The sequence below is a fragment of the Hemiscyllium ocellatum genome, chromosome 15, assembly GCF_020745735.1.
Source record: "Hemiscyllium ocellatum isolate sHemOce1 chromosome 15, sHemOce1.pat.X.cur, whole genome shotgun sequence".
Classification (NCBI taxonomy): Eukaryota; Metazoa; Chordata; class Chondrichthyes; order Orectolobiformes; family Hemiscylliidae; genus Hemiscyllium; species Hemiscyllium ocellatum.
In genome coordinates this window covers 62,116,248-62,404,605 of record NC_083415.1, presented here as the reverse complement: position 1 = coordinate 62,404,605, position 288,358 = coordinate 62,116,248, and the positions used below count along the sequence as shown (strand labels likewise).

The 288,358-nt window shown below is 45.2% G+C and overlaps 2 protein-coding genes across 2 annotated transcripts; one reads left to right on the top strand and one right to left on the bottom strand.

The window, feature by feature from the left end:
* The first annotated feature begins 32,130 nt into the window (after window positions 1-32,130).
* On the top strand, window positions 32,131-74,904 carry eif2s2 (eukaryotic translation initiation factor 2, subunit 2 beta). The gene is made up of 9 exons (XM_060836543.1): window positions 32,131-32,316; window positions 46,970-47,153; window positions 49,203-49,297; window positions 51,313-51,439; window positions 54,308-54,408; window positions 59,262-59,410; window positions 66,570-66,626; window positions 72,790-72,875; window positions 73,956-74,904. The coding sequence occupies exons 1-9, from the start codon at window positions 32,302-32,304 to the stop codon at window positions 74,129-74,131; spliced, it is 990 nt and encodes a 329-aa protein (XP_060692526.1). The 5' UTR covers window positions 32,131-32,301; the 3' UTR covers window positions 74,132-74,904.
* A 5,817-nt stretch (window positions 74,905-80,721) lies between these two features.
* raly (RALY heterogeneous nuclear ribonucleoprotein) lies at window positions 80,722-209,906 on the bottom strand. The gene is made up of 9 exons (XM_060836171.1): window positions 209,854-209,906; window positions 133,345-133,609; window positions 121,705-121,777; window positions 120,399-120,449; window positions 113,624-113,784; window positions 111,959-112,072; window positions 109,110-109,273; window positions 83,477-83,521; window positions 80,722-82,061 (listed from the first exon to the last, which is right to left on the bottom strand). The coding sequence occupies exons 1-8, from the start codon at window positions 209,881-209,883 to the stop codon at window positions 83,480-83,482; spliced, it is 900 nt and encodes a 299-aa protein (XP_060692154.1). The 5' UTR covers window positions 209,884-209,906; the 3' UTR covers window positions 80,722-82,061; window positions 83,477-83,479.
* Window positions 209,907-288,358: the final 78,452 nt, after the last annotated feature.

Below are 288,358 nucleotides of genomic sequence, written 5' to 3'. Positions count from 1 at the left end.
CGGGTCTCTGGCGCTGTGAGGCAACAGTGCTAACCACTGTGCCACCGTGCCACCCATCTTTTTGTCACCTTCTTGCAATAGTACAGTACCGACATCCACATCGCTCGCATTGATAGCCACCTTGAATGGCTTTGTATAATTAAGTGTGGCTAACACTGGGGCAGTGGTTAGCACAGCTTTCAGGCTGTCAAATACCTTCTGACATTCTTATGTGCACTGACATTTTCTGCACTACTTCAACAAGTCAATCAGTGGAGCAACCGCACTGCTAAAATTTGGTATGTATTTCCAATAAAAACCATTCAATCCCAGGAGGTGTAGTATTTCCTTCTTCATTATTAATATGGGAAACTCATCAATAGTCTTTTATTTCATATTCCATCAGGCCATCTGTCCATGTTCAGTGACATGGCCCAGGAATGTGTCTTGGGCTTTTGCGAAGCCACTCTTAGCCAGGTTTATCATCAAGCCTGCCCCTCAAAGTCAATCAAACAATTCTAAGATAGATGTTCCAAATACTCCCAGAAACGGTGGCACAGTGGTTAGCACTGCTGCCTCACAGTGCCTGTAGACCCGGGTTCAATTCCCGACTCAGGCGACTGACTGTGTGGAGTTTGCACGTTCTCCCTGTGTCTGCGTGGGTTTCCTCCGGGTGCTCCGGTTTCCTCCCACAGTCCAAAGATGTGCGGGTCAGGTGAATTGGCCAAGCTAAATTGCCCGTAGTGTTAGGTAGGGGGTAAATGTAGGGGTATGGGTGGGTTGCGCTTCGGCGGGTCGGTGTGGACTTGTTGGGCCGAAGGGCCTGTTTCCACACTGTAAGTCTAATCTCTTTAAATTTTAATTTCTTTACATGCTTCTCCTGGCATACATGAATAAACCTTAATCATGCAAGTAAATTCTTTAAAGAGATCTGGCACTTGCTTTTCAACCAACCCCTGATTATTTTTACCACTTTACCACTTTCCCTTTACCACTTCAACAAAACACACTGGCTTATCCCATTTTCCTATATCTGTCTTCTCAATTTTTTTTTCTAAACCACCAATATCGTGATTTCGTGTGGTCTACTTTATTATAGTGAGCTTTTTTAAATTCTCTTTCCCCCTCACGGGTTTCCTTTTGACCCTGTGGTAAATTATCTTTACTGAGATCTTCTTTTCCTTCATTACCTCAGGATTTCTCTTTTCCCCAATTTCTACCCCTCCCAGATTGAAATTAATGTCAGAAACCAGACTTTAATTTGTGAATCATCTGTCATTTCTGCTGCTAATTTTGCAGTCTAACTCTCTGCTCTTCAACATGAGCTCTCACTACTTCAGGAAGTGACTTTTTGAACTCTTCCAAAATCGTCTCTCTAAGAATGTTCTATGTTTGATTGATTTTCAATGCCCTTATCAACCTATCAAAATAATTTTGTTTGATTCTTTCAAAATCTATGTACATTTGACCAGATTTCCTCCTAAAATGTCTCTTGGCTTCCAGTACTAGCATATATACATTTAAGATGTTTTTTTCCTCCTCATCTAACTACCCAGATAGGTCCTCTGATAGTAATGCAAATACATTACTAGCCAACTTTGTGTGGATCAATAATATCTACAAGGTCACTAGCCATTCCATTTGTTTAGCCACTTTCTCAAATGAAACGTTGAATTTAGGCAACACGTGGATATATTTAAACAAATCCCTACCAGGCCTTTGGCTATGGTGGGATTACTCTCCATCATTGCTCTCATTACAATTCCTACTTTTCACCTGTACCTCTGCCATTTTCATCAACTTTGAGTTTTCAGTTCCAACTTCTGAAATTCAAAAACTCTCCCTTTCTTCCTTTCTTTTTCTGCTAGGGTCTTCCTTTCTTGTTCTTTTTGTTCTGCTTTTAATCCTAAATCAAACTATTTCATTTCTATTTCCTTTTCATTTTCTTTGGCCTTAATCTCAAGCTGCTTTATTTTCAATTGAATTTTAGCCATTTGTAAAGATTCCAATGGCATTCCTGGCTATTGTAAATGTTGTATGTTGCCACAATTATTTCCCCTTTCCTCACAGATATATTCAACCCCAACTCCAGCTTGTTTGCCAGTTCCAAAACCCAGTCAGTTGCTTGTAGCAGGCACAGTACAGACGATACTCAATCAGCCTAACCTTGCAAACCCAATAAAAACATTTACTGTTAGATGTGAGTCTACTATTGACAGCACTCGCTGAACAATGCTGAGTACGGTAATAGCTAATTAACAATCCATTTAAAACAATCAGTTGCTGATTAAGGTATGCCAGGAGAAATAATGTGGTTCTTTATGTTTGTTTGAAGTGATAACCTTCAAAGGCAGAAAACCATTCTCTGTAAACAATAGAAACAGATGTTCTAACCTTACAAAACTTTCTAATTACATGGGAGCCTGGGTGGTCTATTGTTGGCAAAATCAGCAATACAGCAATATTCACGTTCTGTCGGACTGTTCATTAGAGGCTGCTGTAACTTTGAACTTGTAGTGTTCAGCTTAAATGTTATATCTCCAAACCAGATGATTAATGGTTAGTTGTTAAGGGTTAATTGGACCTAGCAATAAGCATTTGAAGGAAAATACATGAAAAATAGGCTTAGTGTAAAAACAGCCTGTTCTGGCTGGAAGGTAACTGCAAAGGCCTTGGCTGGATTAGGAACAGACTGTTGTGCAAACTCACAATAGACGTCTGCAACTGTTTTTTTCACAAAGGAATTCTTGGGGACGTACTCAAGATGGCAAATACAACATATAATAGCAGTTTGGGAATAGTGTTAATACTGGAGACATTTCCCAACTCGGTGGGGAGCATTTCCCATAGAACTGGGGTCTGTGAGACTAGGGCCTTTTCCCATTGGACTAGGTTCTGTGAGACTAGGGCCTTTTCCCATTGGACAGGGTTCTGTGAGACTAGGGCCTTTTCCTATTGGTCTAGGTTCTGTGAGACTAGGGCCATTTCCCATTGGACTGGGTTGTGTGAGACTAGGGTCTTTTCCCATTGGACTGGGTTCTGTGAGACTAGGGCCTTTTCCCATTGGTATAGGTTCTGTGAGACAAGGGTCTTTTCCCATTGGACTAGGTTCTGTGAGACTAGGGTCTTTTCCCATTGGACTGGGTTCTGTGAGACTAGGGTCTTTTCCCATTGGACTGGGTTGTGTGACACTAGGGTCTTTTACCATTGGACTTGATTGTGTGAGACGAGAGCCTTTTCCCATTGGACTTGATTGTGTGAGACTAGAGCCTTTTCCCATTGGATTTGATTGTGTGAGACTGGAGCCTTTTCCCATTGGATTTGATTGTGTGAGACTAGAGCCTTTTCCCATTGGACTTGATTGTGTGAGACTAGGGTCTTTTCCCATTGGACTGGGTTGTGTGAGACTAGGGCCTTTTCCCATTGGACTTGATTGTGTGAGACTAGAGCCTTTTCCCATTGGACTGGGTTCTGTGAGACTAGGGCCTTTTCCCATTGGACTGGGTTCTGTGAGACTAGGGCCTTTTCCCATTGGACTTGATTGTGTGAGACTAGAGCCTTTTCCCATTGGACTTGATTGTGTGAGACTAGAGCCTTTTCCCATTGGACTGGGTTCTGTGAGACTAGGGCCTTTTCCCATTGGACTGGTTTGTGTGAGACTAGGGCCTTTTCCCATTGGACTGGGTTCTGTGAGACTAGGGCCTTTTCCCATTGGACTGGGTTCTGTGAGACTAGGGCCTTTTCCCATTGGACTAGGTTCTGTGAGACTAGGGCCTTTTCCCATTGGACTGGGTTCTGTGAGACTAGGGCCTTTTCCTATTGGACCGGTTTGTGTGAGACTAGGGTCTTTTCCCATTGGACAGGGTTCTGTGAGACTAGGGTCTTTTCCCATTGGACTAGGTTCTGTGAGACTAGGGCCTTTTCCCATTGGTCTAGGTTCTGTGAGACTAGGGCCTTTTCCCATTGGACTGGGTTCTGTGAGACTAGGGTCTTTTCCCATTGGACTGGGTTCTGTGAGACTAGGGTCTTTTCCCATTGGACTAGGTTCTGTGAGACTAGGGCCTTTTCCCATTGGACTGGGTTGTGTGAGACTAGAGCCTTTTCCCATTGGACTGGCTTCTGTGAGACTAGGGTCTTTTCCCATTGGACTAGGTTCTGTGAGACTAGGGTCTTTTCCCATTGGACTAGGTTCTGTGAGACTAGGACCTTTTCCCATTGGACTGGGTTGTGTGAGACTAGAGCCTTTTCCCATTGGACTGGGTTGTGTGAGACTAGGGTCTTTTCCCATTGGACTGGGTTGTGTGAGACTAGGGCCTTTTCCCATTGGACTGGGTTCTGTGAGACTAGGGCCTTTTCCCATTGGACTGGGTTGTGTGAGACTAGGGTCTTTTCCCATTGGACTAGGTTCTGTGAGACTAGGGCCTTTTCCCATTGGACTGGGTTCTGTGAGACTAGGGTCTTTTCCCATTGGACTAGGTTCTGTGAGACTAGGGCCTTTTCCCATTGGACTGGTTTGTGTGAGACTAGGGTCTCTTCCCATTGGACTGGGTTCTGTGAGACTAGGGCCTTTTCCTATTGGTCTAGGTTCTGTGAGACTAGGGTCTTTTCCCATTGGACTGGGTTGTGTGAGACTAGGGCCTTTTCCCATTGGACTGGGTTGTGTGAGACTAGAGCCTTTTCCCATTGGACTGGGTTCTGTGAGACTAGGCTCTTTTCCCATTGGACTGGGTTCTGTGAGACTAGGGTCTTTTCCCATTGGACTAGGTTCTGTGAGACTAGGGCCTTTTCCCATTGGACTGGGTTGTGTGAGACTAGGGCCTTTTCCCATTGGACTGGGTTCTGTGAGACTAGGGTCTTTTCCCATTGGACTAGGTTCTGTGAGACTAGGTCCTTTTCCCATTGGACTGGGTTGTGTGAGACTAGGGTCTTTTCCCATTGGACTAGGTTCTGTGAGACTAGGGCCTTTTCCCATTGGACTAGGTTCTGTGAGACTAGGGTCTTTTCCCATTGGACTAGGTTCTGTGAGACTAGGGTGTTTTCCCATTGGACTAGGTTCTGTGAGACTAGGGCCTTTTCCCATTGGACTGGGTTGTGTGAGACTAGAGCCTTTTCCCATTGGACTGGGTTCTGTGAGACTAGGGTCTTTTCCCATTGGACTGGGTTCTGTGAGACTAGGGTCTTTTCCCATTGGACTGGTTTGTGTGAGACTAGGGTCTTTTCCCATTGGACTGGGTTCTGTGAGACTAGGGTCTTTTCCCATTGGACTGGTTTGTGTGAGACTAGAGCCTTTTCCCATTGGACTGGGTTCTGTGAGATTAGGGTCATTTCCCATTGGACTGGGTTCTGTGAGGTTAGGGTCATTTCCCATTGAACTGGGTTGTGTGAGACTAGGGTCTTTTCCCATTGGACTGGGTTCTGTGAGATTAGGGTCATTTCCCATTGGACTGGGTTGTGTGAGACTAGGGCCTTTTCGCATCAGACTGAAGCCTGTAAGACCGGATTTTCCCCATCAAACTGGGGTCTGTGAGACTGAAGCATTGGAAACTGGAATCAAGCTCCAATCTCCAACTACCCGGCAGAAGGCAATGAGACGTGATTGCTGAAAATGTCTAAAGTCGTGTCAGCTCACAGATTCACCCATTAGTTTGCATATCTCCAAATTAGATTATGCAAATAAATTTGTTTTTTTTCAAAACACATATATACACTTGCATTCAGAGGGGCAATGTTTTGACACACAGGATGGCTCGCATGTGGAATGAACATAGAGCATTGAACATTACAGCATAGTACTGGCCCTTCAGCCCTCAATGTTGTGCTAACCTTTTACCCTGCTCTAAGATCAGACTAAACTACATACCCTTCAGTGTAATATCTTCCATGTGCCTATCCATGTTCCTCCACACTGCCAAAAATTCTGCCTTTAACCCCATATTCTGCATTCAAATTCGATGTTCCAAAATGGACTGTCCTGCCTGCCGAGTTGAGTGGAGGGGCCTTGACCTTTTCCAGCCCCAGGGGAATCATGAGGGGCATGGATGGGGTGCAAGTCATTTAACACTTTTCTCCACACCATCCCAGCCTGTCAACTAGCTCCTTCCACCTTGAGCTTACTTACCCACCTGCTGCTCCTTGTTTCACTGTGCAGCCAAGAGCAATGACACAGCAGTTTTAGGCAGGGAGAGATCGCACTGTCCCAGGCTGTGCTCAACTGAAAAAACCCTGGAGCATGAGTGGTCAGAGCTATCTCATTCATAAAGAGCCACAACCTGCCCCGCACGTTCATGGAAAAACAGATAATCCTGACCAATTTCTTTGTGTGACATTATCAAATGCTTCTGCAACATCCACTGGGCCCCCATTTACCCACCCACCAGTTATAAACTCAAACCATGGTAGATTTGTCTACCATGATATTCCTTTCAGAGTTTCCTAATCATATTTTGATTTTCCAAGTGTTTAGTGTCTTAGGAACATGGAGAATGGGCACAGGAGTAGGCCATCTGGCCCTTCAAACCTGCTCTGAGATTCAATATAATCATGGCTGATCATCCAACTCAGTCCCCTGATCCTGCTTTCTCTCCTTTGATCCCGTTAGCCTGAAGAACTATATCCTAACCCCTTCTTGAAAACATGCATGTTTTGGCTTCAATTGCTTTCTTTGGCAGAGAAATCCACAGGTTTCACACTCTGTGGGTGAAGAGATTTCTCCTCATCTCAGTACTAAGTGGCCTATCCCGTGTCCTTAGACTGTAATCCCCTGGTTCTGGAATCCCTGCTCATCGGGAACATCCTGCCTGCACTTACCCTGTCTAGTCCTGTTAGAAATTTCTAGGTGACTGTGAGATGTTCCCTCATTCTTCTAAACTCCAGTGAGTATCATCCTAACTCTTTTCATGCAGTAATCCTGCCATCATAGTCTTTGAACCACAATAGTCAGATGTCATCCTGTGATCCAGAATGGAAATTTCTCTTGGACTGATAGGGATCAGCAGGAACATCAGCAACATTCTCCTCAACCATCTGCCACATCACATGTTAGAAAGGAGGAGGAGCACAGGGAAGCAGCTCACACAAGCATTGGGTCCAGTTGAAGCTTCCTTGCCAGTTATTCCCAAAATCATCAGAGCCCTTCATCTCTTTACCTCCTGCCAAAGACCTCAACTAATATTGCATTCTTTATCGCACATGAGAGTACCCCTCACAGGTAACCAATATCATGCTGTTTTCAGAGCCAATGGGATTGCCTGAATGAGGAAGAGTGAAATACTGCTTCTATGGGGAATCTGAACAAAATACTCAGCAGCTCAGGCAGGAATTGTGGAGAGAGAGAGATAGTTCACGTGCAGAATTTTAATGTAAGCTATGAACCTGGATTTTGAGAAGATTTGTAGCTCAGGTTGAGGTTCTGGATGTAGGTTTGCTCACTGAGCTGGAAGGTTCATTTTCAGACGTTTCGTCACCATACTCTGTGAGCCTCCGGACGAAGCACTGCTGGAGTTTCCTGCTTTCTATTTGTATGTTTGGGTTTCCTTGGGTTGATGATGTCATTTCATGTGGTGATGTCATTTCCTATGGTGATGTCATTTCCTGTTCTTTTTCTCAGGGGTGGTAGATAGGATCCAATTCAATGTGTTTGTTGATAGAGTTCTGGTTGGAATGCCATGCTTCTAGGATTTCTCATGCATATGAACCCATATGTTAGGACTAAATGATGTCCTGAGCCTGAATCTAGTGGCGGCAGCATTGGCTCAGATAAATTCCCATGGTGCAGTTCTGATTATTTACCTTGGCTCTCGCTGTCCTGTAAAGGATGGCAGGGGGTTCCCATTGATGCTGGATGGAGCAGAGGAGCTGACAGTTGGAAAGGTCAATACTGCTGATGGGAGTCAGAGACCTCAAGGGCACTGAAACATCAAGGAATGCAATTAACTTCTTAAACCAGAGAGGAAAATGTGGCAGAGGTCCCCACAGGTCAGAGGAGAAACCACTGTAGATGTTCTGAAGAAGAATCAAACCAAACGCAAAATGTTAACTGTTTATCTCTCCACAGATGCTGCCAGATCTGCTGGGTTTCTGTTTTTATTCTTGCAGATGTACAGTTGAGACAGCACGGTCTACTTTTCACAACTATGGCCCTCACTTTGACATTGAGGGGAGGCACAGGTCTCTCTGCCGTCAGCAAAACACACCAGTCTTCTAAATTGTTCCTAATTGAAGTTTTAAATGTTTAAATTGGCTTCCTGCTTCTTTTTGGCAGGGCAGCTTTTCCAGGTCACTGGTCTCCTTCCAATTGCAAGCTCCCCCACCACCACCCTCCAAGAGGGCCTGGGAATTTCAACAAAGTGTTTCAGGTCAATGACCTTTCATCAGAACGAGTAAAAGACAGCAATGTAACTGCAACAAAGAGTCCGTGCAGGGGAGGAAAAAACAAAATAGAAGGCATGAGAGATTAAAAGACTCGAAAAGAAATATACAATCAGTGCATTGGAAGTTAAACATTTCCCTCCAAAGAGTCCACAGACCTGAGTTTGAAACTATTGGTCAATAAAATAATTAAAGCAGAAAATTCTGAAAAGCTCCACAGCCTGACTGTGTTTGTGGAGAAAGAGACAGAGTTTCTAAGTTCCATCAGGATTGAAGGTGGGAATCCCTGTCCACACTGACACTTGAAATGATCATGCCTATGTTTAATCAACCTGTTTAGAGATGTTATTACAGTCCCCGAAACAGAGGGACTCAAACCTCCGAGCTCAGAGCTAGGGTGATTAATGTTGTATCATACAATCCACAGCCACCTGATAAAGGAGCTGCACTCCAAAAGCTAGTGCTTCCAAATAAACTTGTCGACTATAACCTGGTGTTGTGTGATTTATAACCCCATCAGGATCTGATTCTTTCTATTCCCAAATCACCCAAGGAAACAGTTTTTCTTTAATACAGTCAAACAGAGGAATGAAGATGCTGTTATGAATAGAGTTTATTGTTTATTTCCTCCACCACCAGGAAAAGAGCTATGTGGCCAGTTCAATATTTACAAGCAAGACCTCTTAAAGGCAATGCTAACATCAGAAAGTGAGGGTGGGTAGGGCCAGAGAGAGGGGACTAAACCAAAATTGTATTGGTAAGGAATTGAGAACATTAGTGGACACTACATACCCCCCTCCAAGGACACCTGGGCTCGAACATAACCACGGAAGATGGGCAGGTAGTTAGCAAAGATGACCCCCTCCATACCCACTGACTTGGCCTGTTTATAGCCAGCTTGGCCAGGCCCAGGATCAGACCCACGATGAATTGCTCCAATCTGCCCACACCCCTCCACACTGGGTGTCCAAAGATCAGGAGCAGTGGGCTAAAGTGCAACCAAAAACACAACAGAAGATTTTGCAAATAATTAAAGAGAGAGTAAGAATGGTTCCAAGGATGATGAACTGCAGTAACATGGATAGATTACTTTGGAGAAATGAACAGTCCACACCACTGCAGATGTCAGAACATGCTTTTTGAGATGGATGAGTCCCCGGCCATGTACTCAGATCCTGCACAGAGCAGCTGATAAGAGTATTCGCTGGCATCTTTAACACCTCCCCATACTATGATCTGAAGCCCCCACCTGTTTCAAGAAGACTACCATCACCCCGGTACCAAATCAAAATCATGTAGTGCACCTGAATGACTACCACCTCATTGCTCTGACTTCCATAATTATGAAGTGCTTTGAGATGTCAGTCATGGCTCTTATTAACTCCAGCCTCCCAGCCTGCCTTGATCCCTTGCAATTCGCCTAAAGTCCATGATAGATGCCATCTCCCTGGCTCTACAGTCATCCCTGGAACATCTGGATAACAAGAATACCTATGTCAGGCTTCTACTCATTGACTACAGCTCCACCTTTAACACTATAATTCCAACCAAACCCATTTCCAAACCCTGAGACCCGGTCTCTGCTTTAGCCCCTGCAACTGGATCCTCAACTTCCTGAACCACAGGCCGCAATCAGTGAGAATCGACAACAATACTTCCTCCACAATGATCCTCAACACTCGTGCCTCGCAGGGCTGGGTACTCAGTCCCTTCCTGTACTCCCTGTACACTCGGACTGTTGGCCAAGTTTCACCCTAACTGCATTTACAAGCTCGCTGATAATGCCATTGTTGTAGGCCGGAGCTCATACGATGACGGAATACAATACAGGAAAGAGATAGCGTGCTTGGTGTCATGGTGTAAAGGTAACAATCGCTCCCTCGACATCAATAAAATGAAAGAACTGGTCATTGAATTCAGGAAGCATGTTAGAGGGCACACTGTATCTACATTAGTGGAGCTGAGGTAGAGATGGTCAAAAACATCAAGTTCTAAATGAGTGACGATCACCAACAGTCTGTCATGATCCACCCACTTTGATTTGACAGTCAAGAAAACATAACAACACCTCTACTTCCTCAGGAGGCTAAGGAAATTCAGGATGTTCATAAAGACTTACAAATTTTTATAGATACACCATAGAAAGCATTCTACCTGGATGCATCACAGCTTGGTATGGTGACTGCTCTGTCCAGGATCATAAGAAACTACAGAATGTTGTGAACATAGCCCAGTCCATCACAAAAGGCAAATTTGCACCCATTGACATTGAAGCAGCTAACATAATCAAAGCCCCCTCCCACCTCGATTATAACCTCTTCTGATCTCTTCCGTTGGGCAAAAGACACAAAAGTTAAACACACACACCAACAGATTCCCCACTGTTATTAGACTTCTGAATGGACCATGCAATTTTCACATTCAATGTTGATCTCACTATTCATGCACCTTCTCTGGATTGTATTCCTCCCTCTGTTCTATTACCCGAATGCACTTTGGTATGATCTGCTTGTACTGCACACAAAACAAACTTTTTCATGTACCTAGATAGATGTGACAATAATAAATAAAATGAAATCAAGCCAAAGGCTGTAGAAGCTGCAGCTATTCTCCTTGTAGAAGAGGAGAAAGAAACTGTTTCCACACGTAGAAAGATCAAGAATCTAAAATCCCAAATTTAGATCAGATTACTTACAATGTGGAAACAGGCCCTTCAGCCCAACAAGTTCACACTGACCCACAACCCACCCATACCCCTACATTTGCCCCTTACCTAACACTACAGGCAATTTAGCATGGCCAATTCATCTAACCCTCACATCTTTGGACTGTGGGAGGAAGCCCACGCAGACACAGGGAGAATGTGCCTGAGGCAGGAATTGAACCTGGATCTCAGGCACTGTGAGGCAGCAGTGCTAACCACTGTGCCACCATGCCACCCAGGCATGGTGGCCGATTTACTGATTGGCGTGAGAAACATTTATTCAACAAAGCAAGTGGTCAGGATCTGCAAAGCTCTGTATGAGTATGTGGTGAAGGAAGGTTCAACTGATGCTTTTGAAAGAGAATAGAATGAGTTATTCCTGCAGATAGCTAACATAGACATGACAGACCAAATGGCCTCCTGTAGCCATTCTGTGGTTCTATATTACGTAGGGGCAGTGTGAGGGGGAGCATGAGAAATATAGAGACAGCTTTAGAATGCATGTGTCTAAACACACAAAGTGCACTGAGTTAGGTACAGTGAGGGACAAACACATAGAAATGTAATGTATTACCAATAAGATAATATAATAGCTATAACAAAATGGACTTTAATCTTCCAGGAACATTTGAAGAAAGGAGCAGCCAAAGTCAAAATCAGAAATAGCATAGTAATCAAGTTCTTCCAGCCTCCTGATCGCTATTTTGGATTCCAGCAGCTGCAGTTTTTATGCCTCAGTCATACCGTGTGCCTGTCTGGTGCAGGTTGTCACATACAAACACATGTATCATTTGGCCTCTCAACTGAAAGTACCACTACTCACCATAACTGGAAGCCTCCATTCAGCACTCCTCTGGTGTCCAGTCCTCCCAAACCTCACTCCTCTACAGATCTGACACTGAGAGGAAACCTGACTAAGATCTCCCAGCATGCATCCTCTGAAAACACAGAAAATTACTCCGAAGTTTCATGTGACAGTCCCTGTCAGTTGAATAGAAGCTTTGGAAGACCAAGGTGAAAGGGGCCCTTACTAAAGTCGCTTCATAACCTCCACAATTGACCTTCACTGCTTGGGCCTCAGTACAAATCCTCTCATGGTACAGTGGTAATGTTCCTACATCTGACCCAGAAGATCTGAGTCAACTCCCACCTGCTCCAGGGTTGTAAAAGAAAATTTCTACAAACCTATTATGCATTAATCAAGAGATGGAGGCAATGCTGCACTCTGACCAAGAGGGGCTCCCTCGACTAGCTAATCAGCTTTAATTCAACAAATGAAGAGACAATCATTGGCTGTAGGGACTTGTAATTTCTAAATAATTAGAAATTTAAAACAGAAACATGGTTTAGAACAGGAGTGACTGAACGAAGATGGCAATGGGAAACGGCTCTGTGTGGTGAACCATCTGCTTTAGTTCTTTGTCTTACATTTGCTCTTGCTCATTTCTTTCGCTTTATTTTCCATTCCTCTTGGATTTTTCCTTCCCTCATTCCTGTGTCCTGTTGGTCAGCAGCACCAACTCGGCAGCGAGACTGGGCTGCATGTGAAGTGGTGGGTGTGTCTTGTCCCAGTGATAGGGGGCAACGGGGTCAGTCTCTCGATGTTAGGAGGCAGTGGGGTCAGTCTCCCGGTGATAGGAGGCAATGGGGTCATTCTCCCAGTGATAGGGGATGGTGGGGTCATTCTCCCGGTGATAGGAGGAAGTGGGGTCACTATCCCAGTGATATATCAGATGGGGCAGTCTCCCGTGATAGGAGGGAGGTGGGTCATTCTCCCGGTGTTAGGAGGCAGTGGAGTCATTCTCTAAATGATAGGAGGGAGTGGGATCATTCTCCCGATGATAGGAGGCAATGGGGCCATTCCCCCGATGATAGGAGGCAGTGGGGTTATACCCCCGGTGATAGGAGGCAATGGGGTCATTCTCTCGGTGATAGGAGGCAGGTGGGTCATTCTTCCGGTGATAGGAGGCAGTGGGGTCAGTCTCCCGGTGATAGGGGGCAGTGGGGTCATTCTCCCGGTGATAGGAGGCAGTGGGGTCAGTCTACCAGTGATAGAGGGCAGTGGGGTCAGTCTCCAGGTAATAGGAGGCAGTGGGGTCATTCTCCCGGTGATAGGGGGCAGTGGGGTCAGTCTACCGGTGATAGGAGGCAGTGGGGTCAGTCTCCCAGTGATAGGGGGCAGTGGGGTCAGTCTCTCTGTGATAGGAGGCAGTGGGGTCAGTCTCCTGGTGATAGGAGGCAGTGGGGTCAGTCTCCTGGTGATAGGAGGCAGTGGGGTCAGTCTCTCGGTGATAGGAGGCAGTGGGATCAGTCTCCCAGTGATGGGGGCAGTGGGGTCAGTCTCTCTGTGATAGGGGGCAGTGGGGTCAGTCTCTCGGTGATAGGAGGCAGTGGGGTCAGTCTCTCTGTGATAGGGGGCAGTGGGGTCAGTCTCTCGGTGATAGGAGGCAGTGGGGTCAGTCTCTCGGTGATAGGAGGCAGTGGGGTCAGTCTCCTGGTGATAGGAGGCAGTGGGGTCAGTCTCTCGGTGATAGGAGGCAGTGGGGTCAGTCTCTCGGTGATAGGAGGCAGTGGGGTCAGTCTCCTGGTGATAGGAGGCAGTGGGGTCAGTCTCTCTGTGATAGGGGGCAGTGGGGTCAGTCTCTCGGTGATAGGAGGCAGTGGGGTCAGTCTCTCGGTGATAGGAGGCAGTGGGGTCAGTCTCCTGGTGATAGGAGGCAGTGGGGTCAGTCTCTCGGTGATAGGAGGCAGTGGGGTCAGTCTCTCGGTGATAGGAGGCAGTGGGGTCAGTCTCTCGGTGATAGGAGGCAGTGGGATCAGTCTCCCATTGTCCTCTGTGACCTTACCTGTGACTGAAGAGGATATGAAGATGTCTGTAAATGATTAGCAGTTTGTTGTCTTGCCTCCCTCAATATTCTCGGATAGATCCCATCAGCGCCCAGGGACTTACCTATCTTAATTCCTTTTAAGATGTACAAAACCTCTTTCTTTTTAATAGCAACGTTTTAAAAACTCAACACTCCATCACCAATTCCTTCCCTTTGGTGAATACTGACACACTGTGTTAGATTAGATTAGACTTTCAGTGTGGAAACAGGCCCTTCGGCCCAACAAGTCCACACCGACCCGCCGAAGCGCAACCCACCCATACCCCTACATTTACCCCTACCTAACACTACGGGCAATTTAGCATGGCCAATTCACCTGACCCGCACATCTTTGGACTGTGAGAGGAAACCGGAGGAAACCCACACAGACACGGGGAGAATGTGCAAACTCCACACAGTCAGTGTGACTGAGGCAGGAATTGAACCAGGGTCTCAGGCGCTGTGAGGCAGCAGTGCTAACCAATGTGCCACCATGCCGCCCACAGTTGTTTAGGACTTCACCTCCTTCTTCTGGCTCCTCACATAGATTCCCTCCTTTGCCCTGATTTTGGCTAACCCTTTCCCTGGTTACCCTCCTGCTTTTTAGATATGTATAAAAAGACTTGGGATTCTCCAACACTGTCCTCATGTGAGTGCATGTGACACCAAGCTACTAAATTCAATGGTAATTTTTATTGTCACTTGTACTCAACAATGAGCAACAGGGTAAGGTACAGCGAAAGCTTCAACTGTTGCCACAATCCGGTGCCATTGAAATACTTCAGGAGTAAAAAGACAAAGCTAAAAGAAAGTCCATCTTCACTCTGCCGCTTCCACCATTAGTCATGAACCCAGAGCCAGCTGACCAACCACACCGACATCTGCCATCTGCACCAGATCTACCAAGATCAGAATCACCACTCTTCAGGCGCCATCTTTTCTTCGCTGGGCCCACCCCACTGACAGACTGCCAATGCTGGGCCCTGTACTGGACCCACACTCACCCCACAGCCTGGTCTGCTGCTGCCACCGCCATCTCACCGATAACCAGGGGACCCCGGCTCTGGGCCCACCACACACAGGAGTCCTCAGCTCCATGAAACCACTGCCTCAACCATGTCTGAAGTCTCCGCCCTGGGCCTACTGCAAGCAGGGGTCCCTGGTTCCACCACAGATCGACCATGGTATGGCAGAACCAAGTGTTAGCGTAGATCTGACTCATTGTAAGGCAGGTAGGCCAGAATCACCAGAGGTAGAATCAAGCAATAGAGGTCAATAAATCACTGGGGACCAAGGCAAAGTATGGCCATAAAGAGCAAGAAATTTGAGGTAGTGTTGAGCAGAAATGTACAAACCTCCCAGAAGACCGTGAAAGACTGTTGCTGACTCGACAACAGTGTGTTGAAACAATTCATTTCCTCAGCTGAGGAGTATAAGGAGTTAGAAATCCATTATGGGAGTATTTTTGTGTGTTCACATTTTTAATTTTATAATTTAAATTGAAGAGGGTCAATGAATGGCTAGTCCCCACTTGGAAAACCAATCTTTGCACTTACTGACTGTGGTAAGCAGTGAGAGTTGCACATTTGGATATGGAAGGACAATATAGTACATTGTAGTTGCTAGGTATGAAATCCAACATTTCCTTATCAATTGTCTCTAGCCTCACCTTATTCCATTGTGTTTTTTATGGGAGAGAGTGCCCCTATATGAGTTGAATCGGTAACTTTGAAGTTTTTGCAATTGCTATCCTCATGTGTTTCCATTATCCTTATGAGGGAAAATGCCTCATATCAGTATTTTTGATATAAATTACACTTTTCTGGTACACACCCACAATTTATATCGAGAAGCCCTACACTGCGGGACCTTCATTGCCAAACTATCGAATAAGACAATGTTGTAGTAAAGGGGGACATAGTCATGTTAATTTCTCTGGTCTGATTGTCCAGGGGCCCAAGCTATTGCTGGGGGGAATCATGGTTTCAAATCTCAAAAAGCTGGTGGAATTTAGATTCAATTAATAAATCTGGAAATGGAAGCTAACACCAGTTATGGCGCATTGTTGATTGTCGTGTAGACTGGTTTACTAATACTCATTAAAGGATGACATCTGTCACCCAAACCTGATATCTCTTGCATGTGACTGCAGGCTTATAGCAGTGGGAACAGCCCTCTGAAATGGTTAAGTAAGCGACTTATTCCAAAGGCAAGCAAGGGTTGCAAAAATTGCTGACCTTGTCAGTGATACCACTTTCAATGAAAGGAGCTTTTTTTTTAAAAAAAAGATTAGTGACGTGAGGAATTTTGAAAAGAATTGATGAAGTGAGATCTGAACTCAAGTGCCCCAGGATCAGCCTGGCCCCTGGATTATCAGACCAGGAAAATGAGCACTACTGTCTTCCCATGACTATAATATTACTCAGTTGTAATCAAATTGTTTTAACAAGTAGCAAAAAGTAGACAGGTTGCATTCCTATTGTACAACTGTAAAACTTGAACTCTATCCCTTTAGAAAAAAAAACCATTTACAAATACTCAAAAACAGGAAAACATGATATTATAGGAAGACACTGAAAAAAAAACAAGGAAACGTAGTTCAATAGAAACAAGAGCAGGAGGAGGCCATTCAGCCCTTTGGCTGATCCTCTAACTCAGTGCCATATTTTCACTTTCTCCCCATACCCCTTGATATCTTTGAAATTGAGAAATGTGGCTGTCTCTTTCTTGAATATATATAGTCACTTCTGAAGCCTTCTGAGATTTTGAATATGACAGTTTACCACGTTCTGAGTGAACTTTATTTACTTTTCAATTAAATTCGTTCTCATACTTCTAAACTCAAGTGGATATAGGCCCAGTCAAACTAATCTCTCCTAGTACGACAGTCTGACCATCCCTAATAGTACCATCTCAGACCATAGACATTGATGAGTTATTTTCCTTCACTTCCTTCCACAATGTGTCACAAAGCTAGTCCTTTTTTACCTTGACTCAAGGAGACTCTGTCCTTGCATTTTTCGGAGCAGTAATAAACCAGGCCGGGCTCTGAGCAGACTGGTTTGGGGCAGAGATGAAAACGATTTTGAGAGGTCTTTTGTTTAGATGTAAACACATGAGACTTCAGACCAAGTGGTCATGTTTTAGAAGTGACCTGTGGAATGAAATGGGAGTGGTCAGCTCTCTGGCTGAGCAGTTTAGTTCAGTCCAGAACTGGTTGGGAGTTCAACAGGGAGCTGTGTGGAAACTCTCTCTTCTGCCCTTCTAACTTCAACCTGTAAGCATCTGACTCTTTTTTGTACTGTGTTTTAAAGGGGGTTTGCTTAATGGGACTGTTGTATATATTTGGAACAGCATACTTAAGTCTAGTTTGGATAGTCTGAATTCTGTAGGGCTTCTTTATTCTGTTCTTTGTGTTTCATTGTGTAATTTTGTGAATAAATTTTTTGCCTGTTTTAAACCTGGTAGTCAACCTCGCTAACTTAATCAGTTAATTTTCACTATACACTTAACGAAACAAATTGCAAAGTTATGGTCTGGGCTGCCTGCTCAAGAATGTTTTGGGTGGTCTGGCCTAGTCCATAGCAGACTGGAGGCTCTTTGCAGGATTTTAAACAGGGAGTGGTAGGTGCTCGTGTTTTTATCCTGGGTGTGGGTTTGGTTGGATAGACAAAGCTTGGAATAGTAATGGCTCTTTCAGTCGATAAAAGTTTTCTGGATGTGGATGCAGTGACTTTGGAGATTTTGCAAAAAGTGAAAAAGATCAAGTTGCAAGAATTAACAGAGAAGCTGCAACTGGAGCTGCCTACTTCTGTGAGGAAAGGAGAGATAATTACAGCAGCAGCTCAGCATTTACACTTGCTGGGGAAACCATCAGGATCGATAGAGATGGCAAGAATTCAATTGCAAATAAAGCAGCTAGAGTTAGAGGCGAGAGCTAAGGAAAGGGCAGCAGAAATGAAACAGTTTGAGGTACAATTAAAAGAAGAGAGGGGAAAAGAGAGAGCAGCAGAAGAAGAAAGGGGAAGAGAGAGCTGAGAAAGAAAAAGAGAGAGCTTTTGAACTTCAAAACTGACACTTAAAAAGAAAAGTCAGCTTAAAAGGCTGGAGATAAAGGCTGAGGGTAGGCTTAGTGAGGAAGAGAGTGAGGAGGAGTAAGCCCCTGGTAGTCAGAAGCCTCGTGAGAAACTGTTTAAGTATGTTCAAGCGTTGCCTAAGTTTGCTGAGAAAGATGTGGAAGCCTTTTTCATCTCATTTGAAAAGGTGGCCAAACAAATGCAGTGGCCAGTGGCAATGTGGGTCTGGTTGATCCAAACTAAATTTGTAGGTAGGGTGACTGAGGTATTCTCATCACTATCAGAGGACATATCTGAGAAATATGAGGAGGTGGAAAAAGCCATTTAAGTGCATATGAGCTTGTACCAGAAGCCTATAGACAATGTTTCAGGAATCTAAGGAGGGACACTGGTCAAACCTGTATTGAGTTTGAAAGGAGCAATTAGAGTAATTTCGATAGATGGATGAGAGCTGGATGTAGGTTTTTTTGCTGAGCTGGAAGGTTCGTTTTCAGACGTTTCATCACCATAATAGGTAACATCTTCAGTGGGCCTCCAGATGAAGCACTGGTGGTGTAGCCCACTTTCTATTTATATGTTTGAGTTTCCTAGGGTGGGTGATGTAATTACCTGTAGTGACATCATTTCATATGGTGATGTCATTTCCTGTTCTTTTTCTCAGGGGGTGGTAAATGGGATCCAAGTCAATGTGTTTGTTGATAGAGTTCCGGTTGGAATGCCAAGCTTCTAGGAATTCTCATGCGTGTCTCTGTTTGGCTTGTCCTCGGATAGATGTGTTGTCCCAGTCAAAGTGGAGTCCTTCCTCATCCGTATGTGAGGATACTAGTGAGAGAGGGTCATGTCGTTTTGTGGCTAGTTGGTGTTCATGTATCCTGGTGGCTAGTTTTCTGCCTGTTTGTTCAATGTAGTGTTTTATAGATTACATCGGTTTTGCTTGTTGTCTGTATATGGTCTCTATGATGCCCTTAGAGAGGTAATTATTTTGGAGGTAATCATTAGCTGCTGTTCTAGCGTGTTGGTGGGTTTGTGGGCTACCATGATGCCAAGGGGCCTGAGTAGTCTGGCAGTCATTTCCGAGATGTCGTTGATGTAGGGGAGAGTGGCTAAGGTTTCTGGATGGGTTTTGTCTGCTTGTATGGGTTTGTTGCTGGGTGGTAGTTCCTCTGTGCTGCAGAATCTCCAAATAGCGCGCGTGCGTGCACATACACACACACACACACACACACACACACACACACACACACACACACACACACACACACACACACACCCCATACTTAAGTCTAGTTTGGATGGACTGAGTTCTGTAGGGCTTCCTTATTCTGTTCTTCATTTTCCATTGTGTAATTTTATGAATAAATATTTTGTCTGTTTTAAGCCTGGTAGTCAACCTCACTAACTTAATTGGTTAATTTTCACTGTACACTTAATGAAACAAATTGCAAAATTATGATCTGAACTGCCTGCTTAAGAATGTTTTGAATGGTCTGTACTAATCCATCACGAGTCTGGCTTTTTACTGATGATGCAAGGCTATGGGGACATTGGTTCTCAGCTTTTCACTTCCTGATCGAAACTTCACTCTTTCAGTCTCTCTGAATATGTTTTCTCATCTTTTCACTTTCAACAGGGGAAATGCAGCTTACAAAGGAAAGATGAGGGAGAGTAGTAAACACAGTATTAGGGATTTTATTTACCACTCCACACAGAAGGGGGAGAGAGAGAGAGAGAGAGAGAGAGAGACTCGAATATTTTCTCTTCATAGGCTGGAGGTTTCTGCTGTATTCTCCAGGAACCAATCAAACGTTTGTTACTATGACCTCTCTTGGGTTCACAACACCTGGTGCCAAATGAAAAACAATCAAAAGACTGTCTCTGGACATAACTTTCCTGAAGTGTAAAAAATGAGGTCTGCAGATGCTGGAGATCACAGCTGAAAATGTGTTGCTGGTCAAAGCACAGCAGGCCAGGCAGCATCTCAGGAATAGAGAATTCGACGTTTCGAGCATAAGCCCTTCATCAGGAATGGAACACAGGAGGTGCTGATCTGTCTGGATTTCCCTACCAAAGGCAACATAGCATAATGCACAATATACTCCTGCGACTTGTTTTTAAAACTACAAACTTCTTCTTTTATGGTTTCCTTGGTTTATACTGGTATTTTTTCCAATTTTTAGTCCACAGTCCAAAAGCAATAAAACTGGACTTGATTTTTGCTTCTGTTGTCAAGTACCTAAATTTTGTCCTCTTCAGAGAAAGGTTGAGAGGAAGTTTGGTAGAAAGTGTGTCAGATGATGAGATGCACTGAGAAGGTGAAAAGGAATGGGGTGGCATGGTGGCTCAGTGGTTAGCACTGCTGCCTCACCACACCAGGGACCCAGGTTCAATTCCTGCCTCAGGCGACTGACTGTGTGGAGTTTGCACATTCTCCCCGTGTCTACGTGGGTTTCCTCTGGGTGCTCTGGTTTCCTCCCACAGTCCAAAGATGTGCAGGTCAGGTGAATTGGCCATGCTAAATTGCCCGTAGTGTTAGATATATTAGTCGGAGGGAAATGGGTCTGGGTGGGTTACTCTCCGGAAGGTCGGTGTGGACGTGTTGGCCGACAGGCCTGTTTCCACACTGTAGATAATCTAATCTAACTATTGGAGGGGTCAGTTCAAAGAGAGCATAGATTTAAGGTAAGAGGAGAGTTGAGGAGAAATGTATTCACCCCAAAAGATAGGAGGAGGAACTGGTTAAGTCTGAACTCCCATAGCATTTAAGCAGTTTTTAGATACTCCCTTACATTACCATAGCCTCCAATAGTTGGGCCAAGAGCTGGAAAATGAGGGTCATGCAAGTCAAAGTTTTGTTAACTGACATGGGCATCATGGGCTGAATGGCCTCTAAAAGGTGCAGTAGATGTCTATGAATGTAAATATGAAAAATCATGAAGAGACTGGACAAAGTGGATTAGTGGAAGGAATGAGAAGATGTCACAGCTTCAAGGTAATTGGTAAGAGAAGGTCTGGAATACACTGCTTCATGTTGTTCAATTGTCCCTCACTTTACCAGAATGTCCTTTATTTTAACTCTTTGTTCCATTACATGTATCATGTCTCCCTCGAATGTCTTTTGTCATACAAACATAAATATAAATGAGGCGTAGTTGGCCATTTGGTCCCTTGATGGTATTTCTATCTTGTGTGGGATGTGTGTGTTGTTGGCAAAGTTGACACTTGATATCCATCAGGTCCGAGTTTTCCTGGACCTGAGCAGCTTATTAAGACCAATTTAAGGGTCAATGAGGAGTTGTAAGGGATCACAGAGTTTCGTCTTTTGGACGATAAATTAAACTGAAAGCTGGACTATCACACAGCAGAAATACCAATAAAGATTTGTAACTTTGAACAATCAAATACACACATTTTTGTAGTAACTGAAATGAGGGCCAGTTGGATCTCATTGACCATGAGATTCTTGATGAGTGTTATTAAGCTGGTCCAATCAGGGAGCCCTGGCTAACAGATATGAACAGGAGATTCGGTAGGAGTGTAGGGGCGGGCTGCCTTAGAGTGGCCAGAAGGTGAGAGGGACCGGGGGGAGGGGTGGGGCAGGGCAGGGCAGGGCAGGCTTGCTGGGGGTTTGTATTTTATGCACCTTTTTTATGTAATTAGACTGCCTTAATGTACATGTCATTGTCACTATTTTGTGATGATTGAAACTGGGATTTGAGGTTTGTCCTCATTTCCCTGAAAACTGGTTGAATGGTGGGGTTTGGGGCCTGGCTTTGCTGCTCCTCTCCCTTGTGAAATTGCTGTTTCTCTGTGTGCAGCTGTTAATGTTCACTGTATTGTGAACTGTATTGTTCAATAAAAGAAACATAAATTAACAGGAGATTCAGAGAGTCATTCTAGGGACTGGCTTGCTGCCTATATATTGTGCACGTGTAACTAGAGGGTGACTTGGTGATGAGGTACCTGCCTTGTTGGAGTTTTTTTTAAAAGACAATATTGTCTTTCAAATAAATAAGGGAAATACGCTAAGACAGAATGGTGTCAAGAGTCTTTGCATTAAGGAAAATCTGCCTGAGAACAGCCTTTTGGGTTGTACTGCAGTGTGCTACAATGCTGGGCAGCTAAAGACATCCAAAACGCACAAACTAAAAATATCTCCTTTTCCATTTCCCCTCTGTCTGAAATGATAAGAAAATTCAGAAAGTTTAAAAATAATTGTAACAATAAAATTCTAGGATCATCCCATCAACCATCGAAGTGAAAAATGAACATTTCTTTACAAAGTGTGTCATCATTCCTGAAATCAAAAGGAACTGAGAGAGGCAATTTGGTCTCTCTTCAGAGCTGGACTTAAGATCTTCAGAATTCTGTTTCCTCTTGACAGTATTATTTCTCCACCAATGAGATCGATATCAAGCTGCCTGTCTTAATCATAAATGAGTATGTATGTATTTGGGGTATTTAAAGGGGTGCAGATTAGGTCACATAGGAGATAATGAGAAATTCTTTCTTTTCTCTGTAAAGTTATTTTCTATTAATGGCGAAACCTGGTGTGAATTGCTTTTGTCCTCAATTGTAGTCACAGGCAAATTGGGATTTTATATATTTTGTCATTGCTCATGAAACTGTGGGGCACAATTATCAGTGTGTCTTCTGAGATAAATTCTGACAACAATTTGGGGTTCTATGCTGGATATTTGAATATGGATAATGTCCAATTACAGATGGAGTTAGGATAATTGGGAAAAGATAAAGGGACTGTGACCATGTTTCGTGTACTAAAATAAGATGGTAGTAGAAGCAGCTAAAACGATGCTGCAGTTGGAACAGGTATCCCTGATGGATTTACAAGAATGAACAAAAACCATGCTGATAGGATTGAAAAATTAATTAGGGGTTGAACTCTCTGTCAGAAATAAGAAGTAAGAGGTAATTGAAGTACTGTCAAGGTATCTGGGACTGGTAGAAATACAAGAGTGAACTGATATGCAGCGTGAAAGCAAAATATTGTGGATGCTGCAAATCTGAAGCAAACACAAGAAGTATTGGATAAACTCAGCAGCACCTGTAAGGAGAGAAGTAGACTTGATATTTTGAGTTCTAGATGACTCATCTTCAGATACACAGATTGGTGTGTCTCTTAAATTAGGAAGGATTCAATTTGAGTCAAATATCTTGGCCATGAGGAAGAATTAAAGCAACTCAGGAAAAAGGTTTGAGGCAGCACGGTGGCACAGTGGTTAGCACTGCTGCCTCACAGCGCCTGAGACCTGGGTTCAATTCCTGACTCAGGCAACTGACTGTGTGGAGTTTGCATGTTCTCCCCATGTCTGCGTGGGTTTCCTCCGGGTGCTCCGGTTTCCTCCCACAGTCCAAAGACTGTGCAGTTCAGGTGAATTGGCCATTCTAAATTGCCCGTAGTGTTAGGTAAGGGGAAATGGTGGGTTGCGCTTCGGCAGGTTGGTGTGGACTTGTTGGGCCGAAGGGCCTGTTTCCACACTGTAAGTAATCAATCAAATCAATTAGCAGTAATCAGCTTGAGATAGAATATGAGGGGATTTGATCACCCATGTGGTATCACCGTTGGACTATTAGCCCAGAGATCCAGGTAATATTCTGGGACAGGGTTCAAATCCCACTGTGGAAGATGGTGGATTTTGAATTCAAGAAAACTCTGGACTTGAGTCTAAAGATGACCATGAAACTGTTGTTGATTGTTGATAATGATTTGTGACCTGAGGTTTCCTGAATAAATCGACTTGATCTAAGGGTAAGTAAAAGAGATTTATTGAAATTAATCAAGAAAAGCTTTGAAGTCAAAAAGACAAATTGTCAATGTTGCATTATGTGTGCGCGTCTAACTCGAGAAAGAGAGAGCCTCTCAGGAGCATTGGAGAGGCAGAGATGTCACTGGATTACCAGTGACACAGTTTAATAAAAACTGAAAGAACACAGATGCTGTAAATCATAGACAAAACAGAAGTTATTGGAAAAAGTTCAGCAGATCTGGCAGCTTCTGTAAGAGAAATCAAAGTTAGCATTTCTGGTCAGATGACCCTTTCTCAGAACTCAAACTGAAACTGACACGGATTAATGCTCTGGACCATGAGTTTGAATCTTACCCTGGCAGATAGTGAAAACTGAATTCAATAAAAGTCTGGAATTCAAAACTAGTCTGTTGGTGACTTTGAAACTTATGTTGCCTTACTCCAGCCACTGTAGAGATCTCTGAGATTAATGCATAGCAATGGCTCGAAGTTAGAAACTGGAAGCAAATTTGTTGGCACTGAGTCAGTTGCTTATAACCGCTGTCAATTGTTGTAAAATCCTACCTGGTTCATGAATGTCCTTTAGCAAAGGAAATGTACAGACTTACGTGGTCTGGGGTACACATAACTCCAGACCCATGATAATAGATTTAACTCTTAGGTGCCTTCGGAAACTGCCCAGAGATTGGGTGGCACGGTGATTCAGTGGTTAGCACTGCTGCCTCACGGCACCAGGGACCCAGGTTCGACTCCAGCTTCAGGCAACTGTCTGTGTGGAATTTGCACATTATCCCCGTGTCTACGTGGATTTCCTCTGGGTGCTCCGGTTTCCTCCCACAGTACAAAGATGTGCAGATTAGGTGGACTAGCCTTGCTAAATTGCTCGTAGTGTTAGGTGCATTAGTCAGGGGAAATGTAGAGAAATAAGGGAATGGGTCTGGGTGGGTTACTCTTCGGAGAATCACTGTGGACTTGCTGGGCTGAAGAACCTGTTTCCACACTGTAGGAATTCTAAGTTCTAACCACTCAGTTCAAAGACAACGAGACAAAGGCAAAAACTAGTGCCTGTACCAGTGATGCCCATATCCCATACAATAACCCAAAAAAATGCAGGACGATTCAAAAACACCACAAGCAAAATGAAAAAAATAGGCAAAGAAACGTACATTTCAAGCAGGAGACAAATGTTGAATATGAAGTGAACATTTGAAAGTGAGATTCAGTAATCCCTACAAGGTAAATAGGAAGATTAGAAAAGTGATTTTCCATGTTAAATACTCTGGATTTCACATGTCAAAATTATATCATCAACAGGGTGAGGATAAGGAACACCCTGTATGTCATTAATGACCTTTCCTCCAACATCAGGTCAGAAGTGGGAATGTTCGCCAATGAAGCCACAATGTTCAGCACCATTCATGACTCCTCAGTTACTGAAGCAGTCCATATCCAAATGCAACAATATCTAGGCTTGGCCTTACAAATGGCAGATAACATTCTCACAATACAACTGTCAGGCAGTCGAGATTAGCGTGGTGTTGGAAAAGCACACCAGGTCAGGCAAGGCCTAGGAGCAGGAGAATCGACGTTTTGGGCAAAAGCCCTTCATTCCTGCAAGAGCTTTTGTCCGAAATGTCAATTTTCCTGCTCCTTGGATGCTGCCTGACCTGCTGTGCTTTTCCAGCATCACTCTAATCTAGACTCTGATCTCCAGCATCTGCAGTCCTCACTTTCACCTAACCGTCAGGCAGTGACCAATAAGAGATAATCTAACCACCACTCCTCGACATTCAATGGTGTTTCCATTACTGAATCCCCACTGTCAACATCCTGGGGGTTACCATTGATCAGAAACTGAACTGTACTTACCACATAAATGCGGGGTTGCAAGAACAGGTCAGAAGTTAGGAATTCTGTAGCAAATAATTTACCTCTTGATTCCTGAAAGCCTGTTTACCATCTAAAAGGCACAAGTATGATGGTATACTCCCCATTTGCCTGCATGGGAGCAGCTCCAATTCTCAAGAAATTTGCTATCATCAAGCACAAAGCAGCTTGTTTGATTGACACCACATCCATAAGCATCCACTCCATCTGTCCCTGTTATTCAGTAGCAGCAATGTAAACCATCTACAAGATGCACGGCAGAAATTTGTCAAAGATCCTCAGCCAGCACCTTCCAAACTCACAAACACTTCCACCTGGAGGAACAAGGCCAGCAGATGCATAGCAGAACCATCACCTGCAAGTACACTCCAGGACACTCACTATCTTGGCATGGAAATATACCGCTGTCCCTTCACTGTCACTGGGTCAAAATCCTGGAATTCCCTCCCTAATGGCATTGTGGACTGTAGCAGGTTAGGTGCATTAGTTAAGGGTAAATTAGAGAAACAAGGGAATGGGTTACTCTTTGGAGGCTCAGTATGGAGTTGTTGGGCCAAATGGTATATTTCCACACTGTAGGGTTTCTCTGGTTCTATGATAACAGTTCAAGAAAACAGCTCAGCATCACCTTCTGAAAAGCATTTCTCCATATCCCTCTAAACCCTTCCTATTCATATACCCATCCAGGTACCTTTTAAATGTTGTTATTGTACCAGCCTCTACCACTTCCTCTGGCAGCTCATTCCAAACACACACCACCCTCGGCTTGAAAACGTTTCCCCTTAGGTCCCTTTTAAATATTTTCCCACTCACCTTAAACCTATGCCCTCTATTTTGGACTCCCTTTCCTTGCAAAAAAGATCTTGCCTATTCACCTTATCCACGACACACACACACACACACACACACACACACACACACACACACACACACACACACACACACTTCCAATGCTCCTGGGCAGAGAGCCCCAGCATATGCAGCTTCCTCCTATAGTTCCAACCCTATCCAATCTTTTAAGAACCCTTTCAAATCTCACATCTTTCCTGTAGCAGGGAGACCAGAACTGAAGGTAACTGACCTAGGATGCATTGTAGGGTAAAGGATGTTATCAAGAACAGCAAAAGTGAAGCCTCTGATTGAATTTCCCATTTCTAAAACTAAATGGAAAATCATAAGGTTTTTGGGAATATGTGGGAAATTTCTTGTAAATTCATGCCTAACTTGAGCATAATTGTTGCACCTGTAAAAGTACGTTATGAAAACAGGCAAAGCTAGTGTGGTCAGCAGAATATCAAGTGGTTTTTGAGAAGCTGAATACCAGTTTCATAAATGAACCAGTATTGGCTACCCCTGCCTTTACAAAACTTGTAAAATGGTGATTATTTTCAAGTGATTAGGGATAGGCGTGATCTTACTGCAAAATGATGAATCTTAAATAAAGATGCCATAGGGATACTTTTCAAGAAAATTTAACCAATGTCAAAAGAAGCACTCTACAGCGAAAAATTAGATTTTTGGTTTGTTATCTTGACATTTTGGATTCTATATCCATAACAGTTGTAAAGAAACACTAATATTGCTATTTTTAATCAACTTATTCAGAGATGTTTTGATTAGGTAGACACTACCACTTCACTCCAGGATGCCTGACATTCATGTATACTGACCACAATCTGCTATCTTTTGTAGAGAACATTCTCTTTTGCAGAGAAATATAAGACTTGTATAGTAAGATTACTCCAATTGAGCGTATTGAGTGAACAAGTTAATGTGACAATTGTTCACATTGCTAGAAAAGATAATGTATTAGCAATGCTTTATCAAGAATGTGATTGTGCTGGAATACTTTAAGAATTAAGGGGGAGAAATGATGGGAAATTATTTAAAAACAGAATGAGGAATAAATGAATGAATGTAATTTTCTTGTGCTGTATTGTATATATTTTATGATGCTTTGTGGTGAAATGCATTTAAACCAGTCTTTAGTCTCTTTAAACTTGGAAATATGTAAGGAACCACATAGTTTCCTTTTTGGACTATAAACTATTATGGAAGCTCGACTGCTATGTAGCTGAAATAGCCAGAGTGAGTAAATCAAACCTGCAAGTATCTTGCTCTGCAAGACAACATTGCTTTCAATGATTGTTGGACATGCACAGCAAATTTCCTCTGGTCCTCTGCACTTCCAAGGATCCCACCACTCAATGTGTCCTCTCTTGACTTGTTGGTCTTCCCAAAATGCACCACCTCACACTTTTCAGGATTAAATCCCATTTGTCATTGTTCTGCCAGGTGATCAGCCTGTCTATATTGTCCCTAATTTCTATAAGGTTTTCCTTCTCACTATTTACCACAGCAATATTTGTGTTATCTGTGAAATTACTGACCATACCTCTTACCTTCATGTCTAGATCATAAATATACACAACAAACAGCAAAGTGACCGAGTACCAAACCCTGTGCTATGCAACTGGACACAGACTTCCAGTAAATACACCCTTCAACCCGTCATCCTCTGCTTATGGCCACAATGTCAATTTTCGGATCACATTTGACAAATTGTACTGGATTCCATGGACACTTTGCTTCTTAAGTAGTCTGCAGTGTGAGACTTTATTGCAGTCCATGTCAACAACATCCCTCACCCACACACACAATCAACACATTGAAAAATTCAAATTTATCCAATTGCAACATTTAAGAGGTATATGAATAGGGAGGGTTTGGAGGGATATGGGCCGGGTGCTGGCAGGTGAGACTAGATTGGGTTGGGATATCTGGTCAGCATGGACAGGTTGGACTGAAGGGTCTGTTTCCATGCTATACATCTCTATGACTCTATGACATGGTCCCCTCTAACAAAGACGTACTGTCTATCATTGATTAATCCTTGCCTCTCAATTTAAAGATTTATTTTGTCCTTAGAATTTTTTCCAATAGGTTCCCTAGCACAGATGTTAGCTTCACTGGCTTGTAATTTTCTAGTTAATTCCTACCATCTTTCTAAAATAAGAGTATCACATTTGGCAATCCTCCAATCCTCTGGCAAATCCTAAGATTTAATCATTGATGTAAGAGACCCTGCACACACATGTTTCCTCATCTCCTGCAGCAGCCTGGGATACAGCTCATCTTGGCCTAGGGGTTTATCCACTTTCAAGCCTGCTAAGACTACTAATACTTCCTGTTTCTCAATGCCAGTTTGTTCAAGTACAGCACAGCCCCACTCCCTAATTTCCAGACCTGATTTTGTTCAGTATTGTTAATTCTGAGGAAATGTACTCATTTAAAACCTCAGCTATTTATTATGGTCCAGCACAGACTGCCATTTTAGGCCCTAATCTTTACCTGGTTATTCGCTTGCTCCTAATATACTGATAAAATGTGTTTGAATTTTTCATATTGTGACCCACTCATGTTTTCTCATGTCCCCTTTTCGCTATCCCAATTTATTTTTAAAGCACCCCATCTCCGCACTTCCTATACTTTTCTTAGACACGCACTTTTTAATGTCTACCACAAGCTTCCTTTTTGTGCTTATTCAATTCTGTACATCCCTTGTCAATAGAGGGTTCTCTGGATTGTTGGTCCCACCCTTCACCTTTACATGGACACGTTGGTCCTGCACTCGCACTATTAACCTTTTGAATACATCTCACTGCTCTGACGTGGATTTTCCTGCAAGTAGCTACTCCCAGTTCACTTTGGCTAGATCCTATTTAAAACTGATCTTCCCCCAATTCAGAACCTTTACTTTCATCCACATTTGTCCATATCTATAATTACCATAAATAATACTAAATCATGGTTACTATCACTGAAAGACTCCCCCACTGCCATTTCGATCACTTTTTTGACTTTGTTCTCTAAAAAAGGTCCTGATCTTTTTAGGACTTCCTTTGTGCTGGCTTAAAATAGCTTATTTGGAAACCTTTATTAAATGGCGAAAGTGAGGACTGCAGATACTGGAGATCAGAGTCAAGGTTAAAGTGGTACCAGAAAAGCACAGCAGGTCAGGCAGCATCTGAGGAGCAGGAAAATTGACGTTCCTGATGAAGGGCTTTTCCAGCACCACTCTAATCCCAATTTTTCTAAGATGTCTGTCCCTCTAAGCCTTACCTGCTTTGTCTATTCCAGTTATTATTGGGGAAGTTTAAATTCCTAACTGTTATTACCATATTATTTCTGACATGTCTGTCTAAAAATGTCGATCCATTTAACTTTTAGATTTGCGGATGCACTACTGTCCTCCAGTTGACAATCAAGCTTCAAAACCCAGCACTAAAACTGATCAACCCCTGGTAATTCCAGGAACTGTGGTCATTCAGACTGCCAGGTCTGTATATAATTTCCCTCATTGAGTACTGAAGACTGAGAGCCCTCAGGGAGAAAATCTTTTCCTCATCTCTGTGTCCTATTTCCTGGGAGTATTTTGGTGTCAAATACAATTCAAACATTGGAAAGGGAATTAGATCATTATCTGCAAAGCAAAAAAGAAGCAAACAAACCCAAAAATTGCTTAAAAAAATCACAGCAGATCTGGCAGCATCTGTGAAGAAGAAACAGAGTCAATGTGAGTCCAGTGTCCCTTCTTCAGACCTTTCTGCAGCATGAACCTTTAAAATGCCACAAACAGGCACAAGAAAATAATCAAGAAGGCTAATGAAATTCCATTCTTGAGGCCATTCACAAGTTGGAAAACAATGAAGGACAATGGGAAGTATCTGTTCATAAGAATAGGAAATGTCCATTAAATCACAACCATGTATGGGATAAGTACAAGTGTTTATAAGTTAGATGTTTGTAAATCCCCTTACACACAAAGGACAGTAGAGATTTGAATCTTCTTCCATAAATGGTAGGGCATGCATGACCAGTTGTTAATTTTAATTATCAGACAGTTACATTTTTGTTAAGTCAAGGTATTAAGGGACAAAATCAGAAATTGCTGGAAAAACTCAGCAGATTTGAAGGCATTTGTGGAGAGAAAGCAGAATTAATGATTTGGGTCCACTTCTACAGAACTGATTGTAGCTGGGAAAATCTTTGCATAAATGCTAGAGAAGGGATGGAGGAAGGGTAAAAGATAAGCTATAACTGGAGATGGACCTAGAAAGAGAGAATAGTTGGGTAGACAAAGGAATGCATGAAGGAGAAAGTGAGATCTGCAGAAGGAATTGATGAAGGTCAGCCTGGGATAATGATTAGCTAGCAAGTTTTGACAAGATTTGTAGCTCAAGTTGAGGTTCTGGATGTAAGTTAGCTCACTAAGGTTCCATCTCAACAGGCAAACTTACATCCATAATGATTAGCTGCTAACAGTGTTTGGTCATGATGTGGAGGTGTCGGTGTTAGACTGGGGTGGACAAAGTTAAAAATCACACAACACCAGGTTATAATCGAACATGTTTATTTGAAATCACAAGCTTTTAGAGTGCTGCTCCTTCAATGGGTAAACCTGTTGGACTATAACCTGCTGTTTTGTGACTTTTAACATTGTTTGTGGTAGCAGCCCATTTGGGGATTAGGGTAATGAAATGGGAGAAGGTGCTTGGGCTCTAAAATTATCGAACTCCATATTTTGTCCAGAAGGTGTCAGGATTCCCTAGTGGACAATGAGGTGTTGTCCTAGCTTTGATTTGGAGATGCCGCTATTGGACTGGGGTGTACAAAGTTAAAAATCACACAACACCAGGTTATAGGAGAAAGTGAGGACTGCAGATGCTGGAGATCAGAGCTGAAAATGTGTTGCTGGAAACGCGCAACAGGTCAGGCAGCATCCAAGGAGCAGGAGAATCGACGTTTTAGGGAGATTTAAACAATCCTTGGATAAGCACATGGATGATGATGGGATAGTGTAGGGGTATAAGCTGAGAATAGTTCATGGGTCGGCGCAACATTGAGGGCTGAAGGGCCTGTTCTGCACTGTGTTGTTCTATGTTCTATGTTTGGGCATGAGCCCTTCTTCAGGAATGTTTCAGGCATGAGCCCTTCCTGAAGAAGGGCTCATGCCCGAAACGTTGATTCTCCTGCTCCTTGGATGCTGCCTGACCTGCTGCAGTTTTCCAGCAACACATTTTCAACATCAGGTTATAGTCCAACAGGTTTAATTGGAAACACTAACTTTCCAAGCGCCGCACCTTCATCAGGTGGTCGTGCAGCAGCTTGTGCTGGTATTAAGGGATATGGGCCACAGGCATGTATGTGGAGTTGTGCCAGAGATCAACCATCATATTGAATGGTGAAACAGGGTCAATGGGCTGAATGGCCTACTCCTGACCCTTTGATCCTCCTCTCTTGCCAAACCAGAACCGGCGTGTGCACGAGGGCCGCGCATGCGCAGTGGCGGTTAGCTGATGCAATTCTGACCCGGGGGTGGGCGGGGTTAATGACCCCTGTATTGACAGACAGTGAGCGTGACTAATCAGAGTGAAGGGGTCTGTGCAGGACTGGCCAATAGTAAGGGTTAGGGGGCGGGGTGTGGCCTGTTGGCGGTGACAGGGAGTCGGCGAGTGAGCGGCGCGGCGCGGTGCGGCAGCTTCTTTATTTATACCGAGAGAGGGGGGAGGAAAATAACAAAAATTAATAATAACTGACACAAATCCTCGGCTCGATATCGTACATTTGGAGTTTACACAGCTCAGAAAGTCGCCATGTCTGGAGATGAGGTAAGTTTGAAGTTTCACGCTGATGGAGGGAATGCGCCTCGGGCTCGAGTTCGAGCGGCGCCCGCCCTGTGTGAGGCAGCAGCCGGCGTCTGCCGGGCGGAGGGTCGGGGAGGAGCCTGAGGCCTACTGGGCCCCGCCATGCACTCGCACTGAATTTGACTGTTTTACCACGTTTAATGGGTGAAGTGAGAGGTAATAACGTCTGGGTGGAAGTTTACTACCTTTTACGTTGTTCTCTTTTGTTTCTGAGGTTTTGGATTCACAGATTCCCTCCCCCACGTTTTGTCTAAGTGTCACAGGCTGTCCCGCTGCAGTGGGCATCATATTAGACCTGGTCCTGTCCTTGTCCTAATGTTCTATAATGGCCAGAGTTCAAATCCCGATGTATACGTTTTTGATTTAAATTCAGCAACTGTTGCAGTAAACTCTAACTGTTAAATTCTTTTAAATGTTTTGAAGTGAAAGGAACTTTGAGTAGCTTTCAGTTTTCTCAGGTTCCAGTACTGTAATCTTATTTTGCAAGAATTTGATTGATTAGATTTGCTTCCCTACAGTATGGAAACAGGCCCTTTGGACTAACAAGTCCAAACTGATCCCCTGAGGAGTAACCCACCCAGATCAATTCCCCTTACCCTATATTTACCCCAAACTAATGTACCTAACACTACGGGCAATTTAGCATGGCCAGTTCACCTGACCCGCACATCTTTGGACTGTGGGAGGAAACCGGAGCACCCGGAGGAAACCCACGCAGACACAGGGAGAATGTGCAAACTCCACACAGACAGTTGTCTGAGTCAGGAATCAAACCCAGGTCCCTGGCGCTGTGAGGCAGCGGTGCTAATCCCTGTGCCGTCCGTAGAAATTCTGGCTCAGCTGGGATCTAAACCCAGAATCTCTCTCAAGTCTGCAAAGTTGACGACCCAAAGCAAGAATCATACCTCTAGACCAATGAATCACACTGCATCACTTGAATGATGCGTGGAGTCATACAGCGTGGAAACAGACCCTTTGGCCCAACCTGTTCTTGCCAACCAGGTTTCCTAAACTGAGCTAGTCTCATTTGGCTGATATCCCTCCAAATATTTCATATCCATGCTCAACTGTCTTTTAAGTGTTGTAGTTGTATTCACCTCTACCATTTCCTTTAGAAGCTTGTTCCATACATGTACTACTGTGTGATAAAGCTCCCCCTCAAGTTCCTTTCAAATCTTTTTGTCTTCCCAGCAGATTTTTAACATTTTGGGAGTAGTAGAAAATTGAGGGGAGGAACCTAGAACAAAAGGTATTGCTAGAGAATTAATACCAGGAAACTAGTGAGATTGTAAGGGTTAAAAAGTTTCATGAAATGTGGATGGCCTGCATCTTCAGGTCTTTGTATCTGTGAAAGAAATATTGGTTATAATCTTCCAAATTTTCCTAGAATTTGAAAAGGTGCTAGTAGAATGGTACTGCTACCCAAGAAAGTAACTCTGTTCCATTTTTGTAGTCTTTCCCCAATGTCCTGCAACTTTTTTATTTTTCCACACTTCAAATCCAGTTCCCCTTTGAAAGCCAGGATTGTTGCTGCCTGTCAGTTTCTCTGGTAATGCATTCAGATGCAATCGCTTTGTGTGAAAGTAATTTTCCTCAAGTTGGCATTCACTTGAAATCAGTGATCTTTGATTGTTGACTGTTTTGCCAATGGCAACATTTGACATCTAGTACTTCATACTCAGATATTTCCTCCCAACTAAACATTAATAAGAGTGGTTCTGGATTAGTGGTGCTGGAAGAGCACAGCAGTTCAGGCAGCATCTGAGGAGCAGAAAAATCGACGTTTCGGGCAAAAGCCCTTCATCAGGAATAAAGGCAGAGAGCCTGAAGCATGGAGAGATAAGCTAGAGGAGGGTGGGGGTGGGGAGAGAGTAGCATAGAGTACAATAGGTGAGTGGGGGAGGGGATAGGTCGGAGGCGGGCGGAGGGTGGAGTGGATAGGTGGAAAAGAAGATAGGCAGGTAAGGCAAGTCATGGGGACAGTGCTGACCTGGAAGTTTGGAACTAGGGTGAGGTGGGGGAAGGGGAAATGAGGAAACTGTTCAAGTCCACATTGATGCTCTGGGGTTGAAGTGTTCCGAGGCAGAAGATCAGGCGTTCTTCCTCCAGGTGTCTGGTGGTGAGGGAGCGATGGTGAAGGAGGCCCAGGACCTCCATGTCCTCGGGCAGAGTGGGAGGGGGAGTTGAAATGTTGGGCTACAGTGCTGTGTGGTTGATTAGTGCGGATGTCCTGGAGATGTTCCCTAAAGCGCTCTATTAGGAGGCGCCCAGTCTCCCCAATGTAGAGGAGACCGCATCGGGAGCAACGGATACAATAAATGATACTATTCGATGTGCAGGTAAAACTTTGATGGATGTGGAAGGCTCCTTTAGGGCGCTGGATGGAGGTGAGGGAGGAGGTGTGGGCACAGGTTTTGCAGTTCCTCTGGTGGTAGGGGAAAGTGCCAGGATGGGAGGGTGGGTTGCAGGGGTGGCGTGGACCTGACCAGGTGGTCACGTAGGGAACGGTCTTTGCGGAAGGTGGAAAGGGATGGGGAGGGAAATATATCCGTAGTGATGGGGTCTTTTTGGAGGTGGCGGAAATGTCGGCGGATGATTTGGTTTATGCGAAGGTTGGTAGGGTGGAAGGTGAGCACCAGGGGCATTCTGTCCTTGTTATGGTTGGATGGGTGGGGTCTGAGGATGGAAGTGTGGGATGTGGACGAGATGCGTTGGAGGGCATCCTTAACCATGTGGGAAGGGAAATTGAGGTCTCAAAAGAAGGAGGCCATCTGGTGTGTTCTTTGGTGGAACTGGTCCTCCTGGGAGCAGATACGGTGGAGACGGAGGAGTTGGGAATACGGGATGGCATTTTTGCAAGAGTTAGGATGGGAAGAGGTGTAATCCAGGTAGCTGTGGGAGTCTGTGGGTTTGTAAAAAATGTCACTGTCAAGTCGGTCATCATTAATGGAGATGGAGAGGTCCAGGAAGGGGAGGGAGGTGTCCGAGATGGTCCAGGTAAATTTAAGGTCAGGGTGGAATGTGTTGGTGAAGTTGATGAATTGCTCAACCTCCTCGCGGGAGCACGAAGTGGTGCCGGTGTAATTATGGAAGATCGACTGCTCTACGTCACCAACAAAGAGAGAGGCATAGCTGGGGCCCATACGGGTGCCCATGGCTACCCCTTTGGTCTGGAGGAAGTGGGAGGATTTGAAGGAGAAATTGTTAAGGGTGAGGACCAGTTTGGCCAAACGAATGAGAGTGTCGGTGGAAGGGTACTGTTGGGGATATCGGGAGAGGAAGAAACGGAGGGCTTGGAGGCCCTGGTCATGGCGGATGGAGGTGAAGAGAGATTGTATATCCATGGTGAAGATGAGGCATTGGGGCCCTGGGAAACGGAAGTCTTGGAGGAGGTGGAGGGAGTGAATGGTGTCTCGAAAGTATGTGGGGAGTTCCTGGACTAGGGGGGATAGGACAGTGTCGAGGTAGGTATAGATCAGTTCAGTGGGGCAGGAGCATGCTGAGACAATGGGTCGGCCAGAGTGGTCAGGCTTGTGGATCTTGGGAAGGAGGTAGAACCGGGCAGTGCAGGATTCCCGGACTATGAGGTTGGAAGCTGTGGTAAGAGATCTCCTGAGGTGATGAGGTTCTGTATGGTCTGGGAGATGATGGTTTGGTAATGGGGAATGGGGTCATGATCGAGGGGCGATAGGAAGAAGTGTCCTCAAGTTGGCGTTTGGCTTCAGCGGTGTAGAGGTCAGTGCGCCAGACTATCACCGCGCCCCCTTTATCTGCTGCCTTGATGGTGTGGTTGGGATTGGAGGGCTGTGCGTTGTGAGGGTGAGAGGTTGGAGTGCGGGACAGGAATAGACAGGTTGAGGCGGTTAATGTCCTGACGGCAGTTGGAAATGAAGAGGTCGAGGGCGGGTATAAGGCCAGTGCGAGGTGTCCAGGTGGTTGCAGTGTGCTGGAGGTGGGCGGGAGTCCAATTGCATCTTAGAGACTAGAAAAGACAGTGTTAGCCATTACTTGGAGACATTGGTCAAAATTATTGTGGGGCACGATATGGCACCAAAGTTGAAAACAATCTAGTCGAGACTGAGATGTCAAGAAGAAGGTGGAATCAGTGACAAAGACAGCTGGCTCACTCTTGGTTATGGGTCATTCGTAGACAGGTGGGACTACTTTAGATTGGCATTATGGCTGGCATGGATTGGTTAAACTGAAGAGTCTGTTTCCATGCTTTATGACTAAGACAGGTTCATTACAATTAGAAAGCAATTCAGCAGTAACTGGTCATTTCTCGTGATTACTCAAAATCAACTCCAAAATCTCATCCAGGGCACAGCTGCAGAGGTTAACACACTTTGTCATTTTTGTGTACATCAGAGTTTACAAGAAATGACCAGTTACTGTTGAATTGCTTTCTAATTGTCATGAACCTGTCGTAGTCATAAAGCATGGAAACAGACTCTTCAGTTTAACCAATCCATGTCAGCCATAATGCCAATCTAAAGTAGTCCCATCTGTCTACGATTGACCCATAACCCTCAGGTTCCTTATTCACGTACTTACTAAATGTCTTTTAAATGTAACAACCACTTCTTCTGGAAGTTCATTCCATGCACGAACCACTATGTTTTTTTAAAAATTGACCCTCGTGTCTCTTTAAAATCTTTCTCCTCCCACCTTAAAAATGTACCTCCTAGCCTTGAAATACCCCACCCTAGGAAAAAGACACCTGGTGTTCACCATATATATAACGTTTATATACCTCATGATTTTGTAAACCTCGATTAGGTCAATCCTCAACATCTTAAGCTCCAGTCTCTCCTTATAACTCAAACTCTCCATTCCTAGCACCATCTGATAAATCTTTTTTCAACCCTCTACTTAATAACATACATCCTATATCTTGCGTGGCTTTTTGTTCCCCCTGCTGTCTGCTGCCCTCTTCCTCCTCCGCTATGCCTGACAGTCTCTCTGTTATCTCTCTTTTGCTTGGCTCTAAGTCAATAGTTAATGTGCACTTGCTCCCCCAGATTTATCCAGTGCATCATCCAGTTTAACCATTGTGATGCATTACTAAAGGAATAATGCACTGTGCTACCACCCTTGATAGCTGCCTTCTAAACTTGTTCCATTGACTCAACTGGTTAATCATGGAAGAGAGAGTTCTGAGTACTCTGGAGAATACCCCTCATCACTTTTTAAAATAGGTTCACAGTTGTACATTGCTGCATATTTGGAGATTTTCTCTTGTCTGAACTGCATTTCCCTATAGACCACTTGGTGTAGTTATTTTTACTTTTTTAGAAGATTTGTAACTCCGGTTGAGATTCATGTTATAAGTTTACTTGCTGAGCTGGTAGATTTGGTTTTCGGGCGTCTTTGTCACCATGCTAGGTAACATCATGAGTGAGCCTTCGGTGAAAAGCAGCAGCGCTTCCCCAGAGGTTCACTGATACCTAACATGATGGTGAAATGCCTGAGAACAGATCTACCAGCTCTGAGCAAACTTACAACCTGAACATAAAGAAATTATTTATAATTGGAAGTGCATTGGACAGCAAAGAAGGTTACCTCAGATTACAATGGGATCATGATCAGATGGGCCAATGGGCTGAGAAGTGGCGGATGGAGTTTAATTTAGATAAATACAAGGTGCTGCAGTTTAGGAAAGCAAACCTTAGCAGGACTTTATATACCTTTTTAATGGTAAGGTCTTAGGGAGTGTTGTTGAACAGAGACCTTGCAGTGCAGGTTCATAGCTCCTTGAAAGTGGAGTTGCAGCTAGATAGAATAGTGAGGAAGGCGTTTGGTATGCTTTCCTTTATTGGTCAGAGTATTGAGTACAGGAGTTGAGAGGTCATGTTACGGCTGTACAGGGCATTGGTTCGACCACTGTTGGAATATTACATGCATTTCTGATCTCCTTCCTATCGGAAAGTGTTGTGAAACTTGAAAGGGTTCAGAAAAGATGTACAAGGATGTTGCCAGGGTTGGAGGATTTGATCTATAGGGAGAGGTTGAATAGACTAGGGCTGTTTCCTGTGGAGCATCAGAGGCTGAGGAATGACCATATACAGTAGAGGTTTATAAAATCATGAGGGGCATGGATAGGATAAATAGACAGTCGTTTTCCCTAGGGTGGGGGAGTCTAAAACTAGACGGCACAGGTTTAGGGTGAGAGGGGAAGGATACGGAAGAGACCTCAGGGGCACCTTTTTAACACAGAGGGTGGTATGTGTGTGGAATGAGCTGCCAGAGAAAGTGGTGGAGGCTGGTACAATTGCAACATTTAAAGGCATTTGGATTTGTATATGAATAGGAAGGGTTTGGAGGTATATGGACCAGGTACAGGCTGGTGGAACTAGATTGGGTTGGGATATCCACTCGGCATGGTCAAGTTGGACCAAAGGGTCTGTTTCCATGCTGTGAATCTCTATGAATCTATGCTAAATAAATACAAGTTGATCTGCCTTCTCTTCAAAGTGCAGACATGATCAAACATTGGAGAAGAAATTGAGAAGCTGTTTTTTCATCTAGGTTTTCCTAAACGTCTGTAGGTAGATGGTCAGTCCTTCCCATCGATTGGCTGATCACAATAAACATCTTTCTTCAGCTGTTTGAGAGTACAGGTGACATTTCAGTCAACCCATGCTTGCAAGCCCCATACCAGAATGTCTACTGTTACGTACGATCAATCCTGAATGCTCTAATAGCTACATCAACGACAGTTCTTCAAGGGATCAGTTGAGTTTGTCACACATTGCTTCAAACAGAAAGTGTAAATGAACCATAGATATATGTAGGGATCGGGATGCTGCAAATAAATGGAATATGTTTAAGCCTTGAGCATCTCTAGAATTGCCCAATGCTTGATGAACCTAATGTGTGAGCCTGAGATTGGCAGAGGCACTACTACAATCAATTTGCCAACTGATAAATGCCCTTTCCTATTATATGAATTATGACTGTTTGAAATTTAGCATTCTTGCATTTGTCATGATGGGAGTAAGGTGAACAGCTACAGCAACTTATCTCTTCACCAATAAATCAAGTTCTGTGATATCAGCTGGTGCAGAACATAGAATGTCAGAAACAGTGAAAGCTTTTCATTTTCACCGAATGTCTCTAAATCTGGCTGTATATCTGAAATTATAAACACTTCTGCGGGGGGCGTGTAAAAATGGGAGGAAAAGTTTGGACTTCTGGATTTGTAGTTACCTGTCAGTTTCAGAGAATCATATAATCCCTACAGTGTGGAAATAGGCCATTTGGCCCAACAAATCCTCACCTACTCTCTGAAGCATATTCCACCTTATGCTACGTTTGATCCTGACTAATGCATCTAACCGAGATATTCCTGAACAATACGGGCAACTTAGCATAGCCCATTCACCTGACCTGCACATCTTTGTATCGTGGGAAGAAATTGGAGCACCCAGAGGCAACGCACGGAGACACGTGGAGAATATGCAAACTTCACACACGGTCACCTGAGGCTGGAATCGAACCCAGGTCCCTGGCTCTGTGAGGCAGCAGTGCTAACCACTGAGCCAACATGTTGCCCCACAACTGTGAATTCACCTCCCTCGGGATCAGAAGTGGAGGGCTGTACACCAGACCATTCCAGTCTGATTCAAGGTTACCACATGGGTGAAGTAGTCTCAGCCATCTAGAGGAATGCACAGCACTGTAGGAAGAATATCATGTCTTTTATCTACATTTCCACCAGGGTAAGGTTGACAATCTTCTCTCTGATACCTCACCCACTTTCCACTAAGGCTCATAATCTTCTACACTCACTATTGCCTGTAACGTCTTCCCCATTCGCCCTCACCCATTCTAACTTTGTATGCTCTCTGCACTGTCTGCTCACTTGCTTGGAAAACCTTGTCACCTGCATCTACAGTAACAGATGTGTCACCCAGCTTTTACTCCTGTAATTACTGTTCTCATTCCAGGAGGGAAAACCCATAATATGGCAAAGAAAAGTCAAGATGGATGATATGCTTCCTATCACTCAGCTCCTCACCTGTTTTGAGAGGATATTGAACTGATTGAGTTTTTTGAAGAAGTAGCATAGAGGATTGATGAGGGCAGAGTGATAGATGTGATCTATATGGACTTCAGTAAGGCATTTGACAAGGTTCCCCATTAGACACTAGTTAACAAGGTTATATCTCATGGGATAAAGGGAGAACTAGCCATTTGGATACAGAAATGGCTCAAAGGTAGAAGACAGAGAGTGGTGGAGGAGGGCTGTTTCTCAGACTGGAAGCCTGTGACCAGTGGAGTGCCACAAGGATCGGTGCTGGGCCTCTACTTTTTGTCACTTGCATAAATGATTTGGATGTGAGCATAAGAGGTACAGTTAGTAAGTTTGCAGATGACACCAAAATTGGAGGTGTAGTGGACAGCGAAAAGGGTTACTTCAGATTACAACAGGATCTTGACCAGATGGGCCAATGGGCTGAGAAGTGGCAGATGGAGTTTAATTCAGATAAATGTGAGAGGCTACATTTTGGGAAAGCAAATCTTAGTAGGACTTAATGGTGAGGTCCTAGGGAGTGTTGCTGAACAAAGAGACCTTGGAGTGCAGGCTCATTGCTCCTTGAAAGTGGAGCCACAGGTAGATAGGATAGTGAAGAAGGCATTTGGTATGCTTTCCTTTATTGGTCAGAGTATTAAGTACAAGTGTTGGGAGATCATATTGCAGTTGTACAGGACAGTGGTTCGACCACTGTTGGAATATTGTGTGCAATTCTGGTTTTCTTCCTTTCAGAAAGATGTTGTGAAACTTGAAAGGGTTCAGAAAAGATCTACAAGGATGTTGCCAGGGTTGGAGGATTTTGAACTATAGGAAGAGGTTGAATAGGCTGGGGCTGTTTTCCCTGGAGCGTCGGGGGCTGAGGGGTGACCTTCTAAAGGCTTACAAAATCATGATGGGCATGGATAGGATAAATAGACAAAGTCTTTTCCCTGGGATGAGGGAGTGCAGAACTAGTGAGATGGGAAAGATATAAAAGAGCCCTAAGGTGGTATAGGCTAGCACAGTTGCAACATTTGACAAGGCATTTGGATGGGTATATGACTAGGAAGGGTTTGGAGGGATTTGGGCCAGGTGATGGCGGTGGAACTAGATTGGGTTGGGATATCTGGCTGGCGTGGATGGGTTGGACTGAAGGGTCTGTTTCTGTGCTGTATATTTCTTTGACTCTATAACAGACATAGTCATGCAACATGGAAGCTGACTCTTTGCTTGCATGGACTCGTTGGACCAATGTTCCCAAACCACACTCGTTCCACCTGCCTGTGCTTGGCCATATCCGTCCAAACGCTTTCTATTCATGAATTTATCCAAATGTCTTTTAAATGTTGGACCTATATCCACCATTTCCTCTGGCTGCTCATTCCACACATAAACCTCTGTGTTTTGAAAAAAAAGTTGCCTCCCATGTCCCCTTTTAAATCTTTTTCCTCTCACCTTAAAAATATGCCCCGTAATTTTGAGCCCCCCTCCAAAACCCTTAAGGGAAAAGATCTTTACTCTTCACCTTTTTTATGCCCCTCATGGTTTTATAAACCTCTATATGACAATACCTCAACCTCCTTGGCTCCAGTGAAAAAAATCTACCATGCAGAATCTTGTCAAAGGCTTTACTAAAGTCCAAGTAAGCAACATCTGCCATTGTTAGTCTTTTTGGTAACTTACTCAACCAGCTCAAATCCAGTTTGTGAGACTCAATTTCCCCAGCACAAAAGCATATATCAATATAACTGTTTCCCTAATCATTCCTTCCCTCTTCAAATGCACATAAATCCTGTTTTTCAGAATCCCCTCCAACAACCTACCCACTGATGTCAGACTCTCTGGTCTATAGTTTATAGGGTTTTCCTTAAATATTTCAGAAGCATGTTTTTATTTAACTAAATTATTAATATATCCATCGGCATCTAAATTCCAAATGGAAAATTCTGAACTCGTGCAACGAAAGTTAAGCTGAAGAAATGATTTTTTTTTTATTTGCACTTGATTTATGTTTAGCATTCAGTGCACCTTTCCCTCCTATGTCTCCTTGATCTAAAACCTCATACCTTGTTCTTCAGGCTCAGGACTGTTTAAGCCAAAGCACTGATTCTCCTGACCTTTTTCTCAGTCCATCCCGATTTTTCTCCCCTCCCAGTTCTCATCCTAAGGTGCATTGTGAGATTATATGCAATTTGAACCAATTCCAAGTTGGTTTGGACATTGCGGTTGTAGGAGGGGATTACCGCTTCTGACAAAGTGGAAATGTCACTCAATAATCAAAACAAAGTGCCAGCCTAGTGGTGTGGGAGTGAGGGCTCAAACGCCACCACATGAATAGGTGAAATTTAAATTCATTAAATAAATAGAGTTTGTATCTATTGCTGATTTTTTTTTGTCATAAATACTAGACAATGTCTTTAGAGAAGGAAATCTACTTAGTTTGGCCAGCCTGTTTGCTTCAGGTGTAGATAACTGTTAAACAGTATTAGTCCGCACTCTGGCAAAGCTACACGATGGAATGCTGAATATTGGTAGCTTTGAGGTGGGAGGGTGTGCATCTACTGATTCTGAGCATCGAGAACTGAGGGATGACCTTGGAGAGCTTTATAGAATCATGAGGGGCATAAATAGGGTAAATAGGCAACGTCTTTCCCAGGGTGAGGGAATCCAAAACTAGAGGGCATAGTTTCAGGGTGAGAGGGGAAAATTTTAAAAGGCACCTAAAAGATAACTTTTTCACTCCAAGGGTGGTGCTTTTGTATGGACTGAACTGCCAGAGGAAGTGGCAGAGGTTGGAACAATTACATTTAAAAGGTATCTGGATGGGTATATGACTAGGAAGGGTTGAGAGGGATATGGGCCAAGTGCTGGCAAATGGGACTAGATTAAGTTAAGATATTTGGTCAGCATGAATGAGTTGGACCGCAGGATATGGTTCTGTCCTGTACATCTGACTTTATGAAATGACAGTATGGACATAGTCTTCTGAGTTAAAGCTCTGCATTTGCTTTAAATTCATGTGCTGATTTGAATTGATGGTCTTAAGGAGGCTTTTGTAGAAATGGTAGTAGTGTCCATTTCTCTGGGCCAAGAGGGCTAGGTTCAAGTCCCACCTACTTCAGAGGTGTCAACACAACCTGACAGGTCAGTTTTTGTTTAAAACATGTTGCTTTGATGGCCTTTGGCATAGCTTTTTTTATTCACTCTTGGATGGCACTGACTGGGCTGACATTGGATGGAGATTCTTGGTTTTATTTCTCTTCAGTTTAATGTTACTTCAAATATATTTCATTTAAATTGCAACACTGGAGTATCTTTCTCATATCTCATTCCTTTTTCTGTTTTATTTTGCTAAAAATGACAAATAGTCTGAGCTGAACACACCCTTTGGTCCAATTCATCCGTGTTGACAAGATAACCTAACCCAATCTAATCCCATTTGCAAGCACTTGGCCCATATCCCTCCAAACCCTTCCTGTTCAAACACCCATCCAGATGCCTTTTAAATGTTGTAATTGTACCAGCCTCCACCACATCCTCTAGCAGCTCATTCCAGTCACACACCACCCTCTACATGAAAAAGTTGCCCCTTAGGCACTTCAACTCAAACAGCAAAGGCAGTAACTGTGCAGATTCACTGCTGTGTCAGACAGCAGTGTAGGTTTCTTTCTCTCTCTGACCATGCGGTGTCTATCTTTTGTCTTCCTTTTTTTAAAAAAGTGCTGTTGTTTTGATCTTTTTCCCCATATGTTCTGAAACATGCACCAGCCTATAATATAGTAATTGCTATTCAAGGAATTTGAGAAAATCACCTCTCAACACCTAAACTACCTCAAAACCGCTTTTACAGCCACAAGTCTCCCCCCCCCCCCCCCCCCCCCCCCCAAAAATCTTGGGTAACCTAGAATTCAGTCTCTAAACCTTTTTCAAATTTTGATCTAGTTCTAATCCTTTCATGATATAATTATTTACTTGTCTTCCTTCCAGATCATTCATTGGTATTAACTTAATTGATTCCTTAAATGCATTCCTTGTATCAACTGACCTGCAGTTCTCCCAATTTGCCAAGAGTCACTTATCAGCAGTCAGGATGACTTGGTAAAAATGTGATCATGACTTCAAACCATAACAATCCAGGAAGTCGATTTTTTTTTGTTTCATTTCTGAGCTGTGTATACTACTGCCAAGACTGACGCATCTTGCCCATGCCTGCTTGGCCCTGTGAAGGTGATCATGGGCCTTCTGCGTGGTCTGTTGCAGCTTGTGTTCTGATGGTATTTCCACATAGTAGAAGGTAGAGAGTCTGATGGATTTTGACCATAATGAAATAGTACCAATGCATCTCTGAGTTGGGTTGGTGTGTGCCCTGAAAGGGATTTGCATGTGGTTCTGTTCTTGAGCACTTCTGAACTTCAGCTCTGCTGAATAAAATCTTGGTGAGTTGGTGTCCTGCATCTTATTAGGTAGGTCACTCCACCATTGGCAGTCATTGGAGTTGTATCATAGAGTCTCTCCAGTGGGGAAACGGGCCACTCCGCCCAACAAGGCCACACCAACCCTCCAAAAAAATTCCCTCCCAGGCCCATTCCCCAACATTTTCTCCTAACTAATGCGCCTTTGATCTCCACATGAACACAATGGGCAGTTTAGCATAGCCAGTTCACCAACCTTGCACATCTTTGGGCTGTGGGAAGAAGCCCATGCAAATATTGGGAGAATGTGCAAACTCCACAAAGACAGTCGCCCAAGGCTGGAATCGAATCCGGATCCCTGGCACCATGAGGCAGCAGTGCTAACCACTGAGCCTCTGTGCTGCCACTCGTGTGGGTGTGTGACTGTTTAAGCAATAGATTAACAATGTAGTAAGCGGCTTTGCCCTCCTAGATCTTTCACTCTCCAAGCAGCCAAATGATTCCCCCTCATTCATTTCCTATGTGTGACTGTCATATTTTGGCTTACAGCATGGTTGTTGACATTCTGAGAGCTCAAACCTAGCATGCTGCTGCCTCGTTCATGTGTTGCATTTTCAGAAGTCAAAGGGATTTGCAAAGCAGGATATTTTCTTGTAGTCAGTGCAGGCTGTTTTGTTATTAATAGTTAAATTAATTAGACAAATTACAAAATGAATGCTGTGCTACTTCAAAATCAAGCTTTTCAAATATTATGGTGCACTTAACCCAGGAGTTCTGATGCTGGACAGTGTATTTGAATGTCAGTCACGATCTTTGTGGAAATGCCTTTGCTCCAATGGAGGTAATAAATTGGATCGAAATGGTATCCATGATGTGGAGGTGCTAGTGTTGGACTATGGTAGACAAAGTCAGAAGTCACACGGCACCAGATTGTAGTCCAACAGATTTATTTGAAATCTCACAAGTCTTTGCAGCACAACCTCTTCGTCAACTGCAGAAAGATAGCCGGGCACATAGACAGTTTATGGGTGAAAAGGTCAAAAGATCATACAACTGGTATGAGTGGAGTGTCAGATAATAAATCTCTACATGTGACCAAAAGTGTTTGACTTTATAAACACTTTACACACCGTCTATGTAAGTGCTGTGCTATGTGACATTCGGGCAGAACGATAGGGATATACAAAAGATGACATCTCTGGTCAAACAGTGAATTGTAGGTGTGAAGGTTTGTTCAGAATCTGGCTCCATTTTAACCTAGAATTGAGTTGGTTTTATTCTGAAAGCTGGAATTTATAAGATGCCACATTGACTGTGACTACATTTTGTGTTTTGAACAAAATAGAATGTATCTGCAAATAAATGTCTTGGATGAAGTGATTCACTCCCATAGATTTATATGTACGTGTATGAGTGTGTAATAAATAATTCAAACTGTACAAACTAAGGTAGAGAGATGTGTGTGAGGGAGAAAAAGTATGATTTGTGCTTGAGAGAGGGCCTGTATTTTTGAGGGTGTGTGGCATTGCAAAACATATAATTTATGCTTTCTTTTCAATTTAGCTCAAAATATTAAGAGAGCAGGGTTTCTAAAAATATTTTTAGTAATGTCCCTAATACTCCCTTATTTTGTGGTCTAAGCATTAAAAACGTAGTCCTCCAATATGACTTTAAGTTTTTTGTGTTAACTGATCACAGCTAACAGAAAACAAAAGCATTTTGTGCCAGTCTCCCAGGCATTGCTCACTTCTGTATTTTTGCAGTCGCTACATTTGTCCTCAAAATTTGAGAGCTGTTGACTAAAGGTCGCTCTGTGTTGGGAATGGTGCTCATTTTGGGTCAAAAACCATGGTTGGAATACTTTTTTTGAGACTTGGCATCATGAAAATCACTTTAATCTTTGCACTGGAGTCTATAACCGTGCTTGAGTTTGAAGCTGCCATTTGCTATTCTGATGATCTAGTTGTGAATGAACAGATTGTACTTGAATGGATTGCAAGTTTCAATTGCTATTTTAGAAAATAATTCTGGGCTTGTGTGCAAAACTGGCAAGTATTTAGTTTTGTTTCTCAGGAGCATATTTTGAGCTAAATTCGATTTCTTGAAGTGAGTGATGGAGAATTGAGAATATAACTTTAAATTGTGCTAACTACTATCTGATCCAATCTTTGCTGTTTCCCATGAAAAGATGATTTTTGATCCCACCATGACAAAGAAGAAGAAAAAGAAGAAGAAGCCCTTCATGCTGGAAGAAGATGGGATTGAACAACCAACTGAGGAGACACCAGCGACTGAATCCAAGGAAACTGTCATATCTGAGAACGTGGAGGAGAAGGTTACAGAGGCAGATGAAGAGGACAATAAGAAGAAAGGTATCTTGGTCCTTTTAACTATATTCATTTCTTTTGACTGGAATTCCGAGTCCTTTTGGGAATTCAGTTTGGGAATTGAGTTGCATTGATTTAGGAGATGCACAAAGATGACTTGAATCTTGTCTCTTTTAAGGATGTTTCATTATTGTTCCAAAGTTGTAGTGAGATGTTTAAGATTTTAAGGGAACAACCTCTTTGAACCATTATACATTCTAAAGAGTCCTTAGAGTCCTTTTGGCTTCTTGGCCAACTCTAAACACAGTCACCGACCATTTAAACATTGTGGAGGTATTGACCTGCTAAATTTCCTTCCAAATATTTTATCTTTAATGGTTTGGGATAGAACTCCATGTGCTGAATTCCCTTGTGGCCGGAATGATTTGACATGCAGCCAATCAATGTAAAGAAAACACTACTCGGTTGGAGTCTGTACTACAGCTACTGGGCTGAAAAAGCTAAAAGGAGCACATGTGGAAAGCATCACAAGTTAGATTCATATAAAATGCTTTAAAGGGATTTTGAGTCTGCACACTTTGAAGGCTGGAAGTGATGAGATCAAGCAATCTCTGGCAATACACTGTATGATTTCTGTTCTCCCACCCAGGGAGAGAAACTCAACACTCTACTGTTTTCCCCCTGTTTTGCAGATGATCATGTTGTGAACAGATACTGAAGGGCACATTGATACACAGATCTCATTTGTTTTGAGTGACGGGTGGTTTCAGTAGAAGACACTTATCCAAACAAAGATCAAGTTTTCTTGAGTCATAATGTCAGGCGGATATTATGATCAGTTGTTTTCTATTCATATCAGTCCGGCTTTAAGTGCTTATCAGCGTTACAATATGTCTTTAATTCTTTCAGCCTCTAATGGCTTGCAATTTTAATGAAAAATAGCTGTTCAGTGCAATTTCCTTGCGGAATAGTCTGCTACTCATTAGTTATCAGGTTAAAATCTTCCTTTCATCTCAATAGAGCTTTTGTTCTGAGATGGTGAATCATGAGCAAAGCTAATTTTGGGGTTTGCTGTATTTCACGAATATTCCAAAGTCCTTTGTAGCTGAGCTGACTAGCCAGGCAGTTTAAAGAGTCATTTAAACATTCAGGAGATTTGTGATGAAAATCAAATTGTCATAACCAATATTATTTTCTGCATTCACATTTTGTGCTGTTATGTTTACATACAATATGAAATTATGCAGTGGAGTTATAAATATTTGCAACCTTTATTTAACTCCATTACCTGGCACACATTCAGCAGGCCAACTCATTGTAAATCTACAGGGGTGGAACAAAACTTGTGTAATAATTGCCTCAGTTTCAACCAAGGAGACCAGCGACATTGCTGCATTTAATATCAGAAAAAAATAAGACTGAGCTTGGTGATTTTTGTGTGGTATGTGATGGCTTTGTAATAACAACCAAACTTGAGCAAATTGACATAGAATCTGTTTATTTTCAATGTTGTCCTGGAATGTAAGAAAAAGTGAATATTGTCTGGAATTTGTCCAGTAAGATGAAGTTGGTGCTATGAATTTACTCTTTGATGCAGCAGGTTACAATCACAGATCACAGTATTAGCACCGATTGCAAAGAGCTCTCGCTCGCGCTCGTTCTCCCTCCCTCCCTCCCTAGTTTTGATGTAATGAGCACATGATACTTGTATCATTTCTGGAAATGGCACAAGTAAATGCACAAATGTTTTTCCCATGTGGCTTAGCTCCTGTGATTGGGCTAAATCTTAATTTAACATGATGATAAAAATAACATTTTAAGAAACAGTATTCATAATTTCACATTGAAGAGGCTACTCTGTAAAATCACATAGCACCAGACATTTAAGAAACCACAATGCAACCAGCATAATAATTCCAAGAAAAAAATTGCTTATCAAAGTTGTTCTGTTATAACCCATCCAGTTTTTTATGTGCTAAGGATGGTCACCTAGTGACCTATGGGAACCTTGGAAGATTTCCTTTATAGATAGTGATCAATCTTTGTAGGGGACTATTTATTTTACCCATATGCTTGAATTTGTCTCCTACTTAGATACAACAGATGATTTAGATGACTTGGACTTCTTCAATCAAAAGAAAAAAAAGAAAAAACCCAAGAAACCTATTGGGATTGACAATGGTGTAAAGGTTAGTGTTGAAAGTAAGCAGGGACTCTGAGAACCTTTGGAATTTGCAAGAACTTTGCCAAACTTATTCTCTCTAAGTCAAAAATTGCAGACTATTGATAACAGTTGAAAAATTATATCTCAAAGGTGCAAATTGTCATAGCAGGAGGAGGCCGAGGAGGCCAACCAGTCCATTGAGCTACTCTGCCATTTAATATGATCATGGCAAACGTGCTGATGCCAAACATTGAATGTCAAAAGACTCTCCTGTTGGAAATCTTTCTTGTCTATCTCTTCTAAGCAACCAAAAACTGCACATTATCCAATTGAAAAATGTTTTTGCTTTAATTTTTGTTATTTCAAAGAGTTGTATGAGTGTGTGAGATAAAACATTTGTCAATCAAATATTGGGTTTCACTTCAATGTGGCAGCTCCAATGAAAATAATATCATAATACAATGGTAAATTCTGCAGATGCTGTCAATCTGAAATAACAAAATGCTGAAAGCACTCAGGATCAGGCAGCACTTGGTCAATCTTCTGTTGATAGGTCATTTACATGTAATGTTAACACTGTTTTTCTCAACACCGTTACTGTCAGACCTGCTGAATATTTACAGCATTTTCTGTTCCTTAGGATTGTAATGTGCCCTCCTTTCTCCAATGAATTCAACTTAAAATTGATTTGGTATAAACTCACATTAAAATGTTTTTCAAGAACTGAATTGTTCTGTTTTGCTATCACTTGTACGTGTACCTAATCCCCTGAAGAGGGTGCTCAAAGGAAGAAAGGGCTGAAAACTTGTGGGAACTTTACTTACACAATCCATTCATTTAAACAGTGAAACTTAGCAGGCTCCTCTCAGAGAGGGAAAAAAAGTATCTAATAGCAGTGGATTTGCTATCAAAATGATTAAAGCTGGGCCTTTAGGATCGGGGAAATAAGTTGCTTGGAGGGGACTTATGTGAGGGATTAATGATAAATCCAGAACATTTCTTCAAACTTAATTTATAACAGTGCACATTAAGATTGACATATTTAAGAGTTGATGTATGCAGTTCCTCAAAATATGATCAACAGCTGGATTGGATGCCTGGCTGGTGTGGTTAAGTCAAAACACAAATCATTTCAAAAACAGTTGAATGCAGTGTTTCCTCTTAAGACCTGGAGCCAAGCAGTAATCTGGAATATACTCTATTAAAACATATAAGTCACTCTCAAACTTCTGAAAATGGTGTCTTTTAAAATGTGTAGGGATTTTGTTTTGTTAAGTGGCAGTACTTGTGTGTTAGTAGACATTCAATACAAAGGTTTAGAAGATACATTGCTTTGAAGATTTTTTAATTCTGTTGGATGTGAAATTGACTGAAAACAAATGTGCCTTCTTCAATTACATCAAAATGGCCTTTTCACATGTGAGATGGGTACAAGGGGAATATGTACCTCTACAATGCAACTTTCCTATCTTGCAAAAGTATGCTAGTGAGAAAAGGAAGTTTCCCAAATTAGCATTCTTATTGAAATTTAGGTTTGAGATAAAGTAGTGAACATCATTCTGTGTCCATCTTATTATGCTGTACCTTACTTGGTTTGTACTTTTCTCTCTTGTCCATAGTACAATTTTCCTTCTCTTTTGTCCATAGTACAATTCCTTTTCCACATCTAGAGAATAGCCAACAAGAATGTTAATGGCTGTTCAAGTGTGCCAACTAATAGGGTCTCTAGAGAGTCTACAGTGATCTGTTCAGTGTCTGCCCTCTCCTCTTATGTAACAGCTGGCTACTTGTAGAACCCAGCAGTTTGTGAGCATAGCATCCTGTTCTGCTCACAATCAAGATGCTGTGTCTTTTGAGTGTAATGTTCTGGTTGCGTGCAGAGCCACTATATAGCAGGCACATATTGCTTACAGGTGTTTCCTGACTTTATCCTGGTATGTTTTCTTAAAACAAAGTCTGGTTTAAAGAAAAGTATTTTAGCCTATTTGGTTTTCCATGCTACTGTGAAACATTTCACTAACAAGAACTCTGGTGTTACAGATTGAGACTGATGTCACTGAGCAGGGAGAGGTTGATGATGATGCCTTTGACATCAGCGTGATGAAGAAAAAAAAGCCAAAACCTGTGACCTTTGTAGTTGAGGAGTTAAATGAAAGGACAGATGACAGTAAGTATTTCATATTTGGAAGCCATCTTTGGTTTACCCCACACTGACAGAGGTTATTGGATGAAGTGTATGCGCTGCATCAGTGGCAAGGGAGTTTAATGGATGAATATGGCTGAGATTTATTGGAATGTGACAGTTCTTTTTGGGGAGGAGAGGGGGTTGGGGGGCACATACTTTGAATGGGAATGAAGTAATCTTAACAGTGAACAGCAACTGAGATTGCTGATTACCTAATTGCAGATTATGTGGAATATGGTCTGATCATCTCTATGTACCTTTTTAAAAAATAATGCTGCAAAAATGTGTCTAGTTTGCTTTCATTTTTAACAGCATCATGTAATTATTGCTAAAGCATAACCTTGCTGGCACGTGTGCTAGTGGTGTCTGTGTTCCTGAACTTGTGGAAACAGATTTTGAAGATAAAAGTCAGCCAGTGCAACTGTCATCTGTCTCCCTTTTTCAAAGGATAACAGTCCTAAATGATATCTAATAAGACCTCTATAAAGTACACTGGCTTGATCATACTTTTGGAGTGGTGAAAGAAGAGAAATAAAACACCCAAAATTATTTTGGGAGATAGATTAATAGATTTAAAATAGTTGATGGCATTTTTGTTTTGGATTTCCATACAAACTTTTCATGTAACTTTAAGTTTTGTTTGTACCTGCAGCTGCCCATAGTTTGAATTATGTAACTGCCCCGATATGCCAAGCCAAAAGCCTATTTACTATTTTAAATATTGAGTATCTAGCAAACTAAACATGAATGTAGGAGATTTGGCAGTAAATTTAAAGATGATTGTCAAAATTGGTGCGTGGTGAAGACTGTGGCCTTAGACTATGCGACCATATAAATGGTAAAGCAAATGGCATTTAATCCTCAAAGGTGTGAGGAGATGTGTTTTGGGAGGGCTGGCAAGGTAAGTGAGTACACAATGAATCCTAGAACCCTTGGCAATACAGAGGATCAGGCGGACCGTGGGGTGCATGTTCCATAGATTTTTTTCAATGCAGCAGGGCAGGTAGGTAAGGTGTTTCAGGCAGCAAATGGGATACTTTTAGTCAAGACATTGAATCCAAGAACGAGGAGGTTACATTGGAGCTAGATATAATGTTCGGCCAAATTGAAGTACTATGCAGTTCTGGTTGAAACACTATGGGTAGGATATTCTTCCTGACCTCTCTGCTCCCACCCCCACTCTGGCTTATCATCCTCACCTTAACCTCCTTCCACCTATCGCATTTCCAATGCCCCTCCCCCAACTCCCTCCTCCCTACCTTTTATCTTAGCCTGATTGGCACACTTCCTCATTCGTGAAGAAGGGCTCATGCCCGAAACGTCGATTCTCCTGCTCCTTGGATGCTGCCTGATCTGAACTTTTCCAGCAACACATTTTCAGCTCTGATCTCCAGCATCTGCAGTCCTCACTTTCTATTAGGATATTATGATGTCAGGAGTGTTGCAAAGGAGATTCACCAGGATGTTATCTGGGCTGGAGTAATTCAGCTATGAAGAGAGCCTAGATAGGCTGGGTTGTTTTCCTCTGAGCAGCGAAGGCTGAGTGGTAACCTGATCTGATTGAGGTGTATGTAGTTGTAAAAGGCATAGACGGGGAGAGTCGGGGAGTCGATATCCAGGTGGCAAAGTTTTATGGTATTGAGTAGAGGTTTAGAGAGGATTTAAGGAAAATGTTTTCCCCCTGAGGATGGTGGGTATCTGGACCCACTTCCTGAAAGCAAGTAAGGACAGGAGCCCTCAAGGCATTTAAAAACTATTTAGTTGAGCACTTGAAATGTCGTAGTATTCCAAGCTATGGGTCAAGTGTTGGAAAAGGGAATCCGAATAGATGGATGTTTGATGACTGGTGCAGGCATGCTGGACTGAGAGCCCTCTTTCCATGCTACAAAATCTCGTGATTCTCAAATTGTTCCCTTGGATTTGGTTTTGTCCCAACTCAGGAGAAATGGGAGAACTTTGGTTATGCGCACACTGTCTGATCTTCTCTGACTGTTCTTTGTTCAACACTGGCCATTAGCTGATGACAGGAACTGGTTAGGAAATTGCAGACAGATTTAACTGCATTGCTGCTCAATATTCACCTCCTTCTATAAATTAACTAGATTGTGAGAATAAATAAACAAGTCAGTTAGCCCATTCAGACGATGTCAGTATTTGTGTTCGATGAAATTCCACCTTCCCTGCTTCATTTAAATTATCTCATCATTTAGCAGTCAAAACAGGGTATGGCTCTTTTTCCTGACCTCTCAAGCTCAGGAGTGCTGAAGCTAAAAATCATTGCACTGCTATTCTCAGTGCTGAACTTAGCGGGTAATTGAAACTGGTTAAAATTTAACTTTGGTAACTTTTAGCATGGCAACTATTGGAGTTAAAGCAATATCCTGGGTTTCATGACAAATTGTAAATGGAGAAACAATTTTGACCAAAATTCACTGATTTAATAGGTTTATAAATATGATGCATTCATTCAAAATCAGCAGCCTTGGAACTGAGGCCCTGCTGCGGTTGGATTTTCCTGGATTTCAGTTCAGGTCAGTCTGGTCAGAGTTGCTTGTCAAGAGTGGGAATGAACTGCTGCTTGAGCAGTGTACCAGATAACAAGCCCAGCACCATGCAGTGCTGAGCGAAATGTAGAAATGCAAATGTTAGCCAATTTTTAAAAAATCTCTGCACAGCATTTTATAAAAATGTCTGTGTTTCAGACTTATCATTCTATTTCCTAATGTTTTTACCCACATGATGGGGAATGTGCAGACACTTGCACTGTGTATGAACTTTTTGAGGAGGATGTGTATTTTGTATATCGATATAGTTGGATCTCTTCCTCTCTGATGCTGTTTACTTCTGCAGAACTTGATGATGATGAAAGTAAAAAGGATGATGGCATCACTTTTTCCACTCAGAGTGGTCCAGCCTGGGCGGGATCAGAACGAGACTACACTTACGATGAGGTAAAAATACAAATGGCATTGGCGTGTGCCCATTCGCTCTTTGTTGTTTTTTCCCTTTTTGTGTTTTCAACTTAATTCATGTAATTGATGGAATGAAGAGAAGAAATAAATATTTCCTCAGCAAATGTTTGTTGCAGACATTGAGTAGATATGGTTTTTAAACCCTTTGGTTTGATTTCTTGCTACAGAAGGCCAGGGCCGTACATATTTTGCGGGCCGTCTGCCATTCGAGTCCTAAACTATGCTGTGCAATTGTTTGTTAAAATATTCAGTAATCTAAGTGTCAAGTGAAGATATGTATAGGGGAACCTCGATTATCGGAACGAGATGGGCGGGCACTATCTCAGTTTGGGTGATCAGTTATTCGGTTAATTGGTTAAATGCCTTTCCTCTGGGGCTCGAAGTTTTTAAAGTCTGCTCCCCGTTCAAGAGACTGCAGCAGCAGCACAGCGCGCGAGATCTTGGCCCCAGGCCATTCCGTCCAACGCCGCCCTCTGACCCTCCCTCCCTCTCCAAACCGTCCAAAGCTGCTCTCTGCCCCCTCCCCCAACACAGCCCTCCGGGGCAGCTGGACTGGACACCAACAACAAGACTGCTGCTCCTGCTGCCTTTGTGGGATAAGTCTCCAAATTGTTCTCCCGCACGCACACATCTCTCCTGTAGAACTCCAGGGAAAGTGGACAGAGAGCGGGGGCAGGAGGTCAGTCATTTGGAGACGGTGCCTGTTGAATCACTATAAACAAAAGACGCAATCATTATTGGAAACACATCGTTGATGTAATGTTTCTATTGGGACCTTGAGATCTCCTTTGGATAATTGGTGTTCAGGTAATCAAGGTTCCTCTGTATTTCATCAAAGTAATGGCAAAAAACTGTCCCCTTACCCCCTCTTTATTGTCTGCATGGCAGAAACCCCACCATTCAAAGTCACTAGTGATGGCTTTTGTGGCTGACCCCTTTGTCCAACCCAGTACTGACTGTCTGTCTACCAAGATGCTGTTTCTCTCCCTCTCTTTTTTTTTAATTATTGTACTGAAACATCTCAGTGCATCCTGCCCATTTATTTTTCCTCCTTGATATGGTGTCCCCTCAAGACCATTGAGTATAGGAGTTGAGATGTCATCTTGAGGTATTACAGGACATTGGTGAGGCCACCTTTGGAGTACTGTGTGCAGTTTTGGTTGCCCTGTTACAGGATGGATATTTTTAAATTGTAAAGTGTTCAAGAAAGACTTACCAGGATGTTCCCAGCAATGGAGAGTTTGAGTTATAAAAATAGGCTGGACAGGCTGCGACTTTTTCACTGGAGCATAGGAGATTAAGAGGTGAACTTGTCGAGGTTTATAAAATCATGAGCATAAATAAGATGAAGAACAAAGTTCTTTTCCCTGCAGTGGTTGAGTTCAAAACTAGGGTGTATATTTTAATGATGAAAGGAGAAGGATTTAAAAAGGACCTGAAGGGAAACTTTTTTTCACAAAGGGTGGTTTGTATGTGGAATGAATTGCCAGAGGAAGTAGTAGCTGCAGGTACAGTTAAAACATTTAAAAGACATTTGGGTAAGTACATCATTAGGAAAGGTTTAGAGGGATATGGGCCAAATGCAGGCAAGTGGGCAGAGTTTAGTTTGGGAAACTTGGTCAGGTGTGGATAAGTTAGACCAAAGGGTCTGCTTCTGTGCTGTCTGGCTCTAAATCTATAGCAGAATGAGGTTGTTGACAGTCACTGCCAGTTTGGCAGGTGCAGATGCAGTTGTCTTGATCAATCTTTTTTGTGTCTCTTTCAAATAAGACTTCCTTAAATGAGGTTTTTTTCCCTGGTCTGTATTGTTACAGATGTGTATTTCTAATGAACATATCAGCTAGAGCGTTAGCAACATGGTGACATTCCTCATTCTCATTATTATCAGTTTGGGCAATTACTCTATGCTGTGCTCATGACTGTGTTGCAAAATCCAGAGCGCTTCTACATTCCTGACTGCTTTTTTATAGAAGACAATTATTCATAAAATAATGGTACAGCAGTTTTCTCCCTCAATCCAAAGATGTACAGGTCAGGTGAATTAGCCATGCTAAATTGCCCATAGTGTTAGGTGTATTGGTCAAGGGTAGATGTAGGGTAGGGGTGGGTTATTCTTCAAAGGGTTGGTTTGAACTTGTTGGGCCAAATGGCCTGTTTCCACACTAGGGGGATCTAATCTGAAAAAAAGCACTTGATTTAAATGTTGATTCAATTCTGTAGTAAATTAGCAGTAATTATTACTATATCATGCTCATTTGTTTCTGTTTTCATGATGTATGAATATTAATGAATTTGTACTGAGAAACTTAACACTACTGCTACTGTATCCCTCTATGTAAGCAATGAACCAGTCCACCTGGTTATCATTTCTTGTTGCAGCAGATAGGAGGATCTTGATGTTACTTCTTTACTCCTCAGACATTTTTAAAAATGTTTCTGTTCTGTCCAACATTTTGTTTCTGTATTTGTCTGCATGTTAATTCCGTGTTAACAGCACAATGTCCTGTGACATTTGATTCAAAGTTTTACACTTGGGTTACGTGGTTTTCTGTCTGACTGGCACAGAAATGTATTTTCCAAGGTAGCAATAAATCTCTTGTCCTCACCATTGGCGCTCTTGTTGAGTGTGGCACTGGAAGAGCACAGCAGGTCAGGCAGCATCCGAGGAATAGGAGAATCGACGTTTCGGGCAAGAGCCCTTCATCAGGCTTGTGCCCGAAACATTGATTCTCCTGCTTCTCAGATGCTGCCTGACTTGCTATGCTCTTCCAACACCGCACACTTGACTCTGGTCTCTGGCACCTACAGTCCTCGCTTTCTCCCCATTGGTTCTCCATTGAGTAGATGTATCTATATGTACAGAAATGTGTATTTTGAAAAGTGATTTCTGATGTCAATACCAAGTTCTTTTTTCCATGTCCAGTTGACTGCTGTATAAACTGTATTAGTGATACATCTCACCACTCAGCCTAAAAATGCTGAGTGAAAAGTGCGATGCGCTAAATTCCAAAGTAACAATGTTAGGTGTGTCTAACCAACAATTCTGTCATTCTACCCTATGTACATAATATAACAAAAAACAGCTTGACTGTTTTATTGAATTTTTTTGCACGTACACAGCAGGAGTGCAGAGTTTATGGTGCGTGACTGAATTGATTAAAATATTTCTTATGTACGGTGTTTCACAACACTTCAGTTGGCAGCACCTCAATTCACCTTTAATCTGAAACAATTTTTTATATAGGCATACAATTCGTTATCCAAAATGCTTGGGACCAGCTGGTTTGCGGAATTCAGAATTTTTCGAATTTCAGAATGATTGATTGAGTTTGACGGTGAAATTGTTTTAAAATCTTATCAATAGCAGATGTACTGTGAGTAAAATGGACCCTGAAGCAGAATTGAGGCCTGCCATTGCTGGGCCATGCCCCCACACGTCGCATCTGTGTGATACTCATTGAGTGGGTGTGGAGTTGGGTGAAGTCTTTGCACGCCATCAACCTTGTGAATTTTTTAAAAAGCCTCACGAGAGCGCCTTCGGATTTCGGAGCTTTTTGGAATTTCGAATAAAGGGTTGTGTACCTGTATTATGTGAAAAATAATCTGTTTAAACACTTCTGCCACCTTATTTCCCTCCTGGTACTCATTTCCACATTTGTAATATAAACTCCTTTTATACAATATATCCAGTGTTTCTGTTGAGTACTGCCTTGATACTAAAATGTGCGTCCTTGTTTTCAAATCATGCCGTGGCTTTGCCCCTCCAATCTCTAATGTGACAATAAATTGCTAAACATTTTTAAAAAATCATAATTTCTTCTGTCCTACACCTTTCATGTATTTGCATTGTTTCAGCTCTGGCCTGTTGAACATCCCAGTTTTAATCTTTAGTTTTGCAAACACTTCATTGTTACTTAATACGTAGTGATACATATCTGCAAGGTGCTTATGACTCAGGCTATAGAGTCGTAGGGATATATAGCATGGAACACACACTTCACTACAACTTATCCATGCCGACCAGGTATCATAAATTAATCTGGTTGCATTTGGCCCATATCCCTGTAAACTCTTCCTAATCATATACCCATCCAAATATCTTTTAAATGTCATAAATGTACTAGCCACTTCCACCTCCTCTGGCAACTCATTCCATACATGCATCACCCTCTGCACGTAAAGGTAACCCCCCTTGGGTCCCTTTTTTGAATTTTTTTCCTCTCACCTTAAACTGATGTCCTCTAACTTTGGATTCCCCTACCCCGGGGAAAACGATCCTGAATTGTTTGTATACTTTGGTTCAGTTTGTCCAACCATGTGTTGCCAGCTGTCCAGGATTAGTCTTGGAGTCTCCAAGGTTTAAAGACGAATCTCCAGTTTCTTTCAATCCCTTTTTTTGGGGGGGGGGGGGGGGCACATTGATTTGTTGTAATAGTGGAGGAATATGAGTGGTAGCTGTCTGATGATTGGAGGTGGAAACCTTTAAGTTTGTATTCAGAGTTGAGAATTGCATTTTTGTTGAAGATAACAATACCTCTTGACTACCTGTACTACATTTTCACGAATGTCACTACATAAATTTTTTTTAAAAAGGATTCTCAAAGAAATGAAAATTTACAGCTATATTTATCGCTTGAATGAAAGATACTTCCAGTTATGCGATTGGACCTCAGTGGATCCCAGAAATATTTTATTCCTATAAGAGTTTAGTGAGCACTTCGTTATCTCCTGTACACTTTGATTTCAAGCTAATTATTTACCTGTTCTTCATGTGTCTGCAAGTCAGGCTGTACTAATTATGTTAATGTGCATTCTCATCTCCTGTACTTCAGTTGCTGACTCGTGTATTCAACATCATGCGAGAAAAGAATCCTGATATGGTGGCTGGAGAAAAGCGAAAGTTTGTAATGAAACCACCTCAGGTGGTCAGAGTAGGAACCAAGAAGACATCGTTTGTGAATTTCACAGATATCTGTAAACTGTAAGTTTTCAGTTCTAATCACTTCCTCTGTGCTGTGTTCATGGAGGTTTCCAGAGATTAGTAACAATATTAATCCAAAGAAGTAAACTCCAGATCATTAAACAAGATTTTATTTAGAGTAACAGAGATGTATAGCACAGAAACAAACCCATATTTGGATTCACAGAACATCAAGATCTACATTCTTACCCCTTATTTCTTGCTCCAAGATGGTCTTTGCCTTCATTTAGTTTTTAGATGCCTTGTGCTACTAGTGTTTCGTCTTCTGTGGAAATAGACAGTCTTCATTTAACACATTTGGCATTTCCTTGCCCTTTAAAAATCGTATTCTGTCTGGCATTCACCTTTATTACTTTATTTTAAAAGTTTTGCCACACCCTTACAGTTCTATTCCCTTTGTTCCTTGTTGCTTTTTATAACTGTCCCCCTACTAGTTTCCCTTTATACCACAAATATTTTAGTTCAGTTTTGCCTATGGTTTGTTGATCAAGCTTGTTTAATATGATAATGAAGTCTTTGCTTTTTTAGGCTTATGTGTTTTTTTTTGCACCAAATGCTGTTTTTAATGCTTCCCGCAATTTGAAAAACTGGTATTTTTAGAGCATACAATATAGGAACACTTCAAATATACTGAAGTATTTAAAAATACGTTCTGAAAGTTTTTGGGATGCAATGTAATGATTAAAGTGATATCATTACTACCCAGTAAATTATGGTTAATTCCATAAAAGAATATTCTGTCAACAAAGTTTTAATGTAATGCAAGCCCAATTTTTGTGTAAAACCTTTTTTTTTCTACACTTAGTTTTATCTCAGAATGGGACAATGCAGTGATTTTTTTTTAAGGCTACTGTATGATCTAGTGCACCTTAGCAGGAACATTACAAAACTAAGACTCAGGCAGCTTTCTTCAAAATGAAAAGATGCAAAGTATTTCCCTGCAATACTGGAAGCAACAAAGGTACTTGTTATTTAGTGGGAGGTGGCACGTGGGTGGTTTGTGAATGTTAATTCTTCTATAGAGTCAGAGAGATGTACAGCATGGAAACATGCTAAGATAGAATGATTTAGCTCTGACGAATGAGATTTTCTTTGAACAGAAATTGCAGGTTTGAATCAAACATATACAAGTAAAGTTTTAATGCTGGTGAGTTGATAATTAGATAGAAATTTATGGTTACTTTAATTTGTGGAAATACAGTAAAATGTGTACAAGTTGCACCAAAAGCAGTACCATTTAATTATACACTTTCTAAAAAGGCAAAGTTAAGATTTTTTTTGTTCATTCCACAGCCTCTGTTATTGGGTCACCATACTACAACTTATTAATAGCATGTGTTTTGCATGAGGGCCAAGAAGATATCACATCACTGTCAAAACCATCTTGAAATGATAGTTGGCCTTTTTAAAGTTTGGGATATGGAGGCTGTGCAAGGTGGTTTTTTTTTGAAACTGCAGAATTTAAGTAAAGTGTATTTGGCTTTCTACTGGGTTTTTCAAGACTGGAATCAGGCCTGAGAATGGACTAGTCAGACCATGTCTGCTAAAACAAACCAAAAACCTAAAGGAGTCCGAGTAATTAGCTCTGTGCCAGAACTCCCTGGCAGACTTGTTGCCCCAGAGCTTTTGACTTCAGAACTTCAGCTTTGTGACCCCATTTTGATGTAGTAGCTGGCTGATCTCATCTTTCTGCGTTCCACTCTGTGATTTGCTGTTTGGTTTGTGCCGTTTTGTTGTGTTCGGAACCTTCCCTCCCCTTTCTTGCATGATAGTCCTTTCTCTTCCTGTTCCTTTTGGTGCTTTGATCCTGTAATAGCTCTTGTGTCTGCAGATGAAGACACCTTTCTTTTGATTTGTAACTAATAAAAGATGATGGAACGGCAGAGTTACACAAATACGTAGTGGCTTTAAAATGTTCTGTATGCTGGCTATACAATAAGTGAACCCTTGTGGCAATTTGTATGGTTGTAATTAAACAGTGACTCTCTTAAATGTCTGTAATACAGCTGGAACTTTTTCTTAACCTGAGCAGAGCCTCAGCATTGAAATGCTGAATCATGCTTACTGCATGTGGACATTTTATTTCCTTAAACTGTGCGCCTACGTTTTGTTTGTTCTACACTCATTCTTAACATTCCAGTTTAAGTTAAATTTCAGGGGATGTTATCAGATTTTCGATGTAGGTTTGCTCGCTGAGCTGGAAGGTTCATTTTCAGACGTTTCATCACCATACTAGGTAACATCTTCAGTGAGCCTCCGGACAAAGCACTGCTTTCTATTTATATGCTTGGGTTACTTTGGGTTGGCAATGTCATTTCCTGTTGCTTTTTCTCGGGGTGGTAAATCGGGTCCAAGTCAATGTGTTGATAGAGTTCTGGTTGGAGTGCCATGCTTCTAAGAATTCTCGTGCATGTCTCTGTTTGGCTTGTCCTAGGATGGATGTGTTGTCCCAGTCAAAGTGGTGTCCTTCCTCATCCGTATGTGAGGGTACTAGTGAGAGAGGGTCATGTCGTTTTGTGGCTAGTTGGTGTTCATGTATCCTGGTGACTAGTTTTCTGCCTGTTTGTCTGATGTAGTGTTTGTTACAGTCCTTGCTTAGTATTTTGTAAATGACATTAGTTTTGCTTGTCTGTATAGGGTCTTTCAAGTTCATTTAGTTATTTTAGTGTCTTCAAGGTCATCAATAATACCCTGACTGGCATAAAATTCACTAAAGAGGAGGAAAACGACAAATTGCCATTTCTAGATGTCACAGTAGAGTGAGCAACCAGTGGGGAACTTCAAACCAGCGTCTCCAGGAAAACAACACATAACTGATCAAATATTGAACTACAGAAGCAATTGCCTCAACATCCACAAACAAAGTTGCATCAGAACATTATTTCAACAAGCCAACACACTGCTGCACAGAGGAACTACACAGAACAGTGTATTCAAAAAGAACGGGTATCCAATGAACGCAGTCCACGGATTTCTCAGCAACATTCCCAAACAAGCTGACAAAACCCATCCAGAAACCCTAGCCACTCTCCCCTACATCAAAGACATCTCAGAAATGACTGCCAGACTACTCAGACCCCTTGGCATCATGGTAGCCCACAAACCCACCAATACACTAAAACAGCAGCTGATGAACTTGAAAGATCCTATACAGACAACAAGCAAAACTAATGTCATTTACAAAATACCATGCAAAGACAGTAACATACATTACATTGGAAAACCAGGCAGAAAACTAGCCACCAGGATACATGAACACTAACTAGCCCTCTCTCACTAGTATCCTTACATACAGATGGGATGGGACAACACATCCATCCTAGGACAAGCCAAACAAAGACACGCATGAGAATTCCTAGAAGCATGGCAAGAAACTCTATCAACAAATGCGTTTGACTTGGACCCCATTTACCATCCTTTGAGAAAAATAACCGAAAATGACGTCACCACAGGAAATGACATCGCCAACCCAAACAAAAATAGAGAGCAAGAATCATCAGTGCTTCAATTGGAGGCTCACTGAAGATTTTGCCTAGTATGGTGACGAAACATCTGAAAATGACCCTTCCAGCTCAGTGAGCAAACTTACATTGAGAACCTCCACCTGAGCTACAAATCTAAAAATCACTAAAACCAGATTTTATTGGTACAGGGACAGCAAACTTATGTTTCTTTTAAATTTTGCAACAAAGCAGTTGTATTTACATTTAAGCAGGACCTCTCAGGCTCAGACTCTCCAGAGAAAGTTCAGCAGCCAGTAAAGCACTTTAATGTTTAGTCAGTGTTGCCTTCAGCGCACATGTCAGTCACTTCACAAGCTGAAGGTATTTTCTAATCAACTTAATCAGAGATATAATCACACTTTTTTTTGGAGCAGATAGAACTTGAATCTGGGTTTCCTGGCTTGGGTACAGCCACTGCCACAGCTTCACAAGACCCCTTCTAATTAACCTACAGTATAAATCCAAAGTCTGGTTAAAACTCCTGGGATTGACAATGAATAATTTGGGTCGCTCGAAGTATTTGTGGCTGTTGTGGGCCATACTGTCGACTTGTTTGGATAAGTGCAGCTACAACACTCGGTTTGTGTTTTATCTGTATGTGGGATGTGGGTGTCGCTGGTCAAGCATTGCCCTTTCCTAATCACCTTGAACTGAGAGAATTGCTGGCTAGAGGATTTTGCTGTGGGCCTGGAGTCACATGTAGGCCGGACCAAGTAAGGATGGCAGATTTCCTTCCCTAAAGGGCATTTATTACCCATCTGGAATTTTAGGACAATTGACGTGGTCGCCATTAGATTAGCTTTTTACTTCAACTTTTTAGTGAATTCACATTTCACTATGTCCCCAAAATACTACCCTGGGAGCCCAGACTGCTAGTCATGCCGCATTGCCACTGCACCAGCTTCCCCTGTGGCACCACTTTCACAAGCCTTCAGTCGTTCCACCACCAACACTGAGCAGCAGTGCATGGCATCTTCTAAATGCAGTATAGAAATTCTCCAAAGCTCTTTAGACCGATCCTTCCAGACCTATGCCCACTATTGTTTCGAAGGACATGAGCAGCAGGTTCATGGGAACACCAGCACTTATAAGTGGACCTCTAAGCCATTCAGCATAGGATCATAAGAAATAGGAACAGGAGTAAGCTGGTCGGCCCCTCAAGGCTGCTTCAATAGGATAGTGGCTGATCTGATTCTCCTTAATACTATACTGCCTTTCCCTATAACCTTTATTCTGTTGCTGATCAAGAATCTAAATCTTGCCAAAATATGCGCCAGGGCTATGCCTCCAAAGTGGTCTGTGGCAAGAGGTTCCAAAGGTACTCAATCACTTTATCTTAGTCTTAAATTGGTGCCCCTTTATTCTGAAACTCTGCCCTCTGGTACTAGACGTTCCCATGAGTGGAAAAATCCCCTCAGCACTTAGCCTGACAGGCCCCTTCAGAATATGTTTTGATGAGATCCCCTCTCGTTCTTCTCATCTCCAGTGAGTAGAGTTCCAACCTGTTTAGACTTTGCTCAAAGACAATTCTTCCATAGCTGGGTTCACTCTGGTGAACTTTTCTGAACTGCCTCCAATAAATGATATGCCCTCAAATAAGGGAACCAAACTGCTCACTACAGATGTCTCACCAGCACCTTGTACAGTTCCCCTAACAATTTAGTTGCAGTAAGACTTTCTGACTCTTGTACTTCATTTAAATAAGAGCAAGCATTCTGTTAACCTGCCTTATTACCTGCTGCACCTATGGACTAGCTTTGTGTTTCATGCACAAAAACTCCAAGTCTCTTTTTATGTTGCAGTTTTCTCCAGTTTTTCTCCATTAACAATTTTTTTTTTCCCTTCAAAAATGAACATATGCGCCATTTGCCGACTTAACCTATCGGTATTTCTGTTTGTATCCCCTTCACAATCTGCATTTCCACCGATATATTGCCATTCCTTCAGTGTCACTGGTTTAAAATCCTGGAATTTCCTCCCTAATGGCATTGTGGTCCATTTACAGCCAACACATTTGCAGCTGTGATCTCCAGCATCTGCAGACCTCATTTTTTACTATGGACTCGGCCAGACCACTTGATCTGTTTCTGTGAGTGCACAGTGAAAATTTTCCGGATTAAGCTAGCTAGGTTGATGACTAGGTTTTAAAGCAGACACATTTATTCACACAATTACACAATGAAACACACAGAACAGAATAAAGAATTCCCGTAGAACTCAATTTATCCAAACTAGACTTAATTATGCTGTTTCCAGTATACGCAACAGTCCCAATGAGCAAACCCCCTTTAAAAAAGTTTTTAAAAATGGAACAGATTCTTACAGGTTGAAGTTAGAAGGGCAGAAGGAGAGAGAGAGAATGTTTCCACACAGCTGAACGCCTAACTAGTTCTGAACTGAACCGCTCAGCACAGAGCTTAACCACCTTCCTTTCTTTATATAGTTTCCTTCTAAAACATGACCACTCTGGCCTGAAGTTTCATTGGTTTACGTACAAACAAAAAGGTCTCTCAATGTGCCCCTTTTTAAGCTCTGTACCAAACCAGTCTAATCGGAGCCAGGAGCTGTTCATGACCCCTCTGAAAAGCCCAAGGACACCGTATCCCTGAGAAAAGGAACAGCTTTTAGAAAAAAGGGACCAGCTTTGTGACCAACTACAGCAATTAAAGAAGGCAGCTCACCACCACCTTCGTAAGGACAATGATGCCCTTATCCGTTTGGAAAATGGATTAGAACAGAGAGCATAAGATGTTCTGTCAGTTTATTTTAAAATTATTTTGCTAAAACAAATTTACCCTCTGGTGTTATTGGAGGCCATTTGGAGATTTTGAAGATGGTTTGTTCTTAAAGATAGTTATACATCCCTGGATTATTAATTCCGATTCTGTTTGCTTGTACCTCCAAGATATCATCTGCTCCTCTTATTTAAACCAGTGTTTCCAAACAATTCCTATGAAAGGAGAGTATATTAAAAGTTAAACAATCTTTTTATATAGAACCCAACTATATGGGAAATATTCAGATTTGATGATGTCAGTGGTGGAACAAAGTCAGTATTTCGGATTCCAATGCCCTTTCATCAAAACAAATGAATCTAACAAGCTTCTGATAAATGGTTATTGAACTGATGTTTTGCGTCCCTATTTTATTGATGTTGGAATGAAGAATTTCTGAAAAATACCAGTATCTATAAAGCTGACCTCCCAGCTTCAGTTTTTTTTTTGAAAAAGCCTTTAATCTGCTGTTCATTTTTGACGCTTGTCTGGATAATCACTTGTCTCTCTGGGTGTTTCAGAAATTCTGTGTCTAATGAAAACAATGGTTCTATGCTGGTGTTGTGTATGATTTTCTGTAATATCCTTTTGTAATATCCATTTTAAACCTGTTTGGTATACGGTAGCTCAATTTTAAAAAGTATATTTTTGGCATTGACTACTGATGTAAGGAACCTTTTTTTTAATAAACCTTCGTCTCATTCTGATTGAGATGTATAGTAATTATCTTGGCAACTCATTTGGGAAGGTATAGAAAAATTCCTTGACTCCTTTTTAACAATGCATTATTACCTCAATTCAAAAGCAAACCTAACTGTACCTTGCAAGTTTGTATTTGACACCGATGCAATTCTGAATTTTAAAAAAAATTTCTGCCCTCAGGCTACATCGTCAACCAAAGCATCTTTTGGCGTTTCTATTGGCTGAGTTGGGTACAAGGTAAGAGGGGTTTTTTTTTTCAAGAATTATATAACTATAACTAAAATGTTGGACTATAACCTGGTGTTGTGATTTTTAAAATGTATATAGTATTGAAACACCCCAGTTCTTTATGAAGGTTGGAAGGGTGTGTGGGGGAGTTTAGGTGAAAAAAGAGGAAGGGTAGGAATCTAAAAGGTCCCTCTGCTTTGATGTGACTGAAAATGTCTACTGGGCTGTTAAGTTCTGAAGTGCTTCAGTGCAGTAGGTTATTGAAAGAAGAAAGGGCAGCATGCTGGCTCACAGTGCCAGGTTTGATTCTAGCCTCGGGCAACTATCTGTGGATTTTGCGCATTCTCCCCATACCTGCATGGGTTTCCTCCCACAGTCCAAAGATGTGCAGGTTGGGTGAATTGGTTATGGGGAATTGCCCATAGTGTTCAGGGATGTGCAGGTTAGGTGTATTAGTAAAGGGAAATGTAGAGTAATAGGGTAGAGGAATGGGTCTGGGTGGGTTACTTTGGGATGATTAGTGTGGACTAGTTGGGCCAAATAGCTTGTTTCCACACTGTAGGGATTATTTGATTTTATGAAGAGAAGCAACAGTGAAACACATTTACATTATTTCTGGTCAATGGCATATAGTGTATGGAGAGCTCCCCTTGTGATGTCCTAATCCTTCAGTATACATCTTCCAATGTAAGAGAGAAATCTGTTGAAACTAAGTTGAAATGTTAACAGCTGACCGAAGGCATGTACAAAGTTACTGCCAATTTATTTGCAAGGATCAAAATTTCTTTCTACTTTTTAAACCTTTTTTCTTTCTCCAGTTTAATTTTCATTCATCAAGCTTGCATACTTGTGGCAACAGGAATATCCTCTCTTGAAAGAAAGTGAGTTTGAGGGTTGAATGCCGGTATTTTTCCACGTGTGTTGCCTGACATGCTGTTTATGTACAAGGATGATTTCCTGTTGCCACCTAACTGGCACAGAGGTGGGGAGTTGGACTGCTGAAGCAAGCAGATTCTGTCTCCATTTATTTCATTATGACTTTTACCGCGTGGCAGCTGATGAATCAGCCTATCTGCTTGTAGCTGTGGTATCATTCTTACTGCTGCCCGGAAAATCACAGTTTAGTTCAGATCCTGTGGAAACCGACAACTTTTTCACACAGTGGGTGGTCCGTGCATGGAATGAGCTGCCAGAGGAAGTGGTGGAGGCTGGTACAATTGCAACATTTAAGAGGCATTTGGATGGGCCTATGAATAGGAAAGGTTTGGAGGGATAGGGCCGTCTGCTGGCAGTTGGGACTAGATTGGTTGGGATATCTGGTTCGGGATGGACGGGTTGGAGTAAGGGGTCTGTTTCCATGCTGTATATTTCTATGACTCTATTCCCCAATATTCTACAGTGATAATGCACATTAGTAATTTCATTTCATTTTTGGACTGTTCCAGAGTTTTTGATCAAATTATATTTCCTTATCCTGTCTTCCCATTTGCACTTTACTGGGATTAGTCCACCAGTTATCTTTAAATTTAAAACCAGTGTTCTGTTCCCCTTGTCTGAAAGTGCATTGTAGTTTTCTCCTATTTTATCTTGCAGCCACCACTTCCAGTCATGTGTCTTTTTGAGAAATTATTCCACTGCCTCATTTGCAGCCTCAACGCTTGGTAGTAGACTGATTTAACTCTGTGGTGTGGAATACAGAGGCACCTCAGTTATCTGAAGGACACTGGTGGGGTCTGTTTCCTTCGGTTAATTGAACACCAGATAACATTGTTTAGCCGAGCATTTGGACTGACAGTCTTGCAGGATAATTTGATATTTGGATAACCAAATGCCGGATAATCGAGGTTCCTCCGTAGTCTGCTGGAACTACTCTCTGCTCTCCTTCTCCTCCTCCTCTTCCTCCTCCGTTCTCTCACACACACACACACACACACACACACACACACACACACACACACACACACACACACACACACAAGCAATTGAGTTGAAGCTACCAATCCATCCCTTTTCTTGTCCTTATTCAATCTCCTGCCTGATTTGGCAATCCCTCTAGCCAGGTGAAAAATGTTGAAACCGCACCCTCTCCTGCCTCATGATCAAGCATTCTTAAGCAAGAAGAGCTAATATAAAGGGATACCATGCTTTGAAAAAAATGTAGACCCTTCCAAAGCAGCTAAGATATGATGACAATTGAAGCATGTGGAGTTATCGAATGATTTTTATCACAGATCGACAGTATTCGCTGTAGAAAACGGCAATGTTGTCGAGGAGAATAATGAGATACAAGCTACTAGACTAGGTGGGATTGAGGTTCACAAGGAAGGGGTATTAGAAATCCTGCAGAGTGTGAAAATAGATAAATCCTCTGGGCTTGGTGGGATTTATCCCCGGATCCTCTGTGAAGCCAGGGAGGAGAATGCCGAGCCTTTGGCATTGATCATTAAGTCGTCATTGTCTACAGGAATAGTGCCAGAAGACTGGAGGATAGCAAATGTGGTTCCCCTGTTCAAGAAGGAGAGTAGAGACAACCCAGGTAATTATAGACCAGTGGGCCTTACTTCAGTTGTTGGTAAAGTGTTGGAAAAGGTTATAAGAGAGGATTTATAATCATCTAGAAAAGAATAATTTGATTAGGGAAAGTCAGCACAGTTTTGTGAAGGGTAGGTCGTGCCTCACAAACCTTATTGAGTTCTTTGAGAACCAAACAGGTAGATGAGAGTAAACTGGTTGTGGTGTATATGGATTTCAGCAAGGCGTCGATAAGGTTCCCACAGTTGGCTATTGTACAAAATGCAGAGGAATGGGATTGTGGGAGATATTGCAGTTTGGATCCTAATTGACTTGCTGAAAGAAGACAGAGGGTGGTGGTTGATGGGAAATGTTCATCCTGGAGTCCAGTTACCAGTGGTGTACCGCAAGGGTCGGTGTTGGGTCCACTGCTGTTCGTCATTTTTATAAACGATCTGGATGAGGGCGTAGAAGGGTGGAGTAGTAAGTTTGCAGACGACACTAAGTTTGGTGGAGTTGTGGATAGTGACGAAAGATGTTGTAGATTATAGAGAGACGTAGATAAGCTGCAGAGTTGGGCTGAGAGGTGACAAATGGAGTTTAATGTGGACAAGTGTGAGGTGATTCACTTTGGTCGGAGTAACCGGAATGCAAAGTACTGGGCTAATGGTAAGATTCTTGGTGGTGTAGATGTGCAGAGAGATCTCGGTGTCCAGGTACACAGATCCTTGAAAGTTGCCACCCAGATTGACAGGGTCATTAAGAAGGCATATAGCGTTTTAGCTTTTATTAATACAGGGATAGAGTTCCAGAACCATGAGGTTATGCTGCAGCTGTACAAAGCTCTGGTGCAGCCGCACTTGGGAGTATTGCCTACAGTTCTGGTCACCGCATATAAGAAGGAAGTGCAAGCTATGGAAAGGGTGCAGAAGAGATTTACTAGGATGTTGTCTGGTATGGAAGGAATGTCTTACGAGGAAAGGCTGAGGGCCTTGAGGCTGTTTTTGTTGGAGAGAAGAAGGTTGAGAGGAGACTTAATAGAGACATATAAGATAATCAGAGGGTTAGATAGGGTGGACAGAGAGAGCCTTTTTCCAAGTATGGTGACGGCGAGCACGAGGGGGGCATAGCTTTCAATTGAGGGGTGATAGACATAGGACAGATGTCAGAGGTAGTTTCTTTACTCAGAGTAGTAAGGGTATGGAATGCTTTGCCTGCAACGGTAGTAGATTCGCCAACTTTTAAATACATTTTAAGTCGTTATTGGGCAAACATATGGATGTACATGGAATAGTGGAGGTTAGGTGGGGTTCAGATTGTTGCGCCGACCTGTCATACCATTGAGGGCCGTAGGGCCTGGACTGCGCTGTATTGTTCTATGGAGGCCATTCAGCAATGCACCAGGTCTTTGGTATCTGTTTTAACCCTTTCTTTTTGCAGTTTGTCCTTCATGGTGTGAGCAAATTTCTACTTCAAAAATTTCAGTTTCCCTTTGGAAACCTATCATGAAATTCACTTCTACCACCCTTATAGAAATTGTCCATGACCAATAATTGCCTGCAGAAGAGGAGAGCAAAATCACCTTGTTTTGCCTCCAGACCTTTTGTAATCACTTTAAATCTGTGTCCTCTGGTTACCCATTCTTCTGGCACTGCAGACTGTAATCGAGCAATTTGAAACAAACTAGGAGGACGTAGGCATTTGGATCATGAATGCTGTCATGGGTCATTGGGATAATTGGCCTGTTTATGCTGTAACTTGGCAATTCTTTAGCCAGTTGTATGCTCCGTTAGGTCTACTCCAATGACAGTTTATAGTGGTTGCAAAGTTGGCATGGTGATATTGAAACCTAAAATAGTGTGCTGTTTTCATTAAAATTGTTTTGGAATACCTATTTTCCATTGACACTCAATTCACTTGGGCATGGGCTCCCAACATTTTGTTGTGCCTGGGCTCTTGCCAATCTGTCTGGTTGCATTGTAGGAATTGATGCCTGAACTGGACTCAGCAGCAGATGCTACCAGAACTTGTGTGCACTCCTGCTTATTTTTTGTGACAGTATCATTTAAGAAAAACAAAAAAGACTTCCTGATGATGCTAGAAAGTGTTTTTTAAATTTAATCAGGGTGATCAAAGAATTGGGATTGAATTCCTCTAAACGAACCTTTAGAGCATTTGAAAAGAATTAATTTGAGGTAATCAACTGTTTAGATATTTATACACCCTGCAAAGGCTGTGATTTTTAATATATTTCTGTAAAATGTGAGCAGTTGACTGCATTGATTGTGAAAAAGGGAAAATATTTGAGCAATGCTGTGATTGCAAGCTTTAGAGTAAAAGTGGGAGAATAGGGCTAATTTCAAATCATTCCACATGTGCAGGAAGGACAGTGTGGTCTTGTCCCATCTTTTATGCTCAGCTATCAGGACAGGAATATGTCTCTGTTTAATATCTTAAGAGATGATCTTCCAGCAGTATTCACATTCTCTTAGTGTCTATTTACCCTTTTTTTGAGGTAGGTCCAAATATGACTTAACCCAATCCTTTGAGGAAGTAACATGGGATTTTTGGCATGCAGTTGATGTAGTCTGGTAAGGATTTTGCCAAACTCCACGTGGCAGATTCTTTTTTTTCAAAGAAATGGGAAATCTAGCAACCAGGTGCTGAAATTGGCTCATTATTAGAAAGGTCGACTGGTGCTTTTGCAGTTGGAGAGCTCTTTCCTTCGGAGGTTTGCCTTTGTTGATGTTTAGATGGTTTAGATGTAGATCTTAAGGGCATGGCCAGCATATAGATCAGACAAATAGGTTGCCTGGTTGATACTGAAGATGGAAAGGTTATATTGCAGCAAGATTCAGTGGGTTGATCAGATGGTTAGAGTGACAAATGAACCTCCACTCAGAAGTAAGATCTAAGGCATTTAGGGAGATCAAACAAGGCAAAGTAATGGCATGGGGGTGCTGGTGTTGAACTGGGGTGGATAATAAAAAAAAATTAAAAATAAGGTGGTGTTAGGGACAAACCACGTTGGTGGAATAACATGATGGGTATAAGAGTTGTATGCTGAGAGTCTAGCCAAATTAACAAGTAATCCAAAATTGCACAAATAAATTAAGGTGGATTCTCTCTGCCTCAGTTAATCAGATTCCAGGTCATACATTTACTTGCTATTCCGTTGTTGACACTTTACTCACACTGTATGATACTCTTGGTCACCTGCTGAGGCTGTTTGTTCAGCGTGTCGACTCTCCATTCCATCGCCTTATGTTCTTTTGATCGCTGTGCTCATACATTCTGTGTCTGTGGACTTCTCTTCATCCCACCTAATGAGGGAGCAGTGCTCCAACCGCTTGTGATTTCAAATAAACCTGTTGGATTATAATCTGGTATCATGAGACTTCTGATCATGGTAAAGTAATTCATCATTAATGGGTGAACAGAGGTGTTAAGGAAATGAGGACATTGAAGATAGCAGGACAGGTTGGTAAGGTTACCCAAAAGGCATGTCGAATCCTTTTAACTGAGGTATGGATTACCAGAGCTCTCTTTTTGCAAAACTGCTGTATTTGAGACTGTGTGTAGTCAGTGCGCATCTGAAGCATTTGTGAAAAATCTAAATGCTAACATTTTACTTGACACAGCTTTTTTATTTTTATAATAGTGGATCCATTGATGGTAACAACCAGCTTGTAATTAAAGGGAGGTTCCAGCAAAAACAAATCGAAAATGTGTTAAGGAGATACATCAGTGAGTATAATGGATTGTTTATCATGTGGAGGCACAGAAACTACTAGGAAAATAAGTGATGTAAGGATAAGTTATTGACCAGGATAAATAAGGCTCTGAGGGAACTTCATTGAACTCTGTAAAATAAAAACCAATTGAAAAAAATGATTTAATGTTTCCCTCCTAATTCCTTCATGTTCATTCTCTTAACCTGCTAGTTTACTGGTCTGGGACCATGTCTCCCTCTGTATGAAGTAGTGTTGCAATATCAAAAGTGGGATGTAACATTTGACTTTTTTTGAACAGCTATGAAGTTTATTTTGAAGTTGATCATAAAATATCCTGGTTTCTTTGTGTCCCACAATAGATTGGACAACTAAATAGCTTTTGTTTCTTTGGCCTTGCTTTCCTACTGTGCAAGCACAGTAAAATATTAGAGCTAACATCTGCAAATGTTGGAAATCTGAAACAAACGCAGAAATCGCTGGAGCAGCTCAGCAGGTCTGGCAACATCTGTAGACAGAAGCAGAGTTAATGTTTGTAGTCCAATCATGGGCTTTGACACGTTAGCTCTGCTTCTCTCTCTGCAAATGTTGGCAGACCTGCTGAGTTCTTCCAGCACTTTGATTTGTACTACAGTCAGATATTTGTTAGTCATCTTTATTTTGCTCCATGCCTATTTGGCATCTTTGACACTTACAACAAAAGCAGAGATTGTGTTTATAAATGAAGCAGGTCTGGCAGCATCTCTGGAGTGAAAGCAGAGTTAACTTTTTGGGTTCAGTCACCCTTCTGCCGAACCATTTTGAGAGAGGTCACTGGACCTGCAACTTTTAATTCTGCTTTCTCTCCACAGACGCTGACAGACTTGCTGTGTATTTCCAGAAATTTTGTTTTTGTTTCTGATTTCCAGTGCTCACCATTATTTTGATTTTGTTTTAAAAAGTCTTTAACATTTAGGTTTATTTTTCATCTAAAAGCACATAATCAAATTTTCTGGATTTTCTGTGAAATATTTTCTAACGTGCATTTGTATTTTTAATCCTGTTCTCTCTCTTTCTCCCCCCCACCCCCTTCCCTGCTGTTGCCACCCCATTTCAGAGGAGTATGTAACCTGCCATACTTGTCGGTCGCCAGACACCATCTTGCAAAAGGACACAAGGCTGTATTTCTTGCAGTGTGAGACCTGTCACTCTCGCTGTTCTGTGGCCAGCATCAAAACCGGCTTCCAGGCTGTTACCAGCAAGCGTGCACAGCTCCGTGCCAAAGCACATTAACCTAAACCTTAACCACTGGAGAGAACAGGAACTGGGAGTTTAATGTAATTAGGACTGTTTTACCAAACAAGGGGTGGGTTTTAAGCAGATTAAAATACAACAATAAAATGCTGCTGCCTCGGGAGGGTGGGGAGGAGGAAAATAAACTAATGGTGAGCATTGTTCTACAAAGTCCTCCTGAACCTCAGTGTATCGTAACAGTACTGTTGCACTGCTCTCTGTTCATATCCTGTCCAGTTAGCAGTATAAATGCAGGAAGAAAATTGCCTTTTATACCTTGTAGGCTGCTGGAGGTACAGCTCAATTTCCTGGAGCTTGGAAATGATCCACTGAACATTGTTAAAGTGTGCATAATTTCATTTTTGATTATACCTCACCCTGGCTGGTTATTTGCTGTCTGGCTGCTGTATTATTTTTTTTAACAGGGAGGGTGGGGAGGAGGGGAGTTGACCAAATTACGCTAAATAAGCTTAGAAATTTATTAAACAAATTCCCTGAAAATATTTAAAATTGTGGACTTTTTAAATTGATTCCATCTTTAAGTCGAAATCTTTCCAATGCCAGGGTGAGGTTGGAGTTGCAAAGCATAATCTATGCTGATTTTTTGCAGTGGTGTTGAAGGTGTATCCTTATTCAGCCGTGGATTGGTTTGGAGAGGGTTTTTAAAAAACGTGATGCCTTGTTGAACTGATTACAGGCTCTGGATTGTACACCATCCGGTGATGAGAATGCAAGAAAAAAAAGTAATAAAATAGTAAAACTAGTGGTTACCAGCCATTCTCCTCTGCTTCTGCTAATGTTTGACCCAAACCTGACTCTTGTCAAGCTGGTTGTGACCATCAGCCACTTCTAGCATGTTCAAAGTGTAGGTACCAACTTGAAGACTAGCAGCAAAAGGTAAGGTCTCTCTCTTGCAGCCACCTAGTCTCCAAACTGCTAAAGCAAAAGGAGCCACTTGCCTTTACACAACGTAGGCAGTGTGTTTCATGTTAGTGAGGAGCGGTGGGAGTGTCTTTGTGATGATGCTGTCCAGAAATCTGTGTAAAACAGTCCTTTGCTGGCTGTAACCGTGAATTAGCTGGAATGTTGGCTGAATTTTATCTGGGACACTGCCCTCTATTGAGGCTAAACAGCTCCCCATTTCAAGGATGTTGCAAAACCCTTTGACAAGTTCAAAGCAGATGTTTAATTGTGGATTTGGATTCATGAAATGATTTGGAAACTTGAAAGAAATTACTCCATAAGACTTGGGCCTCAACCAGAATTATTTGATCTTTGGTGCCTGGATTGTTTAATGAGTTGCCTGTTACGTCTGTCCTCATTACACTCCTCTTGTAAAAAAATACCCCATTCACACATCACTCCTATTGAACATGGTTTCTTTAGTAGGGTTTGCATTCAGGAAGGATAATTAGAAAACAACTGTTATCAAGGTCTCCTCACCTAGGGTACATGACTGATACGTGCAGAATATTTGACGTGATTTCAAAGACAAATCCCATCCTGCAACGTTTGATTAAAATGGCACCTGACTGGAATATGACTTGTTTTTCAATTGGATACATGGTCAAGTCCCACCAGTTTTCAGATCTGAAGAGGATGCTGAAGGAAACATACGTGAACCTGCTTTAAATTTGTCGTTGGATCCTAATATCAAATTCCTCCACCCAGCCAGCAGAGACTTGGATGTGAGGGCTTGAAATATGTTCCTGTAATGTGTATTCCTGCAACAATATATTGGATTGGATGTAAGCTAAGTCAGGTTCACCTTTCTTGATTACACCAGCAATAATTTTTTCTGTAAAAACTGGTGAAGAAAACATTCATGTCTTTTAACACTTTGAGTTAGTAAAACCTAGCAAAGATTGGGCTATTTTTCTGGTTGGAAAAGAGTGAAGAATGTAAGTCAAAGTCTGGGATGGCAGTGGTAGCCTTTGCTACATTAGCAAAGTTGACCATTTTACAGTGAGTTTGCATGTGCAGACGAAACATGTTTACAGTAGAATCAGTTTAATTTGCTCTAAAATAGAGATTGTATGGATTGTTTTTGAATTGACTTACTGATTGTTAGTGACATGAATCCTCTGAAGATCTAAAAGCACTAATTTACTTGTGGCTGTTAAGGTGAACCATATGCACATACATTCCCTGCTCAGTATTTTGAGATCTTTTTGATATTGAGGCTGTTGAGACCTGAGAATGGTTTTGTCTCCATCCATTTTAACGTGAGTACATGAGGATGCTTTACTAACTTTGTCTTTGCTTTTTCTTCCTAAAATTGACACTAAAATGTTATAGGTGCGGAATAAAGTGGTTTTTGTAACTTTGGTGCAGCACACCTGAGTTCAGTTATTTTGCAGCAAGTTGCTACATTATTCCCAGATCATGTTGTACATAGTCAAAATAATCCACTTGACATGGTGTTTAAAAAATAAATGAAAAGACCTTTTGTCAACTGGTCTGTTACAATTCAAAATAATTTTGGCTACATTAGAGTCTTCAGCTTGAAGTTGAATTATATTGTATTGGATGTGAGTGGAGTTGGATGGAATGTAAAGAGCACTCTTGTGTGATTTTTGTTTTTCTTTTGGCTGTGAATTAGTGAATCGACATCATTTTATGTTGTGTACATCATTGAGAATAATACATCTGGAACACAGTGCAGATCAACAGGAGTAGCAGGGTTGAATCACTTGACTTCAAATACTGAATTGCAATGACTACAGCACAGAAGGTAACTGTTCTGGGCCTCTGAAGGAGCCATTTGACTAATGCTGCTCTGAGTTTCTCCATCTCACCGTGAATGTTTGTGCTTTGCAGATATTTCCAAAGTCATAAGTGAGCCAGTTTAGTAATGGCCATGTAGAAGTATTTGGGTAAAAGTGTTGGTCTAGGAACCAGGAGATTTGAGTGTTCAAATCTCAACAGTGTCTCAATCTATGTCTCTCAATTAAAGGCTTTTAAAACTTTGGTGCAAGGTGCGCATTTGTGATGTTGGTGAAATTTGGTCACAATTCTGTAGTAAAGAGGTGATCACATTCACCTTGTATGTGAGAAAGATTCCTGAGCAAAAGCATTATCAAATTGTATGAACATTTGCAGAAAATTAGCACGCCTCTTGTGGTTATGTTAGTGCAGGCTTGTTGGGCTGAAGGGCCTTTTCTGTGCTATGAGTGTAACTCCTGTACCAGCTTTACCACCACTTTTCAGGGAGTCCCTCAGCAGCATTCGGGCATCTCTGAAGCAATGATGAGCACCAACTTTGTCATTGTTACTCCTTCATACAGCTTGGACGAACATTATTTTGCAGTTCGAGCTGCATTAATCCTGGGTCCTATCGACAGCCAGTGCCATCGTTAATGTCTCACCAGGGTCCTGCATAAAAATGCAAGTGGTATTGTCAAGTAAAGGATTGGGAAGATTTACTGGCTGTGGGCTTGTTAAGTCTATTTGGACACAGTAATTTGAAGCCCTCTTGCTGAGGCAAGAGAACTTCCAGGTCAACCTATTGCAATTCAATCCTGTGTAAGGGTGTAAGTAGTTATGGATTCTGAAAAATCTCATTAAGCAGATATCTCCTAATTTAGAAACTATAAATCCTTAGACTGATTGATTATTTTAAGTGTATGCTACTGACTACAGACCAGAAGGTGTCTCCTCTCAATGCACTTAATTTTCTAGTCATGTGACTCAAGAATATAAACTGGTTATAGAGGGCTCTTGTGGTGCAATGGTAATATCCTTACATCTGAGTCAGGCTGCCCAAGGTCAAATTCCACTTGTTTCAGGTGTATCTCATTATGTCTGAACAAGTTGATTAGAAAGTATCTGTAAACTGGCCACAGGTACTTAAGGAAGTTAAGGGTCAGTGGAGTGCCACAAGGATCAGTGCTGGGTCCGCTACTTCTTGTCATTTTACATAAATGATTTGGATGCGAGCATAAGAGGTACAGTTAGTAAGTTTGCAGATGACACCAAAATTGGAGGTGCAGTGTACAGCGAAGAGAGTTGCTTCCGATTACAACAGGATCTGGGCCAATGGGCTGAGAAGTGGCAGATGGAGTTTAATTCAGATAAATGTGAGGTGCTGCATTTTGGGAAAGCAAATCTTAGCAGGACTTAACAATGGTAAAGACCTAGGGAGTGTTGCTGAACAAAGAGACCTTGGAGTGCAGATTCATAGCTCCTTGAAAGTGGAGTCGCAGGTAGATAGGATAGTGAAGAAGGCGTTTGTTATGCTTTCCTCTTATTGGTCAGAGTATTGAGTACAGGAGTTGGGAGGTAATGTTGCGGCTGGACACAACATTGATTAGGCCACTGTTGGAATATTGCGCGCAATTGTGGTCTTCCTATTGGAAAGATGTTGTGAAACTTGAAAGGATTCTGAAAAGATTTACAAGGATGTTGCCAGGTTTGGAGGATTTGAGCTGCAGGGAGAGGCTGAACAGGCTGGGGCTGTTTTCCCCTGGAACATTGGGGGGGGGGGGGGGGGTTGACCTTAGAGATTTCCAGAATTATGAGGGGCATGGATTGGATCAATAGACAAATTCTTTCCCTGGGATTGGGGAGTCCAGAACTAAAAGGCATAGGTTTAGGGTGAGAGGGGAAAGATATGCAAGAGACCTAAGGGACAACTTTTTCACGCAGAGGGTGGTACGTGTATGGAATGAGCTGCCAGAGGAAGTGGTGGAAGCGGGTACGATTGCAACATTAAAGAGGCATTTGGATGGGTGTATGAATAGGAACGGTTTGGTGGGATATGGGCTGGGTGCTGGCAGGTGGGACTACAGTGGGTTGGGATATCTGGTTGGCATGGACAGGTTGGACCGAAGGGTCTGTTTCCATGCTGTACATCTGTATGATAGCGTCAAATTGAACGAAGAAAAAATACATTCTGGCAAGGATTTGTGGTGAACAGGAACTTTTTGTATTTGATTGTCTTTTGGCTTTTAAGAGGGTGGAAAATTGTAGGCAAAGTAGCAAGTAACATGAAAAGAGTTATGGGGTTAAGACAAGAAAATGGAGTTAACGATCATCGGATAGCCCGAATGGCCTTGGTCAATGCTCACTGTACTAAGCTGAAGTCATTAATTCAGGGGCAGTTAGGAATGGGTAATAAATGCTGACCCATGATATCCAGCAATATCAACATTCCATTTTTTCTTGAAAACACGTTCAGAATACTGTGCAGAACAATGCTTTACTATCATGATGGAAAATGTTCACAGTTATGGATGTTTCTGGAACCAAATTCTGTTTATGTTTAGATAGGGAAATTTGTGTTCAAAACCAAACAGTAACTTCCATTAATATAGCACTTTTTAAAATAATAAAACAGCTCAAGATGTTTTCCGGGTATGTTAGCAAAGCAAACTTTGGACTCTAACATGAGAAGTTTGGTAGGTTGGACGACCTCTGGTTTGTGAAGGTGGGAGGCACTCTGCGGAAGTATTTTCTGGTGTTGCCCTCCCCTTTTGCTGCACGATTCTATGGATATACAAATGGTTTGGATGCTTGCCAGTTTAAGACTTCAATAAACTCCTGATCATTCTCATTGGGGATAAGTGTGCAGGAATCTCTGATTTCGAATAGTCCCTGTTAGTTGAAGTGAGCAGATGAGGCAGTTTGTCAGAAAAGCTGGATATCAGTTGTAAAAAAGAAAGATAAGGATGTTAAATCAGCCCCTCCTCACCTAGACTGATAAACCAGTGGTTACTTTGAGTCTCTGATGTTTAATTACGATATGGAGGTGCCAGTGTTGCACTGGGGTGTACAAAGTTTAGAAAAAAAATCACACAACACCAGGTTATAGTCACAGGTATTTGGAAGCACTAACTTTCGGAGTACTGTTTCATCAGGTGGTTGTGACAGCCAAAAGCTAGTGCTTCCAAATAAACCTGTTGGACTATAACCTGGTGTTGTGATTTTTAATTATGTACAGTTACAGTTGCCAAGTTTCTACCTCACATTGACCCTAACAACGCTTGCCACTGGGGAATAGTTTTTTTTTAAAGTATAATCACAGAACCCCACACACTGATCCACAGCTATTGTCTCCTTTTGATACTCCCAGCTCAAAACAATTTTTCTGGAGATATGGTTTTGGAAAATTTGGATTTAATAATGACTATAACTAGATACTGAATTATTGCTACCAATTAAATTTACAGTGCAGACACTTCAGGTTTTGCTAAATCTGTCATCTGTAGGACACAAGCAGTGCCAGCAAGCCCAGCATTTATTATTGTTCCTTAATTACCCTGGAGAAGGCAGTAGTGAGTCACTTTCTTGAATGCTGTAATCTGTGTGGTACACTCCGGAAGGAAGTCCCAAGATGTTGACTCAGCAGTAGTAAAGGAAATGATGACATACTTCCAAGTGAAAACTGATCTTGTTCCTCAGTAACTTCGGGAAGCTGCTGATTTGTCTGAAGTGTATCCTGTCCTGTCAATCAATGCAATTCTCTGGTTGTTGCCATAGCAATTGCAGTTTAATTTTCTGTCCATTTTTTTAAACACTGAAGAATATTTTAAAGAAAATTAATACTGCCAACTTTAAAAAAAAGATACAATTCACAAATCACAGTAGATTAATGCTAAACTTATTCAGAACAATGGCAAGAATTAAAAGGTTTGAAGAGTTGATCGAGGCAGGGACAAAAGCACTTCGGTAAAACAGGTCTGCAGAGTATAATGCAGTTTGCAATGTGCCAATTGTTTGTTTTAATGTCATGGGATGAAATTTCACTTTTAATTCTCTGAAAGGCCTACCCCTGTTCCTACTTCATGTATGCTCATACGACTTACCATGGAGGGGCTTTGCAGATAGGTAATATCAGACAGGTAGGGCCTCCAGTTTTACTCTGGCTCACAGGGGGAAAGTTGGTTATCAACTCTCCACCCTTACCCTGGAGTCTCCAGGAGCTACATCTCAGACAGAAAATAATACAAACATATTTGTCATTTTCTTTTGGTCACTTCTGTTTATTGGTTGCAGAAGGATTTGGGGTAGGAAGATACAGGCAGAGTCTTGTTACCAGATTGGATTCCTTCCATGTTTTTTTTGCTTTCCATTTGGCCGATGGGAAGTTGGGTACTGCAAGAGTGGAGGTATTGAACAGCCAATGACCCAAGTGAGGGGCTGGGCATGTTTGAAGGTAGTTATGTGATGAAACCTCCAGGAATATATCTGACAGAGTTAGCAACCCAGTGAGATTGTGGATGGGCAGTTGTCTGGCGTTAGATTTATACACTTATCCCACTGCAATTCCTGGGAGTCAGGGTTGTGGGGTGGGGGTGTGTGAGAAGTGGAATGATTCTGGCTTAATTTTAAACTAGTAATAATGGTCTTGATGTCATTGAGCATTTAGGTGGGGAGTTCAGTTCTTGAACAGTCCTGGCAGTGAACATTTGAATCAAGATAAGGTAAAGCTCTTAGATGGCTCAGATACTAATTCATGAGTAAAATGGTTGATGAGTGTCTTGGAAATGTTTGGGGAGAAGGGCAAAAGAAAATTTGGAGAGGGGAATTCTTTTCACAAAATATGTGACGGGGATTCTCATGTGCAATGAAAGTCAACAGCAACATTTGTACTTATCAAGAAAGTGGGAGCAATGAATTTTCAATCTGAAACTTGTCACAAATCCTAGAGAGTTTGCTGTGATAGTGAGCCCCACAGTCTTGCCTGTGGTGTGTGGTGTTTCTTGCAGCAACTTCTATGGCACACCAGCAGGTTTTTAAACCTTTCTTCAGTGACGCAGGATCAGATGCTTAAATGTTTTACAGATGTCCCCTCGTCCTCTTGGTGTAATTGAGCTGAAGGTAGCAGTAGTCTGTATTTTTTTTCTCTCTAAATTGTGTTGAGCTCCTCAGTTGGTTGCATGTGGTTTCCCTATTACTCAGAGCCTGCTGGGAACCACTAGTTTGCAATCTGTAAAATAGAAGACAAATGACAGACACTAACACATGAGGCAATATGTCTAATCTGTCAAAGGTTCACAGTTGAGATTCACTGGGAATAGCATCAAACACATTCTCTCTCCCTCTCTCTCTCTCTCTCTCTCTCTCTCACAGAAACTCCTGACAATTCAGGATTGACTCAACTTTTAGTTCTGGTTTTAATTTTGCAATCTAATAAAATTAATATTCCAGATTTTTCTTTTCAATCCCCTAACTCTGCACCTCAATAAGATCACCTCTCATTCCTCCTTTCAGTGTAGAATAACCCAAATCTCTCTATTCTCCTTAAAACAGTCTGATTACAGAGATTAATCACACGATGCTTTCCTAAACTGCCCTAACACCTGAATATCTCAGTCGTCTTTTGATAGGATACTACAGATGGAGTTTAAACTCTACTGCTCTCGCTTCTAACTCTGTGGTTTTGACTGTGGGTATTAAACTGGATGAGTTTGCTGATTGGCACCGTCTTTTCTCCAAAACATCGCCAGTAAGCGGACATTCATTACAAAATAATGAACCATAAATTCAGTCTCAAGCACTTACAGTAGTAATTAACACTATTATCGTATTGTTTCCAAACCATCTGGGTACAGTGATGTCAAGATATGCTGCCGCAACGTTGTGCAGATGAGTCATGAAGTACAATGTAGCCAAATGTGGACCACAACTCAAAGCAAAGATATTGGGACCACATAGTTCAAGAAAGGCCTTCCAAAGAAGGTAGATAAAAAGGGTAATGGGTCTTCCAGGCTATATGTCTGCTCTCATTACAGAGGGATGACTGGTGGTGGTTTAACCTGAGGTTCAGCATGCCTCCGCTAAGGGGAGAGGTTGAGAAGGTGAGTCCTTCATGTTAATAATGAAGGTCAATAAATCTGACTGAGGTCTAGGCAATTAGCAGACTTGACATTCAGTAATTTAATCTTGCAGTAAATATATTTAGTGCAAAATAGATTCTACTTATTGATTGTTGTAAAAGAGACCATTGGTTTTTAATCATTCCCCCACTGTGATATCTCTAACTCATTACTGACATCGTGAAATCACCATGTACTTTGTAATTTAGTTTATGAAAATCTACAGGGGACAGAAGTGTCAGGCAGTTAGAGTAGGTTCAGCTGTGTGTGGTTGATGTGTGGGTGTGAAGGTGAAAGTTTAGGTTAAGCGTGTGTATGGTGGGGTGTGGGTGGGGGTATGAGGGTGTGGTGGTGAGAGTGTGGACCTGAGGGTATCTGTCATTAAGGATGAGCAATGTTGGCAGTGCATTATCTCAAATTGCTAGTTCCTGACAAGTTGTTTGATGAGGACAACTGTGAAGTACAAGATGTATTCAAGGTCACAACAAGCCAAAATAAGTTACAGAAAAGAAAGCAAAATCAATACCTTCTATTCTAATGTTGTCTCTGTTTCTGCTCTGTGATGGGTTTCCTGCAAGCAGAAAAAGGAAATGTATTGATCCTCATTGTTTCAGTGCTTCTATGATATAGAAATATAGAAGGAAGGGGCATAAATAGGCCATTCAGCCCCTTGAAAGTGTTTTGCTATTTATTGCTGATCCTGTATCTGAATGCCATACTATGCTCTTGCCCCATGCCCCTCAACACGTTTAACCTCTGGAAATCTAATTCTTAAATATATTGACTGACTTAGTCTAATAGCTTTCTGTGGTAGAGAATTCCATAGATTCATCACCTTCTGAGGCAATAAATTTCTCATAAACCCTAAGTGGCTTTACCCATCCTTTTTCCCCCATGTTGGGGACTCCCAGCAGGGAGCCATCGGCCATGCACCTGGCTCACAGCCCTGACAGATTGTTATATCTCAATCCATCCAAATACAGATTCAGTCAGTCCAGCCTCATACAAGAAACCTGCAATCCGCAGGTCTCTGTCCCATGAGCATTTGGTGCACACCCTTGACGTCATGTTTATCTTTCTTTCGCTAAGGAGTAGTTTCAATTCTTTATGTTCTCTAGTGTTTCAACTTACAATTATAAAGCACTTTTAATTGCAATAAAGCAATTCAAGATGCTTCATATCACAGTGTTATAAGGCAGATCACTGAAAATGTGATCGATGAGCAACAGAGAGTTGGAGAAGCAGTGAGAATGCTAGAGATTAGGGCCTAGGTAGCTGAATGTACCACAGTCAATGCATGAAGTTAGGACATATAAGAATCAAGGAAACAGAGTTTTCTGAAACAGAGAAAATGCTGGAAAAACTCAGTAGGTGTGGCAACAACCGTGGAGAGAGAAAAACCGTTAACGTTTCCAGTCTGGTATGACTCATTTTGGATGGTCAGTGCATATTTTAAAGATGGAGGTAGCTGGATTCTTGTTGGTAAAGGAATTAAGGGTTATCATAGGTTATTGGAAAGTATAATTGAACAGCAAAGCAGGCTTGATGAGCTGAATGGCCGATCGTGTTCCAAGTTCTTATGTTGTTCTGCTGACAAATGTGCCTATCATACCAAACATAGATAAAATGATAGCATTACACAAAAATACAGCACAGGAGGAGGCCACTCAACCCTTCAAAACTGTGTCTAATGTTTGGTATAGTATCCTTTCTTACTACCTCCCCAAGGAACTTTAGACTCACATTACAGGATATACTCTAGGCCATGTTCTTGAAGATTCCAGAAGATCCCTCCCGCCCCCGGCCTTTGGAACTACTTCGACGCCATTAGCCATGCGGCTGGTGCAGCTGCCATCCCCATGCTGATTGATGATGTCACTTCCGCCTCCATCATGCTCAGTGACTTCCGCCACCCCTACTGCCATGTCTGCCACCACTTCTGCCCCCACCAATGCCACTTACCTGCATTCTGCTGACACGCCCCCCCACAGACCCCACTGTCACCATTCCCAGCCCCCAGAACCCTGAGGGGAACACCACCCCTGCTCATGATTCCAACCCCATTACCCCCACCACTACACCAACTCCAGTTACAGGCTCCGCCCCCACTCCCAATTCCGCACCCACACTAGATCCCAGCTCCCAGCCCTGCCGAGTTTTCATCATTCCCCCTGACCACCACCTCACTGATGACGAACGAGCAGTCCTCAGCAAAGGACTCACCTATATCCCCCTCCGCCCACGCATCAATGAATTTAACACATGCCGTGATGTCGAACAATTCTTCTGCCGCCTCCGCCTCCGAACTTACTTTCACAATCAGGATTCCCGCCCATCTTCCGAGGACCCCTTCGCCCGCCTCCAACACACTCCATCCACCTGGACACCCTGCGCTGGCCTATTACCTGCCCTCGACCTCTTCATTTCCAACTGCCGCTGGGACATTAACCGCCTCAACCTGTCTACTCCCCTCCCCCACTCCAACCTCTCACCCTCACAACGCACAGCCCTCCAATCCCTCTGCTCCAATCCCAACCTCACCATCAAGCCAACGGATAAAGGGGATGCAGTGGTAGTCTGGCGCACTGACCTCTACACCGCTGAAGCCAAATGCCAACTCGAGGACACCACCTCCTACCGCCCCCTCAACCATGACCCCATCACCAAACCATCATCTCCCAGACCATACAGAACCTCCTCACCTCAGGAGATCTCCCACCCACAGCTTCCAACCTCATAGTCCGGGAACCCCGCACTGCCCGGTTCTACCTCCTTCCCAAGATCCACAAGCCTGACCACCCTGGCCGACCCATTGTCTCAGCATGCTCCTGCCTCATTGAACTCATTTCTACCTATCTCTTCCGAGGACCCCTTCACCCACCTCCAACACACTCCATCCACCTGGACACCCCGCGCTGGCCTATTACCTGCCCTTGACCTCTTCATTTCCAACTGCCGCCGGGACATTAACCGCCTCAATCTGTCTACCCCTCTCCCCCACTCCAACCTTTCACCCTCACAACGCGCAGCCCTCCAATCCCAACCTCACCATCAAGCCAGCAGATAAAGGGGGCGCAGTGGTAGTCTGGCACATGGACCTCTACACCACTGAAGCCAAACTCCAACTCGAGGACATCTCCTCCTACCGCCCCCTCAACCATGACCCCACCCTCCATCACCAAACCATCATCTCCCAGACCATACAGAACCTCATCACCTCAGGAGATCTCCCACCCACAGCTTCCAACCTCATAGTCCGGGAACCCTGCACTGCCCGGTTCTACCTCTTTCCCAAGATCCACAAGCCTGACCACACTGGCCGACCCATTGTCTCAGCATGCTCCTGCCCCACTGAACTCATCTCTATCTACCTCGACACTGTCCTATCCCCCTAGTCCAGGAACTCCCCACATACGTTCGAGACACCACCTACGCCCTCCACCTCCTCCAAGACTTCTGTTTCCCCGGCCCCCAACGCCTCATCTTCACCATGGATATCCAATCCCTCTACACCTCCATCCGCCATGACCAGGGCCTCCAAGCCCTCCGTTTTTTTCCTCTCCAGACGTCCCCAACAGTACCCTTCCACCGACACACTCATTCGTTTGGCCGAACTGGTTCTCACCCTTAACAATTTCTCCTTCGAATCTTCCCACTTCCTCCAGACCAAAGGGGTAGCCATGGACATATGTATGGGCCCCAGCTATGCCTGTCTCTTTATTGGCTAGGGAGAACAGTCGATCTTCCGTAATTACACCAGCACCACTCCCCACCTCTTCCTCCGCTACCTTGATGACTGCATTGGCGCCACCTCATGCTCCCGCGAGGAGGTTGAGCAATTCATCAACTTCGCCAACACATTCCACCCTGACCTTAAATTTACCTGGACCATCTCTGACACCTCCCTCCCCTTCCTGGACCTCTCCATCTCCATTAAAGACGACCAACTTGACAGTGACATCTTTTTACAAACCCACTGACTCTCACAGCTACCTGGATTACACCTCTTCCCACCCTATCTCTTGCAAAAATGCCATCCTGCATTCCCAATTCCTCTGCCTCCGCCGTGTCTGCTCCAAGGAGGACCAGTTTCACCACAGAACACACCACATGGCCTCCTTCTTTAGAGACTGCAATTTCCCTTCCCACGTGGTTAAAGATGCCCTCCAACGCATCTCGTCCACATCCCGCACCTCTGCCCTCAGACCCCACCCCTCCAACTGTAACACCCCTGGTGCTCACCTTCCACCCTACCAACCTTCGCACAAACCAAATCATCCGCCAACATTTTCACCATCTCCAAACACCCCATCACCAGGGATATATTTCCCTCCCCACCCCTTTCCGCCTTCGCAAAGACCGTTCCCTCCGTGACTACCTGGTCAGGTCCACGCCCCCCTATAATCCACCCTCACATCCTGGCACCTTCCCCTGTCACCGCAGGAACTGTAAAACCTGCGCCCATACCTCCTCCCTCACCTCCACATCCATCAAAGTTCTACCTGCACATCCACTAATATCATTTATTGTATCCGTTGCTCCCTCTGCGGTCTCCTCTACATTGGGGAGACTGGACGTCTCCCTAGCAGAGCGCTTTAGGGAACATCTCCGGGACACCCGCACCAATCAACCACACCGCCCTGTGGCCCAACATTTCACCTCCCCCTCTCACTCGGCCGAGGACATGGAGGTCCTGGGCCTCCTTCACCGCTGCTCCCTCACCACCAGATGCCTGGAGGAAGAACACCTTATCCTCCACCTCGGAACACTTCAACCCCAGGGCATCAATGTGGACTTCAACAGTTTCCTCATTTCCCCTTCCCCCACCTCACCCCAGTTCCAAACTTCCAGCTTAGCACTGTCCCCATGACTTGCCCTACCTGCCTATCTTCTTTTCCACCTATCCACTCCACCCTCCCCCAGACCCTGACCTATCACCTTCATCCCCTTCCCCACTCACCTACTGTACTCTATTCTGGATCAGTGATGCTGGAAGAGCACAGCAGTTCAGGCAGCATCCAACGAGCAGCGAAATCGACGTTTCGGGCAAAAGCCCTTCATCAGGAATAAAGGCAGAGAGCCTGAAGCGTGGAGAGATAAGATTGGGGGTGGGGAGAAAGTAGCAGAGAGTAGAATGGGTGAGTGGGGGAGGGGATGAAGGTGATAGGTCAGGGCGGAGAGGGTGGAGTGGATAGGTGGAAAAGGAGCTAGGCAGGTAGGACAAGTCCGGACAAGTCATGGGGACAGTGCTGAGCTGGAACGAGCAGCCCTCAGCAAAGGACTCACCTTCATCCCCCTCCGTCCACACATCAATGAATTTAATACATGTCGTGCCACCGAACAATTCTTCCTTCGCCTCCGAGCTTACTTTCACAATCAGGATTCCCGCCCACCTTCCGAGGACCCCTTCGCCCACCTCCAACACACTCCATCCACCTGGACACCCCGCGCTGGCCTATTACCTGCCCTCGACCTCTTCATTTCCAACTGCCGCTGGGACATTAACCGCCTCAATCTGTCTACCCCTCTCCCCCACTCCAACCTTTCACCCTCACAAAGCGCAGCCCTCCAATCCCAACCTCACCATCAAGCCAGCAGATAAAGGGGGCGCAGTGGTAGTCTGGCACACGGACCTCTACACCACTGAAGCCAAACTCCAACTCGAGGACACCTCCTCCTACCGCCCCCTCAACCATGACCCCACCCTTCATCACCAAACCATCATCTCCCAGACCATACAGAACCTCATCACCTCAGGAGATCTCCCACCCACAGCTTCCAACCTCATAGTCTGGGAACCCTGCACTGCCCGGTTCTACCTCCTTCCCAAGATCCACAAGCCTGACCACACTGGCCGACCCATTGTCTCAGCATGCTCCTGCCCCACTGAACTCATCTCTATCTACCTCGACACTGTCCTATCCCCCTAGTCCAGGAACTCCTCACATACATTCGAGACACCACCCATGCCCTCCACCTCCTCCAAGACTTCCGTTTCCCTGGCCCCCAATGCCCCATCTTCACCATGGATATACAATCCCTCTACACCTCCATCTGCCATGACCAGGGCCTCCAAGCCCTCCGTTTTTTCCTCTCCAGACGTCCCCAACAGTACCCTTCCACCGACCCACTCATTCGTTTGGCCGAACTGGTTCTCACCCTTAACAATTTCTCCTTCGAATCCTCCCACTTCCTCCAGACCAAAGGGGTAGCCATGGTGCCCCAGCTATGCCTGTCTCTTTGTTGGCTACGTAGAACAGTTGATCTTCCGTAATTACACCAGCACCACTCCCCACCTCTTCCTCCGCTACATTGATGACTGCATTGGCACCACCTCATGCTCCTGCGAGGAGGTTGAGCAATTCATCAACTTCGCCAACACATTTCACCCTGAACTTAAATTTACCTGGACCATCTCTGACACCTCCCTCCCCTTCCTGGACCTCTCCATCTCCATTAATGACGACCGACTTGACAGTGACATTTTTTACAAACCCACCGACTCCCACAGCTACCTGGTTTACACCTCTTCCCACCCAACCTCTTGCAAAAATGCCATCCCATATTCCCAATTCCTTCACCTCCGCTGTATCTGCTCCCAGGAGGACCAGTTCCACCATAGAACACACGGAATGGCCTCCTTTAGAGACAGCAATTTCCCTTCCCACATGGTTAAAGATGCCCTCCAACGCATCTCGTCCACACCCCGCACCTCCGCCCTCAGACCCCACCCCTCCAACTGTAACAAGGACAGAATGCTCCTGGTGCTCACCTTCCACCCTGCCAACCTTCGCATAAACCAAATCATCCGCTGACATTTCCACCACCTCCAAAAAGACCCCACCACCAGGGCTATATTTCCATCCCCACCCCTTTCCACCTTCCGCAAAGACCGTTCCCTCCGTGACTACCTGGTCAGGTCTACGCCCCCCCCTACAATCCACCCTCCCATCCTGGCACCTTCCCCTGCCATTGCAGGAACTGTAAAACCTGTGCCCACACCTCCTCCCTCACCTCTATCCAAGGCCCTAAAAGAGCCTTCCAGATCCATCAAAGTTTTACCTGCACATCCACCAATATCATTTATTGTATTTGTTGCTCCCGATGCGGTCTCCTCTACGTTGGAGAGACTGGGCGCCTCCTAGCAGAGTGCTTTAGGGAACATCTCTGGGACACCCGCACCAATCAACTACACCGCCCTGTGGCCCAACATTTCAACTCCCCATCCCACTCTGCCAAGGACATGGAGGTCCGGGGCCTCCTTCACCGCCACTCCCTCACCACCAGGCGCCTGGAGGAAGAACGCCTCATCTTCCGCCTCGGAACACTTCAACCCCAGGGCATCAAAGTGGACTTCAACAGTTTCCTCATTTCCCCTTCCCCACCTCACCCCAGTTCCAAACCTCCATTTGCACTGTCCCCATGACTTGTCCGGACTTGTCCTACCTGCCTAGCTCCTTTTCCACCTATCCACTCCACCCTCTCCTCCCTGACCTATCACCTTCATCCCCTCCCCCACTTATCCACTGTACTTTATGCTACTCTCTCCCCACGCTTCAGGCTCTCTGCCTTTATTTCTGATGAAGGGCTTTTGCCCGAAACGTCGATTTTGCTGCTCATTGGATGCTGCCTGAACTGCTGTGTTCTTCCAGCACCACTGATCCAGAATCTGGTTTCCAGCATCTGCAGTCATTGTTTTACCTATGTTCTTGAAAAGCTCTGAGTTTTTTTTATTCAAGCTTCAAGACTTGTATTGACACTGGGGACTTCAAGGGTAACATGACAAATCTTGTTATTGGAACACGCCAAAGCTCCTTACAGTGAGTAGGGAGGGAGGATGTATCTAGACATCGGTGTCGATTTCACTGCTCGTTGGATGCTGCCTGAACTGCTGTGCTCTTCCAGCACCACTGATCCAGAATCGGTGTCTTGATAGCAGTTTTCACCTCATGTTAGAGTGAAGTCATCTTTCAGCAGGCCACTCAACTCAACACAAATGAAAAAATTATAAATTTAGGCAATTAGAAATAAAATCAGAAAAATGCTGAGCAGACACGGAGAGAGTGGAACACAGTTTCAGATGGATGTCAATTCATCAGAAGGGCACAGTTCTGCAGTGAGATTCCAATGTTTTATGGCGGTTTTTATTCAATTGAATACATTCTTCAAGGTGTTCTGCGGAGGTCAGGGATTAGTTAGGTCTTTTTGGTTTTCATTGGATATTGTGCAAAAATACCTGGAATCATTGCTGCCTTACAGCACCAGGGACTCTTGGGCAACTGTGTGGAGTTTGCACATTCTCCCTTGTGTCTGCATGGGTTTCCTCTGGATGCTCCAGTTACCTCCACAGTCTAAAGGTGCTAAATTACCCACAGTGTTCAGGCATGTGCATCCGAGATGGGTTAGCCATGGAAATGCAGAATTATAGGGTAAGGAGTTGGGTCTGGATGGAGTGCTCTTTGAAAGGTCAGTGTGGACGTGAGGAGCTGAATGGACTTGCTTCCACACTGACGGCATTCTATATTATCACGAGGTCAGCTCGTCTGCTTTGGTTTGGGGGTTTTTGCTGTGTGTATGTTGATGGTAAGATTTCCTAAATGATGACATCTCACTTTTGGAGCCTAAGAACATAAACGAGGGGCAGGAATAATCGACCTGAAAAAAACCCCAGAAATTGCTTGAGAAGCTGTGGTGGCGTCTGAGAGAAAACAGAATAAATGTTTCGAATCCTTTACCCACCGTCAGGCCCTGTTGCCAGAGGAGCTGTTTTCAGCTCACCCACTTACGATCCCCTTTATCAGCTTTTCATTGCGCATGGGGTATTACCATTCACCCCTTTATCTCCCTGCCTTTCTCTCTCTCTCGGCTCAATCTTCACTTACTCCTTCCCCACTCAGCCCCGGGCCCACCTTTTCCTAGCTGCTATTAGTTCTGAAGAAGGGTCACTGCAGACGAAACATTTAATTCTGCTTTCTCTCCACAGATGCTGCCAGACCTGCTGAGTTTCTCCAGCAATTTCTACTTACTTCCAGTTTTCCAGCATCCCCTGAGCGTACTCCAGCATTGCACACCTTACCTAGTTCCTCATGGCCACTTTCCTACTCGCTTGATGTATCCCTTGATTTCCTAAGAGCAAAGATTGAGCATCTACACCCCTCTGAGACCGAGAAGAAAAATTCTACTCCTCTCAGTTCGGAATAGTCAGCTGCTTAACCTCGAGACTGTAGCCCTACGTCCGGAGCAAACAATCTCTGTCTGCCCTGACACAATCCCTTCAGAACCTTTGACGTTTCAAGGAGATGACCACTCATTATTCTAACCTCCGGAGAATATAGACCCTGTTTACTCAGTACACGAAAGTGAGGACTGCAGATGCTGGACATTAGAGTCTCGATTAGAGTGGTACTGGAAAAGCACAGCATCCGAGGAGCAGGAAAATCAATGTTTCAGTCATAGGCCCTTCATCAGGAATTGTTTACTCAGTGTCTCATCCCAACACAGACTTCTCTTCCCAGGGGCTGCTCTAATGACCCTTCATTGACCTGCTTCCAAGACAGGGATATTCCTCCCTAAATGTGGACCAAACACCACAATATTGCAATGTGATCCCAGTAAAGCCCTATATCTCCCTGTTTTTATCCAAACAATAAATGTTCATTGCCTTTGTACATCTTTGCTGCTGCTATACGCTAGCTTCCTGGGCCCCTTTAAACCGACCTGAAACACTAGATATTAACACTGAAATGAAAACAGTTTTACACCTTTAAAACAATCTTCCTTATTTTCCATTGTTATTACCAAAGTGAATAACCTCACGGTTCCAACCTGCCAACTTGTCGCCCACTCACTTCACTGCCATATCTTTTGCATGAAAGCCAAACACTGCAGACGCTGGATATCTGAAAGAACCAGAGAAAGTGCTGGAGAAACTCAGCAGGTCTGGAAGCACCTGTGCGGAGAAAAGCAGAGTTAATGTTTTGAATAAGATGGGACTGTTCTTCAGATTGTAAAACAATCCCAAACAAGTGGTCGTAACTTCAGACTTAAAACAGAGATGATGTGGAATTAATTTTCTCAATGAGTCCTGAATCTGTGGGATTCACTATCCCAGAGTGCGGAGTAAATTTGAGGAGGAGATAGATTTTAATTAGTAATGGACTGAAGGATTATGGGAAGCAGGCAGGAAAGTGGAGTTGAGGCCGGGATGAGATCAGCCATGAATTTATCAAAGGTGCTGCAGGTTGGTGGGGCGGAATGGCCTCCTCTCAGTTGTTTACGGAAGGCACAGGGTGACTGCTTCGCGTTTAGAAAAGTCTCTGATTTATTAATTAAAAATCACAGCCTGTAGCAACTGGTAAGGGGAAATAAATTGGTTTTCTTTAGGCTTGAGAAACATTTTATTGCAGAGGAAGAATAGCTCCTTCCTTCTCTGAGGTCTGATAGCTTCCCCCACTCAGCTTCACACCCCCAGGCTGTTCAGCTATGTGGTAGCCAATCACACTGCTGTTGTCAGGCAGGACACCTTTGTCATTGATAACAGATCACAAACCCACAGACCAATCAACTGCTCATTGTTGCCTGTATCTCCATTTGTACACAGCCCTTGACTCCAGCTCGTCTGCAAATATTCACGACTGTTTGAAGCACTAACTGCACAAACAGCACTGACAGAGTATGTCAGGTTACCTGCTGTGAAACACTGCACCCATCCTCAGTTTTTACAACAGTTACTTTCCCATTTCAGTCCACAATCAAAAATACAGAAAAGTAAAAGACTTCTAGCCCAAAAATTCTAATTAATTTATCAAAAACTATTCCCCATCTGTAAAAATGAATTTACTTTGTGTGGACGTCCTTCGATTTTCTAAGTGCAGCATGAATATTTTCTTAATAAGATTCCAACATCTTTCCAATGACTGACATCAGGTTGTTTCTCTCTGCTTTCTTCCTGAACACCACCAAAGGATGTGAAAGGCAGCTTACAAGTTCTGTATTATCCCTTTTCAATTATTAATGTAGGGAAGAAAGTGAGGTCTGCAGATGCTGGAGATCAGAGCTGAAAATATGTTGCTGGAAAAGGAAACATTCATTCCTGATGAAGGGCTTATGCGCGAAACGTTGAATTTCCTGCTCCTTGGATGCTGCCTGACCTGCTGCGCTTTTCCAGCAACACATTTTCAGCTCCAATTTTTAATGTAACCTCACATGTCTCCTGACACGAGCACATTTTTTCAGAGCTGAAACAACTGGGGCTGAACAAAACAACTATGAACTGCAGATGCTGGAGAACATCAACAAAAACAGAAATTGCTGGGGAAACTCAGCAGGTCTGGTAGCATCTGTGGAGAGAAAGCAGAATTAACGTTTCAAAATGGTTGCAGAGTTTGGGGCAGTTTAGATTGGGTGTTTGGGGGGTGGAGACTGTGGGTAGTGGGGAGATGGATTACTGAATTCAGGACCGGGGCCAAGATCACTGCATCTGTAAACTGAATCAGATAGAAAGCAGTCATGCTGAGTTCAGATAATAATGACATGGTTACAATAAATGAAAAACAGATCCTGTGTTCACCTCATTACAACCCAGCATAGACAAGTGGTTTCATGTCTTAGTGAGATTTGTATGTGCCAACAAACTGCTTTCAATTAAATACAAAACGCCAGGCTTGTGGGTCAAGCAATTTGACCAAGATAATGGTCTTCTAATGAACACGTGTGTAATGAACAATTAGGACCTGGGAGCTGGCTTCAACAAGAAAATGAGTGAAGTATTCGATACATCTTTTACTTCCAGTGATAATGTAGAGTATCAATCCTGAACACAGCATCTTGTGTCTGACTCAGCTAGCCACCTCTTGATTCCCGGTGGTCACAGTGATGTACTACTGAGAGAATGTCACAGTGTTGCTAGTTTAGAGAAGAAAAACTTGCAGATGCTGGAATCCAAAGCAGACAGGCAGGAGGCTGGGAGAACACAGCCAGCCCGGGAGCATGAGGGGGTGGAGAAGTCAATGTTTCGGGTGTAACCCTTCTTCAGGACTGGGTGTGGGTGTGGGGGGAGCTGCAGATAAAGGGGGTGGCAAGATGGAGTTAGAGCACCCCCCCCAACAAACGTAATAAAGACAGATTCCCCTTGTCCTCACCTAACAATCTCTGCATCCAATTCATCATCCTTAAACACTTCCACCAACTCCAATTAGACCCCACCGCCAATTACATCTTACCCTCCCCACCACTCCTGGACTTCCACAAGGACCAATCCCTTCAACAGTCCTTGGTTTGTGCCACTCTCCCCAGCCTCCACTCCCCCCCCCCCCCATCCCCCCTGAACCCCTGGTACCTTCCCTTTCAACCAGAAAAGATGTAAAACCTGCTGGTACACCACCTCCCCCTCGCTCACCTCCATCCAGGGCCCCACACACTCCTTCCAGGTGAGACAGAGGTTTACCTGCCTCTCCTCCAACCTGGTTTACTGCATCAGGTGCTCCCGATGTGGTCCTCTCTACATCGGGGAGACTGAACATAAAGCTAGGGAACGGTTCACCGAGCACCGGGCCCACAGGGGCTGACCGGACTTCCCAGTTACCATCCATTTTAATTCCCCTTCCCCACTCCTTTTCTGACATGATCATCCTTGGCCTCCTCCAATGCCACCATGAATCAGACCGCAAATTGGAGGACCAACACCTCATTTTCCACCTGGACATCCTACAGCCCGGAGGACTCAACATTGAGTTCTCCAACTTCAAAGACCCTCCTTTCCAGCCCCTCTCCCTCCCTTCTACTGCTCCCGATCACCAACCAGATTCATTCCTCCCATTGACCAACCAGGTCGTACCCTCTTCACCTATCCCCATCTCACCACACTGCCCTGCCTCCCCCTTTATCTGTAGCTGCCCCTACACCCACCCCAGTCCTGAAGAAGGGTTATACCCAAAACATTGACTTCTCCACCGCCCTGATGCTGCCTGGCTTGCTGTGTTCTCCCAGCCTCCTGCCTGTCTACATTGTTGCTTGTGCCAATGTTGGCTGTGTTCTTGCTGAGTTAGAAACTTGTGGTTACAACTCCCACGACAGAAAGCTTGAGTTGACTATTGACTGAGTGAGTGCCGTTGTGTCAGAGGTGCTGTTTTTTGGTGAGAGTTTAAACTGAGCTACCGTTTGCTCTGTCAGGTGGATGTGGAAAGATCCTGTGGCATTATTGTGGAGGAGGGCAGCAGAGTGACCTGGTCAATGTCCATGCCTAATCCAAGCATCATCACACGACAGGCTGTGGGAGCTTGGTGTGCACTAGCTCATTTCCAACAGTGGGAAGAAATGCTTGCACTGAATGGCTCAGTGGTTAGCACTGCTGCCTCATAGCGCCGGGGACCCGCATTCGATTCCAGCCTCGGCAACTGTCTCCAAAAGAGAAAATGCTGGAAAATCTCAGCAGGTCTGGCAGCATCTGTAAGGAGAGAAAAGAGCTGACGTTTCGAGTCTAACTGACCCTTTCTCAAAGCTTTGACAAAGGGTCAGTTAGACTCGAAACGTCAGCTCTTTTCTCTCCTTACAGATGCTACCAGACCTGCTGAGATTTTCCAGCATTTTCTCTTTTGGTTTCAGATTCCAGCATCCGCAGTAATTTGCTTTTATCAGGCAACTGTCTGTGTGGAGTTTGCACATTCTCCCCGTGTCTGCGTGGGTTTCCTCTGGATGCTCCGGTTTCCTCCCACAGTCCAAAGATACAATTGCAACATTTAAAAGGCATCTGGATGGGTATATGAATAGGAGTGTTTTGGAGAAACTATTGGGGCTGAAAGGCGATAAGTACCTGATGGTCTACATCTAAAGGGGATAAGGAGGTGATGGTAAGAGGCAGTCAATGGATTAATAAACACCTTCCAAGCAACCAGGGCAAGTTGCCAGGCTTTGTGTCTGCACTAAGCAACAGGGCAAGTCGAAAGTACTATGAGTCTTAACCTGTGGCTGAGGAACATAGCACTAACACGCAAGTCAGGGAGACAGTGGATGTCCAGCCAAGTAAGTCAGGAAGCACTGTCATAGCAAACAAACTACCCCAGAGCTGCTGCATGGCCTGTGCACAAAGGGTCCTTGTAGCAGCATTCATTTTTAAAAAAAATTTCCTAAAGTATGAAAACAGGCCCTTTGGCCCAACAAGTCCACACTGACTCTCCGAAGAGCAACCCACCATACCCACTCCCCACATTTACCCCTGACTAATGCACCCAATTCTATGGGTAATTTAGCATGGCCAATTCACCTAACCTGCACATTTTTGGACTGTGGGCGGCAACTGGAGCACCCGGAGGAAACTCACACAGACACGGGGAGAATGTGCAAACTCCACCCAGACAGTCACCCGAGGTGAGGCAGCAGTGCTAATCACTGAGCCAAAATGTTACCCCCAATTCCATCCCCGAGTGCCCCAAGACAATGAGGAGGTGGGTCAGAGATATGCCATGATGGTGCAGAGGGTCTGGAATGGGCCCTGAGACATTGGAGCACTTAAATTCTCCCAGAGAGGGTAACAGTGGGGGGTAATGATGAGCACTGAACCCCGTGAGTACACCTCTCGCTGCTCAATAGCGAGAATCCTGTCTCAACATCTGGAGCTTGGTTGAAAACTGTAACTTGTTGCTCCCTACTTTGAGAAAGGTCTCACCCGGCTTCTCATGAGATTCTCGGCGTAGCTTGCATTGTTCAGGAAGCTGGAAAGATTCTAACTGTGGAGGCCAGCACATTGTATTCCCTGTCACCCTCCAGCAAGACTGTAGACAAGGTGGCCACGGGGTTTGCTGCTGTGTTGATAATGACTCTATTCTTCACAAGCAGAAAGACGTCAAAAAGACAACATTAGAGGCACACTACCTGAATACATGCAGGGGACTGATTCAACAGCCCAGTGACAGTTCACCCAAAGGAACCAACCTGCCTCTGACAGCCTCAATGCAGGGTATGGCCAAGCCTATTCAGCGGGGAGTGGCAACATGACAGAGCTCCATCCCTTTTCATGAACAGTTGCCTGTGGCTCAGTGGATGTAGTGTCTTGCCTCTGAGACACACATTTGTGGGAACAGGTTCCATTCCAGAAGCTTCAGCAGAAAGCCCAGGCTGACCCTTGCAGACATTTTGAGGTGCTGTACTGACGGAGGTGTCCTTTTGGATCGGTGTTTGGATGAGAGGTTCAGCCAAGGTCCCCATACCAGCTCAAGGATTTAAAGGTCCACTGGATACATCCGGAGCCAAAGTTTATTCCTGAGCCACCGTCACTATAAAGAGGGTCAGTAAATCTGACATGTGTTGTTGGTGGGATCATGCTATGTACAAGTCATTGTAACTGTGACTCCATCTGAAAAGTATTGGATTGTGTGCACAGGCAGTTCTTAAAGTTGTGAAAGGTATCAGTCGTAAAATCCCTACAGTGTGGAAGCAGGCCATTCAGCCCATCAGGTCCACACCAATCCTGTAAGGAGCATCCCACCCAGGCACGGTCCCCATCTCTATCCCTGTAACCCTGCATTTCCACCTGACCTGCACATACAGTCGTAGAGTCATAGAGATGTACAGCACAGAAACAGACCCTTCGGTTCAACCCATCCATGCCGACCAGATATCCCAACTCAATCTAGTCCCAACTGCCAGCACCTGGCTCATATCCCTCCAAACCCTTCCTATTCATATACCCATCCAAATGCCTCTTAAATGTTGCAATTGTATCAGCCTCCACCACTTCCTCTGGCAGCTCATTCCATACACGTACCACCCTCTGTGTGAAAAGGTTGCCCCTTAGGTCTCTTTTATAATCTTCCCCTCTCACCCTAAACCTATGACCTCTAGCTCTGGACTCCCCCACCCCAGGGAAGACTTTGTCTATTTATCCTATCCATGCCAAGGGCAGTACAGTGACTCAGTGGTTAGCACTGCTGCCTCACAGCACCAGGGTCCCAGGTTCAATTCCAGCCTTGGTTGTGTGGAGTTTGCACATTCTCCCCGTGTCTGTGCGGGTTTCTTCCGGGTGCTCCAGCTACCTTGTGCAGGCCAAGTGAACTACAACATAGTGTTGGGTGCATTAGTCAGAGGGAAATGGGTCTGGGTGGGTTACTCTTTGGAGGGTCGGTTTGGGCTGAAGGGCCTGTTTCCACACTAATTAAAAAATAATCTAATGCCCCTCATGATTTTATAAACCTCTATAAGGTCACCCCTCAGCCTCCAACACTCCAGGGGAAACAGCCCCAGCCTGTTCAATCTCTCCCTGTAGCTCAGATCCTCCAACCCTGGCAACATCCTTGTAGATCTTTACTGAACCCTTTCAAATTTCACAACATCTATCCGATGGGAAGGGGACCAGAATTGCACGCAATATTCCAATGTCCTGTACAGCCGCAACGTGATCTCCCAACTCCTGTACTCAATATTTTGACCAATAAAACAAGCATACCAAACGCCTTCTTCACTATCCTATCTACCTGCGACTCCACTTTCAAGGAGCTATGAACCTGCACTCCAAGGTCTCTTTGTTCAGCAACACTCCCGAGGACCTTACCATTAAGTGTATAAGTCCTGCTAAGATTTGCTTTCTCAAAATGCAGCACCTCACATTTATCTGAATTAAATTCCATCTACCACTTCTCAGCCCATTGGCCCATCTGGTCCAGACCCTGTTGTATCTGAGGTAATTCACTTCGCTGTCCACTACACCTCCAATTAGTCTCATGCTTCCTTGAAAACAATGTTTGAACACATTACTCAAGATTGTATTTCTGGCCCACTTTCTATTTATGTGTTTAGGTTTCCTTGGGTTGGTGATGTCATTTCCGGTGGTGACGTGATTTCCTGTTCATTTTCTCAGGGGGTGATAAATGGGATCCAAGTCAATGTGTTTGTTAATCGAGTTCCAGTTGGAATGCCATGTTTCAAGGAATTTTCATGCGTGTCTCTGTTTGGCTTGTCCTCGGATGGATGTGTTGTCCCTGTCAAAGTGGTGTCCTTCCTCATCTGTATGTGAGGATACTAGTGAGAGAGGGTCATGTCTTTCTGTGGCTAGTTGGTGTTCATGTATCCTGGTGGCTAGTTTTCTTCCTGTTTGTCCACTGTAATGTTTGTTACAGTTCTTGCACGATATTTTGTAAGTGAATTATCCAAAATTCACAAACCAGGAGCCCCCCTCAGGCCCATAGTCTCGCTACCTGGAACACCAACTTACAGGTTGGCCAAGGAGCTAAACCAAAGACTAAAACACTTTGTAGAAGATTCACGCCACTCCATCCACTCTACCCAAGAATTCTTGAAGACCATCAAAGACACCAAGATAGAAACGAATGAAATAATGGTCTCCTTTGACGTAACAGCCCTGTTCACATCCATCAACATTAACCTGGCCAAAGAAACACTGACTACATTATTAGAAGACCCAAAGACACATATACCAAACACAACCAACTTCATCAGCAAGGATAATGTCATCAAGCTAATGGACTTATGCCTTACCACCAACTTCACCTGCAACAACATAATTTACAAAATACCGTGTAAGGACTGTAACAAACACTACATCGGAAAAACAGGCAGAAAACTAGCCACCAGGATACATGAACATCAACTAGCCACAAAAAGACATGACCCTCTGTCACTAGTATCCTCACATACGGATGAGGAAGGACACCACTTCGACTGGGACAACACACCCAACCTAGGACTAGCCAAACAGAGCCATGCATGAGAATTCCTAGAAGCATGACATTCCAACCGGAACTCTATCAACAAACATATTGACTTGGATCCCATTTACCATTCCCTGAGAAAAACGAAGAAATGACATCATCACAGGAAATAACACCACCACCGGGAATGACATCACCAACCCAAGGAAGCCTAAACACAGAAATAGAAAGTGGGCCATGCCACCAGTGCTTCGTCCAGAGGCTCACTGATGATGTTACCGAGTATGGTGAAGAAAATGTCTGAAAACAAACCTTCCAGCTCAGTGAGCAAACCCTCAGCCAGAACCTCAACTTGAGCTACCTTCTCAAAGCTCAGGAGCAGAAATGCCTACATGGGTCAACGAGGCTGATAATTCCATATCAGCTGTGCGGAGGTGAATGGTTGAACTGTTCCTTTCCTCTGCCTCTGAGTTCTTGTCCAGAAAACATGGTTGATACATTCTGTAGAATATACACACCCCCATCTGAGCTTAGTTTGTATGTTTCATATTAACACAAAGTACACTGGGCTCTGTCCTCATTTAATCACATTCCTGCTCAGTGCAGTTTGAACATAAGATGCTGGTTAAAATATTTTCACATCCAACAAAACCTTTTCTGATGTTAAGGTATGATAAATTACTGCAACTTATCAGCAAACACAAGATCAAACAAATATTAGAGAAAGCAAAACTCTCTGATTTCATTCAGGCTGTTTGAGGCAATATTAAGATTGGTCCTGAGGACCATGGCATCACTCTCCTGTTAGAGACAGATTTGTTGGGGTTGAACCTGGGGTCACCACTCCTCAGGTCGGGGGGAGAGATTGAGAAGGAGAGTCCTTTATGGTGACCTCAGCCACTGCAGGAGTTGAACCCACTCTGTTGGCTTCACTCTGCATCGCAATGGAGCTAACTAACAGCCAAACACACCAACCTGTTCCAGGGCAAATCCACCCACTGTCTGGCTGTAGATCTAAACAATTTGGACAAATCTCAGGAAATACAGGCTGATGGTGTCCCATCGCTCTGTTGGATTTGTTAACTGCATTCCCAATATAGACCTGCTGCTGGAAACTGAGTAGGTTCCCTTCAGCTGTTGCTTTCCAGCTTCCTCACCCCCACCCTCCGACTGATTTTTCAGCCCCGCTCCCCCCCACCCCACCCCCCCCAACTACTGTCCTGATGAAGGGTTTGTGCCTGAAATATCGATTCTCCTGATCCTCAGGTGCTGCCTGACCTGCTGTGCTTTTCCAGCAACACACTCTCGACTCTGACTGTCCAGCATTTACCGTCCTCACCTTCACCTTCAAGGCCGAGCACATGGGCGATTACTGAGAACTGGGCAATTTCCAGCAATCTCTGTTTGTGTTTCCGATTTACAATATCCGTGGATCTTTAGGATTTTACAGAGAATTGTGCCTTGTTTCTGAGATCACTTTGGGAGCTCAGTTTACACTTGGCCATTCCCTGCCACACCAGCGCAAAAGATTGAAGAATTTCGAATGTCATCAAGCAACCTGAATCACTTTTGTTTGGGTTTTCTCTGCTTCTTTACCCCAGCTGAAGAATGAACTCCCCAGAACCTGATCCCACTCCCAAAACTGGCCACCTCCCCATGGACTCATTGCCCATTCACACAGCCACACAGGTAGGAGCAGGACTCTCTCCATCACAGTGAAATATTTGATTTGTGAAGACAAGTGAACAGCAATGAAACAAACAGCTCAGTATAGGTTTTTTTTTAGATTAGATTACTTACAGTGTGGAAACAGGCCCTTCGGCCCAACAAGTCCACACCGACCCACCGAAGCGCAACCCACCCATACCCCTACATATACCCCTTACCTAACACTAGGGGCAATTTAGCATGGCCAATTCACCTGACCCGCACATCTTTGGACTGTGGGAGGAAACTGGAGCACCCGGAGGAAACCCACGCAGACACGGGGAGAACGTGCAAACTCCACACAGTCAGTCGCCTGAGGCGGGAATTGAACCCAGGTCCCTGGCGCTGTGAGGCAGCAGTGCTAACCACTGTGCCACCGTGCCACCCACAGGTTCTGGAAGTGATTTTCAACAATTTGTTTTCCTCAGGTGGAGGATCATGAAATGTCCATTTTAGTGGAATTTTGTTCCACTGTTAGGTTAAAGTTTGCTCCTGGACCCCGGATTTAGACACAGCTCAGACTCATTTTGAAAGGAAATAAAACAAATGGTTATGGTTTATTAAATTTCCCAGCTGCACTGGTCATCCGTGTTGTCACAGGATATGTTTATGAATTTTAGTGGAAATTTAAGCTGGAATTTAACCCAGTGCAATTTAAAACACACTTTGATCATCATCTCCCAAATGCGCCCAAAGAGGTAACTCTAACTTCTTCATTGTTGCTAGGGAACGCTGGTACCTTCTGTTTTACAAATTTTTCAAAATCCTGCTTATCCTGTGAACATGGTGTGTCTGCTGTGATTTAATTAAGAAAGTGCAGCAGCAACTCAGTATCTGTGGAGAGAGAAACGATTGGGTTATCTCTGTTTTTGCTTGCTGTACCATTAAAAGATGCAGGATTATGGTATGAGGCTTCTCCTGAAGGTCAGAAACCACATGGCCCCAGGTTAGAATCCAACCCGTTTATTTGAAATCATAAGCTTTTGGGGAGTAGACCCCTCATACAGTGTACAACATTGCTGCAAACATTTGTGATTTCAAATAAATCTGTTGGACTCTAACCTGGGCTCATGTGACTTCTGACCTTGCTCACCCCTGTCCATCACCGTCACCTCCACATCGTGGTTTCATGAAGGTGGCATTCCTTTATTTTTAGAATTAGAAAGGTACAGCACAGAACAGGCCCTTTGGCCCACGATGTTGTGCCGAGGTTTAATCCTAATGTAAAATATAATAACTTAACCTACGCACCCCTCAACTCACTGCTATCCATGTGTATGTCCAGCAGTCGCTTAAATGTCCCCAATGACTTTGCTTCCACCACCAACACTGGCAACACATTCCATGCACTCACAACTCTCTGCGTAAAATACCTAACTCTGACGTCCCCTCTATACCTTCCTCCTAATATCGTCAAACAATGACCCCTCGAACTGGTCAATCTGCCCTGGGGAAAAGTCTCTGGCTATTGATTCTATCTATTCCTCTCATTATCTTGTACACCTCGATCAGGTCTCCTCTTTCCCTTCTCTCCAGAGAGAAAAGTCCGAGCTTATTCTACCTTTCTTCGTAAGGCAAGAGTTCCATCCCAGGCAGCATCCCTTCTTTGCACCCTCTCCAAAGCCTCTCTATCTTTCCTATAGTAGGGTGACCAGAACTGTACACAATATTCCAAGTGTGAACTCACCAGGGATTATAGAGCTGTAACAAACCCTCGCAGCTCTTAAACTCAATCCCCCTGTTAATGAAAGCCAGAACATCATATGCTTTCTTAACAACCCTATCCACTTGGGTGGCAACTTTGAGGGATCTATGTACTTGCACACCCAGATCCCTCTGTTCCTCCACACTGCCAAGAATCCTGTCTTTAATCCTATATTCAGCATTTGAGTTCGACCTTCCAAAATGCATCACTTCACCTTTATCCAGATTGAACTCCATCTGCCATTTCTCAGCCCAGCTCTACATCCTGTCTTTGTCGTGCTGCAGCCTGCAGTAGCCCTCAATATTATCAATGACACCTCCAACATTTGTGCCCTCGGCAAATTTACTAACCCACCCCTCAACCTCCTCATCCAAGTCATTTATAAAAACTACAAAGAGCAGAGGCCCAAGAACAGAGCTCTGTGGGGCCCCCACTCAACACTGACCTCCAGGCAGAATACTTACCATCTACAACCACTCTCTGCCTTCTGTCAGCCAGCCAATTCTGAATCCAGATAGCCAAATCTCCCTGTATCCCATACTTCCTGACTTTATGAATGAGCCTACCATGGGGAACCCTATCAAATGCCTTGCTGAAGTCCATATACACCACATCCACTGCTCGACCATCATCGACTTGTCTTGACACCTCCTCAAAGAACTCAATGAGATTTGTGAGGCATGACCTGCCCCTCACAGAGCCATGCTGACTGCCTTTAATCACACTATGCTTTGCCAAATAGTCATAGATCCTATCCCTCAGAATTCTTTCCAAACTCTGCTGACCACAGACGTGAGGCTGACTGGTCTGTAATTGCCCTTAGGGATTTCCCTATTACCCTTCTTGAAAAGAGGAACATTCATCTCTGTCCAATCCTCCGGTACGACTCCTGTGGAGAGTGAGAAAGCAAAGATCTTCGCCAGCGGCTTAGCAACCTCCTTTCTTGCTTCCCGGAGCAGCCTGGGATAAATCTGGTCTGGCCCTAGGGACTTATCAATCTTAACGTCTTGCAAAATTTCCAGCACATCAATTTCATCAAATTTGATCTGGTCAAGCCTGTATCCCAGCTCCTCAAAGTTCTCATTCACAACAAGGTCCCTTTCCTCAGTGAAAACCAAAGAAAAAACTCAATTAAGGCTTCCTCTATCTGCTCAGACTCCACACACAAGTTCCCTCCGCTATCCCTGATCGGCCCTACCTTCTCCCTGATCACTCTCTTATTCCCCACGTATGAGTAAAATGCCTTTGGGTTCTCCCTAATCCTTCCTGCCAAGCCTTTTTCATGCCCCCTCCTGGCTCTCCTCAGTCCAGTTCTGAGCTCCTTTCTAGCTAGCGTGTAATCTCTAAGGCTGTGCTAGATCCTTGCCCACTCCACCTTACGTAAGCTGCCGCCTTCCTTTTGACGAGAAGTTCCTCTGTTCTTGTCATCCAAGGTTCCTTAATCTTAGCCCTTCTTGCCTGTCTCAGAGGAACAAACTTGTGCATCACTCACAACAACTGCTCCTTAAACAGTCTCCACATGTCTGCTGTGCCCTTTCTGTGGAACAATTGCTCCTTCTGTATTTCCTAACTCCTGTCTGATAGCATCATAATTTCCTTTCCCCTGATTAAATATCTTCCCTTGGTAACTGCTCCTTTCCCTCTCCAAGTCAATGCTAGATGTGAGGCAGTTGTGATTGCTGTCACCAAAGTGTTCTCCCCCTGTGAGATCTGACATCTGGGCTGGCTCTTTGCCAAGCACCAAATCCAAAATGGCCTCTCCCCTCGTCGGTCTGTCTACATACTGAGTAAGGAAACCCTCCTGAACACACCTGACAAAAACGGCTCCATCCAAACCATCTGCACTAAGGATATTCCAGTCAATATTGAGAAAGTTGAAATCACCCACAATAATACATCTATATTTTTCCAGAATCAGCCAGCCTATGAGTTCTTCAATCTCCCGACTGCTCTTAGGGGGTCTGTAGAAAACCCCCAATGAGGTGGCTGCTCCCTTGCTGTTCCTAACTTCCACCCATACTGACTCAGTAGACAAACCTTCCTCAACACCCTTGGTTTCTGTAGCTGTGATGCACTCTCAGATTAGCAACGCCACACCCCCTCCTCTTTTTCCACCCTCCCTGTTCTTTTTAAACATTCTATACCCTGGAACATCTCGCAACCATTCCTGCCCCTTTGAAACCCACGTCCCCGTTATGGCCACAACATCATAGTCCCAAATACTGGTCCGTGCTGTAAGTTTGTCACTCTTATTTCAGACACTCCTTGCGTTAAAGCAGACACACTTTAACCAATCCTTTCGTTTCATCTCGTGAGAAACCTTCACTACATCCTGTCACCATCCTGTCTGCAACTGCCCCCCTCTCAGACATATGGCTCTGATTCCCACCCCCTGCCAAACGAGTTTAAATCCTCCCGAATCACACGAGCAAATCTCCCACCCAGGACAAATCTCCCACCCAGGACAAATCTCCCACCCAGTTCAGGTGCAACCTGTCCTTCATGTATAGGTCCCATCTCCGCCAGAAGGCATCCCAATGGTCTCAGTATCTGAAGCCCTCTCTCCTGCACCAGCCTTGCCACCACGTGTTAAGCTGCATTCGCTGCCTGTTCCTCACCTCACTATCTCGTGGCACCGGTAGCAAACCTGAGATCACTGCTCTATTTATCCTGCTCTCTGTAGTCACTTTTCAGATCCTCCATCCCTTTCCTGGCTATATCACTGGTGCCAATATGTACCACAATTTCTGGCTGCTCACCCTCCCCCTTCAGAATCCTGTAAATCCGATCACCAACATCCCGGACCCTGGCACCAGGGAGGCAACACACCTTCCGGGAGTCCCGTTCCTGACCACAAAATCTCCTGTCAATCCGTCTAACTAGTGAGACAACTAGCGTTTTTCTATTCTCCCCCCTTCCCAGGGAACTTTTCACTTTCTGCTTTTGTCTGAGGGGCAGGATAGTGGAACAAACCAAAAACTGAAAATGTTTTTTAATGCCTTTTTAATGTTGAAAATTGCTTTTATTCCCAAAGCATTTCCCTCCCTTTTGTTCTAATTCCTCCCGTGAGTTTTGTTTATTTAAGCTAGGAGCTGTCCTCTTAGCACCAATTAACTGTTTCTTTTAAAATCTAGAACTGAATGAGTCGGTTGTGAATTGATTTGGGGTCTGGTGTAGTACTTTAGTTTTTGTTGTAGTTGTAACTTCAACTCTGAACTCAGGTTGGTGGTTGATGGTTAGGAAAAGATCTTTCACAATTGCTCCACTGCTATCACATTATCAGTTAATGACCAGTTAATGAGTTGGCACACCAAGGATTTTGTGCTCAATTGCTGTCACCATGATGCAGTTTGTGGTTTTCTGTATTAGCCCATGTAACGTATATCACAAAGAGTCGGCTTGTTGTAAGACAGACGTTTCAAAGTTTACTTACAATGCTAACTATTTGCATGACTACAATATGACAGCAATATGCACATAATCATGGCTCTCTCCTCCTTGATGTCACTGTACAATACAGACAGTGCATTGACTGACTGAAGAAACTCCACAGACTCCTTGACACAGAGAGCAGAGATGCGTTTATATTAAGATGTCACTTGTTATGATGTGAGACAGCTCTGTCGATGCTACAGACTGGTTTGATTGCAAATCTATGACAATACATAGGGTTAGTGCTGATCGAGTGGGCACTGTTCGAGTGTCAGTGCTGAGGGAGCGCCTCACTGTCAGAGGGCTGTGTTGAAGGAGTGTCGCACCGTAGGAGGGTCAGTGCTGAGGGAGTGGGCACAGTCGGAAGGTCAGAGCTGAGGGAGTGCTACACTGTCCAAGGGACAGTACTAGTGGGTGGGCACTGCCAAAAGGTCAGTGCTACATTGTCGGAGGGTCAGTGCTGAGATAGTGCTGCATTGTCAGAGAGTTGGAGCTGAGGAACCACTGTCCTGTTGGAGGGTCAGTGCTGAGGGAGTGGGCATAGCCAGAAGGTCAGAGCTGAGGGGTGCTACACTGTCGGAGGGTCAGTGCTGAGGGAGTGCCGCATTGTCGGAGAGTTGGGGCTGAGGGACCACTGTCCTGTTGGAGGTCAGTGCAAAGGGAGTGCTGCACTGTCACAGAATCAGTGCTGAGTGAATGGGCACTGTCAGAGGGTCCATGCTGAGGGCACTGTCAGCGGGTTAGTGCTGAGGGAGTGCCGCACTGTCGGAGGGTCAGTGCTGAGGGAGTGCTGCACTGTCGGAGGGTCAGTACTGAGGGAGTGCCGCACTGTCAGAGGGTCAGTTCTGAGGGAGTGCCGCACTGTCAGAGGGTCAGTTCTGAGGGAGTGCTGCAATGTCAGAACGTCATTGCTGAGGGAGTGCCACACTGTCGGGGGTGGGGGGGGGGGTCCGTGCTGAGGGAGTGCTGCACTGTCAACGGGTTGGTGTTGAGGGAGTGCCGCACTGTCGGAGGGTCAGTGCTGAGGGAGTGCTGCACAGTCGGAGGGTCAATGCTGAGGGAGTGCAGCACTGTCGGAGGGTCAGTGCTGAGGGAGTGCCGCACTGTCGGAGGGTCAGTGCTGAGGGAGTGCCGCACTGTCGGAGGGTCAGTGCTGAGGGAGTGCCGCACTGTCAGAGGGAGAGTTCTGAGGGAGGTTTGCACTGTCAGAGGGTCAGTGCTGGGTGTGTGCCACACTGTCAGAGGGTCACTCCTAGGGAGTGCCACACTGTCAGAGGGCCAGTGCTGTGGGAGTGCCGCACTGTCAGAGGGTCAGTGCTGGGGGTGTGCCACACTGTCAGAGGGTCAGTGCTGAGGGAGTGCCGCACTGTCAAGAGGGTCAGTGCTGGGGGTGTGCCACACTGTCAGAGGGTCAGTGCTTTGGGAGTGCCGCACTGTCAGAAGGTCAGTGCTGAGGGAGTGCTGCACTGTTAGAGTTGCTACATATGACGTCACAGCTGACATCTATGCTAGCATGTTTGGAGCATCAGATGGGCAGATCTGGAGTTTACAGTTTCTGATGACATGACAGTAATCATTACAATTCAGACTAACTCCAGCCAATTTCAAATCCCCTTGTTGTGGATGGTTAATGTTCCTAAAGTTTCCAGTCTCACCATTTCATCCTCACACTCATTGTCTTCAGTTGCTTCACCCTGTTCGAGTTCCTCACATTCCCCATCGTCACCCAGAGGTTCCTCTGTCAGCGTCTCTGCAGTTTCTGAGGCAGAGTCTGCGTGAGAGAGCTCAGGCCTCACCTCATCGGCCTTCTTCCTCGACTCTGTGGGAACAACCGGGAACAGGAACTTTTAATCTCAAAAATAGGACAGAACTAAAATGAACAAGATCCATTCATATCCCCAGGATCCTCCAGAGTGTTTCAGAGGTGATAGAATCCTTGCTGCTTTCCAGAGAAACAACAGCAACTCCGTCGTACAGAGGAAAATCTCACAAGTTGAGTGACCAGTAACAGATCACTCCCTGACTCTATAAGGTGTAGGACAGAATTAGACCATTCGGTGAGTCGGTGTGGACTTGTTGGGCTGAAGGGCCTGTTTCCACACTGTAAGTAATCTAATCTAATCTAATCAAATCTACACTTCCTCTCAGTGAAATCAGAGCTGGTCCAATAATCTTCAACTCCACTTGTATAAGACTCTGGTGAGGCCTCATCTGGAGTATTGTGTGCAGTTTTGGTCGCCATACTATAGGAAGGATGTGGAAGCTTTAGAACGAGTGCAGAGGAGGTTTACCAGGATGTTGCCTGGAATGGTAGGAAGATCTTATGAGGAAAGGCTGAGGCACTTGGGGCTGTTCTCATTGGAGAAGAGAAGGTTTAGGGGAGATCTGATAGAAGTGTATAAGATGATTAGGGGTTTAGATAGGGTAGATACTAAGAACCTTTTACCGCTAATGGAGTCAGGTGTTACTAGGGGACATAGCTTTAAATTAAGGGGTGGTAGGTATAGGACAGATGTTAGGGGTAGATTCTTCACACAGCGGGTTGTGAGTTCATGGAATGCCCTGCCCGTATCAGTGGTGAACTCTCCTCCTTTATGTTCATTTAAGCGGGCATTGGATAGGCATTTGGAAGTTATTGGGCTAGTATAGGTTAGGTAGGACTCGGTCGGCGCAACATCGAGGGCCGAAGGGCCTGTACTGCGCTGTATCCTTCTATGTTCTATGTTCTATGTTCTATCCTCCATTTGCCTACAACCCTGAAATTCCCTCAGAAATCTGACTATCTCAGCCTTGAATATCCTTAATGATGCAGCCCTCTGTGGTAGAGAATTGCACAGACTCTCAGGTTCTTGAGGAGTAAGGGGATAAAGGCTAACAGGGAGAAGACAGGAGAATGAGGTTGAGAAACATATCAGCCATGATCAGACACAAAGGGCTGAATGGCCTCATTTTGCTCCTATAGTTATGGTCTTGTGGTTGCTCTGGTTGTGATCTGTTTCCCAGTTTCCTTTCTTGCTGTCCAGCCACTGCCAACCCCATATTGCAAGGATATTGCCACAATTTTATCCTACTTTTAAGAACTGAAGAAACAGGAGGCCATTCGGCCCCCTTGAGTCCTCCCCACCCCTTGATAAGATTAGGACTGACCTGGCCCGGGTCTCAATTCATCTTTAGTACCAGCTTAACATAACCCTCAACTCCCCGATGTTTCAGACATCTATCCACCACCGCCTCCTCAAACACTTTCACTGAACTAACCTCCACAACTCTCTGGGCTAGATAATCCTAGACAACTTCAGATTGTCTCCAACAAAGTGCAGAAAGTTTTAACTTGTTTAAACAGACGTTTCACAAAGCCCATTTAAAGAATTTGAGAACGGATCTCACCGTGAGGAGAAATTGTTCAGCTTAAAGCTGATTAAGATTGAAACTCACAGCTTGTTAAAATACTTGCTTTTCCTTCCAGTTCTTAGAGATTTGCTGCTTTACTGAAAGTTATTTACAACAAAGCGAGGATTGGGGAAAGAATTTTTGCTTTACTTAACCTGTCTTCTCACATACTTCCCGTTGCCTCTCTCCTGTCCCGGGACTCCCTCCCTTTAGGGTACCAGGAGGTGGTGATGAAAAGGCTGCCAGGCTGATTAACAGTCCAGGCCCCTGCACCTTGAACTTTACCTCCATCACCATTCAGAGTTTATACCAGAAGTTAAACTGGGAATTTCCAGTTTGGAGGTGAGGGAAGTGCTGACTGCGTCAGGTGCCCTCAGTGACAGAGCAATAACAATGAACAAGAGCACTTCATGAAATGATGCAGGGGCCTCTCATTTCTGACCAGCAAGCATTTCTAAACAGCTGGGAGTGTCCCAGAATATCGGGTGATGTGACACCAGGCAGAGTGCTATAAAGAGAACAGGCTTAAGAAGTGATGTGGGTTTTATTTGCTTTAGACAGAATCCTTTTATGGCCTTTGATAGTTTCCACTGAATCTACCTTCACAACTCTATGTGAGAATTCATAAACTTCACCGTCAGACGTGGTCTTTCAGTTTTTAAGATGAATTGGGACATTTTCAGACAGGTTCCAACTTTGTGGAGCCGATTAAAGCTAACGAAGCAGAGCCCTAACACTTCCACATTGCCTTGAAATGAGAGAGCAGCTTATAGATCCAGACCCAGAGATGGGGCGTGAATTTCAGTTGTACCAAACCCTGCCTTAACCAACACCCTGTTTCCCACAGCAACAGTCGCTGTCCACATCAATCCTGGGCTGGGTTCGTTGCCAGGTCATGAAGGTGGAAGCTCAGAAACACTGGGTCAGGATTGTATTTGTTCTAAAATAAAACAAAGAACTGTGGATTTTGGAAATCTGAATCAGATTCTGAATCTGCAGGTCTGTGGAGAGAGAAACTGTCAGAATGTTTCGGGTCCGGTCTGCTTTGTCTTCAGAACAGCGCTGAGTGTGCGCGGGGATTCTTGTTGGTTGTTTCAGTATCTGCTGTACCCACCTGTGTGACCCACTTTCTCCCTGGATATCTCCTCCAACCTTCCCAGCAGCGAGTCGATGTTGGATTTAATCTGGGTGAGTTCTAGTTTAATCCGCTGGAGTTCGTTGGATTTTACTGTGAAGACAGAGAGGGGCAAAGTGACCCAGAGTTCCTGTGGAGATACCTACCAAAAGGAGTCTTTAAACTCCCAGCTGAAGAATTTGTTTTTCTGACTCTGTTTTCGAAAGTATTGCTGACTCTACAGTTGAAAAAAGTCTCTCTTTGCCCCCACCCTCTGTATGTAGTGAAGGGAAAGGCAGGATGTTTGGAGGGGATTTGGGGAAAAGCCTGGTCACCCAGGGGGCTGGTCTGGGAGGGGGAGTTGAGGCAGGAGACCTCACAACCTTTAAAAATGACTTGGATGAGCACTTGAAGTGTCATAACATGGACCCATTGTGCGAAAGGGAAACTGTGTAGGCAGTGTATTTTTGGTGGTACAGACGTGATGAGCGAAAGGGCCTATTGGTACCAGATGATCCAATTGTTTCTCCTGCAATTTTAGAGGCATCTTTTTGACTGGGCTTTATTAAATTCTTCACCCTAACCTCTGTTCCCACCCCTTCATATTCTCCCTGGCCTATACTCGCTGGCCCCATTCCACCCCGAGCCCCATTCCCCCATCAATAAATGGTGAGATATCTCAGAAGGATCTCCTCACCCTAGTTCAAGGCTCTTCAGGTGGATAAAGGTTTGACAGGATCCCTCCTCTGCTACTCCCAAGCCAATAAGAAAAGCGAATTGACCTTCATCGCCTGATTGAACAATTGCTGATGTTCAGTTAAACTGCCTTTTCACAATATCTATTTAACCAAACATGACCAGAAAGATCTAGCTGATTTTATTTATGAGGAATATCCTTGCACTTTTCCTTGAATAAGACTGTCACATTTTCCACTGTCTAAATTTCTGGCACATTTAAAGAAGATTGGAAGGTGATGGCAGAGCCTTGGATTGCCTTTAGCGACCTGAAACGTAGGCCGGTCTTTCCAATATGTTCTTCCTATTCATTGGTATCTCATCCCTTGCCTCTACTCTCCCCACTTCAGCCGATAGGTTGTCAGCAATACCTTCCTTAGTGAAAGGTAACATCGCCACAGTCCCAGAGAACCATGGGCTACTCTTTCATGAGGGAGAGACAATTGGGGGTGGTTTAACCTGAGGGTCACCACAGGGGAAGAGAGGAGAGTCCTTCATCGTAACTTCAGCTGGTGAGGGAATTGAACCCACACTGTTGGTGTCACGCCAACAAACCAGCTGTCCAGCCAACTGAGCTAAGGAACTCCAAGCATTCCAGCATCTCTGAAGTTTATATTGTCCTTTCCCCTCTAATACGCTCCAGCTCACCTCTTACTCTCCACTTACTATCCACAGGCACCTACAAGATTGTTGAGGTGCCCCACATCATTCCCTCACTTTCACCTCATTTCCCTCCTCACTCACCCCTCCCCCCCCCCCCCCCCCCCCTCCCCACTTCTGGATGAGAATATGTTTCGTGGAGTATTCGAGGCAGTCCCTTTAAGACCAGGCTGGGGAGAGATGAGATATTGAGGGTGGGGGAGACTCCAGTGGAGCACAAACACCAGCATTAGCTTGTCGGACCGAACGGCCTCATCTGGCGGAACTCACGTTTTAACTTTGTGGCGTTTTTCGTGGTGGCTGTGGAACGTGCCATTAACTTCAGGGGGATCCCAGACTTCCCTCTGCGTAGCACGGGGACAATCACCCGGGGTCGCTTAACTGGTATTGCCCGGGGGATCAGCGCTGGCCGGCTGGAGTATTCATGCATTCTAGAGGGAAGAGAGCAACTGGAGAGTTAGAGGGATCAGAAAACAGCACGCAGCGTCTGACACACTGCCCACGGTGTGTACCTAGAAATCTGCCAAGTATACAACAAATAGTGAAGGAAGGGAACAGGATGACATGGTCATGGAGGACATGAACAATTATTGGGGTGGGGAATATAGAGTTGAAGTTAAAATCAGATCAAACATGATCTTCTGGAGTAGCAGAGCAGGGCTTGAAGGGGCCATATGGGCTGATCTTGTTACTTGTTTGTGAGGACTGGTTGGAGAAACAGGGCAATTTCACACAGGGAAATGTTAAAGACTTTTCTCAATAAAAAAGATAATCGAGACGAGATGGTGCAATCTTAAAGGGTTACAGGAACACAGAAAGAGAGAAAGAGAGAGAGAGAGAGAGAGGGTGTATACACAAAGCACGACTGGACACGTTGATAAAACACAGGATCATGTCGTAAACACTACACCAAATCTTTATGCAGTGGTTGAGCCCCGGTTGCAGTGTCGTGTTCGGTGCTGGGTTGGACACGCTGAAGGTCATGGAGACTGTGCCAGGCTGATTTCCCAGGTGGCACCAGAGCTGTGGGTCTGTCATGAAATGGAAAAGCTGGAGAAATGGGGACTGTCCTCCTCCCAGCCTCAGACTGTATCGGGGTGCTCACATTTATGAAGAGGTTTGAAAAATCGGATGAGGAGAGACAGTGTCTACTGTCAGGCAGGTCAGTTAGGGACACAGACTTGTGGGGCGGTGGGGTGGGGGGGACGGGGGCGTCGTATGTCAGTACAGCCAATTGGCAGCTTCAGTGAACCTGCCCAAGCCAAATGTGCCGCTCGAATGAAAACCATCCTTTTCGTCTGTTTCATTTCACATAAACTGCGAGGCCATTGAGATCACTTTAGCCCAGACATCAGGTTCATTCTCCCACCTTTGCTCTGCAAACAAAAAGAAAGGAGTTTGTGTCTGTATCTGTATGTCTGCGTTTATGTGAGAGTGTGTAAGTGCATGTTAGAATGTGAATGTGTCTATATTTGTGTGTGTGTGCATATGTGTGCGAGTGAGTGTGTGTGTGCCAGTGAGGACATCTGTTTGTGCGTGTTTGAGTGGGAGTGTGTGTTTGAGTGGGGGGGGGTTTGAGTGGGGGGGGTGTTTGAGTGGGGGATGTGTGTTTAAGTGGGGGGTGTGTGTTTGAGTGGGGGGGTGTTTGAGTGGGGGGGTGTTTGAGTGGGGAGGGTGTGTTTGAGTGGGGAGGGTGTGTTTGAGTGGGGGGTGTGTTTGAGTGGGGGGGTGTGTTTGAGTGGGGGGGTGTGTTTGAGTGGGGGTGTGTTTGAGTGGGAGTGTGTGTTTGCGTGGGGGTGTGTTTGCGTGGGGGTGTGTTTGCGTGGGGGTGTGTTTGCGTGGGGGTGTGTGTTTGAGTGGGGGTGTGTGTTTGAGTGGGGGTGTGTGTTTGAGTGGGGGCGGGTGTTTGAGTGGGGGCGGGTGTTTGAGTGGGGGGGTGTGTTTGAGTGGGGGTGTGTGTGCTTGACCAGGAAGGTGATGAAGTGTATGCAAGTGTGCACACTGGGTGACTGTAATAGGTCAGGATTTTGACATTCCCATTCCCCAATCTGGAATGACCCAGGTTCTCTGTTCTGGCCCTTCTCCCAGATCCCTTCCAGAATAAATAGCTTCTCTCAAACTCTGAACGTATCCTTCAAACATCCGCTTGGGTCCGTTCTCCCTTTGAATCAGAAAAGCTACGGTGGGTGGAGGGAGGGAGAGGTAATCAGCTCAGCTGGTGGGTGAACAGCTAACACAGAACAGGCTACACTGTCCTCAAAAATCAGCATCTTCGCCCATCAGGCAATTTACTGTTCATGGAACTGTAAGACTGATGCAGAAAAGATGAAGTAAATGGAGCAGCATTGAAGAAAAACTGCCAACAGGGATTTTCCTCAGATGCATTTAGAAAGATCTGGAATTTATTACATGCAATCCCTCACATTCATTAAATGGAAACAGATACAAATACAAACACCCTCAGATGGCCTTTTCATATCGTGTCTGATGATTTCATATTCACTTTTGCAAAATGCTGAAAATAATTATCTTGATGTTATCCTGGAAGCTACGTCAAATGAGGTCAACGTGTTTGACATTCAGCTAGCTATTTCTCAACATGATGGATGCCAATAACCTTCCAGAACATTCCATAGAAAGGAAATGGAGGGAAACACAGGAGAATAAATTGCCTTGGAAATGAACAACATAGCCAGTTCCCAACCTGGAATTCCTGTAATCCCACATGAGTCAACGTCACATGGAATAACAAGTGCGAATGTCTGACCTTTAGCTCTAAATAGAGGATGAAAGCAGTTTCATGGACAGTATGGAGGCTGAGTCCTGACCTAGAGATCCAACAACATTCAAGAAGCACAACACCATCTAGGAGAAAGCAGCCCAGTCTATTGGCACCATATCCATGATCATCTTCTCCCTCCACCACCGATGCTCAGAAGCAACAATGTGCACAAGCACAGTGGCCCAGTGGTTAGCACTGCTGCCTCACAGCGCCAGGGACTTGGGTTCCATTCCAGTCGTGGGCAGACTATCTGTGTGGAGTTTGCACATTCTCCCCATGTCTGCGTGGGTTTCCTCTGGGTGCTCCGGTCTCCTCCCACAAAGATGGTGCTGTCCCATGCATTTGCTGCCCTTGCCCTTCTACATGGAGGTGGTTGTGAGTTTGGAAGGTGCTGTCTAATGAGCCTTGGTGAATTTCTGTAGTGCATCCTGTAGGTTAGGTTAGATTCCCTACAGTATGGAAACAGGCCTTTCAGCCCATCAAGTTCACAGCGAACCCTCCGAAAAGCAACCCACCCAGATCCATTTCCCTACCCTACATTTCCCTCTGACTAATGCACCTAACACTATGGGCAATTTAGCATGGCCAATTTACCTGGCCAGCACATCTTTGTGAGACCTCACACTTATCTATATTAAACTCCATTCGCCATTTCTCGGCCCACTTCCCCAGCTGATCAAGGTCCTGCTGCAATTTCTGAAAACCTTCCTCATTGTCCACAATGCCACCTATTTTAGTGTCATCTGCAAACTTACTAATCATGCTCTGTACATTCTCATCCAAATCATTCATACTGCTGACAAACAGCAATGGGCTCAGCACCGAATCCTGAGACACTCCACTAGTCACAGGCCTCCAGAACATCAAGCATCCTTCCACTGTTATCCTCTGCTTCCTACCATCAAGCCAATTGTGTATCCAATTTTCCAGCATGCCCTGGACTCCATGTGATCTAACCTTCCAGAGCAGCCTACCATGTGGAACCTTATCAAAGGCCTTACTGAAATCCATATAGACTACATCTACTGCCCTGCCCTCATCAACCTTCCTGGTCACTTCATCAAAGAACTCTAACAAATTTGTGAGGCATGATCTCCCATGCACAAAGCCATGCTGACTATTCCTAATTAAACCCTGTCTTTCCGAATGCATGTAAATCTTACCTCAGGATCTTCTCAAGTAACTTATCTACCACAGATGTTAAACGTACTGGTCTATTTTTGTGATTAGATTCCCTACAGCGTGGAAACAGGCCATTTGGCCCAACAAGTCCGTACTGACCCTCTGAAGAGTCACCCACCCAGACATATTTCCCTCTGACTAATGCACCTAACATTATGGGCATTATAGAACAGCTAATCCACCCTAACCTGCACATCTTTGGACTGTGGGAGAAAATTGGAGCATCTGGAGGAAATCCACACAGACACAGGGAGAACATGCAAACTCCACGCAGGTAGTTGTCTGAGGCTAGAATCAAACCTGGGTCCCTGGCACTGTGAGGTAGCAGTGCTAACCATTGAGCTACTGTGCTGCGCCTGTAGAAGACCATCAAAGACACTAAGATAGAAGAGGATGAAATAATGGTCTCCTTTGATGTAACGGCCCTGTTTACATTAATCAACATTAACCTGGCCAAGGAAACACTGACTACACTATTAGAAGACCCAAAGACACATACACCAAACACCACCAACTTCATCAACAAGGACGGTATCATCAAGCTAGTGGACCTATGCCTTACCACCCACTTCACCTTCAACAACGAAACTTACAGACAAACCAATGGAACACCCATGGGATCTCTGATATCAGGGTTCTTAGCAGAGGCAAGAGCTGAAAATGTGTTGCTGGAAAAGCGCAGCAGGTCAGGTAGCATCCAAGGAACAGGAAATTCGACGTTTCAGGCATAAGCCCTTCATCAGGAATGCCCGAAACGTCAAATTTCCTGTTCCTTGGATGCTGCCTGACCTGCTGCACTTTTCCAGCAACATTTTCAGCTCTGATCTCCAGCATCTGCAGACCTCACTCTCTCCTTCTCAGCAGAGGCAGTAATGCAGAGACTTGAGCAAACAGCTCTGCCAACTGTCCAACCCAAACTCTGGGTCTGCCACATGGATGACACCTTTGTCATCACTAAATAAATTAGAGGAAACCTTCAAGACCATCAATTATACCCTTACCGACATAAGATTAACTGAAAAGGAGGAAAACATTTACAAACTGCCATTCCTAGATGTGAGCGAACAGCCAATTGGGAACTTCAAACCAGGGTCTATAGAAAAACAACACATGCAGACCAAATATTGAACTACAGAAGTGATCATCCCAACACCCACAAACGAAGCTGCATTAGAACATTATTTCAACGAGCCACCACATACTTCAGCACAGAGGATTTACACAGAGCAGAGGAAAATCATCTATACCGTGTATTCAAAAAGAACGGGTACCCAATGAACACAGTCCACCGATTTCTCAGCAACAAACCCATACAAACAGACAAAACACATCCAGAAACCCTAGCCACTCTATCCTACATCAAAGAAATGACTGCCAGACTACTCAGACCCCTTGGCATCATGGTAGCCCACAAACGTACCAACACGCTAGAACAGCGGTTTGAAATGAACTTGAAAGACCCTCTACAGACAAGCAAAACTAATGTCATTTCCAAAATACCGTGCAAGGACTGTAACAAACACTACATTGGACAAACAGGCAGAAAACTAGCCACCAGGATACATGAACATCAACTAGCCACAAAAAGACATGACCCTCTCTCACTAGTATCCTCACATACGGATGAAGAAGGACACCACTTCAACTGGGACAATATATCCATCCTAGGACAAGCCAAACAAGACACTCATGGGAATTTCTAGAAGCATAGAGTTCTGGTTGGAATGCTATCAACAAACACATCAAGTTAGGCCCCATCTACCACCCCCTGAGAGAAAGAACAGGAAATGACATCACTGCAAGAAATGACATCACCAACCCAAAGAAACCCAAACATATAAATAGAAAGCCAGAATAATCAGCAGTGCTTCATCTGGAGACCCCCTGAAGATTTTACCTGGCAGGGTGACGAAACATCTGGAAATGAACCTTCCAGCTCAGCGAGCAGGCCTATATCCTGTATCCCCTATATACCTGTAGAAATTCCCTTGACCCCAGCTACCTGTACTTGAGCCATGCTTCCTTCTTTTTTTCTGACCAGAACTTTGATATCTCTTGTCATCCAGGCTTCCCTATTCCTGCCAACCTTGCCTTTTACCCTCACATGAACATATTGACCTTGAACTCGAGTCGTTTCACTTTTAAAGGCCTCCCACTTGCCAAAGGTCCCTTTGCCAGTAAACAAACTACTCCAACCCCTGCAAGCTCCTGTCTAATTCCACCAAAGTAGATCTTGCCCCAAAGTAGAACTTGAGCCTGTGGACCAGTTTGGTCCCTCTCCATAAATACTGACTCAGCCAGTGATACCCAGGTCCCTTGAGCTGGGGTTGCAGGTTGCAAGCAGGGATGGGCACTGTGATTCCAGTGGTTTTGGGGGGCGGCGGGGGGGGAAACTTTGTCACTGCAGACAGCAGACCAGTATGGAACAGGAGAGGTACTGACCTTTGGGAAGCGAGTGACAAAGCTGAGTAACCCTGGGCACAGTATTGTGAGCTATGTCCCCGAACTGATTCCTAACGGCTTGGTACAACTAGTTGCCCTCTGAGGTGCTGCAGTGAAGAGTCAACACCACTAGAATGGAGTCACATACGAGATAGAGACAGCAGGTTTCCTTTATCTGAATCTCACTGTCAACCAACTGGATTGGAATCATCCTGACAGTGACTATTCCATGGGGTGACTGGGTTGGAGTTGAGATTGGCAGTCTCCATTTTAAATATGGACCTGTGAACTTTTACAAGTTATCAGGGCAATTGTTTTTTTTAATCCCGTGGTGATTGAACCCGGCGGAGGATCGAGGGGAATTGAATGACTATTTGGATAGAAATCACATGCAGAGAAAATGATGCTGGTTTGAAGAGCCAGGGGCAGGCACAGAACTCCCTCAACACCAGAACCCAATCTGTGACTGAGGGATGAACGTCTTCCTCTGTTGACCAGATTCAGATTGCACTCAGTTGCCTTTCAACAGGAACTAAACTGCAACTCGCTCATGAAATACAAGGAAGGGCAGAGACATTTCCCGACCTGACAGCAGCTCCAAACCAGAGAAGAGGAGAATTAAAACAAACCAGACATTACCTCTCATAAAAGTCGTCTCTGAAGTAATCATAATCAAAATCGTAACTTGAGCTTTGGAATTAGAGGAAAGAAAAGAAATTAACAATATTTACTGGAAAATGAGGATATAAACGACTTTGCCAAATCTATGCCTTAGCAAAGGATAAAAAGGAAACTTTTCCATCATTGCTTATATCAGATAGATTTGTGATAAGAATCTATCAGCCTTGGGGACATAGCTGAGTGAATCCCAAAATCCCAAATAAAGCCCCTCCAGGCTCTTACTCACTGTGTCCTAGCCAAAAGGTCCAGGAGGTGGTTTTACCAGTAATTAAACGGAGAATTCATGATCAGTGAAAGACCCCACCTCTCCACCTCCCCCTGCCACCCACAAGGAGAAACACGTAACTACATTCCCAACTGGGATACCATGGCAACCTGTCTACTGGGAGGTGGGGGGGGGGGGGCGGGGTAGGGAGTGGTGGCTGGAGGAATGAGGTTGGTGGGAAGTTGATTGGGGACATTGAAGGGGAATGGGGAGGGGGGCTGTGGACAAGAGGGTGTCGGCTAGCAGAAGCTCTGATTACCACCATCAGACCAAAGCTCAGCTGTGGGGCGGGGGGGGGAAGAGGGGTTGAAGAGGGTGGTGTCTGCAAGCCACACCTGACACCCCCCTCCCCAAGCCCCATACCTCTCTCCACAATACCCACCCTGTGAAAAGGGGAATAATCCACTTGACCCCTCAGTATTGGATGGCCCCTGAAGTGTCAGCCTCAACTGGCAGATGTTAGGGTGAGAGTTTTTGGATAAGGGGCAACTAAAGAAGGAATTACTTCTCTCAAAGGGTCGTGAATCTGCAGAATTCACCCCCCTGAGTGGCACTGAGTAAATTTAACGAGGAGTTTAATCAACTTTTAATGAGTTACAGGTTGAAGGATTATAGAGAGGGGGCAGGAGCTGAGATCAGCCATGATCGTACTGAATGCCAGAGCAGGCTCAAGGGGCTGAATGGCTGCCTCCTGTTCCGAGCCCTTCTGCTTGGAAGTGGCCGGACTCTGATTGGGCAGCAGCCTCAGGTAACCTCAGTGTCGAGGACTGTGATAGGCTGAGAAGCTGCTCCTCACTCACCAGTCAATCCACAAGGAGCTAATTGGTGGACAGTACAAAGCATCGCGCATGTTTGAGGTGACCATTATAAACACACAAACATTGTAAAATCACAACCTGCATAACCCAAGGAGTGACTAATGACTGCAGTCTGTAATTGTTAGAAAATTAGCCAATGGCGAATATTGGTTTTGAACCCTTTGTGATTGGCGCACTGTACCTGTACACAGCAGAACTTGGTCTCTTCAATCCTTTGGGTCTATTGGGTTTGGGTTCTCCAGCCATGTTAATATCTGTGACAGGTTCAAATAAAACAAACATCATCAGTGTAAATCTTCATCAACTCCTTCAAAACTAAATTCAAGAGCTGTGGATGCTGGAGATCTGAAAAAAACCAGGAAGGAAATTGCTGCTTGTTTCATTTCTGAAGTCAAATCGGGCCGAAGCCAAAACGTTAACTCTGTTTCTCTCTCCGCAGGTGCTGTTAGACCTGCTGAGTTTCTCTCGCAGTTTCTGTGTTTTGATTCTTCCATCAACCTGTTCCCTGGGTCACCTTCAGTCAGTCAATCACTAATCAGTCTCCCCATTCCTTCAACTTCTCCCATTTTATTCTCCTCATATACCTCTTCACATTGTGGAAATGGGTGAAGGTGGTTCCTGGTTGATGGACCCTCCTAGAGGGGGATGTTCCTGACTTCAATTCTCACTGACAAGTCCCTATCAGCCTTGACCTCGTAACCAGAGAGAGATCGCAGGGTCAAAGGTGACTCATTCGCTGTTAATATTCAGTTACTGCTCAGAATGTGAATGGCACTAAAATAATGCAAGTTCTTCTCTTTAAAGATGGGAGCAAGCAGTGAATAAACTCAAGCCTTCCTTTACTTTTCCCAATTGACAGATCGCGGAGTTATTGATAACCTTCCCAAATGATCACCTTCAGTAACAATGCATGAAGCGGGCTGGATTAACCGCTCTCTGCCACAATCTGGGGGCGGACACCAGCATCAGTGCGTTTTTTAACTCACTGATAGGATTTGAGTGTTGCTGGCTGGGCCAGCATTTAGGAACATAGGAACAGGAGGAGGCCATTCAGCCCTTTGAGCTTGTTCTGCCATTCAATGAGTTCATGGCTGAAGTGTGGCCTCACTATGTGTTGAATTCTGGGTAATCCAAGATGGAGGATAGGAAAAATTTCTGGCTGTAACAGCTGCTCCTTTTTTGAGGTACTTTAGGTGCTGGAGGTGATTTCCTTGAATTCCAGGAGCAGCAATTACTGTTTTATATGCTGTTGCATTGTTTTGGAACTTTGGGAAAAAAAAAGTCAAAACAACAGCAGTTTTAAAAGGGAGAAGAACAGACAAAGGAAGCACATGGTAAGGACAGTGCAGGAGAGAGAGAGACCTGCACAGTCACTGCCTTTGCTGTTTGAATTCATGGATCGCTGGACATCGGAGTGCGTCTGGGAAAATTAACAAACAGTGAATTTCACAACTGATCATGGAGGAACCTGTTTGGGCAAAGTTACAACACAGAAACAGGTAAGTTAATCGTTGTTTTAAGTGTGTCCAACAGAAAGGCTGCAATAGTGAGTAGAGTGGGTTCTTTCTTGATTATATAATTTTGGAGAAATGTCTCTTGATTAAACTTCAAATATAAGCCATAACTATTGATTTAACCTGGAGCAGTGTTTGTAGAGGAATAAAACGGTGTCTGTACATTGTGAAGGAGCAAAAATGGCCTTTGCAGTGATATGTACGTCTTGTTAGATGTTGGAGTTTACAGAGAGTTTAAGGGTTACTGAGGATTATATCTGCCATAAATGCTGTTGGATGAGAATCTTATTAGATCGAGTGGATCGGTTGGAGAGACAGTCAGAAGCAATGAGGAATTTGCAACAGCAACAGTATGTGATAGATGGCAGTTACAGGAAGGGGGGGGGAAGTCTCAGATACAGTCAACTAGATGGGTTAATTCCAGGAAGGGTGAGAGAGGTGGGCAGCTAGTGCAGGAGTCTTTTGTGGATATACCCATTTCAAACAGGTATGCTATTTTGGAAAATGGGGGGGTGGGGGTGATGGATTCTCAGAGGAACATAGCACAGCCAAGTTTCTGATATTGAGACTGGCTCTAATGCAATGAGGGGTTCCAAGAGATCAATTGTGTTAGGGGATTCTGAAGTCCGAAGTACAGACAGACGTTTCTGTGGCCAGCAGAGAAAAAACAGAATGGTGTGTTGCTTCCCTGGTGCCAGGATCAAGGATGTCTCAGAGAGGGTGCAGAATGTTCTCACGGGGGAGAGGGGCCAGCAGGAGGTCATTGTCCACATTGGGGCCAACAACATAGGAAGGGAAAAGGTTGAGATTCTGAAGGGAGGTTACAGAGAGTTAGGCAGAAATCTAAAAAGGAGGTCCTCGAGAGTAGTAATATCTGGATTACTCCCAGTGCTACGAGCTAGTTAGCTCAGGAATAGGAGGATAGAGCAGGTGAATGCATGGCTGAGGAACTGGTGTACGGGAGAAAGATTCACACTTTTGGTTCATTGGAATCACTTTTGGGGTAGAAGTGACCTGTACAGGAAGGACGGATTGCACCTAAATTGGAAGGGGACTAATATACTGGCAGGGAGGATTTAAACTAGTAAGGTGGGGGGGTGGGACCCAGGGAGATAATGAGGAAAGAGATCGATCTGAGACGGGTACAGCTGAGAACAGAACTGAGTCAAACAGTCAGGGCAGGCAGGGACAAGGTAGGACTGATAAATTAAACTGCTTTTATTTCAATGCAAGGGGCCTAACAGGAATGGCAGATGAACTCAGGGCATGGTTTGGAACATGGGACTGGGATATCATGGCAATTACGGAAACATGGGTCAGGGATGGGCAGGACGGACAGCTTAATGTTCCAGGATACAAATGCTGCAGGAAGGATAGAAAGGGAGGCAAGAGAGGAGGGGGAGTGGCATTTTTTATGAAGGATAGCATTACAGCTGTGCTGAGGGAGGGTATTCCTGGAAATATATCCAGAGAAGTTATTTGGTTGGAACTGAGAAATAAGAAAGGGGTGATCACCTTATTGGGATTGTATTATAGACCCCCTCCAATACTCAGAAGGAAATTGAGAAACAAACTTGTAAGGAGATCTCAGCTATCTGTAGGAATAATACAGTGGTTATGGTCGGGGATTTTAACTTTCCAAATATAGACTGGGACTGCCACAGTGTTAAAGGTTTAGACGGAGAGGAATTTAAGTGTGTACAAGACAATTTTCTGATTCAATATGTGGATATACCTACTAGAGAAGGAGCTAAAATGTCCTACTCTTGGGAAATAAGGCAGGGCAGGTGACTGAGGTGTCAGTGGGGGAGCACTTTGGGGCCAGCGACCATAATTCTATTCGTTTTAAAATAGTGATGGAAAAGGATAGACCAGATCTAAAAGTTGAAGTTCTAAATTGGAGAAAGGCCAATTTTTGACAGTATTAGGCAAGAACTTTCAAAAGCTGATTGGGGGCAATGTTCGCAGGTAAAGGGACAGCTGGAAAATGGGAAGCCTTCAGAAATGAGATAGCAAGAATCCAGAGAAAGTATATTCCTGTCAGGGTGAAAGGGAAGGCTGGTAGGTATAGGGAATGTTGAATGACTAAAGAAATTGAGGGTGTGGTTAAGAAAAAGAAGGAAACATATGTCAGATATAAACAGGATAGATCGAGTAAATCCTTAGAAGTGTATAAAGTAAGTAGGAGTATACTTAAGTGGGAAATCAGGAGGGCAAAACGGGGTCATGAGATAGCTTTGGCAAATAGAATTAAGGAGAATCCAAAGGGTTTTTACAAATATATTAAGGACAAAAGGGTAACTAGGGAGAGAATAGGGCCCCTCAAATATCAGCAAGGCCGCCTCTGTGTGGAGCCACAGAAAATGGGGGAGATACTAAATGATATGTTGCATCAGTATTTACTGTGGAAAAGGATATGGAAGATATAGACTGTAGGGAAATAGATGGTGACATCTTGCAAAATGTACAGATTACAGAGGAGGAAGTGCTGGATGTCTTGAAACGGTTAAAGGTGGATAAATCCCCAGGACCTGATCAGGTGTGCCTGAGAACTCTGTGGGAAGCTAGAGAAGTGATTGCTGGGCCTCTTGCTGAGATATTTTATCATCAATAGTCACAGGTGAGGTGCCGGAAGACTGGAGGTTGGCAAACGTGGTGCCACTGCTTAAGGAGGGTGGTAAGGACAAGCCAGGGAACTATAGACCGTGAGCCTGACCTCAGTGGTGGGCAAGTTGTTGGAGGGAATCCTGAGGGACAGGATGTACATGTATTTGGGAAGGTGAGGACTGATCAGGGATAGTCAACATGGTCTTGTGTTTGGGAAATCATGTCTCACAAACTTGATTGAGTTTTTTGAAGAAGTAACAAAGAGGATTGCTGAGGGCAGAGTCGTAGATGTGATCAACATGGACTTCAGTAAGGCGTTCAATAAAGTTCCCCATTAGAGACTGGTTAGCAAGGTTAGATCTCATGGAATACCGGGAGAACTAGCTATTTGGATACAGAACTGGCTCAAAGGTAGAAGACAGAGTGTGGTGGTAGAGGGTTGTTTTTCAGACTGGAGGTCTGTGACCAGTGGAGTGGCACAAGGATCGGTGCTGGGCCCTCTACTTTTTGTCATTTACATAAATGATTTGGATGCGAGCATAAGAGGTACAGTTAATAAGTTTGCAGATGACACCAAAATTGGAGGTGTAGTGGACAGCGAAGAGGGTTACCTCAGATTACAACAGAATTTGACCAGATGGGCCAATGGGCTGAGAAATGGCAGATGGAGTTTAATTCAGATAAATGCGAGGTGCTGCATTTTGGGAAAGCAAATCTTAGTAGGACATATACACTTAATGGTAAAGTCCTAGGGAATGTTGCTGAACAAAGAGACCTTGGAGTGCAGGTTCATAGCTCCTTGAAAGTGGAGTCGCAGGTAGATAGGTAGTGAAGAAGATGTTTGGTATGCTTTCCTTTATTGGTCAGAGTATTGAGTACAGGAGTTGGGAGGTCATGTTGCGGCTGTACAGGACATTGGTTAGGCCACTGTTGGAATATTGCGTGCAATTCTGGTCTCCTTCCTATTGGAAAGACGTTGTGAAACTTGAAAGGGTTCAGAAAAGATTTACAAGGATGTTGCCAGGGTTGGAGGATTTGAGCTACAGGGAGAGGCTGAACAGGCTGGGACTGTTTTCCCTGGAGCGTCGGAGGCTGAAGGGTGACCTTATAGAGGCTTACAACATTATGAGGGGCATGGATAGGGTAAATAGACAAAGTCTTTTCCCTAGGGTCAGGGAGTGCAGAACTAGAGGGCAGAGGTTCAGGGTGAGAGGGGAAAGATATAAAAGAGACCTAAGGGGCAACATTTTCACGCAGAGGGTGGTACGTGCATGGAATGAGCTGCCAGAGGAAGTGGTGGAGGCTGGTACAATTGCAACATTTAGGAGGCATTTGGAAGGGAAGGGTTTGGAGGATATGGGCCGGGTGGTGGCAGGTGGGAGTAGATTGGGTTGGGATATCTGGTCGGCATGGATGGGTTGGACCGAAGGGGCCGTTTCCATACTGTACATCTCTATGACTCTTGCCTTTGGCCCATAGCCCTTAATACTTTATCTTTAACAAAAAATGCATCTATCTCCAATTTAAAACTAACTGACCCAGCATCCACTGCTATTTGTGGAAGCAAGTTCCACCCAAGGATTCCAGGCTTGGGTGACTGTCTGTGTGGAGTTTGCACATTCTCCCTGTGTCTGCTTGGGTTTCCTCTGGGTGATCCAGTTTCTTACCAGAGTCCAAAGATGTGCAGGTTAAGTGAATTGGTCATGCTAAACTGCCCATAGTGTTAGGTGCATTAGCCAGAGGGAAATGGGTCTGGGTGAGTTACTCTTCGGAGGATCAGCGTGGGACTTGTTGGGCCGAAGGGCCTGTTTCCACACTGTAGGGAATCTAATCTTAAATCTAATCAAACCTCTCCCACCCTGAGTATGTGTAGAAGTGATTCCTGACGTCTCTCCTCAGCGGTCTGGCCCTAAGTTTCAGACGTTTCCCCCTAGCTCCCAAACAGTGGGAATAGTTTATCTTTATCTACCCTGTCTTTTCCTGTTAAAGTTGAAAATCACACAACACCAGGTTATAGTCAAACAGATTTATTTGGGAGGACAAACTTTCAGAGCGCTGCTCCTTCATCAGGTAACTAGCTAGTGCTTCCAAATAAAGCTGTTGGACTATAACCTGATGTTGTGTGATTTTTAACTTTGTCCACCCCAGTCCAACACCGGCATCTCCAAACCATGTTTCCCTGTTAATACCTTGAAGACGTCGATCAAGTTGCCTGAGAACAGAAATAACTCTACAGAGTATCCTATCACCAGCCCCTGCCTATAGCACCGTCTCATTCAGAGTCAGGACCAGACTGTCAGTACCTCTGACACTCCCCTATTTACGCCTGTCAGTCAGGACTCCCTGACTGGGCCTTTGACCTGGTCCAATCAGGGAACTTGTATTCACTGATGCCCAGCTGACTGATCTTGTTACAATCACGACATCAGCTTCGCCAATGCTTGAGAAAACAGGCCTAACTTGTATAACCCTCCCCATGATGTACCTCCTGAAATCCAGATATCATTATTGGTAAGCCTACACTGTACTCCCTCTGAGGCCAACATATCCTTCCTAAGGCCGCAGTCTCCACACAGGGTCTAACTGCTCTCCCCTCCCCCCCCCGGGTTTTGTTAAACTGCAGCACAACCTCTGCATCCTTGTACCCCAATCCTCTCGATATAAAGACCAGCGTTCCATTAGACACCTTGGTTATTTCCTGACCCTGTCACTACAGGGTGTGCCCAAGTGTTGTGGAAGGTCAGTGCCCAGCTCACCTTCATCCCGACACAGCTCAGAGTGGGGAGTCATGCCGCAGAATATCAGGAAGTCAGTGTGCGCTTCTACTTTTAGAAAGGAAATGCAGCGAATGCTGTTTTCTGGGCGACCGTGACCCAGGCTTCCATTTCCGGAAAATTCCCTCCATCGTGTGGCTCCACTCAAAATCGGAGCCTTATGTTCTTCAAAGTTGCAGCTCTCTCTTTAACACAATCTAATAGCCACTGCACGTGTCCAGCAGTTATTATCGAGCTGGTTAATAGTCTGCAGCTGTACTGCCTTATCACAGCTAACAGGTTACAGCTGGGCCCTGGGGAGATCACAATCAACCAGTCGCCAACATTCTCGTTTTCCTAATTAGTTACCGTACAAGAGTAACACTCAGTAAAATAATTACAAAGGCATAAATCTTCCTTTCCTAATGCATCCTCCAGTCTGAACAGCAGGCTCCTCAGATATGCAGCAAGGAATTATAAGCTTGAAGTAACAACTGAAGGCTGTTGGGAAACAGCAACGTTCAAAACAATTACAGAAGGGAAGCAGTGTTAACATTCAGTCAGTGACAAAAGGCTATTCCTAGTAGATTGCTAAAAAAGAACTCTATTGGCAATTAGCAAAATGAGAGTTTCTAAGGAAGTGGGCAGAATAACAAAAGGGAATGGGAGAAGTGCTTGCAGTACAGTGATAGTGTCCCTACCTCTGAGCCAGGAAGCCTGGGTTCAAGTCCCACCTGCTCCACAGGTGTGTCATAACATCTCAAAGCAGGTGGATTAGACAATATCTGAAAGGGGAATGGGATTGAGCATCTGCCAGGGCTCTTGTTGGTGGGCAGCAGATGGCAGTAACATCAACAGCATTAGATTCACAGTGAACTGCATCACTTCCACCACACTATGATAACATTATCACAATTGCACTGTCTTTCCTCAAGCTTCTTCCCTGCAGGTTTGAAACTGTAAAACTGTGTAAAATCTTTTTGTTAAGAATTTCCATCTCACAAAAAAAAGCTTCAGGCCAATCAGCGTCAAGCAACCTGCTCAGAAAGCTCTGCTCCCATCTTGATAACTCTAAAGAATTTCACCAGAGAGGCGGACACAGTCCACAACATTCTGAGTCAAGCAACAGTCAATGTATTGTTTCTAAATTGTTGAAGGAACCATGAACTATTGCAAGTTCCATTTCTATACAAAAAAGTTAATCTATTTTACCTTGGTCCATGTTTTAATAAAATGCATCCATTAGTTTTAATACCACAAGACATAAGAACAGATATTAGGCCATTTCCCCAGTGAGTCTGCTCTGCCTCTCAATCATGGCTAATTGTTCTTTCAACCCCTTTTCCTGCTTTGTCCTTGTAACCTTTGATCCCCTTGGCAATCAAGAACTTACCTACCTCGGTTTCTCAGTGGCAATAGACAATAGGCAATAGGTGCAGGAGTAGGCCATTCTGCCCTTCGAGCCTGCACCACCACTCATTATGATCATGGCTGATCATTCTCAATCAGTATCCTGTTCCTGCCTTATCCCCGTAACCCTTGATTCCACTATCCTTAAGAGCTCTATCCAACTCTTTCTTGAAAGTATCCAGAGACTGGGCCTCCACAGCCTTCTGGGGCAGAGCATTCCCCACACCCACCACTCTCTGGGTGAAGAGGTTTCTCCTCATCTCTGTTCTAAATGGCCTACCCCTTATTTTTAAGCTGTGTCCTCTGGTTCGGGACTCACCCATCAGCAGAAACATGTTTCCTGCCTCCAGAGTGTCCAATCCTTTAATAATCTCATATGTCTCAATCAGATCCCCTCTCAGTCTTCTAAACTCAAGGGTATACAAGCCCAGTCGCTCCAATCTTTCAACATAAGATAGTCCCGCCATTCCGGGAATTGACCTCGTGAAACTACGCTGCACTCCTTCAACAGCCAGAATATCTTTCCTCAAATTTGGAGACCAAATCTGTGCACAATATTCCAGGTGTGGTCTCACCAGGGCCCTGTACAGCTGCAGAAGAACGTCCTTGCTTCTAAACTCAATCCCTCTTGTTATGAAGACCAGCATGCTATTAGCTTTCTTCACTACCTGCTGTACCTGCATGCTTACCTTCATTGACTGGTGTAAAGAACACCCACATCTCTCTGTACTGCCCCTTTACTTAACTTGACTCCATTTAGACAGTAATCTGCCTTCCTGTTCTTGCCACCAAAGTGGATAACCACACATTTATCCACATTAAACTGCATCTGCCATGCATCCATCCACTCATCTAGCCTGTCCAGATCACCCTGTATTTTCCTAACATCCTCCTCACATTTCACCCTGCCACCCAGCTTTGTGTCATCAGCAAATTTGCTAATATTACTTTTAATACCTTCATCTATACCATTAATGTACATTGTAAAAAGCTGCAGTCCCAGCACTGATCCCTGTGGCACACCACTGGTCACCGCCTGCCATTCCGAAATGGAGCCGTTTATCACTACACTTTGTTTCCTGTCAGCCAACAATTTTTAATCCAAGTCAGTACTTTGCCCCTAACACCATGCGCCCTAATTTTGCTCACTAACCTCCTATGTGGGACTTTATCAAAGGCTTTCTGAAAGTCCAGGTACACTACATCCACTGGATCTCCCTTGTCCATCTTCAGAGTTACATCCTCAAAAAATTCCAGAAGATTAGTCAAGCATGATTTCCCCTTCATAAATCCATGCTGACTCTGACCTATCCTGTTACTGCTATCCAGATGGGTCGTAATTTTATCCTTTATAATTGACTCCAACATTTTTCCCACCACTCAGGTCAGACTAACTGGTCTATAATTCTCTGTTTTCTCTCTCCCTCCTTTCTTAAAAAGTGGGACAACATTAGCCACCCACCAATCCACAGGAACTGATCCTGAATCTATAGAATATTGGAAAATGATTACCAATGCATCCACGATTTCTAGAGCCACCTTCTTCAGTACCCTGGGATGCAGACCATCAGGGGACTTATCTGCCTTCAGACCTAACAGTCTCTCCAACACCAATTCCTGCCTAATATAAATTCCCTTCAGATCATTCATTACCCTGGGTCCTTCAGCCACTATTACATCTGTGTCTTCCCCAGTGAAGATGGATCTAAAGTACCAATTCAACTCTTCTGCCATTTCTTTGTTCCCCGTAATAAATTCACCCATTTCTGTTTTCAAGGGCCCAATTTTAGTCTTAACCGTTTTTTTCTTTTCACATACCTAAAAAAGCTTTATATTTTTGGCCAGTTTGCCTTCATACCTTATTTTTCCTTTGCGTATTTCCTTTTTAGTTATCCTCTGTTGTTCTTTAAAAAGCTTCCCATCCTCTGATTTCCCACTCATCTTTGCTATGTTAGACTTTTTCCCTTTTGTCCTGGCCTGCAAAGACTTCTGTGGCGATTGCCTGGAAGCTTTCAATGCGAATTAGGGCCACTATTTCTGACGCAAATCGGAGATTGTGCACAATCCTTGCTCAGAATGTTCCGGCCATGCTCCCAGTGCCGGACCCGTCTCAACAGAAGGAGTCCAGCAAACCGCGGTGGCAGCATGGGAACATACCACCACTGCAGACGCCTCTCTCCTTCTTACAGCAGTGTTCCAGAAAGGAAGATGTTCAATCGATCTCAAAGCTGCCTTGACAGTGACAGAGAGACGGTCTGTAAGGTGAGTGGGAAAGGGCTATAGTGACGGCTGAGTGGGTGAGGGGCTGGGGTGACTAATGCACAGAATGTCAGGTAGGCGGACGGGTGGGCTGTAAGTGGGTGTAGTGCTGACCGGTAAGGGGGTGACAGGGAGGATGGGTCAGGGGTCAATGAGAGGTAAACTGTCCAAAAGCAGATGGCGAGGTGATTATAGTCAGGGTGAACGTTGGATGGGGATTAGGGGGTATCATTAGCCAGAAATACAAACTAAGCTTGAACCCTCTGACACTTTCTGACAAATGATGAGTCCGAGTGACTCTGAGTCCCTCTGGAGCTGTTCCGAGGGTTCCACACACCCGGGAATTGCTCATTAGAAGTTTCAAATTCCCTCTGCAGGGTCACGACACCGATCTATCCCAGACTGTCTGGAGATAAGAAGGTCCCAGACAATGTTTACAGACAAACAGACAAAAACATGATGAAGAAGCAAATTAGCTCAAACTGTAAAGTCCCAACCTCAGGATTGACTTCAGTCAGAAACCTCTGGGATCATTTGTTGGGATGTAAGGAGAGAGTGGAGCAGAGTGACTAATGTTAACTGTCCTTTATCATCCCATTCCATTCCATTCTCAACGGCAACATTATGGAGAGGGGTTAAAAGGGTTTCTGTAGGAGGATCTAGGAGCAGTTAGTTTAAAAACAAGGGCTTACCCGCTTAAAACCAGAAATAAGAAATACCTTGTGCACTTGGGGACTGTGAGCCTTTAGAATTCCCTTCACAAAGGGAGTGGATACAGAATCTTCCTGTATCTTTGAGGCCGAGGCAGACTCTTGCTGGCCAAGGGCATGGCCCGCTCTCGGGGGATTGCAGAGTTGAGGTTAAAATCAGATCAGCCACAATCTTATTGATGTGGAGGTGCCAGTGTCGGACTGGAGTGGACAAAGTCAGAAATCCCATGGCACCAGGTCAGAGTCCAACAGGTTTATTTGAAATCACAAGCTTTCTGAGCGCTGCCCCTTCATCAGGTGAAGTGGAGGGAAACTCAGTAGACTGTAACCTGGTGTTGTGTAATTTCTGACTGTGATCTTATGGAAGGGGGGAGGGGGAGCAGGTTTGAAGGCGGAGTGGTCCTACCCTCGCTCCTCGCCGCTATGTTCATTGGGACATGGAGGAACACAGCCAGTTCTGAGGAACTCGGAGTAACCGCCAACTCTCTGGCCTGTCCTCCCTGAGATTGACCCACTGCGTTGGTCAAACCCCTCCTTCACATTCCCCCGCAGCGCCCGATGGTCTTACCGAGTGTCTGTCCAGCGAGTACCCGGCGATTCTCTCCAGCCACGGCGACACGTGCCGTTCTCTCGTTGGTGTACTGGACAAAGGCGTAGCCCTTGTGCACAGAGCAGCCCACCACCTTGCCGTACTGCCCGAAGATTGTCTCCACGTCAGACTTCTTCACCACCGCCGTGTTGAGGTTTCCGATAAAGACGCGGGAATTAATCGACCGAGGGTCATTCTTGTTGGTGATGTTACTGGTCTGGAGTTTGGTCGACATACTCAGGTCCTGGAATGAGGAGAAAGATTAAAACATCATTGACCCTGGACAAGTATGGACCTCTCGCTGCTATACAGCTGTGACAGACACGCTGGCAAAACAGCTTTATTTCATACACGGGATGTGGGTGTTCCTGGCCAGGCTAGCATGTATTACCCATCCCTAATTACCTCATTGCAGTGGGTCTGGAGTCACATGGAACCCAGATCAGATTTCCCTCCAAATGAACATTACTGACCCAGATGGGTTTTTAACAATGAATGACAGTGGTCACCATTTACCCAACATTTCACTGAATTCAAATTTCACCATCTCTCCTTGGGAGATGAACCCATGTACCTGGAACATATACCTGAAATTCTGGAATGTTAGTCTAGAGATATCACCATGACACACTGCCTCCACACATCAGGATGGCTGAGAGGGTGCTGGTCCATTTAGATCAATGGGAAAGTGGTTACAATTGAGTTGGGAAGGGGAGAAAGTAGGAACAGGTTGGATGATCACTCATGATCCTATTGAATGGAGGAGCTATCTCAAAGGGCTAAATGGCCTATATTCTATCTGTTTAGGAAGGAGACATTGTGAGACTTACACAATCAACTGGGCCAGCACGTTTTGGGCCTTCTATAGGTTTTTGACTCATTCACAGGATGTAGGCGCTACTGTTTGGGCCAGCAATTATAGACAATCTCTAAATGTCCTGGAGGAGGTGCTGGTGAGTGATGTCCTTGACCTGGGTTGGGGTATAGACACCCACAGGGTTGTTTGCTAGGTGGTTCTGGGACCTGAGTCGAGAGCACGATGCTGGAAAAGCACAGCAGGTCAGGCAGCGTCCGAGGAGCAGGAGAGTCGACGTTTCGGGCATAGGCCCTTTATCAAATTCCTGATAAAGGGCTTTTGCAGGAAACATCGATTTTCCTGCTCCTCGGACGCTGCCTGACCTGCTGTGCGTTTCCAGCAACACAACCTCGACTCTGATCTCCAGCATCTGCAGTCCTCACTTTTGCCTCGTTCTGGGACCTGGACTCGGCGACAGTGGATGTAAGGATGGTGAGTGGCTTGGAGGGGGTGGGGTTCCCATGTATCTTCTGCCCTTGTTCTAGATGGAACTGGTCATGGGTTTGAAAGATCCTGTCTGAGGGTTTTCGGTCAATTTCTGCACTGCAACTTGTAGGTAGCTCACACGACGGCTACTGAGCATCAGTGATGGAGAGAGTGGGTGTTTATGAATATGGTGCCAACAAGTGGGCTGCTTTGTCCTGGAATGTGTCAAGTTTCTTGAGCGTTGTTGGGGCTGCCCCCATCCAGGCAAGCGGGGAGTATTCCATCACACAAAAGCATACCAAGAGAGAAAATGCAGGAAAATCTCAGCAGGTCTGACAGCATCTGTGAGGAGAGAAAAGAGGTGACGTTTTGACAAGAGCTGACAAAGCTTTGACAAAGGGTCAGTTAGACTCGAAACGTCAGCTCTTTTCTCTCCTTACAGATGCTACCAGACCTGCTGAGATTTTCCAGCATTTTCTCTTTTGGTTTCAGATTCCAGCATCCGCAGTAATTTGCTTTTTTAAACAAAAGCATACACTGTGGATGTTGGGGCTCTGAAACGTGAACCAAAATTGCTCAGAATACTCATTGAAGCTGAAATCATCCGAGAACAGAAAAGGAACTGAAGCTTCATGTGGATAACCTTTCATCGGGACTGAAAAGAAAACTGAAATGTCAGAGATTTTAACTGCTTGAAAGTGCGTTTGCAATCCTGCAATACCAGATTGTTACCACCAGATGGTGGTGTCAGTCTGTCCCACACTGAAGCCCAGTTCCCTGGCAGTCTGCATGGCCTTGAACTCTCAGGTCTCTCTCATCACTGAGACCATCACTGCTCCATTTCAGAACAATTTCAAATCCATTCCAGTCATTATTCAGTGACAGTTCGATTGAAGATGTGACACATTCACCCAGTGAGTCATTTTCCGCAAGACATTTTTAGATTTTCCCACGGGGATTGAGGCTGACAGGGACATTGGGAGGGCTCCCTGCAGTGGGACAATGTGTTGGTGTTCAGGGGCAGTGGAAGACAGGAGATGCAGCAAGAACAGTAACCAATTCATTCCCAGTGAGGCTAGTCCTCCTCCTCTTGGTCACATTGTTTCAGGGATAAATGTTCCTGCTTCCTGCTCTTCAAAATACAGCCATTCACCTGAGAGGGCACTGCAGCATTCCCTCAGCGCTGACCCTCCGACAGTGCCCACTCCCTCAGCACTGACCCTCTGACAGTGCAGCATGCCTTCAGCACTGACCATCCAACAGTGCCCACTCCCTCAGCACTGACTCTCCAACAGTGCCCTTTCGCTCAGCACTGACCGTCCGACAGTGCAGCACTCCCTCAGCACTGACCCTCCGACAGTGCAGCATTCCCTCAGCACTGACCCTCGGACAGTGCCCATTCCCTCAGTACTAACCCTCCAACAGTGCAGCACTCCCTCAGCACTGACCATCCAACAGTGCAGCACTCCCTCAGCACTGACCCTATAACAGTGCATCATTCCCTCAATACTGACCGTACGACAGTGCCCATTCCCTCAGTACTGACCCTCCAACAGTGCAGCACTCCCTCAGCACTGATCCTCCGACAGTGCTGCATTCCCTCAGCACTGATCCTCCAACAGTGCAGCATTCCCTCAGCACTGACCCTCCGACAGTGCCCATTCCCTCAGTACTGACCCTCCAACAGTGCAGAACTCCCTCAGCAATGACCCTCCGACAGTGCAGCACTCCCTCAGCACTGACCCTCCAACAGTGCAGCATTCCCTCAGCACTGACCCTCCGACAGTGCCCATTCCCTCAGTACTGACCCTCCAACAGTGCAGAACTCCCTCAGCAATGACCCTCCGACAGTGCAGCACTCCCTCAGCACTGACCCTCCGACAGTGCAGCATTCCCTCAGCACTGACCCTCCGACAGTGTGACACTCCTTCATCACTAACCCTCCAACAGTGCCCTTTCCCTCAACACTGACCCTCCGACAGTGCCCTTTCCCTCAGCACTGACCCTCCGACAGTGCAGCACTCCCTCAGCACTGATTCTCCGACAGTGCTGCATTCCCTCAGCACTGACCCTCCAACAGTGCATCAGTCACTCAGCACTGACCCTTCGACAGTGCCCATTCCCTCAGTACTGACCCTCCAACAGTGCAGTACTCCCTCAGCACTGATCCTCCGACAGTGCTGCATTCCCTCAGCACTGACCCTCCAACAGTGCATCATTCACTCAGCACTGACCCTTCGACAGTGCCCATTCCCTCAGCACTGACCCTCCAACAGTGCTGCATTCCCTCAGCACTGACCCTCCGACAGTGCAACATTCCCTCAGCACTGACCCTCCAACAGTGCTGCATTCCCTCAGCACTGACCCTCCGACAGTGCAACATTCCCTCAGCACTGACCCTCCAACAGTGCTGCATTCCCTCAGCACTGACCCTCCAACAGTGCATCATTCACTCAGCACTGACCCTTCAACAGTGCCTATTCCCTCAGTACTGATCCTCCAACAGTGCGGCACTCCCTCAGCACTGACCCTCCGACAGTGCGGCACTCCCTCAGCACTGACCCTCCGACAGTGCGGCACTCCCTCAGCACTGATCCTCCGACAGTGCGGCACACCCTCAGCACTGATCCTCCGACAGTGCGGCACACCCTCAGCACTGACCCTCCGACAGTGCGGCACTCCCTCAGCACTGACCCTCCGACAGTGTGGCATACCCTCAGCACTGACCCTCCGACACTCCCTCAGCACTGACCCTCTGACAGTGCCCATTCCCTCAGCACTGACCCTCCGACAGTGTGGCACTCCCTCAGCACTGACCCTCTGACAGTGCTGCATTCCTTCAGCACCGACCCTCCAACAGTGCAACATTCCCTCAGCACTGACCCTCTGACAGTGCTGCATTCCCTCAGCACCGACCCTCCAACAGTGCAGCACTCCCTCAGCACTGACCCTCCGACAGTGTGGCACACCCTCATCACTGACCCTCCGACACTCCCTCAGCACTGATCCTCCGACAGTGTGGCACACCCTCAGTACTGACCCTCCGACACTCCCTCAGCACTGACCCTCTGACAATGCCCCGCTCCCTCAGCACTGACCCTCCGACAGTGCGGCACTCCGTACTGACCCTCTGACAGTGTGGCACTCCCTCAGCACCAACCCTTCAACACTGACCCTCAGCAGTTAGACAGTGGGGGCTATAGGGGTGAATTCTGATGCCTGACTTGATTCCTTTTGTCATTAGCTTTCCCTATTTCTGGTTGGACGCCTCACTGGAGATTTGATCACATGACCTTCAGTCAATCAGAAATGGAGCACGATCTCAGCTCTCTGATTGGATAGTTTTGTCTTTCAGCCTTATCCTCTCCATCTCCAAATGTCTCACAACTGATGAACAGAAGTATTTACAGGAAATGCAAAATAAATCACATCTGTTTTCAGTGCTGTGTGAGATATTTTTTCTCCTGAATGATGTGAATGGCAGTTACCTTGAGATTTACCTTTAACTGGGGGAGTGCTCAGGTTATTCCAGGAGCGTTACTAACGCCTGGGCCTTGGAGAGACGCTGGCACCTCTCATCAATGGTGAGAATGCAGCGAGGGTTATAGAGGAGGGAGATACATTGCTCATTAATCTCTGCTCCCTTGCTCTGGGTCTCGGCACTGACCCAGTGCTTGTTCTGATCAATAGCCGACTGTTTGCTGAGCTGACAGAGTTCATGCTGCTTCAGAGTTTAAGCTTTTTTTTAATATTCATTCACAGGATGTGGATGTTGCTGGCTAGGTCAGCACTTATTGCCAGTCCCTAATTACCCAGAGGGCAGTTAAGGGTTGCCGCGTTGCTGTGGGTCTGGAGTCACATGGAGGCCAGACCAAGTAAGGATGGCAGTTTCCTTCCCTAAAGGACATTAGTGATTCGGTCACCGTTAGATGATTAATCCTGGATTTTATGGAATTCAAATTCCACCTTCTGGCATGGTGGGATTTGAACTGGGGTCCCTGGGACGTTACCTGGGTCGATGGATTAATAGTCCAGTGATAATACCATTAGGCCATCCTCTCCTCCTGGGGTGGCATGGTCGTGCTTTAAAGAGAGAAGGTGGTGAACTGGGGCGCTGCACTCAATCTCTGCCCGTGATGTGACCCATTTGGAAGTTTGCCTCATGCCTTACAGCTCCCTGACTGTCCTCAGCTCATCGTGGGATTCCACTCTATCTCCTGGACAATGTATGGAGGTCTCACTCATGTCCTCCATGAGCAGAGGCAAGCCAGTCGGCCCAACGGATCTATGCTGTTCACACTCCACACGACCCTCTCCCTCCTCCATTCTGGCTATCCTCTGGTCCTGCCTTTACATATCTCTCTGCCATTCTCTATAATCCCAGTCTGACCCACCCCTAACTCTCTGTGTAAAGAGATTTCTTCTGAATTCACAACTGCATTTGATAACGCCTGTCCCCTCTCCACGCGTGAAAGCATCACCAAGCCTGTGCTGTCAAACAGGTTTAGAACATTAAAATAAAAGCATCTGTGTCTGCACCGATGACGAGGCTAACAGCACGGACTGAATTAGAGCCAAATCTGCTGACGATCCAAAGCTAGGTAGGAACACAAGCCGTGAGGAGGATATTCTGCAAAGGGATATAGATAGATGTGTTGAGTGGGCAGAAATTTGGCAGATGGAGTACAATGTGGGAAAGCATGAAGTAGGCCACTTTGGCAGGAAGAGCAGATTACTGGAGAAGCGGAGGGGAACACCTGAATGATGAGATACAGAGCATTCAAACACAAATCAAGTCAATGTGCAGTTATACCGGTAACTAGGAAGGCCAATGGAAGGTTGGGTTTTCCTGCAGGGCATGCTGGGAAAGGAATGGTTCAATTTGAACAGGGCTTTGCTGAGATTGCACTCAAGAGTATTGGACCCAGGGTGTGCTCCTTATTTAACAGACCATTAGGGGCAGACTCCCCCCACTGACCTTCACAAGGGAAGGTTCAGACAATACTGACCGGAGTTTAGGGGAACGAGAGGAGATTTTATTGAAACGTACACGATTCTGAGAAGGTTTGGCAGGATGAATACAGAGGGATGATCCAGCTGGGAGGGGCAAGCGGGTACTTGCTGACTAATGCAGAGATGAAGAGGATTTCCTCGTCTAAGAGGGTCAGTAATTTTGAATTCTCTTCCCCAGTCAGAAATAGAGGCTTAGTTACTGAACACCCGTGACACTGCGCAGAAACGATCCAACAGGTGTTGGGTTGACAAGGGATAAGGCAGTCACTCAGAACAGCATCAAAGACCCATCCCACCCTGGTAATGATCTCCTACAACCACCTCCATCAGGCAGGAGATAGAGAAGCTTCAACACACACACAGTTCAGAAACAGTTTCTTCCCAGCTGCTATTAATCTGATGAATGGATTCTCTAACTTCAAATAATGTTCCGATTTGGAGATGCCTGGGGTTAAAAATCACACAACACCAGGTTCTTGTCCAACAGCTTTAATTGGAAGCACTAGCTTTCGGAGCACTGCTCCCTGTTGATCTTGTTAACATTGATCCTGTCCCAGGCACCTCCTGTGCAGTGAAACCTGTGTACCTCACTCTGTGTTCTGTATGACCTTGTTTGCTATGATCTGCCTGTCCTGCATGCAAAACACAGCTTTTCACTGTGTTTAGATACATGTGACAATAAATCAACAAATCATCAGTTAAGACTGGATTTCCTACAGTGTGGAAACAGGCCCTTCAGCCCAACACATCCACACTGACCCTCTGAAGAGCAACCCACCCAGACCCATTTCCAACTGACTAATGGACAATTTAGCATGGCCAATTCACTGAACCTGCACATCTTAGGACTGTGGGAGGAAACCGGAGCACCCGGAGGAAACCCACGCAGACTCTGGGAGAATGTGCAAACTCCACACAGTCACCCGAGGCCGGAATTGAACCTGGGACCACCGTGCTGGCCTCGTTAAGTTCGCAATCAGATCGGACTGAATGAAGGAGGAGGAATACGGGGCTGAATGGCCTGCTTTTGCCCCATTTCAAGCAAGCCCATGAACGTCCCCCATATATCACACCCCATTTCTCCCATTCCCTTGGAAGAATGAACACAGATCTTCCCACAGATCTGACATCTTCCTCCCAGCTCCTTACAAAAGGTCCCTGAACCAACAATTAAAGATCACAGCTTGCAACAACAGTTACAAGAAAGATTAGCTGACCTTCTTGTGCTGCATCAGTACTGTCTCTACACCTGTACCAAACAAAAAATTCTTTGATGGGGAATAGAAAGGAGGGAGTGAGAGGGGCCTCTTGTGCAGTGATAGATTCGGTTAGATTCCCTACGGTGTGGAAACAGGCCCTTCGGCCCAACCAGTCCACACTGACTCTCCGAAGAGTAACCCACCCAAACCTATTTCCCTCTGACTAATGCATCTAACACTATAGGCAATTTATACTACGGCTAATTCACCATCTTTGCGTGAGGAAACTGGAGCACCCAGAGAAAACCCACACAGACACGGGGAGAATGTGTAAACGCCACACAGACAGTCACCCGAGGCTGGAATCGAACCTGGGTCCCTGGTGCTGTGAGGCAGCAATGCTAACCACTGAGCCACCGGGCCACCCTTTGGCCCTACTCCTGGACAGAGAGGTCTAGACTGAAGTTCCATCTGCTCCAGAGGTGTGTAATAACATCTCTCAGAAAAAAGATAAACTGGGTTTCTCCAGCTTGACTGAGTTTTGACTGTAGAGAACAGAGAGACTGTTCATGAGCTGGTGAAGAACTCAACAATTGTCTCTCTCTCTCTCTCTGTCTAATTACCTGAGAACTGTTCACACAGTTGTTGGCAGGCGTGGATAACTGGCCGCTAGTCCATAGACCAAGCCACAAATCCTGCATCTGTACATACCCAAAGATTGAAATCATCTTTAACTCATACTTCACACATGGCATATTCAAACAGTTGTCTGCAATGGATGTCAGTTTTCAAAATATACAGCCACTCTGTCACTGCTTCCACGCCTGCTCAGAGTTCATTGTGACAATATTAGGTTGGAGAACAGGAGATTGTTATTTTTAGAGCCAAGGAGATAGAGAGGAGACCTGACAGGGTGGGGACGGTACGAGACTCAGACAGATTTAAGGAAGATAGTTAAGTAAAACCCATTCCCATTGGCTGTGGTATGATGATTAGGGAGACACAGAATTAAAGTTTTGGGCAGGAGATGCAAGGGGGGATGCAGGGAAGTGAGAGGAACTTTAGTCTGCAGTGCCCTGGAGCTCACTGTCTATGTGGGGGTTGGAAATAAAAGGGATCAAAGATTTCAAAAGGAAAATCAGACAGCCATGTGGGAAACCTTGCAAAGGCTGATGGGACAGGGTGGGTCACTGAGGCGCACTGGGTTGGTCCACAGTGGAGCACTCGATGGGCTGAATGGCCTCATGCTGTGCCATAAGCATCTCCATACAAAGAACAAAGAAGAGAATAAAGACAATTTACAACCCAGGAACAGACCCTTCGGCCCTCCAAGCCTGAGCCGATCCAAATGTACTGTCTAAACCTGTCAGTCAATCCCTAAGCATCTGTATCCCTCTGCTCCCCACCTATCGTGCATCTGTCCAGACGCATCTTAAACGAATCTACCATGCCTGCCTCTATCACCTCTGTTGGCAACGCGTTCCAGACACCCACCCCCCTCTGTGTGAAGTACTTGCCACGTGTATCCCCCTTAAACGTTTCACCTCTCACCTTGAAAACATGACCTCTCGTTATTGAATCCTTCACCCTGGGAAAAAACTTATCTCTATCCACCCTGTCTATACCCTTCATGATTTTGTAAACCTCAATCAGGTCCCCCCTCAATCTCCTTTTTTCTAGTGAAAATAAACGTAACCTACGCAACCTCTCTTCATAGCTAGCACCTTCCATACCAGGCAACATCCTTGTAAACCTTCTCTGCACCCTCTCCAAAGTGTCCACATCCTTTTGGTAATGTGGCGACCAGAACCGTACACAATATTCTAAATGCAGCCGAACCAATGTCTTGTACAATTTTAACATGACATGCCAGTTCTTATACTCAATACCCCGTCCAATGAAGGCAAGCATACTATATGCCTTCTTGACCACTCTATCCACCTGTGCAGCAACCTTCAGGGTACAATGGACCTGCACTCCCAGATCTCTCTGCCCATCAACTTTTCCCAAGACTCTTCCATTCATTGTATAATTCGTTAGCCTTAACTAAGACACTCGGCAGCAAACAGGATTGTTCTCCTATCAGTTCCATTCTTCTCTTGATCAATTTATAATTCATACCATTGTACTGTATCTCTATAAAACCTGCCCACACTCATCGCTCAGGGGTCAAGTTCTCTTCCAGTGATATCACTTGTAATAAACAGCTTGTCAATTTCACCTTATCCGTGCCTGTGTGGTCTCTGTCCAATTGGGTAATTTCTCTGAAACCCATCTTTTTGACATTTTGCGAACACCTTTGACCACCCTCAACCCTGCTCAGTTTTTCCTCCTTGTCCCAGGCGGAGGCTTTTAAAGCCCAGTTTGGTGACACCAACTTGCTCATCCTCTCTCCTCTCCAGCATGTGGTCCTTTTTGTTTAGATTAGATTAGATTACTTACAGTGTGGAAACAGGCCTTTCAGCCCAACAAGTCCACACCGACCCGCCGAAGCGCAACCCACCCATACCCTACATTTACCCCTTACCTAACACTACGGGCAATTTAGCATGGCCAATTCACCTGACCCGCACATCTTTGGACTGTGGGAGGAAACCAGAGCACCCGGAGGAAACCCACGCAGACACGGGGAGAACGTGCAAACTCCACACAGTCAGTCGCCTGAGGCGGGAATTGAACCCAGGTCTCTGGTGCTGTGAGGCAGCAGTGCTAACCACTGTGCCACCGTGCCACCCACTGGTGAAGAGAAAGTCAACTCCTCCGAATCTCAGGCAGACAGCATACCTTTCAGTAAAACGGGAAGACCACAGTGTGCAAAACGACCTAGTCTTCCTCCACCCACACTCACTATCTGAGAGTCCCAGGCACAAAGTGATTTACAATCTAAAGGTCTGGCCATAAATATTGTGGTTCAAAATGTGTTGCTGGTTAAAGCACAGCAGGTTAGGCATCATTCCTGATGAGGGGCTTATGCCTGAAATTTCCTGTTCCTTGGATGCTGCCTAACCTGCTGTGCTTTAACCAGCAACACATTTTCAACTGTGATCTCCAGCATCTGCAGACCTCATTTTTTACACATAAATATTGTGGGTCATTCCTGGGCAACAAGGCCAGGTTCAGGAATTTCAGGAAAAGGGCTCCATGACTGGAGATTTATTTTGTATGAATGCAGATCTAGGAATAAGTAATGACTTTGTTGATCCTGCTCTCACTCATATAGGCTTTGGCTTTCCATTGGATCCACACGAGACCCACTTCCACTCCGTCACATATTCAGAAAAACCCAAACTTAGGCTCAAACCTCTGGACATCAGCTCGATGCTCAGCTGCTTTGGTTTCCCTGTAAAGGTAAACTCGCCATAATGTCATCAGACCATTACAGAGAGATGACTGCTGGGAGTTTAACCTGATGGTCACCATGCTTCAGGATGGAGGTCATTCATGGTAATCTCAGCCAATACAGGAATTGAACCCACACTGTTGGCATCACTTTAGCAGCACGAACCAGCCATGCAGCCAACTGCGCTAACTCAAACCTCATGTCTGGAGTATTCCTGTATCCCTTGGGGTCTCTAATATCAAGAAACCTATCGGTTTGTGTCTCGAACATGTTCAAGGATGGAGCCCCCACAGGCCGGGGGGGGGGGGTAGACGTTCTGAATATTTACCAACCAGAAGCTTTTTCTGCACAGTAAGATCCCACAAGCAGCAAGGTGATGGTAGTAATGTGGATTAAGGAGGGGCACTGCAAATTCCCCACTTTGTTAACCCCATGATGACCTCAGCCAGGTGGCTCTTCAATTCGAGTTCACACGGTGTGTCCAACATGATAACATATGGATGTAGGTTTGCACGCTGAGTTGGAAGGTTCATTTCCAGACACTTCTTTACCCTACTAGGTAACATCTTCAGTGGGCCTCAGGTGAAGCAATGCTGAAAATTCCTGCTTTCTATTTATATGTTTGGGTTTCTTTGGGTTGGTGATGTCATTTCCTGTGGTGAAGTCACTTCCTGTTCCTTTTCTCAGGGGGTGGTAGATGGGGTCTAACTTCAATGTGTTTGTTGATAGAGTTCTGGATGGAGTGCCATGTTTTGAGGAATTCTCATGTGTGTCTTTGTTTGGTTTGTCCTGGGATGGATGTGTTGTCCCCGTCAAAGTGGTGTCCTTCCTCATCTGTATGTGAGGATATTAGTGATAGAGGGTCAAAAATGAAGAAACGTTTTGCCAAATGAGGACATTTATCAGAGAGGCTTACCTCATCCAGACATTGCCCAGGCCACGGCCTAGCGTCAGTCCTGAAATCTCAGGCCCCATGGGACACAGTGATACACACTACACCAAGTCAAACAACAGCAGCAATTAAAATAATAATAATTACAATATAGTTAAAAAAAACAAGCCTGTCAAATCCTGATAAATGTCCTCATTTGTCAAGAATTTTTCTTCATATTTGAGTCCGGATTAAAGCTGAAACAGACACTTTCAGCCTGTGAGATAAAGGAGCTAATTTGCAAGTCCCAGTACAGCAGACCAATCAATCATCCATTTAGCAACACATTTAAACACAACAAAACAAAATCCTGAAGTAATCACTCATCAAAACAGATACTTTACACAAATCGATACATTTTTCCAAGGGCCCAGAGGGCAGTGACTTGTATAATGCATAACTCTCAGCAATGAGGGTTCCCCCAAAACAAGGGTCCCCCCAACATGAGTGTTCCCTCAACTTGAGGGTCTCTCAAAGCGAGGGTCCCCTCAACACAAGGGTCCCTCAATCTGAGGGTCCCTGAATCTGAGGGTCCCTTCAACTCGAGGGTTACTAAAACCAAGCAAGGGTCACTCAAACCGAGGGTCAGCTCAATTTGAAAGTCCTCCAAAAAGGTCGCTGCCTTGAGGACTTTTCCATCACAAAATGGTGGCTGATGAGTGCTGACACTCACAGTGCTGTCTGTTCTGGGCCAGCTTAATGGGGGAGGTGGGTTCTTACCCACTGGCTGGAAAGCTCAGTGTCACCTCGTTTAGGGAAGGTCAATCACTCAGGCACTTCCCTGGACAGTGGTGGTCCTGCCCATGAGGTCAGCCACCCTCATGTTACTGACCTCCCCTCCACGGAGACAAATCAAAGGTCATCTTCGAAGGTAAGGGAATCCGAGTGATAGGCCAAATGGCGCCAAATGGGACTAGGTCAGATTGGGATGTCTCACTGATGCAGATTAGATGGACCGAAGGATCTGTTTCTGTGCTATATGACACTCTGAGTGTCTGTGTCTGTCCATCCACCCCTAGCCCACTCTCTGCCACCTTACTCCACAAGTCAATGAAAGAATCACAAACACTGCCAAGCTGCACTGCACCCGGGAACGGGGAGGAGAGAATCAAACTACCCAACCATAATACCCAACCATAATACCCAAGGAGGTAAGTTTTCACAGCTCATATAAAAAAAACGTGGAAATGTTCCCAACTGATCTAAAGGAGAGAGCGTATTCCCAAGGGGCTGGGTGTGAGTGAGTGATCATTGTGGTGAAGTGCTGACTGATCACATTCCTTTGTCTATTCTTCAACTGCTAATCACTGACTCCATCAGCCCACACGTGCCTGTGGCTGCATTCAGAGCTGACAGGGACAGCTGACGCCAGGGAAAGGATTCCAGACACACTCTTGTTTAGCAGGCAGCCCTCCCCTCCCCTCCCCTCCCCTCCCTCTGAAACACTCAGAAACAGGATCGACTCTCTCACGGGGCCAGAGAATAGGGGGTGGGATTTCAGAGCAATGTGCAGTTGTATGACAATGAGAGGCAAGAACTCGACACAAAACCAAACACAAAGGAGCTGGCGCTCTGACCCACAGTGCCACATGTTCTAAAGCACAGGTGCTACTGCAGTTTAGGAAACATGGGAGCCAATCTATGCAATGTGAGATCCCACGAGGAGCCCTGTGAGAAAATACCTGGTAATTCAGTGATGTGTGAATGATAAATATCAAGGAGGACATCATTCCATCTTCCTCGAACTTTACTAAGGTCCACCCAGAGGGTAAAATGAGTCCTATTTAAAATCTCATCCTAAAGACAGGACAAGGAGGAAGTGGCTCATGAAGGGGAGTGGAACAAATCATAGGGAATGATGTTGACAAAGCAAAAGGAACTATACAAACATCAAGCTTTCTCTCTGTTTATCCTCTCCCTCCCGCCCTCCCTTCCTCTCTGTCTCTGTAAGGAGCAAACTTTACTAACTCCAGCCACCTTTGTGTTTGACTCTGGATTACCGGTATTAGATTGTTGGAAACTCTAATGCTGTGAGGGAGATGGAAAACTAGAAGGGGGTATGTATCAGGTGAGGTCAGGGTAGCTCAGAAATACAGCTTAACTTCATTCTCTACCTAAAAGTGATTCAAGGCCAATATTAAGTCAACTGATCTGGAATATTCCAATAGTATGGAGTCACTCAATAAACCCTGATATAAGGCTTCCTCTGACCATCAGCTAAGTCAGGGTCCTAGTTTATTCTCAGCAGGAGACCCCCTGTAATGATGAACTCAATGGGCGGAATGGAATCTTTCACTGTAATTCACACCATCAGAGATTCAGAAACAGGAATGGCAGGAGGCCATTCAGCCCCTCGAGCCTATTCATTGGATCACGGCTGATCAGATATTCCTCACGGCCACTTTCCTGCCTTTCCCCTTAACCCTGGATTCCCCCCTGACTGATCAAGATCTCTCTATCTCAGCCTAAAATATACGAGTAAAAAATGAGGTCTGCAGATGCTGGAGATCACAGCTGCAAATGTGTTGCTGGTCAAAGCACAGCAGGTTAGGCAGCATCTCAGGAATAGAGAACTCGACGTTTCGAGCATAAGCCCTTCATCAGGAATAAGAGAGAGAGAGCCAAGCCGGCTAAGATAAAAGGTAGGGAGGAGGGACTAGGGGGAGGGGCGATGGAGGTGGGATAGGTGGAAGGAGGTCAAGGTGAGGGTGATAGGCCGGAGTGGGGTGGGGGCGGAGAGGTCAGGAAGAGGATTGCAGGTTAGGAGGGCGGTGCTGAGTTGAGGGAACCGACTGAGACAAGGTGGGGGGAGGGGAAATGAGGAAGCTGGAGAAATCTGAATTCATACCTTGTGGTTGGAGGGTTCCCAGGCGGAAGATGAGGCGCTCCTCCTCCAGCCGTCGTGTAGTTGTGTTCTGCCGGTGGAGGAGTCCAAGGACCTGCATGTCCTCGGTGGAGTGGGAGGGGGAGTTAAAGTGTTGAGCCACGGGGTGATTGGGTTGGTTGGTTCGGGCGGCCCAGAGGTGTTCTCTGAAGCGTTCCGCAAGTAAGCGGCCTGTCTCACCAATATAGAGGAGGCCACATCGGGTGCAGCGGATGCAATAGATGATGTGTGTGGAGGTACAGGTGAACTTGTGGCGGATATGGAAGGATCCCTTGGGGCCTTGGAGGGAAGTGAGTGTGGAGGTGTGGGCGCAAGTTTTACATTTCCTGCGGTTGCAGGGGAAGGTGCCGGGGGTGGAGGTTGGGTTGGTGGGGGGTGTGGATCTGACAAGGGAGTCACGAAGGGAGTGGTCCTTGCGGAACGCTGATAGGGGAGGGGAGGGAAATATCCTTGCGGAACGCTGATAGGGGAGGGGAGGGAAATATGTGCCTCTTCGTAGGATATGTGGAACAGTCCATCTTCCGCAACTACACTGGCACCACCCCCCACCTTTTCCTCCGCTACATCGATGACTGTATCGGCGCTGCCTCGTGCTCCCACGAGGAGGTTGAACAGTTCATCAACTTTACTAACACCTTCCATCCCGACCTGAAATTCACCTGGACTGTCTCAGACTCCTCCCTCCCCTTCCTAGACCTTTCCATTTCTATCTCGGGCGACCGACTCAACACAGACATCTATTATAAACCGACTGACTCCCACAGCTACCTGGACTACACCTCCTCCCACCCTGCCCCCTGTAAAAACGCCATCCCATATTCCCAATTCCTTCGTCTCCGCCGCATCTGCTCCCAGGAGGACCAATTCCAACACCGCACAACCCAGATGGCCTCCTTCTTCAAGGACCGCAGATTCCCCCCAGACGTGATCGACGATGCCCTCCACCGCATCTCCTCCACTTCCCGCTCCTCCGCCCTTGAGCCCCGCTCCTCCAACCGCCACCAAGACAGAACCCCACTGGTTCTCACCTACCACCCCACCAACCTGCGCATACAACGTATTATCCGCCGCCATTTCCGCCACCTCCAAACGGACCCCACCACCAAGGATATATTTCCCTCCCCTCCCCTATCAGCGTTCCGCAAGGACCACTCCCTTCGTGACTCCCTTGTCAGATCCACACCCCCCACCAACCCAACCTCCACCCCCGGCACCTTCCCCTGCAACCGCAGGAAATGTAAAACTTGCGCCCACACCTCCACACTCACTTCCCTCCAAGGCCCCAAGGGATCCTTCCATATCCGCCACAAGTTCACCTGTACCTCCACACACATCATCTATTGCATCCGCTGCACCCGATGTGGCCTCCTCTATATTGGTGAGACAGGCCGCTTACTTGCGGAACGCTTCAGAGAACACCTCTGGGCCGCCCGAACCAACCAACCCAATCACCCCGTGGCTCAACACTTTAACTCCCCCTCCCACTCCACCGAGGACATGCAGGTCCTTGGACTCCTCCACCGGCAGAACACAACTACACGACGGCTGGAGGAGGAGCGCCTCATCTTCCGCCTGGGAACCCTCCAACCACAAGGTATGAATTCAGATTTCTCCAGCTTCCTCATTTCCCCTCCCCCCACCTTGTCTCAGTCGGTTCCCTCAACTCAGCACCGCCCTCCTAACCTGCAATCCTCTTCCTGACCTCTCCACCCCCACCCCACTCCGGCCTATCACCCTCACCTTGACCTCCTTCCACCTATCCCACCTCCATCGCCCCTCCCCCTAGTCCCTCCTCCCTACCTTTTATCTTAGCCGGCTTGGCTCTCTCTCTCTTATTCCTGATGAAGGGCTTATGCTCGAAACGTCGAGTTCTCTATTCCTGAGATGCTGCCTAACCTGCTGTGCTTTGACCAGCAACACATTTGCAGCCTAAAATATACTCAAGGACTCTGTCCCCAAAGCTCTCTGCGGTAAGGATTTCCAAAGACACTCAAACTTCTGAGAGCAGAAATTCCTCCTCATCTCAGCCTTAAATTGGTGACTGCTTATTCTGAGACTCCGCCCTCTAGTCTTGGACTCTCCCATGAGGGGAACCGTTCTCTCAGCATTGACCCCAACAAGGATACATAGCTGGGAATTTGTATTGTAGATGTTTCGTCCCCTGTCTAGGTGATATCCTCAGTGCTTGGGAGCCTCCTGTGAAGCGCTTCTGTGATGTTTCCTCCGGTATTTATAGTGGTTTGTCTCTGCCGCTTCCGGTTGTCAGTTCCAGCTTTCTGCTGCAGTGGCCGGTATATTGGGTCCAGGTCGATGTGCTTATTGATTGAACTTGTGGATGAGTGCCATGCCTCTAGGAATTCCCTGGCTGTTCTCTGTTTGGCTTGTCCTATAATAGTAGTGTTGTCCCAATATACCGGCCATAGTAGCGGACAGCTGAAACTGACAACCAGAAGTGACAGATACAAACCACTATAAATGCCGGAGGAAATATCACAGAAGCGCTTCACAGGAGGCTCCCAAGCACTGAGGATGTCACTTAGACAGGGGACGAAATGTCTGCAACACAAATTCCCAGCTCGGCAAACAGAACCACAACAACGAGCACCCGAGCTGCAAATCTTCTTCCAAACTTCGAAGGGTACATATCCCCAAAATAGGAGGGCAGTGGTGGGGATAATGAGTGGAGCTGGAGCCCAGATGGAGAGAGAGACAACAGTTGGACACACAAAGGATTGGGTAAAGATCAGCCTGGGAGAATGACTGGTGGCTGACAGTGGGTTGTGTGTGAAAGCAGTCCATGTCATGATAAAGCCTGGTGTGTGGGAGGTTGGGGTAAGGATGTGGGAGAGCTCAAGCCCGAAAACTGCTGAACTCAGAACTGAGTCCTGAAGGCTACAGAGTGCCCAAGCAGAAAAATGAGGTGCTGTTCTTCCAGCTTGTGCTGAGCTTCACTGGAGCACTGCCGCAAGCCTGAGACAGAGATGTTGGCCAGGGAACGGGGAGGGGTTGTTGAATTGGCAGGAAACTGGAAAGCTCAGGATCTTCTTTGCGAGGAGAACACAGATGTTCTGTGAGGTGGTCTCCCAGCCTACACTTCACCTGCCCAATGTCATAGCTAATGCTGTCATAGCTGGCACAATGGGTCAGAAGCCAGTTCGATGGACAGAGCGGCCAGTTCAATTGGCTGCATGTCAGGCTTCATGTGGGGAATCACACATCTCAGGAAGGAGGCTAGGAGCAGGGCCCCATGATGAACTCGATGGGCCGAGTGGTGGCTCATTCCCACTCTGTGCTTTAGAATCTCAGTGAGCTATTCCACATGGCCTCTTCCCCAATGTGACATTACAGTCAGATTAAACCCCATCCACATACATACCATTCCTGGAAAAATAGGTGAGGCAGCAACAATTATGTCACTCCCCACTGAGTACTCACCGTAGGGGAGTCGGCGCTGATAAGTCATTGATAAGACAGATTAGATTCTGTGCCAGAGGAAATACTTACTTTTTTTTAATTGATACCTTTTCACCAAGTGTGGCCAGTTGCCAACTCGCTTAAACCGCTGAACGAGCCAATGAGTTACAATAGGGAGATGAACCACCAAATGTGTAAAGCTATTCTCCAGGCTCCTGGGACAGCTCTGAAACGACCGACAGCCAATAATAAATTAAACCCAAGGCCGATACATCTTCTCTAACTGTGGAGTCTTCAACCATGTGTTAGTTTAGAATTTAATGGGAGTAATAGATCACCGAGTGCGGACTCTGCTGAGTAACGTGGAAACTGTGAGTCCCCAGACAGCTCTTTGATCCAAGCCCCAGGCAATTGTAGCACAGAACTACTCATTAAGACCAGTATCTTTTTCTCCTCTCTCTCTCTCTCTCTCTCTCTCTGCAGGCCATATAATTTATAATTTAAAATGATCAGGGATAAAATCTTAATTACAAACCCAATTAAGCTGTGTTTCATAGCATTCCTTTTTTTAAAAAAAAATCACTTTGATGGAAGGGACATTTTTAACACTTCAAGTATTTCCTTATAAATGGTCATTCCTTTTCAAAATGTAAAATCAGATGTTTCCTTTTGCATTTTAGTAATTTGTCCAGTCACTATTATAATCCAGGAAACACAGCAAGCAATTTGCAAGCAGTAAACTCTTGCAAATAGCAATAACCAGATCATCTGTTCTTACAAATGGTCTTTATTGAAGGATAAATATTCACTGAGATACTGGGGAGGACGTCCCATTCCCCACCCCCCAAATGTGGCTATTCATTAAGTAACGGCCATGGGACATGGACACCCAGCTGTGTTCAACACCTCACGTGAATGAGGGGCCCTCAGACAGTACAGCACTCCTGCAGTACCACGCTATGTTGTGGAAAGGTACTAGGATCCACCATCCTTTCCATGAACCTGCCCTAACACTTCCTGATCTGAAAATTGTGTTGCTGGAAAAGCGCAGCAGGTCAGGCAGCATCCAAGGAACAGGAGATTCGACGTTTCGGGCATAAGCCCTTCTTCAGGAATGATTCCTGAAGAAGGGCTTATGCCCGAAACGTCGAATCTCCTGTTCCTTGGATGCTGCCTGACCTGCTGCGCTTTTCCAGCAACACATTTTCAGCTCTGATCTCCAGCATCTGCAGACCTCACTTTCTCCTCTAACACTTCCTGATGTTAGCATGCACCATGGGGAGCTGGTTGGACCTTATAGGGCCAGGAGCAGGCCATTCAGCCTGCCCTGCTGTTCAATACCATCCAAGCTGATCGAACACTTCAATGACCAGCCCATTCCCATAATCCTATTTCAGGTGTAACCCGAAACATCGCCTTCCCCACCTCCTGATGCTGCCTGGCTTGCTGTGTTCCCCCAGCCTCCTGCCTGTCTACTCTGGATTCCAGCATCTGCAGTTTGTTTTGTCTCTTTAAAAAGGTCCCGAAGCAGTATCGGAAGGAGAAGTGGAGGGTAAGGGGGGGGGGGCAGTTATTCTTGGCAAATATTTACCTTTCCATTAAAAAAAAATCACAAACGAAATCTACCTGGCCATACCTCGCGATTGTTTATGGGATCTTACTGTGCACAGATTGGCTGCTGCCCTATCTTGTAACACACTGCACAAGGAACATCTTTAGGTGGAAAGCACATGGTCTGTGCTCATGAACAGGTGCCGTACAAATGCAAGTCTGCCTTTAGCTCTTGCTGAAGCTGAACTTGTAAATTGAGTGGAGCGAGGATGGGCTGAATGGGTGGGAAGGAATTGCTTGGCTCACACAAGCAATCCAGAAAGACAACGTTATAGAAGGACAACACAGACAGCTGAGAGTTTGCAATTATCCGGAATAACTGAGCAAGCCAGAGCCCTTTACTTGAGGAAAGGGGGGTTTGAGTGATTGAGAATAGTCACTATGTTCATGGAAGGGGAAGCTGTGAAGAGGTGTTACACATGAGGGAGAGATCAGATGGAGACACAGATTTCTGGAGCTCTACCCTACAGCTGGAGAACTATTACCGTGAAGAGATGGGACTAGTGAAGAGCTCAAACACAAAGAGGAAACAAAGAGAGAGACCAGTGGGTAAACACAGAGGCAGAGAGTTCACAGGAAGTGTCAGAGGTCAGAGCTTAAGGAGGAAATAGGAGGTTCCCTGGAGATAAGGGAGCACAAGCCTTAGAGATCAGGCAGCAAGCGCAGAGCACTGGGAGAGTGAGAAACTGTGAGAAACTGAGAGAGCTGAGAGGGAGCGAATTGTGAGATAGGGAGAGAGGCAAAGGGTGAAATGATTAGGAGATAAGAAGCTGCTTTGTGGGTAATTGATGGAATTCAACGCGATGAAGTGGTGGGTGATGACCAGGGTGGGGGCTGGAAGGGGAAATACCTGTAGGAACAGGCAAGAGAACAAACAGCGTAAGGATAGCAAGAACCATAAGATCCGAGGAATGTTGGCGTGCAAGTCTGCAGCTCATAAGTCCACAAGACAAAGGAGTAAAGGTAGGCCATTCAGCCCATCCACTCTGCTCTCCCATTCAATGAGGTCATGGCTGATCTGATCATTCCTCAACTCCACTTTCTTTCTGTTACCCCATTAACTCTCAATTCCCTTCCTGATTAAAAATCTGCCTCATACCCCCGAGGACGAGGATGTAGGTGGATAAGAGAGTAAAGCTGGCATGTGGGATGTTTTCCTTTATTCACTGAGGAACAGGCTACGGGCAGAGCCCTGATGCTGGAAGTGTGGAACGCAATTCTCTGATCACAGTTAGGGTAATGTGAGCAGCATTGATCACTCCATTACAGGAGAGACATGACTGGGTTAGAGAGAGGGGACAGAGGAGATTGATGAGGGCATCAACAGGCTGAGAAGACTTTATTGATAGGCAAAGACTGAATGGCCTGTGGCTGTTTTCATTGCAGGAGGTTAAGGAACAATTGAATTAAAGTGTAAAAACTGACAAGGAACCCTAGATAAAGTAGGCAGTCCCTTTGTAACGAGTTAAATAATTAGAGGGGCTAAGACATAAAAGTATTGGCAGAAGAATTCAAGGTCAGTTGAGGGGAATGATTCCCCCCCCCCAGAGACTAGAGGAGGTGGAAACTCTCTGGTCATTTACACACATGCACCAAAGGTGCTGTACCTCAGGATTACAGACCAAGAGCTGGACAGTGGCATTAGGCAGACCACTCTTTTATTACTGCATAGACACAACGGGCTGAAAGGCCTCCAAACTTGCTCTAAATTTCGATGATTCCGTGGTTGAGAGAAATAGTTCAGAGGCATTTTAAGGGAATCTTTAAGCACATGTGGGAGAGAGAAGTAAAATGATCAGGGGAGATGAACAGAACAAGAGAGGACTTGTCTGCAACATAATCACCAGCACAGACACGATGGGCTGTTTCTGTATTGCGCATTCCCACCAACTCATCCAGGCTTCAGACAGCATCTTCCAAACCCACAACCTCGACCATCTAGAAGGACAAGGGCAACAGATACATGGCAACACCACCCCCTAGCAAGTTTCCCTCCAAGCCACTCACCATCCTGACTTGGAAATAGATTGCTGTTCCTTCAGTGTCACTGGGTCAAAATCCTGGAATCCCCTCCCGCAGCGCATTGTGGGTGTTCCCCACAGGGTCTCCAGCAGTTCAAGAGGCAGCTCTCACCCCCATCTGCCTCCCCATATTCACCCCCACCTCCACTTTCTCAAGGGGCAACCAGCCCAGCCAGTGATGCCCATCCCTCAAGGAAGAATGATACAATTCAGTGTGATCACACATAACACTGAGAGGTCCCAGGACCAGTGAGAGTGGGCTATGGGCAAGCTGGCGACCAGTGTGTGCACCTGGCATAGCTCAGTGCTAAAAGAATGCAATCTCAGTAACAGGTTCCATCGAAATCTGACAAGGAATTGTGTTATGTTGTGTCACCATTGTCTTACCAGACCAAAGGGGTTACTCTCTCATTAAAGAGAAGCGACTGGTGGTGATTTAACCTGGGGGCCACCAGAGCTCAGGCAAGGGAAGAGGTTGAGAAGGAGAGTTCTTCGTGGGAACCTCAAACCGGTGATGGGAATTGAACCCATGCTGTTGGTATCACCCTGCTGGGTAAGTAATTAAACAGTCTCACTCTCCTACTCCCTCCCTGCCAATGGTATGACAAGCACAAAGGTACTAGCCATGACACAGTGGGGAACCCTCTTCCCTCTCAATTAGAGGTTGTTTCTCATTCCAGAGACCATATTCCAGGCTAACACTCCCGGGAGAAGACTGAGATAATTTTGAATGATTTCCTTCCCCTAAGGACATGAGTGAACCAGATGGTTTCTCTGACAGTTGACAATGCATTCACGGTCAGCATTAGACTCTTTAAATGCAGATTTTTATTGAATTCAAATTCCACCATCTGCCGTGGCAGGATTCAAACCCAGATTCCTGGAACATTACTTCAGCCTCTGGATGAACAGTCCAGCGATAACACCACTTGGTCATCACCTCCCCTTCTGTTCTGAAAAACTCCGATTGGACTCAAACACTAACTCTGTTTCTGTCTCCACAGATTAGATTAGATTCCCTGCAGTGGGGAAACAGGCCCTTCGGCCCAACCAGTCCACACTGACCCACCAAAGAATAACCCACCCAGACCCATTTCCCTCTGACTACTGCACCTATTATTATGGGCGATTTAGTATGGCCGATTCACCCAACCTGCACTTCTGTGGACTGTGGGAGGAAACCGGAGCACCCGGAGGAAACCCACGCAGACACGGGGAGAATGTGCAAACTCCACACAGTTGCTTGAAACCCGAATATAACCCGGGTCCCTGGTGCTGTGAGGCAGCAGTGCTAACCACTGAGCCACCCTGCTGCCCTCGCTGCCAGATCTGCTGACTTTCTCCAGCAATTCCTGTTTGCAATTTTGAGCATCCGCAGTTCCTAGTTTTATTGCAGTAAACAGTTTATTCTGCTTTCACCCACCACCAGGTAAAGGAAAGGAAAAGTCAAACATGGTCTTTTCCTCATCAGAAAGATAACAAGGGGTTAAATTATGAGACAGGCTCCATAGTTAGAATTGGTTTCCTTAATCCATGGCAGATTAATGGCTGATCTTATTTAGACGATTAAAGCATTGGATAGGCCAGACAGAGAGAACCCTCCACTAGGGAGTGTCCGGAATAAAGTGAAAGTCAGGGTCATTTGGGAGGCGGGGGGTTGCAGATCAGCAACCCTGCTTCACCCAAAGGGGTGTGGACATCTGGAACTCCCCCTTCCACCCCAAACAAACAATCTTGGGGGTAAAATGACTATTTTGAAAGTGAAACTGAGTTTATTTTGTTAGCCAAGGGCATTCTGAAACAAGACGGGTCACTGGAGTTAAGATGTAGATTAGTCACAGTCTAATTGAATGACACCACATGTTCAGCAAGCTACACAGCTTAATCCTGCTCCAGTAGTTACCTCCCACTGGTTATGGTCAGCTGCCAAATCTGACACACTATCTCAAGGTGCCACCTGAGATTGCAAGGAAACAAATATTCATCTCTGCAAAAGAAAGTGGCATCACTAACAAAAAGGGTGGGTCTCTGTCACCTTATCTTATTTATTCGTGGGACGTGGTCATCACTGGCCAGGCTAGTGTTTATTAACCCTCCATAATTTGCCCAGAGGGCAGTTGAGAGTCAACCACCTTACTGTGGGTCTGGAGTCACATGTAGGCCAGACCAGGTAAGGATGGCAGTTTCCTTCCCTAAAGGACATTGGTGAACCAGATGGCTTTTCAGGGGTTTTCCTGACTATCAACAATGGCTTCATGGTCATCATTAGACTCTTAATCCCTGATTTTTATTGAATTGAAATTCTGCGATCTGCCATGGTGTGATTCAAATCCGGGTCCCCTGAACATTACCTGGAATAATTGTGGAGTGATAATACCAGCAGACCAATACCTCCCCAGGCAGGAACTTCCCTCACTTTTCAAAATGTTGGAAGTGGAAGTGAAGGCTGTTTTTTGACAGGAATCCGAGAGCAGATGAAACCTCCAGGAGCATGTCACCCAAGGGTGATAGACCCAATCCCAGATTGAGGAAGAGGGGACTTCTGTGCATTTCATGGGTATAATTCAAATCCTCTCCCTCCAATGTCTTTGCCTCATTTCTCGACAATTCTAAAGAAGGGCAGGAGACTCTTGTTGGTTTTCTGACCACTATTCACCCCTCAGTCAATACCATTCATAAATTAACAGGCCATTATTCCATTGCAGTGTATGGGAGCTGGCTGTGCAGGAATCAGCTGCTGCATTTCCTACAATTACAACAGGAACTCCATTCCAAAAGTACTTCATTGACTGCAAAGCACTTTGGGAAATCCTGGGACATGAAAGGAACTATATAAAGACACAATCTTCTTTAGACACTTGATATCCTTTGCTCAATCCATCAAACTGAATCATTATCTTGCATTAGTTCTAAATCATCCCATTTCAAACATTTATTCATTCTTCACTTACAGATCCCATGATCTCTATCTCGTGGGGCAAAGAATATCACATGCTAAGAATTTGACCTTGATTCGTTTTCCTTATGTCTTGTCAAAAGCACTCAACCAGGTCTCTCTCAATTCATCCCATTAAAACACTTAATAATTTGAAAAAGCTCCCTCTCAATCTTTTCCTTATAACAACAGATTGTTGCAATTAAAGTCTGACGGTGAAAGCTCAACTTTCCAAGTGGATCGTGTGTCCTTGTTGATAATGGTCACTGAAAATGTCAACATGTCACACTGTAATTACATCAGCCTACCTGTGGTGGTGCTCTACAGACTGTAATTACAATGTGGAGAAAGTCAGGTCTGCAGATGTTGGAGATCAGAGCTGAAAATGTGTTGCTGGAAAAGCGCAGGAGGTCAGGCAGCATCCAAGGAACAGGAATTCGACGTTTTGGGCATAAGCCCTTCTTCAGGAATCATTCCCGAAGAAGGGCTTATGCCCGAAACGTTGAATTTCCTGTTCCTTGGATGCTGCCTGACCTGCTGCGCTTTTCCAGCAACACATTTTCAGCTGTAATTACAATGTGACAAATATACTCGGCTGATTTTCACTTTAATTTTGAACATAGTACAAGGCAAAGAGAAAATAATGGCAGGCTGTACCCTCTTCAAAGTGAGGGTTGGATGAAGTCTGTTGATCTCTTGTTCCGCTGTCACCTGTCTGCCCTAATCCTGACTCACCTGAAACCCGGCCTCAGTTCCCTGTAGACTCCATCATGGAATGCGGGTCATTAAAAACAAGAACCAAGCTCGAACTGCCGATGTGGGTTACAATGTATTTACAGCACCGCAGTAGGCCATTCTGCCCAACCAGTCTGTGCTATTGGGGCCAGTTAGCTTGGATGGCTGGTTTGTGATGTAGAATGATACCAACAGTGTGAGGTCCATTTCCTGTGTTGGCTGAGGTTACCATGAGGGTCTCTCGCTCTCAACCTCTACCTTTGCCTGAGGACTCTCTGATCAAACCATTACCAATCCCCCCTCGCTCTAATGAGCCCTTTATCTGGTAACAGTATTGGAGTTATCCAGCATGGAAACAGACCCTTTGGGTTTAACCAAGCTTGATGACTTTATCTTTAGTGTATGTGCTCCATGTAAGTCTCGGCCTTGTGTAACCCCATTTCTAATCCTATTTCTCTCTCGCTGACCTGTGTATCCAGCATCTGCTTCAGTTACGTTGAACTGAGAGAGTAAAATCTGTTTTCTGTCAATGATTCCAGATGGCAAGCAATATGATAACAAGCAGAGAAGCTAGTTTGTTGAAGTTGCTTGAGAGATGGATATTGTTCAGGAAAACCAGCAGAAAACATCCCGCTGTTCTATAGCAGCATGGGATTATTTAACAGACATTGGAAAGACTATACCTGCAGCAGTGTGGACGTCCCTTGGCAATGCATCGTAATCACAGCAGTAGCTTTGTACACATTCAGGCCTCAGATTCGACACAGACCTTGGATCAGAGACAAGAGGAGAGCTTCCCAAACCCTTCCCTGCTGTGTTCCCAGTTTGAGGATCGACAGTTGTTGAACCCCCATCAGTCAAAAGTTGAGGGAGGGGACTGAGATCAGGGTTCTGTTTAGAATTGAGGGGGGGGGGGCAACAGCTGAGAGATGGGGGTTTGTTTGGGGGAGGAGCGGAGAGATGGGGGTTTGGTTGGGGGGGGAGGAGCAGAGAGATGGGGGTTTGGTTGGGGGGGAGGAGCAGAGAGATGGGGGTTTGGTTGGGGGGGGAGCGGAGAGATGGGGGTTTGGTTGGGGGGGGAGGAGCAGAGAGATGGGGGTTTGGTTGGGGGGGGAGGAGCAGAGAGATGGGGGTTTGGTTGGGGGGGAGGAGCAGAGAGATGGGGGTTTGGTTGGGGGGGAGCGGAGAGATGGGGGTTTGGTTGGGGGGGGGAGCGGAGAGATGGGGGTTTGGGGTGGAGTGTGAAAACTGAGCAACAGGTGCTTTGTTTGGGATTGGGGTTGCTGACTAATGGGGGATTTGGGGAGGGGTTGAGGCTGAGAAATGGGGTGGGTTTGGTTGTGGTGGGAGGTGTGTGTGAGAGATGGGGTGTGTGTGTGTGGGGTGGGGGAGCTGAGAGATGGGGGGTTGGATTAGGGGGTAAAGCTGAGAGACCGGGGCTTTGATTGGGGTGGGGAGGTGAAGCTGATAGATGGAAGGGTTTGTTTGGGGATATGAAGCTGCAAGACGGAGGGGTTTGTTTGGGGGGGTGAAGCTGAGAGATGGAAGGGTTTGTTTAAGGGGGGTGAAGCTGAGAGATGGGGGGTATGTTTGGGGGGGTGAAGCTGAGAGATGGGGGGTATGTTTGGGGGGGTGAAGCTGAGAGATGGAAGGGTTTGTTTAAGGGGGGTGAAGCTGAGAGATGGGGGGTTTGTTTGGGGGGGGGTGAAGCTGCGAGACGGAGGGGTTTGTTGGAGGCGGCTGTGGCCATTGGGGTGAGGATACAGTCATTCTCTCAGTAGGGGCCATTTCTGACCTTGCGACGCCAATCTGCGCTTTGGGAAGGTCTGCGTGAAAGGACTACAGCTGACACCACCTTGCTATCCACATTGATCTTTTGAAATTTGTCGTTGTGATGTGGACTTAGCCAATATTTATTGCCCATCCCAGGGGGCATTTAAGAGTGAACTACATCACTGCGTGACTGGAGTCACATGTAGGCCAGACCAGATAAGGATGGCACACCTCATTCCCTGAGGGGACACGAGTGAATGAGGTGAGTTTTTACAGCAAATGGAAGTGGCTATGTGGCTGGTGTTAAGTTAGGTCCCTAATTCCGGATCTTTTTTGTGTTCAAATTTCATTATCTGTTGACAGTGAAGTTCAAACCCACATCCTGAGAATATTTACCAGGATTTCTGGTTCATCAGCACTGTGACATTAACACGATGCCATTGCCTCCCCCACAGAAGCTGGGAAAACTGGGTTCTCCCGATTTTCCAATTGGTTTGCGAATATCAATTGGCTCTGGACTTCATTCCCAAGTGGCAAGTTCCTCCACATCAGCCCTGAAAAAACTCTTCCATCATTTTAGAATCCTCCATCAAGCCCCCTCTATATCTTTTCTGTTCCAGGGCAAACAGCTCCAGCCCTCATCAATTCTTTTCTAAAAGTTATAATCCTACAGTTCTCAAATTGATTTTTGCCCCTTCTCTATATCCTTTGTTGACTCTGTGGTATAAAAATGTATCCAGGCTGCTGGTTGCAATCTAACCAAGTTTCTGTGCACATTTACCATCACAGCTATGTTGCTGAATTCTACTCATTAACTGTGCTGAGTGAGTCAGTCCTAAATGACAAACACCAGGAGCTACACAGGCCTACAGAAAAATAACAGCGCTCTCACAATCAGCACACCACAATCATTCCACCATGTCTCTATCTCTCTCGTTCTCGAAACATAGGGCCATTTTCATCTTCAGTGAACAAAATTTAGAATTACTTTAACATATCAGAACAATTCTAAACCAACCAGTGTCACTGGGTTTCTGGGAAGTGATGTCACTTCCCAAAGAGAGGACATTTACTTCCACACAGGAGGAGAAGGGCAGCAGATACATTGGAAAATCACTCCCAGCAAAGTCCCCTCCAAGCCACTCACTGTCCTGACTTGGAAATGTATCTCCATTCCTTCACTGTCGCTGGTCAGAATCCTCCCTGAGGGCACTGTGGGTCAACCTACAGCACGTGGAGCGCAGTGGTTCAAGGCAGCAGCTCACCCCCACCTTCTCAAGGGGCAACTAGGGACAGGACACTAAATGTGAGCCCAGCCAGTGACACCCACATCCTGTGAATGAATTTTAAAAAGCCATGGGTCTTGGGTAAACTACCGAGGCTGAAATCTCCAACACAGAGGGCATCGTTGGAGGTCACAGTCACAGGGCATTTCTGTCAATGGAGGTCAGTATTAACCCCATTAGCACCATGTTGTGAATCTTTCAGGTTTTCTTGGACGATATCTTTCCCTATTCATGAGCAACTTGAATGTAATCAAGATATAACTATCAAACAAAATTTGACATTAAGCCACACGAAAGGAATGCACCTGCTGGAAATGGCCATGTGCGGTAGGTTTACCAAGTGTTCTAGAATATTCTTGTATGCAAGTTCTTGCCTTGCATTTACCAGTAGAAAACAGAGTGAAAATTGACAGCACAATGAGAACACAAGGAATAGGAGCAGGAGTAGGCCATCTGCCCCCCAGCCCAGCCCCCCCCCCAACCAATGGGGGAGAGGAGGAATTTGCTCAGCCTCAAAGCCTGTGATCCAAACTACAACAAATATAGTTCCCAAATCAAGTCGCATTGTTTCTTCAGAAATTTGCAATAAATCATGGAGAATTACATCATAGAAACTTTGCACATCATCACTCCCAGTTGTCTCCAGATGGAATTAGTGGCATTAATCCAAGCAGTGAACATCAAAAAGACCTTCTGATGGTTTCAGCCAATGCTGTATCTATAAGGAAAGTTTAAGTGGCAAATCATGAGGAGTTGTTTACTTTCAGGGGTCAGGGTAATCTTTTTTTAATTACTCCTGGGACACAGGACTTGCCTGGGCTCACACTTATTGCCCATCCCTAGTTGCCCCTTAAGAAAGTGGGAGTGAGCTGCCTTCCTGAACCGCTGCAGTCCATATGTTGTGGGTAGACCCACAATGCCTTTAGGGAGGGAATTCCAAGATTTTGACCCAGTGACAGTGAAGGAACGGCGATGTATTTCCAAGTCAGGATGGTGAGTGGTTTGGAGAGAACTCAAAAGGCACAATATTCTTGGAAATTCCCTCCTGCTCTATTATTGTCATTTCTGCTGCCCATTTGAGAATGGTGAGAGGGTCCTGGGGGTTACACACTCTGACAGAGGCTCAGGAGCTTTGGAAGGCTATTCGGCCCCTCTGGGAGAGCAGGGCACATCTCAGGTAGAAAGGAGACTGCAAGGGAGCTTCAACAAGGACTAGGCCCAGGTGGCATAGATCAACTTGGTTCTCATTGGAGAGAAGAAGCCTAAGAGGGGATTTAATAGAGGTATAAAAGATGAACAGAGGATTAGATAGGGTGAACAGTGAGAGTCTTTCTCCTCAGATGATGATGTTGGCTTGTACATGGGCGCATAGCTGCAAATTAAGGGGTGATAAATGTAAGACAGATGTCAGAGGCAGGTTCTTTACTCAGAGTGGTAAAGGCGTGGAATGCCCTACCTGCCAATGTAGTCAACTCAGTCACATTAGAGGCATTTAAACAATCCTTGGATAAGAATAGGGATGATGATGGGAAAGTGTGGGGGGGTGGGGGTGGGCTTAGATTAGTTCACAGGTCGGCACAACATTGAGGACCAAAGGGCCTGTTCTGTGCTGTATTGTTCTATGTTCTAATGTTCTAACTCTCAGAAGTAAAGAGGGATTAAGCTTTTATGGACCTCAGAGCGGAGGGTCAATCCCTCAGACGGAGACATGGAGATCCAGCAGGAAGACACTCCAACACTGGAATTCCAGCAGAACCCTACAGAGATCCCAGATCCCTCTTTATATCTTTTGACACTCATTATTGGCTCGTGGTTCCTGGTGGTCATAGAGACATAGAGTCATACAACATGGAAACAGACCCTTCAGCCCAACCAGTCCATGCCAAACATATTCTCAACTAACCTAGTCCCACCTGCCTACATTTAGCCCACATGCTCCAAACTTTTCCTATCCATGTACTTATCTAAGTGTCCTTTAAATCGTGTGACCGTACCCGCACCCACCACTTCCTTCAGTCCACACACAAACCACATTCTCCTCAGGCCCCTTTAGAAACTTTCTCCCTTCACCTTAAAAACATCATTTTTAACCAGACTACTGCGGATTGTTCTGGAAAGATGTGAATGGATTGGAGAGACAGGATGCAGAAGTGTTTTACAGGAATGGTTTCAGGGATGAATACCTTCAGCGAGGAGGATAGATAGCAGAAGTTGGAACTTACTGAGAGAGGGTTGAGAAGAGGTCTGACAGAGGTTTCCAAAATCATGACCGAAGTGCACAGTGCAGGTAGGGAGAAGCTGTTCCCGCTCGTCAAATGAATCAGGGCATAGTTTAAAGGGATATACCAACACAGCAAGAGGCTGATGTGGGAACAAACCTTTTCAGCCAGTGAGGAGTTAGGCTGTGGAATACGCTGCCTGGAAATGTCGCAGCAGCAGGTTCAACTCTGGCACTGAAACGGTATTGACTGGAAATGATGAGCGGGGCTGTGGGGAAAAGGTAGACTGGTTATAGATACTGCATTGGAATAACGGGCCAAATGGCCTCCTTCTGCGCTGTAACAATCCTGTGATCCGGTCACAACAGAACTGGGATTTAAAAAAATCTCCACTCTGCTCTGACAGGAGATTCTGTGCTGTGGGAAACCTGATCTTTCTGTTACCTTGGTTACTGACAGCAGACCCACAGTGAAAGGGTTGAATGTGTTTCCCTTTTAATCTTGACAACAATGTGGGCCCACTTTAAACCAAGGGCAAAGGTGAAGGGGTCAGTTAGCTCCATTGGTTGGATGGCTGGCTTGTGATATAGAGTGATGCCAACAGAGTGGGTTCAATTCCTACAGCACCTAAAGGACTCTCCTTCTCAATCTCTCCGTTTCCCTGAGGCGTAGTGACCCTCAGGTTACACCAGCACCCCTCTCTCTCTCTGAGACAGCAACCCTATGATCTGGTGAGGCGATGGTGACTTTCACTTTAAACTGAGGAGAAAGTACTTTGGAATGAACTGGAAAAGCAGAAATGAGGTTGGGAGATGTCAAGTTTTGAGATGGATTTAGTTTCGGGAGTGGGTGAGAGGACCGTTGAAGGTTTGAAAAGTGATCTCCAGAGAACAGCAGGAGCAGCAGCTTGTTGTCTTCACTAATAAAGGACCAGGGCACTTGCCTGTTAAACGCTGCATAAATCAGCTACAACAAATACAAATTAATCTGGACTTTAATCACTTGTTCGAGTCACTTAACAGCTGTTTCGTGTCCCTGTCCTGTCGAGATGATGATGACACAGCAGTCGCTCTCTGCTGATTGACCTGAGGGTAAGTGTGTGTGCTGTTCCCACCAACAAAACATGGGGATCTTTAACTAAAGCTCCACTTGGTGAAAGGCGATGTTTTTATTCAAACATGCCAGGAAAGATGTTACACCGGAGAACCTGCTTCCTGTCCAACGTGGAAGATCCCAAATAAAAACATTTTGCTCAGTTTGTCAGTGTGAGCTCTCCAGGAGTGCAGCAGCAATTAACCTGCCCTTTCTGTGGCATCATGTGCCCAGGTTTCAGTGGGACTAGGGTACTGAACCACATGGAGGGGCAGTTTTTGGATAAAGGGTAAACCCAAGGTTTGTCCTGAGGAAAACTGGGAAGGGGAGAATTGAAAAGTTTAATTGAGGGGAAAATGTTCACTTCCCTTCGACATGGACACGTACTGAATACGATGCTCGCTCCAACATCGAGAACATGCAGGAGGCTGGTGAGAAAAAGAATACCCTGCATTCAGAGATGGTTACATCTAACACATCCGAATCCAGTGAAAGTAAATTCCCATAAACTGCACGTCTCAGCTCATCTCACCTGGAGACTGCATCGTTTGACCAAATGTGGATTTTATATTTGTTCTTGGAAGGTGGGCATTGGGAGCGAGGTGTTAACCCAGATGAGTTGCCCTTGGGAGGGTAACAGTGAGGTGCCTACTTCAGCTGCTGCAGCGTGAGCAGCCCCTTGTTACTGAACACTGTCCTGGGTTCGCTGCACTTAGACATTATGTCCTTCAGTCTCTGAGGAATCACACACGGTGCTGAACATTGGGCAATCGTCGGTGACTATCTCCACCTCTGACCTTATGATGGAGTAAAGGTCATTGACGAAGCAGCTGAAGACGTTTGTACCCAGAACACTATCCTGAGGAACTCCTGCTGAGATGTCCTGGAGCTTGAGATGACTCACCTCCAACACCCACAACCATCTTTTGAATGTATCAGCTAAGAATCCTGGAGGGCTTCAGGTTTTGCCACAATGTCAAGGGTTGTCCCTCTCCCCTCACCCTCTGGAATTCAGCTGTTTTCTCCATGTTTGACCCAAGGTCGTAATGAGGTCAGGAGCTGAGTGGTCCTGGTGGAACCCAAACTGGGCATCACTGAGCAGGGTATTACTGAATGGGTGTTGCTTGATCGCACTTTACTGAAGATCGCGAGGAGACTGGTGGGGCAGTAATCGGCTGGGTTGAACCTGTCCTGCTTTTTTTCAGTACAGGTCATACCTGGGCAATTTTCCACATTGTCAGGTAGATACCAGTGTTGTAACAGTATTGGAACGGCTTGGCTAGGGAAGCAGGGAATTCACCATTTATCCAAAATGTTTTCCAGGTTTATGGCTGTGCACTATTGTCTTCAGTTGTTTCTTTATATCACAAGGAGTGAATTACACTGAAATTCTGGAGGAGGCAGAGATGGATCGTTAGGCTGAAGATTGGTGCACTGGGCTTGTGGACAGGGATATTTCATAGAATCCAACAGTGTGGAAACAGGCCATTTGGCCCAACAAGTCCACACTGATCTTCCAAAGAGTATCCCACCCAGACCCATTCCCCTACCCTATTGCTCTACAATTCCCTTGATTAATGCACCTAACCTATACATCCCAGAATACTATGGGCAAATTAGCATGGCCAATTCACCCAACCTGCACATATATGGATCGTGGGAGGAAACCAGAGCACCTGGAGGAAATCCCCGTAGATGAGGGGAGAATGTGCAAACTCCACACAGACAGTCGCCCGAGACAGGAATCAAACCCAGGTCACTGGTGCTATGAAGCAGCATTGCCAACCACGGAGTCACCATGCCACCCTATTTATGGACCTTCCTTCTCGAGTGAGTAGTTTAATATCCCACTGTGAGGCCAGCAGGGAGAGGTTGATACCTGTGGTCACGGATTTGAAGTCCTGGGGTGAAAGCCAAGCTTCTGGCCAGTGTTTGAGGAGCGGCCATGCTGCGAGGAGACCAATATCTTGTACATGACAAAGGCCCACACATGGTTCAGGAAGATGAGGCACTACTGTTCCTGCTTTCCAATTGGGAGGTTACCCAGAGGGTATCGCACCATAAACTCCCCACTATGGAATTCCCACCGGGCTTTGAGAATCTAAGCTCGGATTCCTGCCAGACTGACAACACCACGTACTACTTTAATATGTAAATAAGGGCTAGTCGCAATGGGAGTAATTGAGTATTTTGAGGATTGGTTAATGGACAAGAAACCGAGAATTGGTTATATGAGGCATTTTCAGTTTGGCAGACTGTAAATAATTAAACGCCACAGAGATCAGTGCTGGAACCTCAGGAATTTCCAATTTATATTAATGAGTTAGATAGAGAGACAGAGGACAAAGTATCCAATTTTGTTTTCCTAAGATGGCAGCAGAGTAACAGGGCAGTGTGAGGACTCTTGCCCAGGGCTCATCCACTCCCATCTGCTCCTGCTCTTTTTCTTTCTGTTTTTATTGCTTTTCGTTTTTTATTTCTTTTCTGTAGCGAGGTTGTAGGCAGGAGTAGTGTGACGGTGAGAGCAGGCCATGTGTGGAGTAATCGAGGCCTATGGCAGCAGCAGCAAAGCCCCTCCAGCAATCAGGGATAGCAGCAGTGGACTCTTCAAGATGGCGGTACCAGCAAGGCGACATCTGCAGTCAAAGCAGGACGCTTGGCCTGGCCACGGCCTGGCCTGACAGTACAGCCAGGGATTCCTAGCTGCAGTGGCCCACAGCAGGGACTCTTGGTGCTTGTGAAGCCATAGCAGCAGTGCGTAATGCCCAAGAGTGTAATTGAGGAGGCAGCAGAGCCAGGGACTCCCGGTTATCAGTCATGGTAGGCCTCGAGTAGGCAGTCCTGGTTGTGGTCATGGTAGGCCCACAGCCTGAACTCCTGGTTATCAGTCACAGTAGGCCCAGAGCCTGGACTCCTGGTTATCGGTCACAGTAGGCCCAGAGCCTGGACTCCTGGTTATCGGTCACAGTAGGCCCAGAGCCTGAACTCCTGGTTATCGGTCACAGTAGGCCCAGAGCCTGAACTCCTGGTTATCAGTCACAGTAGGCCCAGAGCCTGGACTCCTGGTTATCTATCACAGTTGTCCTGGAGATGGGACTCCTGGTTGTGGTCATGGTAGGCCCGGAGTGGGGACTCCTGATTATCGGTCACTGTTGGCATAGAGCGGGGTCTCCTGGTAGCAGGGCACGTATGGGTTCAGGGATGTCAGCTAGATGGGCCCAGTGGTGAAGGAATAGTGCCTAAAGCAGGGTGAGTCAGACATTGGTGGTGAGTCCGGTACAGGTAGCGGTGAGTGAGTGGAGGTCTACCTTTGAGTTACTGGAAGCCAGGTGCTAGCGTGGACTAAGTTGGAAACACTGCTATTCTGAAAGTTTTATTTCTTTACTTTTCTCATGTTTTTTCCAAAGAATCTGTACTTTTGTACCTAAGATGGCACTGTAATTGGGCGACTTGTAAACTATTCACATATGCGAGTATATGACAATAAAGCTATTCTATTCAAGTCAATTACCCCCCCACCTGTTCCCCACAGTCCCCATCTCACCTCTCCCTTCCCCCAGCTCCCCTGCATCAGCCCCATTCTCCCCCAATTCCCACATCACGCCACCAAAATCTGTGGACATGATTCAAAGGTGTCAATAAATATAGGTTTGGGATAGACAACTTTGACTACCTGGTCAGGTCCACGCCCCCCCCAACAACCCACCCTCCCCTCCTGGCACCTTCCCCTGCCACCGCAGGAACTGTAAAACCTGTGGCTATACCTCCTCCCTCACCTCTATCCAAGGCCCTAAAGGAGCCTTCCACATTCATCAAAGTTTTAGCTGCACATCCACCAATATCATTTATTGTATCCATTGCTCCCGATGCGGTCTCCTCTACACTGGGGAGACTGGACACCTCCAAGCAGAGCATCTCCGGGTCACCCGCACGAATCAACCACACCACCGTGTGGTCCAACATTTCAACTCCCCATCCCACTCTGCCGAGGACATGCAGGTCCTGGGCCTCCTTCACCGCCGCTCTTTCACCACCCGACGCCTGGAGGAAGAACGCCTCATCTTCCACCTCGGAATACTTCAACCCCAGGGCATCAATGTGGCCTTCACCAGTTTTCTCATTTCCCCTCCCCCCACCTTACCTCAGTTCCAACCTTCCAGCTCAGCACTGTCCCTATGACCTGTCCTACCTGCCAATCTCCCTTCCCACCTATCCACTCCACCCTCCCCTCTGACCTATCACCTCCATCCCCACCCCATTCACCTATTGTACTCTTTGCTACCTTCTCCCCAGCCCCACCTCTCCATTTATCTCGGCAGCCTGGAGGCTTCCTGCCTCTATTCCTGATGAAGGACTTTTGCCCAAAACGTCGACCTTCCTTCTCCTCGGATGCTGCCTGACCTGCTGTGCTTTTCCAGCACCACTCTTGATCTAGACTCCGGCTTCCAGCATCTGCAGTCCTCACCTTTGCCAACTTTGAAATGTACACAGATATTACAGAGAGATGGGAGAATTCCTGGGGAACTAGGTGGCAGCAAAATACAACATTGGGAAATGTGAAGTTACTCACTTTGGTGAAAAGAATAGAAAATAGGAGATATTTTAAAAGCTGAGAAACTTTTAATGCAGATGCTCAGACTCGAGTAAACTCACGCACAAAACACTGGCATGGGGAAGGGGAGCTTTGCACAGGCAATTGGGAAACCAAAAGGTCTTTCCAAAAGGGTTTGGCGTACAGGGAGAAGGAAATCTTGCTTCAGTTGTAGAAGACTTTAGTGCGATGAAATTATTCTTAATTATGTAACCCTGTTTTTGGAATCAATTCCAAGAGACAGCCTAAGCCATCACTTCGGATTATTCAAGGATAATTTGCACAGGGAAGATTGTCTTACTAACTTGGTTGATATTTGAGAGAAAGTAACAAGGGGATTGGAGTGAATTGTAGTTGATGGTTGTTGTAGACGGGCTTTTGCAAAGCTTTTGACAAAGTCCCACATAGAGTTGTTAAAGAAAGGAAAAATCTAAGGGATCCAGGAAATGTAGCGAGCAGAATATAAAAGTTAACTCAACAGCAGGAGTAAAGGGTAATTTGTGACGTGTTTTTGTGACTATGGGGCTCTTCGTTTTGAGTACATATTAACAACTCAGAAGTAAATTGGTATGCATAATATTTGCATATAGCGTCAGAATTGGTCGTGCAGTTGATAGCAACGAGGGTATACATCACTTGGAAATTCCGCATATCATCCTGACTTGGAAATATCTCATCATTCCTCTACTGTTGCTGCATCAAAATCCCAGAACCCTCCTGCTAAAAGCACTTTGGGTGACCCGAGATGCCAAGGAATGCAGTGATTCAAGTAGAAAGCTCCCCACCTCTTCCAGGGCAAATAGTGATGGGTCATTAATGCTGGACTAGCCAGTGACACACATCCCATGAGCTTTTGAAAGCCTTACTCTGAGGCAACCTGTTTTTAACAATTCTACATATCTCCTCCCTTTCTCAGGACCAATTGCTTTACACATCGAGCTTTACAAAGCCTGAACGTTCACGAAGAATAACCTTCACTTTAGGAAATAGGGAGGACTGTGGATGCTGGAGCAGTCAGAGTCGATAAACTGGGGCACTAGAAAAATGGTTAAGCCCGAAACGGCAACTCCTTTGCTCCTCAGATGCTGCACGATCTTCATCTTCACTTTAGATTAAGGGGAGGGTTCCCTTAATCTAAAAGAAAATATCAATCCCTGACCTTCTAATTGGAGCTTAATGCACAGCTTTTACTTTGTTTACTTGGAAAATACTCCCAATGAAAACATGAACACTCTCCAGGAAGTCTTTCTCTGTGTTTTAAAATAAGTCTCCATGATGAGAGAAATACTTACAACTTCATTAAACTCCTCGAGATGCACGCAAAACCCATTTGTCACTAGTTCAGAATCCAAAAGTCCAAACTCAAAAAATAAATGATATTACAATATATATAAATCACCCAACTTGCATCAAATTTGGAAGGAAACAAATGAGGGGAGATTGGATTAAAATATACATAATAGTGAGGGTTTGGATGGAGTTAATGGCAAGGATCTAGCTACTGTGGCAGACGGCTCAGTAACCCGGGAATATACATTTAAAGTGATTGATGAAATGATTAGAGGAAAGTTTTTTTTGCAAGAGGGTGGTTGGGGCAGATGTTGTTCCCTGTAAACCTACTTCAATTAGTGCTAGAGAGGATCAAACTACTGGGGAGTTCTGAACATTCTTTTTTAAAGGGAGAGGTCTTATTCCTGTACTCAAGGAAGTAAACTAATAATGGGATTGTAAGGAGTGGGAGCAAGTCAGTCAGTGATGCTGAGAGTTTAGAAGCATTAGAGGTGAGTTGATTGAAACATTGGAGATCCTGAACTTAAGTTGTAAGAAGGTTATCTAAGATTACAAAAGGATCTTGATTAATTGGGCCAATGGGCTGAGGAGTGGCAGATGGAGTTCAATTCGGATAAATGCGAGGCATTGCATTTTAAAACAAGGGTAGGACTTGTCCAGTTAACGGGAGGGCCCTGGGTAGTGCAGGATGTCACTGGGGCTAGAGGGATTGAGTTATAAGGAGAGGCTGGGAATCTTTTCCCTAGAGTGTAGGAGCCTGAGCGGTGTTGTTGTAGAGGTTTATAAAATCATGATGAGCATAGAAAAGGTGACTAGCAAAGGTCTTTTCCCTCAGGTGGGGAGTTCCAAATGAGAGGGCATAGGTTTAGGATGAGAAGAAAGATTTAAAAAGAGCCTGAGGAACATCCTTCTCACACAGAGGGTGGTTTGTACGTGGAATGAACTGCCACAGAAAGTAGTGCATGTAGGTATAGTTCCAGCATTAAAACAATATTTGGACAGGTACATGAATAGGAAAGGTTTAGAGGGATATGGGCCAAATGCAGGCAAATGGGATTCCCTTAATTTGGGATACTTGGTCTGCATGGACGAGTTGGACCACAGGGCCTGTTTCCATGCTGTATGACTCTGTGACCACATGTGGCAGAACGGAATTGGGGAGGAACCTGCGGATCTCAGAACTGAGAGAACTCAAAACTGTGGGACAGGGAACAGACAGGTGTGGGCCAGAGACCAGAGAGGTGTGGGCCAGAGGTCAGGCAGATGTGGGACAGATTTCAGACAGATGTGGGACAGAGGACAGACAGATGTGGGACAGAGGACAGACAGATGTGGGACAGAGCCAGATTGAGGAGGGGGAGAGCATTAGACAGAAATCTCCTTCACCAGGTTGATTCTGAGATTTTTGAATAAACACAAAGGTAATTTGTTTGCTTGAGTCGTCCATCGTGCTCTTTGTAAAGGAAATAATAACATCAGCAGAAAAGGATGGCAAACTGTCCAAGTGATTCTTAGTCTCACTCCTTACTGGACTGTCTCTAGTGTTTGGTTTACATCTGTTAGTCCCACATCCCCCCAACCATCAGAGGTATTGTCATCGCCCTTTTCTACCCTCTCTGCTCCCTTTAGAATCATTGAATCCCGACAGTGTGGAAGCAGGCTTTTTGGCCCATTGAGTCCATACTACCCCTCCAATGAGCATCTCATCCAGACCCCAACCTATCCCCTTAACCATGCATTTCCCAAGGCTAACCTGCACATCCCTGGACACTGTGGATAATTTAAGCGTGGCCAATCCACCCTGACCTGCACATCTTTGGACTGTGGGAGGAAACCAGAGCACCCGGAGGAAACCCACGCAGACATGGGGAGAACGTATTGTGAAAACCTATCCCTGTTACCTATCCTGGGGATTCTGACATCGTCAGCATTCTGAAGGTCAAAGAGGTCAGTTTTAAAGGAGATTTGCACATGTTTTGGGAGGAAACTCTGGAGCACAGGCACTGGTTCAGGGCTGAACTGAAAGAAAGTGGAGTCACCCAACTCTCCCCAAGATTGTGGGATCTTGCTGTTCTCAAACGAGCTGTTCCGTTTGCTCGCAAATCTGCAGTAACTACACTTCAAATGCATTTGCTTGGCAGGCAATCATGTTGGGAAGTCCTGAAAGGCGCTATAGAAAGGAAACTTCTTTCTTACATTTGGACCAACATTCCTTCCAATCTCAGAACTGGGTTGAAGTATCAGTTTTGTATTTTGGGTGTGTAAGTCACAGTGGAAAATTAGTCACACTTCCATTTGCAAAGTGTTGGAGCGTACAGCGAAAATTCCCAACATCTGTCTTGGCTCGAATATGGCTTTTATAATGTTCGCTAATCGTAGCAAGTAATCTACATCAAATTCTCCTTAAATTCACAGATAACAAACGACAATTTCAAAACTCAAAGATTGATGTTGACTTCAGTACCATCAGCCAAAATAAGTCACAACAGCAGTGACATTTGAAAGGTACTGCATTGGCCACACTGTGCTTTGAGGCATCCTGAGGTTGCTATAAAAGTCACTAAATAATTGCAAGTTTTCTTGTCAAAAGCCAAATCAGAGAAATTTAGGCATTAACTTACCCAGAATGAATTGTAACTTGTTAACGGTGCTCATGGGCAGGATGGTCTTGCATGGAGTCAGGTGACAGAAGGGAAACAACTCAGTAGAGTGTCACGAGGCTAGTCATTCAGAGACCCAGGCTAATGCTCTTTGGGCATGGGTTCGAATCTCACCAAGGCAACTGGTGGAGTTTAAATAAAACGGGTAATATAAAGCTAGTCTCAATAATGGTGACTGAAACTATCGTCAATTGTTCTATAAAGGAAAACCCATCTTGTTCACTAGTGTCCTTCAGAAAATGCAAGCCTCAACAAGTCTTGCCGACAATGTGCCTGACTTGGAACTATTAGCAATTGGCAATAAGTGGAGGCCAGTGATACCAATGGGACTGTCACTTCATCAAAAACAATGATCAAATAATGCACAAACACTGGGATGTGAGAAACAAATAATTTGCATTTCTTCATAATCTTGCACAAACTCAGGATGTTACATTGGTTGTTCCACAGCCAATGGAGTCTTTGTTGTAAAGAAACTGTCATGGCTGCCAATGGAGAAATGAAGGATAGCACAAGGAGGCATTATTGGAGAAGTGCTGGCAACTCAGAGGATTAGGAAGTTGGAGGAGATGATGGAAGTAGGGAGGGATCAGGCCACCTGAAGGAATTTGGAAGCAAGGCTGAGAATTTCAAAAATGAAGACGTTGCTTGACCAGGTGCCAGTATCGGTTAGTGAGCAGCAGGAGAGATAGAATCGAGACAGGAATTGGGAGGTGGGTTGTAGAGTTTTGGGTGAGTTGATGCTTATGGAGACTGGGCCAATAGGAGATTAACCAGGACATCATTGGCTGATTCAGTCTGAAGGTCATAAAGATGGATGAGGGTTTCAGCAGCACCAGCTCCTGTCCTAATGACGTTGTTGATGAACTAATTAATTATCCTTTCCTGGTCTAGAATGTGCAGGATTCCTCATCCTCAAGGGTTCCTGAAACTGTGGGTGTAATCTGGGAATGGCCGGTACTGTAATGTTGGGAGAAATCCACTCCAACCCTTTCACAAACTATTCAAAAACTGTGGGCGTGGAGTTCTGAAACATTTCATTGTAGAGATTGTCAAGAAGAATATCCATTTGCTGCTAATTCTCCCCTAGCCACAGAAGAGGAGCAGTAACTGCCTCTTACCCGAAAGCTCTGGCCCTTATTCACAGCTGATAGCCCTCCGCCTGTCCAATGGCCTGGATCATGCCTCACCCCACCAACCCCACCCCCACCCTTCCAGAGCCTACTGCTCCCAAAAACGTCAACTTTGGCCACTTTGAGGAATGTCCTCACTTTGATGAGAACAATGGCAAGATTCAGACTCTAAGTGAACAGTTTACACCTGTTTCAGTGGAATTTTCCAAAGTATCTGTGCAATTAAGCAATAGCTCTCCCCCCATAAAGGGGGCACTGGGAAACATAAGGATCATCTGTGAGCGTACCTCGTCTCCTCCTCATCCATGGTGAAAGTGAAGATTGCAGATGCTGGAGATTAGAGTCAAGATTAGAGTGGTGCTAGAAAAGCACAGCAGGTCAGGCAGCATCCAAGGAGCAGGAAAATCAACGTTTTGGGCAGGAGCCCTTCATCAGGATTCCTGAAACGTTGATTTTCCTGTTCCTCGATGCTGCCAGCACCACTCTAATCTCTCCTTCCCCCCCCACAACCCCCATCTCCCTCCTGTACCCTTCCCCCCCAACCCCCATCTCCCTCCTGTACCCTTCCCCCCCAACCCCCATCTCCTTCCTGTACTCTTGTCATCCCCATCTCCCCCCTGTACCCTTCTCCCCCGCCCCATCTCCCCCTATACCCCCTTCTCCCTCATACCCTTCTCCCCGGCCCATCTTCCCCCCACCCCATCTCCCCCCATACCCTTCTCCCCCGCCCCATCTCCCCCTATACCCCCTTCTCCCCACCCCATCTCCCCCCTATACCCCCTTCTCCCTGCCCCATCTCCCCCCATACCCCCTTCTCCCTGCCCCATCTCTCCCCATCTCCCTCCAGTACCCTTCACCCCCCCATCTCCCTCCAGTACCCTTCACCTCCCTGTCTCCCCCCCCATCTGATCCAGTACCCTTCTCCCCCCATCTCCTTCAGTACCCTTCTCCGCTCCCCCCCATCTCCCTTCTCCCCCTAACTCCATGCCTTAATGCACTTCCCTATAGTTTGTATCGATACAACTCCTCTCTCTCTCTCTCTCTCTCTCTCTCTCTCAATCTCCATTCCTCTGTAACTCCTCCTTCACCATTTTCTCCATCCTTCCCTTACTTTTCCCTTCCTCTTTCTACCTCCTCCGTCCCCCTGCCTTGCTCTGTCCATCTCCCTCCCAGGCTCTGTCAGCTGATGAATGCCCGAGGTTGGGGGTTGCGGGGCTGGGCTGATTGAAGATGTGATTCAGGCATCATAGCAATCCAACCCCCTCCCTTTTCTGGTTCATCTCCAGTGAAATCAGCATCCCATGTTTCTCGGAGTACAGACATTGTTGTCAAAATCTGAAGCAAGCATTTACTGACAGGGTTGTTTTGGCATTTTACACCACCTTTAAATTCGATATTCTCATTCCCAGTAAAACATTTCACCATTCTCGATCGTCACACTATGCTTTACCCTCCAAGTCTTATGTCCATCATTGCAACAGAACCTACACTTCAAAACTACTCACTAAGCCTTCAAAGTCATACAGAACATCCTCAGGTCAAAAAAACAAACTAAGTCTTTCTTTGAAAATCTGCCTCCTTGACCAAGCATCTTGTCACCCCTCACAAAATTTCCCCCGTGTCTCAAAGCCTTGCAAATATTAGCTGGTCACCGTCTGTCTCCGTTCTCAGTGTGAGCTGCTTCATTCATATATGCAAATATTTAAATTGATGGATTAATCATTTATTACCACCATTACTGCAAATGGATCAAGTATTCATTTGCAGCTCATCGCCACATTCGAGATCAAATACATATTTGAATCTCACAGTCAGTGTTTTGCAAGCACATAGCGTGCACTTCCCTGTGAAATTGTGTGTTTATGGCGTTATGAATTTTAAGGACAATTCTACATTTACAACATGCCCATTAAGTAGACAGGATTGTACAAAATACCTCCATTAAAACTGAAAGGACTGAGAATGTTGAAGCCAGAGGCAAAAATAGAAACTGTTGGAAAAGCTCAGCAGCTCTGACCACACACTTGGAGAGAAAGCAGAGTCAACGTTTCGGGTTGAGTGATTCTTCCTCAGAACTCCAGCAAGTTCTATCAGTGACCCATCGATACTTAAAAAGTGCACAGGGCTTGTTGTGGCTCCTTCCCCAACCATTTGGTGGCTTGTTGTGTTATGTAGCCCTGGAGTGAGCCACGTTAAAGTGAACCGCATCAATGCTAAAGGGTTAGACCCTTCTCTGATCCTGTAGAGCCAATGTTAGTCACCTCCAGCATTCCCAGATGGCGTACAACACTGACTGGCACAGTGGAAAGGGCCCCTTATATCACCACAACAACAATCCTGCACATCTCCAAGGGATATTCCCACCACAATAACTTGACAGGCTTTAAATTTAATCTCAAGGTGTAGCTGGAGCTAGTCTGGAACCCAGCACTTACTGCCCATCCTTCATCACCCTCAGGAGGGCAGAGGGCAGAGGTCAGATTGAGTAGCCTCCTCAGCCACTTCAGAGTCAACCACTTTTGTGTGGGAGCTGGAGACACAAGTGGGTCAAGAACAGGCAAGGGTGGCAGGCTGTCCTTCACGCAAGGACACTAGTGAACCAAGGGTTACAGTGGCTCAGTGGTTAGCACTGCTGCCTCACAGCACCAGGGTCCCAGGTTCGATCCCAGCCTCAGGTGTCTGTCTGCGTGGGTTTCCTCTAGGTGCTCTGGTTTCCTCCCATTGTCCAAAGATGTACAGGTTCAGTGGATTAGCCATTGGAAATTGCCCTATAGTATCCAAAGGTGTGTAGGTTAAATGGATTGGCCATGGGAAATTGCCCTGTAGTACTACAGAGATGTGTAGGGTAGGTGGATTAGCTATGGGAAATGGGTAATTAGCCATGGGTATGTGAAAAGAAGGTTAAGACTGAAATTGGGCCCTTGAAGACAGAAACAGGAAATGGCAGATGAGTTGAATAGGTAGTTTGGATCTGTCTTCACTGGGGAAGACACAAGCCATCTCCCAGATGTAATAGTGGCTGAAGGACCCAGGGTAAAGGATGAACTGAAGGGAATTTATTTTAGGCAGGTAATGGTGTTGGATAGACTGTTAGCTCTGAAGGCGGAAGTGAGGACTGCAGATGCCGGAGATCAGAGTCTAGATTAGAGTGGTGCCGATAAAGCACAACAGGTCAGGCAGCATCCGAGGAGCAGGAAAACCAACATTTCGGATAAAAGCCCTTAAGGTACTTAAGGAGGTGGCCCTAGAAATTGTGGACACATTGGTGATCATTTTCCAATGTTCTATAGATTCAGGATCAGTTTCTGCGGATTGGAGGTGGCTAATGTTGTCCAACTTTTCAAGAAGGGAGGGAGAGAGAAAACAGGGAATTATAGACTGGTTCGCCTGACATCATTGGTGGGAAAAATGCTGGAGTCAATTATAAAAGATGAAATTACAAGTCATTTGGATAACAGTAATAGGATAGATCAGAGTCAGCATGGATTTATGAAGGGGAAATCACGCTTGACTAATCTTCCGGAATTTTTTGAGTCTGTAACTACGAAGATGGACAAGGGAGATCCAGTGGCTGTAGTATACCTGGACTTTCAGAAAGCCTTTGATATAGTCCCACATAGGAGGTTAGTGAGCAAAATTAGGACATATGGTATTGGGGGCAAAATACTGACATGGATTGAAACTTTGTTGGCTGACAGAAAGCAAAGAGAAGTGACAAACTGGTCTCTTTTGGAATGGCAGGCGGTGACCAGTAGGGTACTACAAGGTTCGGTGCTGGGAACGCAGCTGTTTACAATATACATTAATGATGTAGATGAAGGCATTAAAAGTAATATTAGCAAATTTACTGATGACAAAGCTGGGTGACAGGGTGAAAGTGAGGAAGATGGGAGAATGCAGAGTGACTTGGACAGGCTAGGTGAGTGGACGGATGCATGTCAGATGCAGTTTACTGTGGATAAATATGTGGTATCCATTTCGGTGGCAAGAACAGGAAGGCAGATTACAATCTAAATGGAGTCACATTAGGTAAAGGGGAAGGACAACGAGATCTAGGTGCTCTTGTACATCAGTCAATGACAGCAAGCATGCAGATACAGCAGGCAGTGAAGAAAGCCAATGGCATGCTGGCCTTCATAATAAGAGGAATATAGGATCAAAGAGGTCCTCCTGCAGCTGTACAGGGCCCTTGTGAGACCACACCTGGGGTATTGTGTGCAGTTTTGGTCTCCAAATTTGAAGAAGGACATTCTGGCTATTGAGGGAGTGCAGTGTAAGTTCACGAGCTCAATTCCTGAAATGGCGGGACTATCATATGTTGGAATATTGGAGCGACTGGGCTTGTATGCACTAGAGTTTAGAAGGATGAGCGGGGATCTGATTGAGACATATAAGATTACTAAAGGATTGGACACTCTGGAGGTAGGAAGCATGTTTCCGTTGATGGGTGAGTCCAGAACCAGAGGACACAATTAAAAAATAAGGAGTAGGCCACTTAGAACAGAGTTGAGGAGAAACTTCTTCACCCAGAGAGTGGTGGGTGTGGGGAATGCTGTGCCCCAGAAAGCTGTGGAGGCCAAGTCTCTGGATACTTTCAAGAAAGAGTTGCATAGAGCTCTTAAAGATAGTGGAATCGGGAAGATTCAAGATGGCGGCGACTCAGCAAGTCTGAGCCTACAGTGCTCCTTCCAAGACTTGGGCAAAGTGGATCTCCCACCCCCACCACACTCACCAAATCATCTAAAATAGCTCTTATTTAATATAATTAGTTGTTTGGTAGTGTTAGTATTAAATTTAAATAATCTAATCGCTTAGGAAAAATGACTAAAGGGAGGAGAGCCCACAGCTCTCAGCAAGCAGGAACCCCTCCCCCACCCTCTCCCTCTCCAGCTGCAGCTGAGGCGTCCATAGCCGCCCCGGGGGACTTACCGACAATAACAAGCCTTGTGGAGATGATTACCAAGCTGGACGCGAAAATCGACGCATTTATCGAGGAGTCCCGACATCGCTGGGGATCACTCTCGGCCGAGCTGCAAAAGCACGGCCGAGACATCCAGGAACTCGAGCGCCGAGTCGGAGGGCCGGAGTTAAAGGCCGCGACCTCTGAGACTGCAGCTCAATCGGCCGCGGATCAGGTCCGGGCTCTCGAGCAGCGAGTCCGGACCTTAGAGAATTACATCGACGACCTCGATAATCGAGGTCGCCGAAAAAATATTCGTTTGCTGGGCCTTCCCGAACGGGAAGAGAAAGGCCAGCTCACAGCATTCCTGGAACAGTGGTTGCCACAATTTTTGGATCTGGAGGCTGGATCAGGCCAGGTGTGGGTAGAATGGGCCTACCGGGTCGCAATACGCGGGCCTGGCTCGAACCAGCGCCCACGCCCGGTCCTGTTCCGGCTGCAGAGCTATAGGGAGAAGCAGATACTCCTAGATGCCTCTAGAAATCTTGGAAAAGATCCCAAAGCCATGATCTATAAAGGATCCAAGATCATGTTATTTCAGGACTTCTCCCCGGCTTTGGCCCGAAGGAGGAAGGCGTTTGATGAGGTGAAGAAGTGTTTAAGGGACTCAAATATTCAATACACCTTACGCTACCCAGCGACGCTATGTTTTAACCACGAAGGATCCGGGTATAATTTTAGATCGCCAGAAAAGGCTAAGGAATTTTTGGACTCTCTTAAATAAATCGTAACAGACAATGTATGTTGGCTTGCCTTTTCCCCACTCCGATTTATATCCCCCCCCACTTTTTCCTTTTCTTATCTTACTGTTTATTATTATCTTGGGGGGGGGGGGGAGAGGGAATTATTTATTTGCTCTCCACTTAACGATTTTCTCCCCCCTCCCTTAGGGTATTTTTTTATTTTATTATTATACGTATGTATGTGTGTATGTACATATATGTGTGTATGCATGTATGTGTATGTATATATATATATATATATATATATTTATAAACCGGGGGGTTTAGTTAATGTTGGTGGGGAGAGGTGGTTACCTTATTCTATTTTACTTTTGTCTCTAGGAGCGGGGTTATTTTCCCTTGCTATTTTATATTATTATATTTAATTATAATTTGTTGAAGTTGTAATTTTATAGTTATATATGTTTATACATGGTATTAATACTACCAAATATACTCAGGTGTGGGTGGGGGGGGGGGGGGGGGTAGGGTGCTCACTGTTAACTCTAGCTCTGTATTATATCTGAATTCTCCTCATCCTATTAAGGAGTGCCTGGGTCAAGGGTGGGGCACTGGTTGGGAGAGGATATGATGGACCGTTGGAAAAGAAGTGATACCCCCTGGGAACAAGGGGGATAATCTCCATTCAAATATGTTTTATATTTTTTTTATTATTTAGAAATAGTTTGCTTTTTATCATACTGTTATGAGTGTATTAGAGAACCTTTATTTTTTTAAATTCTATATGCTCTTTGCGCGGGATGTTTCAGATAGGGTTTCCCCTCCCGAGGGGTCTCGGATTTACCCGGATGATTATGGTTGATCAGTCGGTTAAGTGGTGCACCTGGAATGTCAAATTGGAAGAGATTATTTTCTGTTCTCTCTTTCCATATAAGGAAAAATATTTTGGTAAACTGGGTGGTTGAAGGTTCCCCTGGATTTTCAAATTGGCACAGATTAATCATGGAATGTATTCCCCTTGACTTCCTTATAAATATGGTACACCGAAAGACCGAATTATTTTTTATAAAATATGGCAGCCCTTTTACACAGATATTTTGGCTATCCTAACAAGGGCTTTTATTTAATTGAGATTACAAACATGGCTGGTCCGGGGCCCCTTGGGAGAGGAATCCCATACGAATACGGGTTTTGTTATATATGATGTTAACACATTCCGAGCAAGTATTTCAATATCCAACTTCTATGTTAATCGTTGGGGGTTTTTTCCCCCCCCCACTTCTTTTTTTTTCTCACATTTTCTCTTATTTGAAAGATGTAAGTGACTCAGTTATACACTCTGGCTAATTGTAGGTTAGATTAGTAGTTAATTGAGTTTTGTTTTTTTCTCTCTCGGTATTTTTCTTTTGTTAAATTTTGATTATTGTATATTTAAGATTTATTTCTATATCAATGTTTGTACTTGAGAGTTTTGTTTATTTTTGTAAATTTGTTAAAATGTTAAATTTCTAATAAAAATATCTATAAAAAAAAGATAGTGGAATCGAGGGTTATGGGAATAAGGCAGGAACAGGATACTGATTGAGGATGATCAGCCATGATCACAATGAAAGGTGGTGCTGGCTCGAAGGGCAGAATGGCCTACTCCTGCACCTATTGTCTACTGAAATGCATAGTTACAGGGATAGGGTGGGTGTGGGTCTGAGTCTGAGTGGGATGCTCTGTGGAGGATCTTTGCAGACCCAATGGCCCAAATGGTCTCTCTCTGCACTCTTGTTAATTGTCTTTAAATTTAAAAAATGCATTAGTTGCACAAGTTACTCCATCACACAGCTTTAAAACAAATCACCAGGGCTACAGTCATACCTACAAATTATTCACTAACTCATCAGAAACACAGGAAAAACAATCTTCACTATTTCAAAATTCTAACTGACAATAAATGCTATTTTATATAAAACACAGATATAATCATCCAGTCTACATCACAAAGTCAGCTCAATTAGGGATTGGCTGTCTGCTGAAGTCTTCACTGAATAGCATCTATTCCATCAACAAACAAAATTAAATGTTACAGATCAAGTGGTCGATAATTCTGGAAAAACAGTACTATAAAGTACTGCCACTGAATGAGGGGCTTCACAGAATGAATACATTTGGTCACTTCATGAATGGTCAGAAAGATCCAGGAAAAGATCTTTAAAAGTTCTCAAAGATCAGTTTGAGGGAAGAATTTGAGACTAACAGACTCCAACCCATTGTACGGGCAACAATCCCAAGCATTTACTGACCAGTTTTAGGGAAGATCCAGAGCAAAGGGCATGTGTGTGACTTTCCTGGAGAGGTATTCTCCGAGAGGCTTGGTGAGTTAATTATCCCCTTCACACCCACAAACGCTTTCTGGGTGACATAAAGGGCCACACATCTGATGCATTATTTGAGGGCTGACGTGCACATGGATCCATACTTTCAAGCCAACAACTACCACATCCTTTAGGTGCCATCTGGTGGTATTGTCACAGTCAGCGGAGTGCAGCAAAGCAACAACATCTGTGACAGGGCCACCTCTCACCCTGACACCAGAGCTGGCTTGGTTTGGTTAATATCTCCAGAGCACAGAGCACCAAATGACATTGTACCCAGGTAGCCTGCAATGGCCAAAGGCCAAATCTGATCCCAGAAGAAAACACAGGTGACCAACAAGATGATACAATTAAGCAGCAAGGAAAGGGTTAACAACATTCACACAGACACAGTGTGTTTCAGAATCAACAGAGTGAAAGATGATTCTCAGACTATATCCAGTTTTTCGCAGATTGTTGAGTTTATGCGCTGTGTCACTGCCAGAAGGTGACCAGGAGCTGATACAACCATTAACGTCACAAATCCTGAAAAAGGTCAGACTGACACACACCGAAAGCTGAAATTGCCACAGGAGCCTGAGTCAACAAGTTACCACCACACATCTTATACCTCAGCGAGTACTGCTCCACCATACTGTCTACAAGAGACTGTCTCACAATGTAGAATGGATCACCAATTCCATCCATTGGCAGAATGACATTTCAGAGCCAACGAGCAAATTCAGATTGGCTTCCAGAATCTTCTGCCCTGTGGATACCAATAGTTCAGGTGGTAGGATTACCAGCCACAAATCAGGACATTCAAGTGACACCCACCGTGTGACTGAAAACAACACATGAGACTCAACGGATTCAGCGAACAATCTCTCAGGATAAGGCTTGGAAGTGAGATAGAAGCCAGATACCAGGATGATTAACAACACCAACAGAAATTGCTGGAAAAGCTCAGCAGGTCTGGCAGCATCTGTGGAGAGAAATCAGAGTTACCGTTTTGGGCCCAGTGACTCTTCCTCAGCACTCGGTTTCTGATTTACAGCATCCGCAGTTTGTTCGATTTTTACCAGGATGATAACATCAGACACACTGAGCAGATTACCCAACACACAAAGACTGAGATATTCCTGTTGGCAAACATTGTGATGCTCTTGACTCTGAAGGTGAAACATTGTTAGGGTGGATCTGTTACACTCTGTTCAGAGTCAGTGTGAACAATTACCCATGACCAGGACAAGCAGCGACAAGAGCTGAAGAAGACTGTTAGCCAGGGATGATCTGACAGTTTTAAACAAGAGGACATCTTCATGTTGGCCACAAGCTGACTAATGAGGGTATCACAACTGGATCGTTTCAAGGACAAACAAGTCCTAAGACCGAAAGCATTACACCAGGATATCATGACCATGTTACACCAGGGACATGTGGGTATTCAACACATGATACATTTAGCATGGGACATCAGTAAGGTTATTCAATGCCTTGTGAATGCATGTGAATGGCCACACCTACCAACCAACAGAGCAGGGAGCCCCGACATCCCACAACATGTTCCATCTACTCCTTGAATCAGTCACAACAGACCTACTCAGTGTGTAGGGAAGGCTGCAGTCTCGTGTTACGTCCCTATATTTCCCACTGTTCAACAACTCTGCCATACAATGGACACGACTGGTGTTGACATAGGGTCATACAGCACGGAAATAGACCCTTCGGTCCAACCAGTCCATGCTGACCATAATCCCAAACTAAACTAGTTCCACCTGCCTGTTCCTGGCCCATGTCCCTCCAAACCTCATCCAGAGCACTATTCTCAATCCTGGGTCAGACAGTCTCTGACAGTAGACCACAACATACCCTTGAACCATCAGAAGGTGTATACCACAGGGGGAGCGGTATTTCCTCGTCATCTTACTATCCACTTTCAAACAGAGCATCTCACATCAATGATCATTATGCGTCAAGCAACAAAGTAAAACATTTGCATAACACTCCTGTATTTTTGTGCATCACTGACAGGGAAGGGATTACCAATACGAGTGTGAATAACCTTGCTGAGAAACTAATTGACTAACCACTCCGCGACCCAGCATGCCCTTCTTCAGGATCAGAGGATGGAAGTGATACATGGTGACTGAACATAGAGACAACAAACAAAATTGCACTCTAGGCAGAGTGCACAAACAGGAAATATAAATACCTGGGTACCAGTAAAGGGGTTTAGAATCTGCCCAGATCATGCAGAGTTGTTTCTGATCACAGTGCCACATTGTGAAAGAACAGAGACCAGTTCAGACCAATGTATGACACACTAATCACACATGAGGAAGCTAGGACAACTCTGACAGTGAAGATTATTCATTGATATTCAGCGACAGCAGGAGAACCAACCTGTTAAACAAGACCAACTTGGAACAAAGTTAAAAATCACACAACACCAGGCTATAGTTCAACAGGTTTAATTGGAAGCACTAGCTTTTGCAGCACCGCTCCTTCATCAGGTAGCTAGTGCCCCAGCAGCGCTCCGAAAGCTACTGCTTCCAAATAAACCTGCTGGACTATAACCTGGTGTTGTGTGATTTTTAACTTTGTCCACCCCAGTCCAACACTGGCATCTCCAAACTTGGAACAACGCAGACCTCTCCACATGACTACATGATCACCTGATGAAGACAAATTGTCAAATCTATAAAGCATTATATTGAACTTTGAAATGTTAGCCCTGTACATTCTGCTGTACCTGTTGTATAATTATTAAACTGACACCACTTGCTTATGTATAATTTTGTATATCTGTTTGGAATAAGTTTTATTATTGGTGTATCATAGTACAAGACCTGAGGGTGTAAGGTCTCATACTCCATCTACCCTCAGGACCACTTGATGCATGGCCTGCTATGAAATGCCTGCTGTACTTTGTTTGAATTTAGAGTGTAATGTTATGTGCCTATGAACACAATCACCAGCTGTAATCATTGTCAGTTAGATTCTTCCATACCACCATACCCTGTTTCCTGTGAGACAGGAGATAACGTAAGCATCAGGTAAGAGAAGCTGCAGTAGGTAAGCTCAGCCCATAAGAGATAAGGGAGGCCAGCCAATATTCCCTACATTTAAATGAATGAATGAATGGGGAAAGGAGAGTAAACCACGGTACCAGTGTGTGACTGCTCCCAGCCTGTCTCTGCCATGACTGAGGTAGTGAGGCCCACCCAGTAAAGAGCTTGCATTTCTCTCCTGCCTTTCACCACCTCACTACATCCTGAAATGCATCAGAGCCAGGAACATACAGGGTACACTGACGGTTGAAATGGAAGGAACATGACAGTTAATACATTGAGCATGTTGAATGGAGGATTGGGAGAGACATTGTGACAACTCACCAGCAAGGTCAGCATTTCTGAGCAGCTTTGGCTTAGGGCCCTAACGGTCACAGACAATGCTGGAAATTCCCCGTAATCCCGTGTAATCATTGCACTAACTCAGGGAACTTGTGGGCTTTTGTCCTCACAAGCCTGGCTTGCAGTGTGGATGGCCCAGTCACAGAGGCTGCTCGCTCAGGCTGGTCCCTTATCCTGTCAGAAACATTGCTGAAGATGTCAGAGGGCTGGAGTCTCGCTGGCCCCTGCCGTCAGTGTACAGAGAGGTGAAGGGTTAAACAGCCACTCTGACTTTGAGTCATGAGCAGTCGCTTGAAAATACTGCTCGGTCTGGCACTACCATTTTCCAGTAGCTTCACTGAGCAATCACCTCTGGCCGCAGAAAGAGCAGGGTTACATTCCTTCTCATCTCAGAGATGATAAACTCAGATCCCCATAAAACCACAGCCCAGTTATTAACCTAGAGTCACGAGGAGTCACTAAGAAGTTAATCTCCTGCTCCATGTGCTAAGCTATCTGCCTGCAATTGTTATCAGCTCTCCATACCATGGTGTCGTTCAGTTGTCTTGGATTCAGAAGGCTGTGTCTCCAGTCTCGCCCCAGGGACTGGAACACAAACAATTCCCACAACATTTCTCGCGCTGCCTGGATAGAACTCTGCTCTTGCTCAGGGGGGGTGTCACCTTTAGGATGAGATATTAAATGGAGTGTCTATCTGATTTAAGATCCCACTGTGCTTTCTGAAGACTGCTCACAGTTTCCAGCTGAGGTTTAGCCAGGGGTTTGTAAATGTGAACCACCACACCAACCCCCTTCTATTCCAGTCCCCTCCCTTCTTTGGACAGCATCCAATTCTCGATGGAATTTCACAAAGTGCCCACCATTAGGATTTGAGCTCTCCAGCCAGATTGTTAGCTACAGGCAATCAGTCACTCTTGATGCCTGCTTCCATACCATAGATACCTGCAAAGTTGTTATTGATGAGAGCTCTGGACTCCAGACTGAACAAGTCAGCACGCTCAGCATCAGGAGACGGCATAAATAGACAGAAATTCAATGCTCAATACGAATATGGCAACGCTCCCAGATCTGTTCGATGATGATACTCCTGAAAGCCAGATTAGTAATCAGAAAAGGGCTGCTACTCTTACAGACATCTCTAATCTCACCTCTCGCCTCCCATCTCTCTCCCTGTCACAATCTCCTTTGTCTGACCTCCATTTCATCAGTGAAATAGGACGGTTTACTCATTAAACCCACTCTCGTTGCTCCTTCATAATGTCTGATGTTGCCTGCTCTCACCTCAGAGGCTAAAGATTGTGGATTGGAGTCCCCGCTCCAGAGACTTGAGTACAAACATCTACACTGATCAATCATTGCCATGGTAGTTTTGAGGGAGAGCTGTCACCGATATTATGGGCGGGACAGTGGCTCAGTGGTTAGCACTGCTGCCTCACAGCACCAGGGTCCTAGGTACGATTCCAGCCTGTCTGTGTGGAGTTTGCACATTCTCCCTGTGTCTGCGTGGGTTTCCTCCGGGTGCTCCGGTTTCCTCCCGCAGTCCAAAGATGTGGTCAGGTGAATTGGTCATGTTAAATTGCTCATAGCGTTAGGTGCATTAGTCAGAGGGAAGTGCCCCTGGGTGGGTTACCCTTCGTTGTGGACTTGTTGGGCCGAAGGGCCTGTTTCCACACTGTAGGAAATCTAATCTAATACTGTCTTGAAGACTCTAAACCAAAGATGCAGGCAGTTCCAGGAGGTGGGTATGAAAAGTACATCACAGACACCACTTTTGGTGGGGGGTGGGGGGGGATGAAAAGGCTGGTGTGGACAGAATGGGGCACTTAGAGGCAGGGGTCATGCAATGGAGGGAGGTCACGTAAGGGAATCAATCAGAAAATGCCCAACCAAAGTTGGCAACCCTGTACAAAAATTCACACGAGAGAAATTCAGAAGGGAGTCTCATTTATCGAAATGTCTGAAGGTTATTTTGGCAGATTGCTTGCAGTGGAGCTGCTACCTCAGCAAGTCTGCAGCTAACAAGCTTGTCGAAACTACACTGATGGCCCTGAACGCAGACTTGGGGGGAAAAGAATCTGTGTTCAACTTTGAGGTTTTGCTTCCTTAAAGGGGCAACGAACTATGGATGTGGGGAGATAAATCACCCTCAAACTATCCTAATTGCAGGGAACTGATTGATGTAATCTCTTCTTGTAACCTAACCCTTCCCATCCAGGTATATCTCTGATCAATTTATACTGTATGCCTTCGGAGGTCAATATATCCTTCACATAGTTCGGCATCCAGAGTAGTTCCCAGGTTCCGGATGTGGTTTAGCTGGGAGTTTGTGAAACTGAATCACCACACCAACCCCTTTGTATTCCAGGTGCCTCCTTTAAAGGCTACACCTAATTCTTTGTACCATTCTGATGATCTTTTCACCCCCTCGACCTCCAATCTCTTCCCACTTCAACAGTTTCCCGTGTCCTGCTTGAACTATTTCAGGTCTAAAGTGGATGGCCGTTCAGCCATTCGTTCGATTACATCCCATCATAAATTTTGCTTTTCCTTCAACACCGCACTTAATGCTGTTTACCTTTTGGGTCATCAGCAAATCTGAATATTCTCTCCAACATTGAAGTTGTTAATAAATATGGTGAATATTTATGGCCCAAATCCTCATGGACTAGTATATCTCAGATGTTGCTAATGAGAGAACTGGCCCATTATCACTGCACCCGGTCTCCCGCTGTTCAACAAACTTCCAGCAGTTTGCTTTGCATTTCACTTTTAGCTCACCTTCTCCTTTGAGGGACTTTGTTGCGTTGCCTTCAGGGAATCCAGAAAAAATAAGATCCATAGACATTCCACTATTAGACAAGTTCAGTCAGGAATGTCAGACATAAGCTACTTCACAAGTCCATCTTTACTCTCTCATTTCAGTTGCAAATTACTTGGTATTCCAACAGCTCAACCCTTCGAATAATTTCTCTGCAATGTGACAATAGGTCAACTGGTCTGTAGTTCCCTGGTTTCCCCTTGTCATCTTTCGTAAATAGAGAGAGTTACGCCTGGAATGATCCAACTAAAGGAATGGTTCCTGAATTAGGAGAATTTTTGAGGTTATTCTGCAAATCTTCTCATTTAATCCCACTGTACCTGGGGAAGGGAAGCATCCGCTCTTAGGGACTGGACACCCATCAGTGCCTCCATGTCATGGTTTGCATCACGTGAAGGGAGTGCGACACTGTCAGAGATGCTGTCTTTCAAATACTGCATTAAACAGAGGCCATGGAGGGCAGGTGTCAAATATCACATGGAATTATTTTGAAAAAGAGCAAGCCACACATTTATATTTTGACTAGCACCAAAAACACACCCAGTGGTGACTCAGGGCTGTTTGGGGGGACCTTGCCATTGTTGTACATCAGAGACTGCACTTTGAAAGGAGCTGTAATACACTTCAGCACATTCTGGAAGATGGGTAAGTACAAGGAAGAAATGTGGGAATAATTTGAACTGGCTCTAAAAGAGGTAAAAGACCATGGAAACCAGGAGAACAAAGACAGATTCATTGCAGTTCACGAAGGGAGAGGAAGAACTGTTTGGAGCAGCCTGAACCTTAGCAGAATCAATAAAATGTAGAAGGAAAATAAGATTTAGCCTGGAGAACTGAAGCAAATGAGAGCAAATGGGATCTTGAGGTAACAGAAAAATCACCCGCCAGACAATAAACAATTTCTTAGACATGTTGGTGGCTACATTTATATTGTGAGGTCAGCAATGAACAGACTGAATCCCACTTTCCCAGCAATAATAAACTCGCAGTTTCAAACCAGAGTCAGGTCAAAGATAACAATTGCAAGAAGGAGTGTGACCATCTCAATGGATGGGAGTCACAAAGTACTTGTATTCATCAGATATGAACATATCAATTAGGATCAGGAATAGGCTATTCTGCCCCGGCAGCCCGCTTTGCCATTCAATAAATCCAACCCATGTATGTTTCAAATTCCACATGAACAGGCGGCCTCTGTATTCTTTGATTCTCTGACAAGATTCTACCTCCACTGTAGTTTATATTCTGTTCAATCACGTAACCTTCCCAGACATTCTGCACAATTACATGCTCTATCATTAAGCTTGATGCTTCCCTTAACTCTTGAGTTAATCATGAATGATAGTGGATTCCCCACAGGATTTTTTTAAATAATACAAATAAATGTATTTATTTTGAGTATTCAAAAATAAACTCTTAAATATCTGCTATTGCTTCACAATTGATCAATCCCTCAGCCTAGTATCCAGTTCACTCTCTCTAACTGACCTTTCACACCTAGGTAGTAGGCCTTAGTTAAGTTTAAAATATTAGTCTTAGACTCACTTTTCCCCCTTTTAAAATGGATGTAAAATTCCATTGTATTTTGGTCACTGCTAAAAGAGGTGCCTTTACTCAGGTTATTAATAAATCTGTTGCATTAAACAACACCAAATCTAGCATCATCTGCTCTCTTCTTGGTTACAAAACGTGTGCAGAGAGAGAAACAGAATTAACTCATGAACAGTCTGTCTGGACACAAAACTTTAACTCTGTTTTCTCTCCACAGATGCTGTCAGACCTGCTGAGTTTCTCCAGCACTTTCTCTTTTTATTTCAAACTTCCAGCATTGACAATATTTGTTTTTATTTGCTTGTGTGTGTGGCTCTGAGGATCTATTTTGAAAGAATTGTACAAATTCGTCTTTGAAATTTACGAGGCAGGCTGAGAGACAGGAGGGTTCAGGAAAGAAATCCTGAGGCTTTGGATCTGGACGGTGGGAGCACAGCCTCCAAACTTGAGATGAGTGAATCGAGTATTGTCAAAGCCTCAGAGAATGCAAGGAGAATGGAGTTTGCAGGACTAGAGAAAGTTCCTGATTCTAACATCAGGGAGAGGGATTCTAGACACTAGAGAAGGTTCCTGATTCTAACATCAGGGAGTGGGATTCTAGACACTGGAGAAGGTTCCTGATTCTAACATCAGGGAGAGGGATTCTAGAGACTAGAGAAGGTTCCTGATTCTAACATCAGGGAGAGGGATTCTAGAGACTAGAGAAGGTTCCTGATTCTAACATCAGGGAGTGGGATTCTAGACACTGGAGAAGGTTCCTGATTCTAACATCAGGGAGAGGGATTCTAGAGACTAGAGAAGGTTCCTGATTCTAACATCAGGGAGTGGGATTCTAGACACTGGAGAAGGTTCCTGATTCTAACATCAGGGAGAGGGATTCTAGAGACTAGAGAAGGTTCCTGATTCTAACATCAGGGAGAGGGATTCTAGGGACTAGAGAAAGTTCCTGATTCTAACATCAGGGAGAGGCATTCTCAGCACGGGTTCAACTACGTAGACAAAGCATCCTCTTGCAAGGAAAATGGACAATGCAGACTGAGTTTTGACGGTCTGGAAGGGTTAGTGTAACCTGCAACATGTGGCTAGAGGTGACTTGTGCAGGTGATGGGAACCAGCTATACTCAATGTGTGCCACAAAAAGGCACCTCCTGTTAGCAGTGACCAAACCACAATGGAATTTTACATCCAATTTAAAAGGGGGAAGAGTGGGTCTAAGCCTAGTATTTTAAATTTAAATAAGGCCTACTACCTAGGTGTGAAAGCTGAGTTAGTGAGAGTGAACTGGATACTAGGCTGAGGGATTGATCAATTATGAAGCAAGAGCAGATATTTAAGGGTTTATTTCTGAATACTCAAACTAAATGTATTCACTTCTATTATAAAAACAAAGTTTTGAGGATTCCTTTCTTTTAAACTTTAGATTAGATTAGACTTACAGTGTGGAAACAGGCCCTTCGGCCCAACAAGTCCACACCGACCCACCGAAGCGCAACCCACCCATACCCCTACATTTATCCCTTACCTAACACTACGGGCAATTTAGCATGGCCAATTCACCTGACCCGCACATCTTTGGACTGTGGGAGGAAACCGGAGCACCCGGAGGAAACCCACGCAGACACGGGAAGAACATGCAAACTCCACACAGTCAGTTGCCTGAGTTGGGAATTGAACCCGGGTCTCAAGCGCTGTGAGGCAGCAGTGTTAACCACCGTGCCACCCACTATGGAATTCATGGAATGAGGGTATCACTGGCTGGGCCAGCATTTATTTCCTGGAGAGCAGTTGAGAGTCAACTTTGCTGTGGGTCTGGAGTCACATGTAGGCAGCCCAGGTGAGGCTGGCAGTTCTCCTCCCTAAAGGACATTCGTGACCCAAATGGGTTTTTCTGAGAATCGACAATGGATTCACGATCATCATTAGACTCTTAATTTCAGAGTTTTTAAAAATTGAATTCAAATTCCACTCTCTGCTGTGGCAGGATTCAAATCCAGGCCCCCAGAACATTATCGGGGTCTCTGGATTAACAGTCCAATGATAATACCACTAGGCCTTAGTGCTCTCTTAACATTTCCTGAAGTCTGAACAACTCTCATTAATAATCCTGTCTCCTACATCCCCAAACTTCAAGTTTAACAGTTAATCCCCGAATGCTGTTGGGAGAGAAATTACAGGGATCTTAAAAATATATATTTTATCAATTTTCTTTGAATTTTACAATGGCAATTAAAATTTATTAAATATTCGGAAGAAAAAGAAAAAAGATCATTTGACTCACAGTTATGAATCATCCCCTCGGGTAATAAAAGAGATAATATTATTCCCCGGGTCAGGCAGAGGGGAAAGAGGATGGTGATTAAAACTAAAATAAAACAAAAAGAAGGAAATTGTTCTTCAACCCATCCTGTGCGAAAAGGGATGTGCTGAGATGTGAGAGGAAGCGGGGTTGGTTCGGGCGCAGAGAGTGGTGGTGGCATTAGTTGTTCAATGTAATTGTTCTGAATGGGTTCAGGGGTAAATGTCTTGATTCTGAATGGGTTCAGGGGTAAATGCAATATAAAGGCAATACAGGCAGGAACCCTCACAACATGAAAGAAGTTTGTGGACGGGCACTTGCATTGCCAAGGCAATGGGCCAGGTACTGAAAAACGGCATAGTTTTATTTGACCAGCACTGATGTGATAGGCTGAAGAGTGTTTCTGTGCTGTACACCTCCAAGACTTCAAGAGGTTAATACTCTATTGGCTCTACTCATTCTACTGATAGTTGGTAGGTGGAGTCAAGGGGTTTGGCTGTAGATTTCAGAGGGAGCAGATGGATCTGTACCAAACCCATAAAGGTCCTAGTAATGATGGACAAAAGTGAGGACTGCAGATGCCAGAGATCAGAGTCTAAATCAGAGTGGTGCTGGAAAAGTACAGCAGGTCAGGCAGAATCCAAGGAGCAGGAAATTCCTCATTCCTGATGATGGGCTTTTGCCCGAAATGTCGATTTTCCTGCTCCTCGGATGCTGTCTGACCTGCTGTGCTTTTCCAGCACCTCTCTAATCTAGGTCCTAGTAATGATGCCTGGCCAAATGCAGTTAATCTGATGCAATAAACCTTCTCAGTTTCTCAAATCCTTCCTGGTACTGAACCTTCTACCCACTAGTTAGTTTCAGAATCAAGACAAAGGAGGAGCAAGCCACTAAGTTTCATCAAATAGAAATTTAAAAAAGAAATGAAACTTGACAGACCACTTGGCATAGACCTCGGCACTGGAAAAGCCAATAGCAGAAACAGCCCTGTTGCCCCTCCAAAATCTTCCTCACTAACATCTCACAGGCTAGTGTCAACATTGGGAGAGCTGTCTCACAGGCTAGTCAAGCAACAACCTGATAGAGTGTCGAGAGTGTGGTGCTGGAAACGCACAGCAGGTCAGGCAGCATCCGAGGAGCAGGAGAGTCAACGCTTCGGGCAAAAGCCTTTCATCAGGAATGAGGCTGGGAGACTTGGGGTTGGAGAGATAAATAGGAGGGGGCTGGGGCTGCGGGAAGGTAGCTGAGAGTGCAATAGGAAGGCAGAGGTGGGGGTAATGGTGATAGGTCAGAGTGGAGTGGATAGGTGGGAAGGAAGATGGACAGGTAGGACAGGTCATGAGGGCAGTGCCGAGTTGGAGGGTTAGATTTGGGATAAGGTGGGGGGAGGTGAAAGGAGGAAACTGGTGAAATGCACATTGATGCCATGGGGTTGGAGGGTCACGAGGTGGAAGATGAGGCTGTCTTCCTCCAGGAGTCCGGTGGTGAGGGAGCGGTGATGGAGGAGGCCCAGGACCTGCATGTGCTCGGCAGAATGGGAGGGGGAGTTGAAGCCACAGGCAGAGGGGGTTGATTGGTGCTGGTGTCCCAGAGATGTTCTCTGAAATGCTCTCCAAGTAAGTGATATAGTCAACAACCTGACATAGTTATACTTACGGAACTATACCTTACAAACAATGACTCAGATGCCACCATCACTGTGCCTGGGTATGTCCTATCCCACCGACAGATACATCCAGTTGAGGTGACGGCACACTGGGATACAGTCAAGAGGGAGTTGCCCTGGGAGTTCTCAACATTGACTCCAGACCCCATGAAGTCTCATGGCTTCAGATTATGATTTGGAGATGCCGGTGTTGGACTGGGGTGTACAAAGTTAAAAATCACACACAACACCAGGTTATAGTCCAACAGGTTTAATTGGAAGCACTAGCTTTCGGAGCGTCGCTCCCACCTGATGAAGGAGCAGCGCTCTGAAAGCTAGTGCTTTCAATTAAACATGTTGGACTATAACCTGGCTTCAGGTTAAACATGGACAAGGAAACCTCTTGCTCATTACCAAGTACTGTCCTCCCTCAGCTGACGAATCGGTACTCCTCCATGTTGAACAAAACCTAGAGGCAGCACTGAGGTTGGCATGGACTGGGTGGGGGAATCTCAATGTCCACCGCCAAGAGCAGGTGAGCAGCAGCAATACTGATCGAGCTGGTCGGGGTCTACAGTAGGTGGTGAGAGAACCAACAAGAGGGAAAAACATACCTGACCTCATCCTTACCAATCTGCCAGCAGCATCTGTCCATGACAGTGTCGGTTAGAGCGAACACTGCATAGTCCTTGTGGAGACAAAGTCCCGTCTTCACATTGAGAATACCCTCCATCGTGTTATTAGATTAGATTAGATTAGACTTACAGTGTGGAAACAGGCCCTTCGGCCCAACAAGTCCACACCGACCCGCCGAAGCGCAACCCACCCATACCTTTACATTTACCCCTTACCTAACACTACGGGCAATTTAGCATGGCCAATTCACCTGACCCGCACATCTTTGTGACTGTGGGAGGAAACCGGAGCACCCGGAGGAAACCCACGCAGACACGGGGAGAACGTGCAAACTCCACACAGTCAGTCGCCTGAGTCGGGAATTGAACCCAGGTCTCTGGTGCTGTGAGGCAGCAGTGCTAACCACTGTGCCACCGTGCCGCCCTATGTGGCCTATCACTGTGCTCAATGGGACAGACTTCAAACAGATTTAGCAACTTAAGACTGGGCATCCATGAGGCACTGTGGGCCATCAACAGCAGCAGGATTGTACTCCAAAACAACCTGTAACCTCATGGCTATGAAACAGGACTACCTACACGCCAAACAGCATAAGCAGCAAGTACTAGCTAGAGCTAAGCGATCCCACTGCTAATGGATCAGATCTCAGATCTGCAGTCTTACCACAGCCAGTGGTGAATGGTGCTGGACTATTAAACAACTCACTGGAAGAAGGAGGCTCCACAAATATCCCCCTCCTCAGCGATGGAAGAGCCCAGCACACCTGTACAAAGGATAAGGCTGAAGCTTTCACAATGATGATCCATCTCAGCCTCTTCCAGTGGTCCCCACCCTCACAGATACCAGTTTTCGGCCAATTTGATTCACTCCGAGTAATATCAGGAAAGGGTGGGGGGGCTCTGGATACTGCAAAGGCACAAGTTCCTCAGGGTAGTGTCCTCGGCCCAGTCATCTTCAACTGCTTCAATGACCTTCAAGGCCAAATGCCATTTGAGCGCTGCTTGTGGGCCAGAGACAGAGGGAGAATTTCAAACCCCGCCATCCTATCCTAGCATTTATCCACTCTCTTACTGACAACAGCTCTGTGTGGTGAAGTCTCTCGATCAGACTGCCCGGAACTGTTTGATCCATCTGCGAAGATGAGGCGCTCTTCCTTCAGCCGTCGTGTTGCTATGGTCTGGCGATGGAGGAGTCCAAGGACCTGCATGTCCGTGGTGGAGTGGGAGGGGTAGTTGAAGTGTTGAGCCACGGGGTGATTGGGTTGGTTGGGCCGGGTGTCCCAGAGGTGCTCTCTGAAACGTTCCGCAAACAGGCGGCCTGTCTCCCCAATATAGAGGAGGCCCAAGAAGATATTAGCTCAGGTAACCGACAACTTGATCAAAGCGATCAGGTTTAAATAGTGAAAGACGGCTGGAAAGGTGTGAATATGTGGGAAGGTCAGAGTCTGGAGTCCCACTGACTGAAGGTGCAGCAATCAGTGATGGACTGACCCACGGGGTATGATCAAAAAGAGGTGAATGACAGGATGCAGATACCACAGGGGGTGTGGGGCTGGAGGAGCTTACAGAGACAGGGAAAGGTTAACTCAGGCAAAGATTCAGAAACATGGATAAGAATTTTATCATGGGGGTAGTGACTAAATTGAGAATCAATGACAGTCCCTAAGACCATGAGACATAGGAACAGAATTAGACCATTTGGCCCATCAATGCTGCTCTACCACTGAATCTTGGCTGATATGTTTCACAATCCCATTCTCCTGATTTTTTTAGTAATCTTTGATTCCTTTTCTAACCAAGAATCTATCTATCTCTGCCTTAAATACAGTCAATGACTTGGCCTCCACAGCATAGAGTTCCACAGATTCCCACCCTCTGGCTGAAGAAATTCCTCCACATCTCAGTTCTAAAGGGTCATCCTTTCACTCTGAGGCTGTGCCCTCAGGTTCTAGTGTCGCCTGCTTGTGGAAATATCTTTTCCATGTCCACTCTATTCAGGCCTCTCAGTATTCTGGAAGTTTCAGTCAGATCACCCCTCATCCTTCCAAACTCCATTGAGTACAGATATAGAGCTATCAGATGCTCCTCATATGACAGGCCCTTCATCCCTGGGATCATTCTTGTCAACCTCCTCTGGAGCCCTCTCCAAAACCAGCACATCCTTCCTTACACACGGGGGCTGAAACTGCTCACAATATTCCAAATGTGGTCTGCTGAACCTTATACAGCCTCAGTAGTACATCTCTGCTCTTGTATTCTAGCCCTCTTGAAATGAATGGTAACTTTGCTCTAACTCTCCTAACTGCCAACTGAACCTGCACGCTAACCTGAAGGGAATCCTGAACTGGACTCCCAAGTCCCTTTGTGCTTGAGATTTCTGAAGCCTTTCTCCATGTAGAACCTCCATTCTTCTATTAAAGAGCATAACATCACAATTTCCCACCTTGTATTCCATCTGCTAATTCTTTGCCTGCTCTCCCAGTCAGTCCAAATCCTTCCGCAGCCTCCCACCTTCCTCAGCACTACATGTCCCTCCACCTATCTTTGTGTCATCTGAAAACTTAGCAACAATGCCTCCTGTCTGGTCATCCTGATCGTTACTGTATTATGCAAATAGCTGTGGAAGTCCACTAGTCACAGGCTGCCAGCAAAGATTGCAGTGAATCTGAATTGGATATTATCACCCCTTGTATGACACACCGAGCTCGAAAGAGCTCACACACCCCTGACACAGAGAGGGATGGGAGGGTGGAGGACCTCCTGATGGATCTGGTCAAAGTGGCTATCAACAAGTCCAGGCAGTGGGCCATTGAGGGGGGTCACAGTCTCTGACTGACTGCTCCTCTCCCACGTACCTGGGTGCCCTTGAAGAGGGAGCAGGCGGTTTCCACCGACACGTTCAAGGAATTGAGAGAGAGAGGTGGGCACCCTGGAGGTTGGAGGGTATTATTTCCCCTTCCAACTCGTGCTGAGTTTAGTCCCCCCCCCTCTTCCTTCCTTCTCCTGTTTTTTTGTTGTGGGTAGTTGATTGTTTAATTGGCGACGCGGGAGAGTTGGCAATGGTTTAAATAAAACACCAGAAAGATGGAAGCCTGCTCGCCATCCTCAAACCCCGGTCAGATCCTGGACTGTTAAATATTGCTGGGTGAATGTGGTTCAGTTGCTTCCCGATCAGAACCGGCTGTGTCCAATAAATGGGAAATATTTTGAAGCTGTGTCACCGTCTAGCTCCCCAGTAGCTGGTGCGAGACCATAAAACAGAATAGAGTAGGCCATTCAGCCCATCGAATCCACTTCAACAGTCAGTGAATTCATGGCTGACTTAATAATCCGTAATTCCACTTAGCTACCTTTTCCCCTCAATCCCCTTACTGATTAAAAATCTGTCTGTCTCAGCTTTGAACATACTTAATGACCCAGCCCCGACAGCCCTCTGAGGTAAAGAACTCCCCTCTGAGAGACAAAACTCCTCCTCATCTCGGTCTTACATATGTGACCCTTTACTCTGAGATTATACCCATTTAGTCCCAGACTCTCTCATAAGTGGAAACATAATTTCTGCACCAACCCTGGGGATCCCGTACGTTTCAATACAGTCGCCTCTTATTCTTCCGTGAAATGGTCAGATGTGAAGGGGTTGGATGAAATTGAGCTGCCTCCCAGTAACACTGCACCAGAGATCCAGTAGGAGTTGCTGAGCCTCTGGGAAGGGGTTTGTGGTCATCTGGAAGTCCGCACCGCTCAGAAAGCTAGTGCTTCGAAATAAACCTGTTGGGACTATAACCTGGGAGTTCTAACTCAAATCACCACAACAGGGAGTAAGGTCACAGGGGCATCCTACAGAAACATGTCTCCCCCTCTCTCCAATTCCTTCAAACACTTCCCTTTATCAATGGGAAATAAATTAGAGATGGAGAATAAAGACTGTCAGCTGAGACTCTGAAAGCAAAAGAGGGGAGCCCTGGGTAGAAAAAAGGAAGAGAGGAATGGGGGAGCGATAGAAAGAGAGGAGGATTTGGGTGGAGAGAGAGAGAGAGAGAGACGTGGCGGGGGAATGGGACAAGAGAATGAGCATGGGGCGGGGGGGGGGGCATGGAGAGAGGGTCGGGTAGAAAGAGTGGAAGACACAGACATAAAGAGTTAAAGACAGAGCAGGACAGTCAAAGCCCTGAGTGGAGCTGGGATGATATTCCACCTAGTCTGTGAAAGACGTCTTGTCCATTGAACTGAGTAATCAATTAGCACTTTGTGATGAACTGATGATCTATCCAGAGGTGAGAAGGTGTTGGATGTCTGAGTGTCTGTGAGCACCGTTAATTCATTAATGCCTCCTCTGGCCTGAAAGCTGGAGTCAATCTCCAAGTTTATATCCTGCCATTTCATTACATTCAGAACCAGGGAAAGGTCACACCATTTTAGGAGCAGCTACCTGTTCTCAAAGAGCTGTCCTCCCAGCCCTGTCCTCCTGGCCCTGAGCTCCAAGCCCACTTTGCTCTTGGTCTTGGGACAAGGGAGGGAGTAACTCACAGACAGTTTTTTTACCCCATTCTCTACTTTGTGAACCCCACTCTCCTGCTCATGACCCAGTACCTCCCTCCCCCTTTGGTTCCCTGGTGAGTGACCTGAATCTGTAGGAGTGGAGATTTCTGTTCCACAGCTGCTTCCCTCAATGTGGGCACGGAGATGAAGATGCCCTCCCCAGCCTGGACACATATCTCTGGGTTCTCACTGAGTCATAGACCTTGGGCTTGCCCAAAATGGCCTTTCCTCATTGGTCACCTTCGACCCTGATGAGGAGCGTCACAATTAAAGCATTTTATCTGAAACTCACCTTTTTCTAATCACAGAACAGTTACCCAATGGAGGGGCTATTCAGCCTATCTTTATGTGCTAGCTCTCTCAGAAACAAACTCAGTTGGTCCCAATCCACAGTCCCTTCCTGCTCACCCACCCAGAAGATCTTTTCTTGATACACAATTATCCAACTTGGCTTTGGAAAACCACAAGTGAATGTGCCACTGCCACTTTCTGAGACAGTGCATTCCAGATTCTGACCACTCCTTGATTCTCCTCACGTCACTGTTGTCTCTTTTTGCCAACTATCTGCTACCCCAACATCCTCTCATTCTTGACCTCTCTCCCTCTCTGCTCTGTTCAGGTCCATCAGGGTTTTGAACACCTCGATCAAATCTCCTTCTCTGTTCAGAGCAAACATCTCCAGCTTTGCTACACTACCCTCATCCCTGGGACTTCTGTAACACTTTCACAGATTGACACTCCATGCTGAGGTTAAGTGTGGCCCCAATGCTGCTGCTTCAGCCACAAGTTATTCATCAACAGGAGGGGGCCATTCAGCCCCTTGAACTGTTCAAGTTGGCAGCTCACCACCATCTTTTCAATGCAAATCAGGAATGGGCAATAATCATTGCCCACATCCCACAGTAGAGAAGAAAACAGAACCCTTAGTCCCCTTGCTTCAGAGTCCTCAGTTTTTATATTTATCTGTTGGCCAGAACATCAGGGATAACTCTCACCCTCATCTTCAAAGCCATGGCATGGGATCTTGTACATTAACCTGAAGGCTGTGGTTTAATGCCTCAGTGAAGAGGTGGCACTCCCCCAGTCTGTTCCAGGATTGTCAACTTAGGTTGCCTGGGTGGGTGGGTGGGTGGCGTGTGCACATACGTGCACCTGTGTATGCAAGGGTGTGTGGATAAAGTTGCTTTCGGAGGTTATTTGGCCCATCAAAGCTGTACTGGCCTATAAAGGAGCCATTCAGCCCACTTTCCAGCTGTTGGTCCATTGCCCTGTGGGACGACAGCACATTAACGAACAGCCAAGTTTCTGGTATTGAGACTGGCTCTAATGCAATGAGAGGTACGTCGGGCTCCAAGAGATCAATTGTGTTAGGGGATTCTGTAGATCGAGGTACAGACAGATCCAGCAGCGAAAAATCAGAATGGTGTGTTGTTTCCCTGGTGCCAGGATCAAGGATGTCTCAGAGAGGGTGCAGAATATTCTAAAGGGGGAGAGGGGCCAGCAAGAGGTCATTGTCCACATTGGAACTAACGACATAGGAAGGGAAAAGGTTGATATTCTGAAGGGACAATACAGAGAGTTAGGGAGGAATTTAAAAAGGAAGTCCTCGAGAGTAGTAATACCTGGATTACTCTCAGTGCTGCGAGCTAATAGGAGGGCAGGAATAGGAGGATAGAGCAGATGAATGCATGGCTGAGGAACTGGTGTATGAGAGAAGGATTCACATTTTTGGATCATTGGAATCTCTTCTGGGGTATAAGTGACCCGTACAAGAAGGATGGGTTGCACCAGAATTGGAAGTAAATGAATATACTGGCAGGGAAATTTACTAGAACTGCTCGGGAGGATTTAAACTAGTAATGTGGGAGGATGGGATCTAGGAAGATAGTGAGGAAAGAGATCAATCTGAGACTGGTACAGTTGAGAACAAAGGCGAGTCAAACAGTCAGGGTAGGCAGGGACAAAGCAGAGAACAAGGTAGGACTGATAAATTAAACTGCATTTATTTCAATGCAAGGGGCCTAACAGGGAAGGCAGATGAACTCAGGGATGGTTGGGAACGTGGGTCTGGGATATCATAGCAATTACAGAAACATGGCTCAGGGACGGGCAGGACTGGCAGCTTAATGTTCCAGGATACAAATGCTACAGGAAGGATGGAAAGGGAGGCAAGAGAGGAGGGGGACTGGCGGTTTTGATAAGGGATAGCATTACAGCTGTACTGAGGGAGGATATTCCTGGAAATACATCCAGGGAAGTTATTTGGGTCGAACTGAGAAATAAGAAAGGGATGATCACCTTATTGGAAATGTATTATAGAACCCCCCTAATAGTCAGAGGGAAATTGAGAAACAAACTCAAGGAGATCTCAGTTATTTGTAAGAATAAAAAGGTAGTTATGGTAGGGGATTTTAACTTTTCAAACATAGACTGGGACTGCCATAGTGTTAAGGGTTTAGATGGAGAGGAATTTGTTAAGCGCGCACAAGAAAATTTTCTGATTCAGTATGTGGATATACCTACGAGAGAAGGTGCAAAACCTGACCTACTCTTGGAAATAAGGCAGGGCAGGTGATTGATGTGTCAGTGGGGGAGCACTTTGGGGCCAGCGACCATAACTCTATTAGATTTAAAATAGTGATGGAAAAAGATTGACCAGATCTAAAAGTTGAAGTTCTAAATTGGAGAAAGGCCAATTTTGACAGTATTAGGCAAGAACATTCGAAAGCTGATTGGAGGCAGATGTTCACAGGTAAAGGGACAGCTGGAAAATGGGAAGCCTTCAGAAATGAGATAATGAGAATCCAGAGAAAGAATATTCCTGTCAGGATGAAAGGGAAGGCTGATAGGTATAAGGAATGCTGGATGACTAAAGAAATTGAGGGTTTGGTTAAGAAAAAGAAGGAAGCATATGTCAGGTATAGACAGGATAGATCGAGTGAATCCTTAGAAGAGTATAAAGGCAGTAGGAGTATACTTAAGAGGGAAATCAGGAGGGCAAAACGGGGACATGAGATAGCTTTGGCAAATAGATTTAAGGAAAATCCAAAGGGTCTTTACAAATACATTAAGGACAAAAGGGTAACTAGGGAGAGAATAGGGCCCCTCAAAGATCAGCAAGGCCGCCTCTGTGTGGAGCCGCAGGAGAAGAGGGAGATACTAAATGAGTATTTTGCATCAGTATTTACTGTGGAAAAGGATATGGAAGGTAGAGAATGTAGGGAAATAGATTGTGACATCTTGATAAAATGTCCATATTACAGAGGAGGAAGTGCTGGATGTCTTGAAATGCATAAAAGTGGATAAATCCCCAGGACCTGATCAGGTGTACCCTAGAGCTCTGTGGGAAGCTAGAGAAGTGATTGCTGGGCCTCTTGCTGAGATATTTGTATCATTGATAATCACAGGCGAGGTGCCGGAAGACTAGAGGTTGGCAAATGTGGTGCCACTGATTAAGAAGGGCGGTAAAGACAAGCCAGGGAACTATAGACCAGTGAGCCTGACGTCGGTGGTGGGCAAGTTATTGGAGGGAATCCTGAGGGACAGGATGTACCTGTATTTGGAAAGTCATGGACTGATTCGGGATAGTCATCATGGCTTTGTGTGTGGGAAATCATGTCTCACAAACTTGATTGAGTTTTTTGAAGTAACAAAGAGGATTGATGAGGGCAGAACAGTAGACGTTATCTATATGGACTTCAGTAAGGCATTTGACAAGGTTTCCCATGGGACACTGATTAGCAAGGTTAGATCTCATGGAATACAGGGAGAACTAGCCATTTGGATACAGAACTGGCTCAAAGGTAGAAGACAAAGGGTGGTGGTGGAGGGTTGTTTTTTAGACTGGAGGCCTGTGACCAGTGGAGTGCCACAAGGATCGGTGCTGGGCCCACTACCTTTCATCATTTATATAAATGATTTGGATGCGAGCATAAGAGGTATCGTTTGTTAGGTATAAGACAATTGGAGGTGTAGTGGACAGCAAAGAAGGTTACCTTGGATTACAACAGGATCTTGATCAGATGGGCCAATGGGCTAAGAAGAGGCAGATGGAGTTTAATTTAGATAAATGCGAGATGTTGTATTTTGGGAAAGTACATCTTAATTGTAAGGTCCTAGGGAGTGTTCCTGAACAAAGATCTTGGAGTGCAGGTTCATAGCTCCTTGAAAGTGGAGTCGCAGGCAGATAGAATAGTGAAGGCGGCATTTGATATGCTTTCCTTTATTGGTCAGAGTATTGATCACAAGCATTGGGAGGTCGTGTTGCAGCTGTGCAGGACTTTGGTTAGGCCACTGTTGGAATATTGCGTGTAATTCTGGTCTCCTTCCTATCGGAAAGATGTTGTGAAACTTGTAAATCTTTTCTGAACCCTTTCAAGGATGTTGCCAGGGTCGGAGGATTTGAGCTATAGGGAGAGGTTGAATAGATTAGATTAGATTCGATTCGATTCTCTATAGTGTGGAAACAGGTCCTTCGGCCCAACCGGCCCTCCGAAGAGTAACCCACCCAGACCCACTTCCCTCGGACTAATGCACCTAACACTACGGGCAATTTAGCATGGCCAATTCACCTGACCTGCACATCTTTGGATTGTGGGAGGAAACCAGAGCACCCGGAGGAAACCCACACAGACACGGGGAGAATGTGCAAACTCCACACAGACAGTCACCCAAAGCTGGAATCGAACCTGGGACCCCGATGCTGTGAGGCTGCAGTGCTAACCACTGAGCCACCGTGCCACCCCAAACAGCTGAGGCTGTTTTCCCTGGAACGTCAGAGGCTGAGGGGTGACCTTACAGAGGTTTATAAAATCATGAGGGGCATGGATTGGGTAAATAGACAAAGTCTTTTCCCTGGGGTGGGGTACTCCAGAGCTAGAGGGCATAGGTTTAGTGTGAGAGGGGAAAGATATAAAAGAGACCTACGGGGCAATATTTTCACACATAAGGTGGTGTGTGTGTATGGAATGAGCTGCCAGAGGACGTGGTGGAGGCTGGTACAACTGCAACATTTAAGAGGCATTTGGATGGGTAAATGAATAGGAAGGGTTTGGAGGGATATGGGTTGGTGCTGGCAGGTGGGACTAGATTGGGTTGGGATATCTGGTCAGCATGGACAGGTTGGACCGAAGGGTCTGTTTCCATGCTGTACATCTCTCTGATTGTGTGACTGTAAATAACCTTCCGTGCTGTGAAGGTCAAATGGAGCCCAGGAAGCTCTGAGTTGAAGAAGAGTTTACTACCTCTGAGCCAAGGCTGGAGCTTTTAATCTCCCTGATCTTCCTTTTCCCCACCCTCACACTTTGTGACAAAGATTATGATCGGTCAGACTGAATTTGTCTCTAATTCCACTGTTTCTGAAGATATTCCAAACTGTGGAACTACCTATTTCCCACCATCTCACCTTTCTCCTACACCCAACCTTGATCTTCCCTTCCGAGGATCCTTCCATTCTCTTCATTGTCTTGCCTGCACCTTTCAAAACTTCATAGGAACATGAGTAGGCTATTCGGCCCCTCGAGCCTGTTCCGTGCCCCCTTCATAAGGATCATGGCTGATCTGTGGCCTAACTCCATAAACCTGTCTTTGGCTTTAACACTATTGCAGATTTAATACTAATGACTGACCCAGCACCCACTGCCATTTATGGAAGGGAGTTCCGTGCGTGTGCGTGTGTAGAAGTGCTTCCTAATGTCTCCCCTGAATGGTCTGGCCCTAATTCTCAGATTCTGCCCCGGTTCTCCAATTCCCAACAAGTGGGAACAGTTTTTCTTTATCTACCCTGTCGTTTCCTAGTAACCATAATGTGGAGCCGCCAGTGTTGGACTGGGGTGGATAAGGTCAGAAGAAGTCACACAGCACCAGGTTATAGTTCAACAGGTTTATTTGCTTGTGATTTCAATCAGGCTGATAAAGGAACGACAGTGGGCGGCACGGTGGCACAGTGGTTAGCACTGCTGTCTCACAGCGCCTGAGACCCGGGTTCAATTCCCAACTCAGACGACTAACTGTGTGGAGTTTGCACGTTCTCCCCGTGTCTGCGTGGGTTTCCTCCGGGTGCTCCGGTTTCCTCCCACAGTCCAAAGATGTGCAGGTCAGGTGAATTGGCCATGCTAAATTGCCCGTAGTGTTAGGTAAGGGGTAAATGTAGGGGTATGGGTGGGTTGCGCTTCGGCGGGTCGGTGTGGACTTGTTGGCCTGTTTCCACACTAAGTAATCTTAAAAAAAACTTCAAAACTGTGTGATGTTGGACTCTAACCCGGTGTCGTGGGACTTCTCACCTTTCCCTGGTAATACCTTGAAGACTTTGATCAGGCCACTAGCCTTAACTCCATGGTGCCTTAACACTATGAGACTCGGAGTGCAGTTAGCTTCGGTAAATTAAATAACTTCCTTAACCGATTTGGTAACTCCAGCATTCTCTGATGTTCTTCTGTCAGGCTAACAGGTTACAATCCAGATCCTGGTTTTTGGCGCAACCAATCCATGTTGGCCTTTACACACTGAGTCTCTGATCACATCTGCCCAATGACCAACCTTCATGAAATAAGGGGATACTTTGACAATCAGGTCGGGAGGCAGAGAGAGGAACAGGGTTTGGGGATTGATTGGGAATTGTGCTTGTGAACAATTAAGTTGCATGGATGATGTTGGTGAGATCCACGCGGGGGGAGGGGGTGGGATTTGCTGAGTAGGAAAGGGATGGTGGAGGCAGTATTCTGGAGACTAAGAGCAGGGCTGTAGTTGAGGATGGTTTATTGCAACCAATACTTTATAATGTACCTGGTGAAGGTTTCCTAAAGGTAACCTAAGGAAACCTAAACACATAAATAAAAAGTGGGCCATAAAACCAGCACTTCACCAGAGGCTCACTGATGATGTTAACTAGCATGGTGACAAAACGTCTGAAATCAAACCTTCCAGCTCAGCGAGCAAACTTACATCCAGTACCTGGTGAAGTTGACTCTTTACTGACCAACTTACGGACTAGCAATCACACTCACTCAATCTCTATGCTGTGCCCCACTAGGTCAGTCTGATATGGGTCAAAGAGTCAAAATAAGGAATAGTCCCTTAAAATATGGGTCAGTCAGTCACCCTGCCGTCGCCTTGCTCTACTTACAGTATGACCCATTTCCTTTCATCTTTTTAAAAATGTATTTAGACAGGTGTGAGAATAGGAAGCATTTAGAGGGATATGGGTCAAATGCAGGAAAATGGGATTACTTCAGATTAGGATACCATGGACGAGTTGGACCGAAAGGTCTGGTTCCGGGCTGTATCACTCTATCCACTTCCTGAAGCTGGCCTTGAGTAATTTCTGCTTTAGCTGCAATCAGTGTTGTCAACTCAGGCTGAGTGAGTTCCCACAGGCTCCATCACATGACTTCCTGTCCTCAACATTTCCACCACCACACTTCAATTACTGCTATACTGACACATGTGTCTTTGACGTACGCCAACTTCCATTATAACCGATCAACTAATAAACTTCCCCCCTATCTCCTGCTGGCTGTTCACAACTGTGCTCCAGGAGTCTTTTCTTTCAAGTTTGAAGAGTTGGCAATCCTACCCAGGAAACAGCTTTGAGCCATCTCTAGGTCACAGTGACCACCGAAATACATCCACTCCACAATGCTGGGGCAGACACCAAATGGAATTTGCTTCAAGTTAACACTGAAAATGTTGCCTAAATCAGGGTATCATGATCCAGATTCCAAATATTCCAGGGTGTGAATCACAAAAAGCCAGCATCCAAACTCAGCAGATAATAGGGAAGGCAAGCAGAATGTAGGCCTTTATTTCTAAACGAAATAGAATATAAAAGCAAGGAGGTTTTATTCAAACTAAACAAGGCACAAGTCAGGTGACAGCTGGAATAGTGTGAAAAGTCTTGGGTCGCTAATTTGCAGAAAGATGTACAGGTACAGTCCAGAGATGGTTCACTCAGCAGATCCCAGGGATAGAGGGACTGTCATATGACGAGGACCTGTACTCACCGGAGTTTAGATGAATGACAGGTGACTTTATTGAAACACATAAAAAGGTTCTTAGGGACCTGACAGAATAAACACAAAGGGGATTTTCCCTTGTAGGAGAATCTAGGATCAGAGGGCACCATCTCAGGATGAGGGGCCACCCATTTAAGACAGAGATGGGGAGGAATTTCTTCTCTCAGAATGAAGTGAATCTGTGGGTCATCTGGTACATCCGAGGATGAGACAGAGAGATTTTCAATCAGTAAGGAAATCAAGAGTTATGGGGATAAGCCTGCAAAATGGAGTAAAAGGATGATCTGATCAGACATGATCTCATTGAATGGTGAAGCAGCCTCGATGGGCTGAATGGCCCAATTCTCCTCCCACATCGAATGGCCTCATGGTCTTTTGCTGAGCTACTTGGAGAGTTCTAGTGTTGAGTGAGAACCCCCATGGTAGCTTTGACACGGGGTGGGTGGGGGAGGGAAAGCAGTAACTCAAATTCAAATTTGCACCTCAATCAGAGCGTCCACTCAAACTGCTTCATCCTGGAGCTGCCTGTACAGTGTGAACAGAGCCCTAAATATGGTTGCCTGTAGCAACAGCAGCCTAGCATGCCCAGCCATGGCAACCAGTGTAGCAACAAACAGCAACCAGCCCCATCACTCATCGGTTCATAACTGGAAACCAGGGCACCTTCAGAAACTAAGGTTAGGGAACAGTTTTCTGATATTCCAACCTGGAAGGAAGTTTCCACTCTGTTGGGAAATGCTTTCCAGGATATTTGCCCTGTTACTGTCAAACCTGAGAGAGAGAGAGAGAGAGAGAGAGAGAGAGAGAGAGAGAACCCATGCCACATTGATATTTGTACCAAGTGACACGCTCCAATACCATTTACAATGCCTGTCAAGTGTTTGTGAAAAAAAAGGAACATTTTTTTAAAAAACAGCCACATATTTTTCCTGCAGAAGGGTTTGCCCATTTGAAAGTTCCTTTTATATTTTCGAAATAGATTTCTTGTCCTCAAGACAATCATCATCCTCACATTTTCAGAAGTGATGTTAGGAAGCTCTTTGGAAAAATGCTATCTTATTGTCCAGTCATTTGAACACTGCCTGAAATATTCTATTTTCCCCTATAGATTTTATCAGCTTTACACTTCAGGGTTTTCTTGTGCAACAATTAGCTAAAGTATCAGTCAGGAATTTGTTTTTGGACAATTTTATTTGCTGTATGTTGAAAATATAAAGCAGTAGATCAAGCCAGGCAGCTACAAAAGAAAAACCTCTCTCTCTCTCTCCCCATATAATCATCTTCTCAAGACCCCACTCTCCTTTATAGAGTAACAGCAACCATTTAGACAAGAGAGAGAGAGAATTCATCTGTCAAATTACAGCCAACCCAGAAAAAAGTCAGAAACTTTTTCTTGGGGAGGGGGAGGGGGCGTGCTGGCTTTAAAAAACGCCAAACGCCACAAGATCCTAAACAATAAAATTGTATTTTTTTTAAAAAACCCAACACATTGCAAACTGACAGATTATTTAGCACAGAAGATGGGGGTGTAATTAAACATTCTAAATGCGAGGGGGTGGGGTGACTTTGGTAATATACAACTGATGAAAAATATATTCGAGAAAGAAAAGGGGAAAAAAAATCAAAATATGACAGATTTTAAAAATCCTGAGACATCAGTTCAGATGAACAGAAAGTGAGATGTGTGACAGAGGAATTTCTCTTAACATTGCAGTTAATGAGCCTAAATTTATTTTCACAACACGCATATATATTTACATTGATGTCTGACAAGAGCAAAACAGAAACTATTCTTATAAACACACATTCACTGTTTCTCGCCTCCCCGTCTCTACACATCATCTTCTTTAACAGGTAATGAAAAAAAATCAAAAGAAGAAAATTTTTCTTGTTTTTGCAAAAAAATCAAAACGTCACAGACAGCAAAATTACTCACCAGAGAGACAAGAAAATTCAGGAGTTAAAAAACGGCAAAGAGAGAGGGAGAGTGAGAGATGAGATAAAGGAGAGGAACAGACTGACTGGGGGTGGGGACAGAGGGAGAGAGAGAGAGAGAAATAACAGGCAGAGAGAGAGAGAGAAATTCACCAAGAGCCGGCACTCTCTACTCCAGCTCAGGGGAGACCTGAGCTACACAGGGAAACACAACGGCCTGGAAATGCAGCTCAGACAAAACACTCACTTCCACCCGGTGAACGTGGAAGACCCGCATTAGCGGCACTGCCCTCAGGGCTGGCTGGCTATGCGACTGGGGAAGACCTCACTGCCCTCAGATCAGACTCTCCTCCCTCTGCGCTGAATGGTCTGCTCGCCTTAGAGCCATCACCCACTTCTTATTCTGAAGCTCAGAGCAGTAATTATAAAATTAAATAGCTCTAGTTTCGATCATCGATTAAAATATTGTGTACAACACAATGTCACATTTTAGCCTGGATTCCAACAAGCTGACCCCATTTCTATTTAAATCTAAAGGTCCTGCAGAACTAGCGAATTAAATAGCTCATGTCTGTCTGCCCTTTTTTTTGTCATTATAAATTCATCTGTTCACATTTATCATTGATACTGCCACTGTCAACCTGACAGTTTATAATCCAGCCCACTCTGGGTGAAGGCCCTGCAGCACCTTTACAGTTGGGAGGGTGGAATTGCAGCGTGACTGGTTTACATAGCCACTTTCCATTGGAAAGGCTTCCAAATGTACTGGGAGTTCAGAAGCAAATCCTGACTCAATTAGCTACTCACTCACTGCTTGCTCCGCGCACCAAGGTTCCGCGCTCACTATGACTTCTCCAGAGTGGACAGGACTTGAACTCAGAACTCTTGAGCCAAAGGTAGGGACACCACCATCGCAATACAACACTCCATGATTGTAATTACAGCATGGACACAGACCCTTTGGTCCAACTAGTCCATGCAGACCATGTTCCAAAAATGAACTAGATGCATTTGCCTGTGTTTGACCCATGCCCCTCCAAACCTTTCACCTGAGTGAAAGGGTTCAGAAAAGATTTACAAGGATGTTGCCAGGGTTGGAGGATTTGAGCTACAGGGAGAGGCTGAACAGGCTGGGGCTGTTTCCCCTGGAGCATCAGAGGCTGAGGGGTGACCTTATAGAGGTTTATAAAATCATGAGGGGCATAGATAGGATAAATAGATAAGGCCTTTTCACTGGGGTGGGGGAGTCCAGAACTAGAGGGCATAGGTTTACGGTGAGAGGGGAAAAAATTTAAAAGTAACTAAGGGGCAACATTTTCATGCAGAGGGTGGTACATGTATGGAATGAGCTGCCAGAGGATGTGGTGGAGGCTGGTACAGTTACAACATTTAAAAGGCATTTGGATGGGTATATGAATAGGAAGGGTTTGGAGGGATATGGGCTGGGTGCTGGCAGTTGGGACTAGATTTGGTTGGGATATCTGGTCGGCATGGACGGGTTGGACCGAAGGGTCTGTTTCCATGTTGTACATCTCTATGACTCTATGACTTTACTCAGGTACTTATCCAGATGTCTTTTAGATGTTGTAACTGTAGCCCGCATCCACCACTTCCTCTGGCAATTCACACAATTAAATGTCACAGGAGAAATTTCAGGCAAAAACCTGACTTGTTATCTGAGATGCATCAGGTAATATTCAGACAGATGACCAAAACCTTATTTGTCAAGAATGTTTTGTTTTGCTCATTCACAGGATGTGGTTGCCACTGGCTGGGCCAATGTTTATTGTCCATTAATTGCCCAGAGGACAGTTCAGGGACAACCACATTGCTCTGGGTCCAAAGTCACATGTAGGCCAGACCGGGTAAGGATGGCAGATTTCCTTCCCTAAAGGACCAGGTGACCCATTCCCCTAATAATCAGCAACAATTTCAAAGTCATCATTAGATACTTAATTCCAGATTTTTATTGAATTTGATCTCTACCATCTGCCATTCGGGACGTTTATGTGTCTGGGTCCTGAGAATATCACTAGACTGACTGGGTTACCATGAGGTCATCTCCTCACCCACCAATGCGTTCGAGGGGGAGATAGAGAGGTTGAGAGGTTCAGGAAGGAATCATAGGTCTAAGGGCCTAGGCAACTGACTACCAATAGCAGATGGAGGACACTTCAGAAAACGTAGTGTTGGAGGGAAGCAGCACTCTCGGAGTGTTGCAGCTGCAGGAAGTTACAAGGACAGAGAGGAGCAAGGATTATAAACGTGGATGTAAGACTTCCTAACAGAGACAGGATGACAAACTGCTGCAACTCTCCAGGCTGACTTCCTCAGCACCACCCTCCCTATGACCTCTAACCCTACCCTGAGGGACAAAATCATCAATGTTCTCAGAACTACACAGCAGAAGGAGACTATTTGGCCCAACGTTTCTGTGCCAGCTCTCCAAATTAGCAAGTCAATTAGTGCCATGCTCATACCTTCTACCTTTAACCCTTGAGATTCTTCCTTCTCTCATAAAAGTCCAAATTACTTTTGAGTGCTTTGATTGCACCTGTCCCACTGCACTGTTAGACAGTGAATTCCAGACCCCAGCCACGCATTGTGTGAAAAAGCTTTGCCTCTTATCACTTCTACAAATCACTTCAAATTTATGTCCTGCTCTCTTGTTCTCAGTCGCTTCATGAGTGGGAATATTTTGTGCAAACATTTTTGTGTTTCTCCTGATTTGGACAGAATACATCAAATGTTCTTACATTGTCACTGGGTCAAAGTTCTGAGGCTCTGTCTCTAACACCAGAGGCACTTACAGCATAGAGACTGCAGGGATTCCAATTCAAACCTGACCTGACCCTGTTCTTGAGGGCAATAGGTCTGGAAAGTACATGTCAGCCCCAGCACCATTCTTCTGTAACCTGAGGATGAATGATAAATGAATTGTTTTTGCAGTAGTTTTTATTTCACGGGTAGGGTCAGAAGGGTGTTGATTAGCTCAGTTAGTTTGCAGGGCAGTATGATGTTAACGGTGCAGGTTTAGTTCTTGTACTGACTGAGATTACCATGAAAGTGCCACCTTCTGACTTGCCCCCTGCGTGTGGCATGGTGACCCACAGGTTCAACCCCCCACCCCCCACCCCATCCTGTCATCTCTGTCCTAATGAGAGAGTGGGACTGTGGTGAATTCACCTATTTCTCTCAGAAATTAACAGGAAAATTTAAAAGAAAGGCTATCCTCTATTATATCAAAATGATATAATTTATGCATTTGTTGGTACCAATTATCCACATCACTTTATTCCATCCACCAGAGATCTTCCCTTGGTTTCCATTCGCCAAAGAGAATGTTATGATCAACACCTACCAATGGCAGATTCCTGCCTGGGTTTAACATGAACTGGGTAATGAACCCGGCCAGGTGTTAGATTTGGAGGTTGGTGAGCTCTTTGGTGAGAGCGACCACAATTAGTTATGGAAAGGGATAGGTATAAACCACAGCGCAAGTGTTACAGCTGGGGGAAAGGCAATTACAATGCGATTAGGCAAGATTTAGGATGCATAGGATGGGGAAGGAAATTGCAGGGATGGGCACAATTGACATGTGGAACTTATTCAAGAACAGCTACTGCAGATCCTTGAGAAGTATGTTCCGGTCAGGCAGGGAGGATGTTGTCGAGCGCGAGAACCGTGGTTTACTAAGGCAGTTGAATCTCTTGTCAAGAGGAAGAAGAAGGCTTATGTTAGGATGAGGTGTGAAGGGTCAGTTAGGGCACTTGCGAGTTACAAGTTAGCCAGGAAAGACCTAAAGAGAGAGCTCAGAAGAGCCAGGAGGGGACATGTGAAGTCGTTGGCGGATAGGATCAGGGTAAACCCTCAGGTGTATCAGGAATAAAAGAATGACTAGAGTAAGATTAGGGCCAATCAAGGAAAGTGGTGGAAGTGGGAAGTTGTGTGATAGTGCAAGGAGATAGCGAAAGTGCTAAATGTTTACTTTTCATCAGTATTCACACTAGAAAAAGACAGTGTTGTCGAGGAGAATACTGAGAAACAGACTACTAGACTCGATGGGATTAAGGTTCACAAGGAGGGGGTGTTAGCAATTCTGGAAAGTGTGAAAATAGATAAGTTCCCTGGCCTGGATGGGATTTATCCTAGGATTCTCTAGGATGCCAGGGAGGAGTCTTTGGTTTTGATCTTTCTGTCATCATTGTCTACATGAATAGTGCCAGAAGACTGGAGGATAGCAAATGTTGTTCTCTTGTTCAAAAAGAGGAGTAGAGACAACTCTGGTAATTATAGACCAGTGAGCTTTACTTCAGCTGTGGGTAAAGTGTTGGAAAGGGTTATAAGAGATAGGATTTATAATCATCTAGAAAGGAATAAGTTGATTAGAGCTAGTCAACATGGTTTTGTGAAGGGTAGGTTGTGCCTCACAAACCTTATTGAGTTCTTTGAAAAGGAGACCAAACAGGTGGATGAGGGTAAAGCAGTTGATATGGTGTATATGGATTTCAGTAAGGTGTTTGATAATGTTCCCCACAGTACGCCATTGCACAAAATACTGCGATATGGGATTGAGGGTGATTTAGCTGTTTGGATGAGAAATTGGCTAGCTGAAAGAAGACAGAGGGTGGTGGTTAATGGGAAATATTCATTCTGGTTTTCAATTACTAGTGGGATACTGCAGGGATCTATTTTGGGGCCACTGTTGTTTGTCATTTTCAGAAACAACTTGGATGAAGGTGTCGAAGGAGGGGTTAGTAAATTTGCGGCTGACACTAAGGTCAATAGAGTTGTGGATAATGCCGAAGGATGTTGTAGGTTACAGAGGGACATAGATAAACTGCAGAGCTGGGCTGAGAGGTGGCAAATGGAGTTTAATGTGGAAAAGTGTGAGGTGATTTACTTTGGAAATAGTAACAAGGCTAATGGTAAGATTCTTGGTAGTGTAGATGAGCAGGGAGATCTCAATGTCATGTACATAGACCCCTGAAAGTTGTCTCCCAGGTTTATAGAGTTGTTAAGAAGGCATATGTTATGTTAGCTTTTATTGGTAGACGGACTGAGTTTTGGAACCATGAGGTCATGCTGCAGCTGTATAAAGCTCTGGTGTGACCGCACTTGGAATATTGCGTACATTTTTGGTCACTGCATTATAGGGAGGATGTGGAAGCGTTGGAAAGGGTTCCGAGGAGTTTACTAGAATGTTGCCTGATATGGAGGGAAGATCTTATGAGGAAAGGCTGAGGGACTTGAGGCTGTTTTTGTTAGAGAGAAGAAAGTTGAGAGGTGATTTAATTGAGAGATATAAGATAATCGGAGGGTTAGAAAGGGTGGACAGTGAGAGCCTTTTTTTCTTGGATGGTGATGGTTAGGATGAGGGGACATAGCTTTAAATTGAGGGAAGATAAATATAGGACAGATGTCAGAGATAGTTTCTTTACTCAGAGAGTACTGGGGGAATGGAACACACTGCCTGCAACAGTAGTAGACTCGCCAAGTTTACGGGCACTTAAATGGTCATTGGATAGGCATATGGATGAGACTGGAATAGTGTAGGTTAGATGGGCTTCAGGTTAGTTTCACAGGTTAGCGCAACATTGAGGGCCGAAGGGCCTGTACTGTGCTGTAATGTTCTGTTCAGTCTGCCTATCCCCTTCTTAATGAAGGTCCCATTTGCCAGGCACATTGAGGGCACCCAGGAGTGTAGCTGTAAACGTATCCTGGCAGTGAGAGGTCATTGTTGGAAATCTGAAACAAGAGCAGGAAATACACGTCAGGCCTGACAGCAGCTGGGGAGAGAGAAACAGAGTTAATGTTTCGAGTCAGTGACCTTTCATCAGAATTGGGAAAAGTTAGGAATGTAATGGGTTTTCAGCAAGAGAAAGGGAGATGGGGGGAGGGGGGAAAGGGGGGGATGCAGTGTTGGGGGTGAAAGAGAGGCCTGTGATCATGTGAATACAGGAGAAATTCCAGAACAAAAGAGTTAGAGGTGTAGAGACAGATAACCAATTAAAATGAGTTGTCCTTAAAGGGTGTGAAGAGCAGGCTGGTGAACAGCACCAGGTGGGCACGGTGGCTCTGTGGTTAGCACTGCTGCCTCACAGCACCAAGATCCCAGGTTTGATTCCAGCATCGGGCAACTGTCTGTGTGGAGTTTGCACATTCTCCCCGTGTCTGAGTGGGCTTCCTCCCACAGTCCAAAGATGTGCAGGTTAGGTGAATTGGCTCAATTGCCCATAAGTGCATTAGTTAGAGGGGGGGTGGGTCGGTGTGAACTGGTTGGGCCGAAGGGCCTGTTTCCACACTGTAGAGAATCTAATCAACCACCTGAATGTGAAGAAATCAGAGAGGAAAGCGAAAAGACCAAATATTTCCTGCAATTACTATTTTAACATGTGCCTTTGCCAGAAAGGTAGATTCTCATTTGAAGGACAGTTTGTATGGAAAGGAATAAAAGGAAAAAGGAGCCTGGATATGTCATTGAACCCTTGACCCTGCTCTGCCTCAACAAGATCTTGGCAAATGTCAATTCACCGATGTTTCAGTTGGTCAGGAGTGACCACACCTGTCTCAGAAAGGGCATTAGGTGGGGGAAGGATTCATGTTGAAGGTGTAGGGACGACCCTATTCTGATCAGAGCTTGTAACACCAACTCTTTGACACGCTGAACTCTGCTAAATCTGGTTCTACATGTGTGATTATTGATAATAATAGTTACTATGTCCTTAATACTAAACAAAGCCTGTACATGCCTTTGGGTCTTATTAATGTGTGGGATAAAATCATGGAGCATTTCAGAGAACATCTCTGGGACACACACATCCGTTTACCCCACCGCCCTGTGGCCAATCACTTCAACTCCCCCCTCCCACTCCACGAAAGACATGCATGTGTTGGTCCTCCTCCACTGCCCAATCAAAGCCACCTGCCAACTGGGGGAAGAACACCTCACCTTCCATCTTGGGACCCTTCACCCACACGGCATCATCATCAACTTCACTCGTTTCCATATCCCCCCTCCCCCACCTCATCACAGATCCAACCCTTCAACTCGGCACTGCCCTCTTGACCTGTCCTACCTGTCCACCTTCCTTCCCACCTGTCTGCTCCACCCTCCCCACTGACCTATCACAATTAACCCCACCTGCATTTACCCATCACCTTCCCATCTACCTTCCCCCTCAGCCCCACCCCAACCCCAACTTATCCCTCATCCCACTTCCCCCCACACTCCCAAATACCTGATGAAGGGCTTATGCCCAAAACGTTGACTCTCCTGCTCCTCAGATGCTGCCTGACCTGCTGTGCTTTTCCAGCACTACCCTTTGCGACTGATTCTCCAGCATTTGCAGTCCTCACTTTCTCCCAGTTGTGAGATGAATTGCAAACTTTATCACAACAGTAATTTGCTGATAATTTCAAATGGGCAAAAAATGGATATGCTGGACAGCACTATGAAAAGAATGAGGCTTTTATTCTATTACATCTCAGTTGTAGTCTCAATCCTCCATCCCCAGTCCATCTCAATCCCCATCCTGTGTTCCTCTCAATCCTCCATCCCCAGTCCCTCTCAATCCCCATCCTGTGTTCCTCACAATCCTCCATCCCCAGTCCCTCTCAATCCCCATCCTGTGTCCTTCTCAATTCCATCCCATATCCCTCTCAAATCCTCATCCCAAATCCATCTCAATCCCCTTGTCCTTCTCAATCCCTCAACCTTTGTCATTGTCTCATTCCTTCTCTTTCCTGTCAATATCTCTCCTGTCCCTTCTCACTATTCTGAATCCTCAAAATTCCTTTTGCTTCTCCTTTTGCTGCCTGCTGCTCCTCCCCTCCCCCTGGTCTTTTCAATCTGCTGTATCCTTCCCTCCCCCACCATCGAGTCTCATCTGGGCCTACCAGTTTTTGAATGCACTGCTCCGACCGGCCTGATCTAAGATCTGGTGTCCCCCCTTTGACAGGTTGCTTTTGTGGAGTGCAGTGGGAAGCAGAAAGCTTTCACTTTGCACCTTCCTGTCCCTCCTGCTCCCCTGGCCTGTTCTCTTTTCTCCCTACCTCCTGTGTGTCCCAGTAGGCAGTGAATGTCTCTGATGTGGCAACGCTACCAGCCTGGGAATCTGGAAACCAACTGGCGCCTGCCAACTTGGCGTTACTGTGCCCGGCTATCCTCACATTGATACTGCCCCTTAGCTTCCGTAGAATGCAGGAAGCAGGATGGAAGGCGTGTAACATGGGAAATCTGACAACGCAGGAAACACGGGCGGCACGGTGGCACAGTGGTTAGCACTGCTGCCTCACAGCACCAGGGACCTGGGTTCAATTCCCACCTCAGGTGACTGACTGTGTGGAGTTTGCACATTCTCCCCGTGTCTGCGTGGGTTTCCTCCGGGTACTCCGGTTTCCTCCCACAGTCCAAAGATGTGCAGGTCAGGTGAATTGGACATGCTAAAATGCCCATAGTGTTAGATAAGGGGTAAATGTAGGGGAATGGGTGGGTGGCGGTTCGGTGTGGACTGGTTGGGCCGAAGGGCCTGTTTCCACACTGTAAGTAATCTAATCTAAAAAAATGTTCGATTACAGGAAATGATGAGATGTAAGAGGAAATTAAAAGTGTCCTACTTGCCTGCCCATACTCCAACCCAGTGCCTGAACATGATGTGGTTAGAGACCTGGATGTGACAGGAGATATACACAATAAAGAACTCCCTTCACTCAGCTCTATCCCACTGCGTTTCACCCTCTGCAACAAGAACTACTTGCATTTATCTTGCATTTAATTTTGCAAACGTCCCATGACAGAGTGTATGTGCTGACAGAGCTTCCAAAACATAGTCCCACTGTGACCCCATTCAGGACAGACAGTTAGCATGGATTCTTGGTGTAAACTGAGAGGTATTGAGGAGAAAGGGGATGGGGTTGGAATAGGGTGAAGGGGGAAGGTCTGAGCGACAGAGGTTGAGGGAGAGGTCCATGCAACCGTTGCTGCCATAACCCCAAACATCTCCATCCTTGACCCTCACTTTGAGAGTCCCTGTCTTCCATCTCTCAGGTGAGCAACAGAGAACTGGAACCAAAATTAAAATCATTACCTGTCAAATTCAAGTCACGAGGTAATAACTGCTCACCCCTTTATTATAGAATGTGCATTCCTTATAGCTCCTTTCACAACTTCAATATACTGCAGCCCGAAGTTAGCGAGTGATACCTCAAGTGTAGTCACTGCCATAACGTTAAAAAAGTGGCAGCCAAATTATACACAGCAAGATCCCACAAACTGCATTGTGATAAATGATCGGAAATCTTGTTTTATTGAAAGCGACTAAGGCACAGGCAATGGGCAAGCCACTGACTCTGATCTTTGTTCAGTATTGCCATCAGGTCTTTAACATCCTAATTACCCCGTCAGCCACTGGTTAAGTCTTTCCTCCAAGTTAATAATGTTGAGGTAATGGATTCAGAAAATTGTACGCGTACACCTCACATCTCTCAGCACCTGGACAGGGAGTCGGACTCTCCACTTGTCACATTCCAGGTGAAGACTAGGCATCTGGAAAATTTCCCATGTTTCCATTTGCTGCAGGATCTCAAGTGAGGGTCTGGGTGGATCTGACTGGTCTCTCAAATGGAGAGAGCCTGACTGAACCAGCTGAACAATTTCATTGAGGAGCCCAGCTTCAGGTGAGGTATCTCCTTTCAGATTTTCACGAGAATTTACCTGGAAGACTCCGTCCCGATTTCTTCCATTGCTTCCCTTCAATTGCCTCAATTGACAGCTGTGGGAGAATGATGTGGGTATAAACCACCCAGCACCCTCTGACCAACCAATCTCAGCAATACTTCAATGGTCTTTACGCACAACCTCAGGCAGGCTGTTTGACTGTGGGGTGCATCACAGTGAGTCACATATGTTCCTAAATTGATAGTTATGATCCCGGGTGACGTTGCTACTAAAGAGACCAGGTCCCAGAATTAAATCTGCCTTGCTAGATCATTTTTATTTTGTTTTAGTGAATTTTGTGCTAAGTCACTGACACATGGTCACACGAGGCTGCAGAATCTCTTTAACAACAGAAGTTTATTTCACAAGAAGTGAAAAAAATAAAATAAGCCAGTCAGATCTTAATGTCAAACACCATTTGAAAGATATTAAACATATAGCAAAACAAAGTTTTATCTCATTTCCTAACAGTATCAATTACAGAATCTCAAATCCGGAGTAATTATCCCTCTGCATCACATCTTTACATTCAGTTCAACTGATTCTCTCCTGTTATTTCCAGTGAACTGTGAAGCCTTTCTCAGCTTTTAATAACTTGCAAAAGTCCAACCAAACACTCCTGTTTTGGAAGTTTCACAAACTATAATTTTACACTAAAGTTACATTAATGTTGTTCCTATGTTCAAGGAGGGAAATATGGGTAATCCAGGAAACTAGAGACTGGTGAAATATACATTGGTGGTTGGAAGGCTATTGGAGAGAATTCTTAGGGATTGGATTAATGCGCATTTTGAAAAACATGGCCTAATTAGGAAAAGTGTGCATGGATTTGTGCACGGCAAGTCATGTCCTACTAACTTAATTGAATTTTTCAAGGAGATGATGAAGCTGTTCAGTGAGGACAGAGCAATGTTATCTACATGGATTTTAGGAAGGCTTTTAACAAGGTCCCTCGTGGTGGGCTCATCCAGAAGATTAAGATGCATGGGATTCATGGTGACTTGGCTGCTTAGATCTAGAATTCCTGATGAAGGGCTTTTGCCCGAAGTGTTGATTTGGCTGCGCTTTGGATGCTGCCTGAACTGCTGTGCTCTTCCAGCACCACTGATCCAGAATTGACTTGCCCAGAGAAGGCAGAAGGTAATGGTGGAAGGGTGGTTTTTAAGCTGGAGGCTGATGATGGGTAGTGTTCTGCAGGGACCCGTACTAGGACCTCTGCTGTTTATGATATATTTAAATGGCTTGGATGAAAATGTTGATGGATGGGTTAGTAAGTTTGGAGATGTTACAAGATCATGGAGTTATGGATAGTATAGAAGGTTGACAAAGGATACAGTTGGGATATGGATCAGTTGCAGACATGGACAGAGAAATGGCAGATTGAGTTTAACCTGGGTAAGTGTGAGGTGCTGCACTTTGGGAGATCAAATGTTAAGGTAAAGCACACCTTAACATGGCATGACCCTGAACAGTATTGATGTACTGAGGGATCTTGGGGTTCAACTCCATAGCTCCCTGACAGTGGCCCCATAAGCAGACAGGGTGGTAAAGAAGGTGCATGACATTCTTGCCTTTATTGATCAGGGAACTGAGGAACAAGAGTCAGGATGTCATGGTGCAGCATTATAAGGCTTTGGTTAGGTCACACAGAGTATTGTATTCATTTCTGGTCACTCCATTGCAGGAAGAATGTGGAAGCTTTGGAGAGGGTGCAGAGAAGGTTTACCAGGATGCTGCCTGAATTCAAGGGAAATAGCTATAAGGAGAGGTTAGAAAAACACGGGTTATTTTCTCTGGAGTGGGGTGAGGCTTGAGGGGAGACTTGATCGAAGTCTATCAATTTATGAGAGGCATTGATAGGATTGGCGGTCAGAATCTTTATCCCAGAGTTGAAATGTTTAAAACTAGGGGCATGCATTTCAGGTGACAGGGGGAAAGTTCAAAGGGGATGTGAGGGGCAAGATTTTAACACAGAGAGGGGTAGGAGTCTGGAACACACTGCCAGGGGTGGTGGTGGAGGCAGATATAATAGGGGCATTTAAGGGACTTTTAGGTAAACACATCTGGTCGGCATGGATGGGTTGGACCGAATAGTCTGTTTCCATGCTGTACATCTCTATGACTCTATGACATGGGTATGCAAAGGATGGAGGGATATGGACCAAGGGCAGGCTGAAGGGATTAGTTACATTTTGCGTTATGTTGAGCACACCTGATGGGCCCGTTCCTGTGCTGTATTGTTCTATGCTCTATGATCTGAACCCTGCTTTCCCCAAACTGTCCCAAAAGCTGATACTGTATTAGTTATCAAACTCGCAAAAAACAACCACAGAATAACTGAGCCACTGATCCCTATTCTGATTGAGATCAGATCAGTCCTGGGACCTTGCTACTTTCTAGGGTTCTGTCCTCATGGCCCACTCAATCCCCACTCCCGGTTGACACTCTCACAGAATGCTTTTTAATTTGTTCAAGAGAGCTCGGTATTACTGGATAAGCCACCACTGTATGCCCGTCCCTATTTGCCCTAGACAAGCTCATGAAACTTGAAAGGGTTCAGAAAAGATTTACAAGGATGTTGCCAGGGTTGGAGGATTTGAGCTATAGGGAGAGGCTGAACAGGCTGGAGCTGTTTTCCCTGGAGCGTCGGAGGCTGAGGGGTGACCTTATAGAGGTTTACAAAATTATGAGGGGCATGGGTAGGGTAAATAGGCAAAGACTGTTCCCTGGGGTGGGGGAGTCCATAACTAGAGGACATAGGTTTAGGGTGAGAGGGGAAAGATATAAAAGAGACCTAAGGGGCAATGTTTTCACACAGTGGGTGGTACGTGTATGGAATGAGCTGCCAGAGGAAGTGGTGGAGGCTGGCACAATTGCAACATATAAAAGGCATTTGGATGGGTATATGAATAGGAAGGGTTTGGAGGGATATGGGCCGGGTGCTGGCAGGTGGGACTAGATTGGGTTGGGATATCTGGTCAGCATGGACGGGTTGGGTTTGTTTCCATGCTCTACATCTCTATGACTCTATGAATTCGCAGTTTACAAAACAATCAACATTAACAGCTGTATACAGAGAAACAGCAATTTTACAAGGGAGAGGAGCAGCAAAGCCGAGCCCCAAACCCTGACATTCAACTAGTTTTCAGGGAAATGCGAACATACCTCAAATCCCTTTCCTGTACTTTTTTTTCTTTTTTTTTGTCTTAATTACCCCCACACTACCGCCTAACTGTGATAGTGTTTATGTTTTCCTTTCCTGTTTTTTCTTTTATGGAGATTCACTCACACACTAATTCAGCTTCTGTTTATTTTTTTTAAGAGTGGAACCTCTAGCATTCCTGTTTATTTTTGTTTTTTCTGTTTTTTTTTCTTTTTTCCAACTTTCAGAGTGAGCAGAACCCTGACACACCTGTTATTTTTTTCTTTTTAACCCCCACACAACCGCCTAACTGCAGTAGTGTTTATGTTTTCCTTTCCTGTTTAGTTTTTCTTTTTTTCTCTTTTTAAATTAACCCCCACACTACCGCCTAACTGCGGTAGTGCTTATTTTTCCCCAGCACCCATGGTGTGCGTGTGCAGGTGTGAGACACAGTGAGAGACACAAGATGCATGAATCTTTATTCAATTTCTACCACCAGGAAGATAGGAAACACCCCAGTGGCCACTGACAAGCAGTGCCCTTCACATCAAAGGGCAAGTCCCTGTTTATGCTTTTTATTTTTTACTCTTTTTTTCTTTTTTTCCCTTTTTCTCTTTTTTTTCTTTAACCCCCACACTATTGCCTAACTGCGGTAGTGTTTATGTTTTCCTTTCCTGTTTCTATCTGTCAGCCAGGGCTCCCTGATTGGTCTAGGTTAACAATCCCAACCAAAGATTTCACAGTCAATGAGATCTACCTGGTTCCAATCACTACAGGAGGAAATTGCAGGATTTTGACCAGAACCGCGATATGTTTCCAAGTCAGAATTGTGTGTGGTTTGGAGGGGAACCTGGAGGGGTTGGGGGTGGTGTTCCCATGCAACTGCTGCCCTTGATCTTCAAAATGGTGGAGGTTGTGTGTTTATAAGGTTGGTGCACTGTCAGAGGTGGTGAAGGAATTAAATGGAGTCTCTGCATTCTCTCTCAGGTGAACAAAACAATCCCATCCTTTGAATAAGAGTAGGGACTCTGTCCTTGATGTCCTGACTGATACTTACCTCTCAACCAACATCACAAAAACAGATGACCTAATCACTATCACAAAGCTCTTTATAGTGTGTTTAATTGTTTGCCCCAGCTCCTGCTTTACAACGGTGAGTACTCATTGAAAATGCTTCACCCTCTGTAACACACTTTAAGATGTCCCAAGACCATGGAAGGCACTATATCAATGCAAGACCCTGTGATAGTCTTCCTCAGAATCTAATGTAGGTTTGGATGGAATCTGTAGGAGGATGTGGTGTGATGAAGAAACAGCCTGCAGATAGGACAAGTAGCCTTCTGCTTTATAAGTTGCAGGGATTAATTACACACAACCAAGAGGACAGCGCCTGATTTAGTTCCTTAGATTTCTTGCAGCTGAACAGAATTGCTCAGTTCTCAGTTATTACTGTAACTGGTGTGTACGGAGTATATAAATACACAGACATAAATCCCATCACGTTCTCTCCCTCTGTATATAAATATCGATAGAAGTTGTTTAATGTTTAGATATTAAATGACGCTCACCACATGAAGGAAGGAGGCTGAACAACAAATTGGAACATTATTCCTGAATGAGGAAAGTGTTCTTCCAGAAACTGATAACTAGACTGAGAGAAAGCACAAGAGGCTGTGAAAATTGGGCCACATCTGACATTAAAAATCATGTGCATTTATATAGCACCTCCCGTGTGTCCTCAGGATGTCCCGGATCATTTCTCAGTGAATCCAGGGCTTTGTGGAGTGTGTTGCCTGGCGTAATGTTGGGATTGGAGCAGTCAATGTATTCCCAGTAAGCCCCCCGTCCCCCTCCCACCTCACCCCGATACAGCAATGTGACAGTGAGCAGGTGTTTGTCTGAATGATACTGCCTGAGGAAGCACTTGTGGAGATTAGATTAGATTCCCTACAGCGTGAAAACTGACCCTTCGGCCCAACAAGCCCACACCGACCCTCCGAAGAGTAATCCACCCAGGCCCATTCCCCTCTGACTAATGCACCTAACACTACGGGCAAGTTAGCGTGGCGGGTCCAGGGAGCAGCTCCTCGGATGCTGCCTGAACTGCTGTGCTCTTCCAGCACCACTAATCCAGAATCTGGTTTCCAGCATCTGCAGTCACTGTTTTTACCTAATTTAGCATGGCCGATCCACCCTAACCTGCACATCTTTGTGACTGTGGGAGCACCCAGAGGAAACCCACGCAGACACGGGGAGAACATGCAAACTCCACACAGACAGTTGCCCGAGACTGGAATCGAACCTGGGTCTCTGGCGCAGTGAGGCAGCAGTGTTAGCCACTGAGCCACCGTGCTGACTACGAGAGCCGAATCTCTCAATGAGATCGAGAGAAAAGTTCTAAATGACGGGATACTTGTGGAACAGAATGTTCTGGAAGCTCCCATCAGAATCCATTCCAATCTTCCATTTCCTTTGTTTAAGTTCCGACTGAATCAGTGCACATTTCCAGAATGTTCTGATCTAATTGAAGGCGAGTGTGCAGGCAGGTCCTGACAGAGAAAATAAAACCCACTTTCTTGTTCAAAACATTGCCCTGACATTCTTCACTGGTTGAGTTTTCGTTCTGAGCTGCTCCTGTGGGGAGCTCTCTTTAACAAAGTCAGGAACATGCCTGAATGTCAAAGCACATTAGAGTTAGTGGCGTTGCGATTCTGCTACTGGAACGATCCCATCAGAACAGAACGTTATCATTTACTGTGAGGGGAATTAAATCCATTAATGGGGAGGTTGTACTGAGGTTAGAGTGAGGCTGCACCTAGAATGCTGCCCACTGTATTGGTCTCTCCTTCTTTAAGGAAGCAGATCAGAGACTAACACCAGGGGTAGTCCAAGAGGAAAGGTTGAACAGGCTCAGCTTTTGTCCAGTGAGAACAAGCTGGAGAGTGGGAGGAGGGGGGTTCAGAGCTGAGATGAGGAGAAACTCCTTCTCTCGGAGAATTGTGAATCTGTGGGACTCGGTGCCCCAGAGTGCAGGGGAGTTAGAATTGATCAACAGATTCAAGAAAGAAATCATTATGTTGCTGATGAAAAGCAGGATAAAGGGCCACAGGAAGCAGACAGGAAAGTGCAAGTTGAGGCCACAATAGGATCATGTTAAAGAGCGGAGCTAGTTCAAAGTGCTGAATTGCCTCCTCCTGCTCCTAACTCCAATGTTCCCAGCCCCACTGGCATATAGGCGAGTAGGAGGTGACTTGATTGACCCATAGAAAATCCCAATGGGTCCGAACGGAGAGGGTGAGATGTTTCCTCTTGTGGGAGAACCTAGAAGCAGGGGGCTCACAGTTTAAAAATAAGGAGTTGCGCATTCAAGGCAAAAAGATGGAGAAATGTTTCCCAAAGCACACAACCAATCTGTGGAACTCCCTTCGCAAACAAACGGTCAAAGCAGAGTCTGTGAAAATACCGAAGGCAGAGGTAGTTAGAGTATCCTGAAGCAAGGGGCTGAAAGGATAATGGTCAATGGGGGGGAGGGGTGGTGGGGGCGAGTTGATGGTGAGATGGGAATGTGGAATAATCAGAGCTGCCACCATCTTCTGGAATGGTACAGCAGGATTGAGGGACAGCCTCCTGCAACACCACAGCACGGACACACAGCCTCCTGCAACACCACAGCACGGACACACAGCCTCCTGCAAGACCACAGCATGGACACACAGCCTCCTGCAAGACCACAGCACGGACACACAGCCTCCTGCAAGTCCACAGCACGGACACACAGCCTCCTGCAACACCACAGCACGGACACACAGCCTCCTGCAAGACCACAGCACGGACACACAGCCTCCTGCAAGTCCACAGCATGGACACAGAGCCTCCTGCAAGACCACAGCACGGACACACAGCCTCCTGCAAGTCCACAGCATGGACACAGAGCCTCCTGCAAGACCACAGCACGGGCACACAGCCTCCTGCAAGACCACAGCATGGACACACAGCCTCCTGCAAGACCACAGCATGGACACACAGCCTCATGAAAGAGTGACCCCTGCAGGTTTTATTTCTTCATGGATTGTGGGTGTGACTGGACATTCACTGCCCGTCCCTGGTAGAGAAGGTGGGGGTGAGCCGCCACAGTCTATGTGCTGTGGGTAGACCCACAATGCCCTGAGGGAGGGAGTTCCAGGATTTTGACCCAACAATGTTGAAGGAACAGCGATATATTTCAAGTCAGGATGGTGAGTGGCTTGATGGGGAACTTGCAGGGTGGGGATGTTCCCATGTATCTGAAAAAGGCGTAGAGTCATAGAAATGTACAGCATGGAAACAGACCATTTGGTCCAACGTGTCCATGCTGACCAGATATCCCAACCTAATCTAGTCCCATTTGCCAGCATTTGGCCCATATCCCTCTAAACCCATCCTATTCACATACCCACCCAGCTGCCTGTTAAATGTTGTAATTGTACCATCCTCCACCACTTCCTCTGGCAGCTCTTTCCATACACACACCATCCTTTGCATGTAAGGGTGTCCCTTAGGTCCCTTTTATATCTGAATTCCCCAACCCCAGGGAAAAGACCTTGTGTATTTACCCTATCCATGCACTTCATGATTTTATAAACCTCTATAAGGTCACCCTTCAACCTCCGATGCTCCAGGGAAAACAGCCCCAGGCTGTTCAGCCTCTCCCTGTAGCTCAAATCCTCCAACCCTGGCAACATCCTTGTAAATCTTTTCTAAACCCTTTTAAGTTTCAAAATATCCTTCTGATAGGAAGGAGACCAGAATTGCACGCAATATTCCAAAAGTGGCCTAACCAATGTCCTGTACAGCCGCAACATGACCTCCCAACTTCTGTACTCAGTACTCTGACCAATAAAGGAAAGCATACCAAACGCCTCCTTCACTATCCTCCATAATAGAAGGTAAGAGCTAGGAGCAGAGGGAGACCATTCAGCCTCTCAAGCTTGATCTGCCATTTAATATGATCGTGGATGATCTCATCTTGGCCTCAGCTCCACTTTCCTGCCTGCTGTCCACAACATTTCAACCCATTGACTCATTAAAAATCTGTCCGACCCCTCGTTAAATTTCCTCATGTCCCAGCATCCACCATTCTCTGGATAGTGATTTCCTGTGAGAGAGGTCATGCTTCCTCATTTTCTGTTTAAATCTGCCATCCCTTTATGGGAAACCTCAGACTTCCTCCTCAGGAATTATGAAAGTGAAGTGATTAAATGGAGTTAAGCTACAGCCTGACTAAACAGTTCCAGAGGTCAAAATGCCCCACCACCAACCTTCGCCCAACCTACAAAAATGTATTGTACAGAAAACATTCTGGTATAAGTTCCAGTTAAAACTTTAAAAGTATTTTTATTTATAAGTAACTGAACAATGGATCTGTTCTACTCCTTTTAGCTTTCTAAAACCACTGTCCATGTGAAGCAGTAAATTATTGAAAACCACAATCCTAAGGGACACTCCTCAAACGCTGACTTTCCAATCTTTGAAGATATTTAAATATAGCACACAGTTACTGGAATTATAATCAATCTTTAAAGGAGTCTAATGGACTCTGCCTTTCCACAAACAGTAGTGTAAATTGAAAATGAATTTTATTCAGCAAGCAGGGCACAAGAGACTAAAGACTTTCACCACTCTCCGTTTCATCTCCAGAAAGTGGCTGCTGGAGGAACATAGAACATAGAACAATACAGCACAGAACAGGCCCATCGGCCCACGATGTTGTGCCGAACATTTGTCCTAGCTTAAGCACCTATCCATGTACCTATCCAATTGCCGCTTAAAGGTCACCAATGCTTCTAACTCTGCCACTCCCACAGGCAGCACATTCCATGCCCCCCTGACATCTCCCCATACCTTCCACCCTTCACCTTAAATTTATGTCCCCTTGTAACACTCTGTTGTAACCGGGGAAAAAGTCTCTGACTGTCTACTCTATCTATTCCCCTGATCATCTTATAAACCTCTACCAAGTCACCCCTCATCCTTCGCCGTTCCAATGAGAAAAGGCCTAGCACTCTCAACCTATCCTCGTACGACCTATTCTCCATTCCAGGCAACATCCTGGTAAATCTCCTCTGCACCCTCTCCAAAGCTTCCACATCTTTCCTAAAGTGAGGCGACCAGAACTGCACACAGTACTCCAAATGTGGCCTTACCAAGGTCCTGTACAGCTGCAACATCACCTCATGACTCTTGAATTCAATCCCTCTGCTAATGAACGCTAATACACCATAGGCCTTCTTTCAAGCTCTATCCACCTGAGTGGCAACTTTCAAAGATCTATGAACATAGACCCCAAGATCCCTCTGCTCCTCCACCTGACTAAGAACCCTACCGTTAACCCTTATTCCGCATTCTTATTTGTCCTTCCAAAATGGACAACCTCACACTTGCACAGGGTTGAACTCCATCTGCCACTCCTCAGCCCAGCTCTGAATCATATCTAAGTCCCTTTGCAGCGACAACAGCCCTCCTCACTATCCACAACTCCACCAATCTTCGTATCATCTGCAAATTTACTGACCCACCCTTCGACTCCCTCTTCCAAGTCATTAATAAAAATTACAAGCAGCAGAGGACCCAGAACTGATCCCTGCAGAACTCCACTTGTAACTGGGCTCCAGGCTGAATATTTACCATCTACCACCACTCTCTGACTTCGACCGGTTAGCCAGTTCTCTATCCAACTGGCCAATGTTCCCACTATACCATGCCTCCTGACTTTCCGCATAAGGCTACCATGGAGAACCTTATCAAATGCCTTACTAAAATCCATGTACACTACATCCACTGCTCTACCCTCATCCACATGTTTGGTCACCTCCTCAAAGAATTGTAAGGCAAGACCAACCCCTCACAAATCTGTGCTGGCTGTCCCTAATCAAGCAGTGTCTTTCCAGATACTCATAAATCCTATCCCTCAGTACCCTTTCCATTACTTTCCCTATCACCGAAGTAGGACTAACTGGCTTGTAATTCCTGGGATTATCCCTATTCCTTTTTTTGAACAGGGGCACAACATTCGCCACTCTCCAGTCCCCTGGTACCACCCCCGTTGACAGTGAAGACGAAAAGATCATTGCCAATGGTTCTGCAATTTCCTCTCTTGCTTCCCACATAATCCTAGGATATATCCCATCAGGCCTGGGGGACCTGTCTATCCTCAAGTTTTTCAAAATGCCCAACACATCTTCCTTCCTAACAAGTATCTCCTCTAGCTTACCAGTCCGTTTCATACTCTCCTCTTCAACAATACGGTCCCTCTCATTTGTAAATACCGAAGAAAAGTACTCATTCAAGACCTCTCCTATCTCTTCCGACTCAATACACAGACTCCCACTACTGTCCTTGATCGGACCTACCCTCGTTCTCGTCATTCTCATGTTTCTCACATAGGCATAAAAGGCCTTGGGTTATCCTTGATCCTACCCGCCAAAGATTTTTCATGCCCTCTCTTAGCTCTCCTAATCCCTTTCTTCAGCTCCCTCCTGGCTATCCTGTATCCCTCCACTTCTCTGTCTGAACCTTGTTTCCTCAACCTTATGTAAGCCTTCTTCCTCCTTACAAGACATTCAACCTCCCTCGTCAACCAAGGTTCCCTCACACGACCATTTCTTTCCTGCCTGACAGGTACATACATATCAAGGACACGTCGTATCTGTTCCTTGAAAAAGTTCCACATTTCAATGACATCCTTCCCTGACAGTCTATGCTCCCAACTTATGCTCCTCAGATCCTGTCTTGCAGCATCATATTTACCCTTCCCCCAATTGTAAAATCTACCCTGTTGTGAGCACCTATCTCTCTCCATAACCAAGGTGAAAATCACAGAATTGTGGTCACCATCACCAAAATGCTCACCCACTAACAAGCCCATCACTTGTCCCGGTTCGTTACCGAGTACCAAATCCAATATGGCCTCCCCTCTGGTCGGACAATCTACATACTGAGTTAGAAAAGCTTCCTGGACACACTTGGAGTTACTCAAGTTGGCAGCAATTACTGAATCCTGGACATTGGGTCATAAATTGAAAATAGAATCATCATTGGATCCCTCGGGTGGTAAATTAGGCCATTCTACCCATCAAGTCCACACTGGCCCTCCGAAGAACATCCCAGCCACACCCAACCCCCCTCCCCACCCTATTCCTGTACCCCTGCATTTCCCATGGCTAATCCAACTACCCTGCACATCCCTGAACACTATGGGCAACTTAACATTGCAACCTGCACATCTTTGGACTGTGGGAGGAAATCGGAGCACCCGGAGGAAACCCACACAGACACAGGGAGAATGTGCAAACTCCACACAGACAATCACCCGAGGGTGGAATCGAACCCAGGTCCCTGGTGCTGTGAGGCAGCAGTGCTAACCACTGAACCATCATGCTGTCCCAATAGTGACCAATCAACTTAGGGAGGATTGACGAGATACCTTTCTCCCAGACAGTGGTGAGGGTGTGATGTTTGTACCAGAGGGGAAGGTAGGTATAAAGAGCTTAGATGCATTTAAGGGGAAGCTGACTTCCAAAGGATTACATAGAACAGGACTTCCCATCCTGGGGTCAGACCCCTGAGGTAGGTGGTAGGTGGGGGGGAGTGGGTTGATGGCTGGTGATTGGGGAGGGGAGTGATTGCGGACGGGGGTGATTGGGGAGGCAGGAGGCGGGAGGGGGAAATGTTGAAATGCTGAGTTCGATATTGCAATGACTGACCCCCTCCCCCAGTTGTAGCATGTCTTCCCTTCCCCCTCCCATTGCTGACTAAGGCATTGTGAGGATTCAGGCTCCACATGGGAGTAACGTTTCAGAACTGACGTAGCATAAAGCACATGGAAACAGACCATTCAGCCCAGTCAGACCATGCTGTCCCCGCCCAAGACTCATCCCATCTTTTCTCATCTGAATCTACCGTCTACTCCTGTCTCCCTCGAATGTTTGTCTAGCTTCCCCTCTCTGTAGCATTTGTTTTTGCTCCAACCTCTCTCTCTGGGGCAGTGAGTCGCACAATCTCCCCACTCTCGAGATGAAGACCTTTCTCCTGAATTCCTGACTGGATTTCTTGGTAACAGTTTTATATTCATTTAGTAATGCTGTTCCTCTGCAAGTGGGCGCATTGAACAGATTATACTGTGCCCTCACTGAGTGTGTGTTTCCAGTTGGGGCATGTAAAATAAATCAGGTGGCAAGTCCGCCACCTTGCCACCCATCCCTGAGCCAATGCCCACCATATGCAAAGAGATAACTAACGGTCAGTTGACCTTATCACAAGTTTAATTGAACTCAGTATTGCAATGCCCACACTGTAAGCTGATTAGCATCAGCAGGTGAGCAGAAGTGGCAGCCCATTTTTATTAAGTTTTAAAACTGGATTGCGGCACTTTGAGAAAACTGTTAATCACCTTCTCAGGAGAAGTTAGGGCTGGGCTATATGCTGGTCTCGCACATCCCATGAATGAGTAATGGAAGAGGTGTACCATCTTTGGAGAGAGCTCTTTGCCCATTGGAGTTACCACCATCCACATCACTCCCCACAACATAGTCACCCTCTTCCTTCTTATTGCATTGTCTTGGAGTTCTGCACTGTCCACCTCACACTTTACAATTCTTCAAAGTTTCATATTGTCTGCAAACTTTGAAACTGTCCCAAGATCCAGATCATTAATATGTATTCTTTTTAATTCATTCACAAGATATGAGTGTCACTGGCTGGGCCAGTATCTATTGCCCATTCCTAATTGTCCAGAGGGCAGTTTGGAATCGACCACTTTGCTGTGGGTCTGGAGTCACATGTAGGCCAGACCAAGTGAGGATGGCAGTTTCCTTCCCTCATTACTAAACCAGTTGGGTTTTTTTTCCCCAATAATCAGCAATGTTTGCACACGGTCATTTATGGAGTGTTAATTCCAGATGTTTTTATTGAATTCAAATTCCACAATCTGTCATGGGAGGATTTGAACTCAGACCATTACCTGGGTCTCTGGATTAACGGGCCAGCAGTAACACCGCTAAGCCATAGCTTCCCCTGCAAATATGTATCAGGAGAGACAATGTTCCCAATACCGTCGAAAAACTCCACTACAAACCCTCCTGGAGCCTGAAACAGATCAAAGAGGGGGTTGGTGCAGGAACATTATAGGGCAGTTCCCCATCTCCTGCAGTCAGAACAATGCAACACAGAAAATGGCCATTTGGCTGCAACCCCTGTGCTGACACTTTCACAACGTGACCCATTCTTGCAACTCTCTGGAATCTTCCTGTACCTCTCCCTGTCCCTCTGTGACGAACATTTAACACTCACTATTTGGGTGGGTAGGATGAGGAGGATTTAAGATGAAATAAATGGTACAACATTGAAGGGGGATGGTGCAGTCTGTACACAAATGTTTAAAGGTGGCAGGACAAGATGGGAAGACTATTAAAAGAACATACGGCTTCCTTAGCTTTATTAATAGCACGCAAAAGCAAGGACATGATGTTAAAGCTTTATAAAACAGCTGGAGTACTTGTGTTCAATTCTGGACTAAGCAATTCGTGAGGAAGGTCAAGGTCTTGGAAGTGATTGACTGGATTGGTGGGAGCTGAGGTAAGAGAGTGCACTGAAAGAAACTGGGATTTTCACCTCGCAATAAAGAAAGTTAAAAAGGAGATCTGATCAAGGTGTTCAAAACCAAAACAGGGTGGAACAGTTTCTAATGACAGCAAGGTCAGTAACCAGGGGACACAGACCTAAATCGAAAACCGTTAAAAAAACAAGGGTTGTGATGTGGAAAGCATTGTCTGACAGGAACTTTCAAAGGGAGTTAAATAAATATTCGAAAAGGAGAGTCTTTCAGTGCTACAGGGAAAAGGGCATCTCACTGGATTTTTCTGCCAAAGCTCACTCAAGGTGGCTTCTCGTGATGTTCAAGAGGAAGATTAGCTCGGCCTAGTTCATTACAAACACAACCCAGGCCCCACATCCTTACACCCCCACTCCCACCTCCACCCTCCTCCACACATATTCCCCCTAAACACTGCCCACACACACATGTACACACATGCATATACACACCCCACACAGACCCACACACACACATATACACACCACACACAGACCCACACACACACACATATACACACCACACACAGACCCACACACACACACTCACCTCACACATATACATTCCATGTATGCACACACCCCCACACACACATGCACGCACGTTCCCCCCCCCACACACACACATACACACATACCTGCACACACAACACATAGACACAACCCCCATACACACCCCATATACACACCACCCCCATACACACACCCACACCCACACACTACCCACCACACACACACCCACAGACACATCCCACACACCCATACATACTCAGATACAGATACAAACACATACACAGCCATACGCACCCACAGATGCACCCCACATCCCCCCCACACTCAGCCACACCCTCATCCCATACACTACTCCACCCACTACCCCAAACATAGCTGTCCTGCAGCCTGGGCCCTAAGCCTGAGAATTTTCTCTCTAACTCCATAGTCCTCTCTCTGCCTCCAAGCTGCTCAGTAAAACCTATCCCTCTGACCCCTCTCCTGGTCATTTCCCTGGGATTTCCTTTAGACAGCTCACTGCCAAATCTTGTACAATTATACTCGTGTGGGGCACTTCGAGATCGTCTATCATGTGAAGGTGCTACGCAAATGCAAATTGCTGCTGTTGTTGCAATTGATTGCCTTGTGTGTGAATTATGTTAACAATACATTGTAGTGTTGGCTATGACCCACCTGGACAGAGAGAGACTGTCAACTGTAGAGATTTCATTCAAATTAATTCAGGGATCATCAGGCAGGGCCTTATAGCAGGGGCTCAGTTTGGAGCCACTTGCAGGCTGGAATATTCTCCCAGAGGATCATGATGCTCTTATTTATTTAAACAGCATACTTGTATAAGCCTTCACGTAATCAGGGGCTGGGTGTGGCCTGAGGCAACAGGCAAGCATTACAAACTGAGTTACTTTAATACTGTAAGGTCCTCTATCGCGTTCATTATTGAAATAAATCCACAGAGGCTGGTATTCTATCACCAAGTCACCATTTACTTACACGGGGAGAGTCCTTGACACTGATCCAGCACCCACTGAGCTAGCTCTCAGAGTGAACAGGACCTCCAACACTCCTGTTTATATCTGTCAGCCAGGACTCCCTGATTAGACCAGATTGACAGCCCCGATCAGGGAACTCATACTCTATGAGATTCACTTGGCTGACCCGGTTACAGTCACTACAGCCCCTCCCTCTCTGAGTCCAAGGACATAGGCTGGCTCTTTTTGTAGCTCCGCCTCCTGGGGGTGTTTTATCACAGGCTCAGGTTACTCCCACTCTGCCTCAGACAAGGGCGGTGTGTAACACACTGCAGTTCACCTCTTGCATCTGGAATGTCTCCAAAGGAATTAATTCTCCTCTTCCACCATGCCCATCTCAGAATCTGAGATATCTTCAACGCTTGACAGAGAGGGAGAACCCATGGGTTCTGGAACAGTCGGAAAGGTGATTGAAGAGACTGGCATGTTTTCCTCCCACACCCTTTGTGAGTTTTCAGCTTTCACATGGTCCATATACTTATTCAGGACCATCACACTGACCCAAACTTTATACACCCCTGGACCTGACCTTGCATCGACCATGTTTCTTACCCATGCAGGGCCATTCCTGTCGTTCCTACACCAAACTTCCTCCCATGGAGTAAACTGTCTCTCTCACTTAACTCAGTCTTGTATCTGGCATTTCTGTGCTGATGCCATTTCACCCCCATTCCCCAGGTCCAGGAAGATCAGGTTTAACCTGATGGGGAGTCTTCAACTCATTAGCAACTCTGCTGGAGCTATCCCTGTGGTTGCATGAGGGGCTGTCCTATACTCAAAAAGGAACCGGGACAGTTTGTTATTGAGTAAAGCTGTAGGCTGTTTCTTTAAGTAGACAGGCAGGAGCCTGGGGGAACACAGCAATTCAAAACTGACAGGCAGGAGCCTGGGAGAACACAGCAAGCCCAAGACTGACAGGCAGGAGGCTGGGAGAATACAGCAAGCCCAAAACTGACAGGCAGGAGGCTGGGAGAATACAGCAAGCCCAAAACTGACAGGCAGGAGCCTGGGAGAATACAGCAAGCCCAAAACTGACAGGCAGGAGGCTGGGAGAACACAGCAAGCCCAAGACTGACAGGCAGGAGCCTGGGAGAACACAGCAAGCCCAAAACTGACAGGCAGGAGGCTGGGAGAACACAGCAAGCCCAAGACTGACAGGCAGGAGCCTGGGAGAACACAGCAAGCCCAAAACTGACAGGCAGGAGGCTGGGAGAATACAGCAAGCCCAAAACTGCCAGGCAGGAGACTGGAATAATACAGCAAGCCCAAAACTGACAGGCAGGAGGCTGGGAGACTGTGTTCTCCCATCCTCCTGCCTGTCAGTTTTGGATTCTGGCATTTGCATTTTTTTTGTCTCTTTCCAAGGCTGTTTCTTGAAACCTGCCTTCAAAGTTTGAACTAGCCTCTCTGCCAGGCCATTGGATGATGGATGCAATGGAGCTGTCCTTATATGGCAAACCCAATTCGACTTTAGGAAATATTAAAGTTCCCTGCTGGGGAACGGTGGCCTGTCTTCTGGGACCAACACCTCTGGGAGTCTGTGTATTGTAAAGGATGTGCACGGTTTCTCTGTCATGGTCCCTGTGTTTGACAAATCGAACTTTGACCGGGAGTCTACAATAAAAAACTTTGAGCCCATGAAAGGGCTGGTATAATTGATGTGTAACTGAGTCTAGGGTCCACCCATCCATTCCCATGATTGTAGGGGAGCCACCTGTGGTAATGTTTGGCCTTGCTAACACTCTGGGCACTGTCCCACCAGCGTGGCTATGGCTGCACACAATCCTGGCCACCAATATCTTGCCAACAACATTTTGGAACCCTCTGACCCTGGTGCAGTCCAGCCCATATCCGGTGACTCAGGGCAATCACTCTCACTCCCCCCATAACAATATCCCATCCTTCACTATAGTCTGGTCTGTCCAGGTCCAAAAAGGTTTCAGTTCTGGCATGGCCCTTTGGTATTCCCCCATCACCACCAGCTGGTTCAGTTTTGCCAGGACCAGATCTTCCTGCATCAAAGTGTGATATTGTCAGGAGTAACTGGATGTGTGTCCAGGAAATTTAAACCCATTACAGTCTCTTCCAGTGACAGTACCCCCCACCGGGGGTGTATCTGCCAACGGGAGGTGGCTCAATGCAAATATATTTGCTACTTGCCTCCCGAATGGTATTCCAGTTTGTAATTATATACACTTGATAATACAGCCCACTGCTAAATTGGGCTTGAAGCTCCTGGCAGTAGTGCCTTGTCCTCTTTAAGTAGACCCAGCAGGGATTTATGGCTGACGTTACCTTCACTTACACTGTGTCAGCCATAGCTCAGTGTTGTCTCTGAGTGTGCATCAGTTGCTGCTCATAGAGGGATCTTCTCTTCTGAAAGGTAGATATTAGAGGAATTCTCATGACCAGAGGGAGCTCCTGGCCTAGTTTTGATCATTTCCATCAGAAATCAGACAGGAATTTCTTGGACTGTCTTTTTCCCTTAAATTAAACTGTTTTCCTTTGTCTCTCCTACTGGAGGTGTGGCTATTTCACAGCAAGTGAAATAGTGACTCTTTTCCTGTCCTGTCATTCTTTGCACTCAGAAAGGCGTGGGTTCAAGTCCCGCGGCAGAGAACTGAATACACAGAGAACACAGCCCCTCCGGCTGCTCCCTGGAATGGTTGGCCCAACTGCAGCCCATTCCCCACCCCCCAACCCCAAAAGCTCCAGCTCCAAGAATGAAGATTGTGCCTCTGCAGTCACTTCCTCCCAAGATGGTCACATGGGGAACTACAAATGTCATGGCAGCCGCTGTTTAGTTATGGTCAGTGCACCAGAGTACCTTTTAGAGAGATCTGCTGAGGATATCATCTTTGTATTATAACACAGGATATGAGGGTTAAAATGCCTCTTCCAGTCCCCATGATACATTATAATGCTCTGTTGCAGCTAAAGCTCAATGATAGCATATATCGTTACATGTCTGAGGAAAATAATCTTTGTATGTAAGAGTTAATAGATGTTGTGCTTTTTACTGCAATAGCACAACATCTACATCCAATTTCTAATGTTACACAGGATAACATAAACATTACCGCGTCAAGGAAAATGCACCGCTGGGAGCAATACTCTGTGGTTAGTAGTGCTGGTGAACTGTAATAAAGGCTTCGGTATCTTTCTGTAGACATCTAGAAAACTAACTGAAGACCAACTGGATGACAGGTTTGGATGAGGGAGTCGAAGGGTGGGTCAGTAAATTTGCAAATGATACGAAGATTGGTGGAGTTGTGGATAGTGAGGAGGGCTGTTGTCGGCTGCAAAGGGATTTAGATATGATTCAGAGCTGGGCTGAGGAGTGGCAGATGGAGTTCAATCCTGCCAAGTGTGAGGTTGTCCATTTTGGAAGGACAAATAAGAATGCGGAATACAGGGTTAACGGTAGGGTTCTTAGTCAGGTGGAGGAACAGAGGGATCTTGGGGTCTATGTACATAGATCTTTGAAAGTTGCCACTCAGGTGGATAGAGCTTGTAGGAAGGCCTATGGTGTATTAGCGTTCATTAGCAGAGGGATTGAATTCAAGAGTCGTGAAGTGATGTTGCAGCTGTACAGGACTTTGGTTAGGCCACATTTGGAGTACTGTGTGCAGTTTTGGTCGCCTCACTTTAGGAAAGATGTGGAAGCTTTTGAGAGGGTGCAGAGAAGATTTACCAGGATGTTGCCTGGAATGGAGAATAGGTCGTACGAGGATAGGTTGAGAGTGCTAGGCCTTTTCTTGTTGGAACGGCAAAGGATAAGGGGTGACTTGATAGAGGTTTATAAGATGATCAGAGGAATAGATAGAGTAGACAGTCAGAAACTTTTTCCCCGGGTACAAGGGGACATAAATTTAAGGTGAAGGGTGGAAGGTATAGGGGAGATGTCAGGGGTGGGTTCTTTACCCAGAGAGTGGTGGGGGCATGGAATGCGCTGCCCGTGGGAGTGGTAGAGTCAGAATCACTGGTGACCTTTAAGCGGCAATTGGATAGGTACATGGATGGGTGCTTAAGCTAGGACAAATGTTCGGCACAACATCATGGACCGAAGGGCCTGTTCTGTGCTGTATTGTTCTATGTTCTATAACAGGGAACTCTGGTAAAGGGGCAGTTACCCACCCTCTCACAACATTGGTATTGATGAGTGCAGAGCCATACACACCTGTAGTCAGGCATTGACCAGCCAAGGATAGAGCCATTTTGTTTTGCTAATAATATATCATCTTTCAAGGCGAAAGAAATTTCTGAGTGCCTTGGTAAAAATAATAAAAGTCTGAAGTTACAATTACAATTAGAAGTAAAGATTACTTGTACTGAAGCATTCTTTCTCTCTCTGAACATACACATTCATTTAAAAAGAAAGCAATTCAAATGTCCTGAAAACACAGCTGTAAAGTTCCCTGGGAAAAAAGGGTAAAAATCATTACAAAAAGTGGTTTTCTACATCAAGAAGGCTTACCTGTATCTAGACATTGATCAATTCTGCCATTTTATTTCTCTAAATATTACAAACATGGAATTCTTCAACCACAACATTGAAAAATAATAAGGGAATGAAGTAAAACCAATTAAAGAAATAAAGTAACACTGCACTACAGTTTAGTTTCTCAAGTAAGACTTGCAAAAGCAGATGGAAACCAAATGTAATTATGGACAGGACATCCAATGATACGTTTACTGAATTACAACTGTTCAAGCATAGAGTTCTATTTTGAAGATCAAAATATAAATGATTGCAAGAAAAGAGTACTAAGACTCTTGCTTGCATTGGCAAGGAGGGATTTCACAGAATTAACAAATCCAATTTTTCCACGGATGTCAGAAAGATTCAATGGTTCAAAGGTTTAATGACGAGAGCAGGGGCCATGCCAGGAGTATCACCAGGCATGTTTAAAGTGGATGTGTAAACCTGATCAAACGACACAGCAGGGCTACTTAGGTTACAAACAGCACAAGCAGCAAGTGACGCCTCATGCATGAACTAGCATTCATTACGAGCTTAGCTGATCTCATCTCGCCGTCAATTCTACTTTCCTGCCCACTCTCCATAACCCTTCAACCCACTACTAATTAAAGATCTGTCTGTCTCCTCCTTCAATATCCCCATCCTCAATGATGGGCGAGCCCAGAACATTAGTGCAAAAGATAAGGCTGAAGCATTTGCAATAACCTTCATTCAGAAGTGCTGAGTGGATGATCCATCTCGGCCTCCTCCAGTAGTCCCCAACCTCACACACACTGATCTTCAATCAATATGATTCACTCCACATGACATCAAGAAATGGTTGGAGGCACTGGATATGCAAAGGCTATGGTCCCTGACAACATTCTGCAATAGTAAGCCAAGCTCTTCCTGAACAGTTACACACTGGCATCTATTGGACAATGTGGAAAATTGCCCAGGTATATGCAAAAAGCAGGCTAAATCCAACCCCACCAATTGCCACCCTATCAGTCTAATCTTAATTGTCAGTAAAGTGATAGAAGGTGTCATGAACAGTGCTGTCAAACAACACCTACTCAGCAATAACCTGCTCAGTAATGCCCAGTTTGGGTTCCACCAGGGCCACCCAGCTCCTGCTTCAAACATGGGCTGAATTCTAGAGGGTGAGGTGCAAGAGACATCCCTTGACATCAAGGCAGCATTCGACTGAGTGTGGTATCAATGAGCCTGAGCAAAACTTGAATCAATGGATATCAGGAGGAAGCTCTCTGCTAGTTGGAGTCATACCTAGTAAAAGGAAGATGGTTGTGGTTGTTGGAGGTCAGTCACCTCAGCTCCAGGGTATCTCTGCAGGAGTTCCTCAGGGTAGTGTCCCAGGCCCAACCACCTTCAGCTGCTTCATCACTGACCTTCCCTCCATCATAAGGTCAGAAGTGGGGATTTGACTGATGATTCCACAATGTTCAGCACCATTCACGACTCAGATACTGAAGCAGTCCTTGTCAAAATGCAACAAGATCTGGACAATATCCAAGCTTGGACTGACAAGTTGGAAATAACACTTATACCTCACAAATGCCAGGCAATGACTATCTCCAATAAGGGACAATTAAACCATCACCCCTTGACATTCAGTGGTGTTACCATCACTGAATCCCCCACTATCAACATCCTGAGTTACCATTGACCAGAAACTCAACCAGACTCACAACAACACAGTGGCTACAATAGCAGGTCAGAGCCTGGGAATACTGTGGTGAGTAACCCATCTCCTGCCTCCCAAAAGCCTGTCCACCATCTACAAGGCACAAGTCAGGAGTGTGATGGAATACTCCCCACTTGCCTGGATAAGTGCAGCTCCAACAACACCCAAGAAGTTCCACACTAAATGGACTGCAGTGGTTCAAGAAGCCAGCTCACCACCACCTTCTCAGGGGTAACTAGAGGTGAACAATAACTGATAATTCAGACAGTGATGCCATGTCCTTCAGAAGGACAAAAGAACATCAGGAAAGATCTGGAAGGTACTTGAAGATCAGCTCATGGTCAGGTTTGACTTCAGGACTGACAGACTCCAACTCATGACACACTGACAGCAACCTCAAGTGTCTGTTGACCAGTTTGACTGAAGTTGCCCCAGCAAAATGAGTGTGGCTGTGCTGAGGAGGAATTGTCTGAGGGATTCATTGAGCTATTCCCCCTCACCAATTCAAGGCTTTTGGGCAACAGAAAGGGACACCCCTTTAGTGCAGTATTGGAAGGTAGAGGTAAATATAAAGCTGCAGAGACAGGCCAATAAGAATTGCATATTTTAGGTGCACTCAGCACCAACGCTACAGTCAGTAATGCACACCCCTGCTAACAAAATGGAGCATAAACACAGAGCAGCACCATGGCTCAGTGGTTAGCACTGCTGCCTCACTGCGCCAGGGACCTGGGTTCGATTCCAGCCTCAGGTGACTGTCTGTGTGGAGTTTGCACATTCTCCCTGTGTCTGCATAGGTGTGCTCCTCACAGTCACAAAAGATGTGCAGGTTAGGTGAATTGGCCATGCTAAATTGCCCATAGAGTAAGGTGCATTAGTTTGGGGAACTGGGTGGGTTACTGTTTGGAGGGTCGGTGTGGACTTGTTGGGCCGAAGGGCCTGTTTCCAAGCTGTGGTGAATCTAATCTAATCATAAAAATGCAGGAGTAGGCCATTCAGCCCCTTGAGCCTGGTCCGCCATTTGATACGATGGTGGCTGATCTCATCTTGGCCTCAACTCCAATGTTCTCCTCATCTCTGTTTTAAAGTTGCAACCCCTTATCCTAAAACTCTGAGCTGTTTTCGTAGATTGCTCCACATTGGGAACCAGCCTCTGTCCTTTTCAACCCCTTTTTGCATCTTATAACCTCAGTGTGACCTCCTCCCACCCTCTCGAAAACTGTTCAGAGTTTCTCCTTATCTCTGAAGCACGTGGTACCCAGGCACATTGGACACGCGTGTGCAGGAAACCCACTTCCAAAGAATAAGCTTGACCCCCGACTCAAACAGGGATGACCACCGAGTCAATAAAACACAACACTGGCAGCAAGGCAAGTGTTGAGAAAGTGCATGAACACAAACCCCTTCATATAGTTCAGAGTCAACCAAGAGAAAGGCAAGTATAAGATGATGAATAAGCTTTGCGTACTGTTAACCTCATGCACTATGTCAATGGCATCAGGCAGTCTGAAGCTCATGCAACCATTATTTGTCCCAAAAGTGCAGGAAAGAAAACGTTGGAAAGATGAAATTGCAATGCTGCCTTTAACCAAGCACAATGTTAGCCACAGCGAAAACCTTTAGATAAAATGTCACGCCCTTTAATTAAATTAAAGGAATTTATCTGCAGCGAGAAGGATTTCCACCTGCTCCCCGTTCCTTCACCCTCCGATCCCCTGTTGATATACAAACCCTGCCGAAGCACATAATTCCATCACAGCCCCTTTAAAATACAACAAGAGAAACTCCACTTGCAGTTCTTGGAGCAGCTGAGAATTAAAATGAAGGGAAACTTGAACACACCGTTCACAGACGTCATTTGGAAATGCCATTGAGTTGGTGCGTGATAGTCAAGCTATTTCTGGCAACAATGACAGCTGAACTCTCATTAACACTGCTCCTTAGTAAGGCCCCAGTGATCCTATCTCAGGAACTGCGTTGTTATCGAGTATGATGAACAAGAGTAACTCTTTAAAAGGTCATTTTGAAAGCGAATGTTTCCATTTTAGTTCTAGTTTTCAGTGAGCAGTTCATTTCCTTCATTCACCTCAGACTATTCCTTCCATTGACAGCATTCCAAATATCCTCACGCCCTGAACCTTATCTGCACCCTGCCTCACTCCTTGCTGCCTGACATCTTCCTCAATGTTTTGCAAATTAATTGGAGGTGTCTTTCTATATGTGAATGAAAGTCATTGATAAACATAGAACCCAGGAGTCCGGCAGCCCAGTGGTTAGCACCAGGGACCCAGGTTCTGGGTCTGAGACCCAGCCTGGGGGGGACTGTCTTAAGTGGAGTTTGCATGTTATCCCTATGTCTCTGTGGGTTTCCTCCCTCAGTCCAAAGAAGTGCAGGCTGGGTGGGTTAGCCATGGAAAATGCAAGGATAGGGAAGGGGGATGGGTCTGGGTGGGATGCTCTTCAGGAGGGTCAGGTTGGGCCAAATGGATGAAAGGCTTTTGCCCGAAATGTTGATTTTCCTGCTCCTCAGATGCTGCCTGACTTGCTGTGTTTTTCCAGCACCACACTCTTGACTCTAATCTCCAACATCTGTAGTCCTCACTTTCGCCTACTTGCCTCCTCAAGCCTGCACTGCCATTCAGAAAAATCATCACTGGTTCTCCATCTCACTGCCATTATCCCACTTCTCCCCATTTACCTCGACACATTTAATATCTAGAAATGTAGTGATCTCTTTCTTGAAGTGTGCCAATGCTGAAATTTATCACTCTCTGTATGTGAGGCCTGTGTGCAGGGCCTGAGGGCTTTTAGGAATGGCCACTGCAGGAGACAGGGAGGTCAATCTGGAAGCAGTGGGTCTGCTCAAGTTTGGGTTGTGAAAGGGATTTGATGATTTGATTTGATTTATTAATGTGACAGGTACAGTACTGCTTTGCGTGATAACCAGACAAATCATACCCTACATAAGTTAGTCAGGGTAATAGAACAGGATGGTTGAGAACTTTTTTGCAGGTGAATTTGTGGCGGATATGGAAGGATCCCTTGGGGCCTTGGAGAGATGTAAGGGGGGAGGTGTGGGCACAAGTTTTGCATTTCTTGCGGTTGCAGGGGAAGGTGCCGGGAGTGGAGGTTGGGTTGGTGGGGGGTGTGGACCTGACGAGGGAGTCACGGAGGGAGTGGTCTTTTCGGAACGCTGATAGGGGAGGGGAGGGAAATATATCCAGAACAGAATGCAGAATATAGTGTTACAGTTACAGAGAAGGTGCTGAGAATGAACTCTAATATATGACAGGTCGATTCATAGGTCTGATAACAGCAGGGAAGAAGCTGTTCTTGAATCTGTTGGTACGTGTTTTCAAACATTTGTATCTTCTGCCCAATGGAAAAGGGTGAAGAGAGTATAACCGGGGTGGGAGGGTTTAGATCAGAGTGGTGCTGGAAAGCACATCAGGTCAGGCAGCATCCAAGAGTCGATGTTTTGGGCAAATGCCCTTCATTGGGGTGGGAGGGATCTGTGATGATGTTGGCTGCTTTCCTGAGACAGTGGGAAGTGTAGACGGAGTCAATGGATGGAAGGCTGGGCTGCGTTCATAACTCTCTCTAATTTCCTGTGGTCCTAGGCAGACCAGTTGCCAGACCAAGCTGTGATGTATCCGGGTAGGATGCTTTTTATGGTGCATCGATAAAAATTGGTAAGTTCCTTGTGGACAGGGTGAATTTCCTTAGCCTCCTGAGGAAGTAGAGGGGTTGTTGTGCTTTCCTGACTGTAGTGTCGATGCGGATGGATCAGGACAGATTGTTGGTGGTTTGATGGACAGGGGCTCCACTTCCTGAACTCGATGAGCAGCTCCTTCATTTGGCTGACATTGTGGGAGAGATTCTCATCTTTACACCATGCCAGTGAGCTCTCTATCCTTTTCCTGGACTCGGTCTCATCGTCGTGTGAGAACTGCCCAACACGGTGGTGTCACCAGCAAATTTGTAATTTGAGCCGAATTTGGTCGCCCAGTCAGGAGTGTATATGGATGAGAGTAAGGGGCTGAGTATGCAGCCTCGTGGGGTACTGGGGTTGAGGGTTATTGTGGAGGAGGTGTTGTTGCCTTTCCTTACTGACTCCGGTCTATGGGTCAGGAAGTTGAGGATCCTGTTGCAGAGGGAGGAGCAGAGACCACGGTCTTGGAGTTTGGAGATGATCTTTGTTGGAATTATGGTGTTAAAGGCGGAGCTATAGGTAATAAATTGCTGACAGCTGGCCTGCAGTTTTATTGTTTGTTCTTTTTGCTATTGGGAGACAGAAGCTGAGACAGGATATATGAGACTCCTTCATCCCAACGTATGCCATCAGGGAGTTTTGCTCCTGAGATTACCACATGAGAGTGGATTCCAGTTGCCATCATAGTGCTCCAATTCCTCTCACTGGATCGACTCATTACAGTGTCATCGGGATCTAATAGGTCCAGCTCCTTTAGTCATGAGCATTTTAAGAGGGGGTGCAGAGTCCATGTGTATATTTAAGGCTGAGATAGATTCTCGATCAATTGGGAATCAAGGTCTACAGGGAAAGAGCAGGAATGAAGATATGAGGAATATTGGATCAGCCATGATTCTATGGAATGGTAGAGTTGGCTCAAGGGTCCAAACGTCTACTTCCTGTGGTCTTATGGTCTTTTAGATTCGCAGAGTCATAGAGCTGTACAGCATGGAAACAGACCATTCGGTCCAACTCGCCCATGCTAACCAGATATCCTAAAACAATGTAGTGCCATTTGCCAGCACCTGGCCCATATCCCTCTAAACCCTTCCTCTTCGTATACCCATCCAGATGTCTTTTAAATGTTGTAACTGTACCAGCTCCCACCACTTTCCCTGGCAGCTCATTCCATACACACACCACCCTCTGCTTGTTTTATCGCATTAATTCCGTTCTCGTGCAATCCTGTGTTATAAGAAAATCACATAATTGCAGCACCATTTACATTAATGGGGCTGGAATCGCGTTATGACCAATATACACTTCAAAGGTTCGCAATTTAGAAACAGTGTCCCCAATTCATCAATTGGGTTATAGTGAATTCACTTAAAAGGCATCTGGATGGGTGTATGTATAGGAAGGGTTTAGAGGGGTATGTGCTGGCACATGGGACTGGATTTAGTTAGGATATCTGGTTGGCACGGATGATTGGACCGAAGGGTCTGTTTCTGTGCTGTACATCTCCATGACTCTATTTGACTAGATTTCTTACAGTATGGAAACAGGCCCTTCGGCCCAACAAGTCCACACTGACCCTCTGAAGAATAACCTACTCAGACCCATTCCCCCTGACTAATGCACCTAACACTATGGGCAATTTAGCATGGCCAATTCACCTGACCTGAACATCTTTGGATTGTGGGAGGAAACTGGAGCACCCGGAGGAAACCCATGGGGAGAATGTGCAAACTCCACACAAACAGTATTCCGAGGCTGGAATCAAACCCAGGTCCCTGGTGTTGTGAGGTGGCAGTGCTAATCACTGAGCCACCATGCCGCCAAAATGGACAGTATTTATGTGTGGGTCTGCACCTCTTTTTAGCACTGCCAGGAATTGTGGTTGACTCCTACCTTATTATTTATCAAATGATATTTCCCTCCCTCACACAAACTGATCCATGTGACGGATGATGAGATAGGGGTTAGCGCCAATGGCAGCCGTGGAGAACTCAGCACTCCCCACTCCCTGATGATGGGGCTGCTTATCAGGCTCTGAATCCTTGTGAACAGAGGACTCTTATAATTCTGGACTGATTCTGTAAAATGCTTTAAAGCCCAGGTCCAATGGGCCTTCAGTGTCTCCATCATTCCAGGATGATGGACAGGGAGCAACAGGTCTAAGGAGTGGGAGCAGTTTAGAATTCAAGGAGGTTAAGATGAGAGTGGAGAATGAGTTGAAAATGTGTTGCTGGAAAAGCGCAGGTCAGGCAGCATCCAAAGAACAGGAAATTCGACGAAGGGCTTATGCCCGAAACGTCGAATTTCCTGTTCCTTGGATGCTGCCTGACCTGCTGCGCTTTTCCAGCAACACATTTTCAGCTCTGATCTCCAGCATCTGCAGTCCTCACTTTCTCCTGGAGAATGAGTGTAGGCCGACAAGGAACATAACAGCAGACTGTAAGAGCTTCTACAAGTATGTAGAAAGAAAAAGCTAATTGAAGGTAATTGTAGGCCCCTGATAATCTGAAACAGGAGATCGACCACTAAGAACAGTGGTCAAGGGACAAGGAATGGAACAAACGATTAAAGAATTACTTTTGTGTGGCGTTCACAGAAGAAGACCCAAAAACCTTCCTCCTTATCAAGTGTATTTTACAGGAAGAAAAATACAGTGAAAAGCCTTTTCACTGTCACCGCGATCTGGCGCCATTTTAAATAGTTTAAGAATAAGAAAAAGAAGAAAGTTAAAAATCACATGAGTCAAACAGTCAGGGCAGGCAGGAACAAAGCAGAGAAGAAGGTAGGACTAATAAATTAAACTGTATTTATTTCAATGCAAGGGGCCTAACAGGGAAGGCAGATGAACTCAGGGCATAGTTAGGAACATGGGACTGGGGATATCTTAGCAATTACAGAAACATGGCTCAGGGATGGGCAGGACTGGCAGCTTAATGTTCCAGGATACAAATGCTACAGGAAGGATAGAAAAGAAGGCAAGAGAGGAGGGGGACTGGCGTTTTTGATAAGGGATAGCATTACAGCTGTGCTGAGAGAGAATATTCCCAGAAATACATCCAGGGAAGTTATTTGGGTAGATCTGAGAAATAAGAAAGGGATGATCATCTTATTGGGATTGTATTGTAGACCCCCTAATAGTCTGAGGGAAATTGAGAAACAAATTTGTGAGGAGCTTTCAGTTATCTGTAAGAATAATAGGGTGTTAATGGTCAGGGATTTTAACTTTCCAAACATAGACTGGGACTGCCACAGTGTTAGAGGTTTGGATGGAGAAGAGTTTGTGAGGTGTGTACAATACAATTTTCTGATTCAGTATGTGGATGTACCTACTAGAGAAGGTGCAAAACTTGACCTACTCTTGGGAAATAAGGCAGGGCAGGTGACTGAGGTGTCAGTGGGGGAGCACTTTGGGGCCAGCGACCATAATTCTATTAGCTTTAAAATAGTGATGGTAAAGGATAGACCAGATCTAAAAGTTGAAGTTCTAAATTGGAGAAAGGCCAATTTTGACGGTATTAGGCAAGAACTTTCGAAAGCTGCTTGGAGGCAGATGTTCGCAGGTAAAGGGACGGCTGGAAGCCTTCAGAAATGAGATAACAAGAATCCAGAGAAAGAATATTCCTGTAAGAGTGAAAGGGAAGGCTGGTAGGGAGAGGGAATGCTGGATGACTAAAGGAATTGAGGGTTTGGTTAAGAAAAAGAAGGAAACATATGTCAGGTACAGACAGGATAGATCGAGTGAATCCTAAGAAGAGTATGAAGAAGGTAGGAGTATACTTAAGAGGGAAATCAGGAGGGCAAAACAGGGACATGAGATAGCTTTGGCAAATAGAATTAAGGAGAATCCAAAGGGTTTTTACAAATACATTAAGGACAAAAGGGTAACTAGGGAGAGAATAGGGCCTCTCAAAGATCAGCAAGGCCGCCTCTGTGTGGAGCCACAGAAAATGGGGAAGATACTAAATGAATATTTTGCATCAGTATTTACTGTGGAAAAGGATATGGAAGATATAGACTGTAGGGAAATAGATGGTGACATCTTGCAAAATGTCCAGATTACAGAGGAGGAAGTGCTGGATGTCTTGAAACGGGTAAAGGTGGATAAATCCCCAGGACCTGATCAGGTGTAGCCGAGAACTCTGTGGGAAGCTAGAGAAGTGATTGCTGGGTCTCTTGCTGAGTTTTTTGTATCATCAATAGTCACAGGTGAGGTGCCGGAAGACTGGAGGTTGGCAAATGTAGTGCCACTGTTTAAGAATGGTGGTAAAGACAAGGCAGGGAACTATAGACCACTGAGCCTGACCTCGGTGGTGGACACGTTGTTGCAGGGAATCCTGAGGGACAGGATGCACATGTATTTGGAAAGGCAAGGACTGATTAGAGATAGTCAACATGGCTTTGTGCGTGGGAAATCATGTCTCACAAACTTGATTGAGTTTTTTTATGAAATAACAAAGAAGATTGATGAGGGTAGAGCAGTAGATATGATCTATATCGACTTCAGTAAGGCGTTCGACAAAGTTCCCCGTGGGAGACTAATTAACAAGGTTAGATCTCATGGAATACAGGGAGAACTAGCCATTTGGATACAGAACTGGCTCAAAGGAAGAAGACAGAAGGTGGTGGTGGAGGGTTGTTTTTCAGACAGGAGGCCTGTGACCAATGGAGTGCCACAAGGATTGGTGCTGGACCCTCTACTTTTTGTCATTTATATAAATGATTTGGATGCGAGCATAAGAGGTACAGTTATTAAGTTTGCAGATGACATCAAAATTGGAGGTGTAGTGAACAGCGAAGAGGGTTACCTCAGATTACAACAGGGTCTGGACCAGATGGGCCAATGGGCTGAGAAGTGGCAGATGGAGTTTAATTCAGATAAATGCGAGGTGCTGCATTTTGGGAAAGCAAATCTTAGCAGGACTTATACACTTAATGGTAAGGTCCTAGGGAGTGTTGCTGAACAAAGAGACCTTGGAGTGCAGGTTCATAGCTCCTTGAAAGTGGAGTCGCAGGTAGATAGGATAGTGAAAAAGGCATTTGGTATGCTTTCCTTTATTGGTCAGCATATTGAGTACAGGAGTTGGGAGGTCATGTTGCAGTTGTACAGGATTGTGGTTAGGCCATTGTTGGAATATTGCATGCAATTCTGGTCTCCTTCCTTTCAGAAAAATGTTGTGAAACTTGAAAGGTTTCAGAAAAGATTTACAAGGATGTTGCCAGGGTTGGAGGATCTGAGCTACTGGGAGAAGCTGAACAGGCTGGGGCTGTTTTCCATGGAGCGTTGGAGGCTGAGGGGTGACCTTATAGAGGTTTACAAAATTATGAGGGGCATGGATAGGATAAATAGGCAAAGTCTTTTCCCTGGGGTCAGAGAATCCAGAACTAGAGGGCATCGTTTTAGGGAGAGAGGGGAAAGATATAAAAGAGACCTAAGGGGCAACCCTTTCACGCAGAGGGTTGTGCATATATGAAATGAGCTGCCAGAGGAAATGGTGGAGGCTGGTACAATTGCAACATTGAAAAGGCATTTGGATAGGTACATATATAAGAAGGGTTTGAGGGGATATGGACCGGGTGCTGGCAGGTGGGACTAGGTTGTGTTGGGATATTTGGTCGGCATGGACGGGATGGACCGAATGGTCTGTTTCCGTGCTGTACATCTCTATGACTCTATAAGTGGACCCCCAGACCACCTGGCATTGTACATTCAGCAAAGCAAGAACGCCTCAGTGGGAATGCTGCCTGTTGCCATGGTGACAGCCTGAAGTTTCAGGAAGGAGAGGGGTTGATCCTACTGCTCCTGTTATTAAGTGCAGAGTGTAAAAATCTGAACCTTTAATAGTGCCTGGTGGGTGTCTCTCTACCTCTACCTCCTCCTTTAACACAATCTTTAAAACCAGTCTACCCTAATATCTCCATGTGTGACCCCCTTCTGTGTCCAGATTATTTTAATAATCATTCCTGTGATGTTCCCTGGGGACTGACTCAAAATTGTCATTAAAATGCAAGTCGTTGTTGTTACTTCTGGACTATCAACCCGTATGTTCCGAGAGTTGGGAATTCTAACCCACCTCCCACCTTGTCATTACAGTCCCATCTCAGAAACAGAAAATAAAACTACCATTCCTAAATCTTTTTCTTCCTTTCCCACCACACCATCGGAGTCAGGGCCAGCAGCTTCAAGCTGTGTTTTCTGGAAGATTCCACACCGCTGCACAGTTTCTTTGCTGGTCATTTTTCAGGGCTTGTTATTGCAAGTGTATGAATCATTTTACTGCTCCATACATCTCTAAGAACCACACAGCACTTCTTGGGAAGGTACACTCCTTCCTGTATCCGGCTCATTGAAGCATAGGCCATCAAGCCTATGTCAGACTACTCAGCAACATGACTAATCTTAGCAATATATCTAAGTCAATCAGATTCATCCCAGTGTGGAGCGTAAACATGTAATATTGGGAGATGTTTACAAAATGGATAAATATTATCTGACACAAAATAAGCAGCGCTACTATCCCTGACAGCTCCTGTTCCAATAGAGAAACCTGAGTGATGGTCTTTAGGTGAACACATTTTTATAAGTTTTTCGCTAAGGCTCCATGTCAAATTCTTTGTGGCTATGAATTCAATCAACTAAAATACAAGAGAAACATCTGCCTCCGGTTGCCTGGCATCTGGAGTTCGATCTGTAAATCTCTCAGACTTTCACCCTCTCCTCATGCATTCCTGATGATCAATCCGAGTGTTTGGGTCACCTGCCATGGAAATAACGAATCTAGGAGCAAGTAGGCCATTCCGCCCTTCAGGAATCCCCTACCACTCATGACCGACTCACTATCTCAGTGCTATACTCGTACTTTCTCCTTGATTACTTTAAAGGATATATCTATGTCCTAATGGTTCCCGATGTAACTGAGTGCTTGGCCATGAGAAGCTGGATGGATTTTAATGGAGGCAACGTGTCCCTTGGACATTGGCTCTCCACTCTGATACTGGGAAGGCCTCATGAATTGAGAGCTGATTGGGTATTTAGGGTGTGCCACAGGATGACTGAGGGACCATGTGACGGATGATGAGATAGGGGTTAGCGCCAATGGCAGCCGTGGAGAACTCAGCACTCCCCACTCCCTGATGATGGGGCTGCTTATCAGGCTCTGAATCCTTGTGAACAGAGGACTCTTATAATTCTGGACTGATTCTGTAAAATGCTTTAAAGCCCAGGTCCAATGGGCCTTCAGTGTCTCCATCATTCCAGGATGATGGACAGGGAGCAACAGGTCTAAGGAGTGGGAGCAGTTTAGAATTCAAGGAGGTTAAGATGAGAGTGGAGAATGAGTTGAAAATGTGTTGCTGGAAAAGCGCAGGTCAGGCAGCATCCAAAGAACAGGAAATTTGACGAAGGGCTTATGCCCGAAACGTCGAATTTCCTGTTCCTTGGATGCTGCCTGACCTGCTGCGCTTTTCCAGCAACACATTTTCAGCTCTGATCTCCAGCATCTGCAGTCCTCACTTTCTCCTGGAGAATGAGTGTAGGCCGACAAGGAACATAACAGCAGACTGTAAGAGCTTCTACAAGTATGTAGAAAGAAAAAGCTAATTGAAGGTAATTGTAGGCCCCTGATAATCTGAAACAGGAGATCGACCACTAAGAACAGTGGTCAAGGGACAAGGAATGGAACAGGCGATTAAAGAATTACTTTTGTGTGGCGTTCACAGAAGAAGACCCAAAAACCTTCCTCCTTATCAAGTGTATTTTACAGGAAGAAAAATACAGTGAAAAGCCTTTTCATTGTCACCGCGATCTGGCGCCATTTTAAATAGTTTAAGAATAAGAAAAAGAAGAAAGTTAAAAATCACATGAGTCAAACAGTCAGGGCAGGCAGGAACAAAGCAGAGAAGAAGGTAGGACTAATAAATTAAACTGTATTTATTTCAATGCAAGGGGCCTAACAGGGAAGGCAGATGAACTCAGGGCATAGTTAGGAACATGGGACTGGGATATCTTAGCAATTACAGAAACATGGCTCAGGGATGGGCAGGACTGGCAGCTTAATGTTCCAGGATACAAATGCTACAGGAAGGATAGAAAAGAAGGCAAGAGAGGAGGGGGACTGGCGTTTTTGATAAGGGATAGCATTACAGCTGTGCTGAGAGAGAATATTCCCAGAAATACATCCAGGGAAGTTATTTGGGTAGATCTGAGAAATAAGAAAAGGATGATCATCTTATTGGGATTGTATTGTAGACCCCCTAATAGTCTGAGGGAAATTGAGAAACAAATTTGTGAGGAGCTTTCAGTTATCTGTAAGAATAATAGGGTGTTAATGGTCAGGGATTTTAACTTTCCAAACATAGACTGGGACTGCCACAGTGTTAGAGGTTTGGATGGAGAAGAGTTTGTGAGGTGTGTACAATACAATTTTCTGATTCAGTATGTGGATGTACCTACTGGAGAAGGTGCAAAACTTGACCTACTCTTGGGAAATAAGGCAGGGCAGGTGACTGAGGTGTCAGTGGGGGAGCACTTTGGGGCCAGCGACCATAATTCTATTAGCTTTAAAATAGTGATGGAAAAGGATAGACCAGATCTAAAAGTTGAAGTTCTAATTTGGGGAAAGGCCAATTTTGACAGTATTAGGCAAGAACTTTCAAAAGCTGATTGGGGGCAGATGTTCGCAGGTAAAGGGACGGCTGGAAAATGGGAAGCCCACAGTAATGAGATAACAAGAGTCCAGAGAAAGTATATTCCTGTCAGGGTGAAAGGAAAGGCTGGTAGGTATAGGGAATGTTGGATGATGAAAGAAATTGAGAGTTTGGTTAAGAAAAAGAAGGAAACATATGTCAGGTACAGACAGGATAGATCGAGTGAATTCTTAGAAGAGTATAAAGAAAGTAGGAGTATACTTAAGTGGGAAATCAGGAGAGCAAAACAGGGACATGAGATAGCTTTGGCAAATAGAATTAAGGAAAATCCAAAGGGTTTTTAGAAATACATTAAGGACAAAAGGATAACTAGGGAGACAACAGTGCCCCTGAATGATCAGCAAGGCGGCCTTTGTGTGGAGCCTCAGCAGATGAGGCAGACACTAAGCGAGTATTTTGTATCAGTATTTACTGTGGAAAAGGACTTGGAAGATATAGAATGTAGGGAAATAGGTAGTGACATCTAGAAAATTGTCCATATTACAGAGGAGGAAGTGCTGGGTGTCTTGAAATGCATAAAAGTGGATAGATCCCCAGGACCTGATCAGGTGTACCCTGGAATTCTGTGGGAAGCTAGAGAAGTGATTGCTGGGCCTCTTGCTGAGATATTTGTATCATCAATAGTCACAGGTGAGGTGCTAGAAGACTAGAGGTTGGTAAGGACAAGCCAGGGAACTATAGACCAGTGAGCCTGACCTCGGTGGTGGGCAAATTGTTGGAGGGAATCCTGAGGGACATGTTTGGAAAGGCAAGGACTAATTCGGGATAGTCAACATGGCTTTGTGCATGGGAAATCATGTCTCACAAATTTGATTGAGTTTTTTGAAGAAGTAACAAAGAGGATTGATGAAGACAGAGCAGTAGATGTCATCTATATGGGTAAGGCATTCGATAAGGTTCCCCATGGGAGACTGATTAGCAAGGTTAGATCTCATGGAATACAGGGAGAACTAGCCATTTGGATACAGAACTGGCTCAAAGGTAGAAGACAGAGGATGGTGGTGGAGGGTTGCATTTCAGACTGGAGGCCTGTGACCAGTGGATCGGTGGTGGGTCCACTACTTTTCATCATTTATATAAATGATTTGGACGTGAACATAGGAGGTATAATTAGAAAGTTTGCAGATGACACCAAAATTGGACGTGTAGTGGATGGTGAAGAAGGGATCTTGATCAGATGGGTTAATGGGCTGAGGAGTGGCAGATCGAGTTAATTTAGATAAATGCAAGGTGCTGCATTTTGGGAAAGCAAATCTTAGCAGGACTTATACACTTAATGGCAGGGTCCTAGGGAGTGTTGCTGAACAAAGAGGCCTTGGAGTGCAGGTTCATAGCTTCTTGAAAGTAGAATGGTATATAGATAGGATAGTGAAGAAGGCGTTTGGTAGGATTTCCTTTATTGGTAAGAGCATTGAGTACAGGAATTGGGAGGTCATGTTGTGGCTGTACAGGACATTGGTAAGGTCACTTTTGGGATATTGCATGCAACTCTGGTCTCCTTCTTATCGGAAGGATGTTGTGAAATTTGAAAGGGTTCAGAAAAGATTTATAAAGATGTTGTCAGGTTGGACGGTTTAAGCTACAGGGAGAGACTGAATAGGCTGTGTTAGAGGCTGAGGGGTAATCTTATAGAGATTTATAAAATCATGAGGGGCATGGATAGGGTAAACAGACAAAGTCTTTTCCCTGGGATGAAGGTATCCAGAACTAGAGGGCATAGGTTTCGGGTGAGAGGGGAAAGATATAAAAGGGACTTAAGGGGCAACATTTTCTTTTTTTTAATAGATATTTTTATTGGAAATTTAACATTTTTACAAGTTTACAAAAATAAAAAAAAACTCTCAAGTACAAACATTGATATACAATTAAATCTTAAATAAATAATAACCAAAATTTAACAAAAGAAAAATACCGAGAGAAAAAAAAACTCAACTAACTACTAATCTAACCAGAGTGTATAATTAAGTCTCTTACATTATTCAAATAAGAGAAATTAAAAAAAACGGATAACACAGAAATTGGATAGTGAGATACGTGCTCGGAATGTGTTAACGTCAAATGTAACAAAACCTGTATTCGTGCGGGATTCCTCTCCCAAGGGGCCCCTGACCAGCCAGGTTCGCCATCTCAATTAAATAAAAGCCCTTGTTAGGACGGCCGAAATATCTGTATTTATGTAATTCAAGAAGGGCTGCCATATTTTATGGAATAATGCGGTCTTTTGGTGTACCATATTTGTAAGGAAGTCAAGGGGAATACATTCCATGATTAATCTCTGCCAATTCGAAAGTCCAGGGGGCCCTCAGCCAAAATATTTTTCCTTGCACAGAAAGAGAGAATAGAAAATAATCTCTTCCCGTGCATATCCAGGGAGGGTAAGTTCGAAAAGCCCAAAAGGAGAGACACAGGGTCCACTTTAATTTCTGTTCCTAAAATTTCTGTCAGAGCACTTGCTACTTTAGCCCAGTATCTACAGATCTTATGACAGGTCCATAGGCAATGTACAAGAGTGCCCACCTCTATTCTAAATTTAGGACACATTGGAGATGCTCCTGCCTTAAATTTTGCAAAGCGGTCCGATGCTATATGGGCCCTATGAAGTATCTTCAACTGAATGGCCTGAGTTCTGTTGCAGATGGTGATTCTTCTGGTATTTTCCCCAAATGTGATTCCACGTTTCTATAGAGATTTCCAGTCCCAAATCCTGATCCCATGTTTTAAGCAGATTGTCCTTAATTGCCCAGAGGGGCAACATTTTCATGCAGAGGGTGGTGGGTGTATGGAGTGAGCTGCCAGAGGAAGTGGTGGAGGCTGGTAGAATTGCAACATCTAAGAGGCATTTGGATGGGTATATGAGTAGGAATGGGTTTGGAGGGATATGGATCAGGTGCTGGCAGGTGGGACTAAATTGGGTTGGGATATCTGGTCAGCATGAACAGGTTGGACCGAAGGATCTGTTTCTGTGCTGTACATCTCTATGACTCTATGGCCAGGTTATAGTCCAATAGGTTTACTTGGAAGCACTAGCTTTCAGAGTGCTGCTCCTTCATCAAGTAGTTGTAGAACAGAATCAGAAGTCACAGAATTTATAGCAAAAGATTACAGTGTGATGCAATATAAATGATATATTGTTGTTCAGTCTTTCATATTTTGGAATACACAGCAAAGCAGAGTGGGCGAGCAGAGGCTGATAGCCAAGTTTGTAGCCCATGGGGATGGCCTCAACTGGGACCTTGGGTTTATGTCACACTACAGGTGACCCCACTGTACTGCATTACACACTCTCTGACACACTCACGCAGAGCCTCTCTCATACACACGCCCTCTTTCATACACACGCTCTCTCTCATACACAAACACATGTGCATGCAATCCCCATACTCACAACCACACACACACCCATCTTATACTCCATCACTCACACACACACACACACACACACGTTACCAAGCATTTGCAGAATTATATTTGCAGAACATTCTATTTTGCTCAAAAAGCACAAAATCTGCAGGAAGTCAATGCAGGCAGTCAATCCATGTATTGTTTTATAAATTCCTACTTTGGAAATAGAACCAGTCTGACTCAAGAATGGAATTCAGACAGACTCTAACCTCACACCTTTAATGCATTGCCTGAGCTGACATGTCACCTTGTCTTTTATAAAACCTTATCTCGAGAATGAGGGATATGGGCCGGGTGCTGGCAGGTAGGACTAGATTGGGTTGGGATATCTGGTCAGCATGGACAGGTTGGACCGAAGGGTCTGTTTCTGCGCTGTACATCTCTATGACTCTATGTGACCGAAAGGATGTTCTGGGATTTTCATACTAATGAACCAAAACCTGCAAACCATTCTAAACATGAAAGACTTAATAGCAATCTAGGTTTGTTCAATATATTGTTTCACTTAGAACATAAAACATAGAAATAAAACATAAAACATTACAGTGCTGTACAGGCCCTTCTCCCCTTAATATTATTCTGACCTGTGGAACCAAACTGAAGCCTACCTGTCCTACATTATTCCATTTTCATCCATACGTTTATCCAATGACCATTTAATGCCCTTAAAGTTGGTGAGACTACTACTGTTGCAGGCAGGGTGTTCCACGCCCCTATACTCTCACAGCATTACACTGTAATCATTTGCTATAAATTCTTTCTTATGATCCTGCTCCACAACCACCTGATGAAGAAACAGCGTTCAGAACGCTCGTGTCTCCAAATAAACCTGTTGGACTATAACCTGGTGTTGTGTGATTTTTAACTTTATACACCCCAGTCCAACACCGGTACATCCACAACAAAAAAAAAAGATATAGTTGAAAGAGAGTCCATCCATCCAGAGCCAGTTCATTATCAGTTTCGCCTGTACTGCCAGTCCCCCCCCACCACCTCGCTACCATCTACACTGAACGCAACCGACGGTCAAGTTGTCAATCCTCACTCACTGGGCCCCATTGAACCTGCACAGGGGTCCCCAAAGTCTGCACTGGACATCCCCAAGTCTGTACTGGGGTCACCCCCGAGTCTGCAGTGGGGTCGCCCCCGAGTCTGCACTGGACATCCCCAAGTCTGTACTGGGGTCACCCCCGAGTCTGCAGTGGGGTCGCCCCCGAGTCTGCACTGGACATCACCGAGTCTGGGCTGGAGACCCCTGAGTCTGGGCTGGGGTCTCCCTGAGTCTGGGCTGGGGACCTCCTGAGTCTGCACTGGGGTCCCCCTGAGTCTGGGCTGGGGACCTCCTGAGTCTGCACTGGGGTCCCCCTGAGTCTGGGCTGGGGACCTCCTGAGTCTGCACTGGGGTCCCCCTGAGTCTGGGCTGGGGACCTCCTGAGTCTGCACTGGGGTCCCCCTGAGTCTGGGGGCTGGGTCCCCTCTGAGTCTGGGCTGGGGACCTCCTGAGTCTGCACTGGGGTCCCCCTGAGTCTGGGGGCTGGGTCCCCTCTGAGTCTGGGCTGGGGACCTCCTGAGTCTGCACTGGGGTCTCCCTGAGTCTGGGCTGGGGACCCCCTGAGTCTGGGCTGGGGACCTCCTGAGTCTGCACTGGGGTCTCCCTGAATCTGGGCTGGGGACCCCCTGAGTCTGGGGACTGGGGTCCCCCCTGAGTCTGCACTGGGGTCCCCCTGAGTCTGGGGACTGGGGACCCCCTGAGTCTGGGGGCTGGGTCCACTCTGAGTCTGGGCTGGGGCCCCCCTGAGTCTGCACTGGGGCCCCCCTGAGTCTGCACTGGGGACCCCCTGAGTCTGCACTGGGGTCCCCCTGAGTCTGGGCTGGGGTCCCTCACTACCACTGATGATGTCTGAGCTCAGGGCAAGACGTAAAAGGAAGGAAAGGAAAGGTCAGAGCGGACAGGCTCTGGATCAGGAAGGTCAGTCTACCACCATCTTCCTGGAAATACGGAGCACGCAAGGGTTTAGTGGGAAAGAGGAACTGAAGGAAATTAGTACAACTAAGAAAACACAGTGATGGTGAAAATAATGGGAATAAACACTAATAAATCCACAACCTCATCATTTACATCCTCGGGTTCCAAACAGGATGGTTAAACAAAGGGCAGCTTTGGTGATCCTCTCTCAAAATGCTATCACTTCTGGAATATTCCCAGCTGATTGGAAGATGGCAAATGTAATCCCACTCTTTAAAATGGAGAAAACAGGGAATTCCAGCCTGGTTAGCAGATCGGGAGTTGGAAAAGTGCTGGAGTCTATGATGAAGGATGTGATTGCAGGACTCTTAAAAAACACCTCCAGTGCTGCACGTTAATGAGGATTTCTGAAAGGAAATCCCTGTCTGATAAACCTACCAGAGATTTTCAAAGCTGTAACTTGTACAGTCAGTAGATATGATGTTTCTGTAAGCCTTTGATAAAGTCCCGCCGAAGACGTTAGTTTGCAAAATCAAAGCTTATGGGATTCGATAAAATAATCAGGCTTAGACTGAGAGACGGTTAGAAGACAGGAAAGAGAGGATAGAAATCAATGATTTGTTTTCAGACTGGAAGATCCCGACTAGTGGGAGAAACATAAGGTCAGTGCTTGATCCTCTGCTATTGACAATTGTTGTCAATGACTTGGAAGTCGATGAGAGAATCAGGTGTAGTATTTCCAACTTTGCTGATGACAAGATGAGATTATAGGTGGTGAGGATGACTTAAAGAGACTACAGGGAGACCTTAACACAAGTTGAGTGAGTGGCAAATACATGGCAGATACAGTACAACGTGGATAAGTTTGCAGTTGTCCACTTTTATAGGAATATAGGAATGACATTGCATTATTTAGATGGAGATAGACTGGGAAGTATCAAGGTACCAATAGACCTGAATGCCACTGTATTCCAGTTATTCAAAGCAAGGTGCAACAAGCAGATAAACAGACAAATGTTATGTTGGTTTTCATTGTAAGAGGGTTTGAGTACAGGAACAACGTCACCTTATTGCAGCTGTACCGACCCTTAGTGAGACCACACCTGGAGTATTGTGTGCAGCTTCAGTCTCATTACCGAAGAGAAGATACAGGTACCACAGAGAGGGAGCAGCGAGACTGATAGCTGGGATGGCAGACTTGTTGTATGAGGAGAGGCTGGGCCTGTACTCACTGAAGTGTAGAAGAATGGGGTGGGGGATGGTGGGGAGTCTCATTGAAACGTATACAATTCTAACAGGGCTCAACTAGATGCAGGGATGATGTTTCCCCCTGGCTGGGGAGGGTCCAGAGCAAGAGGTTGCAGCCTCAGGATATGGGGTAGGCCATTTCGGACTGAGTTAATATCACACACCACCAGGTTATAGTCCAACAGGTTTATTTGGTAGCATGAGGTTTCGGAGCGTTCTCTTTCATCAGGTAACTAGTAGGGCAGGCTAATAAGATGCAGAACTTATAGCAAAAGACCACAGTGTCATGCAACTGAAATGATGTTTGATTAAATTAGATTACTTACAGTGTGGAAACAGGCTCTTCAGCCCATCAAGTCCATACCAACCCTCCGAAGACCAACCCACCCACACCCATTCCCCTACATTTACCCCTTCACCTAACACTACTGGCAATTTAGCATGGACAATTCACCTAACCTGCATATTTTTGGACTGTGGGAGGAAACCGGAGCACCCAGAGGAAACCCACGCAGACACGGGGAGAACGTGCAAACTCCACGCAGACAGTTGCCTGAGGCGGGAATGAACCCCGTTCTCTGGCGCTGTGAGCAAACTTAGATTGCTGTTCAGTCTTTCATCTTTTAGAATGGGTTGCAGGTTTTGGTTCATTCATACATAAGTCCCAGAAAACCTTTCAAGTCACATTCTCGAGATAACTTTAGGTTTTGCAAAAAAAGGTGACATCTCAACTCAGGCAATGCATTAAAGGTGTGAGGTTAGAGCCTGTCTGAATTCCAATCTTGAGTTAGACTGGTTCTATTTCCAAAGTAGGAATTTATAAAATGTTACAGGGATTGACTCCCTGCAGATTGTGTGCTTTTTGAGCAAAACAGAATGTATCTGTAAATACAATTCTGTAAAAAGCGTATAATCTGCAGGCAGTCAATCTATGTAACATTTTATAAATTCCTACTTTGGAAATAGAACCAGTCTGACTCAGGACAGGGATATAGACAGACTCTAACCTCACACCTTCAGTGTATTGTCTCAGCTGAGATGCCACCTTTTTTATAAAACCTTAAATTATCGCGAGAATGTAATTTGAAAGAAGTTCTGGGATTACATATTAATGTCCTGAAACCTGCAACCCATTCTAAAAGATGAAAGACTTAACAGCAATCTCAGTTTGTTCAATATATCGTATCAATTGCATTACACAGTGAGCTTTGGCTATAAATTCAGTGACTTACGATCCTTTTCCACAGTTACCTGATGAAAGAGCAGCCCTCCGAAAGCTAGTGCTTCCAAATAAACATGTTGGATTATAACCTGGTGTAATGTGAGTTTTAACATTGTCCATCCCAGTCCAACACCAGCATCTCCATAGCATTTCAGACTGAGAAGAGGAGAAACGTATTCCCACAGAAAGTGATGATTCTGTGGAATTTTATACCACAGAAAGCTGTTGAGGACAAGTCAGTGAATGTATTTAAGAAAGAAAATGATTGACTTCTGGAATCCAAGAGGGAATGGAGAGAAACTGGGCAGGTGGCGTTGACTTGGAGAATCAGCCATGATGATGGAGTAGCCGCGATGGACCGAATGGCCTATTTTTGCTCCTTTGCTTCTGTGTTAAAGTACTCAAATTGCTGGTCTCCATGACCAATGGATAGATACTAACCTTGGTTGTTAGAAAGAATATATTAAAAAAAAGAGTGAAGATTAAAGTGGATGGTATCACATTGGAACAAGATGATAAGCCTACCTATAAAGGACAAATGGTAAGAGAAGATGACAGATGGGAGACAGGATTAGAAGAAGGATAGAGATAGCTAGAAGTAATTTAGCAAAAGGTGAAGGATATTAACAAGAGGAAAGTTCAGGCTTGTAAAACAGAAAAAAACTCATAAGATGCTGCATTCTGTTCAATTTCCTGTCTGCCTCAGAAATCTGGATGATCAGCAAAGATCTGTGTACGAAAGTAGAGGTCTTTGAGATGTGGTGTAAACTGAAACAAAAATCACAAAGAGACTAAGGTGCTTGAACAAAAGTAACTTAAATGAAGAGTCATCCCCAAAAAAGTCAATGCTTCAGCCATTTTGCCCTGGCACTGAAAAGCTGCACAAATCTCTTTCAGATGATGATGTGGAGAACAGCAGAAAGAGATTTTCCTCAGTGTGGTTGGATGATGGATGTCACGGAGCAGTTGCAGACAGGCTGTAGATGATGTGTAAGGAAGGCATGAGACAGACAAGCTCCGCACACCGTGACACACATCTTCTGGCAGGAGGAGCTTTAACAATCAGCAACACGACAAAATAAAAGCAGGTCTACTTGGAAGTGAAGGGTTTAGAGCTCCTTTTGAAGTATACAAGACAAGGCAGACCACTATGTGTCAATTGCAAGTGTTCGAGCCATTTTTTTAGATACAGGAATAGAATTAGGCCATTCAGCCCATCGAGTCTGCCCTGCCAGTTTCTCAGCCCCATTCTCCTGCATTCTCCCTGTAACCTTTGACCCCCATACCAATCAGGAACCAATCCGTCTCTGTCTTTAACACACTCAATGACTTGACCTCCACAGCTCCCTGATATTATTGATAGGTCCTTGTTATACCTTCAGCTTTCTTTCAAAAGATGTGTGTGTTCAACAAAATACACTTCCTTTCAATGAGCCATCAGTCTGACAACAAAGGTGGAAAGGTTAATTTCACTAACAGTCAATCAGAGCCATGAGAAAGCAGTACGATGTCCAGCTCAATGGGGTATTGCAAGACAGAACCTTCCTAACTCAGGCATTGAGGGAAGAGACATTGCTTTAGTCTTTTACAGAACAAGTGGTGGTCAGAGAGGAGTGAGAGACAGTGAAGTCTGAAAGTGGAAGACGAAAACCATCAATTAGGGAAACAGCTAAATAGCTGACTGGAAAGTTTTAAGATTGTTTCTTCTCTATATCAGGGCAGTAATGGGGAGGTAAACACACTGCATTGTACTCATAGCTTTACAAATTAAAATACCTGTTAGGACAAAAATACTCATGACATTATACTTCTGAACTTGAGATGATATTAAAATATAAAAGAAATGGCATGGGTGATGATTTGTTACAGCTGTAGCCTGCAGCAAGACCTGGACAACATCCAAGCTGGGCTGCTAAGTGGTAAAGTAACATTTGCAACACACAAATGCCAAGCAAAGACCATCTCCAACATGAGAGGATCGAAATGTCAATCCTTGATACTCAATGGTGTTTCTATCATTGGGATTTCCCTCTATCGACATCTTGGGGTATCTGATTGGCCAGAAGCCGAACAGGACTCACTGTGTAAGTACCAAGGCTCCGATAGCAAGTCAGGAATGAGGTGGAATACTCCCCATATGCCTGGATGGGTGCAGCTCGACTTGAAAAACTTGGTACCATCCAGGACAAAGCAGCCCTCTTGATCGGCACCACATAAACCATCTTCCACATTAATTCCCTGCACCACCAATCCTTGTTGTGGTTCTGTTCGCCAAGCACCCGAGCTACAAATCTTCTCACAAACTTTGACCACCAACCCTGAGTAGCAGCAGTGTGTACCATCTACAAGATGCACTGCAGAAATTCATCAATGCTCCCCCAACAACACCCCCACGCATCTCCTCCCCCAACCCACCCACCCACGCCTCCTCAAAGCAATGGGTCCTCCACTTGGAAAGACAAGTTCAGCAGACAGATGGTAACACCACCAAGTTCCCCTCCAAACTATTCACTGTCCCAACTGGAAATATATCACCATTCCTGCATTGTCACTAGGGTCACAGTCCTGGATCTCCCTCCCTAACATCTTTGTGGGTGTCCTTATACACCCAGGGCTGCAGTGGATCAAGAAGGCAGCTCACCACCAACTTATCCAAGGTAATTAGGGATTGGCAACAAATGATGATTCAACCAATAAAATCCATATCCCCTGTGAATGAATAAAAAGTGTGTGGGAGATGGTGGACCCCAATGTGATGATCAGCAAACACATCAGCAGTAATTGTTCACTGCTTGAGGAAGCCAGACTTTGAGTTGATGACCTGGGAATCTGAACTGCAGATATTGCAATGCCTCAGGGGAGAAGGTACGGTACCTGAGCGCTTCCCCTAACATTAGAGACATGATTCATGGTCAAGACCAAGAGGCTGTGTCTCCAAGTGCTGCCGATAAGGATATCCAGCAGTGGAAGAGCCTCAGTGCTCGAATGGTTTGAGGTTCCTGCAGTCTGTGTGGTCGAGAACAGAAACTATAGGGAGCCTACTGACCAGAGGACAGTGATAACGGGTGTGGAGCCTGGGAAAGTGGGGGGAAAATTCAAGTGAGATATGGGGGGAGAACAGTAAAACGGAGTATAGCTGGAACAGAGGACAGTGTCATTGGAGGGATAGATACCGTCCTCTGTACAGGGCATCAGTTCCAATCGCTGTGTTGCCTGCCCAGTGCCAGCGTTAAGAACATTTTCTTGAGACAGGAATGGGAATATTTTGAAGGCACCCCTTAAATCCTATCTCTTTCAGATACACCTTAGAAGCTACTTCTTTGATCAAGCTGCTGGTTATCTGTCCGAATATCTCTTTTTGTGACTTGGCATCAAGTTATGTTTGGTAACATTCCTGTGAAACACTTTTGGGACATTGAAGATGCTACATAAATGCAAGCTATTGTTGCTACTCGAAGGTTTAAGATGAATTGTGGTTGTTGATCAAGGGGCAGGCAGTTAAAATCAGCAATTACCGAGTATGTTCTCCCGATTAGACAGACTGATCTGCTGCAGACTGATTGTATTTATAAACTGGACTGTCAGAGCGCCACCTCGAGAGCTGGAGCTGTTCATAGATATTCGATATAAATTCAACACACACTTGTGAACACCTATCGATAGAAACTCAAAGAAAATTGAAAACATCCTCAGCACATGTCAAAAAGTAAAAATGTTAAGGAGCAATTCAGTGTAGGCAATGTGAAATAATCAGAACATACATTAATTACAAATCATTTTTGATGAGTTCAGGCATTCTGTTTTTTGCTGAATTTAGTGCTTATTAAAATAAGGGAATCTCCCACTAAGGATAAAATCCGCTATAATTTTAATCACTTAAAGTGACAAAGGCACAGTATAAATCAGGCTGAACTTCAGCAGCACCATGTTCAATAAACACTCAGGTCAGTGTATTAATGAAATGGCAACTTTTACTTCACCCTGTCTGGGCCTGGTCCGAACTCACTTCAAAAACATTCACACACACAGTTGCAAACTTTCACTGCATTCTGAGAGAGGGGGCCTTGGAACATAACTATTGAAATGTCCTGACTCTGTACAGCCATTCCCCTCCAACACTCAGGTAACAATCTGCATCATAATACAGACCATGTCCTAGTTCATGAATATCTGTGATATACTGTAGTTCCAGAAAGCAGAAAGGTTTGCATTTGTATAGCATCTCCCGTGATCTTAAGGTATCCCAGAAAACAGGAAGGCAGTGCTTACCTTTGCTTATTTGAATTTGGGATTTCAGTATATTTCTTAAACATGTGCACATGCCCAATCATTTATCTCGCTCTGTAATTTTAATCAAAGGAGTGAAAAAGTAATAATTTTTTTCTTGAGTCGCTACAGTTCCTGTTGTGAAGATCTCCCTATGTGTTTTCTTTTGGAGTTGAGGCAGTTCAAGGACGTATGGATTTAGAGGTGATGAAGGAATTGTGGAGTACGGCCAAACTCAGATGGAATGAAGCAAGAGGGTGTAGTGGGAACTCACTCAGAGTCATTCCGCACGGAAACAAACCCTTCGGTCTAACTAACCCATTCTGACCATGTTCCTAAGCTAAACTAGTCCCAGCTGCCTGCACTTGACTCAAATCACTCCAAACTTTTCCTATTCATGAACCTATCCAAAGGTCTTTTAAACATTGTAACTGTACCTGCATCCATCACTTCCTCTGGCAGTCTATTCCACGCATGAGCCATTCTCTGTGTAAAAAGGTCACCCTTCATGTCTTTTTTAAATCTTTCTCCTCTCACCTGTCCCCTAGTTTTGAACTCCCCTACCCGAGGGAAAAGACCCTTGTCATTCACCTTATCTAAGCCTTTCTCTGTCCAGTGACACTCCTTCAGAACTAAAGCTGCCAAGAGTCACGGGACTTGAAACATTGACTTTCTGTTTCTTCCTCCACAGATGCTGCAAGACCTGCTGGACACACCATCTGAACAGATTTTATCCCTGTCTTTATGGGAGAAGTAGATCCATTGTAAATGATCCTTTCCCCTTGCCAAATAAATCAGAATTAGAGATAACAAACAGAGTGAGTATCTGTTGTACCAACAAAGAGATGGTCGTCCACTGGGATTCTGCAAAGACAGAATATTTCCATCGAATTATTGCAACAGGTTTCTTTGCTCTAGGAAGCAGGAGACTGACCGGCTGACTTGAGAGGGATCTTTCAAATTCAAGTCACCATAGTCCTACAGGACTGTAGAGTCAAAAAGTGTGGCATTGGAAAAGCACAGCAGGTCAGGCAGCATCCGAGGAGAAGGAGAATCCTGCTCTCTCTCACCAGAAAGAAAGACAAATGATAGTGGTTTCACCTGAGGGGCACCAAGCCTCAGACAAGGGGAGAGGTTGAGAAGGAGAGTCCTTCATGGTGACCTCTCTTAGTGTGATTGCATCGCAAACCAGCTGCCGAGCCCCCACACCCCCATTGATCTGTAAAATTATGGAAGTGTTCAGTGTGGGGACTTCAATATTTGTCTCTGCTTCAGTGTCTGAGGAGTTGTGAATGGTGCTGGCAATCATCAGCGAACATCCCCACTTCCAACTGTACGATGGAGGGAAGGTCATTGATGAAGCAGCTGAAGATGGCTGGGCCTGGGACATTACCCTGAGGAACTCCTGCAGGGGTGTACTGGAATGGAGGTGAGTGGTCTCCAACATTCACGGTCTTTGTACAGGGCATAATTCCCAAAGAGAAGAGAATTATCCATTGAAGGACAGTGACATTAATTTCACTGGAGTTGCTTAGTTAAAATATTAGCCATTTTTTACAAATTTAGGGAGCATGGGGGCTTCACACTTCTTCCAGAAGGAACTTGGAGGATTGGTAAATCTTTAGCTTGAGGGAAGTTGAGTTTGATTCTGATCATTTGTAACTCATTTCTCCACTGAAGGATCTTTTACTTCCTGGGTGTCTTTAATGGAGAATGTTGTTCCTGAAAAACCCAGGAACTGGTCCATTTCCTTATCTGGAGGACCATTAAACTCTGAAATTTCCTGTTAGCACAGGGAGTTAGCGAGGGCAGGGGTCTTTAATTTCATGAATATCCATCTTTGACAATGACTGCTTTGTAGAAACAATTACAAATCAGGAATCAGTCATCCAAGAACTTTGGGATATTTTTAGTTTTTGGGTCAACTATAGTCCATTTAGGACTCTTTGAGCTCTTGGACAAACCTTTTCTCAACCTGAACAGACATGAACAGACTCAAATGGCTCGAGTGGGTATTACTGAGCCATAGAGTCAGAGAGATGTACAGCACAGAAACAGACCCTTCGCTCCAATTCATCCGTGCCAACCAGATATCCCAATCCAATCTAGTCCCACCTGCCAATACCCGGGCCCATATCCCTCCAAACCCTTCCTATTCATATACCCATCCAAATGCCTTTTAAATGTTGCAATTGTACCAGCCTCCACCCCTTCCTCTGGCAGCTCATTCCATACACGTACCACCCTCTGTGTGAAAAAGTTGCCCCTTTTTTTTAGATTAGACTTACAGTGTGGAAACAGGCCCTTCGGCCCAACAAATCCACACCGACCCGCCGAAGCGAAACCCACCCATACCCTTACATTTACCCCTTACCTAACACTAGGGGCAATTTAGCATGGCCAATTCACCTGACCCGCACATCTTTGTGACTGTGGGAGGAAACCGGAGCACCCGGAGGAAACCCACGCAGACACGGGGAGAACGTGCAAACTCCACACAGTCAGTCGCCTGAGTCTGGAACTGAACCTGGGTCTCAGGCGCTGTGAGGCAGAAGTGCTAACCACTGTGCCACCGTGCCGCCCTTAGGTCTCTTTTAAATCTTTCCCCTCTCACCCTAAACCTATGTCCTCTAGTTCTGGTCTCCCCCATTCCAGGGAAAAGACTTTGTATATTTATCCAATCCATGCCCCTCGTGACTTTGTAAACCTCTATAAGGTCACCCCTCAGCATCCGCCGTTCCAGGGAAAGCAGCCCCAGCCTGTTCAGCTTCTCCCTGTAGCTCAGATCCTCCAACCCTGGCAACATCTTTGTCAATCTTTTCTGAATCTTTTCAAGTTTCACAACATCTTTCCGATAGGAAGAAGACCAGAATTGCACACAATATTCCTACAGTGGCCTAACCAATGTCCTTTACAGCAACACGACCTCCCAACTTCTATACTCAATACTCTGACCAATAAAGGAAAGCATCCCAAACGCCTTCTTCACTATCCTATCTACCTGCGACTCCAGTTTCAAGGAGCTATGAACCAGCACTTCAAGGTCTCAATAATCAGCACTGTTTTTAAATTTTCTCAGACGCACTCCGATGTCTTGCGATACATGAATTCAACAGCAAAGGTAGTAGTTGCGCAGGTTCACTGCTGCGTCATTTAGCAGTGTAGGTTTCTCTCTCTCTCTCTCTCCTGCACTGACCTAATCATGTCTTTGTCTGTTCTTCCCCCTTTTAAAGTGCCATTGTTTTGACTTTTTTTTCCCAAAGTTCCAAAACAATGCAATAGCATATAAATCAGTAATTGCTGTTCCTGGAATTTGAGGAAATCACCTCCAACACCTAAAACACCTCAAAAAAGGAACAGCTCTTACAGTCAGGAATTTTTCCCATCCTCCATCTTTGATTACCAGGAACAATGCCCTCAGTCCATTTGTCCAGGTCAGTAATGTAGATGTGAATCGTAATGAGTCTGAGTTTTGAAGAAATTCTGTATCTTAGGAATTATAATCTTGTAACAGGTTCAATTCTGTGTTCAGTTTGACCCATTTCTAACACTGAATCTTTAAAGCAATATTACATCTCCCACCATTTTAATGTGATTATTTACTCTTATTACTTGAAACCTGATTTAAATCAATAGTGTCCACTTTCCACCAAAATGTAATGAGTTTGCAATAGATAAATGCTGATGGCTTGAAAACTTGTAACCTTGTGTCTAATCAATGTGTTTTTAATTGTCTTGTCTTAAAGTTTCTCAAAAACTTTGAATAATAGCAATGTGGTTAAATTTTCTTTGCAATGTTTTTGAACTTGAATATAGTGAAGCTGCAATATGTATTATAAAGTCAGTGTTACAATAATGATGTAGTTTTACTTCCTTAAACCATTAGGTTCTGTGAAGTGACACTATTTTACTTTGCCTGGAGCCTTTTTGATCAGCTGAGTTCCCACCTTATTCATATTTTCTGGCCTTTTGTGACCAGCCGGAGGGTTCTCACTTTATCACAGCCCAAAACACAATACATGCTGCACTGCCCATTCTTTTATAAATAACCTCAGTGTCTACAGGCTGCATAAATCTCCCCACCAAAACTCTGACTTGAATCATGAAGGTCTCAGTCTTATCTCAATCTTTAAATGCATCGATCTTTTTCTTTTCAACTAGTGTTCAAAATTCTTTTTGAGTTATTCTTCAGTTAACTTAAATGTGCTGTTATTTTTGTCAGCACGAGAAGTGAAATGTTTCACCCTTGATCTGTTCGCCATAGCTGTGCTTCGTGAAGTCTACCTGCAATGGTAGCAACATTCATTCTGAAGGGCAAATATTCTTACTCGTTAAGATACGTCTGGACAGATGCATGAGGAGGTGGGGAGCAGAGGGATACAGATACTTGGGAATTGGGTGACAGGTTTAGACATGGATTTGGATCAGCTCAGGCTTGGAGGGCCGATGGAGCAGTTCCTTGGCTGTAAGTTTCCATTGTTCTTTGTTCACTTTCTATCCTTTCCATCACCGTTTTAAAGTTTCTCCTCAGTACCCATGGTGATCCCCAACTTTACTCATGGTACCCTGAACTGCTTCCATCCACCATGAGATATTTGAAAGTTTCCAGTGTACACATCCCACCCCGCCCCCACAAGTTCTTCCTGTTCCTGTTGCCAGCTCGGAGGTGCAGTTTTCCTTCGGGAATGATCTTCCTGCTCTGCTGTTGACGCCACACATGCTGCCTGTCTGCTTCCAGCTATTGACTGTTCTTCAGGTGCACTGCACTGTGAGCACCGTTTTGGTCAAATAGGCTTTTTACATCATTCTGGATCAGTGGTGCTGGAAGAGCACAGCAGTTCAGGCAGCATCCAACGAGCAGCGAAATCGACGTTTATTCCTGATGAAGGCCTTTTGCCCGAAATGTCGATTGCCCTCATAAAAGAATGAGAAGTGACCATATTGAAAAGTACAAGATCCTTAGAGGAGTTAGGATCGATGCAGAGTTTGTTTCCTCATGTAGGAGAATTTAACACCACAGGACATTTCTCAGAATACAAGCTTGTGAGGAGGAATTTCTGCTCCCAGAGGGGAGTTAAACTGTGGAATTCTGTATCACAGAGGGCTGTGAGGCTGGGGCATTCAGTGTATTAAAGGCTGAGATAGACAGGTTTTTAATCAGTCAGGGAATCGAGAGATATGTGAGAGAGGCAGGAAGGTGGAGTTGAGGATTATCAGTTCAGCCAAGATCTCATTGAATGGGAGAGCAAGCTTTTTGGGCTGAATGACCTGTTTCTACTGCATTTTTTTATGGTGTTATACAGAAGCAAACCAAAAAACTGAGCACTGCAGGAACGGACTCACTGAAAATTCACATATGGAACAGTTTCATGAGACTGTGGTAAAATGGTAGGGTTTGTATTCAGCAATGATCATTCCTAACAGGCTGAAGACTACATTTATACTTGAATGAAGATCTGATTGTGGGTAGAATTCTGCAAGTTGCTCTTTTCCCAGAGATTAATGGGGCAGGACTTACTGAATTGTTAGAAGCCTTTGATAAAGTCCGATATCGGAGATTACTGAGCAAAGTTAAAGACACATGGTATTGGGGACGAAATACTGACTTGGATTGAAAATTGGCTGGCTGACAGAAAGCAAAGAGAAGTGATAAACGGGTCCCTTTCAGAATGGCAGGTGGTGACCAGTAGAATACTACAAGGTTCGGTGCTGGGAACGCAGCTGTTTACAATATACATTAATGATATAGATGAAGGCATTGAAAGTAATATTAGCAAATTTACTGATGACACAAAACTGGGTGACAGGATGTGAGGAAGATGTTATGAGAATGCAGAGTGACTTGGACAGGCTAGGTGAATGGATGGATGCATGGCAGATGCAGTTTAATGTGGATAAATGTATGGTTATCCACTTTGGTGGCAAGAACAGGAAGGCAGATTACTACCTAAGTGGAATCAATTTAGGTAAAGGGGCAGTACAGAGAGATCTGGGTGTTCTTGTACACCAGTCAATGAAGGTAAGCATGCAGGTACAGCAGGTAGTGAAGAAGGCTAATAGCATGCTGGCCTTCATAACAAGAGGGATTGAGTATAGAAGCAAAGAGGTCCTTCTGCAGCTGTACAGGGCCCTGGTGAGACCGCACCTGGGAGTATTGTGTGCAGTTCTGGTCTCCAAATTTGAGGAAAGACATTCTGCCTATTGAGGGAGTGCAGCGTAGGTTCACGAGGTCAATTCCTGGAATGGCAGGACTATCATATGTTGAAAGATTGGTGCGACTGGGCTTGTATACACTTGAGTTTAGAAGGATGAGAGGGAATCGGATTGAGATGTATAAGATTATTAAAGGATTGGATATTCTGGAGGCAGGAAGATTGTTTCCGCTATTGGGTGAGTCCAGAACCTGAGGACACAGCTTAAAAATAAGGGGTAGATCATGAGAAGAAACTTCTTCACCCAGAGAGTTGTGGATATACGGAACGCTCTGCCCCTCAAGCAGTGGAGGCCAGATCTCTGGATACTTTCAAGAAAGAGATGGATAGACCTCTTAAAGATAGTGGAATCAAGGGTTGTAGGGATAAGGCAGGAACAGGACACTGATTGTGGACCATCAGCCATGATCATAATGAATGGTGGTGTTGGCTCGAAGGGCTGAATGGCCTACTGAATTGTCTATTGAGAGTTGGAGCTGTTTCTGGTATCCCCTCATACACGGGGTAGGTATGGTACAATGAGATTCAGTGGAGATCCTGGAATAAACCGCGTCACCTGAAGGAGTCCTGCCATATCTTTCCCTCCAAAATTGGCCTTGATTTTAAAGAAAAAAGTCCAGATTTTCTCTCCTCTGGTCTCAGGCTGGAACTTTGGGTTGAGCTCAGATCATTCCCAGCGTTTGGAAGAAAGCAAATCCCGTGTCCAACAGAGCTGCCCAACTTGAGAAGGCCCAGAGCTCATTCAGATCCTGCCTTCAGAGAGTGATGAAGCCTGCCTGGGATTTTCCTGTTACAAGTTTTCCAGTTTCCTGATTAACGAGTACAGGACAATTGTCCGGAGCTGATTGACCAGACTCAGCAGGGTCCCAGCATTCAGCAGGCCACAGGCCTACCCCTCCTGCCTGGCTGTGGTTGCAGCCCATGGCTGACCAGTAAAGGGATCCCATTCACATCCGACCTGCACACCAGCACCATGGCTGCTTATCCCTGGTTTTGAAGAGTTGGAGAGTGTCCACTCTTCAGGTTGAAGTGCCCTCCCAGCTCCCTACCCTTTACAGCAGCCGTCCACTCCTCTGGAGCTGGAGGTCCCCGGGGTTGGCCTGGGTGCTACACGATGAACGTGAGTACTGCAGATGCTGGAGGTTAGAGCCAAGAGTGTGGTGCTGGAAAAGCACAGCAGGTCAGGCAGCATCTGAAGATGCAACATTTCAGGCAAAATCCCTTCATCAGGAATGAGGCAGGGAGCCTCAGGGTGGAGAGAGAAATCAGAGTGGGATGGGGCTGGGGGAAGGCAGCTAAGAGTGCAGTAGGTGGATGGAGGTGGGGTAAAGGTGATAGGTCAGAGAGGAGGGTGGAGCGGATAGGTGGGAAGGGAGATTGGCAGGTAGGACAGGTCATGGGTACAGTACTGAGCTGGAAGGTTAGAACTGGGGTAAGATGGGGGGAGGGGAAATGAGGAAACTGGTGAAGTCCACATTGATTCCATGGAGGTTGGAGGGTCCCGTGGCGAAAGATGAAACATTCTTCCTCCAGGCATTGGGTGGTGAGGGAGTGGTGATGGAGGAGGATCAGGATCTTCATGTCCTCAGCAGAGTGGGAGGGGGAGTTAAAGTGTTCAACCATGGGGCGGTGGGGTTGATTGATGTGGGTGTCTCGGAGATGTTCTCTGAAGCGCTCTGTGAATAGGTGTCCTGTCTCCCCAATGCAGAGGAGGCCTCATCGGGAGAGACGGATACAGTAGATGACATGTGTGGGAGTGCAGGTGTAATCCAGGAGCTGTGGGAGTCAGTGGGAGCTACAAGAGGTCAACCTTAACAAATGGGGAACCCACCTCCATGACAACTAAGGGACACATCTCCGGAGGTTGGTGATGGTTACCATCCAGAGTCAAGCTCAGGACTTGGAACCTGTCCCTCATTCACAGCTTACCAACTCCGCAATTCAGCCAATTGAGCTTTTAGTGTGGGAGGGGAGTGTGAAGGAGAATGGTGGATCAGTCTTTAGAATGAACAGGTTTCCTTATCAATGTGGCCCCCTGGAGTTTCAAAGAGTCAGAGGTGACTTAATTGAAACGTACAAGATCCTGAAGGGATTTGACTGGTTAGATGTTGAGAAGGTGTTTCCTGTTCTGGAAGAATCTAGGACTATGGTTAACTATTTATAGTTAAGAGACTGGCTGTTTAAGACAGAGATGGGGAAACTATGTTTTTCACTTGGGGGCTGTGAGTCTTTGGAATTCCCTTCACAAAAGGCAATGGATGCAGAACATTTAAACATTTTAAGGCAGAGGTAAATCGATTTTTGACGACCAAGTGGGTGAAATATTATTGGGACAAGTTGAAGTGAGGTGACAATCTGATCAGCCATGATCTTATCGAATGGCAGGACAGGCTGTGGTGGGCCGAATGGCAAACTCTTGTGACCTGTTTGGATAAGACCATAAGACATAGGAGTGGAAGTAAGGCCATTCGGCCCATCAAGTCCACTCCACCATTTAATCATGCTGATGGGTATTTCAATTCCACTTACCCACACTCTCTATGTAGACCTTAATTCCTTGCAAGATCAAGAATTTATCAATCTCTGCCTCAAAGACATTTAACGTTCCGGCCTCCACTGCACTCCGTGGCAATGAATTCCACAGGCCCACCACTCTCTGGCTGTCTCCTCATTCCCATTCTAAATTGACCCTCCTCTAATTCTAAGGCTGTGCCCACAGGGCCTAGTCTCCCCACCTTATGGAAACAACTTCCCAGTGCCACCCTTTCTAAGCCGTGTATTATCTTATAAGTTTGTATTAAGTCTCCCCTCAACCTTCTAAACTCCAATGAATACAATCCCAGGCCGTTCATCGTATGCTACCATTCCAGGGATCATCCGTGTGAATCTCCTCTGGATACATTCCAGTGCCAGTATGTCCTTCCTGAGGTGTGGAGCCCAAAACTGGACACAGTATTCCAAATGGAGCCTAACTAGAGCTTTATAAAGTCTCAGTAGCACAACAGTGCTTTTATATTCCAACCCTTTTGAAGTAAATAACGACATTACATTTGCTTTCTTAATCACGGACTCAACCTGCAAGTCAACCTTTAGAGAATCCTGAACAAGCACTCCCAGATCCCTTTGTACTTTGGCTTTAGGAATTTTCTCACCGTTTTGAAAATAGTCCATGCCCTGTGTTCTTTTTTCCAAAGTGCAAGACCTCACATTTGCTCACGTTGAATTTCATCAGCCATTTCCTGCACCACTCTCCCAAACTGTCTAAATCTTTCTGCAGATTCTGCAGTATGTTCCTACGTCTAGGTCAAAGGTTAAATGGGCAGTTAGGTCTTGTGCTGTCCATTATTGTGTGTTTGTAAGATCGCATTGAAAAGGACAATGGTGTTGAGGGGCTGAATGATCTGTTCCTGTATTGATATCTTTCTCTGGACCAGTCCCAATCCCAACAGTGCAACAGCAACTCCAACCTCAGCTATGATGGCCCACATTGCTGAACAGTGCGCAGGCTAGCCTCACATCCAAAAGGAAACCACTTTAGGTGCCATTGACCCAGACTGCTTTTCTAATCAGACTCATTAAGGTTTAGAAAAGAGGTGGTGGGCGTTTGATTCAGCGTGTGTGGGGAAGCTGAGGGGTGCAAGACATTTCAAGCAATTAAAGCTGTTCTTTCTATAGCCAATCAAAAAGTGGGCCATCCATAAGTCTCCTAAAAAGAGGATAAAATTCTCAGATGTCTATTTTGCAGTCGTCCTTAAAATAGAAAATAGCACAGCCACATTGTCCCACAAGATTGATAAAAATTCCTTCCATTGCGCAGTAATTCTCTCGGGATCTATACTGACCCTGACAATGTTTAAGTGGAGCTGCTAGCAATTTCATAACAGGCTAAGCAGTTAATGTAGTGTGGCAGTTTCACATTGCACTTCCAGACTGGTGCTTATCCCCACCTTCACACGAGATTCAGTATCAACTCGGAGGGTTATAGATTGCACCAAATTAGGGCTGTGTGTAATGTGAGCACATCTCTGATTCTGTTCATGAACAATTTCATTCTCACCAAAGGCCCCACACCCCTCATCATAACTCTCTGTTATATTCCACACCCCTCGCTGTAACACTCTAATATATCCAAAACCCCTCTCTGTAGCATTCTTATATATCCCACACTCCACACTGTAACACTATGACATGCCTCACGCCCCTCACAGTAACACTCTGATATATCCAAAACCCCTCTCTGTAGCATTCTTATATATCCCACACTCCACACTGTAACACTATGACATGCCTCACGCCCCTCACAGTAACACTCTGATATATCCAAACCTTTAACTCTAACACTCTGATATATCTGAGTCCCATCACTGTAACGCTCTGATATATCACACACCCCTCAGTGTATCATTGATATATTCCACACCCCTCACTATATCACACTGATACATCCCACACATCTCACTATAACAATCTGATGTACTACACACCTCTCATTGTAACACTTTGATATATCTCCAACTCCCCATTGTAACATTTTTGTATGCCTCACACCCGCTCTCTGTAACACTCTGAAACAGCCCTCAGTGCAACACTCTGATACAGACCTCACTGTAACACTCTGATACAGCCCTCAGTGAAACACTCTGACACAGCCCTCAGTGTAACACTCTGATACAGCCCTCACTGTAACACTCTGATACAGCCCTCAGTGTAACACACTGACACAGCCCTCAGTGTAACAGTCTGACACAGCCCTCAGTGTAACACTCTGACACAGCCCTCACGGTAATACACTGATACAGCCCTCAGTGTAACACTCTGATACAGCCCTCACTGTAACACACTGACACAGCCCTCACTGTAACACTCTGATACAGCCCTCACAGTAACACACTGACACAGCCCCCAGTGTAACACTCTGATACAGCACTCACTGTAACACATTGACACAGCCCTCACTGTTACACTCTGATACAGCCTTCAGTGTAAGACTCTGATACAGCCCTCAGTGCAACACATTGATACAGCCCTCAGTGTAACACTCTGATACAGCCCTCACTGTAACACAATGACACAGCCCTCAGTGTAACACTCTGATACAGCCCTCACTGTAATACTCTGATACAGACTTCAGTGTAAGACTCTGATACAGCCCTCAGTGTAACACTCTGATATAGCCTTGAGTGTAACACTCTGATACAGCCCTCAGTGTAACACATTGATACAGCCCTCAGTGTAACACTCTGATACAGCCCTAACTGTAACACTCTGATACAGCCCTCAGTGTAACACTTTGACACAGCCCACAGTGTAACACTCTGATACAGCCCTCACTGTAACACATTGACACAGCCCTCACTGTTACACTCTGATACAGCCTTCAGTGTAAGACTCTGATACAGCACTCAGTGTAACACTCTGATACAGCCCTCAGTGTAACACTCTGATACAGCCCTCACTGTAACACAATGAAACAGCCCTCAGTGTAACACTCTGATACAGCCCTCACTGTAATACTCTGATACAGACTTCAGTGTAAGACTCTGATACAGCCCTCAGTGTAACACTCTGATATAGCCTTGAGTGTAACACTCTGATACAGCCCTCAGTGTAACACATTGATACAGCCCTCAGTGTAACACTCTGATACAGCCCTAACTGTAACACTCTGATACAGCCCTCAGTGTAACACTTTGACACAGCCCACAGTGTGACACTCTGATACAGCCCTCAGTGTAACACTCTGATACAGCCCTCACTGTAACACTCTGATACAGCCCTAACTGTAACACTCTGATACAGCCCTCAGTGTAACACTCTGATACAGCCCTCACTGTAACACTCTGATACAGCCCTCACTGTAACACATTGATACAGCCCTCAGTGTAACACTCTGATACAGCCCTCAGTGTAACACTGTGACACAGCCCTCACTGTAACTCTCTGACACAGCCCTCAGTGTAACACTCTGACACAGCCCTCAGTGTAACACTCTGACACAGCCCTCAGTGTAACACTCTGATACAGCCCTCAGTGTAAAACTCTGATACAGCCTTCAGTGTAACACTCTGATACAGCCCTCAGTGTAACACTCTGATATAGCCTTGACTGTAACACTCTGATACAGCCCTCAGTGTAACACACTGATACAGCCCTCAGTGTAACACTCTGATACAGCCCTCACTGTAACACTCTGACACAGCCCTCTCTGTAACACTCTGAGACAGCCTTCAGTGTAACACTCTGACACAGCCCTCAGTGTAACACTCTGATACATCCCTCAGTGTAACACTCTGATACTGCCCACACTGTAACACTCTGATACAGCCCTCAGTGTAACACTCTGATACAGCCCTCACTATAACACTCTGATACAGCCCTCAGTGTTACACTCTGACACAGCCCTCAGTGTAACACTCTGATACATCCCTCAGTGTAACACTCTGATACTGCCCACACTGTAACACTCTGATAGAGCCCTCAGTGTAACACTCTGATACAGCCCTCACTGTAACACTCTGATACAGCCCTCACTGTAACACTCTGATACAGCCCTCAGTGTAACACTCTGACACAGCCCTCACTGTAACACTCTGATACAGGCCTCACTGTAACACACTGATACAGCCCTCACTGTAACACTCTGATACAGCCCTCAGTGTAACACTCTGATACAGCCCTCACTGTAACACTCTGATACAGCCCTCACAGTAACACACTGACACAGCCCCCAGTGTAACACTCTGATACAGCCCTCACTGTAACACATTGACACAGCCCTCACTGTTACACTCTGATACAGCCTTCAGTGTAAGACTCTGATACAGCCCTCAGTGCAACACATTGATACAGCCCTCAGTGTAACACTCTGATACAGCCCTCACTGTAACACAATGACACAGCCCTCAGTGTAACACTCTGATACAGCCCTCACTGTAATACTCTGATACAGACTTCAGTGTAAGACTCTGATACAGCCCTCAGTGTAACACTCTGATATAGCCTTGAGTGTAACACTCTGATACAGCCCTCAGTGTAACACATTGATACAGCCCTCAGTGTAACACTCTGATACAGCCCTAACTGTAACACTCTGATACAGCCCTCAGTGTAACACTTTGACACAGCCCACAGTGTAACACTCTGATACAGCCCTCACTGTAACACATTGACACAGCCCTCACTGTTACACTCTGATACAGCCTTCAGTGTAAGACTCTGATACAGCCCTCAGTGCAACACATTGATACAGCCCTCAGTGTAACACTCTGATACAGCCCTCACTGTAACACAATGACACAGCCCTCAGTGTAACACTCTGATACAGCCCTCACTGTAATACTCTGATACAGACTTCAGTGTAAGACTCTGATACAGCCCTCAGTGTAACACTCTGATATAGCCTTGAGTGTAACACTCTGATACAGCCCTCAGTGTAACACATTGATACAGCCCTCAGTGTAACACTCTGATACAGCCCTAACTGTAACACTCTGATACAGCCCTCAGTGTAACACTTTGACACAGCCCACAGTGTGACACTCTGATACAGCCCTCAGTGTAACACTCTGATACAGCCCTCACTGTAACATTCTGATACAGCCCTAACTGTAACACTCTGATACAGCCCTCAGTGTAACACTCTGATACAGCCCTCACTGTAACACTCTGATACAGCCCTCACTGTAACACATTGATACAGCCCTCAGTGTAACACTCTGATACAGCCCTCAGTGTAACACTGTGACACAGCCCTCACTGTAACTCTCTGACACAGCCCTCAGTGTAACACTCTGACACAGCCCTCAGTGTAACACTCTGATACAGCCCTCAGTGTAAAACTCTGATACAGCCTTCAGTGTAACACTCTGATACAGCCCTCAGTGTAACACTCTGATACAGCCCTCACTATAACACTCTGATACAGCCCTCAGTGTTACACTCTGACACAGCCCTCAGTGTAACACTCTGATACATCCCTCAGTGTAACACTCTGATACTGCCCACACTGTAACACTCTGATAGAGCCCTCAGTGTAACACTCTGATACAGCCCTCACTGTAACACTCTGATACAGCCCTCACTGTAACACTCTGATACAGCCCTCAGTGTAACACTCTGACACAGCCCTCACTGTAACACTCTGATACAGGCCTCAGTGTAACACACTGATACAGCCCTCACTGTAACACTCTGATACAGCCCTCAGTGTAACACTCTGATACAGCCCTCACTGTAACACTCTGATACAGCCCTCACAGTAACACACTGACACAGCCCCCAGTGTAACACTCTGATACAGCCCTCACTGTAACACATTGACACAGCCCTCACTGTTACACTCTGATACAGCCTTCAGTGTAAGACTCTGATACAGCCCTCAGTGCAACACATTGATACAGCCCTCAGTGTAACACTCTGATACAGCCCTCACTGTAACACAATGACACAGCCCTCAGTGTAACACTCTGATACAGCCCTCACTGTAATACTCTGATACAGACTTCAGTGTAAGACTCTGATACAGCCCTCAGTGTAACACTCTGATATAGCCTTGAGTGTAACACTCTGATACAGCCCTCAGTGTAACACATTGATACAGCCCTCAGTGTAACACTCTGATACAGCCCTAACTGTAACACTCTGATACAGCCCTCAGTGTAACACTTTGACACAGCCCACAGTGTAACACTCTGATACAGCCCTCACTGTAACACATTGACACAGCCCTCACTGTTACACTCTGATACAGCCTTCAGTGTAAGACTCTGATACAGCCCTCAGTGCAACACATTGATACAGCCCTCAGTGTAACACTCTGATACAGCCCTCACTGTAACACAATGACACAGCCCTCAGTGTAACACTCTGATACAGCCCTCACTGTAATACTCTGATACAGACTTCAGTGTAAGACTCTGATACAGCCCTCAGTGTAACACTCTGATATAGCCTTGAGTGTAACACTCTGATACAGCCCTCAGTGTAACACATTGATACAGCCCTCAGTGTAACACTCTGATACAGCCCTAACTGTAACACTCTGATACAGCCCTCAGTGTAACACTTTGACACAGCCCACAGTGTGACACTCTGATACAGCCCTCAGTGTAACACTCTGATACAGCCCTCACTGTAACATTCTGATACAGCCCTAACTGTAACACTCTGATACAGCCCTCACTGTAACACTCTGATACAGCCCTCACTGTAACACATTGATACAGCCCTCAGTGTAACACTGTGACACAGCCCTCACTGTAACTCTCTGACACAGCCCTCAGTGTAACACTCTGACACAGCCCTCAGTGTAACACTCTGATACAGCCCTCAGTGTAAAACTCTGATACAGCCTTCAGTGTAACACTCTGATACAGCCCTCAGTGTAACACTCTGATATAGCCTTGACTGTAACACTCTGATACAGCCCTCAGTGTAACACACTGATACAGCCCTCAGTGTAACACTCTGATACAGCCCTCACTGTAACACTCTGACACAGCCCTCTCTGTAACACTCTGATACAGCCCTCACTGCAACACTCAGATACAGCCCTCACTGTAACACACTGATACAGCCCTCAGTGTAACACTCTGATACATCCCTCAGTGTAACACTCTGATACTGCCCACACTGTAACACTCTGATACAGCCCTCAGTGTAACACTCTGATACAGCCCTCACTATAACACTCTGATACAGCCCTCAGTGTTACACTCTGACACAGCCCTCAGTGTAACACTCTGATACATCCCTCAGTGTAACACTCTGATACTGCCCACACTGTAACACTCTGATAGAGCCCTCAGTGTAACACTCTGATACAGCCCTCACTGTAACACTCTGATACAGCCCTCACTGTAACACTCTGATACAGCCCTCAGTGTAACACTCTGACACAGCCCTCACTGTAACACTCTGATACAGGCCTCACTGTAACACACTGATACAGCCCTCACTGTAACACTCTGATACAGCCCTCAGTGTAACACTCTGACACAGCCCTCAGTGTAACACTCTGATACAGCCTTCAGTGTAACACTCTGATACAGCCCTCAGTGTAACACTCTGATACAGCCTTCATTGTAACACTCTGATACAGCCCTCACAGTAACACATTGATACAGCCCTCAGTGTAACACTCTGTTACAGCCCTCAGTGTAACAACCTGATACAGCCCTCACTGCAAAAATCTGATACAGCCCTCAGTGTAACACTCTGATACAGCCCTCAGTGTAACAACCTGATACAGCCCTCAGTGTAACACTCTGATACAGCCCTCAGTGTAACAACCTGATACAGCCCTCACTGCAAAAATCTGATACAGCCCTCAGTGTAACACTCTGATACAGCCCTCAGTGTAACACTCTGATACAGCTCTCACTGTAACACTCTGATACAGCCCTCACTGTAACACAATGACACAGCCCTCAGTGTAACACTCTGATACAGCCCTCACTGTAACACACTGACACAGCCCTCAGTGTAACACTTTGACACAGCCCACAGTGTAAAACTCTGATACAGCCCTCACTGTAACACTCTGACACAGCCCTCAGTGTAACACTCTGATACAGCCCTCAGTGTAACACTCTGATACAGCCCTCAGTGTAACACTCTGATACAGCCCTCACTGGAACACTCTCATACAGCCCTAACTGTAACACTCTGATACAGCCCTCAGTGTAACACTCTGATACAGCCCTCACTGTTACACTCTGATACAGCCCTCACTGTAACACATTGATACAGCCCTCAGTGTAACACTCTGATACAGCCCTCAGTGTAACACTGTGACACAGCCCTCACTGTAACACTCTGACACAGCCCTCAGTGTAACACTCTGACACAGCCCTCAGTGAAACACTCTGATACAGCCCACACTGTAACACTCTGATACAGCCCTAACTGTAACACTCTGATACAGCCCTCAGTGTAACACTCTGATACAGCCCTCACTGTAACACTCTGATACAGCCCTCAGTGTAACACTCTGACACAGACCTCAGTGTAACACTACGATACAGCCCTCAGTGTAACACTCTGATACAGCCCACACTGTAACACTCTGATACAGCCCTAACTGTAACACTCTGATACAGCCCTCAGTGTAACACTCTGACACAGCACTCACTGTAACACTCTGATACAGCCCTCAGTGTAACATTCTGATACAGCCCTCACTGTAACACACTGACACAGCCCTCAGTGTAACACTATGATACAGCCCTCAGTGTAACACTATGATACAGCCCTCACTGTAACACTCTGACACAACCCTCAGTGTAACACTCTGACACAGCCCTCAGTGTAACACTCTGATACAGCCCTCAGTGTAACACTCTGATAGAGCGCTCACTGTAACACTCTGACACAGCCCTCACTGTAACACTCTGACACAGCCCTCAGTGTAACACTCTGATACAGCCTTCAGTGTAACACTCTGACACAGCCCTCAGTGTAACACACTGACACAGCCCTCACTGTAACACTCTGACACAGCCCTCACTGTAACACTCTGATACAGCCCTCACTGTAACACTCTGACACAGCCCTCACTGTAACACTCTGATACAGCCCTCAGTGTAACACACTGACACAGCCCTCAGTCTAACACTATGATACAGCCCTCAGTGTAACACTCTGATACAGCCCTCACTGTAAGACTTTGATACAGCCCTCAGTGTAACACTCTGACACAGACCTCACTGTAACACACTGATACAGCCCTCAGTGTAACACTCTGACACAGCCCTCACTGTAACACTCTGACACAGCCCTCACTGTAACACTCTGATAGAGCCGTCAGTGTAACACTCTGATACAACCTTCATTGTAACACTCTGATACAGCCCTCACTGTAACACTCTGATACAGCCCTCACAGTAACACATTGATACAGCCCTCAGTGTAACACTCTGATACAGCCCTCAGTGTAACAAACTGATACAGCCCTCACTGCAAATATCTGATACAGCCCTCAGTGTAACACTCTGATACAGCCCTCAGTGTAACACTCTGATAAAGCTCTCACTGTAACACTCTGATACAGCCCTCACTGTAACACAATGACACAGCCCTCAGTGTAACACTCTGATACAGCCCTCACTGTAACACACTGACACAGCCCTCAGTGTAACACTCTGATACAACCCTCACTGTAACACACTGACACAGCCCTCAAAGTAACACTTTGACACAGCCCACAGTGTAACACTCTGATACAGCCCTCACTGTTACACACTGACACAGCCCTCACTGTAACACTCTGACACAGCCCTCACATGTAACACAATGACACAGCCCTCAGTGTAACACTCTGATACAGCCCTCACTGTAATACTCTGATACAGCCTTCAGTGTAACACACTGACACAGCCCTCAGTGTAACACTTTGACACAGCCCATAGTGTAACACTCTGATACAGCCCTCACTGTAACACTCTGATACAGCCCTAACTGTAACACTCTGATACAGCCCTCAGTGTAACACTCTGATACAGCCCTCACTGTAACACTCTGATACAGCCCTCACTGTAACACATTGATACAGCCCTCAGTGTAACACTCTGATACAGCCATCAGTGTAACACTGTGACACAGCCCTCACTGTAACACTCTGACACAACCCTCAGTGTAACACTCTGACACAGCCCTCAGTGTAACACTCTGATACAGCCCTCACTGTAACACTCTGATACAGCCCTCAGTGTAACACACTGACACAGCCCTCAGTGTAACAGTCTGACACAGCCCTCAGTGTAACACTCTGATACAGCCCTCAGTGTAACACTCTGACACAGCCCTCACGGTAATACACTGATACAGCCCTCAGTGTAACACTCTGATACAGCCCTCACTGTAACACACTGACACAGCCCTCAGTGTAACACTCTGATACAGCCCTCACTGTAACACTCTGATACAGCCCTCACAGTAACACACTGACACAGCCCCCAGTGTAACACTCTGATACAGCCCTCACTGTAACACATTGACACAGCCCTCACTGTTACACTCTGATACAGCCTTCAGTGTAAGACTCTGATACAGCCCTCAGTGCAACACTCTGATAAAGCTCTCACTGTAACACTCTGATACAGCCCTCACTGTAACACAATGACACAGCCCTCAGTGTAACACTCTGATACAGCCCTCACTGTAACACACTGACACAGCCCTCAGTGTAACACTCTGATACAACCCTCACTGTAACACACTGACACAGCCCTCAGTGTAACACTTTGACACAGCCCACAGTGTAACACTCTGATACAGCCCTCACTGTAACACACTGACACAGCCCTCACTGTAACACTCTGACACAGCCCTCACATGTAACACAATGACACAGCCCTCAGTGTAACACTCTGATACAGCCCTCACTGTAATACTCTGATACAGCCTTCAGTGTAACACACTGACACAGCCCTCAGTGTAACACTTTGACACAGCCCATAGTGTGACACTCTGATACAGCCCTCACTGTAACACTCTGATACAGCCCTCACTGTAACACTCTGATACAGCCCTAACTGTAACACTCTGATACAGCCCTCAGTGTAACACTCTGATACAGCCCTCACTGTAACACTCTGATACAGCCCTCACTGTAACACATTGATACAGCCCTCAGTGTAACACTCTGATACAGCCATCAGTGTAACACTGTGACACAGCCCTCACTGTAACACTCTGACACAGCCCTCAGTGTAACACTCTGACACAGCCCTCAGTGTAACACTCTGATACAGCCCTCACTGTAACACTCTGATACAGCCCTCAGTGTAACACACTGACACAGCCCTCAGTGTAACAGTCTGACACAGCCCTCAGTGTAACACTCTGATACAGCCCTCAGTGTAACACTCTGACACAGCCCTCACGGTAATACACTGATACAGCCCTCAGTGTAACACTCTGATACAGCCCTCACTGTAACACACTGACAGAGCCCTCAGTGTAACACTCTGATACAGCCCTCACTGTAACACTCTGATACAGCCCTCACAGTAACACACTGACACAGCCCCCAGTGTAACACTCTGATACAGCCCTCACTGTAACACATTGACACAGCCCTCACTGTTACACTCTGATACAGCCTTCAGTGTAAGACTCTGATACAGCCCTCAGTGCAACACATTGATACAGCCCTCAGTGTAACACTCTGATACAGCCCTCACTGTAACACAATGATACAGCCCTCAGTGTAACACTCTGATACAGCCCTCACTGTAATACTCTGATACAGACTTCAGTGTAAGACTCTGATACAGCCCTCAGTGTAACACTCTGATATAGCCTTGAGTGTAACACTCTGATACAGCCCTCAGTGTAACACGTTGATACAGCCCTCAGTGTAACACTCTGATACAGCCCTAACTGTAACATTCTGATACAGCCCTAACTGTAACACTCTGATACAGCCCTCAGTGTAACACTCTGATACAGCCCTCACTGTAACACTCTGATACAGCCCTCACTGTAACACATTGATACAGCCCTCAGTGTAACACTCTGATACAGCCCTCAGTGTAACACTGTGACACAGCCCTCACTGTAACACTCTGACACAGCCCTCAGTGTAACACTCTGACACAGCCCTCAGTGTAACACTCTGATACAGCCCTCAGTGTAAAACTCTGATACAGCCTTCAGTGTAACACTCTGATACAGCCCTCAGTGTAACACTCTGATATAGCCTTGACTGTAACACTCTGATACAGCCCTCAGTGTAACACACTGATACAGCCCTCAGTGTAACACTCTGATACAGCCCTCACTGTAACACTCTGACACAGCCCTCTCTGTAACACTCTGATACAGCCCTCACAGTAACACTCTGATACAGCCCTCAGTGTAACTCTCTGATACAGCCATCAGTGTAACACTCTGATACAGCCTTCAGTGTAACACTCTGATACAGCCCTCAGTGTAACACTCTGACACAGCCCTCACTGTAACACTCTGATACAGCCCTCAGTGTAACACTCTGACACAGCCCTCAGTGTAACACTCTGATACAGCCCTCACTATAACACTCTGATACAGCCCTCAGTGTTACACTCTGACACAGCCCTCAGTGTAACACTCTGATACAGCCCACACTGTAACACTCTGATACAGCCCTAACTGTAACACTCTGATACAGCCCTCAGTGTAACACTCTGATACAGCCCTCACTGTAACACTCTGATACAGCCCTCAGTGTAACACTCTGACACAGACCTCAGTGTAACACTACGATACAGCCCTCAGTGTAACACTCTGATACAGCCCTCAGTGTAACACTCTGATACAGCCCTAACTGTAACACATTGATACAGCCCTCAGTGTAACACTCTGACACAGCACTCACTGTAACACTCTGATACAGCCCTCAGTGTAACATTCTGATACAGCCCTCACTGTAACACACTGACACAGCCCTCAGTGTAACACTATGATACAGCCCTCAGTGTAACACTATGATACAGCCCTCACTGTAACACTCTGACACAACCCTCAGTGTAACACTCTGACACAGCCCTCAGTGTAACACTCTGATACAGCCCTCAGTGTAACACTCTGATAGAGCGCTCACTGTAACACTCTGACACAGCCCTCACTGTAACACTCTGACACAGCCCTCAGTGTAACACTCTGATACAGCCTTCAGTGTAACACTCTGAAACAGCCCTCAGTGTAACACACTGACACAGCCCTCACTGTAACACTCTGACACAGCCCTCACTGTAACACTCTGATACAGCCCTCACTGTAACACTCTGACACAGCCCTCACTGTAACACTCTGATACAGCCCTCAGTGTAACACACTGACACAGCCCTCAGTCTAACACTATGATACAGCCCTCAGTGTAACACTCTGATACAGCCCTCACTGTAAGACTTTGATACAGCCCTCAGTGTAACACTCTGACACAGACCTCACTGTAACACACTGATACAGCCCTCAGTGTAACACTCTGACACAGCCCTCACTGTAACACTCTGACACAGCCCTCACTGTAACACTCTGATACAGCCGTCAGTGTAACACTCTGATACAACCTTCATTGTAACACTCTGATACAGCCCTCACTGTAACACTCTGATACAGCCTTCAGTGTAACACTCTGATACAGCCCTCAGTGTAACACTCTGATACAACCTTCATTGTAACACTCTGATACAGCCCTCACTGTAACACTCTGATACAGCCCTCACAGTAACACATTGATACAGCCCTCAGTGTAACACTCTGATACAGCCCTCAGTGTAACAACCTGATACAGCCCTCACTGCAAATATCTGATACAGCCCTCAGTGTAACACTCTGATACAGCCCTCAGTGTAACACTCTGATAAAGCTCTCACTGTAACACTCTGATACAGCCCTCACTGTAACACAATGACACAGCCCTCAGTGTAACACTCTGATACAGCCCTCACTGTAACACACTGACACAGCCCTCAGTGTAACACTCTGATACAACCCTCACTGTAACACACTGACACAGCCCTCAGTGTAACACTTTGACACAGCCCACAGTGTAACACTCTGATACAGCCCTCACTGTAACACACTGACACAGCCCTCACTGTAACACTCTGACACAGCCCTCACTGTAACACTCTGATACAGCCTTCAGTGTAACACTCTGATACAGCCCTCACTGGAACACTCTGCTACAGCCCTCAGTGTAACACTCTGACACAGCCCTCACATGTAACACAATGACACAGCCCTCAGTGTAAAACTCTGATACAGCCCTCAGTGTAACACTCTGATACAGCCCTCAGTGTAACACTGTGACACAGCCCTCACTGTAACATTCTGATACAGCCC

Coding starts and splice junctions, on each gene's coding strand:
- eif2s2 (XM_060836543.1), top strand. Junction 59,411..66,569: donor TTCACAGATATCTGTAAACT/GTAAGTTTTCAG, acceptor TTCTGCCCTCAG/GCTACATCGTCAACCAAAGC. Junction 66,627..72,789: donor TTGGCTGAGTTGGGTACAAG/GTAAGAGGGGTT, acceptor TTTTTATAATAG/TGGATCCATTGATGGTAACA.
- raly (XM_060836171.1), bottom strand. CDS start 209,883: ATGCGGGTCTTCCACGTTCACCGGGTGGAA. Junction 133,610..209,853: donor TCCACGTTCACCGGGTGGAA/GTGAGTGTTTTG, acceptor TCCTCATTCCAG/GACCTGAGTATGTCGACCAA. Junction 112,073..113,623: donor AAACGCCACAAAGTTAAAAC/GTGAGTTCCGCC, acceptor CTGTCTTCACAG/TAAAATCCAACGAACTCCAG.